The sequence below is a fragment of the Schistocerca nitens genome, chromosome 4 (genome assembly GCF_023898315.1).
Source record: "Schistocerca nitens isolate TAMUIC-IGC-003100 chromosome 4, iqSchNite1.1, whole genome shotgun sequence".
Classification (NCBI taxonomy): domain Eukaryota; kingdom Metazoa; phylum Arthropoda; class Insecta; order Orthoptera; family Acrididae; genus Schistocerca; species Schistocerca nitens.
This window is the reverse complement of record NC_064617.1, coordinates 599,906,225-600,150,342: the sequence shown is the minus strand read 5'-3', so window position 1 is coordinate 600,150,342 and position 244,118 is coordinate 599,906,225. Positions and strand designations below refer to the sequence as shown.

The 244,118-nt window shown below is 43.0% G+C and overlaps 1 protein-coding gene across 1 annotated transcript; it reads left to right on the top strand.

Moving 5' to 3' along the window:
• Positions 1-35,865: 35,865 nt before the first annotated feature.
• LOC126252459 (putative inorganic phosphate cotransporter) lies at positions 35,866-194,903 on the top strand. The gene is made up of 11 exons (XM_049953354.1): positions 35,866-36,082; positions 79,271-79,491; positions 99,695-99,928; positions 101,546-101,630; positions 114,943-115,166; positions 125,451-125,612; positions 128,795-128,927; positions 164,906-165,147; positions 185,406-185,529; positions 193,302-193,329; positions 194,751-194,903. The coding sequence occupies exons 1-11, from the start codon at positions 35,866-35,868 to the stop codon at positions 194,782-194,784; spliced, it is 1,704 nt and encodes a 567-aa protein (XP_049809311.1). The 3' UTR covers positions 194,785-194,903.
• Positions 194,904-244,118: the final 49,215 nt, after the last annotated feature.

Here is a 244,118-nt window from a genome sequence, read left to right as displayed (position 1 = left end):
AGTGTACCACCGTAAACGAACTGTATATTCACGAATCTATAATCTTTGATGTGGTTGGGTTGATTTATGACATTTCGAATGACATTAGAGGCCTAGGGACAGAAGTTATAGTAGGGGGGGTGTGACATCTGAAGAATAATCCTGAAATACTAAGAGCAGCTTCAACTAAACTTGAAAGACACCAATTGAGCTGGATATGCCTTCTGGCAGCCACAATGATCTGCATCGATTGGATCTCAGATGTGGTAAGCAAAACCGTCGCGCGGCAGAGTAAAGGGTTGACAAACGTGGCTCTGACAAATGAGTCCGAGATTTTGGTTCTTTCAGAAATCATTAATAATCTCAATAACAGTTGCATCATCTCTCTGATGAAGTAAAATATCAGTCCAGTACGACCGATTTATAAAAAAGTCTCTGTGACAAACACATAACGCGAATTTTCAGACAAAATAAAATCATGAGAAAATAATATACATACCAAAAACAATTAATCTTGATAGATAATGAACAATATAAACTAATAACTGATTCACTTGACAGTGGCTGCGGGAATAAGGAAGACAGTAATAATCATCATCTTACACATGACTGATTAGAAGTCTGCATGCAGACTGAAGCAATGAGTGAAACTTTGCACCAAGATCAGCATTCGAACATGAATCTCCCGCTCACTAGGCAAGAGAGCTAACCACTACGCCACCCTGGCACAGTGGCTTTGCACATCTCCGTTGACTATCCTACCACGTCTCCCTTCTCAGTCTCCATTCCAATTCATGCCTGAGCCCACTTGGCATTCCACCTAAACTCGAAGAGAATTGCAGACGCTCTCCAGCTTTATTGGAATAGCACCTCAGCATCGAAAGAAACGGGGAGTCATGCCTGAAACCCAGGTATATTCGGTTTAATTGAATGAAACTATGTGCTTCCAGAGACCTTTTCAGTTTTCAAACATCTATGAGGTATATATGCAGACTGAAGCGACGAATGAATGGGAGATGTCACTGTGCCAGAGTGGCTTGTTGATTAGCGCATCTGCCCGCCTTGGTACAAATTTTCATTCGTCCCTTCACTCTGGATATACACACCAAGGTACCTGACACTTGAGAGGGTCGCTGGAACCATATAGTTTCATTTGACAAAAAGAAACAATCGCGGTGTCCCCACAGTGATTGCTCCGACCTTGTCACAAGACATACGACGTCACTAGCACACAGACTGAGCCGTTACTGCACCCTGGAAGCCTAATCTAGAACAAAAAGATTCCGCAATCTAACTATTCAAAATTAGCACCTATCAAACAACTGATAACTCTTGTTCCCAATAGCCTGTGCTGCAGATTCTCAACGAGATTTGAGCTGCAGGATGGGGTAGCAAGAAGGGCTCCCGACAGATTGGTCACTGAATACTGCATGTCATGGTACAGCTGTCTAACCAAAGCCCCTCATTATTTGCGGAGCTGAATCTAAATCCCTATCCCAGAGCTGATTCCTCTCTGCTTTCCCTGAAGTTGACATAAAATTATGTTTCGCCAATGACCAGTTGCAATTAAATTCTGGCAAAGAAAATGTTCGTAACTAAACTACTAAACATTTCTTCTAGGAAAAAAAATTGTCAGCCAGCCAATGACTCGCGTTTTTACAAGCACAATTACATTCTGGCCAAAGAAAATGTTCGTAACTAAACTAATAAACATTCCTCCTATGAAAAAGTTTGTCAGACACCCACAGACTCGGGTTTTTTAAGCATTTTTCCTAAAACTTAAATTAAGAGTCCCACTGTCCGTAGATGTAGTAATTTCAGCTAATCCGCAGTTCTCCCTCGTCAGAAACTGGCTTCCTGTCTTCCACTCTCTGATAATTTTAGAGCAATCAATAGAGCTCCTTCCCGCGTTTTTTCCGTTACGAGAGGCCTTTCTATAGACCACAGATCAGAATAGCTTTGGCTTTGTAAAAAGGGTTTTTTTTATACAGTCCAGACTGACGCGTTTCATCATCTCCAAAACCAGTGAAAAAATTGTACAGAGCTGCACTAAGATAGACTAGTGTGACAACGATAACAATTTTTTTAATTAAAAATGTCTTTCAGACTACCATGGAGGAAAGATTAGGTAAGTTGCGAATCAGTTCTTTGCCGAAACAACATTTTGACTTGGACACTTCACTCACTGAACTAAGGATTAATCATACTAACTTGCGGAGCAAATTGCGCGTAAAACTGAAAATAAACGTATTGACCATGATTCATGCGCTCTAAAGAAGTAACTATGTATCAAGAAAATTAACAGAAAATTAACCTACTTCGAGTGAGACATGAGTTCTCACATGGACAAGTGATTTTTTCACCCGTTTGCAAACTCTAGGGACTGACCTATGAGAGGATACGGAACAAAAGAGATTTAGCGAACTTATTTCCGGAAAGGCAAGATTGCCATGTCAGGGACCATCTATACAATCATACTTTGTTACAGAGACTACACCATGCAGCCACAGTTACAGTATGCATGGTTTCCTCCTAGAGGGTGGTACTGTTGTTCATACGTCATGCCCTAGCGCCCTCTCCTGCCATAGCAATTGGTAATGTTGTGTCCGATTCACTTGTCGTGCTGACTCACTTCATAGTGGATGTGATACAGCGTTGTACGGAATGGTTCCGTAATCTAATCGAGAGCATGCCGACATGGTGCTTACTTACGGAAAGACAAATGGCAACGAGCGGCAGACAGCAAGGTTTTATCAGGAGACCTACAGCAACCACAGTATTCAATGTCTGCAACAGCGTTTCGCCGTTTGTCATAGACAGGGTCGTTTCAGGAAGCAGGAAATCATGAAGGACGTATCCAAAATGATCGGACACCAGGTCTGGAGGAAAGTGCGATTAACACTGTGGAAGGCGACCGCCGTGTCAGTACCAGGCAGCTGGCCGGGCAGTACAGAGTAAACCAGTGAAACATTCTCGACGACAATTATTACTACTCTTGTCACTTACAGCTGGTGCAGGGCTTCTAGCGACAAACTCTCCACATCGGGAGCAGTTGTCAGTGGTTTCTTCACCAGGCAATCACGATTCCGAGATTTGTGCAATTCATCCTATTCACAGAAGAGGCCACCTTTACGCGGATTACACTCACCTGTGGGATAGTACGCAGAACCCACATGTTACGGTGACAGCGAATCACCAGTACTGGTGCAGCCGGTACGTGAGGGCCGGGATAATTGGCGACCGTATTTGAGAACCAGTCTTCCTTCCACGTCGCCTAGCAGGAAGGAACTCTCGGTGTTTCTTGCAGATGACTTTGCTTCCCCTGCTGGAAGAAGTGCCATTGATGAATCGAGCGGCTATGTGGCTGCCACAAGATGGTGCTCCAGCCCACTTCGCCGTTAAAGTCCGGACGCATCTCAATCGTGTTTTCGCTGGTCTATGGGCTGCTTGTTCACTGTATCTCTAACCTTGCAATTTCTGGTTATGTATCTTACCTCTACAGTATCGTGTATTAAAAGCCCATTCTAGATTTGGAAACACTTGAGCAGCGTATTCATGCTGCCTTTGACACTGTTCGGATGCAGCCTGGCCGACGTGAACGTATGAGACAGAACACGCTACGGCGCGTACACGCATGTAATGAGGCACATACAAACCATATTCAACACGTACTGTAACTGTGGCTGCGTGGTACAGCAGGTATTAGACCACAGTCTCTGTAAGAATGTATGATTGAATGAAAGGGCTCCAGCATGGAAACCATCCATTTCCGTACATAAGATCCTTAGACCTCTTTTGTTCCCTATCACCGATCGATTGAATCTGGTGGAAAAATCACCATGTACACAAGATTTTTTACTAAGGTGTCAGACAATATGTCTCTCTTTCTTAAGCATTTAAAATCGTTTCTCGGTGTGCTTCATGGGTATGTAAAAAAATGTGTTGAAGTTAATTCTCCTATTATGACAATAAAGAAATGTGAAGTGTTAAACGACTGCACTTTAAACCTATGTAGATTACAACTTAATAGTAAAATAAACAGAAAATTTTTTAATAAAATGAACATATTCATATTGTCTTTCCTCTTGTCACTAGCTACACGTTTCCACAAGAGTCTTACTGATGCCGTCCATTGTGGCCAAGCGGTTCTAGGCGCTACAGTCTGGAACCGCGCGACCGCTACGGTCGCAGGTTCGAATCCTGCCTCGGGCATGGATGTGTGTGATGTCCTTAGGTTAGTTAGGTTTAAGTAGTTCTAAGTTCTAGGGGACTGATGACCTCAGAAGTCAAGTCCCATAGAGCTCAGAGCCATTTGAACCATTTCTTACTGAAAATAACAAATAAACAATACAAAAAGTGACTCGGACGTTAGTCCTAACTTTCCTCAAAACTCATTGTCACTCTGAATACATCACACTTTAATGTAAACAGACACTGGCAAAAGAAATAGGAGCGGATAATGCAGTTCACTTTGTCAAAAGGGCCGTTGTGTCGTTGTCCTTCGCTGTCGGCTGCTTGCGTCACGTGTGGAGATTGCTGAGTCAGGTTCATGCTTCGGAAAGGTCTTCTTCAGGGCGGCTCGTTACTGCATTTTCGTCATGTGATTGGGGTGGCTAGCACCATGGTTTAGGGAAATTAGTGGGCTACCACACTCAACTGCCTCCTTATAGTTAGTCAGGATCTCGTAGCTTCCCAAAAAAGAGAAAAAGGGCTGACGGTGAGGCACGGCTCCAGCAGATGCGGTAGACCATCCAAAATTTGTGCAACGGGTAAGGAGCTGCTTCTCCAACCGATCGGTCATCAGTGAGATGCAGGCGTGTCTCATTAAGAGAAAAGGGAGCTCATTCATTGTGCAGCAGTACCAGAGATAGTAGATCGTCCAACACTGTCATTTATTCCATTAGGTATATAATTGTAGTGGCTTTCTAGACTGTGTCTGTCCTCCATGCATAAGCTTGCATAAATGATTCTAATTGTGAATTGCCTGCAGCGGCACTGTGTCAAGACAAAGCGAAATTTGCTCTACTGTCACGTCCCATCAAAGTGTGTGGTTGTGTGAAGCCTACGAGGTGGGCTTGTCTCGACGGGTTAAAATACCGCTTGTCTCATTAGTGGATTTCCTCGTCCAACTCTGCTGACCTATCATTATGCGGCCTCGGCCCTCACTGTGGCTCTCGAGAGGGTTACCACGGAAAGGCTGCTCAGTCTCTAGGGCCATTCTCCTAGGCAGCGCGCCATCGCCTTGCTTTATCCTTCTCCCTGAAAGTGAAAGGCCGCTACACGCCGTCTTTATAACTTACAATATTGTTACAAGAGAAAAGAAAATGTATAGCCTACTCTGAATCATACCAATATTTGTACACTTTACTATTCCTAAAACATTCAAGAAACTGTTAAAAACCTCATTAGTTGTTAGATGAACTCTCTAATCGGATGACTATTCTGATGAGAGAGAAGCTATGCTCAAGAATATCCACAATTTTGCGTCTACAGTTACATACATATTCCACACACCGATAAATGGTGCATGGCGGAGAGCACCTAATATCACTACAGATCATTTCCTATCTTGTTCCAGTCGCAAACAGAGCTGGGGAAAACAGACAGCGTACATTCCACCATATGAGCGGTAATTTCTCTTATCTTCATGGTAATGACGCAACATCTTTGGTTTGTTCGTAATTTATTTACAGTATGATCCTATGCCTTCCCTCACCACATGCTATCTTATCATACTCCCTGCGTTAGTCTAAACAAGGGGCGGGCAAACGTTGCACGCGGCTCATGAGCGCACAGCGCTGCACGTGTGCTGCTCGCGTGCAGGCGTCGACCGGGGCTGTGGCGACAGCCGGCAGGTTGCGGCAGTGTAGTGCCAGGCTAAGCTGCGGACGTTGATGCGAAGCGAGCACTATGTAGTGAACGTTGTATTTCAAGAAACGGAGAAGTGGAGATTTGCTATCTTTTAAAAAGTAATGGGAGAATCGTTTTTTCTTTGTGCAAAAACGTGAAAATTCGAAATGTTTAATATGTGGCAGTATTCTCGCTGGTCAACGGAAGTTTAGTATTGAAGGCCATTATAATAAATTTCACAAGGACGAGTACAATTTATTGTCGGATTCTGAGCGGATGGGGAATTGACTGAGCTTAAGAAGACCGATCTGACGATACCAGATGAATCTGTCGTAGTTGGCCGGCCGAAGTGGCCGAGCGGTTCTAGGCACTACAGTCTGGAACTGCGCGACCGCTATGGTCGCAGGTTCGAATCCTGCCTCGGGCATGGATGTGTGTCATGTCCTTAGGTTAGTTAGATTTAAGTAGTTCTAAGTTCTAGGGGACTGATGACCACAGCAGTGAAGTCCCATAGTGCTCAGAGCCATTTGAATTTGTCGTAGTTGCTGTTGTCACGAGAGATCTGCGACTTTCTCTCGTCATGTCTCTCATCTAACTGATCTAACATTCTATGGAGCACTGTTTTCAAGTTTTCAGGACGACAACAATAATAGCCCAGCGGCATGTGCAAGTTAAAAGACTGCGCTTAATATAGCGAGAGCTGGAAAACCATTTGCTGAATTAATAAGTCTCGGTTAAGAGCAAACATCAGTGATGAAAATTTACGTAACTGTTTGTGTTTGTCTGTATGTAGAAATTTTGTTCCAGATATTAAACGTATTGCAAACTCCACCTGTGATAATTAAATAAAACGTATCGTAGGTAATAGGTACTCTTTCAAACCATGATTTATTTCAAGCACTCCTACTAACCTTATTGATTCACTCAATAAAGCAAGCTAGGAAACAAAACGCATTACAGAGGAAGGAGCGGACAGAAGGTATGGTGGGGATGGGAGATAAGCGGGTGGCCAGCTTGCCCCTGTGTGCACGCGGAACACCTGTTAACTGCACGCGTGCAAGTGCACCGCACATGTGCAGGATTCCTGCCCGCCCCTGTTCTAAACGGTACTGTAAAGCCAGTGTTAGAAAACATCTAAACATATTCCCTTTCTGACATTATGGCTCGTCCCTTGAGCATGCATTATTTCGTATTCAAACTTCCTGCGCTCCCCTTCCTTCTTCCAGATCATGGCTCATATTGTCAGCCTACTTCCCACTTTTAAAAAAAATTTTTAACTACAGGACTGAAAAACAGTCAATAAAAGACACCAAACTCAATCCCCTCCATCCAATATGCACAGTACAACAGACAAAGTAAAAAAAGAATTTCCATGCTTGATCGTTTATACATACCTTTGCGTCAATCCCTTACATTTATTTCCTGGTTCCCCCTTTTGATAATCTTCCATTTTGTACACCATCTTCCTCATCACTTCCTCCCCAGTATACCTTTGTGACCTCGTAATTTGTCCTCTGATGGCCGCACCCTCGTCGGCGTGGTGGCTCTGCCTGCCAAAAGGAAAAACAGAAAATACCATAATTCAGTTAGTTTGTATCACTGCCTCATTACATCTAAAGTTTCAACATAGATTACAACATGGACCATCAGTCGCCTTAATCTTAGGTTCGTCCCTACAGCTCATTATGGTTGCCCTTCTAATTCATAAGAGAACAAAAACTCCGTTATTTATGATAATTGATCCTGCTCATTCTAGGCTACAAAGTAAAAAAAAAAAAACAAAAAAAACTACCATCTGTCTTCAGTGTGGCCCAAAACTATATCTGACGTAGGACATTAATACACCAATAACGTCATACATTTCCCTTGACCATATGATCCACACGATCATCTGCATTAAAACCACAGCTTCTTTCGTGATACAAAAATGATGTTATTCAACTCTCTAACTGCCACAAACTAAATAATCTGGCCTAGTACTCTATTACAAGAAAGGAAACCTGTTCACAACCACAACTATCTGATTTAGAAAAATCTCTGTCTCTGTTAATACCCTGCACTCAAGTCAAAAAAGTACTTCCCTTGACCAAGAACAAGCAGATGCTAGTTGGCAACAAGGCTCCGCCTGACTGTTCCACGACTGCACGACCCCTGCTTCACTTACCATGAATCACGAATATCAAAGGAGAAAGTACTTCTTTCCACGGCATTATAAACATCCAAATTACTGGACACAGGATGCATAAAAAATTAACTAGGTAAACATTTCACAAAATTAATAGGACTAAATACAACTGAAACGATTGTCAATACAGTCATAGCTATGGTTGCCCTGCTTACAAGGTGCCTGCACTTCACAAAAGAATAGGACATAGAACAAGCCAAAAACAAAATCTAACTCACATCAGTTTGCACTAGAGAAGCGCAGAAGAAGTATTTACCATCTGAATACACCTAGTCATATAATATTTTTAACCTATCTGCACATAATTATTTTCTTAACTGTAGAACACAATTCTCAAAGCAATAAACTTTGGGTTATAATTGAATTGAAATGTTTGCTCTAGTTATCTTACGCTCTCAGAGCATTCTGCTCTATGGAAGTTTGGATATTGCATCCCAAGAAATACGTATCACAACTCTGCAGTCAACGCAACCTAGAACTCCCTTTATGCTCAACTTACTTCACTATACAGACGCAAACAGTGCGGCCCAGTTCGTTTAGGGCCGTGGCTATGAAAAATAAATCTGATGGATTAAGTTCACAAAATCACTGCATTTATTGAAAATAGTCTCCCCCTGATTCAGTGCACAGGTAAGGTCATTTTAAAAGTGTTTTAAAACAGATACTACAGTCCTTTTTGGGAATTGCATGTAGTATCACAGTATAATTTTCTTGAACGTCCTCAGTTGCATCGTAATTGTGTCCTTCGTTGGCAGTCACAGTTCGGGGAGCAAACAGAAATCAGCTGTGGCTAATACCGGCGGATAAGGCACAGAATTTTCTCTTTGTGGGCTGAGTCACTGACGTGGAGGAGTGACGAACATGTTTCTCGGTATTCTGGTCGAATTTGATGAATTCTAGTACACCAATGATGGAGGATTCAAAAAACTTAATGTTGCCTCACTGCTTCAACGCTAAGTGTTAGACGCGCACTGTTATATTCACGGCCAGGACGCTTGCTGCAGTGAAGTTAGCACTTTGACCTTCTACACAGCTTTTGTTGACACTTGACGGATTATAACGCCACGAGATGGCATTGCAGTCTGGAATTTCACACAAGCAGTCATAACGGAACTGGGACACAATATGTACACTAAAATTAAACAAAATAGCAGAAGAAATAGTTTCCAGAGAACAGAGAAGAAACAAGAAAAAATGTACAAAGTCATGACCATGGCAACATAAAAATCACACAACTTCCATGAGGAAACGCTTCACCTGTGGAAACGCAAAAGAAAATTTCACCCTCAAAAATTAATCAGTTGGGATTTACACAGATGGATTCATACACTGTATATACAGCTCATGTCATCAATTCTAACTTGGAGACAAAATCGTCACTTCAGTATATGAACAGACATTTTAACCACATGGACTGTTGTACTTGTCCATTAGCTCACAACCTCATTGAAACCTCCTTGCCGCGCGAGATTAGCCGAGCGGTCTAAGGCGCTGCAGACATGGACTATGCGGCTGGTCCCGGCGGAGGTTCGAGTCCTCCCTCGGGCATGGGTGTGTGTGTGTTTGTCCTTAGGATAATTTAGGTTACGTAGTGTGGAAGCTTAGGGACTTATGACCTTAGCAGTTAAGTCCCATAAGATTTCACACACATTTGAACAAAAACGTCCGTCGCGATACTGAGCAACAGAACATACATATTGATTAACACATTTTTCTTGAAAACATTGGAAAAACCTCAGTACACTCATTCCTTTCCCCCATAACTTTACCTCCATCATACAGTGGCGCTTCACAGTTCTATGTAAATAATTGCAGGCGACTAATCTGTTCTCCAAATAATAAAAGAGGTAAAACAGTCTGGTAGTCATTTACTGTCGAAGGCTGCAACTCCACGCTTTCATCTATATGTTTCAGGTGATACTGGGTTTCGTAAACGGTAAAGAAAACCTACAAATAATGTTTGTTCTTTGTTGTGCTGTACATTAACAATAACATGAGATCGTTGCGCTGGGGTTTCCTACTACACTACTGGCCATTAAAATTGCTACACCTCGAAGATGACGTGCCACAGACGCGAAATTTAACCGACAGGAAGAAGATGCTGTGATATGCAAATGGTTAGCTTCTCAGAACATTCACACAAGGATGGCGCCGGTGGAGACACCTACAACGTGCTGACATGAGGAAAGTTTCCAACCGATTTCTCATACACAAACAGCAGTTGACCGGCGTTGCCTGGTGAAACGTTGTTGTGATGCCTCGTGTAAGGAGGAGAAATGCGTACCATCACGTTTCCGACTTTGATAAAGGTCAGATTGTAGCCTATCGCGATTGCGGTTTATCGTATCGCGACATTGCTGCTCGCGTTGGTCGAGATCCAATGACTGCTAGCAGAATATGGAATCGGTGGCTTCAGGAGGGTAATACGGAACGCCGTGCTGGGTCCCAACGGCCTCGTATCACTAGCAGTCGAGGTGACAGGCATCTTATCCGCATGGCTGTAACGGATCGCGCAGCCACGTCTCGATCCCTGAGTCAACAGATGGAGACGTTTGCAAGACAACAACCATCTGCACGAACAGTTCGACGACGTTTGCAGCAGCATGGACTATCAGCTCGGAGACCATGGTTGCGGTTACCCTTGATGCTGCATCACAGGCAGGAGCACCTGCGATGGTGTACTCAACGACGAACCTGGGTGCACGAACGGCAAAACGTCATTTTCTCGGATGAATCCACGTTCTGTTTACAGCATCATGATGGTCACATCCGTGTTTGGCGACATCGCGGTGAACGCACATTGGAAGCGTGTATTCGTCATCGCCATACTGGCGTATCACCCGGCGTGATGGTATGGAGTGCCATTGGTTACACGTCTCGGTCACCTCTTGTTCGCATTGAAGGCACTTTGAACAGTGGACGTTACATTTCAGATGTGTTACGACCCGTGCCTCTACCCTTCATTCGATCTCTGCGAAACCCTGCATTTCAACAGGATAATGCACGACAGCATGTTGCTGGTCCTGTACGGGCCTTTCTGGATACAGAAAATGTTCGACTGCTGCCCTGGCCAGCACATTCTCCAGATCTCTCAGCAATTGAAAACGTCTGGTCAATGGTGGCCGAGCAACTGGCTCGTCACAATACGCCAGTCACTACTCTTGATGAACTGTGGTATCGTGTTGAAGCTTCATGGTCAGCTGTACTTGTACACGCCATCCAAGCTCTGTTTGACTCAATGGCCAGGCGTATCAAGGCCGTTATTACGGCCAGAGGTGGTTGTTCTGGGTACTGATTTCTCGGGATCTATGCACCCAAAATTGCGTGAAAATGTAATCACATATCAGTTGTAGTATAATATATTTGTCAAATGAATACCCGTTTATCATCTGCATTTCTTCTTGGTGTAGCAATTATAATGGCCAGTAGTGTATCTCAGTGAGTCAGTATTGACACATTCATCCTAAACAAAGTACAGTAGCATCTTGGAAACATAATCACATATTAACTGGATTGCATTGGATGCTTGTGTGCACAGCTACCAATGAATATTCAGATTCAAACAAGAACAACAATTGGTCGCAAAAATCTGGAATTTATTGCAAACAGTGGATATCTAGAACGGCAGTAAATTACGAATTTTTGCGACCGGCTACTGTCCTCCATTAAATCTGAATACGAACATATGACGCCTGCTATCTACATCTACATCCATACTCTGCAAGCCATCTGACGGTGTGTGGCGGAGGGTGCTTGAGTACCTCTATCGGTTCTCCCTTCTATTCCAGTCTCGTATTGTTCGTGGAAAGAAGGATTAGGATTGTCGACATGCCTCTGTGTTGGCTCTAATCTCTCTGATTTTATCCTCATTGTCTCTTCGCGAGATATACGTAGGAGGGAGCAATATACTGCTTGACTCCTCGGTGAAGGTATGCTTTCGAAACTTTTAACAAAAGCCCGTACCGAGCTACTGAGCGTCTCTCCCGCAGAGTCTTCCACTGAAGTTTATCTATCATCTCCGTAACGCTTTCGCGACTACCAAACGATCCCGTAACGAAGCGCGCAGCTCTCCGTTGGATCTTCTCTATCTCTTCTATCAACCCTATGTTGTACGGATCCCACACTGCTGAGCAGTATTAATGCAGTGGGCGAACAAACATACTGTAACCTACTTCCTTTGTTTTCGGATTGCATTTTCTTATGATTCTTCCAATGAATCTATGTATATTATTGCAGGCAGCTAATTCCGTCTCCAAATAATAAAAGAGTCATTTACTGTCGATGGCTGCTAGTCCACAGATTCATCTGTATGTTTGAGGTGATACTGGGTTTCATAAACGACAAAGAAAAACCTACAAATAATGTTTGTTCGTTGTTGTCCTCTCCATTAACAATAACATGAGATCGTTGCGCTGAGGTTTCCTGCTATCCCAGTGAGTCATCTGCGAAGACCCACCTGGCAAATATCCAAGTGCCACCGCCAAAAAGTGTCAAAGGGCCACCTTCAGGTGAGGCTGCTACTTTCTGTCGTCGGCAAACCTCAGAGAATTTACTTCTTCTCCATGGATTTTAATTCACACGTCAAATTTTTCTATAGTTCCCTTTATTGCTTGCTCAACATACAGGTTGAATTAATGCTTGATTGCTTGATCGATCATTCATTCTTTCATTAATTCACATGTGTACCATAAATTCTGTCGATAAGAAAAAGATTCGAAGATGTGGGATGAGTCAGGTAATACTTTAACAGCTAGAAGTAGATCTTATAAGCAACTGCTGCAAAAGACGAGCTTATAATTATCACCACGGACTGTTTCTGAAATCAGCTGCATACCTAATGCAGATCTCATCTCATGACCGGCCTTTACGAAGACACTGCTGGTAGCCTCTTGATTTCTCTGGACTTACGGTTGCTCAATAGTTGAACGTCTATTGCCAGTATACACTTCTGCAGCCCCTGTCGTCTATGACCCATGGTACACAACAGTTGCATCGGCACCGGTTTTGGATAGCATCATTTTGCCATGTATGGCATACATTAACCACGGCGGTATGCGAACAGTTTACAGACTTTTGTCATTTCGGAAATACTGTCCCGTTAGTCCTGAAGCCAAAGATCATGTCCCTTTGGTCATCACATAAATCGATCCGGCTCCGCATTATGACAATGACTGCATTGTTTCCCGTGTCCCCCTTGCCCCCCGCCCTCACCCAACACGCCGTATTCCCACCACTGCTATCGCTCCCACCTGCCAGCTGTGAGTGGTTATTGTACGATGATGTCTAAAACAGACATTGGTCACCTTAGCGTGACTGGACCATTGCCTACTTTGCTACTTTGTTCGGGCTCATACTGATACACCCATGAAAGAACAACTAAAGAAGACATTTGGATTTTCCTGTCAGAGAAGCAACATTTACATTGCAGCCACTTTTCATGGGGATTTTTAAAGGGCGTGAGCAGTCCATAACCGGTGGGCGGTGAGTTTTGCCACATTCAAGAAGTAGTGCAAGATGTTGGGAACTGATCTGTAGTAGTTTTTACTTTTTCTACCATTGTCGCGATTGTGATAGGTCTGTCTTCGAGTAGCAAGGCCTCCATTACTCCAGCGACTCCCAGTTCTTCAGGGAGAGATGGTCTGCTACCGCGCTGTTTGTCATTCAGAGTTGTTTGCTTCCACTCAACTCATCTGCTTCACCCAACCACTAGGCCATATGAGCGCTTGTTGAAAAGTTAATGAATCGGTATTTCTCGTAAAAATTCTTAAGACGTTTACGATATAATGAACATAATTAACATTCTACACCAAAGGCGTCTTCATTCTAAATATTTATTTCTCAAAACACTCACGTTGGCGTCAAAGACACACACTACTGGCCATTAAAATTGCTACACCAAAAAGAAATGCAGATGATAAACGGGTATTCATTGGACAAACATAATATACTAGAACCGACATGTGATTACATTTTCACGCAATTTGGGTGCATAGATCCTGAAAAATCAATACCCAGAACAACCACCTCTGGCCGTAATAACGGCCTTGATACGCCTGGCCATTGAGTCAGAGCTTGGATGGCGTGTACAGGTACAGCTGACCATGAAGCTTCAACACGATACCACAGTTCATCAAGAGTAGTGACTGGCGTATTGTGACGAGCCAATTGATCGGCCACCATTGACCAGACGTTTTCAATTGCTGAGAGATCTGGAGAATGTGCTGGCCAGGGCAGCAGTCGAACATTTTCTGTATCCAGAAATACCCGTACAGGACCTGCAACATGCTGTCGTGCATTATCCTGTTGAAATGAAGGGTTGCGCAGGGATCGAATGAAGGGTAGAGGCACGGGTCGTAACCCTCTTAAATGTAACGTCCACTGTTCAAAGTGCCTTCGATGCGAACAAGAGGTGAACGAGACGTGTAACCAATGGCACCCCATACCATCACGCCGGGTGATATGCCAGTATGGCGATGACGAATACACGCTTCCAATGTGCGTTCACCGCGATGTCGCCAAACACGGATGTGACCATCATGATGCTGTAAACAGAACCTGGATTCATCCGAGAAAATGACGTTTTGCCATTCGTGCACCCAGGTTCGTCGTTGAGTACACCATCGTAGGTGCTCCTGCCTGTGATGCAGCGTCAAGGGTAACCGCAACCATGGTCTCAGAGCTGATAGCCCAAGCTGCTGCAAACGTCGTAGAACTGTTCGCGCAGATGGTTGTTGTCTTGCAAACGTCCCCACCTGTTGACTCAGGACTCGAGACATGGCTGCACGATCCGTTACAGCCATGCGGATAAGATGTCTGTCATCTTGACTGCTAGTGATACGAGGCCGTTGGGACCCAGCACGGCGTTCCGTATTACCCTCCCGAACCCACCGATTACATATTCTGCTAACAGTCATTGGATCTCGATCAATGCGAGCAGTAATGTCGCGATACGATAAACCGCAATCAAGATAGGCTACAATCTGACCTTTATCAAAGTCGGAAATGTGATGGTACGCATTTCTCCTCCTTACACGAGGCATCACAACAACGTTTCACCAGGCAGCGCCGGTCAACTGCTGTTTGTGTATGAGAAATCGGTTGGAAACTTTCCTCATGTCAGCACGTTGTAGGTGTCGCCACCGGCGCCAACCTTGTGTGAATGTTCTGAGAAGCTAACCATTTGCATATCACAGCATCTTCTTCCTGTCGGTTAAATTTCGCGTCTGTAGCACGTCATCTTCGTGGTGTAGTAATTTTAATGGCCAGTAGTGTATCTCCCAGCGAGAGACCAGTTCGTTGATACAGTCACGACTGTTTGACTTTGCGACAGAGGCACATCATCTCTGCTTGCACCGCTTAATTAGTATCTAAGTGAAGTCCTCAAAGGTGTTCTTTAAGTTTCGACAACAGATGAAAATCGGATGGTGTCAAGTCAGGACCTCACGCAGGACGATCGATGACAATGAACCCAAGGAGTCCGTTTGTTGCAGATGTCGAGCGCTCGAGTGTGGCCTGGCTTTGTCATGCTGAAGGAGAGGGTGGTCCATGTGTGGAAGACCTCTTTGAGTTCGAAACTCGATTACACCCCACGGTTTTTCACGCACAGACACAGCTGAAAGAATGTTTGCAGCGCACGGGGCTGCCGAATGGAAGCACTAAGTACAATTTTAGGATACACAGAAGTAATATTAATAAATAGCAATTATTTATTAAAACAACACGAAAGTCCACCACTGGTAACAGCATAGACACACTCTGACTTCCAGCTTCAGCTTTACAATGGAATACCTTTAAAATGTTCCATCCTCACTAACATTAAAAATCTAAGTTAAGATACAGACAAAGAGTGGTAAACCAAATAACCTCACAACAAAATCAGCAAGTTTAATGTGAAATTGGTTACCAAAACCCGTTAGAAAAAAATGACAGGAATCAAACTTCAGTGGCATGAAAATTTAACTTCAAATATTTGGTTTTAATTTATTTAACAAGTTAGCTAAAAACAGTTAAACCTCCTTCAAATTTACTGCAGTCACCTAGACATACTAGGAACATCTTCGTTAAAGCATCCACAAACATCGTACTCCATTTACTTAAATCGGTTACAAGGCGAGATGAAACGCCGTAAGCAGTACAGTTAGACTAATCACAGCTTTTCAAAAACACAGTACAAGGCTCACTTTCAGATATTATCACGAAAGCCAAGCTTTACCGAATGAGACAAGTGACTGACGTCTGGACACAAGCTTTAAAAATTGTCATGAACTTAGTGTCTATAAACAAACTCCAATACTTAACTTATGCACATAAATGTAATTAGCACTGTACCTTTCAGACCCCCCTCCCCCCCCCCCCTTAAGTGAACAGAGAACCCCTAACCTTAGACATGATTGCAAAATTCTAATTACAAAACATACGCATAAAATTACTAAGAGTAACTCTCACGACAGTGCCTTTCACCTCACTTTAAACCACCACTAGTGATATTATTATTCAAAAACAACCCTGAACCTTGATTTAATATCAAAACCTATTTCCTTTAAAGTATTAAACTCAGATACTTATGTTATAAATGCTTGTAAGAAATCAACTTTATTAACTTCATGGAGACTTCACAACCAAAGAAATACGTGCCTTTAGCACATCTTTAAAAGTCCTTAACAAGACAGACAGATTTCTACCGACTCTTCGATCACGCCACCAGTCTTTTTTTAAATTCATCATTCTGACTGCTTTTTGGTGCGGCCCGCCACGAATTTCTGTACTGTGCCTGTATGCACTGTGTTCCTCTACAGTTTTTGCTCTGTACAGCTGCCTCTAGTACCATGGAAGTCGGCGTTTTAACAGACGCTCTATCATCCTGTCCCTTCTCATTGTCAGTGTTTCCATATATTCCTTACCTCTCCTCATTACTTAATTTATCAGACCACCTAATTTTCAACCTTTGTCTGTAGCACCATGTCTCAAATGCTTCGATTCCTTTCTGTTCCGATTTTTACACAGTGTATGTTTCACATCCATACAGTGCTATGCTCAAAAGTACATTCTCAGTAATTTCTTACTCAAATCAAGGCCTATGTTTGATACTAGTAAACTTTTCTTGGGCGGGAACGCTCTTCTTGCAGAGCTACGTTTTGATGTTCTGCTTGTTCCGTCCATCATTAGTTATTTTGCTGCCTGGGGTTTAGAATATCTTCACTTCATTTACCTTATGACCATCAACCCTGCTGTTAATTTTCTCGCTGTTGTCATGTCTGCTACTTCTCATTACTTTCATCTTTCCTCGATCTACTCACAGCCCATATTCTGTAGTCATTAGACTGTGCATTCCATTCAGCAGATCCTGTAATTCTTTCACGTAGGATAGCAATGTCATCAGCAAATCGTATCATTGACATCCCTTCACCTTGAACCTTTCTTTTATTTCCATCGTTGCTTCTAAGAAGTACTGACAAGAGACTACATCCCTGTCGTATACTCTTTTTAATGTGAGCACTTCGTTCTTGGTCATCCACTCTTATTATTCCCTCGTGGCTCTTGTACATACTGTATATTACACATTTCTGCCTATAGCTTACCCCCATTTTTCTCTGATTTTCGAACGTCTTGCACCAACGCTTTTTCCAAGTTGACAAATCCTATGAACGTGTCTTGATTTTCTTTAGTCTTGCTTCCATTATCAATCGCAATGTCAGAATTGCTTTAACTTTCCTAAAGCCAAACTGTTTATTATCTAACACCGTTTTCTTTTCCATTCTTCTGCATATTATTCATGTCAGCAACTTAGATGCATGAGCTATTAAGCTGGGTGTCAGCTCTTGCAGTCTTCGAAATTATATGGATAATATTTTTTGAAAATCAGATGGTACGAAGCCATACTCATATATTCTATGCACCAACGTGAACAGTCGTTTTGTTGCCACTTCCCCCAATGATTTTAGAAATTCTGATGGAATGTTATCTATTCCTTCTGATTTGTTCTTAAGTCCTCCAAAGCTCTCTTAAATTCTGATTCTAGTACTGGACCCCCTATCTCTTCTAAATCGACACCTGTTTCTGCTTCCAACCGATAGAGACCTTCAGTGAAATGTTTCCACCCGTCCGCTATTTCCTCTGCATTTAACAGTGGAATTACCTTTGTATTCTTAATGTTACAAGCCTTGCTTTTAATTTCATTGAGTGTCGTTTTCACTTTTTTATTTGATGAGTAAGTCATTCAGAAAATAATTTCTTTTTCGATTCTTTCGCATTTTTCATGCAGCCGTTCTATCTTAGCTTTCGTGCACTTCCTATTCCTGAGCGTCTTTTGTTTTTGTATTCTTGAATTTTCCTAAACATTTTTGTACCATCTTTCATCGATGAACTGAAGTATTTCTTCTATTACCATGGTTTCTTCGCAGTTACCTTCTTTGTACCCATGTTTTCCTTTCCAACTTCCATGTTTGCCATTTTTAGAGCTGTCCGTTCCCTTTCAACTGTACTGCCTAATGGGCTATTCCTCATTGCCGTGTCTATAGTCGTACAGAACTTCAAGCGTATCTACTCATTTCTTAGTACTTCCGTGTCCCACTTCTTTGCTCATTGAATCTTCCTGACTAATCTCTTAAACTTCAGCCTACTCTTTATCACTACTAAATTGTGATCAGAGTCTATATCTGCTCCTGTGTGCGCATTGCAATCCAGTATCTGATTTCGGAATCTCTGCCTGACCATGATGTGATCTAACTAAAATCTTACTGTATCAGCCGGCCTCTTCCAGGTAATACCTCCACCTCTTGTGATTCTTGAACAGAGTATTCGCTATTATTAGCTGAAATTTATTACTGAATACAATCAGTCTTTCTTCTCTCTCATTCCTTGTCCAAAGCCCATATTCTCCTCTAAACTTTTCTTCTGCTCTTTCCCCTACATCTCTATCCCAGTTGTCCATGGTTATTAGATTTTCCCCTCCCTTTATGTAGTGTATTATCTTTTCAATATCTTCACATACTTTCTTTCTCTCTTCATCTTCAGCTTGCGACGTCGGCATGTATACATGAACAATACTAATAAGAGCAACGTTACGACTGAACTGCTCACAGTAACATACTCTCTGCCCTACCTTCCTGTTCATAACGAATCACACTTCTGTTACACCATTTTCTGCTGTTGTTGATATTACCCTATACTCATCTGACCATAAATCCTTGTCTTCCTTCCTTTTCACTTCACTGACCCCTACTGTATCTACATTGGTTGCATCTCACTTTTCAGATTTTCTAACTTCCTGCTGACATTCCATGCCCCGACTCGTTGATTATTCAATCTCTTTCTCAAGGTTACCTCCCCATTGGCAGTCCTCTTCTGGAGATCTGAATGGGGGACTACTCCCGAATCTTTTACTAATGGAGATATCATCATGGCTTTTATTAATTTCAGGCCACATGTCTTGTGGATGCACATTATGTGTCTTTAATGTAGTGGTTTTCATTGCCTTTTGCATCCTCATGCCGCTGATCATTGCTGATTTTTTCGCAGAGGTGTGCGTGTCCGTAGTACCACTACTAATAAGCGGTTCTCAACATTTCGTGCTGATACGTCTGGGTTGACAAGCCCTCTTATCTGTGGAAAGGTAGGTGTAAGTTCCGCCATTGCCGCCAGCATAATATGACGATCCTGGCGGGTGTCTGTGCTGCGTAGACCTCCAGAACCTCTGGCTACTTATACCAGAATCGTTGCACAACTGACGCAGTCGTTCAACTAGTGCGGCAATTCTCCGAAAGGACTATCCCGCCACTTTGAAGCCCACAATCTGAGCCCTTTCCAAATTGCTTAGTTGGTTGTAAGAAGCACGAATGGTTCTCTTTGGCATTGTTGCCTCTTGCTTCGTACGTTGGCACCACAATGAGCCTTCTGGCTATGAGCATTCAGCATTAAAAGGTAGATACAGATGATGTTCTGGTAGGTATATCACTACGCTATCTGTTGGCGGAGGAAGTTGAAACATTTATCAGTATATCTACTGTCTCCAGGTGGCATATGGCGCCATCGGATCAAAATCGACGTCATCTCTTCAGGTATACTAATTTATTTTCGGCACTATATATGTTGGATATATACGGTGTTCGGTCCGCAGCTCGTGGTCTCGCGGTAGCGATCTCGCTCCCCGAGCACGGGGTCCCGGGTTCGATTCCCGACAGGGTCAAGGATATTCACCTGCTCCGAGATAACTGGGTGTTGTTGTGTTGTCTTCATCATCATCATTCATCCCCATTACGGTCGGAGGAAGGCAACGGAAAACCACCTTCATTAGGACCTTGCCTAGTACGGCGGTGTGGGTTTCCCGCATCGTTCCCCTACTCTCTGTCAAGACTTCATTTCCATTCCATAGGGTGTTCGGAAATTCCCTTTACAAACTCTTAGGACTTGCAGAGGGGAATAAGTACACAAGATATTATAATATTGTGAATAGGAACCCGTGTCCGGAATGGTACCCCTTCCGTTCTACGACAGTTTCAGTTCAGATATTTAAATCATCCGGTTCTGATTGAAGAATTCAATTAGACGTGACGTAGTACGATTATTAGGTAACAATTCGAACGGAAACGTAACGAAACAAGGTTGCTAAAACAGTCAAATCAGACCCTCTTCATCCGCCTAAATTTACAGTTGTTATTTTATTTGAGCAACCAGTTTCGGCGCTACATTACGCCATCCATCTTCAGGCCCTCTGACAGATGTGAAGGAAGAATCCCACCTCTGGTCCAATCAAATAGGGGCCAGCTTTCAGTGACTGGTATCCGTATATTTTTGACAGAGCGATTCCTTTGATCATCACTTGCCGACTCAATTGCTGATGATCGAAGGTACCTTCAGAATTGTGTAGACGCCATTCTTCTGAAAATAATAGATTCTACACGCGAGCTTGAATAGTCTTTTGGTCTCCACTTCTCCAATGACATTATAAATTCCGAAGGAATGTGATCCATTCATCCTGCCTTCTTTGATCGCAGTGCTTCCTAAGCTCTGTTAAACTCTGTTACATAATCCCCTAGGTCTTCTATATGTTCCTCTATCACGTCATCAAATATTTCCTCCCATCTCGTAGAAATCAGCAGTATACTTTCCATGTGTTCCGTCTCTCTTCTGCGTCTAACAGAGACACTTACAACCTCAATGTTGACACCTTTGCTTATAATTTCACCGAAGGCTATGTTCGCTTTTCTATATGCTAAACTAGTTATCACAAGTTACCTTTTACCCATGTAACCTTAGTTTATATGAACTTCGTATTAATAAGGATTTATATAGTGTGCAGAAAGTATAGTTTCATGTCTTCCATAATATTTCCTTTCGAAGTATCACATGACCAAACGTTTACAAAAAGCATAAATCTAATGCTATACGTATTTTAGGACCCATAATATTACTTAATGAGTGGAAAACCAATGAGGTAAATAATTTGAGGACCCAGTTGACTGAAGAGAAAGTGGATACTGACTCCCATGTGTCCCAGTGAAATTGAGTGACCGAACAAAGAGCTAGCATTGCTCAGATGAAATACAGCTGCAAAATGCCCTGTGTAATCACATTAATGTGAGCACCTGGTAAAAGCCTGGAAAACGCCTTTTGGAGCGCGGACCGCTCCGAGACATGCAGGCAGAGAGTAATTGCGGTTCTGGAAGGTACCGTGAGGAAGGTGGTATCATGCCGACTCGTTTTCCGTGGCCAGCTTTGCTAAGTCTCTCCGTTGTGGATCCACGTTGCGAGCAGCTCGTTCGAAGTGGTCCCACTGATTCTCGATTAGGTTTAAATCAGGGTAGTTTGGTGGTCCGGGGAGTATAACAAACTCTTACTGGTACTCTTAAAAAGGCGCACGCACACTGCGAGCTGTGTGACACGTTACACAGTACTGCTGAGAGACGCCAGCGTGCCGACGAAAAACAGAGTGCTCGTAGGGGTGGACGTGGTCCGCAAAGATAGATGCATACTTGCGTTGATCCATTGTGCCCAGTGGATGACACAAAAACATTCAACAGATATAACGCTCCTTCCTGTTTGGAGGGTGTTTGCTTTCAGACGTCTCACGCCGCACACACCAACGGCCAGCTGCCCGATAGAGAATAAAAAGCGATTCATCTGAAGAAGCCGCCCTGTCGTCACTCAGTGGAGGTCCAGTTGCGGTACTGGCGTGCAAATTCCGGCATTCGTCGCCGAAGAGTGTGTGTGTATGAACCGGGCGCCCGCTGCGGAAGCCAATACGCAGCAACGTTCGCCTAACAGTCGTTCAGGGGACACTGTTGGTAGCCCCTTGGTTGATCTGGACGTTCGGATGTCTACCAGTTGTACGTCTATCCACTCGTACACACCTCCATAGCCGTTGTCAGCGCCGTTATCCATGGCCCGTGGTACACCACGGTAGCCTAGATGCCAGTTGTGGACAGTACCGTTATGTCATGCGCTACATAACGTACTTTAACCATGGCGGCACGCGAGCATTTTACAAACATAGCCGTCTCGGAAACGCTTCTACACTTGGCCCGAAAGCCAACGATCATGCCATTTTGGACATCAGGTAAATTCGCTCCGTTTCCACATTACGACAACGACAGCACTGTTCCCTGCGACTTAGATACTGTCGACTGTCAGTGCTGCCACTTGCTGTCATTGTCTACATATTGACGTTGACGTCGAAAGTAAACGGCGTTCATACGCTACTGGCCATTAAAATTGCTACACCAAGAAGACATGCAGATGATAAACGGGTATTCATTTGACAAATATATTATACTGTAACTGACATGTGATTACATTTTCACGCAATTTTGGGTGCATAGATCCCGAGAAATCAGTACTCAGAACAACCACCTCTGGCCGTAATAAAGGCCTTGATACGCCTGGCCATTGAGTCAAACAGAGCTTGGATGGCGTGTACAGGTACAGCTGCCCATGCAACTTCAACACTATACCACAGTTCATCAAGAGTAGTGACTGGCGTATTGTGACGAGTCAGTTGCTCGGCCACCATTGACGAGACGTTTCCAATTCGTGAGAGATCTGGAGAATGTGCTGGCCAGAGCAGCAGTCGAACATTTTCTGTATCCAAAAATACCCGTACAGGACCTGCAACATGCGGACGTGCATTATCCCGCTGAAATGTAGGGTTGCGCAGGGATCGAATGAAGGGTAGAGGCACGGGTCGTAACCCATCTTAAATGTAACGTCCACTGTTCAAAGTGCCGTCAATGGGAACAAGAGGTGACCGAAACGTGTAACCAATGGCACCCCATACCATCACGTTGGGTGATACGCCAGTATGGCGATGACGAATACACGCTTCCAATGTGTGTTCACCGCGATGTCGCCAAACGCGATGCGACCATCATGATGCTGTAAAGAGAACCTGGATTCATCCGAAAAAATGACGTTTTGCCATTCGTACACCCAGGTCGTCGTTGAGAACACCATCGCAGGCGCTACTGTTTGTGATGCAGCGTCAAGGGTAACTGCAGCCATGGTCTCCGAGCTGGTACTCCACGCTGCTGCAAACGGCGTCGAACTGTTCGTGCAGATGGTTGTTGTCTTGCAAACGTCCCCATCTGTTGACTCAGGGATCGAGACGTGGCTGCACGATCCGTTATAGCCATGCGGATAAGATGCCTGTCATCTCGACTGCTAGTGATACTAGGCCGTTGGGATCCAGCACGGCGTTCCGTATTACCCTCCTGAACCCGCCGTTTCCATATTCTGCTAACCGTCATTGGATCTCGACCAACGCGAGCAGCAATGTCGCGATACGAAAAACGCAATGGCGATAGGCTACAATCTGACCTTTATCAAAGTCGGAAACTTGACGGTATGCATTTCTCCTCGTTACACCAAGCATCACAACAACGTTTCACCAGGCAACGCCGGTCAACTGCTGTTTGTGTAAGAGAAATCGGTTGGAAACTTACCTCATGTCAGCACGTTGTATGTGTCGCCACCGGAACCAACCTTGTGTGAATGCTGTGGAAATCTAATCATTTGCATATCATAGCATCTTCTTCCAGTCGGTTAAATTCGGTCTCTGTTGCACATCATCTTCGTGGTGTAGCAATTTTATTGGCCAGTAGTGTGTTAACGTGACTGGTCAGTGTATCTCCCGTGAATAAATCGAAGAACCACGTAACTTATAATCACAGAAAAATTATGCAGCCGATAATTATTTCACCACAATGTTAGACGATGTCACTTCTATGTGCCCATTTCAAATTACAAGACCAAATGTCTGTACTAAACCGTTCAGCACGTCCAAGCAATAGGAAGCTGGGAAGCAGCAAGCGGAAGCGCTGAGTGTCCACCAGTCACCTAGCCACGTTAGCATAGCTGATTCCACGCGCCAAGGAATACCGTTACCGGTTAGAGATCAAGCGATTTGCTCATGAAATGCTTCTACGGTTTCGAACCATAGATGAGGAAGGTGGAAGAGTGACTATAGGTTCTTTGAGACAAACCATAGGCAATTACTTGAAATCTCCAACAACCAATAAATCATGATTATTAAAATTATTTCCCGTACGCTTCCTATGTACGTGTTTGTGAAGTAAAGGAAAGAGAGGCCTATTGTCTCATTGTTCGTCACGAAAGGAATATGTATGTATACATGGTAGTAAATGAAATGAAAAGGTACCTGTTAATCAGAATGGTGAGACTTATCTCTTTAAATGTTCATAGACATATATCAATAGACCGCCACTGATTTCTCTCCTCTGCCAACCTTTTCATTTCAAAGTAGAAACTGCAACCTACGTCCTCAGTTATTTGCTTGATGTACGCCATCCTCTGTCTTTCTTTACAGTTTTTACCCTCTAGTACCACGGAACTTCTTCTTGTCAGTGTTTTCCATCTCCCTCGCCGATTCTGCGGAGAAGCAATTCATTCCTTACCTTATCAGTCCATCTAAATTTCAACATTCGTCTGTAGCACCACATCTCAAATACTTCGATTCTCTTCTGTTTTACCCAGAGTACCATACAATGCTGTACCCCAAAGGTATATTCTCAGATACTTTTTGCACAAATTAAAGCCTATGTTTGACCCTAGTAGACTTCTCTTACTCAGGGATGCCCTTTTTGCCAATGCTAGTCTGCTTTTGATATCCTTGCTCCGTCTGTCGTGGGTTATTTTGCTGCCTTTGTAGCAGAATTCCTTAACTTCATCTACTTCGTAATATCTAATTCTTTTATTAACACACTCTCAGTTCTAGTTTCTGTTACTTCTCTTTAATTTCATGTTTCTTCGATTTACTTTTAATCCTTATTCTGTACTAGTTACAACATTCTGTTCAACAGGCCCTGTACTTCTTCTTTACTTTCACAGTGGGTAGCAATGTGATCATCGTATCTTATCACTGACATTCTTTCAGCCCGAGTCTTAACCCCATCCTTGAACGTTTCTTTAATGTCCGTCTTTCCTTACTTCGATATATAGTTTGAACAGTATGGGCGAAAGACTTCATTCCTGCCTTATACCCGTTCTTGATAATCCACTCTTATTTTTCCCTCTTGACTCTTGTACACATTGTATATCACCCGCTTTCCGTTTATCTTCCCCTTATTTATCTCAGAATTTCGAATATGTTGGCCCGCTGTGCATTCTCAAACGCTTTCTCCAGGTCGACACATGAAAGTGCCTTGATTTTTCTTCAGCTTTGCTTCCCTTATCAACTGCAACGTCAGAAGTGCGTCTCTGGTGCCTGTACCTTCCGTGAAGCCAAACTGATCGTCATGTAACACACAGTTTCCTTCCCCATTCTTCTGTATATTATTATGTTCAGTAAGTCGAATGCATGAGATGTTCAGCTGACTGTGAGATAATTCTCGCACATGTCGGATCTTGCTCTCTTCGGACTTTTGTGGATGATGGTTTTCCTTCTCCGATTGACAGATGGTATCTCTCTAGAATAATTCATTCTACACGCTAATGTGAACATTCATTGTGTAGCACTCTCACCCATGATTTTATAATTTCCAAATGAGTGTTATCTATCCCTTCCCTTTATCTGATCTTAAGTTACCTAGAAGTTTCAAATTCCTTTTAGAGTAATGGATCCACTATTCTATTTCTTCCCTGTAGACTCTTATACTTCTTCTGTCACGTCATCAGACAATTCCTCCGTTCATAAAGGCCTTCAGCGTACTCTTCCCACCTATCCGCTCTCTCCTTTGCCTTTCACAGCATGCTTAATGTACCGCCCTTGTTTTTAAAATCAGTGAATGTTGTTTCGAGTTTTCTGCATGCTGGTCAGTCCTGCCAACAATCATTTATTTTTTAAATTTATGTAGTCTACAATTCGCTGAACTGGTAGCAGATGAAGCAATTGGAATGCGGAGAAAATCAGATACCAGTAGTCCTTCCTTTATTAAACCATTTTTTACGCCTTCCGGCGTTAGCCGTCATCATAATCCTGGTTAAGATACAAGCGAGACGATTACAAAGTTACGTGGTTGACTTGCAACGAACATAAGTAGTTGGGCCTGACCGACTCTGGCTGCGGTATGGAGGGGCATTTAGTCAGCATACCGCTTTCCCAGTCGTACCGGGGCTCTTGAACTTCGAATCACTACTAATCAGTTGAGCAGCTTCTCGATGGTCTCATAAGGTTGAGCGCACCCAATGTCAATCATCCCACCAAGGAAAAATCCCTCGCAACATCGAGAATCGAACTCGGGTCCCCCACATGACAGTCAGCCGCCCTAACCACATTTTTTCTTTTCTTTTTTTGTTTTTTTTTGGCTTTTTTTCTTTTTTAAGTTTATTTTTTTTTATTTTTCTATTGTAATTGTAAATTTTTCCCTACCAACGTTTTTTTATATGGAAAAAGGCGTCGTTCAGTTACGACAAACAAAAGTAGAATGTACATCCGTAGCAACAAAAGAACAAGAGTTCCTTCTAAACTATGAAATAGAATTCGAAACTAATAGTATGATGAGAGATAATAAAGAAAGAAAAATGTAACCAAATCCCGCACGCCAGTCCTTGTGCATGGCTCATCTGCGTACCGATTCCATGTTCCAAATTGATAAAACATTTCGCAGCGTGTGGAGTTTCATGACGGCGGTCATCCTCTGCCCGGTACTCCCCAACTGTGAGGGGGGTTATCGAAGACACTGCGCAAATAGTTCGCAAATAGTTGTCGGTATCGGGGTGTACACTCAAGTGTGCTATGACTGTCCTGGAGAAATTGCCAGTAATCAAGGACCATCTCCTCATCATCTCGAAAGAGGTAGTATATGGACATGCCTTTAAACCATGTGAGAGCGTGAGTCTTCGCAGGTGGGAACAAAGGAGGAGCCGTGGCTCAATTGTGCGAGTCGCGATACGTAGGTAGCAGGCGAGGATCTTCTGCACTAGCAGCCATACCTCTAACGCCGATCCACATGTTAAACGGTGTTCGTCAGTGTCCACGAGGTGGCAACGTGGGCAAAGGGGGGAATCCGTCATCCCAATAGCGTGCAGCCTTTGTCGTGTTACAACCTTCCCGTTCACCACCTGGTACCACGCGGCTCGTACCCGCGTGGGGAGGAACGGCTTCTGGACCGCTCTCCACACTGCAGGCCATAGGGTGGTCGGGCTTTTCCTCTCAATCACATTGCGAGGGATGGACCTTAGCAGCAGCCTGTAAACGTCTCTCGCCTTGGGAGTGCGAGTGTTGGGGAGGTCTGCGTGCACGTAGCTATACTCAAGAATAAATGCCGAGAGGTGCGAGAGTGAGGGTGTAATGTGCGCAATCGTGACAGGTGGCAGAAGAGACGCCGGCAGCAATTCCTCTAACAGACGTCCCGTAAGGGAAGCATCTTTGTGGGTCCACAATTTCATCATTGTGCACAAGTATAACGCTGTAGCTCTCGCTCGTACATTTGTCCCTGTCCGCCATCACGCGGGGGGAGGGTGAGTGTTTCGTAGCGGACTTTGAATAGGTGTCCGGCGGTAAGGTAATATCCAATTGCTGCTTGCAGTCTGTGTGCCATCGCTGTCGATATGGGTAGGACCTGAGCCATGTGGATCATCTTAGTCGCCACGTGAAGGTTGAGGTATTCCACACGCTGTAGGAAGTCCATCTGTCGAAGTAGGTTCCGGCGAACTTCTGTGCGTATTGCCTGTAGTAATCGTGCATAGTTCATGGCAGCCGTGCGGCGCACATCCTCTGTAAATGTTATGCCCAAGAGCCGGATCTTGTTGACTAGTGGGAGTTGGGCTAAAGCGTCCTCCTGTAGACCTCTCCCAATGGGCATCGCTGCCGACTTGGCCACATTCATGAGGCTGCCCGCTGCCAATCCATAGCGACTGATCCATTGTATCACCGAGCATACCTCGTCACCAGATCGGACAAGTAACAGAAGGTCATCAGTATATATCCTGCAGTGAAAATGTGTGATCCCTCAATGACATGCCCGAGAGCCTGTTTTTCAACCCTCCGACAAGTGGTTCCAGTGCGATCGCGTAAAGGATCATGGAGACTGGGCATCCTTGGCGAACTGACCGTCGGATCGGAAAGGGACCCGCAATCCGTCCATTCACCAGTACACGGGATGCAGCTCCACGGAAAAGGCGCTGAAAGATGTCGAGAAAGTCAGGCGGGAAGCCCATGCGGGCCATAACGGACAGAAGGAACTTGTGAACTCTGTCGAAGGCGTGGTCGAAATCAATGGAGATCAGAGCAGCTCGAAGGCGACAGGATGTGGCGATAGCTATTAAATCCCTGAATTCGCTGGTTGCCGTTTGCATGTTGGTCACTACGCCCTGTGTCGTTTGCTCCATGGAGAGGAGTAGGGGCAGAACCTTCCTTATGCGGCTGGCGAGTAGTCGGGCGAAGATTTTATAGTCCGCGTTGAGCATTGTAATTGGCCTGTAGTCCTCGACCGTCCGACCTCTGGAAGGCTTGTGTATCGGTATGAGGAGACCTTCCACGAATCCAGGTGGCACGTGGGAACCGGGGCTCATCAGTTCTTGGTACATGGTGATCCATCGGGGCATCATTAGATCGCGGAAAGTCCGATAAAACTCGAGCGGCAGTCCGTCTGGCCCGGGAGATTTGTTGAGTGCTCCCTTGTTAAGCGCGTCCTCGATGTCGTCCCGTGTAAGTCCAGCTAACAGCGTCGCCGCTGCTTCATTGTCGAGGGTGTGCGACACATGCTGCAGTATGTCGTGCCCATCCGCTTCCTCTGTATTCACCTCGTCGTAAAACCGGCGATAGTGATCTGCAAATGCTTCTGTAACCGCCGCCTGAGTCATTACGATCCTACCACCTGGCAATATGAGGTCCTTGATCAGCTGCTGTCGGCGTCGGCGGCTGTCGAGCACGATGTGATTCATAGACGGGTTTTCTCCTTCCGCTCGGTCTTGACGTCGCGATCGCACGACGACCCCCTCCAAACGTTTCCTCGTAAGCGACAATATTTCACCTTCAATTCGGCGGATTTTCAATTGTCGGTTAGGAGATGGTGGTTGGCTGGCGAGTTCGCGGAGCATCTTGTAATAAAAGTCCAACGTGTGACGATGCCACGCTGCGATATCTTTTCCGAACTGTGTTAGCACACGCCGAAACGCTGGTTTGGCACATTCCACCCACCATGCTAGAGTCGAAGGGTATCGGGGAAGACGACGTTCGCAATCCATCCATGTGTTGGAGATAATCTGACGGCATTCCAGGGCTTGAAGATGTGCCACATTCAGCTTCCAGGGTCCTCGGCTGCGCCATATCCGCTGCTGCTGTAGAGCGAGTGTGCATACGAAAGCGCTATGATCGGAGAAGGCAAGCGGCCAAAGTTCAGCGTCCAATACTCCCGGCGCTAGAGCTCGTGAGACATAAATGCGGTCTAGGCGACTGGCTGAGTGACTAGTAAGGTATGTCGGCCCGGGACGGTCACCGTGCACTGTCTCCCACGTGTCGGTGAGAAGCATATCACGAACCGGGAGCCGAAGTTCTTGACAAGTCGAGAAATGAGGGACTTGGTCTTCGGGGTGGAGCCCACAGTTAAAGTCGCCGCCGAAGATATATTGATCGAAGCGACTGATAAAGAGGGGGGTGATATCCTCCGAGTAGAACAGCGATCGTTCGCGGCGTTGGTCAGTTCCTGATGGAGCATAAATGTTAATGATGCGCGTGCCCAGTGCTGTGATCGCCAGCCCCTTCCTGACGGAAGGTAAGTCACTTCTTCGATGGCAATTCCGTCGCGCACTAGTATTGCCGTACCGCTGCCATTTCGGTCCGCCGGTGACATATATGTAACATAACCGTAGAAAACAGGGAGGGCCGCTATATGCACTTCTTGAAATAGGGCAATGTCAACATCCGAAGAACGAACTGGATCTTCATTGCCGTTCGTATCGTGTTGAGGATAATCGTGGCGATACGATAAGCTTGTTGCCGAACCGCAGGTGCTTAGTTATCCATTAAGACTGGAATTACCTACGACGCTTCTGACTGTATTGACACCTCCGCATCCCCCCCAAACCTCACCTGCAGTCCTTTCTAGAGGGCCGGCGCCAATAGCGTGGTGCCGTCGTCGTCGTGGTCATCCGCCCACGTCGGGGAACTCAAAGCCAGATCGGTTTCCCTAGCTTCCTCAGGACACGGCATGGGTGCTTGCACTCCAGAAGGTGGTGGGCAGCATCTGTCCTGCGTATCGGCATCCGATTTTGCCACTGTAGATACGTATGGTTTGTCCTCAGTTCCGTTCGGTGGTGCCACACTGCAGCAAATGGCGGCTGCCTCTGTGGTAGCGTCGTCATTGAAGGTGGAGTCGTCGTCCTCTGGAGGCTGTGCCGCATCCCGTTCGGAAGTTGCTCTACGCCTCCGCTTCCGTCGCTTCGGAGAGCGTTGCTTTCTCGTGTGTCCTTCTGTGTCAGACGATGGCAAAGATTCACGACGTTCCGGCTCAAAGGCAGCCGTAGGCACAATAAGCGAGTCTACGACCATGCTGTCGTCATGTATCTTGTTATCCGTCGACGGGGGCGGCTGCATCGGAGTTGAATCCGTAGTTTGTGGAGCGGGTGTGTCGTCATCGCCCTGTATAGTAGGATGGAGCCGCGACCCAACAGTGGATGTCGGCTGTCGTGGTGAAGTGGTAGCTGTCGTGAGGGCTGCTGCAGAAGTCACGCGAAGCAGCGTCGGCTGCGACGGCGGGTCCGCGGCAGCCGGCGGCAGTTGAGTGATTCGACGTTGGATATATTCGGATCTGAGGTGTTCCTCCTTCCCACAACCAGAGCAGGTCTTCGGCTGCCCGTCGTAGATGACGATGGCACGGCAGCCACTGATATTCAGATATGAAGGTACATGTCTTTTAAGTTCTGGCGGACTCCGTTCAGCACAGGATATGTCTGGAATTGCGTCCAATTTTCCGCAATATGATCATGGACCGTGCCGTAGGGGCGCAGCGCTGTCACGGCGTCCTCTGCCGGTAGTTCGAAGGGAAGTTCGAAAAGTCTGATCGTGCGAAGTCCCATGCCAGAATAATCGACGTGCACAGTCCCCACATTGCCATCAGCATGGCAGAAGCGGAGGCCCTGTTTCGTTTCCCGAAGGATCCGTTCACATTTTGCGTCTTTGATGATCTTGACATATACGATACTACTCACAATGGACAAGTGAATGCTGAGAATTTCGGTCGCCGGGATTTTAACTTCTTCTCGTAAAAGTCGTTCGACTTTAAGTGCTTTGGGCCGTGCAAATTCGTTGCGGAACGTAAATTTGAGCGTCGATTTTCTGTACTGGTGCGCCATAGTGATCTATATGCTGAGTACGGCACGCGCGAAACGGCCGAGTACGATGTAAACAACACGAGCGCTCGCTCCGCGGCAGGAACACAAACAGCGCGTCCTCACCGCAGCACAGCCAAAGGCCAACTAACCACTCAGCTGCTGAGGAGAACCATAAGGAACACTCAGCGACACGAAATGCAAAAGCACCTTCCGATCCAAGAAGAGAAGGTAAATAAAGGCATCCAGAGTAGGCTCCAGATATTTTGCAGTTCTAGGCGAAACTATCCAGTACAACTCATTCGAAAAGATGGCGTTAAGCAATTTTCATGAAAGGTACAGAGAATAATTAAATTCTGTTAACAGCTGTAACTGATTACAAAATCTATAGAGAATGTCTGAAACCAGGATAACTGAGTCATTCGGATTTTCCCGAAGAGGACGTATGGAAAACATTTGGCCGGGCTAGTAAGGAACTGTAATTTAATCGAAGCATGATGCTGCGGCCGCTACGGTCGCAGGTTCGAATCCTGCCTCGGGCATGGATGTGTGTGATGTCCTTAGGTTAGTTAGGTTTAATTAGTTCTAAGTTCTAGGCGACTCATGACCGCAGAAGTTAAGTCGCATAGTGCTCAGAGCCATTTGAACCATTTTTTGAACCATGATGCTGCTACAGATGACGAGCACTATTCTTAATGTATGGTATACATCATTGTATCAGAACTAAAATATTACAATTTCATTGTATTACAATCTCCCCTTAGAGACAGACACAGATTAAGGCTCCGGTCTTGCGGGCGGTAGGGGGGGGGGGTTGGAGGGAGAGGAAGCTATTGGGGGGTGGGGGGAACAATGGGGGGAAAGGGGAGTGTCACAGTTTGTTACAGTTTCCGTCCACTGCCCCTTTCCTCCTAAATCTAACTTGCTTTTAGACCTACTTTTAAAGTGCCAAATATTCTGTAGGGCTATATAAAATGGTTTAATACAATAATAATAATAATAATAAGCATCACTGCTTAGTACATCACTTTAGTACAAATTTCCAGAAATTCCAGTTCAGAGAAATGCATCGTTTGCGAACTGTCCGAAATAGATGTGTCATGCAATTGACTTAAGAGATATGTCAACAACAAACTGAGAACTTACAAAAAATGGTTGAAATGGCTCTGGGCACTATGGGACTTAACTTCTGAGGTTATCAGTCCCCTAGAACTTAGAACTACTTAAACGTAACTAACCTAAGGACATCACACACATCCATGCCCGAGGCAGGATTCGAGCCTGCGACCCTAGCGGCCGTGCGGCTCCAGACTGTAGCGCCTAGAACCGCTCGGCCACTCCGGCCGGCGAGAACTTTCAAAAAATGAAAATTTAACCATTATATATGACAAGCGTGGATTCATCATTGTCAGTATTTCGATTAGACATGTAAGGTACGCTTCTGTGTAAATGAAGGGAGTGATGTTTATTTGCATCATTTCGACCTACATTTTGGAAATCAGTGTTTTCTTGTATTTTCTTAGTGGAGGGTGTTTACTTCTATATCTTGACGTACCCAGTTTACTCCAATTTGTTGTTCGTACCTGTGGACTTAGAACCTTGGTTTCTGCAGTTACGGTAAGTCTGTGAACAGGAGCCGTTATCTGACTGGAATTTTCTCCATTGTGGGTTAGGACGCAGGCTCATCCGCAGGCTCAAGAAACGGAAAAGTGCCCTGTGTTAAACATACTTCATATATTTCTAGAATGCCGGGCGAGGTGGCCGAGCGGTTCTAGGCGCTACAGTCTGGAACCGCGCCACCGCTACGGTCGCAGGTTCTAATCTTGCCTCGGGCATGGGTGTGTGTGATGTCCTTAGGTTAGTTAGGTTTAAGTAGTTCTCTTTTTGAACCATTTTTCTAGAATCCGTTGCCAAGATCGAGACTCTTTCTCTTATGCTTCTGTATTCTCCGAAAGAAGTCTGCGAAACTGGGAAACTGATACGTGCAAAACTACAAACGCGATAACGAAGATTTTTGTTACAGAAGGTCATAACTGCTCCATCACTACCCCAACGGGTCCGTAGATGTCTGCAGTCCAAGTTTCACACCAGCAGAATGCAGGGAAATAGAAATATAGTTCGACTTCTTTGGTAAATGTAAGAATCTGACGCCAAATAGATAAGGTCTCCCATTCACCTACCCACCCCCACCTCCCCTCCCCTGCCAGGACAGCAGCAGTGTACCAAATCTGTCTACATGTAGAGGAAATTCTGTATGTCACTGTACGAATGTTTTCTCGGGAACCAGTGTGGTACACAACTAATTTAAAGTGGGAAACCGACTAAAAACCACATCCAGGCAGGCCAGCACTGCGACGCTTCGTCATTAATTCGATTCCCCTTCCCGGAAGCGATTGCATTAACACTGACTGCTACCCGGAAGGGGGTGTGTGTCAATGTAACATGTTTTGAATGTGTGTCGAGCGTACAATAACGTACAGTATTTTCCGTTTCTACAGCGTTATCTAAAAGTGACGACCTCTCGTAATTATCAAATGGCTCAAATGGCTCTGAGCACTATGGGACTTACCATCTGAGGTCATCAATCCCCTACATTTAGAACTACTTAAACCTAACTACCCTAAGGACATCAGACACATCCATGGCCGAGGCAGGATTCGAACCTGCGACCGTAGCAGCAGCGCTGTTCCCGATTGAAGCGCCTAGAACCGCTCGGCGACAGCGGCCTGCTACAAATGCTTTAAAGAAGATTTTTGTTACGGAAGGTTATAAACTGCTGCATCACTACCCCAACGGGTCCGCAGGTGTCTGCAGTCCAAGCTTCACACCAGCACAATGCAGGGAACTAGAAATACAGTACTTCTCTGATAAATGTAAGAATCTGACGCTGAGTAAGTGTTTAAGGGGACCAAATAGGTAAGTTGTCCCATTCAGCTACCCACCCCCACCTCCCCTCCCCTGCCAGGACAGCAGCAGTGTACCAAATCTGTGCACATGTAGAGTAAATTCTGTGTTCCACTGTGCGAACGTTTCCTAATTGCGTAGAACGTCTCTGAGGCGGAATTCGGGAACCAGTTGAAATGACTCTGAGCACTATGGGACTTAACTTCTGAGGTCATCAGGCCAATAGAACTACTTAAACCTAACTAACCTAAGGACATCAGACACATCCACGCCCGAGGCAGGATTCGAACCTGCGACCGTAGCGGTCCCGCGGTTCCAGACTGTAGCGCCTAGAACCGCTGGGCAACTCTGGCCGGCCTCGGGAACCAGTCGCCGCCGGCCTTGTGGCCGAGCGGTTCTAGGCGCTTCAGTCCGGAACCGCGCAGCTACTACGGTCGCAGGTTCGAGTCCTGCCTCCGGCATGGATGTGTGTGATGTCCTTAGGTTAGTTAGGTTTAAGTAGTTCTAAGTCTAGGGGACTGATGACCTCAGATGTTAACTCCCATAGTGCTTAGAACCATTTGAACCATTTTGAACCAATCACCAGTCTGGTACACACCTAGTGGAATGTGGGAAACCGCTTGAAAACCATGTCCAGGCAGGCCGGCACTGCGACCCTTCGTCATTAATTCGATTTCCCTTCCCTGAAGCGCTTGCCACCCCGGGTGGGGGTCAATGTAACATGTTTCGAATGTGTGTCAAGCGTATAGGGACGTACAGTATTCCCCCGTTTCTCCGGCCTGACCTAAAAAGTAAAGACCTCTCGTAATTATCGCGGACGCATTTAAATTTTGATTCTAAATGAAGGAACACTTTCTACTTCGGCGGAATCATCTCATCCGAAATTTGCAAGGTCCGCGAGATTACGTGGACGATTGCAGAGACGCACAGGAGCAAATGCGGTCCAATTGTCTCCGAAGCGGAACCGCAGTCGCCCAGGAGCGGGAGTGGGGCGGACACCCCCCTCTCGCGGCCGCGACCTGCGCCCATCTGACCATCGACCGGCGCGGGCCGCCTGCCGGGCCGGGGATCAACAATGCGCGGAGTGGCCAGGGTAGGGCGTGACGTCACCGCTCACGTGCCCGCGCCGAGCGCTCACTTCGCACGTGGGGGCTAACGATCGGCGCGGGGAGGGCCGGGCTCCGGGCGCGGAGGCTGTGGCAGCGGCAGTGCCGCCCGCCGCCGCCATGAGGACGCTGGTGTCGCTGGAGCCGCTGCCGCTGCCCGCCGCCGTGCAGCTGCGCGTCGGCGAGGCGCTCAAGGCCGCCTCCGCCAACGGGGGCTGCGCCGCCACCGCCGCCGCCGCCGCCGCCGCCGCCGGCACCGGGACCGCCACCGGGACCGGCTCCGCCGCCGACGCCGACGCCGACGACCAGCAGCCTCCGCTGCCCCCCGACACCAAGAGTAAGACTCTTCTGCCTGCTCGCAACACGCTCCGGGCGTTTTGCTCCTCAGGGTCATGTACTTGACCTTTCCTCAAGTGATACAAAATACCACTAAGAACTATTGGCGCGTGAGGCACTGCAATGAGAAAAATAGCAAATTAAATTTTTCATTCATTTCCTTTTAATGTTCTCCATTTTTTTTCATTCATTTCCTTTTAATGTTCCCCAAAAGTAAACCACTACCTAAATTACGCCCGTTTCACAAGCAAGGCTTTATTTTTAAAAAAATTGTACTATTCAGTAATCCATAACACTACCAGTAGTACTCGGTAAGTAGATTACAACGCGAAAAATCAGGAACTACATTGTTATTAAAATTTTTCATTTGGTTTTGATTACTGTTTGCCAAAAACTAGGTCGCTGTATAAATTATGTCATGTTCCAAGTGCACAACATTTCGTTCAGTGTCACGAATCACTATTACTTACACTCGACGTTAGACATTACGGCGCGAATAACCAGAAATTTTGATATACTGAAAATAATTCGCTAGTGTCCTTTTACTGTCATTGAAAAACTACAGCACTACATATATAGCCCTTAGGTTTCAGGTGCATGACATTTTTTTGCCGATAACCAAAACGCTACTACTTAGGATTGGCGCCGGACACTGCAACGAGAAAAATCACAAACTATAAATCTTTCGTTTATTTTATCTTACTGTTCCGCAAAGAGTAAACAATTACATAAATTGTGTCCAGGTTCCAGGTGTACGTTCTTTTTTTAATTTTTATTTATTTTCTTATGTCTTATAGTGATCCATAACGCTATCAAGTACGTGACATTATAACGTGATAAATCAGAAACTACATTGTTGCTAATATTTTTCATTGGTTTTGATTACTGTTTCCCAAAGAATAAATCGTAACATAAATTCTATCCCTGTATCTGGTGCTTAACATTTCATTCAGTGATCGACATCACTATTAATTATAGTCGGTATAAGAAATTACCGTGCAAATAATCAGAAAATTTATTATTTTGAAAATAGTTCAATCTTTTCCCCTTCAGTCACTGAAGGACTAGACAATTAAGTATAATGTGTTCAGTTTTCCGTTACATGAAATTTTCTACAGTTATTCAAAACACTGCTTATTATAGGCTGCGTGAGTCACTACAACGAGCAAAATCGAAAACTGTACTTTAAAAAAAAAAAAATTCTGAAACATTAAGTAAAATATATTCAGGTTTCAGATCCGTAGTATTTCTTGCATAGATCCAAAACACTACTTATTATAGTCAGTGCGAGCAATTACAATGAAAAAACAATCGGAAATTACACTTTTTTCGAAATTATTTAACTGGTTCATTCTTACTGTTATCGAAAAACTAAATTATTTGGCATTTACGCCTTAGTTCCAAGTACATGTCATTTTTTATAGTGATCCAAAATATTACAAATTGTAGTCGGTGTGTGACGTAATAATGTGATAACCAGAAACTACAATGGTATTAAAATTGTTCATTGACCTTTTTCCTCAGTGTTTCTCAAAGATTAAATCATTACGTGAATTATGCTCATCACATTTTATTCAGTGAACCGAATCACTACTAACTGTAGTCCACGTGAGACGTTACGTTGAGAAATATCAGAAATTATAGTATTTTAATACTTCCTCCCCAATTTAATTTACTGTTAATGAAACACTAAATCATAATGCAAATGTCCTGCACCGACTCTGCTTGTGAATGACTCAGCCTTTTCATCTGTAGCATTTAAAACAGTCATCAGGACCGGCTATAAACTAGAGACGCAGGAAGCAGCCGCCCCTGGCGGGACGCTATAATTTTGGCGGCAGTACATAAAAATTCCACTAACAGGATTTCTTAGTTTACTTTGCTAGCGGCTTAGCCTCCTTATCAGTATAATACGAAAGTAAAAAATCTACATTACATTTTATAATGTATGAATGTTTGTATCGACGTAGATGTCTTGGCTGCAATGCACAATTATTGCCCCTAATGGTCCTCTAAGTACGCTTAGCCCACTCCCGGTAAAATTCGACGCTCCGGTCCCACACTCAGTATGTTATTGGTGGCGCAGACCTAGAATGAAAATTTGACGGGAAGTGACATTTCCTTTCACGTAGTATTTGATACCCAATCAACTTTATTTTTAGTACTGTTTGTTGACTTACCATATTTCTGACACTTCTTCAGTTCGTTATGGTTCCGCTAACTGTTTATTTACGCATATTTATTATGAATTTCATGCAATATTACGAAGGAAACCTCTGATGACTGAGAGAATTGTTGTAGTGTTCTACTAATTTAAATTTTTTTATGGAATGAATGAAAGGAGAGGACGCTAAATCCCTACTTCACCTATGGCGCCAGAATAGAACACTATTCATTCACGTGCAACGCTTTACCAATTAAGTCATCTCGATATGGATTAATCCCCAAATGAAACTCGGTACTGCTTCCTCTCCAATTCGGTTGAAGTTGCACGGAGGGTCTTTTTCTATAATGTGGAAGAACTGACATGGTAGGCAGTTCTTCAGAACGCTCCCGTTGTTGAGAGAAGCTATTTTCTGATGTAAGTGAATGACACACTTTGTTGATTATATATACCAAATATAGCCCTGGCCACGCTTCCTGTTCCAATTATTACAAAGCAAGTGAGAGAGCCATGATGGAATTTCAAAGAAGAAGTGGAAAACAGTTTTGACTCGGTGGTGACGCGTGCTGCGATGGTTCCACTAGATGTATTCGTTCGTTATAGGCACGTGTCAGTCACACTGTAGTAAGTTACCAGATAGGGTGTCCTGTGCAAACGTTAAAATCTCAGCCGTAGCCGTTTCTGATGCAAAGTCGTAAAGTTGATTTGATTCCTCTACCAGTTCATGCATCCGGTTAGGGGGCTCTGCAGTTAAGTGGACAACCACAATGCGAATGAGGGCTACCAACGATTACAAGGCCTTGACAAAAGTTGTATCAAGCGCCAGGAAAATAGCGCTGCAATTAACTATGGGCTTCACCTTGCACCTTTCTATCTGTAGCTTACCGTATGACTAATGAATCAACAATAGACATCCATTATCCGCAACAAAAATGTGTCTTATCTGCCCTACACGACGGCATAAAATGTCGAAAATGATGTTTGAAGAAGTCAGACCAGATCAGATACTGGCCATATTCAGTTTGGTTCTTTACTGAGGAAAGCATTTTCATCCATTGCTCTGTAATAACGCAATGGGAAAAAATTAAAGAAAAAGAATAGAGTGGTAAAAATTTCGAAATATTTAAAATTATATCAATTTTTATACGAGAATATTCAAATACATATTTCATCTTAACAGGGATACCGTAATCTGTTTATCCATTAGAATATGGAACTGAGTTTGGTATGCATTCGATAAGCGGTAGAAAATTACAATAGCGGCTAGTTTCTGTTGATTTGCCGATGATGCTGTAGTCTACAGGAAAGTAATATCACACGAAAATTGTGAACAAATCAATGAGGATCTGCAGAAAATAAATGTGTGGTGTAATGACTGGCAGTTATCTCTCAATATTAGTAACTGTAACCTACTGCGTATGAAAAGGCGAAAATCCCCATTAATGTACGAGTACAAAATGAATGCCCACTCTTTGGAAGCGGCAACGTCCGTCAAGTACCTGGGTGTGACTATTCGAAATTATCTCAAATGGAATGATCAGATTACACAAGTAACGGGTAAGGCGAACTCTAGATTGCGGTTTATTGGTAGAAACCTGAAGCGATGCAGTCCTTCAACAAAGGAAATAGCTTACAATACGTTAGTTCGTCCAGTCTTGGAGTATTGTTCGTCTGTATGGGACTCTTACTGGTTGGGTCTAATTCGAGAGATTGAGAAGGTCCAAAGAAGAGCGGCAAGATTCGTGACTGGTACATTTAGCCATCGCGAGAGCGTCACAAATCTCATAGACAGTTTGAAGTGGGACACACTTGCAGATAGACGACGCACTAAACGGAAGGGCTGCTCACTAAATTCCGAAATCCGGTCTTCACCGAGGATGTAGAGCATATATTATTACCACCAACTTTCAAATCGCGCAATGATCACCATTCAAAGATAAGGGAAATAAGAGCTCGTACTGAGGCGTTCAGACAGTCGCTTTTCCCTCACACGATCCGCGAGCGGAACAAAAGGGGGGAATACGATTTTGGCGCGAATTGTGCCCTCCGCCACACACCGATTGGTGGCTAGCGGAGTATATATGTAGATGCAGATATCCTACGAAGAATTATTTATATATCGACTATCATTTTTAACACGTCGCGTATCAAAGTCTTTTTTTTTCCCCAGCATGACATCTGCAAATCCTATCAGTTTTACTTGGAATAACTGTTAATTTTTTCTCATTTTCTGCCTTTGCAAATGATCGTCAATGATGCAATTTCTTTAATATATGATGTTATATACCTACTTAGTTTCATAGTACATTTGCGCTGACCCTACATTTTGAACACCACACAACAGAGGATTTTAACAATTTACCTATGATAATAATTAAATATTTGATACTATTGGAGGCATGATTTGGTACCAATGAATGTTATACCCCTTTCAATAAGAGATGTGATACGAAACTTCCTGATAGAAAAGAAACTATTTGCTGGGCCGGGACTCGAATTTTTCTCCAGCAAGTGCTCACATGACTCAGAATCCAACCTCACAGATCCATTACCGCTAGTATTCTTTTATCTAACTTCTGTGAAGTTTGCGTGGTAGGAGGGGACACTGAAGAAGTAAAGCTGTGAGGGCGGCTCTCAATTGTTCTTGGGTAGCTCAGTCACTGTAACGTATGCGTACGAAAGACGAAGATCCCAGTTTCAAAGTCCAGTCTGGTACATAATTTTAGTCTGTCAGAAAGTTTCATATTAGCGCACTCTGTGCTACTCAATGAAAATTCACTCTGGGAACATGATACAATAAAACGAGTGTGTTTATTATAGATGTTATAGCTCTGCTTACAGAAATGTGTTACAGCTAAGAAAATTCATAGAAAGTAAGAAGAAGCACACAAACTCTTCATATGAAACAGTGGCTACAGTTTATCAAAATTAGCGACCCGCCCCAGTGACCCACGGGTGGCAATAAATATCTACAGCCGGACGACTGCTCTGTAATGTGTAGTGATATGCACAAACCTTTCATATGAATCAGTCTGTCTATTAGTGAAAACCGTATTAAATCCCTACAGTAGTTAAAAGGTAGCTTTCACACACTAAGAGAAAAACGCGGCTGGAGGACATAACTTTATAATACATTTTGGGCAAGGTTTGCTACTGCCTGGAGCTGCAGCGGCTGTTCACTGCTTTTCAGCTGGCCAGATGGTATCCCCCGCCACTGTCACGAGACGACACTCCAGACCCCAATTAAATATGAAACAGATAACAATTCACATATTACACACTCATTATATACACAAATCTTATCCATGAATCTCTCTATCTAATAATGAAAACAGTATCAAAATCACTAAAGTAGTTCTTGCAATTAGCCTAAACGTACAGGCATGAAAATGCGGCGGGGTTAAAACTCAAATTTGTATGACTGTTGTATCGATTGTTTCGTACTGGCCTGATTATCACCCGAAATAAATGCCGAAAAAAAGTGGCCCCAAAAGTTTGAGAATGTTTTAATCTTTTTCAATAATATCAGAAAACACTACAGGCTAAATTTATAGGAAAAGTCCTAAGGCCTACAAAATACAATCTAAGACAAAAAAAAGTCTCACCACAAAGAAATTAATCGGTTGGGACCGAAATCAGCAGATGTGATGTAGATATCCAGCCAAAAAAATGATTATATTTTCAGAAGAACTTGATGATTTGTTCAAGAGAAAGAGCTTCACAAATCACTCCTCTGGTTGTCATCCGTGGCGCCCTTACAGCACAGTGGCATGTCGAGGACATTCTACGACCTGCTTTCTTGTCCTTCGTGGCAAGCCTTCCTGGGCTTACATTTCAGCAAGGTAACGTCCGCCCGCATACGGCGAGAGTTTCTACTGCTTGTCCTCACTGTTGCCAAACCCTTATTTGGCCAGCGAGGTCTTCGGATCTCTCCCCAACTGAGCATTGTGAGCAGGACCTTCAACGAGGTCAGGATTTTTACTACCTAATGCGCCAGTTTGCACAGAATTTGGCCCGACATCCCTCAGAAGGAGATCCAAGAACTCCATTAATCAATGTCAAACCCAATAACTACTTGGTTAAGGGCCAAAGGTGGACCAATGCTTTACTGCCTCTTTCTCTTGAACAGCAATTAACCAGCTTTTTGACATTGTAAGCATTTGTTGATCGGAACATGAACATCACGTTTCTCGCTTAACGCGAGCTGTCGCCTTACCATTCGGCTATCAGTGCAGACCCAAACTTCCAAATTACGTCAACCAAGTGTGTACTTCCTGTACTCGTACATCCATTATGTATATTTACGTACAGGGGACACATTTTACTTGAAAGTCGCTTGGTCGATGTAGGCGGATAAATACGATATTGCGGTGCCTTTGTTATTCCGAATTAAGATGTAAAATTCCTTCGAACATGCATGCATGTAATTCGGAATAACACGCGTACTGCAGTATCGTATTTATCTGCCGACACCGGGCGAGAGACTTTCAAATAAAATGCCTCCCCCATACGAGAATATACATAACGGATGTACGAGTACAGTATGTGGACGCATGGTTGACGACGTATGAAAGTTTGGGTCCGACTGAGTCGTGCACGGATAGCCAAATGGTAAGGCGACCGCTCGCGACAAGCGGAGCATCCCGGTTCGAGTCCCAGTCTAGCACAGATTTTCACTGTCGTCATTCCTTTACACAGCTGATGGTAGTCTATATTCGCAACTGCAAATACATTTCATGTATTGCATGACGGCTGTAGTCGCCGCAGTGCGTGTTCCCTCGACATTGCAAACTTTGAAATGGTACGCCGATTTTCTTTTTCAGAAATCAGGCTAAGCCCTGAGAAACTACAGATCTCTCGTGGAGCGTCAATGGACTGCTATTGTTTTGTTATTTAAGTATAACAGCACCGATCATCCACATAGACAGAGCGAGATGGTGTAGTGGTTACCGCACTGGACTCGCAATCGGGAGGACGAAGGTTGAAACTTGCGTCCGGCCATCCTGATTTAGGTTTTCCATGATTTTCCTAAAAGGCTTCAGAAAAATAATGGGATGGTTCCTTTGAAAGGGCACAGCCGACTTCCTACCCCATCCTAACCTAACCCGATGAGACGACTGCCCTCGCTGTTTGGGCCCCTCCCCCACATCAACCAACCAAGCAACCTGCATTACACCTCTCTTCTCCTTCAACCACGGAAACAAGCATTAATATATCGAAGCTTACGAAGCGCAGACGGTTTTGCAGGAGGTACACGTTTGTTTGCATAGATTTGTTCGTTCCAGAGGACGCTACATTGTTGTTGTGAAATTTTTAATTTTTTTCTCTATCTTTTAAGGTTTTCCTGAGTTTCTTTTACCGTCGAAATTTACTTTTCAAATAAGGTTTTCGTTGCAATTTACATTTACCTTCCTCTTTCCAGGAGATAGGAGGATTCAAAAATGGGCGGTGCGAAATAAGTGAACTGCAGACAGTATATCCTCTAACTTCACTAACGTAACATATAGTAATGATGGACATTATATCTGTCCGGAAAGGTAGACAACAAGGAAAATTTCGGTGCGACAGTCTCAGCTTAGACGAAGGAAGTTACCATGAGCTGCTCTTGCACACTGCACGAAGGTGCCATGTGAAATGTCTGTGGTTAACCGCTGGGAGGATTTAGTACCCTAGAAAATGAGTGCTACACGGCCAGGTGTGCGTTTGCACAATGACAAGTAAGGGTAATACCAGGATCACGTATTTGTGTCATCCTTTCCATTACTTTAACGCAGCAGTTCAAAAACTCAGTCGAGGACATTTATTATACCATTAGATTACAAATTAAGACTTGTAAGGCTACAATTTCTCATGATCTTCAATGATACTTCCCAAGAACATGTACTTCGATGATGTAAGACGTTTTAAGTGTTGATGATTACCGGTTTGGTAGTCTATGAAGTTTTAAGTGGTGCAAAGACAGCCACTAGAGCCAATAGTGACATATGTGTATTTCAAGGTAAATATGAACAGCACATTTTATGGAGAGTGGTGGATAGTAAGACGATACCACACAATTCTACGCAGTTTCGCGTGCCTGCCCACGCTACAAATCAGTAAGTGATATTCAGAAACTTTCTCCACAAAGATACACAGGAACGTAGGAAATTGGAGAGATACTTCAGAATAAAGTAACTATGTCAGGGAAGGTGGTTACTGATAATTGGTTTAATTTATTGTGAAGTACTTATACACTGACGGAAGAAAATCACAGCATCAAGAAGGAGTTGTGCGACATAGACGAAAGTTGGTAGCCGTGTTTCTACATCTGAAAGATGATGTGTTTTAAAATTTCGTGCAAGTTACATAAGACTGGTGCTTATAGCGCCACTACGAGGATGCAAATCAGGTTTGCTTTAAATACACGTTGTAACGCTCGTGAGCGTTAGTTACGTTTGAAATTGCACTTGGTGAATTGATGTTAGTCAAGAATTCCTTTAAGGCGACAAAGAAGCCATTATCAACAACTCACTGAATCTGAACGAGGTCGTGCAATAGGATCCGAGAAGTTGGACGTTCCTTCTGCGATGCTGCAGAAAGACTGGGTAGAAATGTAGCCAGTGCACATGATCGTTGCCGGTGGTGGCCACGAAAATGTACGTCGCAAGAAGACCAGGCTACGGACGGCTACGTTGCGCTACCGAGTGGGACGACCATCAAGTTTGGCGTATGGCTCTGGCGCATCGTACTGCATCTGTAGCAGCAATGTGAGCAGCAGCTGGCACCACAGTGCCGCAACCAACTGTTACAAATCGGTTACTTAAGGACAGTACGGAGCCAGAAGCTCTCTAGGGTGCATTCCACTGACCCCGATCCACCGCCTGTTGCGACTTCAGTCGTGTCAAACGATACCTCATTGGAGGGCAGCGTGTAGGCCTGTTGCGTTTTCTGTTGAAAGCTGGTTCTTCCTCGGTGCCACTTACGGCGGTTTGTCGTTTAGAAGGACGCCAGTTAAGGTGTTGCAACCAGCCTGTCTGAGTGCTAGACGGATTGGACCTACTCCTGGAGTTATGGTCTGGTGTGAGATCTCGCATGGCAGCAGGAGGCCTCTCATGGTTACCCCACGCACCCTGATTAGGCCTGTAGTGCTGACACTCATGAACAGTTTTTCAGAGACTGCTCTCCAGTAGGATAAACATCGTCCATTTATCACTATTGTATCCCAAGGTGCCCTACAGAGTGTCCACATATTGCCTTGGCCTACACACTCACCGGATCTGTCTCCAATCGATAACATATGGGATATCATCGGATGGCAACTCCAATGCCGTCCACAAAAAGACATAAATCGTCCCTGTATAGTGCAATAGACATGGATCTCCATAGCACAAACTGACATTCGGCACCTGCAAAACACACTGCATGCACGTTTTCATGTTTGTGTTCAACATTCTGGCGGTTTGACGAGTTATTAATGTTCCAGCACTTCACATCTGTAATGATTTATCTCGCAAGGATTTATCTTGGAATGTTAATCACTTAGATGTGTCCCTAAACAAACGCATCCCAGAAATTTCATTACTCGATATTAATTATTTTTTGCTGTATCGATTTTTTTCCACGGAACTATCCTTGGGACATACTTCCCAAATCGATAAGGGTAGTGCAAGAATTGCAGACTGCCTCCAACCATGCGTAGCTAATGCTTAATTACTGCCATTATTACTTCTCCATGAATACCATTCTCTCCTGTATACAGTCTTCTAGTTTCTGACTATGACAATGTTTTAACGTTATGTTCGCTGTGGTCTTCAGTGAGAAGACTTTATGGATGCAGCCCTCAGGGACTGGCTACCACGAGCAGGCCTCATCATCTCTGTATAACTATTGAAACCTTCAGCCGTTTGCACTTGTTTAGTATACCCGTGTGGATTTAGGAAACGTAAAGGAACCAGAGATGCACTTCTAAAGTTGCGGTTCATAGGGAAGAAAAACTGAAGAAAAATCGGTACACGCACGTAGGATTTGTCGAACTGGGAAAAGCGTTCGACAATATCAAATGGTGCAAGATGTTCGAAATTCAGAGCAAAACATGGATAGATCCCACAGGGGAGGACGGGTAATATACAATATGTACAAGAACAAAGAGGGCATAATAAAAGTGGAAGATTAACAACGAAGTGCACGAAACAACCAAGTGCTCGAATTAAAATGGGTGTAAGACAGGAATTAAGTCTTTCACCCCTATTGTTTAATCCATACATCGAAGAAGCAATAACGAAAATAAAATAAAGGTTCAAGAATGAGATTAAAACTAAAAGTGAAATTATATCAATGATAAGATTTGCTGATGACATTGCTATCTTCAATGAAAGTAAAGAAGAATTACAGAACTGTTGAATGGAATGAAGTCTAATGAGTACAGTATATGGACTGTAAATCGAACAAAGACGAAAGTAATGGGATGTAGCATAAACGGGAACAGCAAGAAACTTAACACAATTTTGAAACACAAAGTAGATGAAGTTAAGGAATTCTGCTAAGTAGGCAATAAAATGACCCATGATGAACAGAGCAAGGAAGACATAAACAGCAGAATGTCGTACACAAAGAATGCATTCCTGACCAAAATCGGTCCATTAATATCAAACAAAGTCTTTAAGTGCAGGAAGAAATTTCTGAGAATGCACGTTTGCAGCACAATATTGTATGGTAGTGAAACATAGACTGTGGGAAAACCGGAAGAGAAGAGAATCGAAGTATTTAAGACGTGGTGCCACAGACTAAAGCTGAAAATTAGGTGGACTGATAAGGTAAAGAATGAGGAAGTTCTCCAGAGAATCGGCGAGGAAAGGTATATATGGGAAAGACTTACCAGAAGAAGGGACGGAATGATAGGATATGTGTTAAGACCTCAGGGAATAACTTCCATGGTGCTAGAGGAAGCTATAGAGGGTAAAAACTGAGATTAGGAAAGAAAGAAACTGTTCTCAAGTCTTACTCACCCTCTACTATTTTTCCACCCGCAATCACTCCAGTTCTATACTGCCATTTCTTTGATGCCTCGGAATGTGTCTGATCGACCAGTAAGTTCATTTAGTCAGGTGGTGCCCTAACGTTTTATTCTCCCCAATTTGGCTCAGTTTCTCCACGTATAATCAAAAAATGGTTCAAATGGCTCTGAGCACTATGGGACTCAACTGCTGTGGTCATTAGTCCCCTAGAACTTAGAACTACTTAAACCTAACTAACCTAAGGACATCACACACATCCATGCCCGAGGCAGGATTCGAACCTGCGACCGTAGCAGTCGCACGGTTCCAGACTGCGCGCCTAGAACCGCGAGACCACCGCGGCCGGCACACGTATAATCCTCAACATTCTTCTAGAGCACAATATTTCAAAAATTTCTGTTGGCTTCTTGTCTGAACTTTTCATCCCCATATTTCACTTCCGTACAAGGCTAAACTCCTGACAAATACCTCTACAAACAACTTCCTAAAATGTAAATTTAAATTTCCGTTTATCAGATAACTTTATCTTCGAAATGCTTTTCTGGTTATTGCCAATTTGCATTTGGTATCCTATCCATATCGACTGTTGTCGGCTATCTTCTGATCCAAACAGCAGAACTCATTTACTACTTGTAATGTCTCAACATTTCCTGATTTAATTCTTCTGCATTATATTAATCTTTCCGTTCAGTTTACCTTCGAAGTCATTTGCCGTCTCTAGCAGAATTACAGTGTCATCGGGAAGTTCAGTATTGTAATTCGCCTTTACTTGTTGTTGTAGTTTATCACATTCGTATGCAGGTTGACATTTCCTTAGGATCTGAAAAGCTGTAATTTACTTCGAAAAAGATCTGTGTTAAAGGAAAAATTCTGAAATGTTTCCCATAAAAATCGTAGAAGTGAATCTTTACGCTTTTTAAAATTTTTATCAAGAAGGATGTGACGTTATCGTAAAAAAAGGTAATGTCATTCAACCACTTGAGTTCCCACTTTACTGTTTGGCTTTATTTACACTGTATGTGTCTTCACTGAACAAGTAGTGACTGCAGATCATCTACGAAGGTACTCAACAAGTAGTGCGCAATTGTTGATTTAAGTGGTGCAGGATTTTTAAGTTATACTTAATGCTTGTGCAGTCTGATAACCGACCCCGGATGTTGACAGCTGTTTTTCTAGAATAGTGGTGAATGAGTGTCTCTAACTTTTAATCAGAACTTCCTGCATCCTTAACTCGATCCCAGCCACTGCTTAAGCTCCTAATAAAGCTTGTCAGCAATGTCCGCCGAACACTTACGGTATAGAGAATGAACGTCGTTCTTCCAACGTCATTGTTAAAGACGACGGAGGAACCGATACATGTACAGACTACACTCTGGCCCTTGAGATGTGGGACTGCCTCTAAAGGCGAAAGAATCGTCTACGATCAACAGCATGGGAATGCTAATGACCATGGAAACCACTGCATTTAAAACATGTAATGCGCACACTCAGCGAATAAGGTCTGTAGCTGAAAACATATCGTGATGATATATCCATTGGTATTAGATTTTGGGTTAGTCCGGCATTCGGATCAGCGGAATGGGACTATCAAGAGAGAGGTAACCATAAGAAAAAGATTGAATTACCAACTAAAACTTAACATTGTCTATGTCGGAGCGTGGCATATCAGCAGTTTAATAGTGGCAGGGAATTTAGAAAATCCAAATAAATAAATACAGGGTACAATGCTCGGCAATGCAATTAAATGTAACGTAGATAAGGCTATTTCGTCGGAGGGTTATATGAACATCAGCAGAAAATAGTAAACCGAAAGTAAGATTTGTTATGAATAAGACGGTAAGGCAGAGAATGAGTTACCGCGAACTTTGGAATCAACAACAAACCTTTCCAACAACTCTAATACAGGTGTGCCTGCTGACGACACAAAACATAGTCAAATACATAGAGAAAGTATATAATGCACTGAGAATGATAATCTAATAGTCTTTGGTGACTGGAAAACTGTTGGACTCGATACTAGTAATTGTAGTGGAGAAAGAATAATTGAGTTATCAAATAAATCCCAGCTGATAACAGCGAATACATTGTTAAAAAATCATAAGAGGGTGAAGTATACTCGGAAAAGGCCTGGAGGCACGGGGAGATTCCAAATGGATCACATCATACTCCGATTCTTAAATCAGATATTGGATTGCAAAGCGCACCCAGAAGCAGATTAAAATGTAGTAAAGATGAAATGTAGGTGGTCCGCCACGAGTTCCTCTCGTGTGTCAACCTCTTCACCTTAGAGTGGCATTTGCAACCTACGTCCTCAACTATTTGCTGGATGTATTCCCATCTCTGTCTTCTTCTACAGTTTTTGCCCTCTGCAGCTCCCTCTAGTACCATGCAAGCCATTCCCTGACATCTTAACAGATGTCCCATCATCCCGTCCCTTCACCTTGTCAGTGTTTTCCACATATTCCTTTCCTCTCCGATTAGGCGCAGAACCTCCTCATTCCTTACCTTATCACTTAACCTAATTTTAAACATTCGTCTGTAGTACCACATCTCAAATGCTTCGACTCTCTTCTGTTTCGGTTTTCCCGTAGTCCATGCTTCACTACCATACGATTCTGTGCTCCAAACGTACATTCTCAGAAATTTCTTCCTCAATTTAAGGCCTATATTTGATACTAGTAGAATTCCCTCGGCCAGAACTGTCATATTTGCCAATGCTAGTCTGTTTTAGATGTCCCTCTTGCTCCATCCGCTATTGGTTATTTTACTGCCTAGGCAGCAGAATTCCTTAACTTCCATCTTCCTCCTGACGATCACTCCTGATGTTAAATTTGTCGCTGTTCTCATTTCTGATACTTCTCATTACTTTCGGCTGACTATAACCAGAAAATAACTGGGGATGCTGGGTATAGCCGCAGTTCTTACGTGAAGAGCTTGGCACATGAGAGGAGGCCGTGGCGGGCCACATCAAACCAGTCAGACGTGTAATTGGAAAAATAGCAGCGAGAGAGAGAGAGAGAGACATGTATAAACTCAATACGTAAGCCACGTCATGATACGTAGTATTTCATTAACCAGTAGAGCCTTCATTTAGGTCATCTGGAAACTGACGTGTAACTCTGTGCGATTCATCCATCTTTCACAATAGTTTGTATGAAATGCTGGTTTACTGCTGCAACCGTCTTGTTGTGGCAAACTTCCGTCCTCTACATTTATATACTACTCGAGAATACGTGAAAATCATATTAGTGTTAGCCAAACACAGTATACATTTGTTGATGAGTTTCTAAATACTCATCAGTCTCGCCAATCAATCGCCACACTTAACCCCTGTATTCTTGGCACTCATTTCGATGAACAGAATATAAAGAGAAGAGGAAACTCTCTGAAAATAAACGTAATCATTGTTAGTCCATTAAATTTCGGGCATGCAGCCGCGCAAATAAAATTTCCTCCACTGATACTTCGGCCGCGTATCGTCCGGCCATCCTCAGAGTGAGTCACAAGACTGACAACAAGACGCCAAGCGCGGTCTTATATGCTCCACCGCGGCGGTACTGCGCATGCGGGTCACAGATGCTGGTCAGCGGCAAAGAAATACTCTTACACATGTGCCGCCTGTGGCGAAGGCGTGCAGACATTGGATTCGCTTATCGATGTATGATCGGCGGCGGTGACACCATAATGACTCCTCTGCAGTTTAATTACCACAAGAGCCGGATTCCATGCTTTGTCCAAATTAAAACCATTATCTATATTTATTAAGTTATTAGCTAATCTAATCTCTATAGCTTCCTTGAAGACACATTCCCAAAAGGAAGAGGTGGATGTTAAAATCTTCGCATCACTGTAATTCATGGAATGCCCTGTATCAATACAATGTTCGGCCACAGCTGACTTGTCTGGCTGTAATAAGCGTGTGAATCTTCGATGCTCCACACATCTCTCATGAATGATGTATGTTGTTTGACTTATGTACGGCTTCTCAGAATTTCCTCAAGGAATCTGATACACACCCGCTTTACGAAGCTGTAAATCGTCCTTCACAGAGCCGAGTAAAGCTGCAATCTTCATGGGGGGCCGGAAGATCACCTTCAAACAGTGTTTCTCAAGAACACGGCTATCTTCGAGGAAAGAGAACCCACATAGGGCAAAAACGCACTATATCTGAAGGAATTACTTCTTTCCCAACACGTACCTACATTCTAGGTTTTGCGTTGAATGCTCTACGAATTTGTTGCGGAGAAAATCCATTCGATTTAAAACTGCTCTTGAGGTGTGTGAGCTCTTCTTGCAAATTGTCTTTATCGGATGTACAGTGCGCCCTATGCACTAAGGTCTTAAGGACACCTATGGTCTGTGAAGCGTGATGGCAGCTACTGGCATGAAGATATATATTTGTGTATGTCGGTATTGTGAGAAGTCGTACATAGGTCAAACAACACGCACCGTTCATGAGAGATGTGTGTAGCATCGAAGATACACACACTTATTACAGCCAGACAAGTCAGCTGTGGCCGGTTACGAACGGACCGTTGCGTGGATTCGTATAAACAGCTAGGCTTGCTGAAATGTTTGAGACTCTAAACGCTTTCTGAACTATTAAAGACTTTCATAGTGTCTCTAGAACTATAGACGAAACGTTAATCATAGAAATATCCGTGGACCGTGGACTAATGCCCACGAAACAAATATCACCAATAAAAGAGATACTGCCGGCCGGGGTGTCTGAGCGGTTCTGGGCACTACAGTCTGGAACCGCTACGGTCGCAGGTTCGAATCCTGCCTCGGGCATGGATGTGTGTGATGTCCTTAGGTTAGTTAGGTTTAAGTAGTTCTAAGTTCTAGGGGACTGATGACCTCAGAAGTTAAGTCCCATAGTGCTCAGAGCCATATGAACCATTTTTTTTTTTAAAGAGATACAAATCAAACATTGCTTTCGAAAATTAGGTTCTACATTACTATGTTCCCAATCAAAATTAAGTTCATTTATAAGTCTTGAGCGGCCCTAAATTTCTGTTGACATTTCAGTTGTAAAAGGTTCGAATGAATTATTGTTGAAATTACTGCACGGCTTGCCTGGAGTAGTGTGTGCTTTCGTGCATGATTTATTGGCGGGGTGGCAGGCTTTGTTGCTCTGTACTAGCGATTAGATGGATTTCAAATCATGGGAGATGTGTCTCTAACTAGATATTAGACACTTACTTTGGAATGTAGTTCATATCTCCCACTGGACATGCTATCTTGCCTAAACTTCAGACTTCATCGTTATGTTTGTTAAAACAAGACCGGTATTGATGACACTAAAGGGGAGCATGTATCACAGAAGTCCACATGGGACCATAGCCAACAGTTCTAGGTGATCATCATCATAATCATAATCATCATCGTCATGATCATCGTTGTTACCATCACAACCATTTTACATCCATTGCTGGATAAAGGACTCTCTTAGACACTCTCATGTAGTACATGAAGCTATATGCTTTCATGTTGCTATCGTAATTTTTTCTATGTCAACTGGCCGTCTTCCATCACGTCGTTTTCTCGGTCTTCGGAATTATCTCGGAATTTAGAAAGGAATTCCTTAGGCCATTAGCGTGGCTATAGGTCTCGTCAATCTGCAATGCATTTTCATTACAATTACTATCACTTCTTCCAGACCAGTACGTTCTCTGGTGCGTTTGCTTATTTTCATTTCGATAACCATTCCATGCATCTCATCATTGTTCGTTGACTAGTTCTTAATTTTGAATAGTTCTTACAGATTTCATGGCGAAGTGTAAATATGAGATCCCTTAATACTGCAGGTAGATTAGGGAACTTGAAGAAATGGATGGATTGACGTTATATAGAGGGATTTAGTGATGTGGGGAGACAAGTTGAAAATTATTTCTGGGCTGGTGAGTACAGTGTTATCACCCGCCCGGCTAGCCGTGCGGTCTAAAGCGCTACTTCACAAGTGGGAAGGCTTTCCGGTCCCTGGCACGAATCCACCGGGCGGATTCGTATCGAGATCCGGTGTGCCGGCCAGCATGTGGATGCTTTTTAAGGCGGTCTCCCATCTACCTCGGCGAATGCGGGCTGGTTCCCCTCATTCCGCCTCAGTTACACTGTGTCGGCGATTGCTGCACAAACACCGTTTCCACGTACGCGTACACCATAATTATTCTACCACACAAACATTTGCGATTACATTCGTCTGGTATGAGACGTTCCCCGTGGGTCCATTGGGGGCCGAACCGCATAATAATCGTGGGTTCAGTGTGGGGCGGCGGTGGGGAGGGTAGACTGCTGTGGCCTGTTGTGGGGTTGTGTACCAGTGAGGGGAGCGGCGGGTCGAATCCTCTCCGTTGTTTTTAGGTCCCCGGTTCAACACATACATACATACATACATACATACATACATACATAGTGTTATCAAAACAAAGTAACTGGGTGCAATGCTGGAGAAGGATTAATAATCAAGACAAGAATGCCCGTAAATCATTATTAACAGCACAGTGAACTGATCATCATATTACAGACAGAAAGTCACAACGAATCACAATAGTACAAGTTTATATACCCATTTGTCCGCATATGATTCGGAGATTGAGAAACTGTGCGAAATAAACAACTCAGTATGGTACATTAAGGGAGACGAAAATTTGTGTTACGAGATGGGAGTTAGAGGGTAGGAAAACAAAGAGAGGGAAAGATAGTAAGAGAACAGGAAGTGGAATGAAATGAATAAAGGGAAAAGTTGTCTGGTAGTATTTGCATTACGTAATCTTAATCAACGCTAACACTTGATTTAAAAACGTTTAAATAAATTACCGGTATAGGTCGTTTGAAATGCACAGGGCGTTGTCTGAGTTTACGCTCCGTATCTAATAAGCTTGTCGTGGCAGGGACCTTAATCTGTAATGTTTTTCCTTTCCCCCCGTTCGTAAACAGGACCCATTTGAGAACAGGGTACGTTACAAGCAACCATAGACACAAAGAAATGAATTAAAAGTTTAGAGGAGTATTCTTCTCGTACTTTAATTTTAGTCAGTTTGCTTTGTAGTGAAAATAGAAACTTTTGCTGTTTAACATGATAGAATGTGCCGTTTTTAGCCGGACAGAGTGGCCGAGCGGTTCTGGGCGCTACAGTCTGGAACCGCGCGACCGCTACGGTCGCAGGTTCGAATCCTGCCTCGGGCATGGATGTGTGTGACGTCTTTAGGTTAGTTAGGTTTAAGTAGTTCTAAGTTCTAGGGGACTTATGACCACAGCAGTTGAGTCCCATAGTGCTCAGAGCCATTTGAACCATTTTTTGTGCCGTTTTTCATGGAATTAATGAAATTCTGAACGTTGTGTTTGGGGTTTTCTAGAACAGAGTGATATTTCGTGTGCGTTACTGTCGTAAATAGGCAACGACAAATAAAATATATACTCTCAACACTGTCTTATGCGTCGAATCAAATATGGAATTCGCATTACAACTACTGAAAAATGATAGTGAGTTCTCAGTAGACGGAGGATATGGGGCCGGCTCTAATGCCTGAGCGATGTCACTGCCTAGCGTTTAGCCGATTAAGGCTGTGTGAACAACTCCGCTTATGCGATGTTATGCAACAAAACCTGAGCATAAATTTACGATTGAAGAATGAAAAATTAAATGTAGTCTTAATAACTTCACAATGCAAACTGAAAAAGCTAAAATGTTGTCATACAACTAAGGAGAGTGCCATATTATACGGAAATCGTCTTCTTTCTGATGACATAAGGAGTAAGCTCGCCGGAGCACGAATATCGTCGACCGAAACTTGTGTTTTTGTTATTGTTTGGAAGAGGATTTGTGGCCTGTCGATAGCGATGTCATGATAGAGGGATTAGTCTATTATCTCCGGTGTTGCAGGTAACATACGGCCGCTGCTTTTAGGGAACATATGGCGTTTGTTGAAAAATAAATCACGTTGGTCACCGGTGCTGTGTAAATGCATTCGAACTCTATCTGGGGAGAGTGCGAAGCAGATGCAGCGACATCATTTCCTGTCTGGAATGTACTGTAAGTGGTATCACGCACAAGGGATGAAGGAAGGTTGAAAACGGCTCTCCACAGACACAGCGTTCGGTAGAGCCGCAACTGAAGGTCGGTCCATCAGAATAGTAGTCCAGTGTAGCAGAGGAGCAAGTGCAGGAGCAACGAGAGGCATTGAAAGTGGATAAGCAGGAGTGTTGACGAGTTACAGAAACATATTCCTACAGCAGTGACTGTAGAGCTGCGACAACAGTGTCACATCTGTACGCCCGGATTCGAGAAAATTAGTCCATTGTAGTTCTGGATCTGGCAGGATATTCATAAACCTAAAGCGAACACGAACACATTATATTCAGACTTCAGTTTTTCATCCGTTCAAGAGCATCATTTTGAATATCTTGTAACGTTCACCACTGTGCCCAATAAAAGTTGCTCCTTAAGGATAAGATTTTTTCATTCGAATATAAAACATTTCCATGTTTTAATACGTCCCTTACGTCTGACTAAACTGGACTGTTGCAATGCCTGCTCCATAAGTTTTAACATCGCTGCAGTTCGTACCACCCCCTGCATCATGCAATTTTGAACATGGCTGAAGGCAGCAGTAGTAAATAAACTTCCGATACATAATTTACGTAGCCAAAAGTTTTCATAAAGTAATAAACCTTGACCAGGTTTGAACACCATTAGGGGTATCTTCTTCAGAAGGAATAAAGTCACTTAGTTTTTAAAATATTACAAAATAAGCATATAAAACAACCAACAAATCACAACAGTGAATTGAAGCTCATGGAATAAAAGAGTACTTATATTTCGTCAGCCAACGGCCTTTCCGCAGTGGTAACATCGGCTCCCGTCAGATTAACGAAGTGCTGTCGGGCTTGGCTAGCACTTGGATGGGTCTGCTGCACCCCGCTGCGTGTTGTTGGCAAGCGGGGTGCATTCAGCCCTTGTGAGGCCAATTGAGGAGCTACTTGATTAAGAATTAGCGCCACTGGCCTGGAAAACTGACAACGGCCGGCAGAGGAGAATGATCACCAAATGCCCCTCCATATCCGCAGCCGGCGACGCCTTAGGCTGGCTGCCGGTCGGTACCGCTGGGCCTCCACGGCCTGTTCGGACGGTATTTGTGTTGTTATAATACGTTAAAATTATAACCGTACATTATGAGCTAAGAAGCTCAAGTGAAATAGCAGAAATCATAGATTAAGTTCTACATGAAAAACACTAAGAATTACTCCATGGGCGTAGCTTTTATAAGAACAAACATTTAAGTAAAAGTGTGGCAACTAGCTACTTTTACTTCGCTTCTTAACTAGTCGCCACCACACGTTTTGCTCAATGTCTGTTCTTTTAACAATCTGAACCTATGAAGTAATTGTTGTGGTTTTCCAAGGAGGATCTAATTCATGATCTTTGTTATTTGACTTGGGCGTTTTAGCTCATAATGTGTGTTTATAATTTTAACAGATTATAAGCATATTTTTATTCCATGTACTTCAATTCATTGTCATAATGTGTTGCATATTTTAGATGTTTATATTGTAATATGTTTGAAACATCGTAGGTGACTTTATACTGTCTGAAAAAGACAATCCCAGTGGTACTGAAACCTGGTCAAGGCAAATTATTACGCAACCGATTGTCTGCATACATCATTTATTGAAACTATGCATTAGAGTTTTTTCATTAAGACTTGATACCTTTAGTCGAAATAAACTCTTTCAGACCCGAATTTTTTCTGGAGCAAGGAAAATTTTTATTTATGTGGTAATACTCTTGCGTGATTTTTTAGTGATTTTAGACGCAAGATTTATTCAAATATATGGATTCTTTCAAAACATACTTTATACAGTTGCCTTTATTTTATGGACTAAAATAACTAATTACCAAATATTCACTATTGCAATAAATACTAGGCAAAATAACAATAGCAATATGCAATTATACAGTAGATTACAGTGAAGCAACCACATCCATGTGCAGTCACAAGCTGGTGTGCACTGCTACATTGAATTGCTGATATTTTCAAAGTGGTGCCCAACATTTGACAGCACTTGTGCATGATGAAAAGGTTGAACATTCACAATTGTGTACCTGAGGTTTCCACTGGTAAAAATACTTATGTTGCACCTAAGACACAGTAAAAGTTAATGTACACAACTGTAGCCAGAGGAGCTGAAAGGGTTAATCAGAGCTCCAGAAGTTCCACAAGCGCATTAATAGCCAATAAAATTCTATCGCCATGAAGACGAGATGTAACGAACATGAATTAGCACGAAGTGTGCTTGGATAGGCAAATGGTTAGCAGATCAGCGCAGGCGTACAAAGTAAGTAGAAATGACATCACATTCACGGAAAGATTCACAAATCGCATTTGAATGTTCTTTGCTTACATGAGGAACACGCGAAGAGCGACATCTGGTAGCAAGTGTCGGAATTCGGCAGCGCCAGCATAGGGGTCTGCAGAAACTGACCGTTTCGCGATATTGCTACTCGCGTTCGGGTACCACGATGCCATGTAAACATGGAATGGAAATGGTGAGCAGTGTCGTAGTCAACGCCATGCGGCATCTAAGGGCTGTACACTACTAGCGGACGAGGGACCACACATATTGCTTGCTCAGCCGTACAGGACCGCACGTCCACGTCCTGTATATTGATTCAGGAAATAGGCATGTTTGCAACAACAGAAATATCTGCAAGAACAGTACGGCGACCTTTGTAGGGGCTTCTCTTGAAAAAAAAAAAAAAAAAAAAAAAAAAAAAAAACCATCGTGCATTAACTGTGAATTCTCAGTGATGCACTATATGTGTTAATGAAGGCAAATACTTTTTTCGTACAATGCACCTTGATGCATCTTAGCAAAGTGTAAAAGTGGCATCTGATATGCTATTCGCAACATCGCCAAGCATACTTGTTAGTCGATGGTACTGAACTATTGGCAGTATAGATCATATTTTCTCGAAGGAAGGTTTAAGATCAAGATGTGATCATTTTAAGAGTTGACCTATCTATGTGTGATTTGCCTCAATATAGAATGTCGATCTATCTCTTTAACAGAAAAACAGTTACATTCTTTGCAGATATATATTTACACCTTTCCTGGTAAGTGTATCATAGTATCTGTGACTGGGTATATCTAACGCAGAGCACCAAAAACGTCTAGTTATATCCTATGACTGAAGTATAATGTGGACCAGTATACGTGTATTGCCATACATCACAGTAGTAGTGCCACTTTCTATTGCCATAGAAGAATGCTGAAAATTGGGTGGACTGATAATGTAAGGAATGGGGAGATTCTGCGCAGGATCGGAGAAGAAAGGAATAGATGGAAATCATTGACTAGAAGAAGGGACAGGGATCCGTTACGACATCAGGGAAAAACTTCCATCGTACAAGAGGTATCTGCAGAGGGTAAAAACTGATAGGAAGATAGAGATTGAAATACATCTACCAAATAACTGAGGACGTAGGTTGCAAGTGATACTACGTGACGAAGAGGTTGGCACACGAGAGGAATTCGTTACGGACTGTCTCAAACCAGTGAAAACGCTGATGAAAAAAAATAAAATAAATAAATAAATAAAAAAGCAGAATCGGTTGTCGCTTGTGTATTTGGATATAGCGTCAGATTCTTTTTTCTTTTTTGACAAAACGAATATGAGTACCTATCTAACATCGAACTGTGACTTATGTGTGTACCAGAAGGAGATTGCCATGGTATTGTAATCTTACCGTAAGTAACGATAAGGCAGTTAGCGTCGGAAACCTTCAATTGTGAAGATGAATAACAAATGATTTATATGTCAAAACACAGGCCTCTGTGTGAACGAAGTTACTAGCAGCCATTTTATAATGCACCATGAGACACGTCTACTAGAAGCGTTTACATCTTCCTTCGCCATAGAACATGGTTTTTTTAAGCTGATATTTATAACTATTCTGAGCATGATCCTGTGAAGGTCTGTCTAAATGTATTAAATGCAAGGGATACAGAAGTGTCATATTAAAGCAGGAGAAGTATGCTACTTTAAAAAATTCTCGTTTATTCTTCAGTCTCATTTGTACATTTTTAATTACATGACATGTTTCTATCACTCTGGGTCATCTTCAGATTTATGTAGTTACATCTGCAACCCGTCTTGTCTGTGTCAGAAACTCATATCAGCGGTTCAGGTTTGAGGTAATCCGTTGCACACTCGCTGTCATCAAGTAGATAGTGAAATCATACGACGTGCAGAGTAACTTGCCGAAGTATTCGTAACAAAGTTCTCGAATATACTGCCCTCCAGGAAACTGATCGCGCTAAAAATTGTTCTTGTGACCTAGAGCTGACTGAAACCTGAAGTGCAATAGAAAGCTCTGAGATATTTAGCGAGTTGTGAAACCTTTTTTGGAAAGACATAATAGAAGGGTAGTTGGAGGGAGAGTGTTTGTTGCAGTTGATGAAAACATTGACTCTATTGAGGTCGAATTTGAGCGTGATTGTGAAGTTATCTGATCTCGTATAACAGGTATAGGTGAAACTAAGTTAACTGTTAGATGTTTTTGCCGGCAACCCGTTTCCGCCGTTAGTTAGTTTCATGTTCCATGGATCATTTGCATAATGAATCTTAGTGATGTGGATGAGGTGTTTTACATTCACATTGCAAATTAATTGGTAAATATGGCTACACGCTGGACGATTATAAGCTTGTACTTAAAAAAATGTTCAAACGTGAGTTAGTAATTCTTACTCTCTATCTTTGACACATTACAATAACAAAAATTCGTCTACGGAATAGAAGGAGTGGTCGAGCAGAAACTTCTTGTTGTTGTCAAATTTTACTTTGCTGTTTGTCAGATATTTTATATCACTGGGTAGGATATCAAAAATTTTACTTACAGTGCCAGTAGTTATTGTGCTGAAGGCAGTCTTAATGTGGAGTAATGAATGTCATTTTACCTTTTTTTTGTAAATATGTACATCAGTGTTTCGCTTGAACTGTAGTGCATTATTTACAACAAACGTAATGCGAGACGTCTACAATGTCATCGTGGGTGAGCAGCACATTTTATACTACAGCACATTTTTGAGCTATGATTCTTTCTTAAATGTGAGTTATCCCAGAACATTATTCAACATGACATTATTGACTTAAAATAGGCAAAATATGCGAAATACTAATTTATCTCTCCGCAAGTCTTACAATGATTCTAAATACAAATGTGGCTGAACTAAGTTGTTTCAAAAGTTCAGTAACATCCTTTTTACAGTTTAAATTCTCATCAAATGGTCACCTAAGAATTTTGAGGTTTCCTCCCTACTTATTATTTCTACATTATGTGTTACACTTATCAATGGTGTAGTACCCCTAGAAGTGCAGAGCTGAATATGCACTGTCTTTATAACATTGAGTGTAAGACCATTTGCTGAAAACCAGTCAGTGATGGTCGATTATGTAGATAAGGAACATCAGTGGACCTAAAGTTGAGCCTTGGGCAACCCCATAAGTGATATCTCCCCGCTCAGAAGAATATCCCGGGATAGCTTGTTTGAATTACTACGAAAGTTTTCTGCATTCTTTTGGTTAGATACGACATTTTCCATTGGTTGTCTATTCTATCAATCCCATTAAACTTCAATTTATCTATGCCGATAGTGCAATAGCGTGATACACACAGTCGCCTTAGATAGGTCGCAGAAAATAGGAGCGGGAGCCATTTCTTTATTTAATGCTTGTAAGATTTGGTGAGGGAACATCTAAATGGCACTCTCAGCAGAGCAACTCTTTCGAAATGCAAACTGTGATTTGTTGAGGATATTATTGTACCTCTGGCGAGAAAATGTTTAGAATACATCGTCTTATCAAAAATTTTGGAAAAAGGTATCAGCAGTGATGTCTCTCCTATCACCTTTCTTGAAGAGTAATTTGACAGTCTTAGAGTCATTAAGCGAAGGTCTACGCTCAGTAGCGCGGAAATACTGAGTTCGTGTAGTATTACTTGGAGGTGACTTTAACCTACCGAGTGTATACTGGGACATCTATGGTTCATTGCAGATAGTATAGACAGGCAGTGTTAAGGAATTCCTTTGGACACCTGTTTCGAACACTTTCTTGAGCAGCTGCTTCGAGAATCCACACGCAGGGGAAAATATTTTAGACCTTGTGGCCTGATCTTGTCGACGGCGTTAGTACAGAGATATGATACCATCTTAGCGACGATGATTAGTAAAGTTAATAAATAAATCAGGAAGGCAAGGAGCGTATTTATGCTAGAAAGAGCAGATAAGCAGTTGTCAGCATCCCACTTAGACAATAAACGGACATTATTTAGTACCAGTATGATGGGCGTAGAGAAATTATGGATAAAGTTTAAACGAATTGTAAATAGCGCTCTGGGGGTGTAAGTGTCGTGTAAGTGAGTTAAGAATGGAAAAACACACCGTGGTTTAATAATAAAATTCGGAAAATGCTGAGGAAGCAAAGATCGTTGCAGTCTCGGTTGAAAAGAGAACGCGCGAATAACAGGCAGAAGTTAGCAGAATTCGTTCGTCTGTGAATTCGATGGTCGAAGCGTGCAACTACCACCGTTATTTCTTAGCAAAAGATCTTGTCTAAAACCCTAGAAAATTCTGGTCGTATGTAAAGTCGATAAGCGGGTCTAAGTATTCTATTCTCTCACTCATTGACCAGTATGGCGTGAAAGTAGAAGATAGTAACAGGAAAGCTGCAGTATTGAATCTCGCGTTTAAGGATTGTACAAACATATCATTGCTAGGCAACTGTACGGACTCACGTATGGAGGACATAGTACTAACCATCCCTGGCCTTCAGTTTCTTCCTCATGTCTTTTAGACAAGTCTTCTCCCTCACAGAGAACTTCAATATACTCTTCGCAGCTATCTGCCATCTCTTCTGCATTTAACAGTGGGATTCTCACTGCACTCATAAAGTTACCAACCTTGCTTTAAATTTCATCGAAGACTCTTTTGACTTTTCTATATGCTAAGTCAGTTCTTTTTCGATTTCTTCCTATCTTCTTTTCGGTCATTTCGCCTAGACTGCCGTGCACTTGTTATTTATTTCATTCCTAAGTGATTTATGTTGCTGTTTTCCTTTCTTTTCCTGAACATTTTTGTACTCTCTTCTTCCATAGATCAATTGAATTCTTCGCAGTTACTTTCCTTGTAACTATGTGTGCCTGTGTACCATCTGTGAGTGCCTTTATTAAAGATTCCTCTTCAACTGAACTGCCTGTTCTGGTGTTTCTTATCGCAGTATCCACACCCGTAGCGAACCCCACACTCGTCTTGTCATTCATCAGTAGTCCAGTAGCAGAGTTCCTTCCACACTGACTCTTTCGGATGATTCTCTTAAATATCAGTCTACTCTTCATCAGTACCAAATTGTCGACTACATATATATCTGCTCCTGGGTACGCCTTACAATCCAGTATCTTCCTTCGAAATCGCTGTCAGACCACGATGTAATCCAGGTGGAACCTTCTCGTGTCTCCGGGTCTTCCCCAAGTGTACCTTCTCCTTTTATGATTCTTGAACAGAGTATTTGCTTTTAAGCTGTATCTGCTACAAGAAGAGAGCTTAAGCAATCTGTATCTGTGCTGCATAACTAAGCTAATCCAACAAGTACCATCAAGCGAAGATCTAACTGAAGAATAAGCAAACATTAAAAATATCGTAAATCAGGTCACTAAATAAGTACTAGGCAAAAAACTTAAAATGAATCAAAAAGTGGACTTGAAGCAAAGGGATAGAAGAAACCATAGGACAGAAAAACAAAGCATGTAAGGAGGTCTTACAGAAACTGACTGAAGAATCTAAAGAAAAATATAATTGACTCAAAAAAAAAAAAAAAAAAAGGAAATTAGTAATACAGGCACATAGATTCTCATGCGATACATTTATAAGCAGACTGATCATGGCATACACGAAAATAGCATATAAATTGATCATGCTGCTAAGAAGAATGCAGAAAGTTATTGCAAATACAGTATAAATACTGTTTCTTTAGAAGACAGGATAAATCATGACACATAATTATGGTATAGTCCGGATGCAAAAGAGCTAACGGATGAGAAGGTACGGAAGAGAAAGGAGAGACAGGAACACAGCAAATAAGAGTCGACAGAATTAAAACAGACATTGAAGAAAACAAAAAATACAAAAAGCACCTGGATTAATCAGAATTAACTCAGAACTGATCATTTATGATCGAAAATTTCTAGAATTCGGAATGATCCATGTATCAAATGTTGGCATACAGGTGACGTACCATAACATGGAGGTGCGCCAAAGTTGTTTCACTGTTTAAAAAAGGAGACAGAAGTAACACTACTAATTACAGAGGAATCAGCCTTCTGAATGCTTCGTATAAAATCTACATCAAAATAATTAGTGAAAGGCTTCGAAACATCTCTGATTCAGATTTATTAGAACGGAAAGCAGGCTTTCGTAAAGGAGGATCTCGTGCTGACGATGTTTTCACTCTGAAACAAATTATTTAAGAAAGTCAAGAGTTCAGTTAGGAGACGCATCTTACATTTACCGACTTTGAGAATTTCTGGTCAGTAATGGAGTGAGAAGAATTCTTCAGACACCTGATAAAAGTATGCCACGGTTTACACAAAAACACCAACATAAGAACAGATATTAGCAAGGAGCTGACACCGGAAATAGAGTAAAACCATGGAGTAAGACAAGTCTGTGGTATGAAACCTACACTATTCAACATCTACTTTAACAACTTGGTCAGGGAATGAGTGATGGACGGAGTACCTCAAGGTATAATAAATGGTCCAGGGAAATTTCTGAATACAATTATTTCTGCCGACGAACAGACAAACATACGGACAATGTTATTGCTTCCACGAAATAATCATCAGTAACATAATAATAGGAAAGGTGTCATATTTTCAGTATCTAGGTTGTGACAACTTTTTAAGAGAAAGACATAAATAATAGAAGTAGCGCCTCCCAACACGTATTTGTCACGAAAAGAAGAGCATTCAAGGGTAAAACTAGAAGAGAAACACAAATGAAATTTTATAATGACACTACCAACAGTACTAAATGGACCATAAAGCTGGACATTAAGAGCAAAAGAAGTAAGACAACGTGAAACATCACAAATAAAGTTCCTCAGATCAATGAAAAGGTGCAAAAGGAATGAAGAAAGAAGGAAATAGCTGGGGTTTCAGCCATTAACTGAAAAAGTGGTCCAGCGAAAGCAAGACTGGAAAGAGCATGTATTGCGTATGTCACCTCAGAGAATCACTGGACAAGAGATGGAATACAGTCCTATTGGAAGAGGTAGTATGGAAAGGCCGAGGAAGAGATGGTGAGGACGGAAGCGGCCATAAGGCCTCATCCTTGACTGGTAGCAGAAGAAGAAGGGTATTTGCTATTACCATGTGAAATTTATTGTAGAACTCAGTCTTTATTCTCCCTCATTTCCACTCGCTAGCCCTTGTTTTCCGGTAGGTTTTTCATCTCCCTTTGCATTCTGAATTGCCCATCCAGTATCCTCATACTCTTTCTCTATCTCTTTATCTTCAGCTTGAGACGTTGGCATGTATACCTGAGCTGTCATGGTCGGCGGTGGTTTGCTGTCGAATGCGGTGAGAGCAACTCTGTCACTGAACTGTTCACTGTAGCTCACTCTAAGCCGTACTTCCCTACTCATAAACAATCCAGCTCCAGTTTTACCAGTTTCTACTGCCGCTGATATTACCCTATATTCGTCTGACCTGAAATCCTTATCTTCTATCCATTTCAATTCACTCGCCCCTACCACATCTGTTGTTGTTGTTGTGGTCTTCAGTCCTGAGACTGGTTTGATGCAGCTCTCCATGCTACTCTATCCTGTGCAAGCTTCTTCATCTCCCAGTACCTACTGCAACCTACATCCTTCTGAATCTGCTTAGTGTATTGATCTCTTGGTCTCCCTCTACGATTTTTACCCTCCACGCTGCCCTCCAATGCTAAATTTGTGATCCCTTGATGCCTCAAAACATGTCCTACCAACCGATCCCTTCTTCTAGTCAAGTTGTGCCACAAACTTCTCTTCTCTCCAATCCTATTCAATACCTCCTCATTAGTTACGTGATCTACCCACCTTATCTTCAGCATTCTTCTGTAGCACCACATTTCGAAAGCTTCTATTCTCTTCTTGTCCAAACCAGTTATCGTCCATGTCTCACTTCCATACATGGCTACACTCCATACAAATACTTTCAGAAACGACTTCCTGACACCTAAATCTATACTCGATGTTAACAAATTTCTCTTCTTGAGAAACGCTTTCCTTGCCATTGCCAGTCTACATTTTATATCCTCTCTACTTCGACCATCATCGGTTATTTTACTCCCTAAATAGCAAAACTCCTTTACTACTTTAAGTGTCTCATTTCCTAATCTAATTCCCTCAGCATCACCCGACTTAATTTGACTACATTCCATGATCCTCGTTTTGCTTTTGTTGATGTTCATCTTATATCCTCCTTTCAAGACACTGTCCATTCCGTTCAACTGCTCTTCCAAGTCCTTTGCTGTCTCTGACAGAATTACAATGTCATCGGCGAACCTCAAAGTTTTTACTTCTTCTCCACGAATTTTAATACCTACTCCGAATTTTTCTTTTGTTTCCTTTACTGCTTGCTCAATATACAGATTGAATAACATCGGGGAGAGGCTACAACCCTGTCTCACTCCTTTCCCAACCACTGCTTCCCTTTCATGCCCCTCGACTCTTATAACTGCCATCTGGTTTCTGTACAAATTGTAAATAGCCTTTCGCTCCCTGTATTTTACCCCTGCCACCTTCAGAATTTGAAAGAGAGTATTCCAGTCAACATTGTCAAAAGCTTTCTCTAAGTCTACAAATGCTAGAAACGTAGGTTTGCCTTTTCTTAATCTTTCTTCCAAGATAAGTCGTAAGGTCAGTATTGCCTCACGTGTTCCAACATTCCTACGGAATCCAAACTGATCTTCCCCGAGGTCAGCTTCTACCAGTTTTTCCATTCGTCTGTAAAGAATTCGCGTTAGTATTTTGCAGCTGTGACTTATTAAACTGATAGTTCGGTAATTTTCACATTTGTCAACACCTGCTTTCTTTGGGATTGGAATTATTATATTCTTCTTGAAGTCTGAGGGTATTTCGCCTGTCTCATACATCGTGCTCACCAGATGGTAGAGTTTTGTCATGACTGGCTCTCCCGAGGCCATCAGTAGTTCTAGTGGAATGTTGTCTACTCCCGGGGCCTTGTTTCGACTCAGGTCTTTCAGTGCTCTGTCAAACTCTTCACGCAGTATCTTATCTCCCATTTCGTCTTCATCTACATCCTCTTCCATTTCCATAATATTGTCCTCAAGTACATCTCCCTTGTATAAACCCTCTATATACTCCTTCCACCTTTCTACCTTCCCTTCTTTGCTTAGAACTGGGTTTCCATCTGAGCTCTTGATATTCATACAAGTGGTTCTCCTCTCTCCAAAGGTCTCTTTAATTTTCCTGTAGGCAATATCTATCTTACCCCTAGTGAGACAAGCCTCTACATCCTTACATTTGTCCTCTAGCCATCCCTGCTTAGCCATTTTGCACTTCCTGTCGATCTCATTTTTGAGACGTTTGTATTCCTTTTTGCCTGCTTCATTTACTGCATTTTTATATTTTCTCCTTTCATCAATTAAATTCAATATTTCTTCTGTTACCCACGGATTTCTATTAGCCCTCGTCTTTTTACCTACTTGATCGTCTGCTGCCTTCACCACTTCATCCCTCAGAGCTACCCATTCTTCTTCTACTGTATTTCTTTCCCCCATTCCTGTCAATTGTTCCCTTATGCTCTCCCTGAAACTCTGTACAACCTCTGGTTCTTTCAGTTTATCCAGGTCCCATCTCCTTAAATTCCCACCTTTTTGCAGTTTCTTCAGTTTCAATCTGCAGTTCATAACCAATAGATTGTGGTCAGAATCCACATCTGCCCCAGGAAATGTCTTACAATTTAAAACCTGGTTCCTAAATCTCTGTCTTACCATTATATAATCTATCTGAAACCTGTCAGTATCTCCTGGCTTCTTCCATGTATACAGCCTCCTTTCATGATTCTTGAACCAAGTGTTAGCTATGATTAAGTTATGCTCTGTGCAAAATTCTACAAGGCGGCTTCCTCTTTCATTCCTTCCCCCCAATCCATATTCACCTACTATGTTTCCTTCTCTCCCTTTTCCTACTGACGAATTCCAGTCACCCATGACTATTAAATTTTCGTCTCCCTTCACTACCTGAATAATTTCTTTTATCTCGTCATACATTTCATCTATTTCTTCATCATCTGCAGAGCTAGTTGGCATATAAACTTGTACTACTGTAGTAGGCATGGGCTTCGTGTCTATCTTGGCCACAATAATGCGTTCACTATGCTGTTTGTAGTAGCTAACCCGCACTCCTATTTTTTTATTCATTATTAAACCTACTCCTGCATTACCCCTATTTGATTTTGTATTTATAACCCTGTAATCACCTGACCAAAAGTCTTGTTCCTCCTGCCACCGAACTTCACTAATTCCCACTATATCTAACTTTAACCTATCCATTTCCCTTTTTAAATTTTCTAACCTACCTGCCCGATTAAGTGATCTGACATTCCACGCTCCGATCCGTAGAATGCCAGTTTTCTTTCTCCTGATAACGACGTCCTCTTGAGTAGTCCCCGCCCGGAGATCCGAATGGGGGACTATTTTACCTCCGGAATATTTTACCCAAGAGGACGCCATCATCATTTAATCATACAGTAGAGCTGCATGTCCTCGGGAAAAATTACGGCTGTAGTTTCCCCTTGCTTTCAGCCGTTCGCAGTAACAGCACAGCACGGCCGTTTTGGTTAATGTTACAAGGCCAGATCAGTCAATCATCCAGACTGTTGCCCCTGCAACTACTGAAAAGGCTGCTGCCCCTCTTCAGGAACCACATGTTTGTCTGGCCTCTCAACAGATACCCCTCCGTTGTGGTTGCACCTACGGTACGGCCATCTGTATCGCTGAGGCACGCAAGCCTCCCCACCAACGGCAAGGTCCATGGTTCATGGGGGGCTACCACATCTAAACTGAGCCTTTTCATTTTCCTTTTCAGATTTTGTAGTTTTCCTGCTACGTTCGAACTTCTAACATCCCAAACTCCTCCTTGTAGAATGTTATCCCACCGTTGGTCATTCCATCTATTTCTCATGGTCAACTTCCCCCTGGCAATCACCATCTGGACATCTAAATCCAGCATCTTTTGTTACTGGAGAGGTCATCATGACAAGTTACAAATTAGAGTATACATTTCCTATGGATACACAATATGTGCCTTTAACATAGCGGTTTCCCTTACCTTCTGCATCATCATAGCATTGATCGTTTCTGATTCTCCCTCCTCTTAAAAGCTGATTCCCACCACAAGAGCAAGAGAATACCATAAAAATCTGTCCGTCCCTCCATCCTCTTTGATAAGCATGTTGGCACAATGAGGATTACTTACTATTCTGGATGTCTTCAGCAGCCATAGCTATGATGTTTGTTCAGAATTTTTAGTAGTGAATGATTTCGAACCCTAGACCCAGTACGTTTCGATTGGTAGTCATAGACACTAACCCAAGACCACTGAAATACATATAAATAGGTACTGACTGATTTTCTGTGTGTGCAAGAAGAAGAAGACTACTTAAGTGTACTGCAAGGTTACTGTAAACAATCACTGGGGCGTTTGAGGTGGACGAGTTCCAATTATAATGATATGTTATAAATTTTATATGTCAAATCACGGGCTTAAGAGAGAAGGAAGTTATCCGGAACCGTCTCATAATGAGCGCTGATAGGCGTCCAGTAGAGGCGTTAACATCTTCCTCCGCCAAAGAACATAGGTTCAGGCTGTGATGACTAAAAGTATCAAATATTAGTGAAACTGAAGTGTTACATCACAGGGTCAAGAAAAATCCCTTTCCCACCACAATACCATGAAATATAGATACGACCGAATTACGATTGACTCCTACAAGGGATGTTATTCTGTAGGCGTTACGAAAATGAAAAAGTGTGTAGAACAGATTTAAACCGATCCCTGTTAAAGATTTTGAATATAAAAACTTGCATGTAGCAGTACAGGTGTGTCTTGATTATTTCATAGTAATAGAGAAATACCTGTGACACGACTGAGATTTAGAATGAGAGTATGCATCCAATGTCAAGCGTAGTATATGCGGACTCTCTTTCCCACGTTTTCTACGTAACGTGGTAATAAAACACGGCAGTACTACTACTGTAACATACGGCAATATACAGGCACTAGTCTACGTTATACGTCATACATGGGACATAAGTTGACGTTCTGGATATGCTGCATTAGATGTACACTGTCATAAATATTATGGCAGAGTTAGCAGGAAATACTGTATGACCATGTAACTCCACAGAATGTAACTGCTTTTCTGTTAAAGTGGTACATCATCGTTTTACAGGTCGAAGATTAATAAAACCGACAAACGGCAGGAACAGATTCCTGACTGGAGATATAGGAAGAAATGTCCTTTGAACATGCGTCCCGAAATGTACCGATGCCATGGTAGACAGTGCTGACGAATGAAAGATCCTCTGATCACGTCCGCCTGCTTAGCTGAGGTGTAACATGCTTGCCTCCTATGCAGCGAGTCCGGGTTCGATTCCCGGCTCGGTTGGGGATTTTCTCCGGTCGTGGACTGAGTATTGTGTTGTCTATCTCAGCATCACCGACGTGCAGGCTGCCAAATGTGGCATCACCTGAAATAAGACTTGCAACGCAGCGGCCGAACTTCCGGTCATCAACGCCACAAGATCATTTCAATTTCTCTGACCGCGCCGCGTGTGTTTCAGGCCGTGTGGTTGACGCAGCTCACTGTGAGCAATAGAATGATCCGGTATTCATGTCGGGAACAAACCGAGATGGTGCTTGTGTAAGACCAAGCATATATGTGATGTCCTTAGGTTAGTTAGGTTTAAGTAGTTCTAAGTTATAGGGGACTGATGACCATAGATGTTAAGTCCCATAGTGCTCCGAGCCATTTGAACCATTTTGAACCAAGCAAATGGAAACGGTCGAGAGGCAGCACGGCTATACCAAAACAAGTACTCTCACAGACACCAACACCATCACACATCATTTCAAGCCCATTTAGGGCGTTTGTGCGGTTATGGGTCCTTTCAGACGAGCGTGCAGGGACGTGGCGGACTGTCCGTACGTCGGATTCGGAGGACCGGGTTGCGAAGGATATTGAGGCGAACCCCAGTACAAGCTCCAGGCAAGTGGCATGGCAACGTAGTGTATGTACGATTATGTGTGCTGGATGACAACCGCTACTATCCCTATCACCTGCGACTTGTCCAAGGATTATCACAAGCGAATTACTCTATGGAAAGGATTTTGTCTATGGTTTTTGCACCAGATCATCAAAATTTTTGCATTCCTGCCATCAGTCCTCTTTACCGATGAACCCACTTTCGCCAGTACTAGCATCATCAATCTGAATATTGTCATTTGTGAACTACAGACAATCCTCGGGGAATGGTTAAGACATCTTATTAGGATCGGTTCAGTATCAATGTGTGTCAAGGAACTCTTCGCGACCACATAAAAGGACGGGTGTTTTTGCACAACACCTCGATGAAGGAACTTGCCTGGAATTCCTGCGAAAACTCTGCCTGGGATGATTGAGAATTTGACTTTGGAAATAAGTCAGGTTATGTGGTTTTTGCATGACGGAGCACCACTCCACTTCCGGATTACAGTTTGTTAAAATTCGCCGACCCCTCAACAACATCGTTTCCGGACACTGGATGGGACGCGGAGCCCTGTAGCATGGGCTGCTAGATCACCGGACGTAAAATGACTGAATTTTTATCTCTGTGGGCATCTGAAAAGTGTTTTGTATGCTGAACCAGTTCCTAATGTGCAGAATCTTCAACAGCGTGTTCACGACGCCTGTGGCGTCATTCGCAGAGAGGCCGGAAAGTGCGAAAGAGTGCGGCAGTCCATGATGCCGAGTGTGAATGCGTGCATTGCATCCCATGGAGGCCACTTTGAACATGTTTTGTGACGTGGACGCGATGCATCTCTGTACTGTGTTCTGGAACGATTTGTTGTCGTTGCACGCACACCGTCCATTCCTGGACACATGCTCATAGGACCTCTTTTTCTCCATTTTCGGTCACGAATCCGTCACTGCAGTTGGCCAGTTTTAATAATGTTCATCCTGCATATTGAGACAAATTATACCTAGATAGGTCGATTCTTACAATGATCGTATCATGATGTTAAACGACCATCCAAAAAACTGTCCCTTGCTACAGCTACGTTTGTATCTATACAAAACACTGTAAAGTACACTGCATATATATGTCCCATAGTAGGAATTATTAGGGCCTTTTTCCGTGCCATTCACATATGGAGCATGGGAGGAGTGATTGCTTAAATAATTGTGTGTACCATTACTGTAATTAGTCTGGTCTTGTCCACAAGATCCCTAAGGGAGGGATATGTGGGGTGTTGTAGTACATTCCGAGAGACATCATTCAAAGTCGTTTCCAGAAAACTTCTCTGGATACTTCATGCCTATCTTCAAGAGTCTACCAGTACAATGCTTTCAACATGTGTGTAACATTTTCCCACAGGTCAAACAAACCTGTAACGATTCTTGATGCTCTTCGCTGTATATGTTCAATACCACTCTTAGTACTATCTGGCTCAGATCCTACACACTTAAGCAGTATTCTAGGACAGGTCACAGGAGTAATTTGTAAGCGAACTCCTTTGCAGACTGACTGCATTTCCGTAGTATTCTATCAATTAACGGAAGTCTGCTACCTGCTGTACTCATGACTGAGACTATGTATCCATTCCATTTAATGTCCCTACTATGTGTTACACGAAGGTATTTGTATGAGTTTACTAATTGCATCTGTGACTGACATACTGTAGTCATAGAATACTAGGTTTAGCAGTATCAACCTATGTACCACTTCGAACTGTTATTAACAAGCAGCCTTCACAAACAAACAAAATTTCTTTGCATTTTGTGGAAAAGTGAAAGTATTCTGCTACAGTAGTCACATGAATGCTTCAGGTATTGCTCTCTTGATAGTTAAATGCGCTTCATTCAGTATCTCTGTATCTGTAGGCCTCTGCTTTATTCGACATATTTTATGCAAATGTCTCTTTGTCCTTACAAGTTTCTAAACCGTTACTCTAAACCATGCTGGGAACCTCCCATTACGAACTGTTCTACTCGGTAAATATATTCCACCTTATAGTCAGCCATTCCTTTAAATTTAAGCCATAGTTTCTCTACAAGCTTTTGTCCTGAGCTAAGAGTTTCAACGACCTTAATGAGGTACGACACTACCACCTCTTCGCCTAGTTTACTGAACATCTAGACACATCATAAGAAGTATTGCATCACCCGAGTTCCCCGAACTCCTGAAGATGGACGTTGACTGAGGATATTGTATCACAGACACAGTCCCTCTGACTGTTCAGAGATGTCACTAAACCCGCTCAAAGATCTAAACAACCATGCATGAGCAGCGCCTATTAGACGGAGGATGTCCGACAGCCGGTCAGTTACAGCCATTCCACCAGGAAGGAGGTACTTGGCTCGTGTTGTCTGTAGATTAACCACGCCTAGACGGTAAATACCGCGGTTCGATCGCGTCCGCATTGTTACTTTGTGCTAAGAAGGACTCCCAACAAGGGAAGTGTCCAGGCATCTCGGAGTGAACCACAGCGATGTTGTTCGGACGTGGAGGAGATACAGAGAGACAGGAACTGTCGATGACATGTCTCGCTCAGGCCGCCCAAGGGCTACTACTGCAGTTGATAACCACTACCTATGGATTATGACTCGGAGGAACCCTGACAGAAAGGACACCATGTTGAATAATGCTTTTCGTCCACCCACAGGACGTCGTGTTACGACTCAAACTGTGCGCAATAGGCTGCATGATGCGCAACTTCACTCCCGACATCCATGGCGAGGTCCCTCTTTGCAGCCACGACACCATGCCGCGCGGTACAGCTCGGCCCAATGGACCTCTCTGGATTGGTCTCACGTTCTCTTCAGCGATGAGTGTCGCATAGGCCTTCAACCAGACAATCGTCGGAGACGTGTTTGGGAGCAACCCGGTCAGGCGGAACGCCTTAGACACACTGTCCAGCGAGTGCAGCAAGGTGGAGGTTCCCTGCTATTGTGGAGTGTCATTATGTGGGGCCGACGTACGCCGCTGGTAGTCATGGAAGGCGCCGTAACGGCTATACGATACGCGAATGCCATCCTCCGACCGATAGCGCAACCATATCGGCAGCATATTGGCGAGGCATTCGTATTCACGGACGTCAATTCGGACCCCCATCGTGCACATGTGAATGACTTCCTTCAGGATAACGACATCGCTCGACTAGAGTGTCCAGAATGTTCTCCAGACATGAACCCTATCGAACATGCCTGAGATAGACTGAAAAGTGTTGTTTATGGACGACGTGACCCACCAACCACTCTGAGGGATCTACGCCGTATCGCTGCTGAGGAGTGGGACAATCTTGGCCCAACAGTAACTTGATGAACTTGAGGATAGTATTTCACGACGAATACAAGCATGCATCATTGCAAGATTATGTGCTGCTAGGCATTAGAGGTACCGGTGTGTACATCAATCTGGACTACCACATCTGAAGTTCTCGCTGTATGGTGGTACAACACGTAATATGTGGTTTTCATGAGCATTTAAAAGGGCGGAAATGATGTTTATGTTGATCTCTATTCCTGTTTTCTGAACAGGTACCGGAATGCTAGCAACAGAGGTGACACAAAACTTTTTAATATGTGTTTTCTGTTACTGTTCTTGACCATAATATGTTTGGTAGTAAATCGGCGTTAGTGGTTTACAGTTACCGTAAATAACAAACATATCTTGTCAGATTAGTTATCTCCATTAAGAGGAGTAAGTATGATCTGTATTTATCATAACTTAGCGCTATTATCAAATTTGCCACTGACCATAAGCAGAAAACTTTTCAGAGAAACAGTAAATTTTGCAGCTACCCCTTTGTGATAGATATCTCGTTTCCGCTTCCGTTTTAAATGGTTGCTGGTAATACTTGTAGCGTAATAAGCCTGTATACCAAATTAAAAGAGAATCAGCAAACTTCGTTTAAAGTTGATTATTGTTTCTATATGGTCCTGGAAAACATTGCACCAGGCATAAAGCAGCCCCACCGTGTATGCTGTGCTCGGGCACGAGATGAGGTAATTGCTCTTCGTAAGATATTAGAAATCACCCTAACTACTGTCAAGCTATTGGAAATTGTTTCGAATTTATGTCTTGGGAGAGTTTCCAAAAGTACCTTATGTACCATTCTCTTCTGTGGATATTGTCTGTTCTGTGAGAAATATAGTATCTGTCACTACCCGTCTACTTGACTGTGAGTGGCGTGGTAGTGACGGGGCTAGACGTCCTTTATGGGGCAAACAGCGACTAAGGAGAACTCAGGACGTTATACTTATCCCACTATCTTCCATTAAAATCGAAACTGAACCAGTAAGACCCACTTCACCTTTGGGAAACACGCTGTGTCCTGTGTCAAAGGGAGGAAGTCACAAATGGGTCGATTAATTGTCGGCAGTTCAAACATACGACGAATAAATGGAAATTGGTAGCAATTGATGATAAGGAACACCAGACGCACTCAATGCTTCTGACTGGCGTCCTCATTCAACATGCTGAAGAGGCAGTTATGGCAGCCATTTAAGGTGAGGGGTGCAACCAGTTGTAAAGAGAGGCACACGTTGGAACAAACGATGCCAGTAGTCTGGGCTCCAACGGAGTACTTGGATCATTCCATCACTAACAGATAAGGTTGATAATACCTGCCCTGCTCGTGGAATTTCAACGAACATCACAGTCTCCAGCATTGTTCCCAGAAAAGATCTTACCCCTGAGTTCTGAATCAAGTAGGAGGTCTTTTGACTCGCCTTTCTTCCACTTTATTTAGTCAAACTGATAATTACATGCTCTACGGTCAATGAGACTATTAGAGGAGGTTGACAATGGCTGTTCCACTGAATCCAATAGTGGCTAACGCATGAAACGCGCTTGTTTTGTTTAGATAGCAACCGGAAGTTGACAACAGCGAGGTTTTTCGGGAAAATATAAGCTGATACCGGAAGGATAACCTAACTGGAAATGAAGGTGTCATATTTGTCACAGTAGACAAGAAACTGAAATCCACGGATATAGAAATTGAAGCTGAGTGCTAGACTGATTGGGCAAGACTCAGGATCAAGGCTGGGCGTATAATTATGACCGAATCCTTCTATAGACCACCAGCCGTACCTTCTAATGTAATCGAATACTTTAGAGAAAACCTCATTTCGCTTTTACATAACTTTCCTAATGTACGATAATCAACGGAGGAAGCATCAACTGTCCAAAAATCAATTGCGACAATTACACTTTTGTTAGAGATGTGCGTGACAATACATCTCCTGAAACATGATGTAATATCTTCTCCGCAAACTGCTTACAGCAGGTAATTGAGAACTCCGCTCATGATGGAAATACTTTAGATCTAGCGACAACAAATCGACTAAACCTCTTTGAGAATGTTCACATCGATATTGGTATCCGTGTCTATGAGGTAGTTATAGCAACAATGAATACTAAAATACATAGGGCAACTAAAACAAGTAGAAAGATGTACACATATCAAAAAAAAATTTTTGCATCACCCCGGTTTCCAGAACTTCTGAAAATAGACATTGACTGTGGATATTGTATCACAGACATAGTTCCTTTGACTGTTCAGAGATGTCACTAAACCTGCCCAATAATGTAAGCAACCATGCATGAGCAGCGCCTATTAGACGGAAGGGGTCCGACAGCCGATCAGTTCCAGTCATTTCAACAGGAAGGAGGTAAACGGCTTGTGTTGTCCGTAGTTCGACCATGCCTCGACGGTCAATACCACGGTTCGATCGCATCCGTATTGCTACACTACAGATAATTACTGCAAACGCCCTAAAATTTCCGGTAATAGATATTCCAGCACGGACTCTTAAGTAATTCGTAGTTGGAAACAGTATTAAACTGATCAACGTTACATTGCCTACACAGGTTAGAGCCAGTGGGAGCATTATGCAAAGACTGACTAGAACAGGCAGTGTATAACAGAAGACGAATGGGTAGTTTTGAGAGATGAAATAAGGAAGGCAGCAGGGGATGAAAGAGGTAAAAAGACAAGGCGTAGTAGAAATTCTTGGGTAACACAGGAGATGTTGAATTCAGCGGATGAAAGAAGAAATGTGAGGAAGGTGGCAAATTTAGCAGGCGAAAGGGAATACAAACGTCTAAAATATGAGGTTGACAAAGCGCAAAATGGCTAAGCAGGAATGGCTAAGCAGGAATGGCTAGACTACAAATGTAAGAATGTAGAAGCATATGCCACTAAGGGAAAGACAGATACTGCCTACAGAAAAATGGAAAGAGCCTCTGGAGAAAGAAAAGCGCCTCTATGAATATGGAAGGAGTATATAGAGGGTCTATAAAAGACGAACTTGAAAGCAGTATTATAGAAATGTAAGAGAACGTAGATGAAGATGAGATGGGAGATATGGCACTGCGAGAAGAATCTGGCAGCTCACTGAGAGCCCTGAGTCGAAATGAGGACCCTGGGGTAAACGACATTCATTCTGAACTACTGATAACCTTTGGAGAGGAGCCACTAAAAAACTCTTAGATCTGGTGTGCAAGGAATGTGAGACGGGCGAAATACCCGCCGACTTCAAGAAGAATTCTAATAACAAAGAAATCAGGTGCTGACAAGTATGAAAATTAATGAAGTAGCAGATTAATGGTTGCAAAATACTAACACGAATTCTTTACAGAAGCTTGGAAAAACTGGTAAAAGCCGACCTTGGGGAATATTAGTTTGGATTCCGGAAAAATATAGGAATACGCGACGCAATACTGACCATACAATTTATCTTAGATGATATATTAAGAAAAGGAAAACATTCGTTTATAGTGTATCTAGACTTAGATATACGATGTTGACTGAAGCACTCTCTTTAAAATTCTGGAGACAGCAGGGCTAAAATACAGGGAGCGAGAAGCTATTTACAACTTGTACAGAAGCCAGACGGCTGTTATGGGAGACGAGGAGCATGAAAAGGAATCAGTGGTTGAGAAGGCAGTGAGCCAGGGTTGTAGCGTATCCCCGACTCAAGTCTGTACACTGAGCTAGCAGTAAAGGACGCCAAAAGAATATTTGGAGTAGGAATCAAAGTTTAGGGAGAAGAAATAAGAACTTTAAATTTTTCCCATGACACTGTAATTCTGTCAGAGACAATAAAGAACTTGGAAGTGCAGTTGAACAGCATGGACAATGTCTTGAAGGGAGGATATAGGATGAACAGCAACAAAAGTAAAACATGGATGTTGGAATGTAGTCAGACTAAATCCGGTGATCCTGAGGCAATAAGATTAGGAAACGAGGCACATGAAGTAGTAGTTGAGTTTTACTACTTGGACAGGAAAAAATTGATGACGTCCGAAAATGTATACTGCCAATGGCAAGAAATGCGTTTCTGAAGAAGAGAAATTTGTTTATATCGAGTACAGAGTTAAGTGGTAAGAAGTCTTTTGTAAAACTATCTGCATACAGTGTAGCCTATGGAAATATAACATGGACGATAAACAGTTTAGACAAGAAGAGGAGAGAAGCTTTTGAAATGTGGTGCTGCAGAAGATTGCTGAAGATTAGATTGGTGGATCACGTAACTGATTAGGAGGTGGCCTGACTAGATGAAGGTATCGGTTGATAGGACACTTTCTGATACATCAAGGAGTTTTCAGTTTAGTACTGGAGGGAAGTGGGGGGGGGGGGACGTAAAAATCGTAGGAGGAGACCAAGAGATGAATTGAGTAAGCAGATTCAGAAGGATGTAAGTTGCAGCAGTTATTCAGAAATGAAGGGGCTTGCTCAAGATAGGGTAACATGAGGAGCTTCAAACTAGTCTTCGGACTGAAGACTACAACAGGACAGACATATCAGTTAAATAACTGAGAAGCTGTTTACCGATTTCTTTGAGAAAACATGGACAGATGATCATCAGAAAACATTCTGCAGTCGTTCCTACAACCGCAAGGAGATGGCTATCTCCAACAGGGCAATGTCCCTATTCGTTCTTGTTCCTTACCCCAATATGATACGTATGATCTTTGTCATCTCCTGTGTTCATCATCAATAACACATCTATCCCCGCCGGCCGCTGTGGCAGAGCGGTTCTTGGCGCTTCAGTCCGGAACCGCGCTGCTGCTACGGTCCCAGGTTCGAATTCTGCCTCGGGCATGGATGTGTGTACTGTCCTTAGGTTAGTTAGGTTTAAGTGGTTCTACGTCTAGGGGACTGATGACCTCAGATGTTAAGTCCCATAGTGCTTAGAGCCATTTGAACATCTGATCCCATTAAGGAAATATTAAATCTTTGTTGTGTCGCACACTTCTTGAGGTGTGATTGAAGGTTCTCTCAGCCCCAGGTGTCAACATTGTTATTTCTTTTTTACTACTCCACCTGCAGGAAATAATGATTCATAGGAAATATTCATCCACATTCCGTATTGATGAAATCGAGATACGCCCTCTCTGACAGCAATTCCAAGAGCGCTGTCGAGTACTTTCTGATAGATTTCAATTTAATCCAAACTTTTGCAGCATTTTCTCATGATCATTCTACATTAACAGCTAGTATCTGACTGCTTGCCAAATATTGACTAAGAAAGCCTCTTCTAGCATACGGACAAGTTATCTCCTAGTCGAGCGCCATAACAGTAGCTAGTGGTAGTAACCTTAGCCATGTCCGAGTGTAGCTCTGCGCAGTGTTCATAATGACTTGTCGAGAGAGAGGGAAATGTAGTCTACTTGAGTCAAAGTGCCACCTGTGTGTGTGCAGGATGGTGGAAAGCACGCTACACCCTCCAGCTGATGGGCATGCTGGGCGTGGCAAACCTGTATGCGCTGCGTGTCAATCTCTCGGTGGCCATCGTGACAATGGTCAACTTGACGGCGCTGGAGATCCGAGAGGCCAGGGACGGTCATCACCTGAACGGCTACGCCAACACCAGCACTGAAGACGTCTGCCCTGGAGAAATCTACGAACCGAGCACTGCGGACGTGAGTAACTCTCATTGTTCCAGCAGTTGTTAGTCTTTTCAAGTCACATGTGGAGCGCTGGACTGAAGTAGTGTGTGTCTTAAAGTTACCACAACCATAGAATTCGCGATGTAATCACTGCGGTAACTATGATCTGAAGCAAGGCATTTCACTATATCGAATCAAAGTAGTCCTTCAAATACGGCATTTCCTTGCTCTTTTCAACCTGGAAGATTTAGTTCACGTCTATAGATCATTTCAAGAAAGTTTCAGGAAAATGACGAAACACCTATTTCATTTATATCCAATTGGTGAAATGTCTTTCCAGCAGGTGCTCAACCATTTTCAGCGGAAAATTTCGCTGTTCTGGGTATAAACGATGGTGTGGTTTGGCGATGGGTATGTCCGATATGCATTGCATTTGGGATAGTGGCTCTGAGCACTATGGGACTTAACATCTATGGTCATCAGTCCCCTAGAACTTAGAACTACTTAAACCTAACTAACCTAAGGACAGCACACAACACCCAGCCATCACGAGTCAGAGAAAATCCCTGACCCCGCCGGGAATCGAACCCGGGAACCCGGGCGTGGGAAGCGAGAACGCTACCGCACGACCACGAGATGCGGGCATTTGGGATAGTCAACACTTGCCCGCAATGGCGTCATACTCACCTCTCGCTCATTATAACGCTATGAAACGCGTGTTGAACGTAAATTTCCAAGCCTCAGTATACTGCTGATATATTACTAATAAAGGACCCAAATGCATCCAAATCACACACCGAAATGAGAAGAACTTTAGAAAGGATTAGTCGTGGTTCACAGCAAACAGCTTAATTCTTAATCCTACTGTATCTGATCCAGATAAAAATACAGTGCTTTCAGGTATTAGTATAGATGAATGAACATACAGTGAATCAAAGTTAGTGTTCGAAGTTCCTAGGAAACCACTTGGATAAAAAACTGAAGTGGCAAAATTACACGGATCCTTCAACAAAAAACATGAAGGTTCAACCCTCTTTTTGAGAAGCGAATGACTCATTGCTTTTCAGCGCAGCGCTCATCATGTGATAGTGTCGTAAGTTTTATGTTTTTTTGTAACGCCTGTACGTTGCTGCAGTTTTCATCCACTATATACGGAATGTCTCAAAACGGTTCATTCGATATCACCAGATCATATGTTCTACATGGGTAAAGATGACAGTCTGATGCGTAAGTTAAAATTTACCGCAAGTTACTGTTATTATTTTGAAAAGAACCAATCAATTTTATAAGGGTGTAACTTTCACATGATGCACATAGAATCTTCAACTGCTTTCTGCAATTACGTTCAGGATCTATGTTTTCATTACATTTCAAAAATGTTCAATGTATTCTTCACTTTTTTTTTGAGTCTGTTGACTTCTGACTGATTTGATGCGGCCCGCCACGAATTTATCTCCAGTAGCAATCTCCCATCTCAGAATATCTCTATGAGGATTATTGCCTGATGTCTTAACAAATGTCCTTTCATAATGTCCCTTCTTCTTGCCAGAGTTTTGCATATGTTACTTTCTTTGTATGTCCTGAGGAGAACCTACTCAATACTTAGCTTATCATTTCACCCGATTTTCAATATTCTTCTGTAAGATCACATCTAGAACGCTTCGATTGTTCTTTTTTCCCTACAGTCTATGGTTCACTCCCACACAATGTTGAGCTCTGCATCTACATTCTCAGAAATGTCTCCTAAAATTAAGGCCTATGTCTGACATCAGTAGATTTTTCTTGTCCAAGAATGCCCTCTTTGCCAGTAATAGTCCGCTTTTTCTATCCTGATTGCTTCATCTATCACGGATGTTTTTGCTTCCAAGGTAGCAGATTCCTTAGCTTTGTCTATTTTGTGATCATCAACCTTGATGTTAAGTTGCTTGCTGTTCCCTTTTCAGCTACTTGTCATTACTTTCGTTCTTCTTCGATTTACTGCCAGTCGCTAACCCAGACGCACAAGAAACATCTGGACCATAGTCGAACTCATCCGACACTTCTACAGACGCGTCCGGTGTTACCGTATTCTGTGATATTGCTGTACGACGTTGCAGTTCATGCAAAGCTGTTGGAAGGGAAGGTGCGGCCGCGCGCGCGCGCTCGCGCGCGCGCACACACACACACAGAGTCATTTATATACCCCCACAGGAAAGGTCACATATCGAGAGATCAGGCGACGTTTAAGGACAGTGGTTCTACGTGAGATGTGTATACACCTTATAGTCGACCCCTCGTTGAGGCAACACATTGTCAAGAAATGCTCTTATATGCCTGTGACAGTGTGGTGGTGCTCCGTCGAGCTGAAAAATTAAAAGGATCAATTCAGACCAGTCATTTAAAAATGCAGTAAATATAGCAAGTAGCATGCGATAACCCATGTGGGTGAGGCAGAAAAGGATTCTTTGTGTGAACCAGTACCACACAGAGAAACAGAGTCTAATCAAAGACACTAGGGATGAATCAACAAATAAATACTGCTTTCCAGGCTAATTTAACATACGAACCAAATGTGAATGGCCAGACATGAAATGTAAGCTTGAAAAAGTAAAACAAAGGCATAAATGCCAAAGAATGCCAATTTGTGAACTTCAAAACTAGGTTACAATATAAGTTCCAGACCGTGTTCTTCAGTGTTAGTTCTGGCAGCAGCCACCCTATGATGTACAACTGAGTGTTGGGGCAACAGGGGTATCAAGGCGTTTTGTTAGTGCTGAATGCATACATTCAGGGGCAAACTTGACTGAATTACAACTTCTAGCTCCGTTAATTGGCTTGATTTACGACCCCCTGGGGATAACCTGTTCTTCTAAGGAACCTCCCACCCCTTCCCCTCCTCCTCCTTCCCCCCCAACCCTCTGGAAACCTCCAACGCTTCCTGTTGAAAGATGCAATAGCCATCCCCGAATTGCTCTTCAACAGTGGGAAGCAAGAAGGTGCTTAAAACATCAATGTAGGCCTGTGCTGTGATAGTGCCGCGCAAAACAAGAAGACTTGCAAGCCCCCTCCATGAAAACCACGACCATGCCATAACACCACCGCCTCCCAATTTTATTGTTGGCATTACACACACTGGCAGATGACGTTCACCGGGCACTCACCATACCCACATCCTGCCAATCGGATCGCCACATTGTGTACCGTCATTCGTCACTCCACACAACGTTTTTTCCACTGTTCATTCGTCCAATGTTTACGCTCCTTTCACCAAGCGAGGCGTCGTTTGGCATTTACTGGCGTGATGTGAGGCGTACGAACAGCTGCTCGACCATGAAATCCAAGTTTTGTCACCTCCTGCCAAAGTGTCATAGTACTTGCAGTGGATCCTAATGCAGTTTGGAATTCCTGTGTGATGGTCTGGATAGATGTCTGCCTATTACTCATAACGACCCTCTTGAACTGTTGGCGGTCTCAGTCAGTCAACAGACGAGGTCAGTCTGTACGCTTTTCTGCTGTATGTGTCCCTTCAGGTTTCCACTTCACTATCACATCAGAAACAGTGGACCTAGGGATGTTTAGAAGTGTGGAAATCTCGCGCACAGACTTATGACACAAGTGACACCCAATCACTTGATCACGTTCGAAATCCGTGAGTTCCACAGAGCACCCCATTCTGCTCTCTCATGATGTCTAATGACTACTGAGGTCGCTGATATGGAGTGCCTGGCAGTAGGTGGCAGCACAATGCACCTAATATGAGAAAGGTATTTTTTTTTGGTGGCGTCCGGATACCTTTGATCACGTAGTGTACAAAACCAAATTGCGAAACAAGCAGCACGGAACTTCACAACAGAACATCAGGGTGATAACAGATGCAAACTCTGAGTTTATTGAATCAGTTGGTCTGAATCCCACATTGATTTTGGTCGATACAACTAATATTGTGGAATATGACAAGTGTATTATATGCCAGAAATACTTCTCCCATAAATCTAATGCATTAACCACATTTAACAGGAATGATGAAGTTTGTTGACATTGTCACCCAACACCAAGACACTTTATCCCTACCATGTAAGAGTTCCAAAAATCTTGATGGATCATTTACGAAGAGGGATGGTACTGCTACAGTGGCATCAAACCTTACAGTAATGCTTTAGTATCCCTGTTTAACGAGATACGATATGGACTTAATGGGACCGAGACGGACTACACATGCATTGTAGGTATAAAACCAACTCTTGAAACGTATGTCTCTGCTTCTCACTCTGATCTGAACAATTTAGAAAATGCTGGATGTTTCATTGACGAGCCAGTGGATAGAACGATGGAAGAGTACAAGACATTTACTGCATGTATACCTGTAAAATTGCTTATGGGATACTATGAGGACATGTGGCGAATTATTCAGAAAGCTAAACAGGTACTTATTCTGGTTCAGAGTGCAACGGATGACAATTTATACATTCAGGAAGTTTAGAGGAGAACGAAATCACCATCAATATACTAACATGAAAAATGCCACAAATCACAGAATCGGATGAGCAGTGTTTGAAGCTTATAAAGGTTCTGAATGCTGGTGTATTTCTACCGTTATCTTTCTGTTCAAAAAATGGCTCTGAGCACTATGGGACTTAACTTCTAAGGTCATCAGTCCCCTAGAACTTAGAACTACTTAAACCTAACTAACCTAAGGACAACACACACATCCATGCCCAAGGCAGGATTCGAACCTGCGACCGTAGCGGTCGCGCGGTTCCAGACTGTAGCGCCTAGAACCGCTCGGCCACATCGGCCGGCTATCTTTCTGTTCATGGGAGATTTTCGAGTACCCGGTGCTACCGACTGCCAGCAGACAGATGAAGTCTATTGAAACCCCGTTCAGCTGGAGATGCCCACGTTCATCATACTTATATTTCAGACCAATAGAAGAGGAAATATAGCAAATGATTCCACCAGATCCAGATGATACAGATGCTGAAAGGTTCAAAGAAAACTTGAGTCTGATTTCAAACACGTACCCGACTCATACGATTGTAGTAGGTGGTGACCTTAATTTCCCCTCGATATGTGGGTGAAAATATGTTTAATTCCGGAGGTACGCATAAAATATCATCCGAAATTGTGCTAAACGCATTCTCTGAAAATTATTTCGAGCGGTTAGTTCATGAGCCCACGCGAATAGTAAACGGTTGTGAAAACACGTTTGACCTCTTAGCAACAAATAATCCTGAGTTAATAACGAGCATCGAAACCGATACAAGGACTAGTGAACACAAGGTTGTCGTAGCGAGACTGAATATTGTAATCTCCAAATCCTCCAAAAATAAACGAAAAATATACCTACTCAAAAACTCAAATAAAATTCACTTGACGCCTTCCTGGGAGACAATCTCCACTCATTCCAAAGTAATAATATAAGTGTAAACCACATGTAGCTTGAATTCAAGGAAATAGTATCAACAGCATTTGAGAGATTTATACCAAATAAATAAACAAACGACGGAGCTAATCCTCCTTGGTACACAAAACGGGTTAGAACACTGTTACAGAAACAAGGAGACAAACATGCCACATTTAAACAGACGCAAAATCCCCAAAATTGGCCATCTTTTACAGAAGCTCGAAATTTAGCGCGGACTTCAATGCGAGATGCTTATAACAGTTTCCACAACGAAACTTTGTCTCGAAACCTGGCAGAAAATCCAAAGAGAATCTGGTCGTATGTGAAGTATGTTAGTGGCAAGAAACAATCAATGCCTTCTCTGCGTGATAGCAATGAAGATACTATCGAAGATAGTGCTGTCAAAGCAGAGTTACGAAACACAGCCTTTCAAAATGCCTTCAAAAAAGAAGACGAAGTAGATATTCCAGAATTCGAATCGAGAACAGCTGCCAATATGAGTAACGTAGAAGTAAATATCCTGGGAGTAGTGAAGCAACTTAAATCACTTAATAAAGCAGGTCTTCTGGTACAGACTGTATACCAATTAGGATCCTTTCTGACTATGCTGATGCATTAGCCCCATACTTAAAATCATATATAACCGTTCGCTCGACGTAAGATCCGTACCCAAGGACTGGGAAGATGCACAGGACACACGAATATTCAAGAAAGATAGTAAGAATAATCCACTTACTTACAGGCCCATATCGTTAACGTCTATATGCAGCAGTATTATGGAACATATATTGTGTTCGAACATTATGTATTACCTCGAAGAAAACTGTCCATATACACACAGTCAACATGGACCTAGAAAACATCGTTCTTGCGAAACACAACTAGCTCTTTATTCAAATTAAGTGTTGAGTGCTATTGACAAGGGATTTCAGATCGATTCCGTATTTCTGTATTTCCGGAAGGCTTTTGACATTGAACCACACAAGCAGCTTGTAGTGAAATTGCGTGCTTATAGAATATCGTCTCAGTTATGCGACTGGATTTGTGATTTCCTGTCAGAGAGGTCACAGTTCGTACTAACTGACGGGAAGTCATCGAGTAAAACAGAAATCATTTCTGGAGTTCCCCAAGGTAGTGTTATAGGCCCTTTGCTGTTCCTTAACTGTATAAACGATTTGGGAGACAATCTGAGCACCCATCTTAGGTTGTTTGCTGATAACGCTGTCGTTTATCGACTAATAAAGTCATCATAAGATGAAAACAAACTGCAAAACGATTTAGAAAAGGCATCTGAATGAGGTGAAAATTGGTAGTTGAACCTTAATAATGAAAAGTGTGAGGTCATCCATATGAGTGCTAAAAAGAATCTGTTGAACTTCAGCTACACGATAAATCAGCCTAATCTAAAGGCCATAAATTGAGTTAAATACCTAGCTACACTCCTGGAAATTGAAATAAGAACACCGTGAATTCATTGTCCCAGGAAGGGGAAACTTTATTGACACATTCCTGGGGTCGGATACATCACATGATCACACTGACAGAACCACAGGCACATAGACACAGGCAACAGAGCATGCACAATGTCGGCACTAGTACAGTGTATATCCACCTTTCGCAGCAATGCAGGCTGCTATTCTCCCATGGAGACGATCGTAGAGATGCTGGATGTAGACCTGTGGAACGGCTTGCCATGCTATTTCCACCTGGCGCCTCAGTTGGACCAGCGTTCGTGCTGGACGTGCAGACCGCGTGAGACGACGCTTCATCCAGTCCCAAACATGCTCAATGGGGGACAGATCCGGAGATCTTGCAGGCCAGGGTAGTTGACTTACACCTTCTAGAGCACGTTGGGTGGCACGGGATACATGCGGACGTGCATTGTCCTGTTGGAACAGCAAGTTCCCTTGCCGGTCTAGGAATGGTAGAACGATGGGTTCGATGACGGTTTGGATGTACCGTGCACTATTCAGTGTCCCCTCAACGATCACCAGTGGTGTACGGCCAGTGTAGGAGATCGCTCCCCACACCATGATGGCGGGTGTTGGCCCTGTGTGCCTCGGTCGTATGCAGTCCTGATTGTGGCGCTCACCTGCACGGCGCCAAACACGCATACGACCATCATTGGCACCAAGGCAGAAGCGACTCTCATCGCTGAAGACGACACGTCTCCATTCGTCCCTCCATTCACGCCTGTCGCGACACCACTGGAGGCGGGCTGCACGATGTTGGGGCGTGAGCGGAAGACGGCCTAACGGTGTGCGGGACCGTAGCCCAGCTTCATGGAGACGGTTGCGAATGGTCCTCGCCGATACCCCAGGAGCAACAGTGTCCCTAATTTGCTGGGAAGTGGCGGTGCGGTCCCCTACGGCACTGCGTAGGATCCTACGGTCTTGGCGTGCATCCGTGCGTCGCTGCGGTCCGGTCCCAGGTCGACGGGCACGTGCACCTTCCGCCGACCACTGGCGACAACATCGATGTACTGTGGAGACCTCACGCCCCACGTGTTGAGCAATTCGGCGGTACGTCCACCCGGCCTCCCGCATGCCCACTATACGCCCTCGCTCAAAGTCCGTCAACTGCACATACGGTTCACGTCCACGCTGTCGCGGCATGCTACCAGTGTTAAAGACTGCGATGGAGCTCCGTATGCCATGGCAAACTGGCTGACACTGACGGCGGCGGTGCACAAATGCCGCGCAGCTAGCGCCATTCGACGGCCAACACCGCGGTTCCTGGTGTGTCCGCTGTGCCGTGCGTGTGATCATTGCTTGTACAGCCCTCTCGCAGTGTCCGGAGCAAGTATGGTGGATCTGACACACCGGTTTCAATGTGTTCTTTTTTCCATTTCCAGGAGTGTATTACAGTTACGAACAACTTAAATTGGAAGGAACACATAGAAAGTGTTGTGGGGAATGCTAACCAAAGACTGCGTTTTATTGGCAGGACACTTATAAAATGTAACAGATATACTAAGGAGACTGCCTACATTACGCTTGTCCATCCTCTTTTACAATACTGCTGATGCCAGATAGGACTGACGGAGCACATCGAAAAAGTTCAAAGAAGGGCAGCACATCTTATATTATAGCGAAATATGGGAGAGTGTGTCACGGACATGATACAGGATTTGGTATGGACATGATTAAAAGAAAGGCGTTTTTCGTTGCGACGGAATCTTCTCACGAAATTCCAATCACCAACTTTCTCCTCCGAGTGCGAAAATATTTTCTAGACACCGACCTACATAGGGAGAAATGATCACCCCGATAAAATAAGGGAAATAAGAGGTCATACAGAAAGATATTGGTGTTCGTTCTTTCCACGCGCTATACGATATTGGAATAATAGAGAATTGTGAAGGTGGTCCGATGAACCCTCTGCCAGGCTCTTAAAGGTGATTTGCAAAGTATCCATGTAGATGCAGATGTATATGCAGTGGGATGAAAATGTATACAGTCTAGCATATGACATGTATGTGAGTTTCTGTGTATCATACTGTGAAGGAGAAGTTTGTCTACTCAGTCCAGGGAAATTCAAGGAGCTGACACCAATCGTTGTAGTAGTAGTGGAGCAATAGGGGTATCATGGCATTTTGTTAGTGTGGGGTCCATACATTTAGGGGCAAACTTGATTGATACATGACATCCTCCATCTCCCCTTATCCTTCCATTCTAATAATTGATTTATGACCTGCTGGGGTTAACCCATCCTTCTGAGGAAGCTCCACAATCCTCTGCCTCCAACTACCTCCTTCCTCTGACACCCTCCAAATCTACTCCCTCCCACTCGCTGATACAAGTACACTTTCATGCCTGATTTATTGGAATAGTCCCCTCCCACTCTATCAGTTTCATGATTAATTAATGAAACTGATCAATTAATCAACCCCTCCCCCTCTTTTAAATCCCAGCCTTCCTCTCTCCCACCTGGAAATCGGCGGGTCTGTGCTGGAGAGGCAGGATCTCATGATACAAAATTAAACTGCATAGCAGCAGGTACATTGTTTCTTTACAGAATTAAGTTTTCAGGGTTAGGATCTCCCTGTTTTGTCAGACGCAGGAACTTTACAATACATCACAAAAAAAGTAGTTAAATCGATGTCTTTTTTTTCGGATTTTGCAAGTCATACATCGACATAGCTCACGACATATAATTACACTTTTAAAAATCATTTGCACTGACCACAGGTCATTGCACGCCCACACCCTGACCGCTTCGCTGGGCTCCACCACACGCCAGCTGCCCCACATATTCCCTCACACGCAGGCCAGAAGATAGGACCCCACACAGCGCAGGCTCGAGCAGTGTGCAGACCAGGAGTCACACTAATCCCTGAACGAAACGTCAGCTAGCTGTAACCCTTTGATATCGATACCTGGAAAACCACCTCTGATTCCTTCTTGATCGAATTCTAATTTGCTGTAACACATATGGCGGTTATGATGCAGCACTGCGAATACCACTGTACACGACATGTAAATAGTCGCTGATAGAGAGGATATTGAGAGTGTAATACAGTACATAAAACGAGATGAGAATCTAATATTCATGAGGAACTGGAATGAGGTGTAGGGGAGGAGTAGAAGAAAAGGTTTCAAGAGAATATGAGCTTTGAATAAGGAATGGGAGAGGAGAAATACTAATTGAATTCTGTGATAAAATTGAGCTAGTAATGACAAATGTTCAAGAATCACAAGAGGAGGAGATATACTTTGAAAATCCTGGGTGACACGGGAAGATTTCAGTTAGATTACATCATGATCAGACAGAAACTACGAAATCAGATACTAGATGGTAAGGCAAACCCAGGATTAGGTATAGACTCAGATCACAGTGTAGTAGTGATGAAGAGTAGGCTGAAGTTTAGAGACTAGTCAGGAAAATTCAATACACAAAGAAGTGGGATATGGAAGTACTAAGGAATGATGGGATACAATACCTTGAAGTTCTCTAAGGCAATAGAAAAGGCAATGAGGAATAGCTCAGTAGGCATTGCAGTTGAGAAGGAATGGACATCTGTAAAAACCGCAGTCACAAAATTTGGAAAGAGAAACGTAGGTACAAATAAGGTAACTGTGAAGAAACCATCCGTAACAGAAGAAATACTTCAGCTGATAGATGAAAGAAGGAAGTACCAAAATGTTCAACGAAATTCAGGAATACAGAAATACAAGTCGCTGAGGAATGACATAAATAGGAAGCAGAGGGAAGCTAAGACGAAATGGCTGCATGAAAAATGTGGAGAAATCAAAAAAGAAATGATTGTTGGAAGGACTGAATCAGCATATAAGAAAGCCAAAATAACCTTCGATGAAAATCAAATCATGGGTGGTAACATTAAGAGTGCAACGGGAATTCCACTGTTAAATGAAGAAGAGAGAGCAGATAGGTGGAAAGAATACGTTAAAGGCCTCTATGAGGGCGAAGACTTCTCTTATGTGATAGAAGAAGAAACAGGAGCCTGTTTTGAAGAGATATGGGATCCAGTATTACAATGAGAGTTTAAGAGAGCTTTGGAGGAGATGGGTAACATTCCCTCAGAATTTCTGAATTCATTGGGGGAAGTGGCAACAAAACGACTATTTGTGTTGATGTGAAGAATGTATGAGTCTGGTGACACTCCATCTGACTTTCGGAAAAATATCATCCACACAATTTCGAAGACTGTAAGAGCTGACAAGTGCGAGAATTATCGCACAATCAGATTAACAGCTCATGCTGCCAAGTTGCTGACAACAGAAGAACGCAAAAGAAAATTGAGAATGTTTTAGATGACTGTCAGGTTGGCCTTATGGAAGGTTAAGGCACCAGAGGGACAATTCTGATGTTGCGGTTGATAACGGAAGCAAGACTAAATAACAATCAAGGCACATTCACAAGATTTGACGACGTGGAAAATGCGTTCGACGATGTAAAATGGTGCAAGATGTTCGAAAGTATGTGAAAAATAGGGTAAGCTATAGGCAGAGAGGGGGGACAGGTAATATAAAATATGTACAAGACACAAGAGAGAATAATAAGGTGGACGATCAAGAAAGCTGTGCTCGGTTAAAAAGGGGTGTAAGATATGAATGTAGACTTTCGCCACTACTGTTCAATCTATACATTGAAGAAGCAATGATGGAAATAAAAGAAAGGTTCAGGAATGGATTAAAATTCAAGGTGAAATAATGTCAATGATACGAAGCACTGATTACATTACAGAATAAGGATTGAGAGTAAATCAAAGAAAGACGAAAGTAATGAGGAATAATATAAATGAAAACAGCAAGAAACTTAACATCAGGATTTATTGTCAGGGGGTAGATGAATTTAACAATTCTAATACCAAGAAGGCAACAAAACCAATGACAGACGAAGCAATGAGGACATGATCAGGAATACAGAAATACAAGTCGCTGAGGAATTACATAAATAGGAAGTGCAGGTAAGCTAAGACGAAATGGCTGCATGAAAATTGTGAAGAAATCGAAAAAGAAATAATTGTTGGAACACTGAACAAAAGCTAAATCCTGGCCAAGAGAAATCTAATAGTATTAACCATAGGCCTTAATTTGGGGAAGATCTTTCTGAGAGTGTACATTTAGACCACAGCATTTTATGGTAGTGAAACATGGACTGCGGGAAAAGTGGAGCAGAAGAAACTCGAAGCATTTTAGATGTGGTGCTACAAACGAATGTTGAAAATTAGGTGGACTGATAAGGTAAGAAATGACCAGGCTCTGTGCAGAATCTGAGAGGAAAGGCAGAAGTGGAAAACACTGGCAAGGAGAAGGGACAGTATGCAAGGACATGTGTTATGACATGATGGAGTAATTTCCAAGGTGCTAGAAAGGAAAAACTGTAGAGGAGTACAGAGATTGGAATACAGCCAGTAAATAACTAAGGACGTAACAAGATCTACCCGGAGATGAAAAGGTTGGTACAGGAGAGGAATAGGAATTTGTAGCAGGCTGCAACAAACCAGCCGGAAGACAGACAACTCAAAAAAAAAAAAAAAAAAATACGGAGGCGGGGGGGGGGGGTTGGGGGGGGGGGGGGAGAGAGGGCTTCCGTGCCATTGTGATGCACACATGCACACCCTTAGCTAATAACCTCTTTGTTCTGTCGGACAATACCATAAGGATTATCGGCCATATATGAGGACATGTCGAATACACTACTGTGGTACTTCATTACCTCAGAAGGATCATAGATCTTCACCTAGTAGATGAAGCTATGTGTTTTCGGAAACTCATAGTGGAATCGATTTATGTGGAGTTTGGATAGGTCTTGTATGCACAGCCCCACACAGAATGGCTTCGTGAACTGTACTGCATTTTTCGCCATCACCACAGAAACATAGTTCTTATTGAATATGGTGATCCACTTACGTCATAACGTCCATCCCACTCGATTCTAATAAAAATTTCACGTTGCTCCCTCAAATTCACCATTGTTTTGCCGAAAATTTAATTATTAAATAATTTATAATTTTTTTTTCTCAAAGTCACTCACCTTGAAAGCTCTCTGTCTCCCATTCTAATCAATAGAGCCCTTCAACCAGGGGGACTGCTTGAAGGAGATAGACCAGGGATTCTAACCAGCTCCATCACTAAGCTGAGACACTGTTGGAGATTACGATAATGAGTAATGTGTCTCAGCGTATTGCCCAACATTGTCGTCAGTTTTGGGGTGGAACATCCTCATGGACATAATTAGTCTGGACACAGTGCCAGATTGGCATGTGCACCATGCAAACTAATGGTTTATGTGGGTTCTGCCTCCACTACATACCCTACATCAGAATCAGCCACCATACTCCCCTTGATATTTCCATCTAATCCCTCGCATTTGTCTTTGGGTTCCCATCGAAACTCACCAGTCGGCAGTGATTAATGCATGTAATGCCCACATAAGTTATTTTCATCCAGGTACATGATGTAACTCGAATCAAGGGATGTGTTGAACCTGTCACCCATTCGTGGGTTATTTGTCTTGACGTGTCTGTGGACACATTGGCGAAGTCCCATGGATCCCTCACTCAAAGAAAAGAGGTATGCCAGCATAAGTCGATGATGCTCGTCGTTTTCTTGAGCATTGCGTCCCAAGACAACATAGTTGCTGTGTAATAAAAGTAGGGATCCAGAGATTAGGTGATCATGCGTAGGCCGGCCGAAGTGGCCGTGCGGTTAAAGGCGCTGCAGTCTGGAACCGCAAGACCGCTACGGTCGCAGGTTCGAATCCTGCCTCGGGCATGGATGTTTGTGATGTCCTTAGGTTAGTTAGGTTTAACTAGTTCTAAGTTCTAGGGGACTAATGACCTCAGCAGTTGAGTCCCATAGTGCTCAGAGCCATTTGAACCATTTTTGATCATGCGTAGACTCCAGAATTTCTCGAAAACGTCCGCAAGCAAGTGCACGTCTGTGTCTTTGTAAAGCCATGCATACTTTCCTTATGTGGTGATGTTGGATTCTCGTCAGACATTCACAGTGTGCTCATACTCTGCATCTGTTGTCACCCCTGTAAGGTTGTTGGAGAATGCAGTTATGTCAGGTAGCCTGGTTTTGTGGAGTTTTGCCATACTATCCAGATACTCATGTGGGAAAATCACCTTCCTAGTCACAATTTGAAACTTTTGCTCGTTGGGAAATGCAACTCGAGTGACATGCATATCTCCCGAAGTAGTGAGTTTGTGGAGCGGTGCCTGCATTAATGTAGCATGTCAAGGAAGCGGAGCGTAATTCTCGGCTATTTTCGTTTGGAGAATGAAATATATTTCTCAACTCTCTCAGGTAGGACACGTACCTGATCTTCCTCCATGCCGAAATCAGCCATATGCTCAACAAGAAAGTGAGCGTCCTACAGCCTTAAATTATGGAAGAAAACGGTCACGTATCTTGGTAAAGGGTACTTGAAATTGCACGTATTGTGAGCTGCACCACGGAACTTTCCGTCAAAATGACAGTGGTCCCTACAGAGAGTTTCTGCTTTTCTGTATATGGCAGGCCGCAAATTATGACAGTCAGCCGAGTTATTGTACAACTCCTCTTTTTCACTCTATTTGGTCATGGGAACGTTGTCAGTGTAAGGCCTATCAACATCCAATGAAAGTTTTTCAAGCTCAGTGAGCAGCCAAACTGCAGGATTATCCCCGACATAAGATTTGTATCGGTTAAGACTTGAATAATAGAATGATACAATCCGGCAGCCCCCACATATGGTACGTGTTTTTCTGTGAAGGTAGTATTTGACGTTGTAGGGTCACCTTCACAGCAGGTCACAGGAGCGAGGAGGCAGTCAAAGTCAGCGTACACTACAAACGGTCATCAGTCCAGTTGCTGAGTATTTTTAAACTTTGTGAATTTGTCTTCCACAGCAGGCATAACAACACATACTGGGTGTTAGGAAGAACAATCTATTAGAAAGTTTGTTAATAACTTGCCTGAGGAAAATAATTCAGACACTTTAAGCAAATACACTTTTTTCACTCGTAGTTACTCATTTGAGAGAACAGAAGACGGGACATATCTTTGATCCAAAAATAATGATAATTACGTTTCTCCTTATTATTCTCGTCGGAGAATAGGAGCATGTTCATATGCATCTTACGGTCACTGGCAGATTTTGGGAAATGGAGGTGGCCGAAGACTATATGTTTGCTCTGCTCATCTGACTTGCTTTTCTTCTGCAGGCCATAAACATGTACTGATATTCCGGTATTACTGCGCCTCAAATTTAGGTATGTCCTGCTTCTTTGATGGGGAACTCGACATCGTTAAAGTTATAACACTTACGAATGTCAAAGTGTCTACCATGTCGACATATGCACTCTGGATCCCCTTTCTCTTTTCTTTCACAAGCCAATGTTAATCACATAAGGCGTCCGCAATCACCGAATATTGTAACTGCTGTATGGTGTCACTGTCCTGACGTCCTTCACTAAAAGGAACTGCCGCTAGGTACAGGATTACTACAACTAATACTACTATAACTGGATGACGAAGCTGCTTGTGGTGAGGTATTGAGGGGTATGTGCCGTAGCTTGCGAGGTCGGCGAGGATGAGAATGTGGAGGAGGAGAAGAAGATGCTGTGGTATCGGGCCAGTGCGAGCAGCCCGTCTGCTGCTGTGGCAGCAGCCGTGACCCCGCTTGCCTCGGGGAGGGTGCCCACCGCCGCCAGAGACCTGGCGTGGGGATAGCGACGGGGCAACAGCACCGGCGGTGGCAGGGGCTTCTCATGGGGCGAATAGTGGCGTCCTTGCCGGCGAGGCATGCCTCACCGAACCTCCTGTTGACAGTTGTTCCTTTGCCGCCGCTGCGCGACGGCGTACTGCACGGACGCTGCCGCTGCAGAGAAAGAATCATGAAGATAATTGAGTACAACGTTCCAGGTTTCACCAATTGCTGTTGCTACAAGGAAAGGAATAACACAGATTATTATGATTTGTAAGCAGAGTGAGTATGTATTACCTACTTCGCTCTGGCTCCTTGGAATCCCTCTCAGGTCATCCAGCATCTCCTCAGGCCAGTGGAGGTCTTCCTCCATCTGCACCACGCACTATGGCATTTCGTTCTCGCCTGTATTTGGGAAGATCCATCTGTCCATCTCACTGAATTAGCCTAAAACTACACACTATTTTTTAATACTAAAAACATATATACGCACGCGAAAACTATGAGAAAAAAATCTCTGCGATTGCTCCTGCTTATCCTCAGCACATATCCCTCCAGTTACATCTTATTCTACTGTGAAATAGTTTACAACAACAACAAAGAATGTCCTCCATCGTACATACGCGATTAAATTGTCATCAATCAGCAAAATACAGTACTGGCCATTAAAACTGCTACACCACGAAGATGACGTGCTACAGCCGCGAAATTTAAACGACAGGAAGAAGATGCTGTGATATGCAAATGAGTAGCTTTTCAAAGCATTCACACAAGCCTGGCGCCGGTGGTAACACCTACAACGTGTTGACGTTTCTCATACACAAACAGCAGTTGACCGACGTTGCCTGGTGAAACGTTGTTGTGATGCCTCGTGTAAGGAGGAGAAAAGCGTACCATCACGTTTCCGACTTTGATAAAGGTCAGATTGTAGCCTATCTCGATTGCGGTTTATCGTATCGCGACATTGCTGCTCGCATTGATCGAGATCCAATGACTGTTAGCAGAATATGTAATCGGTGGGTTCAGGAGGGTAATACGGAACGCCGTGCTGGATCCCAACGGCCTCGTATCACTAGCAGTCAAGATGACAGGCATCTTATCCGCATGGCTGTAACGGATCGTGCAGCCATGTCTCGAGCCCTGAGTCAACAGGTGGGGACGTTTGCAAGACAACAACCATCTGCACGAACAGTTCTACGACGTTTGCAGCAGCTTGGAATATCAGCTCGGAGACCATGGCTGCGGTTACCCTTGACGCTGCATCACAGACAGGAGCACCTGCGATGGTGTACTCAACGACGAACCTGGGTGCACGAATGGGAAAACTTCATTTTTTCGGATGAATCCAGGATCTGTTTACAGTATCATGATGGTCGCATCCGTGTTTGGCGATATCGAAAGTGAACGTATATTGGAAGGGTGTATTCGTCATCGCCATACTGGCATATCACCCGGCGTGATGGTATGGGGTGCCATTGGTTACACGTCTCGGTCACCTCTTGTTCCCATTGACGGCACTTTGAATAGTGGACGTTACATTTCAGATGTGTTACGACCCGTGGCTCTAGCCTTCATTCGATCCCTGCGAAACCCTGCATTTCAGCAGGATAATGCACGACCGCACGTTGCAGGTCCTGTACGGGCATTTCTGGATACAGAAAATGTTCGACTGCTACCCTAGCCAGCACATTCTCCAGATCTCTCACCAACTGAAAACCTCTGGTCAATGGTGGCCGAGCAACTGGCTCGTCACAATACGCCAATCACTACTCTTGATGAACTGTGGTATCGTGCTGAAGCTGCATGGGCAACTGTACCTGTACACGCCATCCAAGCTCTGTTTGACTCAATGCCCAGGCGAATCAAGGCCGTTATTACGGCCAGAGGTGGTTGTTCTGGGTACTGATTTCTCAGGATCTATGCACCCAAATTGCGTTAAAATATAATCACATGTCAGTTCTAGCATAATATATTTGTCAAATGAATACCCGTTTATCATCTGCATTTCTTCTTGGTGTAGCAATTTTAATGGACAGTAGTGTATTACGTACACACAGTACTACGAAGAACAAAAATATTTGTAGTACTTACAATGCCGATGCTGCTGCTATTGATGGCTTTCAGCAGCCAGCTCACCAATCATTTGCTGGCCATACACTGAAACAATAAGACAAGATATACTCATTGCTACGAAATTCTTAGCGAGAAAAGTTACATTTATCGATTTTGATTTTCGAAAACATGTCCAATAGTAAAGACTCAGTGACTGACCACTAAATACCATCCGCATATTATGTATGTATAGGAAAAGATATATACTACTTACAAAGCTGTTGTTGCTGCTGCTGCCACTGATGTATCGCACCATTCATTTAATCCACAATTTGGTGGATATATGCTGAAACAAGAAGGTGAAATGTATTTAATACCGCAACTACGAAATTATTATTCAAGGAAAGAGTTACATTTGCCTGTTTGAATGTTAACGTACCAGATATTTCCCACTGCTTCCGGCTTTTGCCACCACTGGCACTGCCACTGATAACTTCTTTTTTCCAAATAAAAAACTGGTAGCACACCTGAGCAAAAGGATGACCCGAGATACCGGCGAAGAGCAGCATACTGAGGCCAGAGGTGGAGAGGTAGACTCAAGATCTGCCCACTAATTTGGCGGGAACCAATGAGACTGCAGTATTCTGAGGGGGGATGAAAACCTACGTTTGCATATTTCGACCAGTTGGATCATGCATAAAAGGGAACTTGAAAGAGAGTGGAGGTGGTTTCCCAGGTGTCAAATACCAAAGGGTTGGCGCCACCTGAAGCTGTTATTCAGGGATTAGAGTGACTTCCAGTCTTCACACCACTTGAGCTGACGCAGTGTCGGCCTGTGTGTGCAGGAATATGTGAGGGGGCTGGCGTGTGGTGCAGCCCAGAGAAGTGGTTGGGGCATGGGTATGCAATACCCTGTGGTCGGAGCGAAAGATTTTTTAACAGTTTAATTGACTGCGATGAGTTAAGTTGAGAGTATTCCTCATGCGATTGAAAAGAAAGCAATCGATTTAATTATTTGATTTCGATGTATTTTACAAGACCTGCATCGGAGACCTGCAGCAGAGAAGATGAGAAAAAGAGATTCAAACCCTGCCAATTGAATTTTATAAATAAATAATATATCTGCTGCTATGTAATTGAATTTCGTATTGTGATAACCTTCTTCTCCAGCACAGACCTGCCAGTTTCCAGGCGATGGAGGGGAGTAGAGTGCTGGCCTATTTAAATGAGGGGGAGGGGTTAAGTAATTGATCAATTTAATTAATTAGTCATCATATTCATAGAGTTGGATGGGGCTATTCGAATAACCGAGGCCTGAAACTGTGCTTGTACCGGCGAGGGGGAGGGGGGAGGGTTTGAGGTTTACAGAGGGTGTGGGGGTGAAAGAGAGGCAGGGGGAGGGGTCGCGGGTTTCTCATAAGTACAGATTATTCTCATAGGCCCATAAATCAACCCCCAGGGAGTCATAAGCCACTTAACAGAATAAGGTAAGGGGAGCGGGTCATTGTCCTGATTGTGTGTAACCCACATTAACAAAGTTCCTTGATACTCCTGTTGCACTACAATGAGGTGTGTCACTGCGTTTCTCGCAGCAGGCTGTTGGCCGGTCTTATTGGGTGTCAATGATGTGCGGCGGGATGGGCGGTTACATGGCAAGTTGGCATTCTTCGGAATTTATGCCTTCGTTTTACTTTCTTTAGCCTATCCCACATGTATCAATGTCCACAGTTGGTTCATAGGCTATATTAGTCTAGCTATGAATGTTTATTTGTTGACTCATTCTTTTTTTTCGGTTAGAGCCCTTTTATCCAGTGGGGTGCTGGTTAATTCTAACAAAGTTATTGTGCCTCACCCGCACAGGATCACTCAAGCTGCTTGATAAAATTGGTTCACATATAAATAGACCTTATTAATACTAATTAATTTTACTTAGTGTCCCTCTTAGTTTCCCTTGTTTTTGAGTAGTGTCTGAAGATAGGATTCACGTCGTGAAACACGGCGTGTGTACGATTTTATGCAGCGGTTGTGAATGTCCCACAAAGAGTACACTTAAGAACTGTCTGAATCTCGTCCGCCATGACGAGTACATTTTTATGGACTACTCGCAAAACTGCATTGATGGCACACTACGCTTAAGAGCGAGCATACAGCGACAACCTGTAAATCTCGCGTCACACAAGAAAACAGTCTTGAGCTACAGGTGCCATCGTCGAAGGCTGTAGGAGCTATAGAGCTGTACTCTCGAGAAATAAAACGACTCACAGTTATTGAATTGTGCCTGAAGAAACGGAGAACGCAAAACGCTTTTTGTTACTGTTTTACCGTCAACTTGCGTCAACGCAGTTTCGGTAATGTCAGATAGCTGCATCTGGTGAACGACTATCGTCGACTACCTTAACTAGCAGCTTGTAACTGGTGGGTCTGAGTAAACTTTTACTTTCGATGCCTGTTTTAAATTTCACCCAAGTTTCTACCTTCATTCATGCAGAAGCTCCACTTTTGTGATATCTAATGAATCTTTTTGGAATACCATGTACATTCCATGTATCGTCATTGTAAGAAATTTTGCGTTTGTGTATAAAGTGATATGATTCACAGGAGTGTGATGTTAGGTAACACTGCACCGTGCTGCGCTGCTTGCAGTCTGGTGAATTCCTGTGGAACGAGGAGCGCCAGGGCTACATGCTGGCCGGCTTCTTCTACGGCTACGCCCTGGGCCAGCTGCCGGGCGGCATCCTGGCAGAGAGGTTCGGCGGCAAGCTGGTGTTCGGTCTGGGCACATTCCTCACTGGAGTCCTCACCATCGTCAGCCCGTTTGCCGTCTGGCTGCACGAGGACCTCTTCTTCGCTGTGCGCTTGCTCGAAGGCCTTGCCGAGGTAAGCCCTGCCGAATATGATGTATGTGCAGTCTTTCTACAATTTTGGAGGGATGTAGTTTGTACTTCTTTGCCGTCCAGATACATTACATTTAGAGTTGGGGCTATAGTATGAGCATCAGACTTTGACTGGAGTGTTACCTTTAAAATTTTTGCTATAAATTTCACGTCTAGACGAACGATAAGTGGGTCAGAAGTTCGAATTAAGAAGTAGATATAAACATGGGTAAAGAGATACGGTGTAACTTCTGTTTCTCTACATAAAGCTCTTGGGAATATTGACTGGAATACGGCTTTGAAAATTCCGATGATAGCAGGGATAAAGTATAGGAAGCCAAAAGTTATATACAACATGTACAGAAGCCTGGCTACAGTTCTAAGAATCAAAGAACTTGGAAGGAGAGCAGTAGCTGAGAAAGGAGTGAGACTGGGTTGTAGCCAATCAGTCTGCCCATTGAATAACGAGTAAAAGGAAATAAGGGGAAGTATGTGAATTAAGGTTCACGGAGAACAGATCAGAGCTTTAAGGTTAGCCAATGACGGTATAATTTTGTCAGAAATGGCTAAGGACTTAGTACAACACTCAACAGAACGGATGCCGTACTGACAACAGATGACAGGATGAATATCAGCAAGAGAGACCAATGGAATTTAGTAGCTTGCAATCAAGTACTGACAGAGTTAGATTAGAAAAAGGGATACTAAATGTGGAAGGTGTTTTGCTTTTAAGGTAGGAGAGTAAATGACAATGGAAGAAGTAAAGACGATATAAAGTGCATACTACAGCAAGGAAAATATTTGTGTAAGAAAAGAAATTTGTTAACATCGAATGTAAATAAAAGATAAATTTGTGCACATTGAATATAAATTTAAGCGCTAAGAAATCTTTTCTGAAGGTACTTTTCGGTAGCCTTGTACGGAAGCGAAAAGTGGACGATATACAGTTCAGACAACAAGAGAACAGAAGCTTTTGGAGTGTGGATGGCACAACCTGACGTAGGGGATGTTGAATAATCTTCGTTTTGACAGCTGTGCAAAGCATTACGGAGCGAGGAATGCGAAAAATTGTAGTCAATTGACTACATGTCAAATGTTTTAAAGCATGTACATCCTATTACTCTTTGCCTAGTAAGGTATTGAAGTGTTCAAACCAACCACCAACTTGAGAACAGCTTTAAGTTATTTTTATAAAAATTACACTCCTCCAGGTGCACTTAAGACTTCATATTTGTTTGGCTACTAGTTTTGACGTTGCGTCAACGCCATCTTCAGACCCGTACACTGTGATGATCAATTGCGTGTGGCAGAGTACTAGAAGTCCGCGGTGAGTAACTAATGGCACTAGTTACTGCCCGCCATCCATGTATAGCACGTATTGGTCTCACTGCGGACTTCTAGCACTCAGCCACACACAATTGATATCATCGAAGTGTACGGGTCTGAAGATGGCGTTGACTTAACGTCGAAATTAGTAGCCAAATAAATATGAAGTCGTAAGTACAGCTGGAGGAATTTCATTTTTAATAAAAATTATACCAGCTGATGTCCCACCATCATCCAATTTATATATGGATGTAGGAAGAGCTTGATGTTAGGTGACAACTGCTTTCTGTTTCAGGGTGTGACTTTCCCATCCATCCAGTATATGATCTCCAAGTGGTCGCCACCCGGGGAGAGGAGTCGCTTCTCCATAATATTTTCAGGTATACTTTCTTACACTGCTCTCAAGTTTTAGAAATAGAAGACCTCTTCGCCGTCTTCTGAGGCTGATTCTACTAGGACGTGTACCACTACAAGTTATTATTTATATTACTGAGCGGCTAAGATGGTCATCCGGTCACCCAGTCGCCGTTGTATATCTAATGGTTTCCACGAACAACAAAAATTTGATATTCAGTATTTCGTAAATGATCAGTTTCTGCGTATTTGCCCTATTGTCAGTCTGCTATCCAGTTAGTTCGAGAAGAGTCTATCAGGTAGAGGTGAGGTTAGTTTAGAAGTTCTCGCCATACATGGTAGAGAGAACTTGGCTTCGTGTGGTATCCGTGTTTAGGAAAGAGCCGTTATGAAGTTAATCTGAAACTTACTGCATTGTAGATTGTTGTATTTGTGTTGCTGAATAGAAATAAAGTTATTTCAAGTAGAGGAATATGTGCAAATTACTCTGAGGTTTTTTTCTACATATGCGGAAAATACACGTTTAACAAGTTCACGGCCGACTACCTGTAGCTCGGCTAGACCCTTCTATTGGGCGGCATGTACTAATGTGGTACATGCTAGACTACCAATTATGCTACCAGCAGTACGCTAATGTATGGCCTATCAGCTAAGTGCAACGAACAGCTGTGAATACAATTTTGTGTGATCATTTCACGAGAGAGCGTTCTGAGAGAATGAGATACCACATAATTTATGACTACTTTATGAACCGTGAATATACTTTCAAAATCTTTTCTTAAAGAATTTACTTTATTTACTAGCGATTCGTCAAATACATTAACATATTTAATCACACAACGTGAGCGTGGAAGTAGTTGCCAGGTAGTAACTGATGAAAATGAAATTACCTTTAACAAATGGGAATTTTATTCATAAAAGCCTTTCCAAAAACAGATTTAAAATTTATAAGCAGAAAGGCACCCTCGAAATATCAAGTTACAATTTTATTTAGAAGCAGAAAGAACAATATTGACAGTTGAGACTTCGGGCTGAGAAGCTTGCCGCTCCATTTCAAAACGGCCGTAGTCACGACTGCTCACAACAACCTCTGAAAGACTACACTGGTGCAAGCTGCAACACACCACATTACTTTAAACTAAAAATTTTAACAACTCACACAAACACATTAACTATGCACCCCGTAAGAGGGGTGGAAATGGTACAAACACTCACACTAGGAAATTATTTGCCATTGAAAGTGCAATTTGTTTTTAAAAGGACTCTTACGGTGGAAGGGTGGCAACTTTATAAAAATGACTATTTAAATAAAACCCATGAAATTCAGATTTACATAATATGTACAACATGTTCTACATTACACATATACCGTCTCGCAAGATGATAGGCAAGATAAAAACATATTTCACATATTTCAGGAATTCGGCCTTTACACCTTAATTCTATAAATTCGTTAACACCGAATCCGACAAATATGACAGAGGCAGCTATTAACGTACGGCAGACCGACAGACAGACAGACAGAGACAAGTAGAATTCAACAAGTAAATGGCACAACATATCTTCAGTCACTTAACTTCGAATAAACGGCGATTTCTGGCGGAGACCTGGCGCAGCACCCCCAAAACGCTCTCCGGAACCGTCCGCAGCCAGCCGCTTCAACGGACGCAGGAAGACGCGCCGATCTGCCGTCTCACAGCGTTGCAGCTCGCGCAGGCCAGACCGATGTCGTGGGTTGACTCCCGTTGCTCTCGTGTCGACCGCGAAGCCACTACACCTCGCTATACGGCGGGGCCCACTGGCTTGCACGTGGCGACCTCGCATGCGCCGACGCTCAAGACGGACAAGGCATCCTGTGTCTCAGCGCACGACCGACCAACCGATAGATTCAACCGGCCTTAAGGTCGATCCGAACGACAGACATCCTGGCACTCGAGACGGCGGACCGACATTGACGAAGCGATCACTCGGTCGGACTCACCCCTGGAGAGGAAACGTGCCCTCAGGCTACCCGACATCCCTGTCCCGGGAAGAGACCGACCTACCGATCAATCCAACCGTCAATGTCCATTGCCAGAACAAACTCGAGCAGACTGGTGGCCTAACACATACTAGCACTCCGGACGCCAGACAGACACTGACTGCCCCACACTGACCCGGCTGACCAATTGACCGACTCGCCGAGACTGACAGACTGCCCCCAGACTTTTCCCCTTTTCCACCAGAGGGAGACACTAAAGCTACGATTGCCACAGCGGCGCCACTGCCAGAAACGGAAGATGACTGCTTTACACTACGCGCTGCGGCGCGCTCCTCAAAACAGCAAATTTTACCACGGCTCACTTTAAAATAATTTTATGGGATCTGTTGTTGTTTTTAAAGAATGGCCTTACGGTATTTTAAAAACAAAAGTTCAATATACCTGTATTAAAATAGCAGCCTAGGGCGTTTGATTAAGACCGTCGTCCACAGCGAGGAATTAGAAAAGAAGCATTGGCAGATTAAGGAAAGCGTGATTACGTGGCCGTATGGCGAGCATCGAAATTATCAACGCCGGCGTGAACGTGTTAATGATCTATAGAGAGCTTATCGTGGATGCTTTGGTATTAGATTTGGTGATCAGGATAAAACCTGGGTACTGGATTAGTTCTGTAAAACTTGTACAATACGTACGACAGTCGATTACCATGAAAAGAAAAAGCCAAAATTCGGCATTCTGAGGATTTCGAAAGGATTCGAAAACCAATTCGATTACTGTGTATTCTTCCTAGTAAGTATTAATGGATTTGGTTTGGGGTATGAAGCGATCAAACTACAGGGTCATAAGTCCCTTTCTCCTTATGCAAACAGAGCTCAAGCTAAAAAAAATTCTCAAAAGGAGTGGGGGGAAGGAAATGGGCGGAAAACTAACGGGGAACCACACGGAAGGAAGAAACGAAAGAAGCTAATCAAAATGCGGAAAACGTACACCAAAGGGAAGAATAGTGGAAGGTATTAAAATAATAAAGCAGGTGGCCGAGGCTGACTGATCACAAGATTAAAAAAGGATGAGCCCGCCATTCTGCAACACACTAAAATCTCCAGCCTAAAAGAGAAGGCGATATGAACACACATAGGGACAAGAATAACACCAAGGCAAACAAACAGCAAAGTAAAAGTGAGGAAGAGTTGAAATGGAGGGAGGGTGGAGGCTTGCGAGAGAAAGCCAGACTCCCACCCTTATATTGTGTGGTAAAAAGCCCCCTTACGTATAAAACGTAAAACAACACCAGACATTGAGGCACTGTCGCCCAACACCGTAGGCAGGGGGCTGGGAACGTTAAAAGTCTGCAGCAGAGCGGCTAAAATAGGGCAGTCCAACAAGACATGTGGGAGTCACAGCGACACCGAGATGGGTCCTCGCGACGGAGAAGGTGACCATGTGTTAGGCAAGTATGGCCGATTCGGAGCCAGCGGAGGACAACGAAGTCCCTGCTAGTGGTTTGTATGAATGAAGGCCACACATTCGTTGTCTCCTTTATAGCACGAAGTTTATTTGGTGTACTGAAGGTGCGCCATTCAGTATCCCAGATTGCGAAATCGTGCTGCGGAAGATTACATGGCTACACACTCGCAAACAACCTCAGCGCAGCAAGGTAGGCATACTCGTCGTCAAGGTTCCAGACTACCACGTCTGACCATCGCAAGGGACGATCGCAGTATTATGCACCAGGTTCATCGTAGTCGCTTCACATCTGCGTCTGCCAACCGAGAACCAGTAAAGGACTCCCTGCAACATTCTGTCAACCTGTTTCATTTGTCGGAGACTAGCAGCAGCCCGACTAGGGAATTAGCGTCGTACGTGAAAGCTGCCTTTAACACCAGAACACAAACAGCTGCATATGGAAAGGAACCGTGACTCGGAAGTCAACAATCGTGCAAGTCCTTAGGAGGTTGCCGTGTACCTCGGGTGCCTAATATTCCGGCACACCGCCACACGGCAATGCTCTGCGGGTTGCCGCCGCGCTAGGTGTCTGCAGCTATCGTTATTCGTCTTCGCTGCGCCATCTGGTGCGACAGGGAGGGAGCGATGATTACTGGACAGCAGGTACTATTACCCGTCCGCGAAGCCACATGACGCCGGCTATTTCCCGGTATTCCTACGCCGGGTGGCATATATAGGACTGCCGCTCGCAGTTCTCCCGACCCCCCATCTGCCCAGGTCCCCCCCTCCCCCCCCTATTTGCCCTCGGCTATCGTGTGTTATATTTGTGCAGACATTTTAGTACAGTGCTTACAATGAGTGTTCAGTGTTGTGTGTCTTCTCCGAAGTGTTGCGAACGGACATCATACTGTCGCTGGGTGTGTTTTTTATATTTCTTGCGAACAGAAACCAGACTGTCGCCATGTTTTTTAATTGTCTGTCTACTATGTTCCCTGTCTGCTTCCTGTGTATTTTATTAGCTTTGCTACCCCTTTGCTTTATGTTTCAACTTTCCACAATTTTCCGCCGTTTTACAATTTCAGTCACCGTTTTATCGCCTGCTTTTATTGTTTCTTATCTTCTTTCTTACGTTTTAAAAAGTCTGTAGGCTGCAGAGCAGCGTAATAAGCTGCTGCCAGCCCACCCCCTTCGGGAGGAATTGAAATACAATAAAGGAGAAAAAAAAGCAGTTCTCCAGCAATGTGTGCAGACGTGTGTACTATAGAGTGTGCCACCAAGTCTACCGCCAAGTAAACATCGCGCCACCGTTATAGCCCTACCAGACAATGACAAAGCACGTATGCCACCGATCGGGACCACAACCGACTCTGACCTTGGAGAGTAATAGATGGTGACAGACTGTGCTTTCTCTTCAACCTTCATAAAATTGTTTTCAAAGAGTAACAGTTATTCCTATCATATCAGAACGATCTCTTTTGTTCTTTGTAGAGATTCAGTTTCTGTTGCTCATTTTTCTAGTTGCCTCCTTAGAGAAATAAATTCTGTAGGTCAAGGTTACCATCCCACGACGGGGCACATCAGAGATGATCAATTGCCTTATGACACCCTTCCCAGGGAGGCAAATCAGTGCACGCATCCGGACCAGAGGGCGGGGTGAGGGTGTAATGTCCGACTGATAAATGGCATCATAAAGTCGAATCCCTTGTAAACGTGGTACTGTAATCGCTGAAATAACATTATATATCTTCTGAACATATAAAGTTTCATTTTGTTTACTGCTATCCTTCAGCATAGTTTACTTCTTTTGTCAAGCTGTGCAATTTGGAACGGTGCTTTTGCAAACTTCAGCAGTAAGGTACCGTTATATGCATATTCCGCCTTCCTTGGTAGTGGTCCTTCTTAGTTTTATCATCCACATAAGAGAAATGAAACTGATAGGCACCTCGTTTACCAGTTCTACATAGTTTTCAGCTTTGCGATTTCCCAGAAAATTTTCGACAACTGCGTTGCACGGCAAATAAATTATTTGGCATGGCAGGGTACAATTAATAGATTTCCCTCGATTAATGCTAGAGAAGCAGATCAAGGCAGTTTGCTGAGAATATGACTGTTGAGGCGTCAGGGTGGTTACATCATGTCGTCGTCAAGTGGAAAGGCCAAGAGCGTAAGTAATACCGACACTGCAGGAAGTCAAAGATACTACAGCTTACCATCCCACCAAAGCCACGGACTTAAAGGGAAGCAGTAGCAAAATAAGTTTGCAGCAGGCCAGTATAAATAACCTTCATTTTTAATCAAAGGTATTGTGGCAGTCACCATCTATACAGCGAGGCCTACGAGCGTATACGAGTCGACATGATTCTACAAACAGCCACCAAGAGATTTAAACTCTACTAACTGCTGGCCTGCTGCTGACTCCCAGTTTTTGGGAGTGAAAGTAAAGGGTGACGAACAGAGCAGTGCAAAGGAGATAACCTAAAGTATATGGAGGCTGAAGCAACGTGAAGAAAGATGCGTTAAAAACTAGCGCAAATATATACCTTCCGCGTTTAGGAATATAGAGATTTTGAAGAAGTTGAAAGATGGAAAAGGGTGGTGCTTGCACGGATGCATATAGCAGTAATGTTGTAGAGGTTAAGGGGAGTAATGCAGAATTATTAGCTTCAATACCTTTTGAAAATGCGGAGTCTAACAAGGAATGCCTTCAACCCGAGCTCGCAAAAGGCCAATGATGTTTAAGGCATTCGACGCCCCACATATTGTCTGCTATGCAACCACAGTATTGGCTGGTAACGGCAGCATGGAGTCGGACTCGAGGTAGCCAGTGGTGCGCATAGCACGAGGCTACGGCGCGTAGCTGAACTGCTTAGTCCACGAGTAACTCATAGCTATGGTACAGTACTTACTAGTAGTATTGATACAAAGCATACCAATAGGAAACTATAAACAAAGCAAACGTTGCATTATATCCATAACATCAGTTGCCGAAGTTGACATTTCGTCAGAAAGGAACCCGAGAAATTTCACAGAGTGAGAAAGATGTGGCAAATGAGATATCAGCGTTTCTCCAAGATGAGTCAGTGGAATGGATGGTGTCGTATACGATCGACTGTGCCGACAATTTACATGAGGAGTATAATGATGACGGTACGTGCTTAACAAATGAAAGCGATATTGAAGCAGGTGTCGAGCCAATATAGTTCATCATCCTTTTCGGACGGGGAGCCACAAATCCCGTCTCCAGTGAAACGTAATGAATGGTAACCATTCTCCGAAGAGTGGGTGCTACGCACAATTACGTACATGGGAGATCATTCTTAGCATTGCAAAAAAACAATTACGAGAAGATTTCCGTTAAGACAGCATCAACATGCCAGTGTAGTGTATAAGAAAAACTACGGGTATTCAAGGGGGGAGAAGGTGCACATGTTACAAGAACTGACGTTTGCGCTTTTCACGGCTGCTCGATACAATTTACAGGATGTGCGTCATAGTGACCTATTACGTTATGGACATCAAATTGCACGCGATATAATTATAGTCATTTCAAGGGAAGCTGTAGATCACTGCATAATTTCAAACAGTGCTACGGAACTGGAAGACATAAGATAACGAAATTTCAAACAAGTCAAGAACTTGACACTGCGCAACAAACTGAAGAATTGGCTCGAAAATTTGTAAATGAGATAAACAAACTTATCCTATCGTTCAGTTAGGAAATTGTTTTCAGCTCCGCCCAATCAGGATTTCAAGTTGAAATGCATACAAAAGGAACCCTGGAAATTCGAGGTACCAAGAGAGTTGTATCAAGATCAAGTATACGAGTGCCTTAAAGCACTCGTTTACTATTATTCCGGCTGTTAATCTGGGTGTTAAATTGGCTGGAGAGTTATTTATTGTACTGCGAGAAGTTGGAGGTCCTCCACCCCCTACGATTCTTTCTCGTGTGCGTGATCTTGTAATCGAACTATGGAATATTTACGTCACGGCAAGCAAATGGGCTTAAAGAATACAGCTATGGTATGAGCACTGCTTTCGGCCAATAGCTGGTCAAAATAAGTTGCTTTTGCTTGATTCCTGATTCGCATTAAAAAATCATACTCGTTTAGAGAAAACAATCCCTTCTGAAAAGCGTGTAACATGGCAGTTCATACCACCTGGGACCATTGGACAAATCTGGTCTCTGAATGTTTGTTTTTTCCGTGCCTATAAAACAGATTATCGCACTATCTGCAGCTACGCCATAAAGGATAGCCAGTTTCACAATAAGTTCCACGATAGGATGTTTCACGTTCTTTTGCATGCCATCGCATTCCATCGGTTCTTATCAGCCCGTTACCCCCATATCTTTATATATGCCTTCTTTAAGAGTGGATACCTAGCTGAACATCCTGCACGGTTTCTAGCTCCCAAGGGGCGCGCCTTCGATCTTGATACTGCGAACGTTTGAGATCACGGAGGCGCGCCATTTTTCATTCTGTGTTCGTTGTGCAAGTTAATGGTTTGTTTAGAACAGTTCCTGAATATCGACGACGTTCATTTTGTGAAATGTAATTCATACGTCCTATAGAACTTTGGTCTCTGCACATATAGGACACTTATTCTCTGTCACTCTCCTGATGCTCTTGGTGAGTCGTTAGTAGCTAATATTTTTCCTGTCATAATTGCTAACTCAACACTTTCAAATGCAGGTTGTTACATATTGAGCTTTCAACGTCGCACTCTAGAGGATCCTTGTAAATGAATTATGCTGTTCTTAAGTAAATGTGTGGACAATAACATGACTAATTTAAGTGCAGTATTACCTATCACACTGGATGATAATGTGTGTTGTTCACAGGCCGTGGATCTTGAGTCAAATGGAACGGAATTGCATGGGTGTCGTGCAGAGTGGAATAACAGACAGTGACTTTCTTGTAAATACTGCGGAGGATGCACAAGAGTTAATCGACGAGGGTGCGTGTGTTGCAGGTGTGGGTAGTGGATTATTGCGGATGAACGCAGAAGTTTCGACATCTGTGGTGGCCTTACCTCCTCAGAAGAAGGGGTGGGGTTGGAGAAGAAAAACGATTGTTGGCTTACTGTTCGGGTCATCAAGGCTAAATTATTTCAGGAGAGTGTGCTTGAGGACCTGGAGGTCCCAGAAATGATGGTGGAAGTTTGGGGGGAAGGGGGGCAAAACGGTTAAACTGCAGGAAAGTTCCTGAGGTTCAATATGCCTGATGCAGCACCACAAGTCGCAAGGAAATGTAACCTTGCAAGAAGACTTCAATCCGCGTTTAGCGTTATAGTGAGGTGAATGAGCACTACCTAACAACGTATTGTGCCTGCTGGTAATGTACGTGGGTTTTGCGTGGGCATAGTTTTAGGGGTGCTTTTTCTAGGAAAATGGAAGGGGAACTGTTGTCGCAGGAACAAAGTTCCCGATGATGTTCCAAAACAGAGGGTTATGAAACCGCAGGGTAGAATAAAAGAAATGTCGAACGTAAGAGATCAATGGAATTCGACAATTTACTGTTAACAATGATTTGTTATGGATAATTTGGTTAAAAGAGGAAGAATTTTCCACTACTATTTTTAGATTTTCTACATTGTTTGGTAGTGGTATTAGAATTTCGTTATTTCAAGTGAACTTTTGTTGTGATTAATGGTAGGAATATGCGTTTCAATGATTAAGATGTTAAACAGATGATGCAGATTCTTTGGGTGTTCAGGATGATTTGAACTTGTACTATAATGTAGCGATAGGGACGTACGAGATTAACGACGAAGTGCCTTTAAGTGATTACTGTGTTTTGATTAGTAAGTGATCTAAACGATTTACTGCATGTTCAAGATTAACTAGTGGTTAGATGATGAGTGGGAATCAATGTTATCAGTTTTATTTTGTTTTCATTTTTTGTGTGTGTGTGGGGGGGGGGGGGCGGGGGGGATACTGTTTATTTTCTTTCAAAAATGGTTCAAATGGCTCTGAGCACTATGGGACTCAACTTCTGAAGTCATCAGTCCCCTAGAACTTAGAACTACTTAAACCTAACTAACCTAAGGACATCACACACATCCATGCCCGAGGCAGGATTCGAACCTGCGACCGTAGCGGTCACGCGGTTCCAAACTGAAGCGCTTAGAACCGCACGGCCACACCGGCCGGCTATTGTCTTTCGATAATGTACTTGCAGTGATGATTTTTTATATGTAATTGTCAGGAAGGGCATCTCGTGACATGGAAATAAGAGGTAACGAGTTATGGACTACAGGTCGAGCATAAAATACAACTAGATGGAACCATTTGTTGACAAGGAAGAGCTTTAATGATTTTATTTTCCTACTACTCGTACATTACATGACAATTCAATAGGGTGACGTCTGTTTCGGGTAATGAGTATATCTTGAGGCAGCGTAGCTCAAGTTATGCAAACTTCCCTGACTGACTGCTTAGGGACTTCCAACAAATGTTCAATAAAATTTAAAGCTGCTTTAAACAAGAGAGGTCGATTCTTTAAAAAAAATCAGTGGCGATGAGCTACTGATTATAGACTACTAGTCAAACCGCAATTCTTTAAGGAAATTCACTCCCATTTACAAATGATTGAAGCGATTTCATAAATTCACTGTAGCTCCATTCATTCACATATGGTCACGACACACTACAGATACGTAGAAAAACTCATAAAGTTTTGATCGGCTGAAGCCGCACTTGAGGTTTCTGCCGCCAGAGCGCTCGAGAGCGCAGTGAGGCAAAATGGCGACAGGAGCCGAGAAAGCGTATGTCGTGCTTGAAATGCACTCACATCAGTCAGTCATAACAGTACAACGACACTTCAGGACGAAGTTCAAGAAAGATCCACAAACTGCTAACTCCATTCGGCCATGGTATGCGCAGTTTAAAGCTTCTGGATGCCTCTGTAAGGGGAAATTAACGGGTCGGCCTGCAGTGAGCGAAGAAACGGTTGAACGCGTGCGGGCAAGTTTCACGCGTAGCCCGCGGAAGTCGACGAATAAAGCAAGCAGGGAGCTAAACGTACCACAGCCGACGGTTTGGAAAATCTTACGGAAAAGGCTAAAGCAGAAGCCTTACCGTTTACAATTGCTACAAGCCCTGACACCCGATGACAAAGTCAAACGCTTTGAATTTTCGGCGCGGTTGCAACAGCTCATGGAAGAGGATGCGTTCAGTGCGAAACTTATCACTGATGAAGCAACATTTTTTCTTAATGGTGAAGTGAACAGAAACAATGTGCGAATCTGGGCGGTAGATAATCCTTACGCATTCGTGCAGCAAATTCGCAATTCACCAAAAGTTAACCTGTTTTGTGCAATCTCACAGTTTAAAGTTTACGGCCCCTTTTTCTTCTGCGAAGAAAACGTTACAGGACACGTGTATCTGGACATGCTGGAAAATTGGCTCATGCTACAACTGGAGACCGACAGCGCCGACTTCATCTTTCAACAGGATGGTGCTCCACCGCACTTCCATCATGATGTTCGGTATTTCTTAAACAGGAGATTGGAAAACCGATGGATCGGTCGTGGTGGAGATCATGATCAGCAATTCATGTCATGGACTCCACGCTCTCCCGACTTAACCCCATGCGATTTCTTTCTGTGGGGTTATGTGAAAGATTCAGTGTTTAAACCTCCTCTACCAAGAAACGTGCCAGAACTGCGAGCTCGCATCAACGATGCTTTCGAACATGCTGCGCCGAGTGAGGGAGGAACTTGATTATCGGCTTGATGTCTGCCGAATCACTAAAGGGGCACATATCGAACATTTGTGAATGCCTAAAAAAACTTTTTGAGTTTTTGTATGTGTGTGCAAAGCATTGTCAAAATATCTCAAATAATAAAGTTATTGTAGAGCTGTGAAAGCGCTTCAATCATTTGTAATAACCCTGTATATATATACACGAAACACATTCAGATGTCTGATTTCTTGAAAAATGAGTTAATGTGTTAATTACATGAAGTTCAGAGTTTTAAAAGTGTTTGAAATTATGTTTGAAATTGGAAGTTGCTAAGTCCCCTGTCACTGAGCGAGTATAGTCTGGGTATCTTGCTATCCATTGTAAGGAAAAACTCGTTTCACACATTTCTAAATGTTTATGACGTCATATCTCATGAACTATTCGTCGTACAATCGTATACTTTTGTATGTACATTCAGTGCTATATGGGGAATCTTTCTGTAAGATGTGTCGTAAATGTAGTTAGTAGTAACGAAGTGATGAATTTGAAAGTCATGTCTGATGGCCGGCCGTTGTGGCCGAGCGGTTCTAGGCGCTTCAGTCTGGAACCGCGCGACCGCTATGGTCGCAGGTTCGAATCCTGCCTCGGGCATGAATGTGTGTGATGTCCGTAGGTTAGTTAGCTTTAAGCAGTTCTAAGTTCTAGGGGACTGATGACCTTAGATGTTAAGTCCCATAGTGCTCAGTGCCATTTGAACCATGCCTGATGCTGAAATTTTACAGCATGAATAATGAAAATGTAGTGCCTTCAGACATACACACTCTTTCTAACTATCGTACTTGATTTATTGTGTTAAGCCTTTAACATAAGATTACAGCTCTTAATGAGTCGATTATGAAGCATTTTAAATTTTCAAATTCCACCCTGGGTTATCCATTTAGCCAATGCTACACTTTCTGTGCTCCAGGGCACGTTGCCGCCGTTTGGCGTTGTGGTCGCTGCTACAACAGTCGTATTTTCCGATGAATAATGACCAATTTATCGCAAAAAGAACGATAGACTTTTAATATCCAATTCACAGTTTACACTATTATGATTAATACTTCTGTATAAATCGAAATAAGTCTTCATGATAGTTGTCACATGAATTAATTTAGTATGTGAACAATTTAGCACGTTACCTCTCATATTGGCTTATGAACGTAATGAATGCTGTGGTAATCTACTGATAATAAGAAGCAGAGACTTGTGAACCTGCAGACTTAGAATACACTCATGTTTACTTTAAATATCTTGGGCTCCATTATAGATATTGTTAACTACATTTCGCCTGTGTGAACAATGAGTGGTAACCTCCAAAATTACTATGCTTTTGATATATATTCTGTTCTTACGTATAACATCCGAAGACAAAAAAGTCAGTCAAGTACGTGTACAATATATCAACTGTCATTTAATCTAGAGTAGAAGTGAACCAAAGAATATGAAAAGTATTATGTACGACAGAATACTTGAGAGTATGAGCCGGAACTTGGGCGCTAAACGAAAGAAAACTTTCGAGATTACTCGCACTGGAAATGCACTTCGAGGGAAGGCGGTGGCATCTCTATGGTGGATCGTGTTTGGAACGACACCTTACGAGAATATGCGGGATAGGAAGATACAATATCAGGGAGAACTGACACAAAACCTCTTTGTTGCAGGCACCTGTAATGCACGAAATGAAAAGAGTATTTAAAACTGATCCAATGCAGAAATATCACGGGGGATAATTAAAAATATAGGATTTTGATTATGTCAGGACTTATTTGTGACCAGAAAGTTTAGCTTCTGAAGGTCTGATGAATTCCGTGAGCCAAGCACTGCGTATGGGGTACTTATCGTGGTTTTGGAGAGCCTTACTACTGATCGGATTTTGTAGTAATTTTGTTGATGCTAGAGTTGCGATCTACCAAAATTACGGTCGGGTAGTTGTGGTACAGTGCATAAATGACGCAGTAAATGGTACGATTATCGGTGGTATTGGTGAGATAACGCCTGACACTTATGCAACATACCTTACGTAGAGGTAATGTGTTTACGATCTTAACTGACCGAGGCTACTAGGAAAACTAGCAGAATCTATGTTTACTTATCTTAGTCCGCTGTAGCTTACGGTAGTTTTACAACTCTTGTCGTTGCTTGTGACTGGTGTATGAGCGGTAGTGTGTTTCTGTGTGTCTGCGGCAGGCAGCTACCTGGGCCTGAGCATTTGCCTGCCCGTGTCGGGCCTGCTGTGCGACTCTAACCTGGCCGGCGGCTGGCCGCTGGCCTTCTACGTGTTCGGCGCCATCGCCCTGCTGTGGTACGTGCCGTGGCTCGCGCTTGTCTACGACTCGCCCGCAGACCATCCATGGATTTCCGAAGAGGAGCGCCGCTACATCGAGGCCTCAGTCGGCACGGACAAGATGCAGGTCGGTGCTCCACTCCGCCCACATCTGCACTTTTTTCAGCCTTCTGCTGGTTTGATATGGCACGCCACGGACTCCGATGGCAAGCTTTTTATCTCATAGTAGCACTTGCAAACTACTTCCCTAGTTATTTTCTGGATGTATTCCAATCTCATTCCAATCTTCCATTTTCCTGTATTCCTGTACAGTTATTACACTTAACAGCTCCCTCTAGTACCACGGAAGTTATTCCCTGATGTCTTGACAGATGCCCTATGATCCTGTCCCTTCTTCTTGTCAGTGTTTTCCATATATTCCTTTATCTCGTCATTTCTTACTTATCAGTCAACCTAATTTTCACTACGTACACTGCAAGGTGCCTCTTTTGCGAAGGATTCTGGGAGAAAAATCTTGTGAGGGGCACATGGGCTGCTGGAATAAATCCTGCCACCTACTCCCAGAGCAGCCAGCTTGCTGTTCATAAAAAAGAAGGACGTATATTGAGTTAGTGCATTTGATGAATAATAATAATAATAACAATAATAATAATAAGAAGAAGAATAGGCCTCCGGTATGTTCTGCCAGTCGTAAAAGGCGACGAAAAGAACAAACCACTAATAGGGCTAACCCCCCTTTTAGTGTGATTACTTGGTTCAGGACAGAACTAAAGAAGCCTCGGACAAGCGCCGTCATGGTCGGGGACGACGCTTGAACCCTATGCCCGCCCACAATGGTAACGACACTGCTAGCCAACTGGAAAATGATTTAAATCCAAATAGAGGTGTTTTGCAGGATATGCTTCCTGCAACCACCCTAGAAGGAAAACAAAGACAGAGGATGAGATGGTCAGATGAAGTTAATCGACACCTCATGTTCTGTTATTACCAAGCAACAAACCTAGGAACCAACACAACTGGATACAGATCACAAGTACACAGAACATTTATTACCAGATACCCAGAATTAAAATTTTTAACAGAACAACGACTAGCTGATCAGATCCGTGTAATAATCAAAAATAACAGGATACCCCAGTCAGAATTAGAAAACATCAAACAACAAGTACAACAAATACTAGAACAAAATAATGTGCAATCAGAAGAAGAAGAAGAAAATACAGTAATGGACTCAAACATCCCAGAGCAAACACACAAAGAACAACACACATCAATTAAACAACCAGAGGAAAACGACATCTTAAGACAGCCACCAGAACAAGCACAAATAGAACACGAAGTGACACACATGTTAGATATAGAAGAGAAATTTCAGCTGACATATATAGAATACAAAGACACAAATACAGACATTAGACCATTCTTGCATAGACCACCAAATAACCCACAAGTCGAAACAACAATAACAACTATCAACACAATCATACACAACAAAATAAATGAAAATACAACAATGGAAGAGTTACAACTACTGGTTTATGTAGGAGCACTCACTACACTAAATATACACGCTAGGCAGAGATCAGAACCAACCAACACACAGAAGAAACCCACAAAACCAGCATGGCAACACAGGCTACAGATCAGAATAGAAAAACTGAGAAAAGACATCGGACAGCTAACACAATTTATAAGAAATGAAATATCAGACAAAAAACGAAAAAGGTTAGGTAAAATCTCACAACAAGAAGCAATGGAGCAATTAGATGAAAAGAAGCAGAAGTTACAAGCATTGGCCAAACGACTTAGAAGATACAAAAAAAGTGAAAATAGAAGGAAACAAAACCAAACATTCAACACAAACCAAAAGAAATTTTACCAGACAATAGATAACACACACATTAAAATAGACAATCCACCAAACATAACAGACATGGAACACTTCTGGAGCAACATATGGTCAAACCCGGTACAACATAACAGGCATGCACGGTGGATACAAGCAGAAACAGACTCATACAAGATGATACCACAAATGCCTGAAGTGATAATTTTGCAACATGAAGTCACCCGAGCAATTAATTCTACGCACAATTGGAAAGCCCCTGGAAATGATAAAATAGCAAATTTCTGGCTAAAAAAGTTCACCTCAACACATTCACATCTAACTAAATTATTTAACAGTTACATTGCAGACCCATACACATTCCCTGATACACTTACACATGGAATAACCTATCTGAAACCTAAAGATCAAGCAGACACAGCAAACCCAGCTAAATATCGCCCCATAACATGCCTACCAACAATCTACAAAATATTAACTTCAGTCATTACACAGAAATTAATGACACATACAACACAGAACAAAATTATAAATGAAGAACAAAAAGGCTGTTGCAAAGGAGCACGAGGATGTAAAGAGCAACTGATAATAGATGCAGAGGTGACATATCAAGCTAAAACTAAACAAAGGTCACTACACTACGCATACATTGATTACCAAAAAGCTTTTGATAGTGTACCCCACTCATGGTTACTACAGATATTGGAAATATACAAAGTAGATCCTAAATTGATGCAGTTCCTAAACATAGTTATGAAAAACTGGAAAACCACACTTAATATCCAAACAAACTCTAATAATATCACATCACAGCCAATACAGATTAAGCGTGGAATATACCAAGGAGACTCATTAAGTCCTTTCTGGTTCTGCCTTGCTCTGAACCCACTATCCAACATGCTAAACAATACAAATTATGGATACAATATTACTGGAACATACCCACACAAAATCACACATTTGCTATACATGGATGATCTAAAACTACTGGCAGCAACCAATCAACAACTCAACCAATTACTAAAGATAACAGAAGGATTCAGCAATGATATAAGTATGGCTTTTGGAACAGACAAATGTAAGAAAAATAGCATAGTCAAGGGAAAACACACTAAACAAGAAGATTACATATTGGATAACCACAGCGACTGCATAGAAGCGATGGAAGAAACGGATGCCTATAAATATCTAGGATACAGACAAAAAATAGGAATAGATAATACAAATATTAAAGAAGAACTAAAAGAAAAATATAGACAAAGACTAACAAAAATACTGAAAACAGAATTGACAGCAAGAAACAAGACAAAAGCTATATATACTTATGCCATACCAATATTGACCTACTCATTTGGAGTAGTGAAATGGAGTAACACAGACCTAGAAGCACTCAATACACTTACACGATCACAATGCCACAAATATAGAATACATCACATACATTCAGCAACAGAAAGATTCACATTAAGCAGAAAGGAAGGAGGAAGGGGATTTATCGACATAAAAAACCTACATTATGGACAGGTAGACAATTTAAGAAAATTATTTCTAGAACGAGCAGAAACTAGCAAAATACACAAGGCAATCGCTCTACACCACTGCAATTTCATAACCACTTCTACAACCCTTTAGATCACATAACATCAACAGATACGAAGAAAGTAAATTGGAAAAAGAAAACACTTCATGGCAAGCACCCGTATCATCTAACACAGCCACACATCGATCAAGACGCATCCAACACATGGCTAAGAAAAGGCAATATATACAGTGAGACAGAAGGATTCATGATTGCAATACAGGATCAAACAATAAACACCAGGTATTACAGCAAGCATATTATTAAAGATCCCAATACCACAACAGATAAATGCAGACTTTGTAAACAACAAATAGAAACAGTAGATCACATCACAAGCGGATGTACATTACTAGCAAATACAGAATACCCCAGAAGACATGACAATGTCGCAAAAATAATACATCAACAGCTTGCCTTACAACATAAACTTTTAAAACAACAAGTTCCTACATACAAGTATGCACCACAAAATGTACTGGAGAATGATGAATACAAATTATACTGGAACAGAACCATTATAACAGATAAAACAACGCCACATAACAAACCTGACATCTTACTCACCAATAAAAAGAAGAAATTAACACAACTAATCGAAATATCCATACCCAATACAACAAATATACAAAAGAAAACGGGAGAAAAAATTGAAAAATACATCCAACTGGCTGAGGAAGTCAAAGACATGTGGCATCAGGATAAAGTTGACATCATACCAATTATACTATCAACTACAGGAGTCATACCACACAATATCCACCAGTACATCAATGCAATACAGCTACATCCATATATATACAACTACAGAAATCCGTAATTATTGATACATGTTCAATTACCCGAAAGTTCCTAAATGCAATATAACACATTCCGTACAGTTAATAGGAAGTGACGCTTGATCAAGGTCCGCGTCACTTTCCATACTTAACCAGACTTAACGTCTGAGAAAGTAAAGAAATAATAATAATAATAATTAGTAAAATTGGCAAAGTAACACACACAACTGAACACTACTTTCATAATGGATACCTTACTGATACGATGCACAATATTGCTGCGCAACTAAGATCTGCAACGAGCGTAAACATTCCATAGTGCCCCGAAGTCAGCCAAATTTCACCAACCAGAAAAGGCCACATTAAAGTGTACGACACGTACTATTTCCTCTTACAATCTATATTGATGCATCGGTCACTATTAAATTCGATTAATAAACATCGTCGTCTCACACATTCCCGTTCCATTGACGTTACTTTCGCTTGGTCCTGGACTACTTAAACTCTTCGCTGGGGGCTGAAGAGGGCAACTGCTCCTCCCCTTCCTCCCTCTTGCTGCCAAGTGAAAAATTTGTCGCGCACCGAACTCGTATCTACATCCACATACATACTCGGAAAACAATTGCGAACTGCATGATAGAGAACGCATTGGACCAGATGTTAGGGTTTCTTCATTTACTATTCGCTTACTGAGTACAAGAAGAACTGGTGTGTTTGCGATAACATGCACTACTACATGGTGTGTTGCAAACCCCTGCACATAAAAGAGATCAAGAATGTTGGATAGCCCTTGGGCTAGGGGCCAGGTGTACACTCAACAGAAGGATCGTCTTACGGTAAATATCTTATAGTGCAGGATCGAAGTTTCATCCAGATTTCGCAAATGAAGTAAATCAGTTGGTTCACTTTGCATTAGACATGGTCTACGGTGCGCATTAAGGGGCTTATGGAGGCATCATTTAGTTCATTGGCGATTTCTTAGAAAACCCGAAAAATTTGGTTTTTGGGTACCAAAACTAAACACCGGATCCAAGACGGCTATGCACAGTATATGGCTGTAATTTTTACGATATAGTCCTAAGATCATGATCTCGAAAGAACTTGAAAATTTTCGTGATATCTTTATCCGTTTCCGTGATACAGAGAGATACAGAGAGGATCTAAATTATCGTACTTGCACAAGTAAAATATGCACGTAAAATCATGTGGAGATGCGAAAATGTTGTTCATAAAGTGACATAGCTTGGAGAAATAGCCTCTACCGTCATCAGAAGGGTTCCGAAGTACATGGAAAAAATCATATCTGAGACGTAAAATTAGTTTTGTGTTATTTCAATTTCACGTAAGTAAACAATCAAAGTTTTTCTGATCTATAAAATTCTTTTCATTTGAGTGACATGTTTTGCTGTAGCAAGGAAAAGAAGTCACCCAAAGAATAAATATTCTTATCAGAACACAAAAAGGCGAATATACTGCTGCTTTAAAGGCCTTGACGGTAAAGTGGGTACCAACTGCTCCATTTACCTTGATCAGTGCCTTCAAAAATTTTCACAAAAATTTTGGCATGCATACATATTCGCTTCTTTTTATGCTGAGAGAGGAGGAGACGTTGACAGTGGGTAAAAGACGTGAAAGTAGATAATACCGGAAGATAATAGACTGTGGTCGTGATATAGAAGAGCAGAAGACAGTGTTAATGTGAGAAAAAGAGAGTGACACAGTGGCAGTGAAACACAGCAATAGCGACAGAACAGTGGTAGCAAAAGAGTGAAGAAGCTAACGCCAGTGAGAGAGGAATAAAGAGAAGGAAAAAGTGGAAGTGCGTGAGAACCAGTGATTATGAGAGACAGAGTCTATGACAGTGACAACGTGGAAGAGAAAGTGACAGAAGAGACGGCAGCAGTGGGAAGCAATGAATGAGATAGTAGCTGTAAAAGAGAGAAGGAGGGAGACAGTGACAATGTTAGGAGACAGTAGTATTGGGACAGAACGAAGGGACTGTGACTGTGAGACAGGAGACAACGACGGTTAGAGAGAAACAGAGATAATGACAATAAGATGGGATGAATAAGAGAGTGACAATGGGCAAGTGGGAGTGGATGGACTTGTGGGCGTGAGCGAGTTAGAGTTTGAGGAGTTTGTGGGAGTGAAAGGTGGATTGCACGTTAAAAAGAGCATGAATACGTTGACATGCCATAATTTTTGGGCAAATTTTTAAAGAGGCTGAGGAAGGTGGAATGAGGTACCTGGTACCCCACTTACCAGTGAGAGTCTCTTAAACAGCGGTATATGTGCCTTTTTGGGGTCGGATAGGAGCATTTTTCCGATGGCTACAAAATGCCTGCGTCTGCGCTGCAGTTAGTTTAATCTTGTCTTGTAGGAGGCTCCGTTCTATTTGGGGATTCTTCTCCTAATATTGGGTCTCGAAACTTCTTAGGTAGTCTTTCGTGAGATAACTGGCGTTTATCGTCCAACCAGTGCCGACTTTCAGCATTTCGGCGACGCTTTTCCATAAGTCAATTAAATCTGTGAGTAAACATTTTCTGGAACAGAAAACAGCGATCTCAGGTATATCAATGAAATTTTACAAAAACAATCTTTATCGCATAAATATTTTACTTAAACTGGTGACCCGTTTCAATTTATTATACTTACATCATCTTCAGACCCTCTAGTCCGCGATGAAGATAGGTGCTGGGCTGATTGAGCAGGGTGTTCTAGAAAGAAGTAATTGACTACTCAGTCGATTAGATGTCTCTAGAGCAGTCTGCTCAGCCAGTCAAGATCGTTTTACCTCCTTTGTAGACTGCCTTCATTTCCCAGTATATTTTAACCAATCAAAGTGTACCACATGATTTACTTATGACTGAGCCAGTGTAATCATTCAATTTGTTATTCACTGAGTGTAACTGGGTCTAATTGCGACTCATTGTTGTTGTAAACGTAGGGAACTGACGTCCTCCTTTTTGCGAAGTTATAATTCTTGCACCTATGTACAAGTTTTCCAGCGGTATTTACAAGTAAGGTGTAAAGCACAAGTATATCTGTACAGAAAACGGCTCGCTGCAGAGGCAGTTAGCTAAGCCAAAGGCAAGCACCGTCATTCTCTGACTGGCAGCAATTTGTTTTGTTAGTCGGGAGTGAGAGTTCACTGACGAAGCTTCCTAAAATTCCACTGCTTTTCTTTCACCGCACGAGCTGTGCTGTCGTTGAGCTCCTTCTGGCGACACATTCGTATACTTTGAATCAAATAATAGGCATGAGATGTTTGGCTAGCAAATAAATACTAAACTCGTCCAGTATAAACAGACTGTGTTGTCGAGGCCCTGTGTTTTCGATCAAAACAAGTGTGCCTATTACCAGAATTCATGGAGTCTTCATACGATCCGCAAAAACAGAGCGGTCAGAAAATGTAGACACTCTTTGATAGTTAACATCTTCGGAACAACATGACACACCATCGCCGTTTTGCGCGTTGCGTTGTCCATTGTTCTCTCAACAGATCTTGCGGCTCGTTTTCCAGCAGACGACAGTGCAGCAATGAATAAAGTAAGATGTTGTTCGAGCAACGCAAGGACGTACTGATGTGGCATTGAAACTAAGAAAACACGATGGAGGTACAACGCCAAGCTATTGTATTCTTGATAAATTTGAAGCCAACGATATTGTTCAGGATGTGCATAAGGAAAGTTCTAGCCGACTAAAAACGTCAACAAGTCCTGCTTCCAGCGCTGCTCGGTTGCAACTAGCTAGAAGAAACAATCGAGGCGTCCCGTGCGGTTATCACACGGGCAACACTGGCAGCCGTAATTCTGTTACCAGTTCATCCGCAGCGACGTCGTTCGACTGATAATGGGGGTCACTTTTTTATCACATAAAATAACCTCACTCATAACCTCTGCTCCCCCCTCCCCTGCAAGAATTGTAGCGGTGTGTCATTTTGTTTAATTTTGTTCCACTAATATTGACTATCAAAAAGTGTCTACATTTTTCTGGAGACATCAGTACACAATAATTGTTTTCCCAAAATACTGTCTACGAAGTCGTGACACTCTGCTAGGCAGGGCAGGACTTAAAGCACTAAAAGTATATTGAAATTCTCAACTACGAACCGAAGTATAAACATAAGTTTGATTGCTATGCGGATTGCATCAACGAACAGAAAATATTGTAGGTGTATTTTTCACCCCTAATAAACAGTACATTACTTTTTACGTTAACTTACGTATGATGTAATACCACAGTCAATAATGAGCATGGACAGTGGAATGAAATATGACTGCCATGTCTCAAAGCGCACAATTTTACATTCATGTACATTTTAAGGGGGGAAACCAATTTAGGAGGCTGTTTGACATTGATTTTTTGGGATATTTTTTTGGTGGGTACAATTAATGAGAATTTAATAAAATTGTGACATCATTTTATTCATATTTCGAACAGTTTTTGTGAATTTTTTGAATAATTTCAGCCAAATATAACGAAGTTATGCTGTGATGTCCGCTGAAGGTTGTGAATATAGTTATCCAATTGCGTGCACTGTAGCCATTCCGAGTTCCATATGAAATCAAAAAGGTTTTGACTTTACATTAAAAACTTATTTTCTAAGAATGTGAACCTCAATGCAGGTGAAAATAATCAAAATTGAAAATTGTGCAGGCGTTGGAACAATTTACTTCGATTTTCATGAAATTTTTCTGTAATTATGCAATGAAAAAACCCTTAAAATTATGATATCATCTCACTGGTTGGTTCATATAATTTGTAATTTTATAAAGAGTCATACTATCAATTTTCATAAGGATCGATTATATACTTTTTATATTAGAGTGCATGCAAATGTGAAAAAAGTCATTTCGAGACAAACGCGTTTGAAAAACAAATTCTCGAAACCATAATTTAAAATGCTTACCGATTAATCTGCGATTCCATCACCATGTAGTAATCTTTCTTGTTCCTCACAGGCTTCGTTTCGTAAACAAAGTTTACAGTGGAGAGCACATACAACAAACAGGAGTATGCAGCCTTTCTTCAACTATACTTTCCCTATAAATACAAAAAATGGTTCAAATGGCTCTGAGCACTATGGGACCTAATTTCTGGGGTCATCAGTCCCCTAGAACTTAGAAGTACTTAAATCTAACTAATCTAAGGACATCACACACATCCATGTCGTCCGAAGCAGGATTCGATCCTGCGACCGTAGCGGTCGCGCGGTTCCTGACTGTAGCACCTAGAACCGCTCGGCCACTGTAAATACACTTTCCTCTCATAAATTCAAGATTTTTTTTAGTTTAACAGTGCCTTTTCTAAAAGCACAATTTTACCACCAGCAAAAGACGCTACGTAACCTGTGTTGAAATTGGTCTGGTGCTGTGGAAAGGCGTCAATGCTCTTCCCTAACACCAGCTACATAACTAAACAGTTCTCCACCCGAAGATGGTGGTGTGCGCCATCGAAACACTTGATGGCAAAATAAATATGTGGCTGGCTCAGAAAACTGTTTTATTCATATTTATCGACAGTCGCAGTCCTTATGACGCCGTCCTTTGTGGACGAAATATTGCTTTATCCCGTACTGCTCCAATTTAGGCAATATTACGGAGTTACCCACACAATCAAATGATCCTTATTGGTCTTCGATCGGTAGGAAGGCTTTGGATGACACATTTACTGGTCGCTGGATTGGCAGAGGAGGGTCAATTTCCTGGCCCCAAAGTGTCCAGCCATAATCCCATTAGAGCATTTTCTTTGAATTTTGTGAAGGATGGTGTTTACCTGCGGGACCTGTAGGATATGCGAGTTTGATTCGGGGTAGCAATACACACGTTAATAAGAATATTCTACGTCGGACATGCGGAGAAAGGAAATATTGCTTAGATATTCTGTATGCTACAGATAGCGGACACATTGAAATCTGTTAAACGGTTACTAAAATGTTATCTGTGTGTGTGTGTGTGTGCGTGTTACTAAAATCTTATCTGTGTGTGTGAACATTATGCCGCAAACTGCATCTTTCTACCTATTCTCATTTCTGAAATATACGAGATCAAAGTTGTAAAGATCACTTTGGAACTCCCTGTACAATAGTTGGTTCGGTCTTCTTGTTGCTCATCTCTTTCAGCCTGTGAGTCTTCGGATACGATTTCCGTCTGCTAGTCATCTGGATGCAAGTCCATCCGAGTGAGTCTATTTCCCGTGTTGCAGGGCCAGCGGAAGAGGCCGCCGGTGCCGTGGTGCTCCGTCATAAAGTGCCCTGGCGTGTGGGCGTGCGCCATGATGCACGTTGGCATCGGATGGAACTTCTTCGGCCAGATCACCTACCTACCCACCTACATGGCGACCATCCTCAGGTTTCCTATTCGCAAGGTAAGCATATCCACAAAACTCATCTCATGTTTTGTTATGTTATACGTGTGAAATCTTATGGGACTTAACTGCTAAGGTCATCGGTCCCTAAGCTTACACACTATTTAACCTAAATTATCCTAAGGACAAACACACACACCCAAGACCGAGGGAGGACTCGAACCTCCGCCGGGACGAGCCGCACTGTCCATGACTGCAGCGCCCTAGAACGCTCGGATAATCACGAGCATCATCTCATGTTTGCCCTAAGTTCATACCAACGACCTGTTACGTACGTCTGTTCCCTTTCTGTTATGTAACAGAGTGGTATCTCCTGCCTCGCTGAAGTATGATTTCGCCACACTTGGTTATGTACAACTCATTCAGGAAATCGGCCATTGAACTCAGACGATAACCTCACCGTATAATCAGGTGATAGCGCTAGCTCTGCTGCAGTCGGAAGTAATATATCAGCGAATGGACGCACGGCACGAGGCTAGAGGCAACAAAATAAGATAGGTATTTCACATCCTTCTTTTGGATCGATAACTGAACCGGTACTACTAAATTACAAATACATATTTCGGAAACCGTAATTTTTTAACTTTATAAATTTTTATCGCTTGTGTGGAGGTTTGAATGTCAGAAGTATGAACATGCTAGTTTGACGGAGAAACGGGTCCTAGGCCACAGGACACATACAACTGTGAGGAGGGCTACGCAATCGAGCTGCGACTCCCAGAGATGCACAGGGGTGCCTCACACAGAGAGCATCGCAGGATGCCCCTGAGAGCTGCGACACCAAGAATCGCTTCTCTGCTTTTGGCAAATCAGGAGTCTTCATTATGATAATATACAGTAAAATCGCCAACAAGTCGCACATTTTTACGTACAGCAGATTGTGTACACCACACATAAATACACTCCTGGAAATGGAAAAAAGAACACATTGACACCGGTGTGTCAGACCCACCATACTTGCTCCGGACACTGCGAGAGGGCTGTACAAGCAATGATCACACGCACGGCACAGCGGACACACCAGGAACCGCGGTGTTGGCCGTCGAATGGCGCTAGCTGCGCAGCATTTGTGCACCGCCGCCGTCAGTGTCAGCCAGTTTGCCGTGGCATACGGAGCTCCATCGCAGTCTTTAACACTGGTAGCATGCCGCGACAACGTGGACGTGAACCGTATGTGCAGTTGACGGACTTTGAGCGAGGGCGTATAGTGGGCATGCGGGAGGCCGGGTGGACGTACCGCCGAATTGCTCAACACGTGGGGCGTGAGGTCTCCACAGTACATCGATGTTGTCGCCAGTGGTCGGCGGAAGGTGCACGTGCCCGTCGACCTGGGACCGGACCGCAGCGACGCACGGATGCACGCCAAGATCGTAGGATCCTACGCAGTGCCGTAGGGGACCACACCGCCACTTCCCAGCAAATTAGGGACACTGTTGCTCCTGGGGTATCGGCGAGGACCATTCGCAACCGTCTCCATGAAGCTGGGCTACGGTCCCGCACACCGTTAGGCCGTCTTCCGCTCACACCCCAACATCGTGCAGCCCGCCTCCAGTGGTGTCGCGACAGGCGTGAATGGAGGGACGAATGGAGACGTGTCGTCTTCAGCGATGAGAGTCGCTTCTGCCTTGGTGCCAATGATGGTCGTATGCGTGTTTGGCGCCGTGCAGGTGAGCGCCACAATCAGGACTGCATACGACCGAGGCACACAGGGCCAACACCCGGCATCATGGTGTGGGGAGCGATCTCCTACACTGGCCGTACACCACTGGTGATCGTCGAGGGGACACTGAATAGTGCACGGTACATCCAAACCGTCATCGAACCCATCGTTCTACCATTCCTAGACCGGCAAGGGAACTTGCTGTTCCAACAGGACAATGCACGTCCGCATGTATCCCGTGCCACCCAACGTGCTCTAGAAGGTGTAAGTCAACTACCCTGTCCAGCAAGATCTCCGCATCTGTCCCCCATTGAGCATGTTTGGGACTGGATGAAGCGTCGTCTCACGCGGTCTGCACGTCCAGCACGAACGCTGGTCCAACTGAGGCGCCAGGTGGAAATGGCATGGCAAGCCGTTCCACAGGACTACATCCAGCATCTCTACGATCGTCTCCATCGGAGAATAGCAGCCTGCATTGCTGCGAAAGGTGGATATACACTGTACTAGTGCCGACATTGTGCATGCTCTGTTGCCTGTGTCTATGTGCCTGTGGTTCTGTCAGTGTGATCATGTGATGTATCTGACAGAAACAATAAAGTTTCCCCTTCCTGGGACAATGAATTCACGGTGTTCTTATTTCAATTTCCAGGAGTGTAGCTTCATCTTGAACCACCTTACGACGTCCATGGGTCCTCAATAAAAAGGCCTTGTTGAATAATAATAAGAAGAAGTACAGATGCCCTTACTGAATACTTCAACAGCACTAAAAGTACGGGAAGTAACGTCACGTTTATTAAAACTTTTAAGGCCACGTATACTATCAATACCTTCACACGTGTGACTCGAACCGGGGAATGCTAGTATGGCTAGGTATGCGGGAGAACTCTGAAGGTAGGAAAAGATGTGCTGGGGGAAGTGCAGCTGTGAGCGTAGGTCGCGAATCTCGCCGGGCTGGCTCAGTTGGCAGATCACTTGTCTACGAAAGGCAGAGATTCCAGTTTCAAGTCCCAGTCCGCCACACACCTTTCATTTCCAGGAAGTTTCAAAACAACGTACATTCCACTGCAGAGTGAAATATCACTCTTATAACCTCATATTTCTTAAATTAATACTAAATGTGTAATATAGGAATGTGGATGTAATCGCTCACTTTTTGCTATTACTGACAGGAAAGAGATCACTGTTTCCCTCCATGTGAACCTTCACGTCACCATTAATCTCCTGATCAACCGGCTTTGTCATTTTTGGAAGGGCACGAATAGAACAATAGTTGACAATCTTCTATAATTTTACTTCCATCGCAGGGAACCTAAACGAAGAAATGTACCATATGAATCCTACTTGTTTCCGAATTGTCATTCACATTAGGCAGTAGCAACATTTTTTAAAACACAAATCTAGATATGATTGTGAGATGGTGGACATGGGTTACGAATGCTTCCATTAAGATCAGGAGTTTTCTCCGATCCGGCTATAAATCGCAGACATACTGTGTAACTAATGTGCTGCACCACTGTTGCAGAACGCAGCACTGTCGGCACTGCCTTACGTGGTCGGCGGAACGGCGAGTGTGTTATCCAGCATCATCCTGGACGTGATCATCAAGAAAGGCCTGGTTACGCCTCTCTCCGGCTACAAAATCTTCAACGGCATTAGTGAGTACCAGCTGCTCACCACACGCAATTAATAGACACTACATGGATTTAAAAAATATGTAGATGAGGATTCCCCACAGTTCAAATGCTAAATGGTAGTTTCACGTTTCTTCAGCAGTAATACTATGCAACACATTGCTTCACAACTGCTTCGAAGCTTTTCCTATTTTTCAAAATCTTACTCCATTTCAGTAAGCAAAACTGCAGGGAGTCCCACAGTTTATTGAAGCATACAACTGCTTCTCTAGAAAGTAATGTTTAGTTTTAAATTAAACAGTAAAACATCTAATAAACTGTGTCGTCCTGCAAGCATGTTTTAAGCGTACTCAGTGGGGAAAAGAAGTTGAGCAAATGGGGAAAAGAAGTTGAGCAGATAGACAAACAAAACGGAATGAGACTGCACCCACTGACGAGTACTGTTAAAGCTCTCCAGTGATCTAAAAATACTGAATACTGGATAACAAACTGGTACAGTGTAGTTGGAGAAACAGGCACAATGGCACACGTCGACATTTTCTCATTGGATTTCCTACAAGCGGGCTAGAGCCTTGCCTAGATGCAGGGGCTATGATGTCATCAATATGGCGAGGAATTAAGAAAAGATTGCAGTATGGCACTGGTAGGAAATTCGAAAATGCAAAATTGTCGGAAATTTGAGGACTCGTACTGCGAAGTCCGAGTGCGCGAATATACACTCCTGGAAATTGAAATAAGAACACCGTGAATTCATTGTCCCAGGAAGGGGAAACTTTATTGTTTCTGTCAGATACATCACATGATCACACTGACAGAACCACAGGCACATAGACACAGGCAACAGAGCATGCACAATGTCGGCACTAGTACAGTGTATACCCACCTTTCGCAGCAATGCAGGCTGCTATTCTCCGATGGAGACGATCGTAGAGATGCTGGATGTAGTCCTGTGGAACGGCTTGCCATGCCATTTCCACCTGGCGCCTCAGTTGGACCAGCGTTCGTGCTGGACGTGCAGACCGCGTGAGACGACGCTTCATCCAGTCCCAAACATGCTCAATGGGGGACAGATGCGGAGATCTTGCTGGACAGGGTAGTTGACTTACACCTTCTAGAGCACGTTGGGTGGCACGGGATACATGCGGACGTGCATTGTCCTGTTGGAACAGCAAGTTCCCTTGCCGGTCTAGGAATGGTAGAACGATGGGTTCGATGACGGTTTGGATGTACCGTGCACTATTCAGTGTCCCCTCGACGATCACCAGTGGTGTACGGCCAGTGTAGGAGATCGCTCCCCACACCATGATGCCGGGTGTTGGCCCTGTGTGCCTCGGTCGTATGCAGTCCTGATTGTGGCGCTCACCTGCACGGCGCCAAACACGCATACGACCATCATTGGCACCAAGGCAGAAGCGACTCTCATCGCTGAAGACGACACGTCTCCATTCGTCCCTCCATTCACGCCTGTCGCGACACCACTGGAGGCGGGCTGCACGATGTTGGGGCGTGAGCGGAAGACGGCCTAACGGTGTGCGGGACCGTAGCCCAGCTTCATGGAGACGGTTGCGAATGGTCCTCGCCGATACCCCAGGAGCAACAGTGTCCCTAATTTGCTGGGAAGTGGCGGTGCGGTCCCCTACGGCACTGCGTAGGATCCTACAGTCTTGGCGTGCATCCGTGCGTCGCTGCGGTCCGGCCCCAGGTCGACGGGCACGTGCACCTTCCGCCGACCACTGGCGACAACATCGATGTACTGTGGAGACCTCACGCCCCACGTGTTGAGCAATTCGGCGGTACGTCCACCCGGCCTCCCGCATGCCCACTATACGTCCTCGCTCAAAGTCCGTCAGCTGTACATACGGTTCACGTCCACGCTGTCGCGGCATGCTACCAGTGTTAAAGACTGCGATGGAGCTCCGTATACCACGGCAAACTGGCTGACACTGACGGCGGCGGTGCACAAATGCTGCGCAGCTAGCGCCATTCGACGGCCAACACCGCGGTTCCTGGTGTGTCCGCTGTGCCGTGCGTGTGATCATTGCTTGTACAGCCCTCTCGCAGTGTCCGGAGCAAGTATGGTGGGTCTGACACACCGGTGTCAATGTGTTCTTTTTTCCATTTCCAGGAGTATATATATATATATATATATATATATATATATATATATATATATATATATATATATATATATATATATATATTCGCGCACTGTGAGAGAGAGACAGAGCGAGCATAAAAAGTGATTCCGTTTTATTACTACAAACTGGTTGTAAGGCTACTACAGAAAAAAAAAACACATTGAGTGTAATTAATATTGTAGAATTTAAACTCTAAACATTCCTTGTTGTTTGGAAATATGTAGAGTCATCCAAAATTCTTACAACTCTACATATTTACAAATAACAAGGAATATTTAGAGTTTAAATTCTACAATGTTTATTACGCTCAATGTTTTGTTTTCATTAGTATCCTTACAATCAGTTTGTTATAGTAAAACACAAACACTTCTTATGCTATCATGTACATACTAAATCATCTTCAATACTTCCTTCAACAAATCATTATAGTATGTCAGGTTAATGGTCAACTACCTACTAAACTGAAGAAATTTTGAGATGAAATAAATAAAAAGCCAAACACTTGACATTACTGCCTTTGGGGGGAATCCAGATTTGATTGTTGGTACCTTCCCAGATGAAATGAAATGATCGTATGGCATTGTTGGCCGGGAGGTCCCCAAGTGGGTTCGGCCGCCGTAGTGCAAGTCCTCTTTAGTTGACGCCATTTCGGCGACTTGCGAGTCAATGATGATGAAATGATGATGAAAGACACACAACACCCAGTCATCACGAGGCAGAGAAAATCCCTGACCCCGCCGGGAATCGAACCCGGGACCTCGTGGCGGGAAGCGAGAACGCTACCGCAAGACCACGAGCTGCGGACACCTTCCCAGATTAGTCTGAGCCAGGGAGATCAGCAACGGGCATTGGTCAACGGTGGTATCCAAAACTATCTGACGTTTGTCATTCTCTAGAAACAAAGAAAGTTTATTTACTGGACCCTCCATCACGCTCACATATTCGTGGTGCAGAAGTAGCTGCATGGCACACTAAGTGCACCTTTTATGTTTTTTTTTTTTTGGTCATCGGTATACTGACTGGTTTGATGCGGCCCGCCACGAATTCCTTTCCTGTGCTAACCTCTTCATCTCATAGTAGCACTTGCAACCTACGTCCTCAATTATTTGCTTGACGTATTCCAATCTCTGTCTTCCTCTACAGTTTTTGCCCTCTAAAGCTCCCTCTAGTACCATGGAAGACATTCCCTCATGTCTTAGCAGATGTCCTATCATCCTGTCCCTTCTCCTTATCAGTGTTTTCCACATATTCCTTTCATATCCGATTCTGCATAGAACCTCCTCATTCCTTACCTTATCAGTCCACCTAATTTTCAACATTCATCTATAGCAGCACATCTCAAATGTTTCGATTCTCTTCTGTTCCGGTTTTCCCACAGTCCATGTTTCACTACCATACAATGCTGTACTCCAGACGTACATCCTCAGAAATTTCTTCCTCAAATTAAGGCCGGTATTTGATATTAGTAGACTTCTCTTGGCCAGAAATGCCTTTTTTGCCATAGCGAGTCTGCTTTTGATGTCCTCCTTGCTCCGTCCGTCATTGGTTATTTTACTGCCTAGGTAGCAGAATTCCTTAACTTCATTGACTTCGTGACCATCAATCCTGATGTTAAGTTTCTCGCTGTTCTCATTTCTACTACTTCTCATTACCTTCGTCTTTCTCCGATTTACTCTCAAACCATACTGTGTACTCATTAGACTGTTCCTTCCGTTCAGCAGATCATTTAATTCTTCTTCACTTTCACTCAGGATAGCAATGTCATCAGCGAATCGTATCATTGATATCCTTTCACCTTGTATTTTAATTCCACTCCTGAACCTTTCTTTTATTTCCATCATTGCTTCCTCGATGTACAGATTGAAGAGTAGGGGCGAAAGGCTACACCCTTGTCTTACACCCTTCTTAATACGAGCACTTCGTTCTTGATCGTCCACTCTTATTATTCCCTCTTGATTGTTGTACATATTGTATATGACCCGTCTCTCCCTATAGCTTACCCCTACTTTTTTCAGAATCTCGAACAGCTTGCACCATTTTATATTGTCGAACGCTTTTCCAGGTCGACAAATCCTATGAAAGTGTCTTGATTTTTCTTTAGCCTTGCTTCCATTATTAGCCGTAACGTCAGAATTGCCTCTCTCGTCCCTTTACTTTTCCTAAAGCCAAACTGATCGTCACCTAGCGCATTCTCAATTTTCTTTTCCATTCTTCTGTATATTATTCTTGTAAGCAGCTTCGATGCATGAGCTGTTAAGCTGATTGTGCGATAATTCTCGCACTTGTCAGCTCTTGCCGTCTTCGGAATTGTGTGGATGATGCTTTTCCGAAAGTCAGATGGTATGTCGCCAGACTCATATATTCTACACACCAACGTGAATAGTCGTTTTGTTGCCACTTCCACCAATGATTTTAGAACTACTGATGGAATTTTATCTATCCCTTCTGCCATATTTGACCTTATGTCCTCCAAAGCTCTTTTAAATTCCGATTCTAATACTGGATCCCCTATTTCTTCTAAATCGACTCCTGTTTCTTCTTCTATCACATCAGACAAATCTTTACCCTCATAGAGGCTTTCAATGTATTCTTTCCACCTATCTTCTCTCTCCTCTGCATTTAACAGTGGAATTCCCGTTGCAGTCTTAATGTTACCACCGTTGCTTTTAATGTCACCAAAGGTTGTTTTGACTTTCCTGTATGCTGAGTCTGTCCTTCCGACAATCATATCTTTTTCGATGTCTTCACATTTTTCCTGCAGCCATTTCGTCTTAGCTTCCCTGCACTTCCTATTCATTTCATTCCTCAGCGACTTGTATTTCTGTATTCGTGATTTTCCCGGAACATGTTTGTACTTCCTCCTTTCATCAATCAACTGAAGTATTTCTTCTGTTACCCATGGTTTCTTCGCAGTTATCTTCTTTGTACCTATGTTTTCCTTCCCAACTTCTGTGATGGCCCTTTTTAGAGATGCGCATTCCTCTTCAACTGTACTGCCTACTGCGCTATTCCTTATTGCTGTATCTATAGCGTTAGAGAACTTCATAAGTATCTCGTCATTCCTTAGTACTTCCGTATCCCACTTCTTAGCGTATTGATTCTTCCTGACTAATGTCTTGAACTTCAGCCTACTCTTCATCACTACTATATTGTGATCTGAGTCTATATCTGCTCCTGGGTACGCCTTACAGTCCAGTGTCTGATTTCGGAATCTCTGTCTGACCATGATGTAATCTAATTGAAATCTTCCCGTATCTCCAGGCCTTTTCCAAGTATACCTCCTCCTCTTGTGATTCTTGAACAGGGTATTCGCTATTACTAGCTGAAACTTGTTACAGAACTCAATTAGTCTTTCTCCTCTTTCATTCCTTGTCCCAAGCCCATATTCTCCTGTAACCTTTTATTCTACTCCTTCCCCTACAACTGCATTCCAGTCGCCCATGACTATTAGATTTTCGTCCCCCTTTACATACTGCATTACCCTTTCAATATCCTCATACACTTTCTCTATCTGTTCATCTTCAGCTTGCGACGTCGGCATGTATACCTGAACTATCGTTGTCGGTGTTAGTCTGCTGTCGATTCTGATTAGAACAACCCGGTCACTGAACTGTTCACAGTAACACACCCTCTGCCCTACCTTCCTATTCATAACGAATCCTACACCTGCTGCTGTTGATATTACCCGATACTCATCTGACCAGAAATCCTTGTCTTCCTTCCACTTCACTTCACTGACCCCTACTATATCTAGATTGAGCCTTTGCAGTTCCATTTTCAGATTTTCTAGTTTCCCTACCACGTTCAAGCTTCTGACATTCCACGCCCTCACTCGTAGAACGTTATCCTTTCGTTGATTATTCAATCTTTTTCTCATGGTAACCTCCCCCTTGGCAGTCCCCTCCCGGAGATCCGACTGGGGGACTATTCCGGAATCTTTTGCCAATGGAGAGATCATCATGACACTTCTTCAATTACAGGCCACATGTCCTGTGGATACACATTACGTGTCTTTAATGCAGTGGTTTCCATTGCCTTCTGCATCCTCATGTCGTTGATCATTGTTGATTCTTCCGCCTTTAGGGGCAATTTCCCACCCCTAGGATAAGAGAGTGCCCTGAACCTCTATCCGCTCCTCCGCCCTCTTTGACAAGGCCGTTGGCAGAATGAGGCTGACTTCTTATGCCGGAAGTCTTCGGCCGCCAATGCTGATTATTTATCAAAATTTAGACAGTGTCGGGGATCGAACCCGGGACGGAAGACGTTTTGATTATGAATCAAAGACGCTACCCCTAGATCACGTGTCCGTTTTTCCTTTTATGTTACTTGGTTCTAAAATAATTTTCATGTGAACTCCTGTCAGTATTGATTTAACTAGTTTATTTTTTAAATGGGAGATATACAATCACTGAAGTTATTAATAATATCAAAATATTAATTTTTTGTCTAATTAATACAAAAAATACATTATCGCCTCAGTTCAAAGTACTATCTAATTGTATTAAATATCTGCTTAAGAAATATGAGGACATCGTGATCACTTTCAATGCAAAAAAATGTTTCATAAATCAATAAGCCTATTATTGAAACTTTTAATAATAAATTCAGGTAAAAACCAAGTGCGTAAATGATACTGTACAAAAAGGCAAAAAGAATTTGTTTCTAAATCAGGGTTGAAAAAAAAATACTCGCTTTGGATGCCTACGGAAACCATGTTCTAACAGCTTGCACAGTTGCTGTATTCACTACATTGTAGTAAAAAGAAGGATCTGTGAATTGATGCCCGCAATGTCCATTGGAGCGAAAAAGATTGCGAAAGGCCGTCTTCTTGTTATACGAGCCACAGAATATGTGCCGCACCTTTGGTCGACAGTATCAACGACCCCTTCATGGCACTGTAAGATAACACAATATCTAACTTCCGCGACTCTTCATCGGTGTTACCGGAATAATGATAGTTGGCAGCATCAGAATCGTCTTGTTCTTCTTCGGCACGTGGAAACCAATGTCAGATCCTTCTTATACCCAAAGAGCGTATAATTCCAAGGATATTTTACGTTTTTTCGTTCTGCGTGTCCCAATAAACACAAGACTTTTCTGTAACTGTAACAAAGTCAAGGGGCAACTTGTGCACCAGTTGTCCATTGTTATACTCCTATCGCGTTCTTTTATACGGCCCACTAGTCTATAAACTGTGATGCTGAATTTGAGACTGCACAAGGTCCATCTAGCTGCTTTCTACAATAGACTTGAAGGTTGAATATACAAAAATGTCTTCATATCAAAAAGTGGAAATATCCTAATGCCTTATTTAGCAGGTTTGTTGAATAGGAGAGGTTGAATGTAAAAAATATTTTCAGATCACAAAGTGGAAATATCCCAATACCATATTTGGCAGGTTTGTTGAATAGGAGTGGTTGAATGTAAAAAAAATATTTTCACATCACAAAGTGGAAATATCCTAATGACACATTTGGTAGGTTTGTGGGGAATGTAGAAATCCACGATCTAGAAGAGCTCGATGTTTCTCATCAGTGGTTTCCAACCCACTGATATTGTACGAAATTTTCCGATCGATCACAAATTCATCTAAAACTGAACGTACTGCAACCAACTTACCAGATATCTTTCTGTTATCTCCGAAACGAATACAATGTAATGGGAAAAGGAATCACTTGCAGCTCATCGTAGCTCTTGCAGTATCGATTTCTGATAAATCGGTATTCCACAGCTCCATTACATTCACGTGATTAGCATTCTTCATTCCGAAAAAATAAGCAAAGGAGTGCCAGGATCTCATTTCTCTTCACCTCTTTTTAATCTGTTTCTCTCTGATAATCAGCAAATTCGGGTTTGAGCTGAATGTACGAGGGGGTAAAGCCCAATTGGTCGCGAAACAGAAACCACAATGAAACACAAAAGTGATTCGTTTGCAACATCTTCCAGTTACTTCTCTACATAGTCGCTGTTCCAACTTAGACATTTGTCGTAGCGTTGTACCAACTTCCCAATACTTGCGTCATATAAGGCAGCCGCCTGTGATTTTGCCGTTTCCGTATGCTGGTCTGCAGTTTGATATCTGTGCCAAAATATTGTCTTCACAGTCAGTGGTTCATGTGAGCAGAGACGAGAATCATAGTGAGCCAAGTCCGGGCCTTATGATGGGTGATCAAACGCTTCCCATCGAAAACGGTTCAGGGGCTTCTTCTTTGCCCCTGCAGCGTGTGCCAGAGAATGTCATGAAGAATCAAATGCATGACGGGTGTGTTACGAGAGTTTGCATGAAATCAGGCGAAACATCACAGCAGTCACACGTACTTGTCAGGGTACAATACTGTTCCAGGCATCTTCACATGCTCACTTTGTGCTCAGAAATGAAAAGAGCGACGCGGCGCGACCGATAGGCATTCTAGAGGCACTTCTCAAAACACCTGTGCAAGGCATCGTCGGATTTTCACTAGAGTTTCCATTTCGCGACCAGTTGGGCATTATTTTCGAAATAGCCCTCGTATTTTTTTGTGTATTGTACAATGTTATCAATCTCTAACATTCTAATTGTCTTACTGAATCCAGAAATTTCAGTTGCTACATTCCTGTAGCCTTGGGTCCTGAAAACGTTTCTACAATAATTTTACTTCTCGCTTTGCTTGTGGCTGAGCTAATAGTTTTCCTCCTTTTTAGAATCTTTGTTACTTCTCACAAATCAATCACCAGAAGAGCCTAATTGACAATTGCTATCTTCATTTCCGTCTGACTCTCACTCTTTTTCACTTTCAGCGCCATGGTCACTACGAGTAATTACTTCCTCATCCTTATCAATATTGTCATCCGGTAAACTGCCTTCATCTTTCATAAAATCTGGATCTTCATTAGCGAGCCACTCGAGTCCTTCATTAGTTAAATACTTCTTCTAATGAACACGTGTTATAGGAATAATGTAACTAAAAGATAACGCTATGTACGTTCGAGTAAGTAATAAAGTACGTACGTAACTTTTCACCTTCACCTTCTGCACTGAGTGCACCGTTTGAGAATGTTACGCAAACTTTTCTGTTAAGCAAATTCTTTAACACCGAGAATTACTAGACTACAGAGAACAATAGTCAGAATACTAATTAAGAAAATGTTTATTTTAAGTTTGGCAAACACTGTCGCATCTGCTCTTGGATTTAGCCGAAACATGTTCCTTCGACGGAATGAAAAAGTGCTCAGCGGTTTTTACTTCTGAATTCAAGACGCACTGTTCATCTGTCAATAGTTAACGTATTTACAGAAGAGTGCTTTAGGCGTTTAGCTCTGCACATTATGTGGGCAGTATTTCTGCTTTCAGGGCCAACAAATTCTGCAAGAGGCTCACCATTCAGTACAGGGTTCATGGCGCCTTTCGCCATGCATCGTACGGTGGCTTGCGGTGTATGTACATATATGTAGATGTACATGTAGGTGTCTTTCACTAACCCAACCACTTTTTATTCACTACCAGCACCGTCAAGGGGGGTGGGAAGATTGCAGAAGCCAGTTGAGGGTTGGTCTGCTGGCATTGGCATGGATGGGGACTCATCCACTGACGAATGTGGAGATTGGGATGCCGAGTCACATTCGATGGGTTCCCCATCAGCAGCTGTCGGAAGAACCCAAAAATCATGCAGCGGGCGGCCATACAAACTCTCCACCGGACTGCACCCAGTAACCAGCGAGGCCCGGTACAGGTCAAGAAAAGTAGACAGTGCTTTGTCATGGAACAAAGCAATCAGTGTGTAAGCATTAGTCACCAACAAGCAAATGCTAGAAGGAAACTGATGCAGCGGCGCAGCGTGGTTGTGAGTACAGCCTGCACAAGAAGTTCATTACCGTGATCAATCGCAGGGCAGTAGACATGACGCCACACGAAAGCCTTGATGCAAGATATACCCCAGTGCGATGCATGCAGTAACTGGAGTAGGCACGGACACAACGCTGGAGGGACGAGCATTCGATCACTTTGCTCCTCTGTGGCAAGAACGAGGACCTGCTGAACAATGTTACCTGATTCCGCTTCATAAAAGACGTACGCCACTCCGAATCTGCTCCCAAAGGTGCACACACAGGCCAACCCATCAGGACAACTGAACCTTTTTTCCGAGACCGTGGTTCAGCGGCCATGGGAGCTACGACCTCCTATACCATCAAAGGAAAATCCAGCAATCTCTGCTGCAAAGCATCGTCCACAGCAAAAATCTAGAGACTTTTGTCAGTTGAACAGCGGATAGGGAAAATTCGACAACTGCGCTAGTTCATCTATATTGGAAAGCCATTCAGGAGACGGTTAATGAATATCATAACTGCTGAGAAAAAGGACGCATCTCTTGCAACCGACGGGCTGTCGCATCTGGTAGCTAAGAGTGAGGTCGGATAAAGAAGCGAAGGGCTTCTGATGAGTGATGAGTAGGAACTGCGTTCCGTACAAGAATACGTGGAACTTTTTATGCCGTAAATGATGGCCAGTGCCTCCTTTTTCACCTGCGAGTAATTACGTTGCGCTACATTAAACATCTTCGATGCATAATCGATGGCCTGGCCGGTGCCATTTGCATTCCAGTGGGGCAGAACTGCACTGAGAGGCATCAGTGACCAGGGTTAGCAGCTGAATTCGTGTAAAGGATGATAAAGAGGAGGCAGAGCATTGCTTCAGAGACTGATAAGCATTTGACAATCCGCAGAACACAGGAATCTGACGTCGTTTCAGCGAAGGGGATGGCAAATGCGTATGCCCCGTCGAATGAACTTAGCACAATAAAAGATCTTACCGAAAATGACTGGAACCCCTTCAGGCTCTTGTGTACTTTGACGTGCACATCCGTAGGAACGAGGCCATCATTGCTAATCAGGTGTCCCAGAAACTGCACGTCTGCGTTTTTCCAGAAGGCGTTGGAACAACGCCAGGAGATTTCGTAAATGCTCCTCTCACATAGAGCTCGTTACCAGATGTCATCGCAGTAGTTAATGCAACAGGGACTGTCCTGAATCAGCTGCTCCAAATACCGTCAAATTCCTGGTACAGACGAGATTCCTAAAGGCAAGAGGCTTAACTGGCGAAACACACACCACAAAATTCCGAGAAGCTGTGTCCACCGACGGCTGCAGGTAGCCATCATGCAAGTCGATACGTGATAGATGCCGGTTCCCTGACAACTTCACCAATAACAAATGAATCTAGAATACATTGCATGTTGCCTGTTTATTTAAAATGCACGGCGACCCCTAGTTTCTGAATCACTACCAAAGGGGTGGCCCATTGACTCGACGAAATAGGAGAAACGACGATGAGTTCCTGCCGACGACACTGCAGCCCGGCCCTAACGTTGCAGCGCATGGAGAAGGGAATGAGACAGGGTCGTCAAAATTCAGATACCGCTGACAGATTAAGGGAGACCTGTGCCTCAGAATTTCGTACCAAACTGAAGATATTCTCAAACAGGTAGTCTTATGATCGTAATAAGAAGTTCAAATCTTGATAGAGGACCACCTGAGACACTAAACATGCTTGGTTAACTATTAGGAAGCCAAACACAGCAAAGACGAACAGCCCAAAATATTTTATTGGTTCAAATGGCTCCGAGCACTATGGGACTTGACATCTGAGGTCATCAGTCCCCTAGAACTTAGAACTAATTAAACGTAACTAACCTAAGGACATCACACACAGCCATGCCCGAGGCAGGATTCGAACCTGCGACCGCAGCGGTCGCGCGGTTCCAGACTGAAGCACCTAGAACCGCTCGGCCACTCCGGCCGGCCTATTTTATGACAACGGTGAATTTACCACTAACAATGTAAGTTGCAGTTGCACACTCTTATGGCGTGCAGAGATGGAAAATTGGCTCCTCAAAGGAATACATTGTTTACTGTAAGACACATCCTGACATAGTGCTCATTTCAACGGAGGCCAGCGCAATAGCCTGTACTTATCTAAGTTAATTAGGCTAAACTATCGCTCCTGTACCTACCAGAAACCAAATAGTTCACTCATCCACCGCCAACTACGCAGAATACCGTAGGACGGTGCTTGCATGCCATCAGGAATTGCTGCCTCCGACGACCGTCCCAAGGCTCATGACTGTCACAAACCGTTGGTAGATAGTCTATTTCGTGTCACACGCTCGCATGGCTCTGCATATGAAACAAAAAACAACAGAGGTAGGACTGCGGCTTGATCATTGAGCGGAAATAATTGGCGAAGGAGAGTGACACAATGCAACAAAAGCTCGTCGCGAGCGGGGATTATGACATTTATATTAACGCGTAGCCTGGAAGCCTCACGAGGACGAATATGGTACTGCATTCGAACCACCAATACAGGGTGACTCAGTGGAAAACAAGGTTGCCTGACTCGCTCGACGGTGCACTGAGGGCTGTTTACCATGGATGGCTAAATTTTCCGTTTGCCAGTTGTCGCAAAGCACGCTCCTTGCCACAAAAACTCCATGTGATTCAATAATATTAGCAATTTTCGCTAAAAAGGGGTCAGACACGCCCAACACCCTCGTTTGGCCCACTGGGTCGAAAGGTAGTAGGACAATCAGTTCTCCGTGTGAGGTAGCACATTCTGACGCTCAAACGGACAATTACACGAGAGTCCCGGCTGGTCGAGGAAATGCCGCATACGACTGTTCAAGGCACTGTAAAGGTGCCATCACCACATGGGTTTGAGGACCACACTACACTATATCGAGAGCAACTGACAAAGCTTATCAAATTTAAGATTCTCAATGTCAGTATAGCTTTTAAAATTCTATATGATTATGTCTAATCCCGCGTTGCTGCCCAGTAACAAGTAAGCGTTATCACTGGACTGATGACACGCCTTACCTGGTAGTGCAGCAGGGATCAGCACATTTAGATGTCCCACTCCCCCCTAGACTTGTCAGAAACGACAAACAGCTTTAGGGGGGGAGGGGGGCGGGAGAGGGAAGCTTCCCTGCTCTGCTATCAGCGCGGTTTCAATATGGAGAAATTCCGCATTCTGTTCCAGCAGTTGCTGCACCTGCTCTTTCGGCAGGTGTTGTTTGCTGTCTTCGAGACACAAAAAAGAAAAAAAAAAGAATGCAAAGAAAATTGTTAAAATTCATGGTGACACCTTCAACTGCCATTTATTTTGCACAGTTCGCTACTAGTTTCGGTCAATGATCAATATCAAGCTCCGATTAGTAGCGAATTGTGAAAATAAGTGACAGTTGAAGATTTCACCACGAATTTTAACAATTATTTGGGGGTGTTGAGTGGTACTTAAGTAAATAAATTAGTGAAATGGTTCAAATGGCTCTGAGCACTATGGGACTCAACTGCTGAGGTCATAAGTCCCCTAGAACTTAGAACTACTTAAACCTAACTAACCTAAGGACAACACACACATCCATGCCCGAGGCAGGATTCGAACCTGCGACCGTAGCGGTCGCGCGGTTCCAGACTGTAGCGCCAGAACCGCTCGGCCACCAGCGGCCGGCCAAATTAGTGAAATCAAAGTGAACTAGAAATTAGAATGTAAATGAAAAACTTGGTTTAGTTTAGACTGTTACATACTGGCAAACAGCGGGCAAAACAGCAGAACAGAAGAGACAATGACCGTGAAGTCAGCAAGTTCCACATAAGCGGGCACTGTCGATTCAGCCGTCAGGGCATCGCCCGACCGGCTCACGTGTTTCTCAGTTGTCGCATGTGAACAAAGGCCCTCGCCTACATTCCAAGAGCCAATGACCGACGTTAAGAAGATTCTTCGAGAAGCTTTTCAACGTGACAGAAGAGGCAATGACCGGCTCAAGTGTTTCTCAGTCATCACGTGTGATCAAAGGCCCTCGCCTACATTCCAAGAGCCAATGACCGACGTTAAGAAGATTCTTCGAGGAGCTTAACGTGACAGAAGAGGCAATAACCGTGAAGTCTTTCACCTCCAGTAAACTGAAGTGAATAAATACGCGAGACGCAGTGGGCCAGACGGAGTCGAAGACGGAGACGGAGACGAGAGGAGAGACGAAGAAGACGAAGAAGTGAAGAAGCGTAGCAGTAGTTTTCAGTCAGTTTCGGTGCTGAAGACCGTCATGCAAGAAGAGACTGAATCATGCCCAGACGCACCAAGTCCGCCGCTGTAATGGAATAGCAAGCAGCAGCCGCGGCGCCAGAAGACAGAAGTTAAAAGGTATTTGAAGTCTGATTTTTACATACCCGGGTGACTCGTGAGGACGGGAAGGAGACGGCCTCACATCAGCAGTCACCTGTGAACTGGGATGAAGATCTGACAGCCGAAGACTGGCAAGCGGGAGTCCGTGGTTCGAGTCCAGGACACTGGCCTTCCCCCGCCGCGCCGCTCCGCTGGCCGACGCACAACGCACGCGGCCGCTTAGAGAAGAGAAACACTGGGACGCCACATCCAAGGTATCACCATCCGATGCACGACTTCGCTCGCAACAATTAAACGGGCCACCTCGCGCTGCGCGTCTCCAGTCAGCTGGGCGAGACGGCGACACGAAATACACACTGCCACGCGTAATCAGGCGCCGCCGCCGCCGCCGCCGCTGCCGCAGCAGAAGACTTGGGCAAACGACACAGCTGCCGCTCTCCGAGCCAGAACATCGAGTAAGAAACAGTTGTACAAATCTTCAATAAAAGTTATCTTACGTAAAAATGATGTTTCATTCGACCTCATACCCGAGCCAAGGAAGAACCCACCCTGCCCACAAGTTGTTAAGAGAGAAAAATTAATTCATTTAGTATTTTCACCCTGGCATAATGCTTTAGAATGCTCATCCTGACAATTGACTAGCATCAAAAGAGAAAACCCAGTTACATTTAGTATCAGAACTGTTACAGGGGCTAAATATCCCCACCTGCAAACATACATAAAAGAAATTGAAAGCGTGACACACGTAAGAACGTCCAACGTCGCCAGTTTGGTGTCCTTACAATACCCAACAAAGTCGCTGACTGTGACAATCTATAAAAATGTAAACTATACGAACCGACAGTGGCTCGACAAGTCAGGAGCGGAACCCTAGAACAGAGAATGATAATCGAGTTGCGAGTCAGTCTGCAGGAGAGGAGAGAGTCTGAATACCCTGTATGGATGAAGTACAAACACAAACACAAACTCGAGCGTCGCAATCGTCGAAACCACGTGGAAAACCGAGTATAGCGAAAGGAGAGGGGCTGGTTGTAGATAACTGAAATCAGCGTTACGTCCTCCGACAGTTATACACGAGCGACAGAGGCTCTGACAATGCCACACTTCTCCATGTGTACTGGCGGAGATACTAACCACATAATTCCTGAGATCCTCGTAGATATTCTAAGCTGTAATGTGATATCTACACTGACGAGCCAAAAGTTTGTGACCATCTGCTTAGTAATTTGTTGGTCCATCTTTGAAGCGCAGTGCGTTATTCATTGTGCTGTCGTGGATTCGCCAGTTTGTTGGTAGGTTTGTGGAGATACATCGCACGAGATGTCCAAGTACAAGTCATACAATTTCCTTAAACAGCACCGAGCGAGGTGGCGCAGTGGTTAGACACTGGACTCGCATTCGGGAGGACGACGGTTCAATCCCGCGTCCGGCTATCCTGATTTAGGTTTTCCGTGATTTCCCTAAATCACTCCAGGGAAATGCCGGGATGGTTCCTCTGAAAGGGCACGGCCGACTTCCTTCCCCATCCTTCCCTAATCCGATGAGACCGATAACCACGCTGTCTGGTCTCCTTCCCCAAAACAACCAACCAACCTTAAACAGCAGAACGCTGATTTGTGTACGCGGTGATGGCGCCTGACTAAGGGAATCAAGAAGGGTTCCATTGGATTCACACCAAGAGAATTTAGAGGCCAAGACATCAACTTCAGTACACTATAATTCTCCTAAAACACTGTACCACGGTTCTGGCTTTGAGACACGGACAATTATACTGCTGGAAGGCGATATCGCTGGAGGGGAAGGTATCAACATGAAGGGCTGTAGGTGGCCCACAGTTGTCAGCGTATCATCGATTACTACGTCAGGTCCCATGCGAGTTCGGCAGAATGTCTAAAGCATAATACTGCTCCCACCGGCCTGCGTCTTTGGCGCGGTACACATTTCGAACCGCGGTTCACTTGGATGACGAAATTTGTGAAGACGGCCGTTGACCTGATGTAGTGAAACCGTTATTCATTAGGCGAGGCGATACGTTTGCATTGGTCCATGGTCCAATCGCGATGACCCCGTGGCCATTGCAATCGTAATTGACGATGTCATAGGGCCAACATGTACACATGTAGGGATCGTCTGCTACGGAACCCCATTTTGAATAGTGTGCGGTGAATGGTTTTGGACGTCCAACCAATTATCGCCCAGAGGCAGTTTCACTGCCGTTCTACCACTTTCCTTAGGTGCTCACTACAGCAGTACGTGAACAATCGACCAGCTACGGTGTTTTTGAGATACTCGTTCGCAGGCTCTGGGTAATAATAATATCATTTTCGTCAAAGTCGCTTATATGTAAAGGTTATTTAAATTACCGCTACCAATCACAAACTTTGTTAACTATTGTATTATTTATTTATTTTGCTACATGTTTCGAGGGAGTACCTCATCTTCTGGCTAAATGGCATTACAAAAACTATTTCACGATAATATTATTCTGATTTTACATAGTCTTTTCATAAATGCTGTGGTTATCCTGTGGAAGAAGAGGAAACTTTGTAAGAGGTGATGTCATTTTGGAAGCTGGACTGATTTTGACCAACATCTTGTCCACTGCATTACAGATTTGTTCTTGTGATCGTGTTTCCAAGTTATTGTTACGTTAGTGAAAATTTGTGAACAGTGATCAAGAAAGCCACGAGAGCCACGGAAATGGCACCTCAGCTCATCACAACGAGACTGCCACGCTAGAAGAACCAGTTGAGTGTCTATTACAAAACATTTTCATGCAAACATCAATCTAGCTTCCAAAGTGACATGGCCTCTTACAAAGTTTCCTCTTCTTCCACAGGATAACTACAGCATTTATGAAAAGAATAAGTAACATCAGCATAATGTTATCGTGAAACAGTCAAAATGTCTTCAAAGTCGCTTATGTTAGTAGATTTCCCCATTTGCGGCCAGTGTCGTGGTTAGAATTATTCCCCGTCACCCTTTTATCCATTTATATATCGGGTGACCAAAGAGTCAGTATAAATTGGAAAACTGAATAAATCACGGAATAATGTAGATGGAGAGGTACTAATTGACACACATGCTTGGAATGACATGGGGTTTTATTAGAACCAAAAAAATACAAAAGTTCAAAAAATGTCCGACAGATGGCGCTTCATCTGATCAGAATAGCAATAATTAGCATAACAAAGTAAGACAAAGCTAAGATGATGTTCATTACAGGAAATGCTCAATATGTCCACCATCATTCCTCAACAATAGCTGCCCTAGTCGAGGAATAATGTTGTGAACATCACTGTAAAGCAGTCCGGAGGCATTGGCGTCGGATGTTGTCTTTCAGCATCCCTAGAGATGTCGGTCGATCACGATACACTTGCGACTTCAGGTAACCCCAAAGCCAATAATAGCACGGACTGAGGTCTGGGGACGTGGGAGGCCAAGCATGACGAAAGTGGCGGCTGAGCACACGATCATCACCAAACGACGCGCGCAAGAGATCTTTCACGCGTGTAGCAATATGGGGTGGAGCGCCATCCTGCATAAATATCGTACGTTCCAGGAGGTGTTTATCAGCCAGGCTGGGGATGATGCGATTCTGTAACATATCGGCGTACCTCTCACCCGTCACGGTAGCAATTACAAAACTAGAATCACGCATTTCCTCGAAGAAGAAAGACCCAATAACGGTAGATGTGGTAAATCCAATCCATACCGTGACTTTCTCGTCGTGCAATGGAGTTTCCACGACAGTTCTAGGATTTTCGGTAGCCCAAATTCTGCAGTTGTGGGCGTTGACAGACCCTCGCAGCGTGAAATGAGCTTCGTCGGTCCACAACACGTTACTCAACCAATCGACATCTTCCGCCATATTTTGAAACGCCCACACCGCAAATGCCCTCCGCTTCACTAAATCGCCAGGTAACAGTTCATGATGCCGATGGATTTTGTACGGATAGCATCGGAGGGTACGCCTAAGTGCCAACCAAACAGTAGTGTATGGAATGCCGGTGCGACGTGCGACTGCACGAGCGCTGACTTCCCCGTGCATAGACGAACCTGCTACAGTCTCCATTTCTTCCTGAACTGTGTCAGCAGCATTACGGTCGGCCACTACGGGGTCTATCGTCTAAACAACCCGTGGCTTCGAACTTGGAAATCATTCTCGCCACAGCTGCATTTGTCAACGGACCTTTGCCTGTTCGAATCCCCTTCCTATGGCAATAGGATCGTAACGCTGAACTAGCACATTCCCCATTCTGATAATACAGCTTCACTAAAAGCGCCGTTTCAGGTAACGTCAACATGCTGCGACTGCTGGCGCATCTGATTCTCTCTCTCATTACAGCTCCTTTTATACACGATTGTCATGCGCAATCACTGACGTTTTGCTGCCCAGCGCCATCTGTCGGACATTTTGTGAACTTTGTTTTATTTTTTGTTGTTCTAATAAAACCCCATGTCTTTCCAAGCATGTGTGTCAATTTTTACCTCTTTATCTACATTATTCCGTGGTTTATTAAGTTTTCAAATTTATACTGACTTTTTGATCACCCGGTACATTCCTTACCGTGTCACGTTTTCGCAAAGCCACCATGTGACATCCAACCTCACATAGGGCAGTGGCCATAACGTTTTGGTTTATCAGTGTGTGTCTGTCCGTATATGGTAGCACAATTCTATATAATTTGGCTGGAATTTTTGAAAGAAACTGTCCTGAAAATATAAAAAATGGCATTCCAGCTGCAATGGGTATATTATCCCTTCCTTTCTGTGGTTATTAATTATTATTATTATTATTATTATTATTATTATTATTATTATTATTATTAAGTGAAACACAAGAAAGTGTTAATATATACGTAGGTGGCCAAAGATAAATATTAAATTATGTTTCAAATGAACGCCAGGCTCCCTACAAATTATTTCAAATGCTTTCGGCGAAATGTAATGCAGGCTAAGTTCACTGACATAGAATAAATCGTATCTTTGAAATGCATTTTTTTGACGAAATAAAAGCTTTGCACTTTAGTTAATTGAATAACTTGAAATGATTCTTTCTGCTCCGGCTGTGCTGATATGTTACAAAAATAAATAAATAAATAAATAAATAAAATAAATACGCCGCGTAATGACGGCCAATTGTTGCCAGTCAAAGATCACCTCTGCTCGCTTCGCAGAGACTGAAAAAATGCTAAATAACTTCTTACAATTATTAATCCAGGAAGAATTGTTTGCATGGTTTCTTTAAGTAACACAATTCAAACACTTTTTGTAAATATATTTTCACTAAGCGCAGAATACACACTTGAGTTATTCGCTACGTACGAGAACAAATAGAACAAAAGCTACCGCTTTACAATAGCAAGCGTACCTTACATGCAGCAGAAGAAAAGATCCGACTCGAAGTAATTTTAAATATCTTTTTTCTCTTATATATAATGACAAAGAGAATAACGTTAGTTTCGAGAACGTTATGCACTACGATCTCATCTAACATAAATAATGTCTTTTTATTACACTCCAATCGATATAGTCTTTCTTTGAAGCTAATTTAATACATTTTCATAATTAATTTGTCGTTTATGTCCATATAATATTATTCAGAGTCCTTTTATTATTTACTTCAAATATATCGGCTTGAATATTTCAAAAGGGACACTATATGGGTTCATCGAAGACCACATTAAGCCTGCTCAATGACAACTAAATCATAGCTAAAAGTATCGCCCTTTGAAAATTTGGTTTGGCAGCTGTTTCAAATGTGACTTTGCAGGATGTTACTAGTCTTTATGACGCATCTGTGGCACATTTTACATAGTTTATCCAAGCATACTATCATTCATCAGTTTGAAAAAGTTCTTCTCAAACTTACTGGTTGAATTCATACAGTTTTGTGCGATAAACTTAATATACTGCTCCACCGAGGGAGATCCTCAAAAGAAAATATTCGGCGAATCTTTGTTTAAAACCAATTTATTTTGAAAATATTATTTCAGATTTATGTAATGAATGATGTAGTTTTACGAATCATGCAAGGTTGAGGGCAATTTCTTGGGTTTCTTAGTCCCTGATAGTGGTGAAATATCTTTGCGGCTACTGGGACAAATCCGAATGTAAATCGTCAATACCTTCATGGTATTCAGGTCTATTTCTAATATGTAACCTGTGTTCAGGTCATTTGGTACATATTGCGCGACAACATTTTCACAATCTCTGGAGGAAGTCAATGAAACTGGACAGTGAGAAAAATTGCATCATCACTCAGCTACAGGCTATTCACATCAAGATATATGATGTAAGAGCCTTCACTTTTGTCATCATAAACGACCGTGAATCCATTGTTAGCAACTGCATGACTGCAAGAACAATGGACAGTACCGTCTCCAACACCTCTTTCACCAAACTGGACTTGTTTAATATCTTCTCTCCAGTAATTTTTAGCAGAGGCAAGCCAGACGAGGTAATGCAATGGGCTGGATCCATTTCATATGATTTAAGACATAGACTATGAAAGTTTTTAAAAACGTTGGCAAACAGCAGAACGTCAGTTTCTACTCGAACAAATGTAAATCTGAATACTCTTCTCGTGTCTTATAGTTGAATGCTTATCACACACAGCAAGTTCTATGCTACTCAGTTTCGCTATTGTTGTGCCTGTTAACAAAATTTCAAAATTTTAATTTCGAGGTAAATGATCATGCAGTAGAAACGATTCATTGGTGACACATAGGTATTAAAATATCTGTTTGGTTAACTGAATTAAACTCATGTTCGTCAGGGCATATGACTTCAGTATCTTGAGTTCACTGGATTTCGGTTGAGACTCGCACTTTTCATGGGAACACATCAGAAAATTTAGTGAACCCATAAGTCTGAAATTTATACTACACCTCCTCTCTTGGTACATTACTGAAGTACTGTGTGTAAATGATTTATATTTTTCCATGCTATACGGAACCAGCGAAATACGACCATCGTTTTCCTGAACTTCTTCTTTACTCTCATGCACTGTCGTTTTGTTCACGTAGGTTCGTGATCAAGAAACGTCTGTCGTCATTGCGAAGACTGTAGAACACGACAGGGACTGTACGGAAGACATGTAGCTCGTATTGCAGACAATATGAGGAACACCCCTGTAAGTGCCAAGGATATGACAGTAATCTCTGGTTTTACGTCAGCTCCTATAAACGCTCCACCCCTCAGCCCAGCGAAACGCTAATTTTCCTTAGTGCACATTTCCAGTTTTGTAACAAAAACCTATTTACTGTCTCAGCGATCGCATACAGTAGTTCAACCATTTCCTGCAATCGCTGCATTGTATGTAGAAGGCAATGCTGAAAGGTGTATGCATACGTACCTGATCGAAAGCTAACCGGAGTCACTACAAAGACTGCAAGTAGCAGCTGGTTCTGGAACATAATCTGTATCACCGTGAATCACACAAGGTAGTGTCAGTCTGTTGTCGAACTTTGTAAATTTTTGGACGAGGAATTCCGCCTTATGCAAGACACTTTTCAGTTTCGTTTTTCCCAGACATGTTTCAGCACTTTTTGTGCTATCTTCAGTGGGTCATTTTATTTTTTTATTGTAAAATTGTTGTTACATATTAACATTTATCGAAACTTTTAGTACAAAATATTTATAACAGTGAATGAATTATTGCTGTAAAATATTAAACATCATTTGTTCACGTTCACAGCTGAGATATGTCTAAAGTTATAGTAGTGGCTTAATTGACAAGAGTGTGGATGTATGCATCAGTTTACATACTTTACTAGAAGCTATTGGGTATTTATGTTGGTAGCTGGTCTGCTACACAATGAACATGTCGTATGCAAACAGCGAAACGTAATTTTTATTTTTCTGTTTAGTATGCATTTACGAAGGGAAATGAGTCTACATCTCGTTTTTTGTGTGTGTAAATTGCGGCTTTTATATAGTATTTTCTTATAGTTGTTGTCGAGGTGAATACGCTGATCCTGTGACATATGGTCGTTTGACAACGCACTTTCTACGAATTTTCAAACATGGACACAGAGTTCGCCGCCATAACTTGGTGTAACTGTGTAGTATTCATTTGTTTCGCGGAGTGTAGATGAGTGTAACAGATGCTTTATAGTGTAATTTTAGGGCTGTATGATGATGATGATGATGATGATGATGATGGTGAGACATGGGATAGGGTGAAACTGGGTCATGGCAAATAGTCTATTTTTCTCAAATAACTCCGAGGGCGTCAAAAGAATTTAAAGTGCCCATCTGACAGATGGATCACCGTCAGCAGTGTCATATGTCCTGATTTCATGAGGTACTGCGGAGAGTTTTGTAATTTATTCCAGGGTCTTGGTACAGCGACTGTTGATCAGGAAAATTTACACCACCACCATTCCTCTTCCTGCCGATCGAACACTGGTAGTGAGAATTTCATCCAGCGCCAGGATTCTAACTGGCTTGCTTCCAAGTCGAGCGCCACCGCACAGGTGTGCGTTTGCGGCTCCGGCTACGGAGGCGGGTGGCTTATGTAAATGAAAGGGCGAGACAGCCACGTCGCGGAACAGACTCACGCAACTGTTTCATGAGGTCAACGTCGCGTAGTAAGACAGGGTTGTAGTAGGGCTACGTTCACTTGTGAGCAAATATAATCTTTAATATTTTATTCACAAACATGCATCAATTTTCATTTTACAATAAATTCAAAACTTTGATAAAAATGTTGAGTTACGAGAGCGGCAATAAAAAAAAAATTGTAACAGATCGAGGCTTGCTCAGTGAAGACAGAATGCAAAAATGGTTAACAGAATAATTAGTAAGGTGATGCAATAAGCCCCAGAAGTTAAAAGGGATATTAACTATAGTATTGAAAATGGGGCAATTAATTTGCATTGGACAAATCCATGGAACAAAAACAATCCAGAATGATTACACAAGATTCACAATAAGCTCAAGACAAAGGGAACCACAGGTCTACATAAAATTACACTGTACAAGAGACATAAAATACATATGAAAATTGTGAATCTTAAGGTTCTGGCGACGCAAAGACTGTTCCATTAAGTTTCGGGAGTGCAGCCGCAAGAATTCTCCTTCTTCTTCTAATATTTCGGCTGCATAACGTTCAGCCATCTTCAGAGTGAGCCACAAGATAACTTGCAAGACTTCTGAAGACATCTGAACTCCCTCCACGATCAAATAAAAGGAGGGATGCCTTCCATTCTTGGATGTTCTTGTTCGGCGCAGAGAGGATGGCACTTTGGGACATTGTAAGTGGCGTGAATACAGGGACGCTATGTGCAAGAAGCATGAAGCGCCCTTTGAATGTATCCTGATAGCTAAAAGAGCCACGCGCACTTTGAATAAGAAAATGCTACTTGACACTGAAATCAATATAAAAGATAGGGTCGCCACCAACTCTAGCCACACGACAAAAAGAGGTAGCACTGAGTCGGAAAATTACTTAATTTATTAATAATAAAAACTCACAAAAGAACATTCATTGTAAAGTCATTGATAAAGAATGGGATGAAGTTATTAATATGATCCAGGCATTCTTCCCGTGAATCAAATATTGAGTAAAGTAAATAGGACGTGAACACCATGCGTAAGTGCAGCCTGCAGCAAGATTCGTGAAAACACAATCTCTTCCAGAGCATTTGCTTCAGATAAAAAAAGGGACACTAATCACTACACCTGTGCACATGGAAACGCTATCGGTGGGCCAACAAGGCAAACTACAAGGGAAATGGCGAAGGTAACGGCGACGTAACATCGGTACACAAGATAAGATTGAAGGCAAAATTATTTATTCCTTAAAACATTGATGTAGTGCATCTATAGCCTGCTGTTGCATGCTAACTATGTACAATTGCTTGTGAAATACGACACGTTTCATAACAGACTCGCGGGCCCACTCGGTCCGCGGAGACAATTTCTATGGACTGTGGCCAAATTTTAATCACATGAGACAAAGAAAATTCACAAATACACAAAAATTACCAAGATCCGGAAAAGATTAGAAGCATACACACACAATTGTAGGCACATAAACATTCACACTGAACCGAGGGCAATTCAACATATGCAACTCCTTTGTGCTGCGTTCCTCTCACGGATCAAAGTCAAGACTGCATTGGAAATCAAACTGAAAGTTTACAAAAGCCTTGCATTCCCTGCTGCAACCCAGCAAATAAATCTTTATAAGACGAGATTCGAGACCAAAAGCTAAAAGCTCCCCTCTCTATGTGACAACGCGCCACGCGGTCAGTCCAACTCACCCTTCTTCTACTGGAGCACAGCTGTGTACGCTTCCCGTACCGGCGGCAGACTGACTCCCGCTTCTCCAGCCTCTTCCACGCTCCGCGTGGACCGGAAAAACCCAGGATGCCATTTCCGCCACCAACCTAACGCAGGTGGATTTCTTACAAGTAGCGGAAACCTCTTTGCCGACTTGACCACTACGAGAGTTGGCAATGAAAGGTGGCTACAGGACCCTTTCATCACCCCAAACGTCCCGGAGAAGACTGTGCCGCGAATTTTCTCGCCATGCTAGGAGATTCGCCAACAGTCTTCGAAACAAACATACCCTAACGAGTAACAATTGCAACAGTAAACAGCAGCACAAAAGAGTTGATTAATCTCTTATATCCAAGTGAGCTTTATCTGACCTTAGTCAATAATTGTGACCTCATGCGGTCCGCAAAGCAAACAGAACAAATTAAATTAAGCGTGATATCCTACGCTAACATCATGTCATCTGACCTACTACGACCACAACCATGAGATATTATTTTAAAATTGCCTTAACCAACTATCAAAAGTTAACATAGAGACATAGGTGAACAGGTACATAATATATATATAAATATATAAACAAATACAATGATGCAAAATCATTATCACGAACCAAAGCAGTATCATCTGGTGCTGACATATATAAAAACATGCAAGTGAAAGTGCAAAATACAATATTCACAACAAATACAGTGATACAAAATCATTAATGAACCCAATGGTATGACAGCTGGTAAATAATCACCTATGGAAAATAAGACATGAGTACAAAAACACATCCAGAAATCAACTCGTTGACACGCTGTCATTTTTCATTTTCGTCACATGGTTGTTTCACTGGGTATTCTCTTTAGGTGCTGGGGTGGGCGTCTCTTCTAAAGGCGACTTGGAGGATAAGCTACTAGGGGACCACAACACTGAACTGGGGAGTTCGCAGCGGCGTTGATTGTAACGTCCATTGTAACCCAGGTTGATCATCCTAGACAGCACCCCGCGACGTTGCCTCGTGCCCGTTTCCACCCTCTGCGTCCATACTGTGGGATGGTTCGGCGTTGCAGATTTGCAGGACATCGCCACTTGTGGGCCCTGCCTCATCATCGAGAAGGCGGCTTGGCGGTTGTCGTCCGTGTGTTGTGGAGGAATGTGTTTTACTGACACACGCCCCCGTCTATTGTCGTGTCAATGGGGAGACACGCGCTCTTCTGCGTCGCATCGAGGTCGACGTAAACTCGTGCGGGTGTCGAGCTTGAGACCCGCTTCTCACCTCTTTGCACCGTCTCAGCTGATGCGTCAGTGGTGGGACCCGTGTCCCTCCGGGCAGTGGGCGTTACCTCACCGCAGCAGCCGTCTGGACTAGCGGCGCTCAGGAATCGGCGGCCTCGCCTGGTGTGCGTCATACTTTCCCTTTCGCTTGTCAGATGACTAGCGCATGGGGTGGAACGCCGGCCATCAGCTGGCGCTGCCGTGTTGACACGCCTGCGGGCTCCGGTGTGAGCCTGCGCCTGGGGGAAGACCAGCATCCCCTCCCCTCTGACGGGGAAACTGCTGTGACCGCTCGCCGCATCACTGCTTCGCCGTTGATACCAGGGTTCGGCAACGCCTGCCGGTGGACCAAGCCCTGTGCTTTCTGAGGCGGAGGCTCCCTAGGCGGCCTTGCACCCACTTAAGAACTGCGCTCACAGGGATCGTTACAAAATATCATGTGTACAGATTACCACAAAATCTTCGGAGTTTCTCACTCCTGATCAATACATGGAATAGTGCCCAAAATTAACTTGACAAAAAGGGCCTTCTTAACATTACTAATAAGAAGAACAACGAAGAAAATTAAATAACCAATATTCAAACAAACAAAAAATCCTTTTTATAAAATATAGTTCCAGCATTACATCTGCTGTCAATCATTCAGGGTAGATCTTGTACAAGGTTTGGTCAGGATTTGGATAGGATTTGGCGCCGCTGCTAGCTACAGACACAAAACTCTACCTACTCCTAACTACGCTCTCACGCACAATCTACACAGCTCGTACTAGTCACCATCACCATACAGCCCGACTACAATTCCCACATACAAACAAAATATTCCTTTCAACACCAATACCCATATCGTTGTTCATTGACTGCTCCTCCAAGGTTTGCAGAACATGTTTGCTGATCTGTGAAAAATTTCCGAGACTTCTTTTCTATGGACATTGCATAATAAAAGTTATGATTAATGAGACACAGAAGGTTCATTCAAGTCACATCTGAAATGGTAAATGTTTCAACATCTATTCAACAGCCTAATGCAAAAGGTCAGTGGGCATAAAAATGGCAATAAAAATCATCCTATCCTATTAGCAAACACATAAACACTTCGTCCTATAAGTACATAAAAAAATACTGTCAAAAGAAATCCATTGTCCAGGGCCATGAGTACCCAACTTACTGCTATCATAAGATACTCATAATGATTACGCACTTACTCACCACATGTCCCCAGGGATCCTCACCTACCGTCATGTTATTTCAGCTTGGAGGTAGTCGCACTGATTCTCTATTAAATATCAAGTTGCTTGAGTTAATAAGCTGTTTCCATTTACGTCTTCTGGGGTTTCACATTCTGGTGTCCTCAACCGTACCTAGTAGTATGTGACGGCAAGTTACACTTTCCTAATATCTTATAAGATGGCAACTCTGAAAATCAAACACTATTAGTCTCCCTTCATACACAAGTCCTTCACCTACAAGTCACCAAGTTGCTTCATTAACATCGCAGTACATTTCAAAAATCTCACTGAATCATCCTCACCTAAGGGGAATAAGAACATTACAACTGTAATTTATCATCAAGAATTACCTTACGTCCAATTCCTCGCCACGTCAATACGTCCGATACCTTTTTAGTCATCAAAAAACAAAAGCCATCTTACTGTAATAGGAAACACTTGATCTGAGCCTCATAATCATTTACATTCAGATGTTTTGAAACTGCACAACATTACTCCTTTCTGCTGACAAGAAGAAATAACTACGCATATATTGGGGGACCCTTTACAATTCACAGAAAATATACACTTTAATTTTAAACACACCAGAGTGAATGAAAACATTGGAAAATATACACTGTAAATGTACTAAACAGACACGACTGGGTTTACCGCAGGCACAACAATACTGTGGCCCTCCCTCAACAAATCTTCCATAATAACGTCTTCCTTTATCAAATGCACATCAGTATCATCAACAGCACCGGTCCTCATTAAGTTGACGCCAACCGAGTCAGCCAATAGTCATTGATTCCTTTGATTAGAGGTATTTGGCTGATTGTGCAGCGGGTTTGCGGAACGAATTTCAACACCCACTGGCGGACCACCCGTACTGTTTAGAGCACCCCTGTTGTCGCTTGTTCGATAATTATTTTGTGGTCGGTTGCGACTACCGTTCCTAGGTCCGCTATAATTACTCCAATATCTCTGCTCATTACCATATCTTCTAAACTCCCGGGGGTGTCTTTGATTTACTCTCGGCGAATGATGACGATTGGCATCGTTCGTTCTGCCCGCGTTCCGTGAGGAATCGCGACGCTGCCAACGCTCGCGCGCCCTGTAACTCTGAGGCGACCCGTTACGTCTGGAGTGCCACCTGTCTCTACGGCTGCGGCTTCGCTCGCGCGGCCGCTGCTCGTAGGCGCTCTGACCGTAATTCTGCGTGGTGCCATTCGCATCACACTGAAGCTCTAAAAGAAGATTGCGAAAACTCTCTACGTCATCCTTACATCGTCCTGCAAGGATAACGTGCCGCAACTGCATTGGAAACTTTCCCAGGCAAATACGAATAATTTCCGCAGGTCCATAAGGATCGTCAAGATGTTCATTCGCCTGCAGCATGTGCTCGAACATCTGCACAGGGCTGGAGAATTTCGACCTGTTTAACTCTGGTAGCTTAATGAGTCCGTGTTTTACACGACTCTGCGCTGCCACTGACCAATAGATCGACAGGAAGTGTAGACGAAACTCCCCGACAGTGTAGCAATTGCGTGCAATTGACCTCATCCGCGCCGCTGGCTCACCTTCGAGGTAGCCGCACATATACTCTATCTTGTGCGCATTGGGCCACGTAGGAGGGAGGGAGAACTCGAACTGCTGTAACCAGGCCCGCGGGTGAATCCCCGTAGCCGAGTTACGGAAGACTTCAAACTTCCTCACGGTCAGAAAATGTTTAAAGTCAACTTCGTGAGTTTCCCTTGGCGAACGTTCCTGAGGGGATCCGCGCCCTTCCCACCTGGTACGAGATCCGTGATCATAACGATGATCAAATTCTCCATCGTTCCCGGAATCATCGTCGGAATAATGGCCCTTTCGTTCATTTCTTTCAACTTCATGGGCCTTTAACCCTTTTAGGTGAAGTTCTAAACGGGCCATGCGCTCACATATTCCCTCGGTAACCCCTCTTTGTTGTATTTTTATTTCACACTGTCCACGCGAACATTTCGTTATCGACCGTATTTCGTCTGCATCCGCTGATGACGAGGTAATCGTTTCCCTGTTATTGTCAGACTTACGCGCCACTGCGTCTGAGATCCTGGCTATTTCTTCTCGCATCTCTCGGTGGGCCGTGTCTTGTTGTGTTTGCTTAAGCCCTTGCTCTCGCTCGAGAGCTATTATCGCCTGGCTGAGGGTTTCTACCTGCGCGCTAATATGGACCGGGCACTTAGCCGCAGTGTCCTCTATTCGGCACACAAGAGCCGCGTGGTCACTCTGGCATTGTTCTGCTAACGCGCGGAGATCCCTGGCGGAATTTTGTCCTACTCGGGACTCAAGAGCCGCTCGTTCACTCTGGCATTGTTCTGCTAGTATACGTATATTCCCAGCGAACCTTTCTTCTTGCTCCATCACCTGCTTGCTAATGACTTGCTGCCCCTCTTCTAAGGCGGAGATGCGTTGGTCAATGATCGCCAGTTTCTCCCCAACACCCTGTACTATTTCACTAGTCAATCTTTTATTTGCTTCCTCGATATGCCTCCTATTTTCTTCTGCTTGTTTTTTATTCACTTCCTCGCTATATCTCCTATTTTCTTCTGCTTGTTTTTTATTCACTTCCTCGCTATATCTCCTATTTTCTTCTGCTTGTTTTTTATTCACTTCCTCGATATGTCTCCTATTTTCTTCTGCTTGTTTTTTATTCACTTCCTCGATATGTCTCCTATTACTGTCTAGTAATTGTCGTAGCATAGCCTGTAATGAATTTGCATCTATCGAATGATTCGAAATCACTACAGCGGGCTCAGGATGGACAACACTTGTACTTGCGTTTTCCGCGTTTCGTTCCTGGTCGGACTCGACGTTTTGACCTCGTCCTTGTTCAGGGTTATTTTCTGGCAGGTTTTTCCGATCGCGGCTCCCTGAACGGCTACGCGTCTCCATCATAAGGATAGTTACTCCGTGCTCCAAAATACAACAAGAATAATGCCAAAGTCTCCTAATGGACTCACAGTCCCCAAAAAGCACCCAAGATTTACTATATGACACCGGTACACGCCACAGGACAAGAATCAACCCAACCTTGTAACACAATTGAATACTAAATCACAATATTTATACAATAATACATATACAAGATAAAACATGTAAGAAAATGCACACCTATATCACAAATTCACGTAAATTCAGTATCACAGAAAGACAATATACCAATTAGCACTTCCAACCGAAAATAACTAATCCTCACTGCGCATCAGAAGATCTCTGGTTTACCGAAATCCGTGAGCAGGGTAAGCCATGTGTAAGTGGCGTGAATACAGGGACGCTATGTGCAAGAAGCATGAAGCGCCCTTTGAATGTATCCTGATAGCTAAAAGAGCCACGCGCACTTTGAATAAGAAAATGCTACTTGACACTGAAATCAATATAAAAGATAGGGTCGCCACCAACTCTAGCCACACGACAAAAAGAGGTAGCACTGAGTCGGAAAATTACTTAATTTATTAATAATAAAAACTCACAAAAGAACATTCATTGTAAAGTCATTGATAAAGAATGGGATGAAGTTATTAATATGATCCAGGCATTCTTCCCGTGAATCAAATATTGAGTAAAGTAAATAGGACGTGAACACCATGCGTAAGTGCAGCCTGCAGCAAGATTCGTGAAAACACAATCTCTTCCAGAGCATTTGCTTCAGATAAAAAAAGGGACACTAATCACTACACCTGTGCACATGGAAACGCTATCGGTGGGCCAACAAGGCAAACTACAAGGGAAATGGCGAAGGTAACGGCGACGTAACATCGGTACACAAGATAAGATTGAAGGCAAAATTATTTATTCCTTAAAACATTGATGTAGTGCATCTATAGCCTGCTGTTGCATGCTAACTATGTACAATTGCTTGTGAAATACGACACGTTTCATAACAGACTCGCGGGCCCACTCGGTCCGCGGAGACAATTTCTATGGACTGTGGCCAAATTTTAATCACATGAGACAAAGAAAATTCACAAATACACAAAAATTACCAAGATCCGGAAAAGATTAGAAGCATACACACACAATTGTAGGCACATAAACATTCACACTGAACCGAGGGCAATTCAACATATGCAACTCCTTTGTGCTGCGTTCCTCTCACGGATCAAAGTCAAGACTGCATTGGAAATCAAACTGAAAGTTTACAAAAGCCTTGCATTCCCTGCTGCAACCCAGCAAATAAATCTTTATAAGACGAGATTCGAGACCAAAAGCTAAAAGCTCCCCTCTCTATGTGACAACGCGCCACGCGGTCAGTCCAACTCACCCTTCTTCTACTGGAGCACAGCTCTGGACGCTTCCCGTACCGGCGGCAGACTGACTCCCGCTTCTCCAGCCTCTTCCACGCTCCGCGTGGACCGGAAAAACCCAGGATGCCATTTCCGCCACCAACCTAACGCAGGTGGATTTCTTACAAGTAGCGGAAACCTCTTTGCCGACTTGACCACTACGAGAGTTGGCAATGAAAGGTGGCTACAGGACCCTTTCAACATGAAGTGCATCGGAAGCCGATTTGTATTTACGTGCAAATAGCTACCACCATCCTACCCAGACGATGAGTGTTCTCCGAACTTTGACCCATAGAGCGCATATTATTTCTGAAAAAAGCAGTCTGCAAGATGAACTTTCCCACTTACAAAGAGTGTTTGAAGACAATGGGTACTCCCCACATAAAATACAGAAGGCACTGAAAATGAAACCGGAAGAGGCCACAAAGAAAGCAGAAGAAGACGAAGAAACCTTTAAATCGCCTTCCTGCCATATGTGGGTAGCCTCTCATCAAATATAGGACGGATTCTCAGCAGACGCAAAGTAAAAGTCATTTTTCGTCCTCCACCCAAGACAGCTGCACTCGTGGGCTCCGTCAAAGTTGATTTGCTGCTCCGAAAAACTGGAGTTTACAAAATTCCGTGTGAATGTGACCTTTCTTACATTGGACAAACAACTCATACTAACCTAGAAAGATGTACAGAACACCGGAGGACACATGACCTTTACAACATAGAAAGTCGGCAGTGGCAGAGCACTGTATTGACACTGGTCACAGTATGTTGTATGACAACGTCGAAATTTTGGCAACTACATCATCTTTTTGGGACTCGATAGTGAAGGAGGTAATTGAGATTCGCTTGACGACCTATTTAATTAATAGAGATAGTGGTTTCAACCTTGATAAACCATGGAATCCGGCACTTGCTGTAATAAACATAAAAAGACGTCGTCACAGTGCAGCTCACAGTGATATATCGACATGCCAGCACAGATCGACTGCGGAATCATAGATGTAACTCGCGCATTGTGCACGTCTCTGCCGCCGACCAACGTCTCTGGCGCATTTGCATCTGTGGCCGCATGAGCAGTTGCGCGGTACACGAGTATAAAGGGACGAAGTGAGCACTAGAGCTGCCTTCGTGTACCCGCTGACGCCCCTACTCTCTTCATCCCGCCGCTTCCCCTGCTGCCCCTTGCTCTCCCCTCCTTTTCCATCCTCTCTGACCTTTCCCTCGGCACGTCCCACCTGGCAGTTTTGTTCTTCGTCGTGTGTGCTATAAGTGGGTTTTAAGTGTGTTGTACTGGAGTGTTTTTAATGCTGTGGCCGACTTTTAACCTGTGCATGTCCATTCAGTGTCTTCTCTTTGATTTAAGAATCGCCAACTGTGTTTTTTAACTTTCTGGTGACTTTTTTAACTGTCCCCGATGAACGTCTCCATATCACTCTATTTTTACCTCAATTTTCTCCCTTTACTCCCCTTTTATATCGCCTTATGTATGTAACATTTTATTCTTCTTTTAATTGCCATGTCAATCGGCTGAAGAGCTGAAGCGCTGACAGCCCTCCCCTGCCCATATGGGGCAGGGGAATGATACCACAATAAAGAAAAGAAAAAAAAAAACTGGAGCTGCAGTCTTGCGGCTCACTCTGAAGATGGCTGAACGTTATACAGCCGAAATGTTAGAAGAAGAAGGAGAATTCTTGCAGCTGCACACCCGAAACTTAATGGAACATGTAAAAATTGACCACGTTAATAGTGCATACGCTTCCTACCTATTTACAGAATGACAAAACAGCCAGAGTTATGAATGAGAGTAATTTATCTACAAACAATTTTGTAACCCATATACACGATCATCATTTCTCAAACAATTCGGTCCCTGAATACTGCCTGTGTGAAGAGACTGAAATAAGCTTAGCTTGTTTACCCAGTGGCAGATATGATCTATCACTCACAAATCAGTTAACAGCAGTGCAATGATCATATAGTAGAACATCACACATTGTAATGGCCCATATGTGCCATACAGTACTAATGTCTGCCCTTTCCTATAAGTACAATATGGGTCATACAGCGGGGAGACTGAACAACAACTTACTCTTCACCACTGAAGCGCTACGTGTAAAACACACACATCCAACTGAAGAAGCAAGCCCAATTCATGCTCTCTTGGGACAGCAAGGAACAGATTGTTGGACGGCAAAGTAGTGCAGGTGACGGAGAGGGCACATCGGTCACCTTATGAGTTTTTTGCATGATATTTCGTGAGGACATGCTGAACCGTTTGGTAGTATACGCACAGGCGTCCTGAAAACATTCACAATCTAATGCGTTATCCTTAATCACCAGTGTGTTTGTGTACTGTAACATCATCGCATTGTAACTAACCTGTTACTACGGGTTATTACGTTAATAATGGGAATGGGAATGCTTATTCATTGTGAAATTAACGTGAGAAGATTAGGGTCGCCACCGACTCTAACCATACAACTAATCAACGGTTTGGTAGAGTCGGAAAATAAATTAATTTGATCACAGACAAGAAACTCATAAAAATGCATACATCGTGATATCGCTCATAGGGGATGCGATGTAATTAATAGTATTTCCCGTGCACTGTTCACGAGAATCAACCATTTAAAATAAAATAGCACATGCAAGAACACTGTGCAGCTCCCAGCAACACACCTGAAAATAAGACTTAATCTAAGACATTTGTTTTAAAATAAAAGGGAAACTAATCACTGGACCTGTTTGTAAGGAAACGCGTTGGATGTGCTAACGGGAAAGCTACGAGGTGAGTGGCTTAGGTGTAAAAACGTAACCTCGGAATGCAAGAGAAAATTGTAGATAAAATCATTTATTCCTAAGACATGAATAAGGAGGCATGTACACAATTTCTGATAACATTAATTCCTAAAACATTAACGAAAAGCATCGATACATTCACCGTTATAATCTACACCTAAAATCATTGGTGTGAATCATTCATACAACTGCTGATGCCTGATAACTGATCGCAATAACTCGTGAAACGGTACACGTTTTGCAGTACGCCCGCATGCCAACGTGGTTTGAGGAGACGCAGTTTCTAGGTATGGTGGCCAAGTTGCAACAATATCACATCACACAATCATGAACAGTTAACGTTCTTTAAAACAAACATGAGACCGGACAGTTAGTGATGACGGTAACCCAACAAACTCTAATGTTCAACCACGTGGTCGGCTCCCCACGGACGAAAGATACATAAAGCAAGGAAAATTTACGAGAAGGCAAAGCTCTTACTATGTAGAAAAATGAAAGCTTATACAGGCACAGCTGAAGGCAAACAGACATTCATACAGAAGCGAGTGCTCACTTCTTATCGACGCCTTTGTGTGGCGCTCTTCCGGTGGATCCAAGTCTGCTATAGAAATTTACCAAAAGAAAAATCTGCCAAAGTGTTGCATTCCTTGCTGCGACAAGGCAAAGCAATCTTTCAGAGCTAAAAAGCGAGGCCAAAAGCTAACAGCTCTCCTCTCGCCAAGAAACAACGCGCCACGCGGTCAGTGTAACTCACCCTTCTTCGACTGGAGCACAGCTCTGGACGCTTCCCGTACCGGCGGCACACTGCCTCCCGCTTCTTCTCCAGCCTCTTCCACGCCCCGCGTGGCCCGGAAAAACCAAAGATGCCATTTTCGCCACCAACCTAACGCAGGTGGATTTCTCACACGTAGCGGAAACCTCTTTGCCTACTTGACCACTACGAGAATTGGCTATTCTGTACAACTGCTGCTGAATGTGTACGACTATCGCAGACATTCTGCAGCAGACTACGCCACCGTCTAGCAACGTGACACACAACCACATTCATTCAATCACGCCACTATGATAATTATGAGAAAAGAGAAACACGGAAGGAAAGAGAAATACTAGTGAAAATGGGCTACCGGACTAATGAAAGGTGGTTACAGGACCCTTTAAGCATGTTTCCAATAACGGTCACGTGAGGCCAAGTACAATAATGTTATGGTAAGGTAGTACTTCCACACTTGGGGCTGTACACTCGCTTTTCCCGCCATCAACGTGCCACTGCGTCCTGTTGGGCTGCTGCACAATATTCTGTGTTGCATTCACAGGGGGCCTTCCTCGTTGCCACCTGGACGGTGCTGACACACAGGACGAGATAACTGCAGCGATCTTAGCGGTACTTACTATGATTCGTGACAGCATCTCCAACACACATCAATTGTTGTATTAGTCATTTAAGCACACAATATTACGGTGTAGAGCTGCTTTTAGGGTGAAGGGGTTAGACCGAAAGACAAAGCAGGCCGAACTATTTGGATTCGGTCTTTCACGTACGCCCGAAAATACTTGTTGAAGCCTGAGCGCCGGCCACTGTGGCCGAGCGGTTCTAGGCGCTTCAGTGTGGAACCGCGTGACCGTTACGGTCGCAGGTTCGAATCCTGCCTCGGACATGGCTGTGTGTAACGTCGTTAGGTTAGTTAGGTTTAAGTAGTTCTACGTTCTAGGGGACTGATGACGTAAGATGTTAAATCCCATAGTGCTCAGAGCCATTTGAACCACTTCTGAAGCCTCAGCCCTGGCCCTAGTGGCCGGCGCACCGCCTGACGCTTCCCACGTGTGTCCGCAGCGGGCGCCGGAGCGGCTTTGACGCTGCTGCTGCTGCCTCGCGCCGGCTGCGACCGCACGATGGCCGTGGCGCTGCTGTCGCTCAACGGACTGTGCCTGGGAGCTCAGTACGCCGGAAACGGCTCCAACCTGCTGGCGCTGGCACCCAGCTTCTCCGGTTCGCTGTACGGCTTCTCCAACACGTTCGCCAACATCGCTGGCATCCTCGCCCCGTACGCGGTCGGCTACCTCACCAATGGAAACGTAAGTAACCCACATGTCGCACAGAGTAGCTGTGCTGAAGAACTAAACGTGTATGGAATTAATGATTATTAATTCTTTATTACACTTAAAAAACGTAAAAAAGGGGGGCAAACAGAATGCAGTAATGGTAATTCAGGTACTGGTAATGGGAGAAACTTTATAACGGATACTGAACCATTAAGAGAATAGCGCGGAGTTTGCCCTTGGGTTCACAGCTACTTTATAAGATTTACTGCAGGAGTAACCAAGAATTCCACTCGTGAGTCATGCCCTGGCGCGAGTGCCATAGGGCTCGGCCTAGCTGCGCACTTCCCCCATCGGCACGGCACTTTGACCGTGGGAAGAGCGAAACTGTGAACGAGCTACATTTAAATGGAAGTGCAGTAGCACTGAGTACGGGCTGGTTTCATATTTCACATTTCACAACAATATAAATCACAAACAAAACAAATTTGCAGCATGATTAATAATTTTTTGCGCGCTGGAAACATAATATAATTTGAAACTTCCTGGCAGATTAAAACGTTTGCCAGACCGAGACTCTAACTCGGGACCTTTGCCTTTCGCGGGCAAGTGCTCTACCAACTGAGCTACCCAAGCACGACTCACGCTCCGTCCTCACAGCTTTTCTTCTGCCAGTACCTCGCCTCCTACCATCCAAACTTTACAGAAGCTCTCCTGTGAACCTTGCAAAACTAGCACTCCTGAAAGAAAGGATATTGCGGAGACATGGCTTAGCCACAGCCTGGGCGATGTTTCCGCTGCAGAGTGAAAATCTCATTCTGGAAACATCCGCCAGGCCGTGGCTAAGCCATGTCTCCCCAATATCCTTTCTTTCAGGAGTGCTAGTTCTGCAAGGTTCACAGGAGAGCTTCTGTAAAGTTTGCAAGGTAGGAGACGAGGTACTGGCAGAAGTAAAGCTGATAGGACGGGGCGTGAGTCGTGCTTGGGTGGCTCAGCTGGCGCCGGCACGGTAGCTCAGCGTGTTCGGTCAGGGGGTTAGCTACCCTCTGTAATAAAAAACTGAGTTAATGGCTCAACAACGAACTTAAAAGGATGTCTTACGACGTCAGCCCCGAGAAGATGCAACGACAAAATAAGATTCAGTCCGCTGTTAGCAGCGGTGGGGCAAGGTCGTCGTGCCTGTGTCCCCCTGTTAGCGTTCCCTGCGTGCTAGTGTTTACTGTTTACCTTCCGCTGCGGCGAGTGTCACACGTCCGTGTCTCGGTAGTGCCATGGCGCACTCGTGCCGCAAGTCCACAATTAAGATCACATTTCAAGCGGACTATGCAAGACCTCGAGTACTTGACACTGAACGTATCATCCGGGAAGAACTTCATATTGCACCTCAGGACATCATTGGGAGCCACTTTTCTATAACATAAAGTGTCGTCTACATAAAACTGATCATTGGAAAGGTGTGCACTGATGTTGTGTGCCGACACACTCATGAACTTAAATTTAAGCATCCAGATGGTCACATAGGAACTGTCACGACCGACCACGCTGGATTAGGCCTTCGCACTCTGTCTTCGAGCTGTCATTCGAAGTCCCGCCAGATGTTGTGATGACAGCTTTGAAACCGTACGGCAACGTGCTAAGCCACTTGGCTGAAAAATGGCACACGTTTGAGACGTACCCCATCTTAAACACGGATTGCGACAAATTAAGATTGAACTGACGAAGCATGTGCCATCCTATTTAGTAATTGGTGGCTGCAGAGCCATTGTCACGTACGACGGACAACCGCGTACTTGCGCCAGCCGTGGCCAGGAAGGACATGTCCGATCGGCCTGCATTCGACCCCGACTGACTCAGACACCGGTTGGTGAAGTTCCATCCCGGGCGACGCCTACTTCACTCCCCATCACGTATGCAGCGGCTGCAACCGCAGCAGCTGTTCCTGCCCAGGATCGTAACACCATATTGCTGTCAGTGGTCGATGACAGTGTGGCGGACAGCATATCACCCTCTACGACGTCATCGGCAGACTTGCCTCAAGACGGTGATCAATTGTGCCACCAAGACGAGCCTAAAGAGAAGATGGAAGTAGAAACGGAAATTGTCCCGACCTGTGCCTTCCAACCAATGGAGACCGCATCAGATGATTGCCGCCCGCACTCTGACACAGAACAACATGTCCGGAAACAACGGTCCCCTCGAAAACGCAAGAAACGGCGCCATACGCCATCCGGTGATTGCCTGCTTCGGATGTGTGACCCGGACGAACATCCGGCGTCGGACGACACTCAGGACTCTACCACCACAACTCACCCTTCCCATCACGATGCTACGGCGGAGACAATTTCTGAGCCTCAGTCTGACAACATCACTTCTGCTACTGAACATGCGCGCAAGCTCCCTACTGACAGCACTCATCAACAGTTACCAATCGCTGCATCTGATTCTTGGGCGGATGATGTCGAGGATGAGCCACAGCACCAGGAGGATGCCGAAGGCACAGATGCTCCCTCGGCTGTACCCAGCACCGACCAACTACAGTGACTACGGCTGTATCGTCAGCCTCTGTGGCGCCGCCCCTGCCGCCCACACCTGGCCTCCTACACAACCCAGTTGCCGACCTGGCTGACCAAACATACCGTCTAGCGACGATTAACATCAACAACATACGTTCCCGACATAAACTAGCGATGCTACAGGATCTACTCAACGCAGCAGACATCGACATTGCGCTCCTTCAAGAGGTGTATGTCGCAGACTTCAAGGAACCCTGTGGCTACAAGACTTGGGTCTCACATGCGTCTGCCAATGACACTGGTGTGGCGATCCTCCTCCGCGAAGGTATATCCGCGTCGAATATCTCCCTGACGCCAGAGGAATGGCCCTTACTATCCGAGGAGCCAAACTTATTAACATCTATGAACCGTCAGGATCTGGTCGGCGTCGCGAACGATCCACCTTTTTCGCTCATACAATCACGCCCCTCTTTATGGGCCGTCAGGATGCCTTGATAATCGGAGGGGACTTCAACTGTAGCCAAGCACCTAAGGATCAGTTACCACATCATTCTAGCTGCGCAGAACTTGCGACAATTATAAATAATCTTCAATTGGTGGACTCGTGGGAACATGTTTGTGGCGATCGGCCCGGATTTACTCACTACACCAGCCATTCCTCCAGCCGCATCGACCGGATTTACATCTCGCGCTCCGTAGCTGTGGGGACAAGAGCTGCCGAAGTTTGGCCCACAGCTTTTTCTGACCACGAGGCCTACATCTGCGATACTACCCTCGGCCGCCAGAAGGTATGGCACAGCCGTGGTCCTTGGAAGTTGAACGTCGCCCACCTAGCTTCTCAGGAATGCCACTGCCTTATAGAGAACACGTGGGACTCTTGTAGCCGCCGGCGTGGCACCTACCGGTCTACACTGTCGTGGTGGTTACTCTGCGCCAAACCAGCCCTCCGGAAGACCTTGATAGGCTACGGCCGAGATGTTGCAGCATGGAAGAGACATCTTAAGGGAATGTACCACACGGCAGGTGACGGTGAACCGTGCCGAGGTACAGATCATCAGGTTAACACGTTGCCACCTTGAGGGTGCGATCGTCAGAGCGCGCACTCAAGACAGAGTGACCCAGGAGGAACCGTCCATGTAGCATGTCATTGCAGAAATACGGCGCTGACGCAGGACACTGATCCAAGCTATCACGACGGAAGACGGACGACGCCTTGATACCCAGCGCGACATAGGAAACGCCCTTCATGCTCACTACACTAGGCTGTACTCGGAACATCGACATCCCCTAGAGGTTATCGCCGAAGTCTCTCAACTCACTTATGGCACGATGTCTCCGACAGCGGCAGCGGATTTGACTGCAGATGTAACGGAAGAGGAAATCATTGAAGCAATACAGGCTGGGGCTGCTCATAAGTCCCCGGGACCTGATGGCCCTCCTCTGGAATTTTACCGGACACATCAACAATTGCTGGCACCAGCATGGACTGATATTTGCCGCGATCTCATGTCTCCGACGACGCAGATCCCTGGGGCTTTCCTAGAAGGACTGATTGTGCCCATACACAAACCACCAGGCGGATCCAGGATCAGTGACTATCGGCCCCTGACCTTACTCAACAGTGACTTGAAGATTTTCACCCGGCTTCTGGCGGCACGCCTAAAGCGATCAGTACGATGTGTTGTGTCGCAGGACCAGGCATCGTTAGGTGGTGACCATAATATTCGCACTGCACTGTGCCGATATAGAGATATGATCGCGCTAGCCAAAACTCGCCAACTGTCAGGAGTTTTGGCCTCACTCGACTTTAGCCAGGCCTTTGACAGAGTCGACCACACATTTTTGATGGAGGTACTGCGACACATGGGGTATCCGGACGTCATAGTTAAGGTACTGATGCGTCTCCTACGCGGCGCGACGTCCTAGGTGTTATATAATGGCCGTCTCACGCCGCCGATACAGATCCAGCGATCGGTGCGACAAGGCTACCCTCTTTCGGCGATATTGTACGCCCTCGTCTTGGAACCACTCCTCTGCGGCCTCCGACAACGCCTGACTGGGATGTCCCTTGGTGTACACACCTTTTGCTGCACTGCCTATGTGGATGATCTGGTACTCCTTCTTCGCAGTAATGACGATGTTCGTGCAGCATTGGCGTGGGTGGCGACCTACGGCGCGGCATCGGAGAGCCATCTCAATCTCCACAAATCACACGCCCTGTCGATAGGCAGAGGTCTACCCGACGAGAGCGTCACACCGCTACGAATCAGTGACACAATCCGCTGTCTTGGCATTGAATTTACATCTGAATGGTTCAAATGGCTCTGAGCACTATGGGACTCAACTGCTGTGGTCATAAGTCCCCTAGAACTTAGAACTAGTTAAACCTAACTAACCTAAGGACATCACACACATCCATGCCCGAGGCAGGATTCGAACCTGCGACCGTAGTGGTCGTGCGGTTCCAGACTGTAGCGCCTTTAACGAATTTACATCTGACATTAAGCGTTCAACAGCCCTTAAGTAAGGCATTTATTGAATCAGATGAGAGCAGGAATAAGTGACCACCGTCTTAGATATCTAGACCTCCTGCAACGGACACGATATGCTAACGTCTATTTGGCGTCACGTATCCCCCGTTTTGCACAGATACTCCCGATACCACCTAACCTGGCTCACCGCACGTTGGCGGTTTTGGGATCCTTTGTTAATACGGGCATGTTATTTAAGATTCGTTACGGGTCCCTAACCCTCCCGAGGAGCAGAGGGGGTTTAGGCCTTTGTCATGTTCAGAACAGAGCAAAGGCCCTGTTCGTCAGCTGTCACCTCCCTGTTATGATATCGGACATTCCAGCACCTTTGTTCTACATTAGCCAATTCTTCCTTGAATTAAGCTACATCCGCACCGCACTACTACCCACACGCTTGATGATGACAAGGGCGATATATGCTGCCATGCAAATGAACAGGACGCCGAATGTGATTGAAAGCAAACACCCCACTATAAAGTTGCGCGCTGTGTGGCAGGCAGTGAATGCTACCACCCTTGATACTGACGTGCAATCTGTATGGTACGTAACTGTTAATGGGAAACAGTTGTGCCAGTCCCGCCTACATCACATCCACCTCGCTGATTCACCCTTGTGTGCCACATGCCAAGTGATTGACACGGATGAACATCGTTTCGAATGCGGGTCGGCAAAGGACGTTTGGTATTTGGTGCGTCAGATATTGGCTTTTGTCACACGCACGACTCCCGACAGGATAACTACCCGATCACTTCTTTTCCCCGATCAGATTTATTTCCCAAGAGCAAAAACGAACTCTGTGACGTGGATCAGCGGCCACGCTGTTCACTACCTATTCGGTAATTGCGAAAAGACAGTACCCGATTTTTGTTATTACCTCAACGAACGACATTGTGCGATCGTCAAGAACCCTAAATATAGGCAATATTTTACTAATTTTCTTTGAGCGCATTCCATAATCCGCCTCGCAGCTGGATTATCGATGACATGAGAAGATAACCATAGCACCTCTTCTCAGTTACTTTTTTTATGAGATTGAACAAACAACGGAAACAACACAGCAACGAGACGACAGTCATCGAAAAATTCGCAGCGGGCTATAGTATGGAGCATGCTTTGTCGTAACGGGACGACTTCCTATTATTCTGTTTATGTAGCCGAAGAGGAACGGCCTTCCTTTTATCCATTTGTATAAAAATAAAATTAAATAAAAATTAAAAAAACAGAAAAACAAACCTCCCAAAATCCTTTTTTCTTTTTTTTCATTTTTGTTAAAAAAGGGGCTAGGATAGCTGGCTATTAAAAAAATAATTTAAAAAAGTTGGTAGAGCACGTGCCCACGAAAGGCAAAGGTCCGGCACACAGTTTTAATCTGCCAGGAAGTTTCATATCAGGGCACACTCCGCTGCAGAGTGAAAATCTCATTCTGATAATATAATTTTTCTCTGGTGCAAACTGTCGGCATACAGACAGACGCTGACGTTTCACAGATTCTTGCAATCAGGTTGCTACTTAAATACGACATAATTAATTTCATAATCGAGAAAGCGTCTTTTACACATATGTTGATCGAAGTAGTGTAGCACTTCTGTAACTTCATTACAGAGAATTTGAAACTCTACCTGAGGAGAACAATGTATAGGTCCTGGACAACTCTGACGAAAGGATTCGTCTTTAAACAGAGAATTACATTGCAGATCCATCAGTTACAGCTGCACATGCACAGGGGTACTTTAAACTGAAATTGCGAACGATCGCGAAAACAGCTCGAAATCAGATGTAAGATAGGCACTGTCCTCAAAACGCTTAGAGAAATATCCTTGCAATTCTTTCGAACCAACAATGAATAATTTAAAACTCGCGTTTTCTTTAACGCCCGTGATCTTAGGGTAACCATCTATGCTGTTTGTTAGAATTTGCCTCTCCTACGATGTTATTTTCTTTTAAAATGATTCCCAACAAATCAGAAGTTAGTTGTTTCTCATTTTGCAGTGCTTTAGTGTCGGTAACGCGCAGACAAGTCCTCTTAAATTGCGAGGCCTACAATGCACGTTCTAATTTTCGTTTCTGCTTGCGTTTTCCGTTCATAATTCCAACAATAGTAGGTTATAAATCGAAAAATCTTTCCAGGCAAGGCCCTTGACTTAAACAGTGTATTTTACAATATTACATATTAAGAGTCTCCGTACCCTTTGTTCAGTCCCATCGTAAACTGTTCCAGCTGACAGTGGAATCATGTGTGCGACATCAGAAATTTTACTGTTCCTATCATCAATTTCCTCAATGCCTGAAAATTTAGCACAAAGGTTTTTTTTATATATATACTGAACAATTAACCTCATCTAACGATGATTGTAACTTTTTGCTCTTATATTACGATTCTATCGAACTGAAGAGAGTTGTGCCGACCTAAAAATGCCACACCGCAATACTAAATATGTAGCACTATAGCGAGTACCTCTGAGAAGGACCGGGCATTGCCGACACAGACCAAGCCTTGGCCTGCATACAGCCCGCACTCGGCGGCTGGGCAGTTTGGCGTGGCGTGGCCGGTACTGGTCCAATGAACAGTCGCTGTTCGTCCATAGTGGCAACTGAGATATTCAAAGGTTGCATTTGGTTGTGAAACAAAAATGTAATTGCAAGAAGTACGTTCAATAAAGAAAGATAGGGAAGAGGATTAATTTGAAATTTACAATATTATATTTTACTTTTGTTGCACATTACAACAGGTAATTAATACACCACTCTTCATAGTAAGAACTTCATCATTATGCATAAAATCATTACAGTAATTCACGATCCGTTACATTAATTGCGAAAACTGATAAGACTGAAAATGTACGGCAATACAAGGAAAAATGTTCCAGTAATCATGAATTCACAAATGAGTTGTTTGTGAGATAATTGTATGTGTGTATGAGCCGCCACAGATTTCACTGTGAAATATTGTCCTACGCACAACGATAGTACCTACGGTGTAAAGTTTTCGCATAAGTCCCTATCCAATTGGGTTGAAATTTCATCCATGGCTAGTGTTGGGGAACGTGATACATCACTGACAAGTTTTGCTGCTGATGTAAGATGATATACGTTGACATCCTATTTCAATTGACCTCAGTGGTCAGAATTTTTCTGCTGGCGTTCATCTCAAAAGTAAGGTGTACAACGCTCCCTTTGATAGAACTGAGGATCTGCAGCCGCAGTTGTGAAGTATTATCAAGATTTACGGGAAGTGAAGGCTATTTCAAAGATTTCATAGTTCGCTGCACGAAGGGCGCAGTATTGCATCCATGTCTAGGAATACACAAGGACCACCTCCTCTGAAATGTACTACTCTACACTTTGTCATGTAACATGTTGAAGTAATGTTTTATCTTTTGTTAAAGTAGATAAAATTTCAGCTTAATTAGATGGGGACTAAATCTAAAAGTAAATTTGTACTGCCTAGGACAATAGTTCACACAGAAGTCAACGTTGTACCGGAACCACATACAATTGAGGCACTTTCTGGAGAAGGGTCCATAGGTCTATGTGCCCTTTTTAGGGAAATTGTTAGCGGATCACGGAAAATATTCTACCAGAGTTTTGTTTCATTGTCTGAATGCTAGAGGACAAGGCAGCGTTTTCGTGAAGCGTGTGCACGCTGCATCTATCGTTAAGGGAACTGTGCTTAAAATTCAGAAGCATTTAGTTCTGAAATATAAAGCAGATGTTTCAGTACTAGTCTCATTGACATACAAAGGTCCATGTGCATTATTCAGGTTTTGGAAACAGAAATACAATAACGAAGCACTGAAAAACCTGAGACTACCTACTATGGCGTTTAATCCAGTGAAGCCAGAAAATAAAAAAGATGTCAATTTATATAAGTACACAGATGACAACAGTAGTTCATGGCTACAGAACGGCCGGCCTTTGTGGCCGAGCGGTTCTAGGCACTTCAGTCCGGAACCGCGCTGCTGCTACGGTCGCAGGTTCGAATCCTGCCTCGGGCATGGATGTGTGTGATCCTTCAAGATAGTTACTAGCAACCAGAAGTTATTTAGAAAATAGACATCCATGCAGGAGAGGACAAAGTAGGAGAAGAAGAAGAAGAAGAAGAAGAAGAAGAAGAAAGTAGAAGAAGAAGAGAAACGAAAACGTCCTACAGTAACTAGAAACTATTCCAGAAAAATTATCCATCATAATGTATGGATCACAGGACCAACACGGTGGCATTTCATTTGTGTAGTCGTACTTTGTTATCAATTTACTTCCCGTTATTTTATTTTCGTACCTTCCATAGGGTTCCCTGATCGTAGATATTATTAAGAATAGTAGTAATGTTATGTTTTAACGTGTTCTGAGGCTTATAATAACATGTAATGAAAGAAATGCTTCTTTATTATAACCTACTGATACAGTTTTATGGGAAAGGTCATATATATGTTTATCAGAAATATTATTTTCTACGTTAAAAGCATAGGTTAAAATATTTAATATTATGAAAATATTTACTTAATGGTAGTACACGTCCTACTGAAGTTTACTTGTGTATTGGAATCAGACTTTTATTAAAATTTATTGGAAATAAGCATTTAAACTGCCCTATGTCAAATAACCATTTTCTCCTAAGAGCCTTCCTTTCACAAAATGCCTCAATTATATCACAAACGAATCGTGTGCGGACACATGTTAAACGGAAGGTTTCTGGATCGATTACCGAAAGAAGCGCTGCGCACGGCTGTTCCTTAGATTGCGTCCGAGACTCCCAACGTGACTGTGTTCATGAAGTATCGCACGCTGCTGGTAAATCTCTCTCACAAGAACGTTGACTGTGGCGCACTAGCCCTGTAGAAGTTCTGTACACTCAAAGGTGTGAAACAAGGCATGTCTGTTAAATGTCTGGAGAAAATTATAACAAAATTCCAACAGGCCGAGGGAGGAGAGGCAATGTGGCAGACGGAGGAAAGCAGATGATCCGACGTCCGTTGAAGAAGTGGTCACAGCGTTAGAGGAGGGGTCGAGCGGCGGTGGGCTAACGTGCATTGTACGGCAAATTGCCGCACGTTGGACATGCCTGCGAGCACGGTGCATGAAATCCTACGAATCATCCTGCATTGCTGTCCAGACACAATCACTCATGTTCAGGAGTTTCTTAGAGTGGACCTTCCAGCAAGACAAGCGCTCGCTCTGGGTTTTCTTGGAAGTGGACAGTGAATGGCTATTGCACATTCTGTGGACGTACGAGTCCCATTTCAGTCTCCAAGGGACTGTCAATTGCAGAATATAGCCAACGCGAAATCCGCACGTACATCAACCGCTACCACTTCATTTCTCAGAGGTGACTGTGTGCTGCTGGTTGGCGGCATGATTTATTGGAGGGTCGTAGTATTTCGAAGAGATGAGTCTTGCGGTTCCTATTACCTGTACCGTCACTGGTGAACGCTAACAGAGTCTTCAGTGCACCAGTATTCCAACCCTTCAATAGCGTGGATGTATGGGTAGGATCATTTTTATGCAAGAAGGAGCTCCATTGCACATTGCACAGCCAGTGAAGCGGCTGCTGCAGAGGCATCTCGGAAATGCGAGAATTATCAGCTGCAATCTCCTTACTGCCTCGCCGTCCAGATCACCTGTGATTTGTGGCTGTAGGTTTATCTGAGAGATGTTACTTTCAGTGCTCCACTTGCGAACGTAGGCATCGAGCGAGGTGGCGCAGTGGTTAGCAAAAAATGGTTCAAATGGCTCTGAGCACTATGGGACTTAACATCTGAGGTCATCAGTCCCCTATAACTTAGAACTACTCAAACCTGACTAACCTAAGGACATCACACACATCCATGCCCGAAGCAGGATTCGAACCAGCGGCCGTAGCAGTCGCGCGGTTCCGGATTGGAGCGCCTAGAACCGCGTGGCCACCGCGGTCGGCTAGTGGTTAGCACACTGGACTGGCATTCGGGAGGACGAATGTTCAAACGCGCCTCCGGCCATCCTGATTTAGGTTTTCCGTGATTTCCCTAAATCGCTTAAGGGAAATGCCGAGATGGTTCCTGTGAAGGGGTACGGCAGACTTCCTTCCGTATCCTTCCTTATTCCAACTGATGAACTCGCTGTGTAGTCCCCTCCAGCGATCTGTTGTGGAACGTTCTATTTCTTTATTCCAACTTGAAGCAGAAAACGATACAGCGTGCTGTACATACCTTGAGCCAGTCTTACGACATTTAAAAACAGCTGTCATTTTCCTTTTTATGCTGTTTTGGCCCCAGGACAATTAAAAACTAGTGTTATTTTGCTTTTTATACGGTTTTTGGCCTCAGGACTATTAAAAACTGATTTTTCTCATCCAAAGTGATTCGATCTTGCTGTGGTGGATGCCTTTACGTAACTAGCGGTGAAACGACTGTTGACTGCCGAACTTGTACAGTGATGCACGTTGAACAGTACAGATGGTGTAATGTGCATCTCGAACCATAGCCGTCGTACTGCGATTCATCTGTCTTTCGTACGCGACCCAATTTACGTTAAGATGCTAACAGCACCACATATTGGTAAAAGTTTCATTTTTTTCCCTTTTTTGTTCCATGACATTTCTCCCTGTTTAAATAATGTTCTGTTCAAGTTTGACGACATTCTTAGCAGTGGTTCTCTTTCTACAGCGTTTTGAAACTTGAAGTTTAATTTTGGACGCCCTACATTCTCCTTAGAAACATCTAGGACTTATAGAGGGAAATGAGTAGATTATATTTTGAACTAGAACCCACGTCCAGAAACGTACAGTTTCCGTGCTACAACTATTCGAAAACACTTTTTTAACGTGACCCTTTTTACAAGTAATTTATTAGGCGCGCGTCAGTAAATCACTTGTTTACAATTCCACTGATTAATAGCCACAGAACGAAAAGGAGATTCAAGCAGTTTTCGCAAATACTGTTGTTTACAGTTAATCCATTATTGTCCTTTCCAAAGGAGAGTTAGCACTCTGATCCACTACCAGTAAGGTTCGATGTGGCATCCATTGCATACGCAGTTGCTCGTATATTCGTCGATGGGTCCCCTTCAGCGTGGTGCACTGCGGCCTCTTCCAATTAGGAAACGCCTGCTGACTGTGAAGGTATCCCTTCCTCGAAGCCGTTGCGTAATTGGGGCGTAAAGGACGTCCGATGGAGTCGGACATTGTGGATAACGATCTTGATAAAGATGACGAGCAGCTCTTCCATTACAGAGAGCTTTCCCTTACGGAAGGATCATGTCGGTGTATTATGCAAGCATGTTCTCAAGCACGTTACTCTAACAAGTACGTGAATGAGGCTCGAGCTACAGTATGTCAGAGAGGTAGGATGGACGTCAAATGACATCAGCCGATCCGACGTACGCATCCCGTACCATGACTACCATGTTGCATATCTACGTAGCAAACATTATTTCAAACGGCTGTAGCACGAAAACAGTGTGATTTGGGACGTGGGTTCGAATTCAGAATAGTGTCCGCTCTTTTTCCCAATACACTGAAGACTCATTGTTACAACAGTGCATATGGAGCACATGAAATGATTACATATACAGATCAATACCACAAGTGATTCTGAGACACCAGGTATCGACCCATGCTGAAACACTCTTCTTAGTACGTTGTGTAGCCTCCACGAGAGGTAATGATGGCGTAGAATCTGACATGCAGTCGACCGTACAGGTGGCGAATACCGTCCTTGCATACGTTATGCCTCGCCTTTTCGGCCTGCTCGCGTAGTTCTGTTAAAATTGTCGAGCCGTGCCCTTCGATGATGTGGCGTGAGTGGAAGACGGGCTAGAGGTGTGGGTGCTCTTAGTCCTACTGCTATTGACCGGTTAGCAACAGTTCGTCTTACACGTCTGGGCTCACAAGCCCTCTTACCTGTGCTGCGATGCTGTACGATTTGCCACTACTCCCCTTACAATACGACGATCTTGGCGGGCGTCTGTGCTGCGTGGACGTTCAGAACCTCGGCGAACGGGTATTAGAATGATCACGTGACCACTGACATCCCAGTCGTGGCACAACACAGCTGTCGCAGCGTATCTAACATGCGGCAATTCTCCGAAAGGACCGTCCCTCTACTCGGAACGTCACAATTTCACCTCTTTCAAACTCACTCAGTTAGTTGTAGGAAGCACGAGTGCGTCCACGTGGCAGGGTTTCCTGCTTGCTTAATACCTTTGCACCACACTAAGCCTTCTGGCTGTGAGAATGCATTGGTAGTCAGGCGCTCGTATTGTGAGCCAATAAATAGATTGTAACAATACTTGGAAAATTTATTTTTTGCGCTAACATACGATTTTTAAGGCGCCGGCCACGGTACATGTCCTCTGCACCCAATCCAAGGATTTACAAGAAATAATTTACAGGAAAATGAGGTAGGCATATATGAGACCCCAGCTCATTGCAATGCTTAGCACGTCATTTACGACTAAGCAAAAATGATACTGCAATTGAGATGAGGCTGCCCTCTTAAGACGTCTTCTATCATTCACCATGATATCATCAGGAAGCGCTTTAGTACTGGTATGAAAGCAAACATGTAAAAATTAATGACTAGCTGCTGTCTCTCAAAACAGCACCATTTATGCCGAGTGCTCTTCGTGGTGTGATGCGTTGTAGATTCACAACAGGCTTTCACAAACGGTACCTCTAACTTTTCTACATATCTGGTAAGTAAGGCTATAAAATCCATATTATATGACATAACCATGAGCAATGACACATTTGCACTGAAACTGTACTTCTACGGCAAATTTAACTGTGTATTTATGCCCTTCAGCATGAAATACATTAGATCGTGAAACTTATCTGTCTCTGAAATTTTGCTGACTACCTGCAGGGTGACTCTTACTAACGTTTAAAATCCCCAAAAGCGACGTAGATAACGCTGAGAGAAATAATTTATTATGACACGTGGGACCGCAAATGTCGGGAAATGCTCCAAAACTGGTTGAGAAATATTGCACATATGACGCCATCACATTACGTACCTCGCCACACTGGAAGCTGTTGGGCTAGGGTGTGAAGAGATGATTGGGCGATGCAATACATGTATTTTTATATTGTTTCCTTTCCTTTCGTCCCCTAGTTTTTTTTAATGCGGACATTATTGAGTAAAGGAAACGTAGGTTATTTACTGATAAGACGTAGGTTTTTGCTGTACTGTACTTTGCAATAAACCAGCAGAGACCGCGAGACCAATAAATATAATAACAAATCTTAGCTCAGTGTGAACACATAATTGTCTAAAGCAGTGAAGAAAATAGTTCGTCAGATTCAACACTCGAACCCTGAGCCCCATGCACTGAAGTCGCACTCGTGAGCCCGCAGCCACACCGAATAAAATACGTGACTATTGTTGTGATGATCAGGTTGACAGAGCGATACGCTCAAACCCTGCACGTGCGCCGAGGTACATCATCTGGCGACGTCTCATGTGCAATATCTCATCCACTTTTGGGGTATTTCCCGGTATCTCACGTTCCATGTATCTTACATTAAATTACTTGTCTGAGCGACATATACAACGTTTCGGAGGTTCCTAAAAGTTAATAAGAATCGCCCTGTGTCCTGCCTACTAAAGCACGTAATCTGGAGTGTAGTCTGAGCACCACAGTTCTCTACTACACATCGTTGTGGTAGAGGTGCTGCCTTTCTCGGACGTTAGCACTAACGTACCCTGCTGTTGAATGGGTACCTACAGTTCAAAGTGAACTCCAAAGCACGGTGCAACTAGTCAAAACACAAGGGTCTAGCAACAAGCATTCAACAGCTTATACTCCGATGAAGAATTTGAGAGTCGTTGTGTTGGCGTAGTTTTTGGTGTGTGACTGTCGTGTTTATTTTTCGTCCTTATAAAAAATTTTTCATTATTCGAAACTGTGAGATACAGACTTATAGAAGGCTGGCTGAGTACCCAGCACTGCCCGGGTGTGCATTTATTCCAATCTTCTATTAGTCCATCTCCTCCATTCCTCTCTGACTGCACATCCCCTCCTTCGCCGATTCTTTGTCCATATTCTCCATACACTGCCTCGGCCCACACCCTCCACCCTCCCACGCTCTGTCCATATCCTCTATCAGTCCACGTCCTCCTCCACCTCGCCCTTTCATTTCATCCTCTCTCCTTTATGTCCATCTGCTCCTCCCCACTCTCTCTATCAGTCTCTTCCTGCCCCGCGGGATAACCGCGTGGTTTTAGGTGCCTTGCCACGGTTCGTGCGGCTCCTCCCGTCGGAGGTTCGAGTCTTCTTTCACTGTGTTGTCTTTAGCGTGAATTAGTTTAAGTCAGATTAAGTCGAGTGTAAGCCTAGGTACCGATCGCCTCAGAAGTTTGTCCCATAGGAACTTACTACAAATTTCTTTTACCTTTTTCCGTACATTTCCTCGTCCACCCTCTTTCTACTATCTCCTCCTCACCCTCTCTCTGACCATCTTCTCCTTTTTTCTTAACACCACAAATCGTAGCTGATATTTGTACCAGCTTTTGGATTTAGGATGAGCTTTCTACCCGTGGCTATGCCTACATACACACATATAAAATATATTTCAAGTACGTTTAATATATTTTCACATATTTCACCAGTTTCTGTACAGTAATAAGATTCTGAAGATGGATCCAGAGGTTTATGTGGCTACTGTCAGCGAAATGTACTGTGAGTAGAGTCAACAGTAAGAAAGCAGAGTTTAAACGTGTTGCATGATGCGGCAGTTCGTACATCTCAATGTTTATGACTCCATATCATCTGTATTATGTGTCTTACAGTGGTATACTTTTTTAGTATATTCAGTGGCATATGTGGATACATCTCGGTATTCGACGTCATACCTCCTGAACTAAATGTCGTTTTTTTTAATCGACTATCTTCTGACTGGTTTGATGCCGCACGCCGTGAATTGTTCTCCTGTACCAACTTCCCAGAGTAGCACTCGTAACATACGTCCTGTCATTTGCAGCATGTATACCAGTCTCTGTCTTCCACTACAGTTTTTGTCCTCTACAGCTGCATCTAGAACCATGGAAGTCATTCCCTCATGTCTGAATAGATGTACTATCATCCTGTCCCTTCTCCTTGTCAACGTTTTCCACATATTCATTTCCTGTCCAATTCTGCGTAGAACCTCCCCAATCTTTACGTTATCAGTCCACAAAATTTTCGACATTCGTCTAAAGCACCACATCTCAAATGCTTCCATTCTCTTCTGCTTTGCTTTTCCTACAGTCCATGCTGTGCTCCAAACGTACATTCTCAGAAATTTCTTCCTCAGATTAAGACCTATGTTTAATACTACTGCACTTCTCTTAGCCAGGAATGCCCGTTTTGCCAGTGCTAGTACGCTTTTGATGTCCTCCTTGCTCCGTCCCTCATTGGTTATATTCTGTCTAGGTAGCAGAGTTCCTTAACTTCATCTACTTCGTGACCATGAATCCTGATCTTAAGTTTCTCGCTGTTCTCATTTCTGCTACTTGTCATTACCTTCGTCTTTCTTCGATTTACTCCCAATCCATATTCTACACTCATTAGACCACTACATTGGACAGATCATGTAATTCTTCTTCACTTCTACTCAGCTGTTAGTATCACTGATATCCTTTCACCTTGAATTTCAGTGCAACTCCTGAACCTTTCTTTTATTTCCATCATTATTTCTTCGATCTACAGATTGAACGGTATGGGCGAAAGACCACATCCCTGTCTCTAACTTTTCCTAATCTGAGCACTTCCTTCTTGGTCGTCCACTCTCATTATTGCTTCACGGCTCTTGTACATATTGTACATTACCCGTCTCTCCCTATAGGTTAACCATATTTTTCCCAGAATTTCGGACATCTTGCACCATTTTACATTGTCGAACGCTTTTTCCAGGTCGACAAATTCTATGAAAATGTCTTGATTTTCCTTTAGCCTTCTTTCCATTATAAACCCCAACGCCAGAACTGCCTCTCTAGTGCCTCTACCTTTCCTAAAGCGAAGCTGTCTTCATCTAACACATCCTCAATTTTCTTTTCCATTCATCTGTGTGTTATTCTTGTCAACACCTTGGGTGTAAGAGCTGATTGTGCAAAAATTCTTGGATTTGTCAGCTGCTTCAGTCTTCGGAATTACGTGGATAATATTTTTTCGAAAGTCATGTCGCCAGACTCATATATTCTGCACACCAACGTAAATAATCGTTTGGTTGCCACTTCCCTCAATGGGTTTAGAAATTCTGTTGGAATGTCATCTATCATCTCCATCTTATTTTATTTTAAGTCCTCCGAAGCTCTCTTAAATTCTAATTCTGGTACTAGATCCCCTGTCTCGTGTAAATCGACTCCTGTTTTTTCTTCTATCACATCACAGAGTTCTTCCCCCTCATAGAGGATTTCAGTGTATTCTTTCCAGCTATCTGCCCTCTCCTCTCCATTCAACAGTGAAATGCCCGTTGCGCTGCTAATGTTACCACCCTTGCTTTTAATTTAACCGAAGTTTTTTTGTCTTTCCTATAAGCTGTATCAGTCCTTCCGATAATCATTTATTTTTCGATTTCTTCACGTTGTTCATACAGCCATTTCGTCTTACTTTCCCTGCACTTACTACTTACTTCGTTCGTCAGTAACTTGTATTTCTGTATTCCTGAATTTCCTTGAACATTTTTATATTTCCTTCTTTCATCGATCAACTGAAGTAATTCTTGTATTACCATGGTTTGTTCGCAGTTACCTTCTTTGTAACTATGTTTTTCTATGATTGCACTTTTTAGAGAATGTCTGTTCCCCTACAATTATACTGCCAACTGAGCTATACCTTGTTACTGTATCTATAGCCTTAGAGAACTTCAAGCGGATCTTGTTATTCCTTAGTACTTCCGTATCCCTCTTCTTTGCGTACTGATTCTTCCTAATTAATCCCTTGAACTTCAAGCTACTCTTCATCACTACTACATTGTGATTTCAGTCTATATCTGATCCTGGGTGCATTTTACTATCCAGTATCCGATTTAGGAATCTCTGTTGACCATGATGTAATCTAACTGAAATCTTCCCGTACCACCCGGCCTTTTCCAAGTATACCTCCTCCTATTGTGATTCTTGAACAGAGTATTCGCTATTATGAAATTTGTTACAGAAATCAATCAGTCTTTCTCCTCTTTCATTCCTTGTCCCTTGCCCTAGAAGTGCGTTCGAGTCCGCCATAACTATGAGATTTTCATCTGCCTTTACGTACTATATCACCATTTCAGTATCCTCTTGTGCTTTATCTCTTCAACTACAGCTTGCGATGTAAGCGTGTTTACCACTACTATCGTTGTCGATGTAGGTTAGCCGTTGATTTTGATAATAATAACTCTATCACTAAACTGCTCACAGTAACAGTCTATGCCTAGCCTCCTATTCGTAACGAACCCTATTCCCCTTAGGCCATTTTCTGCTGCTGTTGATATTACCCTATACCCATCTGACCGGAAAGCCTTCTCTTCTTCCCATTTCACTCCACTGGCCTCTATTATATCTAGATTGAGTCTTTACATTCCCATTTTCAAATTTTCTACGTTCTCTACCACGTTCAGGCTTCTGACATTCCACGCTCCGACTGGAAGAATGTTATCCTTTCGTTGGTTATTCAGCCTTTTCCTCACGGTCACCTCCCACTTGGCAGTCCCATCCAGGAGATCCGAGGAAATGGGGCTCTATTACGGAATCTATTGCCAATGGACAGATCATCAAGACACTTTTTTCAATTACAGGTAACATGTCCTGTGGACACACTTTATGTGTCTTTATTGCAGTGGTTTCCATTGCCTTCCTCATGCCGTTGATCATTCTTCCGACTTTTTGGGCAGTTTCCTGTCCCATCGACTAGAAAGTGCCCCACCTCTGTTCGCTTCTCAGTTTTCTTTGACAAGGCCGTTGGTAGAATGAGGATGAGTTCTCTTACCGGAACTCTTCGGCCGTCAATGCTGGTTATTGCTCAAAATTTAATCAGCGGTAGGTTTCGAACCCGGAACAGAAAACGTTTTGAATACTGATATGAGACATTACCCCTACATTATGCTTGTCGTACAATGATATAATTTTGCTGGTACATTCAGTGGTGTACGTGAATTCTGTCTGCAAACTGTGTAGCGAATATGGTTAGTTGTAAAGAAATGATAAATTAAAAACAGTATTCTTCATGCGGAATTATTACTGCATGTACAGTGAAAATGTAGTAAGCGATAAACTTTTATTTCCAACAATTTGTGGGATTATCAGCGAGAAAAGTTTCGCAAGGGTTTGAATTTATCTGCAAAGTTCGTTGCACGTGAGCTACACTGATTTTCCACCCACACCCCTCTGATACATAGGTAGGTCTTACCCCACAGCAATTTTTTCCAGTCAGTAAGTGATATGTCTACCTAATTTGGTTGACATCAGGACAGTGGTGTAGGAGTGTAGGAAGTATGTAACATACATACATACATACATAAATATGTACACTGATTTTATAGTACGTATGGATACTGATTTACACAGTTTGACAGTCGAAATTTAACGCCGGCGCAACTGTTCTCGTGAATATTTCTGATATGGATTTATAAGACTGTGCCATCAGAAAGTACTTCTTGGTTTGAAGAGCCTTTTTGTGGGCAGTTTTACCGTTAGTGAAACATGAAAATCAATTATGCTTCAATGAAGAGTAACCCATTTCTTCCTATTGTCATTTTACAGCACCATATAGATGATCATTGGTCATAATAACTCAGTTAGCTCCCTGGTTCAAATGGCTCTGAGCACTATGGGACTTAACTTCTGAGGTCATCAGTCCCTTAGAACTTAGAACTACTTAAACCTAACTAACCTAAGGACACCACACACATCCATGCCCAAGGCAGGATTCGAATCTGCGGCCGTAGCGGTCGCGCGGTTCCAGACTGTAGCGCCTAGAACCGCTCGGCCACACCGGCCGGCCGTTAGCTCCCTATCGTGGGATGGAATCGTTTGCTAAAATTACTTTCGTCGGCAATATTCTCATTTAAACGAGGATGCGACGAGTGATAATTGACAGCCCAGTGTATGAATATTTGGTTTCAACAATAAAGTAAATATTGTCGTATTTGACATTGCAGTATAGGTGATATCTATAGAAAGTTTGAGGTAGAATGATAAACACAATGTAACGTGTACCAAAGGCCTACTGACTTTTCTTGGAAACGGTTACTAAGGGCTAATGCTTGTAAAGTAGTGAGGATAGCGAGTGCTTCATTCCTCGTCCGGCCTGACTGTTTCAGCAAACGAGGGGTCAGTGGGACATCATGTTCCTCATCTCTGCCGGCGTGGGCCTGGTCACGTTCCTGCTGTACTTGGTGCTGGCCACCGACAAGGAGCAGCCCTGGAACAGGCCTGAAGAACAAGGTCGGTACCGACGAGCACGGATTTGTACTTCTCATTTCCAAAAATACGCACCATTCTACTTGCTCTGCAGTACTCTTCCAAAGGTGGTGATAAAAACTTAAATCATCAGTGTCCACAAGAACTTTCAGAATCCAAACTGCAGCTGATCCAACGCAGAGAACGTAGTTTTTATGTCACTACCGACACCCCATAGAAAAGAAACTCCTCATGGCACAACTTACGCTAAGAATTTACTAGAAGGGCTCTCTTTTATATGTTGTAAGCACCAGTAGTATCTCCTACAGAATTATAGAGCTTTATCCTTTCGGGACCTGCGTTGTTAGAGACAATGTGGTTTGTTTTCGTTTTTTTTGTTAACGGTTTTAATTCGAGTCTGCGTTGTCTGGTTCACATCTTTTATTTGTATGGCTGTTGTCATCCACATGTATCTCTTCTTATTTATGCGCAGTTTGTCTAAGATATACGTTCCTCCTTCGGATACTATTGTTTTCACTAGTCTCTGGCCCTTACAAAATATTGCGCAGTAGCGAAACGTAGGTCAGGCGTTCAATACGAGCTGCGCTCAATAATGAATCAGCTTTGTCAGATTTAATTGCAGTGCAGCTACTTGTAATGGGATTTCCGCTCTGAAAACAAAAATAGTGGAAAAAATTCAGTTTCCTGGACTCGTAATTCTGTTGTCTCTTTTGATAAGCTTGTTTTCAAATGAGCTTCCTCCCGTCGCTTGTTCTATCTGCATGACCGTGTAGTTCGCTCTCTAATCTCTTTAGCATTAACTCCCCTCCATTAAGTCTGTATATCCCATTTTGATACCAGTGCTGCTGACATGTGTTTAATTCGTTGCTAGTGTATTAATTAGTGCTATTCTCCGTATCCATGCTCCTGTTTCACACAGAATACTGCTCATATAGCATTATTTCAAGAGTATGTTATTTAACGTATCTCGCGGAAGATGCCATTGCACTTGTTTTCTATTATTATACCACTGATTCAATAATAATTCAAGACACGACTTACCATAAGACAAGATTCTCTCGTAACTCACATCCAAACATCCAAACACTACACCTGCGGCTTACTCATCATCACATAAACTGTGAATTCTGTCTGATGAACAGCTTTCCCAATTATTATCTTAAAGTGATTTACTCTCATTTGACTCTAGGAGAACGAAGGCTATTCAAAACAATAAATTTTTACTTTCTCTTGCTTGTCTACTTCAGAATTCAGATGTTCTTAGGAAATATTTAATAATTTCTTGGATTACAATTAAGCAGTAAGGTCGTGCTGTCACAATAATGCTTAATTAAGTGCATGATTATGTTGATTCATTGTATATGGGCCTTATTGTGTACCATTCTTAAGTGTTCTGAAATATGTTTTAGCGTTTAGAAATCGAGGCACTTGTTCGCTGCAAATAAACAAAAACATTCGTGAAAGGAAAGACCGCCCTATATTTCGCCAAGGTGGAGTTAGTAAATAAATTTCTTCGGGTTTACGGACCAAATATGTTACGTAGCACAGATATTTATTATTTCCCCTCTTGCTCCTAATTTGAGCAATTTCGATGGTGACACATTTTCATCTCATCTATCAAACTTCTCTTTGGTCTTCATCTAAATTGTACATACGATCATTTATCAACAAGCTTCACCTCTAGCTAACTATCCCTGTGTTACATTTCCTTTCAGTTTGTGAGACTGTGTTGACACTGTTTTCAATTATGTGTAGTATTTCTAAGACAACAAAACATTCGAAGCACCAGAATGGAACGGAAATCAGTAGACGCGATATATATGTAAAGACAAACAAATAATTACAGTTTCAGAAAAATTGGATGATTTATTCAAGAGCAAGTCAATAACGCGGTGATCCACCTCTGCCCCTTATGCAAGCAGTTATTCAGCTTGACATTGATTGAGAGAGTAGCTGGGTGTCCACCTGAGGGATATCGTCCCAATTTCTGTCCAACTGGTGCATTGGACTGTCAAAATTTCGAGCTGGTTGGAGGGTCCTGCCCACAATTTTCTAATAGTTTTCAACTGGGGAGAGATCTGGCGACCTTACTGGAGAAGGTAGGGTTTTGCAACGACGAAGACAAGCTGTAGAAACTCTCGCCGTTTGTGGGCGGGCATTATCTTGCTTCGCTGGTTTTCGGAGTCAGTTCGAAGCGGGACTCATCTCTGAAGACAATTCTGCTCCAGTCAATGAGATTCCAGACCGACGACGCCCCGGCGGTGGGATATCAACCTGATTGTCGCCCGCCATAAGGCTCGACTATCAAGAGCGATGGTTTGCTGTACCGTTTCTTTTCATATTAGGACCCTTCTGGTTGTCATCCGCGGCACAGTGGTACGTGGACGATGTTCTGCGCCATCCTGAACTTACATTTCAGCAAGATAATGCTCGCGCGCACACCGCGAGTGTTTCTATTGCTCATCTTCGTGTTTGCCAAACGCTGCTACGACCAGAAAGGCCGCCGGATCTCTCCTCAGTTGTGAACGTTTGTAGCATTATGGACAAGTTCCAACGATGTAACGCACCAACTGGACAGAATTTGGCACGCTATCCCTCAGGAGCACATACAAAACTCTATCGATCAATGGAAAGCCGAATAACTGTTTGCATAAGGGCCAGAGGTAAAGCAATGAGTTATTTCCATTTCCTGTTTGTGAAGCTCGCTTATGTACATCATCTATTTCTTTCGAAATTTTAATAATTTGATTGTCTGTAGATGTATATCACATCTACCAATTTCGGTCCCATTAGGATAATTTCTTTGTAGTGCGTCGGTTTCCTTCTTAGAGCGTATTTTCATTTCTTCTTCAGTTTTTATGCTTTTTTCCCTTGATACTTTTTATTCCATCTGTAGCCATTTAGGATATCCTTTCTACATTACTACACTAGTGAAAACTGCAGCACTGTGACGTTAATTCCGCATATGACTTATAATGACACGTTCAGAGAAATAAAAAAAATACCGTACGTACTAAATCAGTATCGGTTGAAACACCGTATGCCCGAGTAACTGCAAGCCTTCGGATATGACTATAAAGTTTTCCCTGTAGGAAAGCCATGAACGTGTGACCGAAAGGCGAAATCGCAGGCATGTTAGTCAGCTAACGTGTCAAGAGATGGATGCATAAAGGGGGAGGTATATGCACTGCAGCGAAGTAGTCTTGCACGTTAATTGCAACATTTGGACGGGAATTCTCCTCATAGAACGCATATAGAATAATGTACTTGAAGAAAGGAACTATCTCGAGCACTAAAACTTTCAAATGCAGCAGTCTGTCCACATTTCAACGCTACAACACTACAACTCAGAACAGTTATGATCACTGTCACATTGTTATTATTATTGCCGTATGCATCAATTACAGAAATACACATTCAGCAAAACAAAGAAATATATATATATATATATATATATATATATATATATATATATATATATATATAAATGAACATGTGAAATTATATACAGTACACAAGTTTTAAAACGGCGCAGACTACACTCGAATGTTGATGGACTCGATCCAGCGGAGTGCCTCGTGGGATGCCAGATGGAGCTTCTCAATGCCACCAGGGAAGCGTCTGATTGGACATTCATTCACAATGTGGCCCATTGTTTGGGTGTCACCACAGTCATACACACTGTCACTTGAAAAGCCCCACTTGTGCATGTTGTATTTGCACCTACCCACTTCAGGCCGATATCTGTTTAACTGCACCCACACCTCCCTTGGTTGGTGGAAGCCTGGAACTGGAACTGTTGGATTGTCGGGTTCTTGTAGGTTGCCAGTCACGTTTCCACTCTGCGTCCTGGTCGAATCCTGTGGATAGCATTTGGACTCCCATTTCACATGATGGTCTTCTAGATTTGGGGCGTTTCCTGGGCAGTGATAGCAAGTCGTCATGAACAGGGATCGAGTTGTTTTCAGAAACTTACTGACAGAGGTTGTAAAGAGCAGCTTTTCATATATCACACTAACCGCAACGACACTATGCGTTTGTCCAGTACTAGCTGTAGTAGATGCACTATACTTCCACTGCATTTCACATCTCTTAACCGCTTCTGTAGCTCATCTCATCAGAAAAGAGGGTATGTTCCCAGTCAGTAGAGCACTAATTATCGTTTTAACTCAATGGTGTGTTTGCTTTGACATCATGTGTATCCTGTAGATGAGTCCAGAATGTGATGGAAGACATTTGTGGCAGTGCCCCATCACTGTACCTGCGATGAAAGTCTGCCACGCGCGGGTTTGTCATCCTGTGCTGTCATATTTGGTGCTGCAATGTCTGGTTATGATTATTCACCTGCTAGATTGCTTACAAAACACACAACTCAATCTAGAATACCGTTCGCATAGGACCCATTACAGATTGGAGAAATAGGGGATATTGGACGTAAACAAAGAAGAGCGACACGAATGCTCACAGGTTTGTTTGACATTCAGCATCAAGGAAAAGCTGAAAAGCCAAAACTGACAGATGCTTAAAGGTAGACGTCAACTGTACGGCAAGAGAGGCAAAGTTCCAAGAACTAGTATTAATCCTGTGGGGCAGTTGTCCACTGAAGTGAACAGCTGTTAATGTTGCTTCTTTGACGTTTTTAATCCTCCTGAGGCTGTAAATGCGCACAGTCCATTCCAGTGGATCTTTACTGTGCTGTGCCTTGCGTGCCTCAGGGCTGTTTAAGAACGCCAAAGAAGTGACATTAGCAGCCGTCCACTGCAGTGGACAGCTGCACCAGACGGTTCAGCGAGGAACCTAGGAATATACCACAGTCACATATCGGTGCTGTAAAGTGCACAGAAAGAAGATTACACCTATCACAGCACCCACAGAATCATTTTAGTGCCCATTCTTCTCCCGCTCCATTCATGAATGGAACGAAAAGAAACCCAAAATACGTTGTGCAGTCGGAAGTACCCTCAGCTATGTACTTCACACTGGTTTGAAGATTATAAATGTAGATGTAGATGTGACTGTAGATGTAAACGTAGAATTAGATGTAGGTGACCTCTTTAGTGCAACCACTCACGTTATCCAATTTGGCCCCGTAAGTGCTGCATTTACACGAAAGAATAAAAGAGATTCGGTCCCGTTCAAAATCTGAGACATGATCGTAGCTTGGTCTTCGCCAAAAAGACGCATAGTGATATTTATCCCTGCAGCTAAGAATAAGGAGCATACAGTTCTTACAGAACACTATATATGAGAAGGATATTTACAAAGAGCTCATGCATGTCATATTGTAGGATAGTTCTTGTCACTTGAATATCAGACACTGCTCCGACTTAATTTTCTTCTCCTTAAATTTCTTATCATCATGTGCCATTTATCACGAACTATAGCTTCGTTTTGAGGTTATATGAACTTCCTTTTACTCCGTATAAGATGTCTTCATACTGGATCTTGTACACTGAAGACACACATGGGTGATACTGCTAGGGAAGCTGCTCACATGTTACGGTTTGTGTACTGTCATATGACTCATTGGTATCCGACAAGCATGGCCACAGTTTTGTTAGAAGATTGTGAAACCAAGTCACAACTTTTCTACGTCTTTTAACGAATGTACGATCGTCATGAGACCATCATAACTGCAGGGCCTTTCCAGCGATCGTCATCGACTAATAAAGGTTGAAAGACTTAATTAACTTCATTAGAAAGAGACAACACGTACACAGAACAGGGCCTGCACCTTACACAAATCCAGCCACGGAGTCGAAAGCAAGGTCATCGAACCACATCGAACCGATCCATACGTTTCCAGTTTTAGTGGTCTGTTAAGCAACATCATGCCTTCAGCTGACGAATCGGCGCTACTGCTGCGGAAGTTACTGAATCTTACCGCTATTCAGCTCCGATACGCCACAAAGTTTACTGAACGTCTTCTCTATCGGTAAAGCTTCTCTTTTAACAACTTTCGGTAAATGAGTCCGAAGCAACACAAAATAATAAATGTAAGGAATTTAGCTACTTGTGTAATAACACCGGAAATCACGAAGGACTATCACCAGTACTACCAAGCAAACGATTTCTTTCGAGCAATCAAAAGATTCAAATAGTGAGTGTTAAATGAAAGGAACTATAATGGAAAGAAGGAGTAGCATATTGAGTAAAAAGACGAAATATTAGATACTAGAAAATTATTTTAGTATTCCCCTAAGTAATGAAGATCCAGTCGAATCATGAGAGATAGTGAAAGTGAGGAGATTAATGACCTACCACACTATGGAAGAACTGAAGAGTAATTACAATATGAAGATCAACGAGGGACCTACATATGGAGGAACACTGAAATGAAGGAAAATTGGCTGCACCTCGTGATACTGTGCCTAACGCAAAACATCATCAGTTGCACGAAGAAAATGACTAAATGAACTCGGATTTGGCCAGTTCACAAAAATGGCCAATCGAAAGACTGTAGAAACTCTCGAGCTATACTCCTAAAAATACAAAATGTTTTTTATTTGTTGTAAAGATTTGTAAAAGCTATGGAACACACCTTGCCTGATCACCAAAAGACTTCCGTCAAGAGCGCTGAACTGTGCATAACACATTTAATGTGGGTACTTTCGTAAAATTGTGAAACGGATCCTTTTATCTCTGTTTATTGACTTTAAAAAGGCGCAAGATCACAACCATCGCGACTGTCTATATAATATCATCGTTGTTAACTATAACTGGGCAGATGAACAACCTAACAAGAATAAGCACACAAGAATCGCTATCAGCATTACTTTGTGATGAAGAGGTGTCTATGGAGTTCTAAATGGAATGTTGGGTCACGTAGTATGATAAATTATTCTGACTTCTACTTGATCAACTTGTGGAATGCTATCTGAACTCAGTTATAGCAGATCAATGGCACAAAATAGAACGGACATCGTATGTGCCGTACGCAGATTTTCTGGTGATAAGCAAAGGGAAATAGAAAATTAGAAGCATGACAGAAGGTATTATGTAGCACGCTGACCTTCCAATAATCACCTGAAGTCTGATGGAAGTGTAACAGATGTGACTGTACTTCGTGGAGGCACATGCCTTCCATTTGTGACAAATACTGAATTGTGAGAAAAAACATTAGTGTGCTGCTACATTCGGAGTACCTCTGTGTAGCGCAAATGATCGATGACGATAGAAAATTGTAGATTACAAGAGGGCTCTGGAATACGTTGTTATGCATGGATAACAAAAACAAAATTTTGAAATAGTGAGATCCCAATGGTGCCGGATGCCTTGCCATAATAAAGTGTATTTAAATATGTACCATAGACCGAAGAGGACGTCTTTCAAAGTACGACGGGGTCGTATTTAACAGGAACAACTGAAGGACTAAATGAAACAATTCCAGATTTATAGGCCTTGTAGAAACAAAACTGGAGTTTTTCAATTGACTGCAATTCTCTTCATTTCCTTTTAAAAATTCAACCAGTTATGACAAAATTCAGCTTCATTGTATTTCGAATGAAACAAAAAGTTTACTGCTGATTGTCTTTCATTCACGCTCAATATTGGTGCTGCAACAGGTGCGTCTTTTTGGATGTTCTGTGATGCTGTAGATGTACGTCTAAATAGATACGCTAGCAAAGCTTTTCTAAGCTCTCACATTTGCAGTAGCCAGCGTAGCTGAAATAATCAGTGAGATATTTCTGGAATTTTTAGACAAACTAGGAATTAGGAGTGTAGTCTCTTTGATATTATGAATGAAATGTCTTAACTGTGCCATACTGTTCATTGTTTCTTTGCTTACAATCAAGATTGGTGCGGATCGATGGAGATGATCAGGTAATGAGCTTAGTTTTGACCCAGTTGACTTATAGATTCCGATTAGCACCTGTAGCAGATCACTTACCGCTTTGTGAAACTAGACCCTGGATACCTTTCACCGTTGTCTCCTATCTAAGAAAATATGGATGTAAGAAGTAATATACAACGTTTCCTACGACAGCAAATGTAGAACGCATCCTACCACATACATGCACAACCTATGTTCCTTATTTACTAGAAAATTCAATTCTCCATTATCATTTTATCCCACCAGTTAAATGTTGGGCTTATCACTCGTAGAGGAGGGAAATGTCGTTGGAACTGAGGAACTGCTGAAGTAATTTCAACCAAATTTTGTACATATATGATTCACTAAATGATAAAATAAATTTTGTGGGAGCACTGTACCCTAGCATCCTTATGACTGGATGCGGAGAGGGTGAAATTTGATGAACGTATTACTAAGTGGGAAAGCTTTCTATGGAAATATGACATCCAGGAGTCAAGAGGGGTGGAAGTGAGATGATACGTAAAACATAGATTAACTCTCAAACGCCGACAGCAATTAATATGACTTACTACTTGAAAAAGAAGAGACTGTATGAGTAAGACAATAGTAGATCACGTAAACGTTTCAAGGGGGTATACAGAAATAAAGCTAGGGTCGAATTCATGGGTTTCGGAGTCAAAAAGATGATTCCTCACAGTCCCAGTGAAGTTTGAGTGCAAGTTCAGTCGAACAGAATGAAAGGCTAGGGGTTGGTTCCAAATCGCCTTGCTTTTACTACAGACAAATTCATGTTGGGCATGAATTGATAATTCAGTCAAGATATTATACAATCTTCATTCTGGAAGGGAAAGAAAAACTGCTGTTTAAACCAAGTTTTTTCCTTGAATTAATATTTTTTTATACTGACCTTATTGTATTGTTACACATATAAATAAAGTTACTTTGATTTTTCTCTATAAATAGATTTAGTTCCTTTTGCTGTCTAAAAGCACTCAGAGACAAACAAATAATCATGTAATGTTATGTAATCAGCTAAAAAATTATAAAAAATTTGGAGAATGCATCATATAAATTTTTCAGTATAATTTCTATAATTGAAGCAGTCATTTATTCTAGTTATTAACATGTGTGCCCGACAATGTAAAAAATGATTTTGTTCATTCTTACTGCTTTCATGTATTATTTTCACTCATTAAGAATACGCTGTATTTTCTAATGTAGTATTGTAGAAAAAAATTGCCAAAAGTTGTTAAATTACTAATATACAATTTTCAGTCACAGCTTGAGAGGGAACTATAAAATTAAAATTTATAAATGTATAACATCATCCAATGTGTAATTTATATGGAGCTAATTTTTTTTGCTTTTATATATGAAGTACTCCATAGTATAGGACAAAATAATAATTTCGTATTTATTTCATTTGTAGTGTGTCAGATTCCAGAGACTCCGGAATCCTATAAGAAATTCGTCGAGGGTCATATCAACAATGCGTTTGAGAAGGAACAGTCAGTGCACATTTGAAATGCAGCTGTAAGCTGTGTTGGACGTTACGCTTAAATTAAGTCTCATATTTATTTAACTTTTGTAACGATTATTTGTTACCTGTTGTCTTGTAAATATTATGTAAATAGTTGTTGTGTAAAGATTGCAATGTTTTACAGATTAAATATATTGTGTTACATGAAAAAAATACGTTTCTGTGACATATACGATCGCAGTTTAGTTATGCAGGTGCCCCCAAAAACGAGAAACTCTTCAACTGAACGCACAGGAAGAAATACTAGCCCCACCTGCTGCTGTTCACGAGATGCAATTGGAATACGTGAGTGTCAAGCGCACTCTCCAGAACTTTTACACGGAGTCACCTGTAGCTTTATACCGGTTAGGCTCTAGCACAAGTGACAGTCTTTGCACAACTGTAGTGCCTGCGTGTGCAAGTCAGCCATAAACAATAAATCGAATGTTTCTACTTCCTAATAGACACACACACACACACACATCGAGAGTCTATTTAATCGAATCTGAGTTTCATCTGGGGGAACTTCAACCTAACTTTGTACACATGTGACTTGGTACAAACAGAGAGCTGTGTTCAGGGTAGGACACCTCTAGCTCCAGTACTTGTAGGGGATTGCATTTTGAACAAGATGACGTAAACGTGTAGCACTTGAACACCTGTACGAGATAAAGTGAATACATACTCGGCTCAATCAGCGAAAAAATATAGTTGGATAAGAGACGACTAGCACGTGTGTTAGTGGAAAATCTCTAATTTTCAGGGTTTGTGATCATAGGCTTTCCCAGTGAATCAGTTGTTTGTATCGTTGTCGGATGTCCAGCGGTCTGCAGTCGTTTTGGTATCAAAATATTTCGATAGCGTACCTTGCCATTATCTTGAGATGATTACCTGTAGAATGAGTGTCTTTGCTACCTACATCCAGCCTCCTTTACACTCTTTATCGTCCTCCATCCCTTCCTGCTCTGCCGCCCCCACGCCACGGATGGTGAAGTGATGGTGGGATGTCTATGGTAGTGGTGTTTGTGGGGGTGTGGTGGTTGTGGTGGGGGGAGAGCGGGAGGGGGGCGCCTCTGGAAGCTGGGCGCGACCTTTGGTCCCTCAATTCCCCTGCGGTCTGCGTTGGGCGTGAAAGTCGCTCTCGGTCGACGCTATGATTTTAGTTGGCTGAGTGCTGGGTCCCAAGCATTTCTGAGAATGAACCCAGTACCTGTTGATCAGCCGGTCCGCCTCGACACTTCCGTTTCTTCATACTTCATGGAGTCCTCTGTAGCCATGCTATGTTTTGCAACCGCAGATTTTTTGGTTGCTTAAATTCCAAGTCTCTTCTGTGTTTTTTGCGATTTTCTTCGACTGTCCGTCCAGTCTCCCCAAGTCACCTTTCACCGTGCTTGATAGGGCACGCGGTTTCGGAGTTGGACAGAAAACGCATTTAATGTTGCGTCGAGTCAGGATGCTGCCAGATTTGTTCGATAATTGGCCGGCGCACGGCAGATACCCATTGTCTTTTCCTCGTCGTCGTTTTCTGTCTGCTGGGGAAGTACTTTCTGTCTGGAAAGAAGTCGGGGCTGCCACTCGTCGAAACCGATCTCCTTGTAAACGTGCTTATTGTGGATTAGCTCTTTTGGTAAGCTTACTTCGTCCGATACTGCGAGCATGCTGTGTACCTGTGTACGCAGCACACACTCACATTGTGAAGGAGGATGGAAGCTTGCAGCATGGAGACACTAATCATCGTTGGTGGCTTTCCTATACACACTGAGTCGTATAGAGCGGTTCGTTCTGGACTTGACTAAGACGTCCGAGAAGGGCAGTTCGTCATGCTCTTTCATCTCCGTGGTGAATTATATAGTGAAGTGCAGAGGGTTCAGATGTTGGAGGAACTCCTAGTCTTTCACTCACACGTGTGCACACCAAAAACGAGACGTCAACATATCTGAAAAAGCTGTTTCCCGAGCTTTCTGTTTGAAATTATTCATAAACAAGTTTGCCACAACTAGTGACAGAGAGCACACTTGGCGACGCCATCCGTTTGTTCACACTGAAGAGAAAGAGTGTTAATACAAAGATCAGCTTGATGGTATCAGCAAGCGCACTCTGGTGAAAAGGCATACCACTTCAAAGCTTGTTGTAAGGTCCTGGTCACGGAGGCGTACATCTTGCAACTGTTGAATGAAATGTACAGAGCTCCTGATGTGCTGCTGACATTTACAACTTAGAGACTTAATGTTGCCGTAAGATGTTAAGTTTCGGGTGTGCAGCCGAAATAATTCTCCTCCTTCTTCTAATATTTCGGCCGTATAACGTTCAGCCATCTTCAGAGTGAGCCGCAAGACTGCCGCTGCAGTGCTCGCCTCGTCCATTTATACTCGTGTACCGCGCAACTGCGCATGCGGCCACAGATGCAAATGCGCCAAATGCGGCGGCAGAGACGTGCACAGTGCGCGAGTTACATCTGTGACTCCGCAGTCGATCTGTGTTGGCATGTCGATATATCATTGTGAGCTGCACTGTGACGGCGTCTTTGTGAGTTTATTACAACAAGTGCCGGATTCCACGGTTTATCAAGGTTGAAACCACTATCGCTATTAATTAAATTCGACGTCAAGCGAATTTCAATTGCCTCCTTGACTATTGAGTCCCAAAAAGATGATGTAGTTGCCAAAATTTCGACGTTGTCATACAACATACTGTGACCAGTGTCAATACAGTGCTCTGCCACTGCCGACGGGTTAGGTTTTACAAGCCCAGTGTACCTCCGGTGTTCTGTACATCTTTCTTGGACAGTACGAGTTGATTGTCCAATATAAGAAAGGCCACATTCACATGGAATTATGTAAACTCCAGATTTTAGGAGCAGAAAATCATCTTTGACGGAGTCCACGAGTGCAGCTGTCTTGGGTGGAGGACAAAAATTCACTTTCACTTTGTGTCTGCTGAGAATCCGTCCTATTTTTGATGAGAGGCCACCCACATATGGCAGGAAGGCGATTTAAAGGTTTCTTCGTCTTCTTCTGCTTTCTTTGTGGCCTCTTCCGGTTTCATTTTCAGTGCCTTCTGTGGGGAGTACCGATAGTCTTCAAATACTCTTTGTAAGAGGAAAAGTTCATCTTGCAGACTGATTTCGTCAGAAATAATATGCGCTCTATGGGTCAAAGTTCGGAGAACACTCATCGTCTGGGCAGGATGGTGGCAGCTATTTGCGCGTAAATACAAATCCGCGTCCGTCGGCTTCCGATACCCTTCATGTCCCAAAGTGCCATCCTCTCTGCGCCGAACCAGAACATCCAGGAATGGATGGCATCCCTCCTTTTCAATTTCCATTGTGAACTTTATTTGATCGTGGAGGGAGTTCAGATGTCTTAAGAAGTCTTGCAAGTTATCTTCACCATGGGGCGAAACTGCAAAGGTATCATCAACATACCTCCAGAATAACGTGGGTTTCAAGTCAGCCGATTCAAGTGCCTTCTCTGACACAATTGTATCTGTGGCCGCATGCGCAGTTGCGCGTTACACGAGTATAAAGGGACGAAGCGAGCACTGGAGCGGCAGTTTTGCGGCTCACTCTGAGGATGGCTGAACGTTATACGGCTGAAATATTACAAGAAGAAGGAGAATTCTAGCGGCTGCCCACCTCAAACTTAATGGAACAGTCTTTGCGCCGCCAAAACCTGAAGATTCACATTGCCGTTAGATGTTTAGCCAGCTGGTATGTTGGTTTGCCTACGTTTTTTACAATAAGACGTAGAGGAACATCCCGTTTATGATTCTGTGTAATGCTTCAGAGCCTAATGGTACAGCAGCTCGTCGTCGAAGCTTCTTGACGATTTCCTTCGGCAGAGACTGGCGCAGAAGCTCAACATTATTCTTCTTCAATCTGTTAATAGGGTCTCCCTTCTATTTCCTGTTCGCTGGATCCTCGAGTATGTCACACATGTTGCGATTGTGCTGTGACAGCGGTAGCTGTACAGCGGCATTTCCTTTATCCGCATGTAGAATGACTATTTCAGGACCGTTCCTTAGTTCTCGAGTGGCAAGTCTTTCCGCTTTCGTGATGTTCGTCCTCCACGGGTAGGCTCAACTGGGCCAGCGACCTCATCATCGTCAGAGAGGATGAAAATTACTTGTTCTATACGACTGATGAAATCTAAATCAGGTTTAGCAGTTGGCGTTGGTGTGAACTTCAGTCCCTTTTTCCAGAACTGATTTTGTCGCATTATCAGTCTCTTTCCCCTTGAGGGTGATTATGGTTCGTCGTTGTTGCTCTTCTTACGGCTGTAATCATTCTGCCGAACTTAAGCAACCAACAAATTCTGTGGTTGCAGAACACTGCATGGCTACAGGGGTCTCCATTAAGTATGAAGAAACGGAAGTGCCAAACAAAAATCGTCTTTTTGGGACTGTGTTCTGACGGTGGCTATTGAAATGCGAGTGGCTGATTGGCTACTCAACAGAGACACTGGGTTCACTCTCAGCAAGGTTTGGGATCCAGCACTCGCCAACTCCACTCCACCCGCCGTGGTGCGGCCGGCAGTGGAGGAAGGAAGGAAGGGGTAGAGGGGCGATGAGAGTATTCAGGAGGCTGGATGCAGCAAAGAAACTCATTCTACAGGTATCGCCTAAAAGACGGAAAGATACGCTGTCGAAATAGCATTTACGAAAACAACTGCACCCGTCTCGACATCAGGCAACAGTACAAACAATGTTGAGGTTATTGGACTGATTCATGACTTTTCCGACGACAACTCTGCCGATGACATTAATGACTTATGAGTGGGAGTGGCTCGCATAGAGCAACTTAAGGTTACCTTGGTACAAACGTGACTTGCTTTCTGGTAGAAAATACTATTGGATTTAGACACGCCTAGCACACGTAGCACTGCAGTGAAGCTCTGAAGGGGGACATGTTGAGATCTTAGTCTCAATTTAAATGTTATTCATTCGAGCCCCCACTTATAACACAGACTGCCACATCCGCAATATCTGTGGGAATACACATCTTGTAGTCGTTTGTTGTCCAGGAATGCAGATTACAGCTTCACATGTATTGTTGAGGCTAATTTTTGGCCTTATAAATCGCAACAATGAACAATAAGACGAGATCGATGCACTGAAGTAGCTTGTTGATCCAGTGGATCAGTGTTGTCAACTTCGCCCTAGGTAACACATCCGCATTTTGGAAATATCTGTCCTCTGCTAATCTGTCTGCCCAGAGCAAAGAGATAGAGCACCTTAGAGAGGCGGCACCATCATCAGAGTGAAGCAAATTGAACAAAGAAAGGGGTGTAACATAGGATAGAGACAGATAATGTGTCTGCTATGTCCGCGGACCTAACCGAACCACGCGCGCCCTGCCGTCGCTCAGCCCGGCCGCACATGCGCGGTAGTCGGCCTTAGCTTCACGTCGCGGCCGCCGGAGGTTCGTGGCGTTATCTCCGGCTGAAGATGTCGCGCCATTCAATAGTTCTTGCCTGCAGATCCCTCTATGGCCACAAGACATAACGGGAGCACAGACCTGACTCCACGGCCATTCGCCCTTGTTGCTAGCTGTGTTAATGTCGATGTGTTATTGTATAGATCTTATATGACAACCTTGGGCTTCGAACCTAGTTACGATTTGGATTTCACTGTGGATTTGTGAATTGTATTGTGAACTTAAGTACATAGCTACTTGCTATGGGAGCGATAGACGGTGCATGCTTCAGTGTGGAGAATAAAGATAAGTAATCTTCCTGATCGCTGCCGCCTTACTTTGAGACTAATCTTTTCTCGGTCATCATATCGTGCGTCACACCCCGGTCACGTCCTGCTACCAATTTCAACTTATGTTTTCCACTCCAGGCAGACATAAAAGTGTCAGGCCAATTAGGAAATAATGCCCAAAGGTTAATGTTTAGTAGTTAAAACGAGAAGCGAAATTACCGTTTATTCTGACGGACGTACACTTGATATACGTCTTCTTTCAGCAAGTACTGTAACATATACATACAAATACTTCAGTCCCAGACCATCTATTGCATGGCTTGCAGGAGAAGAAGACTTAGTCTGGAAAATTCAGTTTAGGATCAGTCTTCTTGCGGCTTAATACACACTTTACTATATGTATGACACATACAAATAAAAAAAATTAAAAAAATAATTGGAGATATGTGTAAGCCATAAATTCCAGAGAACAGCGTTGGGAGAAAAACGTTCTGGAAAAGGTTTATGAGGATTAAGTACATAAGCTCCGACTCACGGATTAGGTATGTTACGATCAGCCAGAACGAAGTTGTTGGGCAATTGTAAGTTTATGAAATCAAGTCTTAAGCCACTTTCTAACTAAACTTCGTAGTTACCTCCTGAACTGCTTTATCATCTGCTCCTTATATAGATCCAAACTTTGCAAAATGATTACCAATATGCAAACACATCCCAAGATTGTTTCATAGAGTAATTAGAACATTTTAACTTTGCATACAAATGGTTCCTACACAATTTTAAGTTATAATTTAACACAAGTAACTATCTGTTCACAGTTGATTACAGGACTTACTGTCTGTAATCTATATTTTCTAATTGAAAGCACACTTCATTGAAAATTTCCAGAAAACAGAAAAACAGTTATTGGAGAAATGCCTATAGTAAATGCAAAAACTGAATAGCTTGCTTTGTAAATGTCATACAAAAAAGTCGTAAATCACTATCTTCCACCCGGCAACTAAAATTAGAGACGCAACAAAAACTTACGATCGTATGCTAAAGACGTTTCGGAAATGTTACAAAGTATGTTGCAAGTCTTTGTCACTTTTCCATCATCACAATATTCTCACAATATTATATTGGTTAAGATATATGCCGTGGCTAATTTGGATGAAACAAGCTTTATTAAACATAGAAAAAAATACATCAATGTACACTAAACACAGCACAGTTCCAGAATATATTTAAAAATACGTACACCAATCTTCAATCGTTTTTAGACTACGTGCATGCATTTATACTCTGAGCACACGGCAGGGGTGATTCCGACAGGAAATTCAACAACTGTGTAACTTACAAAACCATACACGAAATCTCTCGGTTTCAAAACCAGCACGGAGTGACTTCCCGAAACGTGGCGGCTAATACGGCGTGGCATGACAGGGAGCGCTTGATAACGTGGTACAGCCTCACTATATATTCTCTACCTCTTTGGTCGAGGCTCTCACCATAACCTACCACACAGGTGCCGCTGCCACGGTGTTTCCCGCTTCAGCTGACGCCTTCGATTTTATTCTAGGGGCTAGTGGTGGGAAGATCATTCTATGACGTCACACAATCTCCACGTCAGAATTACGACGTGTTTATTGATTCAAATTAAGTTTAACATAATTTTTAAGCAATGACGGTTATTAATTATACAGACAGTTCAGTGCGTTCAAATGATGGAGGGTCTCTAAAAAATTGCGGGTTCTGATCACATGCAAATTGTTTTTATGGTATACTGACTCAACCCGGTTGAAAAGGAGTTGGAAGGTCTAACAATATATTCCACAAAAAAGTCACTAGAAAAATCCCAAAATAAAGGTCAAACAGAATTATTTGTGATTTTTACGAGGGTTGGAACTTAAATAGTGGCCACTATTTATTCACAATGGATACAGAAGAGTTACACGTTTGCACCTGTTACTGTCCTTCAAAGTAGTCAACAACGTTGTGTAGAACCCGTTGCCAGCCATGTGGAAGGCGTAGCATACTGTTAGCAGAACCTGTTCTGTTGATGCCTGTCGAAACGCTGGAAGAGTTCTGAAGCGAATGCCACGAGGTGGTTTCTTCATCTTCGGAATTAAATCAAAGTCACGAGGACTTAAGTCCGGGGAGTATGATGGATGGTACGGTACTCCCCAGTCCCATTGACCGAACAGAGCAGCCAAAGCTTGCGCCGTGTGCGCCCGCGCATTGTGCAAAATAATGGGTAGGTTGCGCAGTAAGTGTCGTCCCTTCTTTCGCGAAGCTGGTCGCAGGTGATGCTCCTCAAACGAACAGTAATATTGTGCATTGACGGTCTTCAGTGGAGGAACGTAATGCCTTAGGATAACACAATCACAGTCGTACACGAGAATCACCATAACTTTAGACTGATTCATTCGCACCATCAACAGAACAGGCTCTGCTAACGGTATACTACGCCTTCCTCATCGCTGGCAACGGGTTCTACACAACGCTGGTGACTACTTTGGACAGTAACAGATGCAAACATGTAACTCTTTTGTATCAGTTGTGAATAATTAGTTGCCACTATTTAAGTTCCAAACCTCGTATGAAACGATTCCGCTTGAACAGACGATTACGTAACTGTAATTCGGTTTGATCTAAGGGAAGTGTTTCAGAATTTATTAATATGTCTTTATAAATGTTTTAATTAATTAACAGTAAATAGTCGTCTTTTATGTGAAATTATGTGTTAGAATCGAAGTAGTATATCCTCATGCTTCGACTGAAGTACGTCAATTCCTTCAAATGGCTTTTCTAAATAAGTAAAAAATAAGATGAACAAGCTTTTCAGGATTAGTTGATAGAAACCGTCCACTAAAAAACATAGTATGTCACTGCACATTAGAGGTGGTACTGACAGCTAATGCATGTTAGTAAAGCTACTGATAATTTATAAATTGGAAACAAAATAATATGAAAAACTGAACCACACGGAGAAAATTTGTAAAGTAAACGTAAGTAAAAATATTGATATAGAAAGTGTTGGACAATTTCTAGAAATTTTCTGTAGTGGGCAAAAGCGTTCATTGTGTTATATTAGATCCAATTGCTATTGCGCAGAATTAAGGTTATGCCGAAAATGTTATTTACATCGAAGCAGTCGATTTGGAATTAACGAATGGTCACAATCGACCTCGAATTTGTTCAAAGCGCGGTGAGTTGAATTATATCACAATGTGAGATTACTGAAAACGGATTCACTGTTTTCGGGGTCGCTAGTTAGATTATTTATAATGATACGTGTGGTGTGTGGATAGGAAGGAGTGAGACGTGAAATATAACTTGGGAATGGTTAGAACAATTTAAATAGAACATCTTAAATAAAACACTTCTTACTTATTGGATAAAAATCCGTGGCAGTAAGATATCACTGTGGGTTGGGAATGGTATGGGTTTGAGATATAAAAATAATCGTAACTGGACAACGCTGAGTTATCAGCCAGCAAAGTAATGAATTGTGTTGATCGAAAGCTGCTACCAGTTGGATGAAATTAGGATGAATGGTGCATCTGGTAATCCTCGCAGACAGCTGAGTGCTTTTTACCGCCTCAAGAGCAGGAATCATGAAACAGACAAGCTCGCCAACAGCTGCTGTAGAATTTTCTATTTCACTAAATATTTCGCTGTAAAATATCGGATTGTTTAAAAATATTATCTTTTAACACGATGTTTATCAGAATGTGAAATATTAGATTGCACGTAACTAGAAACTGCTGTACAGCAGTCGACTAAGTTGATGTACAGTTTAACGCTATGTCCGCGTACTCTGGAGAGTGGCTCGAATCCCCTTATGGCCAACCTGCTTCAGAGACACAGGTTTCCCTAAATCGTTTTTGGTGGAAGTCGACATGGTACTTTCGACATGGAGACGACCAAGTTTCTCCTACAGCGATGTGTAACTCAGCAGATGTATCCACTCAGTGCTAGCGGATCTCCGTTGGTAAAAGTTTGTCTTCTTTCTGTCCTTGTCCTATGGTAAGCGATGTATAACTTTGCATCAAAAAACGTATTCGTTCATTCATTCCTTCATGCATTATATTCGTCATTTAAGCGTATTCCATAATTTCAAGGAACAGCAGAACAGTAACAGAATTTGGACAGCTTACAATACACAGAAATGGGTCGACAAATGATCCACAGAAACTAGAAAATAATGTGAATGACTATTTTTCAGGTATAGCAGAGAGAGATTAGAACAAAAATTCCGGAAATCAAACTGTGCTACAACAAAATATTACCGGCAAGTACTACGATGTTTACGAATATCTCAGAGTATGAATTCACGAAAACAGTACCAAAATTTAACAAAAAAAATAGTCTGAAAGCATAATTGAAGAGCCAAGCCGTATACTTCAGGGATGCAAATTAAATATACAAGCCGCATTAACTGACATAATAAAGGAGTCTTTCAGACTATTATCTTTGCAGAGTATCTGAAACAGGCAAGAAATGTGCCTTTACAAACGAAAGGTGATGCGGAACATGCAGAAAACTACAGGCCTGTTTATCTGTAACCATCCACGTCGAAAATGAAATACGGGCTACTTAATAATTCGAATAAATATAATTTCCTCAGTGAAGCGCAGTATGGTTTCCATGGCAGTAGAAGTACATAATCAGTCGTAGTAGAGTTTACAAAAGTGGTGTTTGATGCATTAGATAAGGTTGACTGTGTCACACGTGTATTTTTAGATCTAGCAAAAGCATTTGACACTGTTGAATCGTTAGAAATGGGAGGATTTGCCAATGACTGGTTTTGTCGTATGTGAAAAATAGGGTACAACAAGCAGAGGTAGTACAGACTTCAAGGAAAGCAACACTCGTAATGGAACATTTACCATATACCAAGCATATTAACATAGGAGACTCTCAGGGATACATCTTAAGACCTATATTGTTCTTGATATACATCAGTGACTTTCAAAACAATGTTAGATACAAGTAAAATATTCTGCTTCCTGCAAATGACAACAAGACTGCTATCAAAGATAAAACACGAAAACTCCTAGTAGAGAAACAATACACAATTCCGAAGTTGTCTACCACTGATCATCATACAATAAACCTACTTGAACATAAAGAAAAGAAACAGTATTAATTTCTGCTGAAAGAGGAAAATAATTCCGTAAAATTAATTGCGCTCGAAAATTTTTGGAGTAAATATTGACTGTCACGTGAAGTATACACATCAAAAAAGTTTTGCATCACCCCGGTTCCCAGACTCCTGAAGACAGACATTGACTGTAGACATTGTATCATAGACACAGTCCATTTGACTGTTCAGAGATGTCACTTCAGCCCACTCAGTGGTGTAACAACCATGCATGAGCAACGCCTATTAGACGGAGGGGGTCCGACAGCCGACCTGTTCCAGTCATTCCACCAGGAAGGTGGTACAGGGCTCGGCAGTTCAGCCATGCCTAGACGGTGAATACCGCGTTTCGATTGCCTCTGCATTGTTACTTTGTGCCAGGAAGGGTTTTTTTTTCAGTAAGGGAAGTGCCCAGACCTCTCGAAGTGAACCAAAGAGATGTTGTTCAGACATGGAGGAGATACAGAGAGACAGGATCAGTCGATGACATGCCTCGCTCAGGCCGCCCAAGGGCTACTGCTGCAGTGGATGACCGCTACCACCGGCCGGTGTGGCCGAGCGGTTCTAGGCGCTTCAGCCTGGAACCGCGCGACCGCTACGGTCGCAGGTTCGAATCCTGCCTCGGGCATGGATGTGTGTGATATCCTTAGGTTAGTTAGGTTTTATGTGTGTACTAGCAAAGAAAATGTCATTGGCACCATATGCCCATAGAGGCTTGTCATCAGTGCGTAAGAGACAATCCGTAGGTACCACTCCCATATGCACTCTAACTTACCGTATGGAATCATTTTTTGGGGTCCCATACACAAAACATGGAGACAGTCTTTAAGCTTCAGAAAAGAGCTGTTAGAATAATTACTAAAAATATTAACTGACACGCCTATCAATGTTTACGAAATTTGCTAAGCGAATCAAGAGGAACGTCATCAGTATTTTCCTGGAGTGTAGCCTTATACGGAACTGAAACGTGAAAAGTAAGCGATTCAGGCAAGAAGAGAGTATATGCTTTCGAAAAATGCTAACAATGTTGAAAATTATACGTGTAGGTCGAATAACTAATGAATAAGTACCTAGTCGATAGGGGTAAAAAGAAATTTGTGGCGCAACTTCACTAAAAGAAATGATCGTTGATATAACACACATTGAGGCATCAAGGAATTGTTAATTTGGTAACAAAAGATAGAAATTGTGGAAGGAGACGAAGATCTGACTACGGCAATCAGGCTCAAATGGACGTAGGTCGAAGTAGCTATGAAGGTTGAAGAAGATGAAGAGGCTTGTACGGCTAAACTTGCGTGAAGCGCTGCAGTCTTTGGACTGAAAACCACAACAACAGCCGAATTTTACGGTGTAGGCAGTTGAAGATCTAGGCTTCATCGCCAAAAACATTTTAGCAGGGTAATTTTTATTGTTATGTCTACCAAAGCTTTCTCTGTATATAAGCCTTAACGAAAATCGCGCTGAGTAAGAGTTAAATGTTACTATCGGAAAAGTGGTTCAATATGTTAATAACGAACTTTTTCATTTTTAAAATAAACAGAAGAAGAGAGATGGACATGTAATTAGAGGTCATTTGGCTACCTCCATCGTTTATAAATATCTGTTAGTACTGCTCTACTCATTGCCTCAGTAACTACAGCTTCCTTTAACGGCGAATTAGTAAGATAACTCACCACGGGCGGTAAAACGTCAACCCCAACATTTTAGTACTTTTGTTGAACAATCAACATCTGGCGGCAGAAAAAGCATCCGGCCACCTTCTATCATTATGAATTTCAAGTCGGAAACTTACTATGCTGACCCCATGTAGGCACGGAATAAAGGCAAAAGGAAAAGGAATTGAAATACTCAAGTAACCAGCAACATTGATGCTTTTCGTGTTTTGTCTTAATGTTTTTACTGAACTGGCAAAACTAGTGTTTGCTGGTGGATCAAGCAATTCTTTTCTATAAATCTACTGCATCTGCTTTCAGGGGTTGTGACTGCAACCTTCCCACGGTATTTTCACAATTCACATCGTAAAACTCACAGTCATGCATTAAGGGTACTTATTATTGGTAAAAGTATACACCTAAACGTTTTAAATGACTAGCGCTTACACGCTGGAGCCTTTGACGTGTTGAAATATGCAAACTGGACTGCTTTTTACAAGTTAATCGTGCATAACGTCTCTCGTTCATTACACGCATACTTATCGATGAATCATTCATATTATATCATTAGGAATCACTTTATCAATGGACACTTCGTTTGTTTTGATTGCATTAGCTGTTTTGAAGTCACTCACTATTAAAGATAAAGGGCGATCTACGAGAACTTGCTGAAAAGCAACGCCTCAGAATTTTTTATTCTGCTCTCAATATCGGTTCAGTTATTACATGACATGCATATTACTCCGTCGACTTTCCACTTCGCTGACACAAGTTACAACCCACTGCTGCTAGAGGGCTCCGAATAGTAAAGTGTAATATACTGGTGTCAAATTTAACTATGCTGGTACGTGAGAAACAGCGTTCTGTAATCGACTTTCAAGCCGAAGAGCTTTTTCGCGCTTGGAGCGGCCTCTCCTTCAGTATGACAATGCCAGACCACACACGAGCACTTCGACACCTGCGATAATCCGACGCTTTAGGTCCACTGTCATCGGTTATCCACCTTCCAAAACTTAAAGAATATCTGCGAGTACATCGCTTTGACTGTGATGAAGCGATACAAGCAGAGGTGAGGTTGTGGATCCGCCCACAAAGTCAAGCACTCTACTGTGACGGTATCATCCAACAGGTTTCTGGTTGGGAGAAATGTGTTCACCTACATCTACATCTACATGGATACTCTGCAAATCACAATTAAGTGCCTGGCAGAGGGTTCATCGAACCACATTCACAATGCTCTATTATTCCAATCTCGTGTAGCGTGCAGAATGAGCTGACATCTATCTTTCCGTACGAGCTCTGATTTCCCTTACTTTATCACGGTGATTATTTTTCCCTATGTAGGTCGGTGTCAACAAAATATTTTCGTGTTTGGAAGAGCAATTTGGTGATTGGAATTTTGTTAGAAGATCCCGTAGCAACGAAAAACGATTTTTTGAAGTTATGTCGATCCCAAACCCTGTAGTATTTCAGTGACACACTCTCCCCTACTTCGCGATAATACAAAACGTGTTGTCCTTCTTTGAACTTTTTCGATATATTCCGTCATTCCTATCTGGTAAGGATCCAAGGAGGACGGACAAGCGCAGTGTAGGCAGTCTCCTTACTAGGTCTGTTACATTTCCTAAGTGCCCTGCCTATAAAACTCAGTCTTTGGTTAGCCTCCCCGACAACAATTCTGTGTGTTCCTTCCAATTTAAGTTGTTCGTAATTGTAATTCCTAGCTATTTAGTTGAATTTACGGCATTTAGATTTGACTGATTCATCGTGTATCCGAAGTTTAACGAATTACTTTTAGCACTCATGTGGATAACCTCACACTTTTTGTTATTTATGGTCAACTGCCAATTTTCGCACTATACAGATATCTTTTCCAGATCGTTTTGCAATTTGTTTTGATCTTCTGATGATTTTATTAGTTGATAAACGACAGTGTCATCTGCAAACTTCCTAAGTCGGCTGCTCAGATTGTCTCCCAAGTAGTTTATATAGATAAGGAACAAATGGTTCAAATGGCTCAGAGCACTATAGGACTTAACATCTGAGGTCATCAGTCCCCTAGAACTTAGAACTACTTAAACCTAAATAACCTAAGGACATCACACACATCCATGCCCGAGGCAGGATTCGAACCTTCGACCGTAGCGGTCGCGCGGTTCCAGACTGAAGCGCCTCGAACCGCTCGGCCACCACGGTCGGCAGATAAGCAACAGCAAAGGGCCTATAACACTACCTTGGGGAACGCCAGAAATCACTTCTGGTTTATTCCATGACTTTCCGACACTTACTACGAACTGTGAACTCTCAGATAGGAAATCACGAATACAGTCAAACAACTGAGACGATATTCCATAAACATGCAATTTCACTAAAAGTCGTTTGTGTGGTACAGTGTCAAAAGCCTTCCGGAAATCCAGAAATATGGAACCAATCTGAAATCCCTTGTCAATGGCACTCAACACTTCACGCGAGTAAAGAATTAGTTGTGTTTCACAAGAACGATGTTTTCTAAATCTGTGTTGACTGTGTGTCAATAGACCGTTTTCCTCGAGGTAATTCGTAATGTTGGAACACAATATATGTTTCAAAAACCTGCTACATATCGACGTTAATGATATGGGCCTGTAATTTTGTGGATTACTCCTACTACCTCTCTTGTATGTTGGTGTGACCTGTGCAACTTTCCAGTCTTTGCGCACGGGTCTTTCGTCGAGGGAACGGTTTTATATGTTTTTTAAGTATGGAGCTATCGTATCATCATATTCTGAAAGGAACCTAATTTGTAAACAGTTTGGACCAGAATACTTGCTTTTATTAGGTGATTTAAGTTCGTGTTCGACGCCAAGGTGATTCCGTTGACAATTAAATACGTAAATATGAAGAGTAAAGGTACGGAATGTGTATAAAATTTATTTTATTTAAAAAGCTTTAAATGTTTTCACGTAAAAAATTCGGTAGCTTTACTTTTCAGCACGTCCTCCTAGAATTCTTTGTCTGCCCTAATCTTGGGCTCCCCAATAAGTGTATCTTGTACAGCCCCAGGGAGTCTTAACAATATAGCCAGTACCAGATATGATTTTTCTCCGCTTTTGTATAAGCTCTTTTCGAACGGTACTAGAAAAATGTCTAAAAATTCTGAGAATCACTATTTGTAAAATTTCTCCCAAAATTATACTGTTTAGTATCTTAAGTGATAATGGTGTTCAACCAGATCTTCTTTTTTCAAAAAAATGTTTATAAAATGTCTCCATAAAATTAATTTCGGTCCTAAACTGCATTCCATTGTATAACGAGAAACCAGTCTTTGATCCACTAGTTCAACTGTCCAAAACGTTTGTTCATTATTTTACAATATGACACGGTCTCCAATCTGGAAGAATTTTATAGGAACTGACTCCGCCAACGAAAACCTATGAAAACGCTTTTTGACTAATAAAGTTGCCATGCAATCGCAGCTTTTAACCCATACGGTTATGCATCAACGTTCAACCGCTCTTTTGCATGTGACTCACTTAGTCCATTATCTCAGTCACCAGTCAAAACTCTTTAAATTTTAGCAATACAGTTGAGTGCAACTTTCCGTTTGTGGTGAAACTGCAGGACTAAAGCTAAGCACCTCATCTGCTTTCTTGTTACGGTCTTGCTGGAAATTGTTAATTAAAAAAAATAAGTCTGATCAGACCGTATACAGGTTGTATTAGCTGTGTACTCTTCCTATTGTTCTCAATTCTGTTCATATGTTCAGACAGCTCTTCAATTTGATTTTTCCTCATTTGCTATTGTCGACAAAATGTTTTCAGCTTTAGTTTATTGTCTGTTCTAGCTCCTCAGATATATGAAAAGCAATCCCTTGACGTGTCAATTTTTGTTGAGATCCTTATGTAGGAGAAAAGTTCCAATTTTCTTACGAATTTAGATCATTCGACCTTCAACATGTAATTGGAACTCTAATTAAGGGAAAGTTCTCGAAGATTTTTGAAAATATGGATTCACACTGCTCAATTAAAAATAACTAACAAATTGAGCCTAGATAGATATTTAATCTTCATCCATTCAATAATCGGAAACTACCATGACTAAGGTGTGTTTGTATAGACCTTGTGGTGTCTTGTAGAAAACATAGCAGCTACTCACCTTTTCTAATATGCGATCGTTGAAAACAGCTTACTGTATACAATTGGTCAGGATCTTTCTCGTGTGTTGACATGAAGAATGCGTCTTTCAGTACACCCATTTGCTGTGTTTCAAAGTTCATGCTCTGTGAAGAGGTTCTTTAGCAGTATTTTAGTGACTGTGTTGTTTCACGACGACAACGATTCTCTTTCTAGAAATGAACGTGACTACATTATTCGATGCTGACACTCATGTACTCGTAGAGTCCGACGACTTGACAGAGAATTAAGTTGCCTACGACATCTATGTTCCCACATGCCCTCAACCGCATGCAAGTTCAGGAGCATAAATTCAAGTCTGCTCTGTGGTAGTATATTGCTTTCACCCGACACGCACAGAACTTGATAGTGAGCTACATGAGGGAAGGAAGGAAGGAGTGGTGCGTTTGACGTCCCCTTGACGACGAGGTTATTAGATGAGTTATGACTTGGAAAGAAATCTGTGAGTGTCCTTCGTCTACGACCAATCTCAGAATATGCGATAAGCAATGCAGGAAAATCAAGGGAATACCTACACTTTTAACATCATTCAGCGATTGGCACCGTGCTCCACCCGAATGCGAGGACAGTGTCTTAACCACTGCACTATTTCCCTCACTCATTCACACGAAAATCCTTAGATTAGCAAGCAGACTGTGAATATGATGCTTCCCTTCATGTGCACCACTTCACCCCGTGTACAACGACTGATCGTCCTGGAAACAAATTGTCTTCGAAGGCACTGTACAGATACAAAGTGGAAACTTCAAATCTTAATACAGAACTATGCAGTTACAGAATGAACTGATCACCTTAACTCATTGCGAAGAAAGATTATGAATTAAAATTGTTACATATATTTTTTACGTTTGCACAGCTCACATAAAAATGAGTGAAAAAATTTATTTGTAAGAGTCTTTTTCTCGACAGGAAGAACTTCCGTTGCGTTTTATGTAATGTCTGTTTTCAGTGACGTTCTCTAATTATACACTGACTCCACAGCGAAAATAACTGCGAAACAGAGATGAAACTACAGTGCTATGCACACTATGAATTACGATGCAGTGAACTTTTCTCATGTATTTTATTTCAAAAACTTGTAGTTTCAAAAGTAATAGTAAAATGAGAGCGTTACATAGAATACGCTGTGACAGGTTATCTACTGCATCACACTGTTAATAATCCGAAATCAAGTAAACGTAATCAACATAGGTTTTCTGATTCATTTATTTAACTGCACTGCATCTTGCAATCGTCGTCCCATCATCACGTGCTGTATTTGTCTCTGTTTTGGATCAAAGATTGCGCTTGTGATATGTGTATGTTACGTTACTGACAGCAAGCCACGACGAAAAGATTCGGTATTAAAAAGGCGTAATGGACTCCAACACAGAGCGGCTACAACAGAAAGTCTTCGTTATTAATGTGCAACCTCATCTGCAGCAGCTCTCGAAAATTAGAAATTTAAGAAATTCTTTCTACATTGGCATTTACATATATACTTCGCAAACCAACACATGATGAATGTCGGAGGGCACCTTGTACCACTTCTAATCATTTCCTTTCCTGTTCCATTCTCAAATGGAGCGAGGGAAAAACGACTGTCTAGATGCCTCCGTACAAGCGCTGATTTCTCTTTTCTAGAATTCCTAGTTCTTACTCGAAATGTAAATAGTTGGCAGTAGAATCGTTTTGCAGTGAGGCTCAAATGCTGTTTCTCTAAATGTTTTTAATAGTGTCCCGCAAAAACGAATTTCGTCATCCTTCCAGGTATTCCCATTTGAACTAACGAAGCAGCTCCGTAATACTTGCGTGATAATCAAACCTACCGCTATCATCTGTAACAGCACGTGTCTGAATTGCTTTGATATCTTTATTTAACCCGACCTGATCTGGGTGACATACACATGAGCATTACTCAGTGTAGTTGGACCGCACTAGTGTCCTATGTGCGGTTTCCTTTGTTAGATGAGTAACACTTCCATAAAACTCTCCCAATAAACTGAAGTCGATCATTTGCCTTCCCCACCAGCTTCCTTACGTGCTCATCCCATCTCATATCGCTTTGCAACATTACGCCTGCAAATTTAATCGACGTGACTACCAATACTGTATTCCAACGTTAGAGGATTGTTGTTTCCTATTCATCTGCGTTAACTCAAATTTTTGTACATTTAAAGCAAGCTGCCATTCATAACACCAACGAAAAGTTCGGTCCAAGTTATCTTGCATCCTGCTACAGTCACTCAACCACAACTCCCCGTACACCATAATGTCAGCAGCAAACAGCCAACAATTACTACTCACCCTAATCGTCAGATCATATATGTGTATAGAAAGTAAATTTGTGTTTTAGAGCATAAGAAACACTTATATTGGCGCTCATTACAACCTATCCAAACGAATAAATAAGAAATCACTGTACTATGAGAAATGAGAAAGTGCTGGAGATAATTCAGCAGACAGTAAGAATTATTTGGGTTTAACCTCCCTATCACACTAAGGTCATGAGCATCTCCGCAAGTGATACTGAAAGATACGACGATTACAACTGAAATGAATGCAATAATTGTAGTATGAACAGTGCCGAAACCGTAGAAGAATGACAAATGCAGTCGATCGTGTCATTGTTCTCGGAACTGTCCGAGTAAGCACCGCAAATTTCTCGAGAAACGAGTAACCTAAAATGAGATAACGAGATGCGAATTGTTACTCAGTCGAGAAGAAAATTAAAGAGATAAGGCTAAAGCTTCAGAAGTGATTGACAGTCTTGTCAGAGGAGTCAGGCAGTATATTGCTCCCTCCTACGTATATCTCGCGAAAAGACCGTGAGGATAAAATCAGAGAGATTAGAGCCCACACAGAGACATACCGACAATCTTTCTTTCCAAGAACAATACGAGACTGGAATAGAAGGGAGAACCGATAGAGGTACTCAAGGTACCCTCCGCCACACACCGTCAGTTGGCTTGCGGAGTATGGATGTAGATGTAAACGTAGATGTCTTGACCTGACGACTGGGTGACAGGTGCCACATTTATGGTGATAAGCTACAGAATATAGCAAACCCTATGAAAAAATCATTCATTGTCAGCAGATACCTGCTATGCTGTTTTTTAATAATGAAAGAGTCAAAACCGAAGAAATGGGCAGTACAAATAAAGGTTTGATTTAATACGTGTCCCTGCAGACAGATAACTGTAGCAAGTCTGAAAAAGATAACACCTCTGCATCAGATGTTCAAAGACCTGGAGCACCAGGTAGTGAACCCGGGCGACATCAAGGCAGTCCAAGTCTTTATAAAAGAAAATAGCCATGCATCTCGGCATCTGTGTCGACGTATTGCATCAAGTTGTTCTAGATAGCTGTAGTTCGGCAAAATGTGTGTACGAGAGTATCAGTATGAAACTTATGCGTAGATTTTACGACGACTAAAATGGATTCTTACAGGTAATTGTTACATGAGATGAACGCTGGGTGACTATAGAACGTTATTATACCTCATCAAGATAACCCGCAACTTACTGCATTCAACCATGTTTACTGTCTTTTGCAAAGGAAGTGAGTGATTAGGGAACACCATGGATATTTGACTGGTGTTTGGAAGTCAAAAGAAGCACAACCTTAGTCTTGCGGTGATGAGTAATCGTCGTGGAATTCAGAGGTTACGAGTTTGTTTGTATAAAATAGCCGATCCAGCAATCGCTGCCATTATAAATTTCAAATCGAAATGCCTTGGAGATCCAATTTATTGGCCAAGCCAAGCGCCCAAAAACTTTCCCTTGGAATTGATTTTGTTTAAGGTAAAGAGATGAAAACTCGATCTACAATTGGCTACGAAGAGTGGCAGTTGTTTGATGTGCGTTGCGAACACGTCACACTTGAGCAGGGTTGCGGGCGACGAGTTTGACTTGTAGTGGTAGTTTAGAAATGCGGTTATATTTCAAATTTTTGGCCAATAGAAGAATCTGATGACGGTACCGTGTGTCACCGAAAACGGTTGTATTAGATATCTAGACAAACGGGTGAAGGTGTTACTTTGAATTCTCTTGTACACAGCAGTCGTTGCCCCACTCTCCATCCAAAATAGAAAATGAATACAGGAAACGGCTGTCTATATTCACTAACCATCTTAAAGACGTATTCCGAAGACTTGAAACAGATCGTTACATTTTGTGTGTATTGAGAAATTACGTTATTACAACACTTCTGTGTGATGTAACACTCAAAAATAAATTTTGGTTTTCGTTATATAGGAAACTGATCACAGTCGGAAATATTATGACCTTTGTCTGAAATGCGAAATATACAGACTTAATGACGAGAATAACTTTTGAACATTTGTGAACCTTGAGGCAACAGTATAAATACAAAACGATAGTTTAAAATATGTAATAAATAACACAAAATTTTACAAACATGTCATTCAGTAATACAGGCAGTTATTAGAAAAAGTAAAAGAACCGTCAGTAAGGAACTATTAATTTAAGGTTGACTGGTAACGAAAATTAACGGAGTTACCCGAATGGTCCATGACGTGAACTTGGTAAGATCCAGATTTATTAACAGACTCAGTTAATGAACGTTTAAATGCTCCTGAAAGCACAAACAGAAAACAAGACCTCGCAAGATCATCGACGCCAGAAGGGAGAGTAATTCAGAGAAGGATTAATTATTTAGGCAGAAGAAAATTACGTGGGCATGTATCGACCACGAATTAGTGAAGGTTCTGAAATTTTACTGAATTAAAGAAATGTGAGACGGAAATGTTATTGTAAATGTATGACGCTGGCAAAAAATTTTTACCGTGAGATTAAAACGGTATCTCATCGGGTGAGAAAAAAACTTTAGAAAATCGGTAACATAAACAATGGTGTCTTGGTCGATCAGTGGAACGACTAGTAGTGGATAAAATACATAGAAAAAGTTAAATGTCAGAATATCCGGAAAAAAATTGTATCCGCATAGATTTATAATCGAATAAAACAGAGTAAAAAGTAATATGATCGTGTACTCTAATACTGAGAACATTATTAAGAAAAATAACCAGAAAAAAAGGGTAAAATTCGTATACATTTTCCCTGGTGCCACCATGAGAGTTGAAGGTACGAATGAGAGCTGTCGCCGGCCGGAGTGGCCAAGCGGTTCTAGGCGCTACAGTCTGGAACCGCGCGACCGCTACGGTCGCAGGTTCGAATCCTGCCTCGGGCATGGATGTGTGTGCTGTCCTTAGGTTAGTTAGGTGTAAGTAGTTCTAAGTTCTAGGGGACTGATGACCTCAGGAGTTAAGCCCATAGTGCTCAGAGCCATGAGAGCTGTCTGGCATACGCCCCAATTACATGCTGCCCAGTAAGCAGAGTTGCCGCTCTGGTAGTCTGCCTAAAGGCGTTAAGTTTAGCTTCTAAGAAGCGCGTCATCCGAAAGTACGTTCACATCTGGTTCTCCCGACAGATTGTGAGACGCTGAATACATGCCTAAGGAATTTTCAACTCAATAAAGAAAACGCAATAATTACCAATCCAACAGAAACTTTGGCTTGTAATTTCCAACTGATTTTATGTATCAATTGCATGACAACCGCAAACTGTTGTTACCTCAGAATAATGTACACAATTTCCTTTGAATTTGAAACATTAGGAAACAAACAAAATGTCTACGGGCGTCAAAACCCACGCCATACAATAAATAATTTTAAAACTCTCTTTACATAAATCTTAAGAATCATACGAACAATAAATGGTTTACTGAGCAAAAGTCCCACAGAAGCAGGACACCTTTTAAGACATAACAGCAGAAACAACTCACAGTTTCTCTTTCTGAAGGAGATATTAAAAACCCAGTACAATGAAAGGCATCTTTCAGGTATTACAAAATTTCAGAGACAAGTAATGGCACATCAGCGGTGCGCGGAAACTACAGCTCAGATCGAGCCTGAATGAAATCTGAAAGGAACGGTGAAGACGGAAAGATGGACGCCTCTTTGTCACCAGGGGCAAATAATAAAATATTCGAATTAAATTCGCAGAATAACTGGAGTCTATTGATAAACACAGCGACTGTGCTGTCGGTTGCAACCCAAACTGGCCGCCGCCAAGGCGTCGTCCCCCAGTTAAACGACCAGCTACAAAGACGACGCGCACCTCTGATTACACCACTGAAACAAGAACATGAAACCACACAGAAATTGGGCAGTATCCAGAGTAACACAGTCCTTAAAACATTGGAAAAATTTCAAAACAGGAATACGGCCACATGGGACCCACAAGCCAGTCACATTCAGCAGTTCCTACTAACATGAAGTAGTAATGTGTACAAATTACTTCCCCAAAAGTTTTCGATAACACGTCGCTATTTGCTTTTGTAAATTAATAATTAAAATGTTCAAAATATAATCCCGTTGCAAATAGTGAAGTTTTTAATTATGCTATTGGTTCTGTCCTTCCTCTATTTACTACTTCTTCACTAGAACTTAATCAGGAAAAAAGAGTCGCTAATTGAAACACAACACAAATCCACGATTATCTTCTGGTAACAGTAACACATCAATAATAAACTTCTCACATTCAGCACAGACGAGACCATCGCCCTCTCACTAGACACAGTACAGACTGGCCGACCGCACGCACGTCTCCGTCCGCAGCCCCACTGCCCACGTGACAGAAAGAGGCGGAGCTCAAACAGCGACCACTGACAACCAGACTGCACACCGGAGCGCCAACCAACCGACAAAACCAGCCCTCTCCCCACAGCATCGTGCGCTTGAATAGCCGAAAAGCGATCAAAGGGGAAATCCACGACCACGTGATACTGAGTCGATCGCAGAGATGTTAAATGAATACAGAGAAGCGAATGACGCCAACGGGCGACGTATCAAATTGTAGTATCAATTATCTCACTCAGAGGCGATCACAGCACATGGCAATTTGTTTGGGGTAGGAACCAATACAATCACATCCTCATCACGAGCTCAATATGACAGAATCAGGTTACGTTCGCGGTGTAGAACATGTAGTGTTCATCTAATCACTCTGACACAGTTTCAGGTTGAAGGTGTTGTGCAGTAACTTAGTGTAGATGTCTGCAACGGACTGACTGAGCCTCACCACTTAATTGTAAACGTGTGTGCTGTTTGTTAGTGAGAGATGACTGTATTTTATCGAAAGTCTCATATCGATTCTCGTAAACATTCCCATTAACACCAGTGTTTAGAATTGAACTTACTCTTTTACAGTAAACGATGATGAATTTCTTGTCTCTGTATTGTTTCGGAAGATCGGTGTAATAGTTTAGACTTATTCGTGGTGGGTTCGATTGCAATAAATGATCTGCTGGTGTGGCCACGAACAAATTGTACTGAAGAAAACACAACTATATAGCTGCGGAAAGAATAACCGTTTCCATGAAACAACTTATTCATTGTGTTATGTCGTATTAAGTCCCTTTTTAGAAAAAATGTATTAAATATAACTATTTTGTTCTACTGTGGAGTTTTATAACATTAATATATGAAAGTATTCGCAGCGAAGAGTTATATTACCTGTACCAGATATAAGACCAACACTCTCATATCCGCACTCCTAGCTTCTGTGCGATTCTTTTGAAGGTGCAGGATAAATCCAAACACGTCGTCTCTATAGGAATTTTCGAGTGTGTGTGCAAATGAAATATTCGTTTCTTTTTAGTAACTGTAGGAACCCCCTCTCTCCGCCCTTCTGCTGTTGGTTATACAGATGGCGCTTGCCTGGTATTTCCCAGCAAAGGGAGCCAGACTTCTGTGTCTCAAGCAAATCGTGTCTGAAAGCCAGTGGTGGTCTCTGTCAGAAACTCCCATAGTTCTCAAATTAAAGTTCTCTGCAAACGGAATAAGGTAAAAGTTTCGCCAAGCTATAAAGTTTTTCTACAGTTCACAAGTGTTTTATTACACAGCTTCCTAACGGAATCAGAGCCTGTAATGTATTTCAGTCAATCTCGTAAACGGCTGTTGTATTATACACACATCAAAGAAAGTTTTGCATTACCCCGCTTCCCATAACTTCTGACTATGGATATTGAATCACAGACACACTCCATTTGACTTTTCAGAGATATCACTAAACCCGCCCAAAGATGTAAACAACCATGCATGAGCAGCGCCTATTAGACGAGGGTCCGACAGCCGATCGGTTCGTCATTCCACCAGGAAGGAGGTACACGGCTCGTGTTGTCTGTTGTTCAACCATGCCTATACATTCAATACCGCGGTTCCATCGCGTCTGCATTGTAACTTTGCGCCAGGAATGGCTCTCAACAAGGGAAGTGTCCAGGCGTCTCGGAGTGAACCAAAGCGATGTTGTTCGGACATGGAGGAGATACAGAGAGACTGGAACAGTCGATGACATGTCTCGCTATTACTGCAGTGGATGACCGCTACGTACGGATTATGGCTCGGATGAAACCTGACAGCCGAGCGGTTCTAGGTGCTACAGTCTGGAACCACGAAACCGCTACGGTCGCAGGTTCGAATCCTGCCTCGGGCATGGATGTGTGTGATGTCCTTAGGTTTAACTAGTTCTAAGTTCTAGGGGACTGATGACCTCAGCAGTTAAGTCCCATAGTGCTCAGAGCCATGAAACCTGACAGCAACGCCAGCATCTTGAATAATGCTTTTCGTGCAGCCACAGGACGTCGTGTTATGGCTCAAACTGTGCGCAATAGGCTGCATGATGCGCAACTTCACTCCGATGTCCATAGCGAGTTTCATCTTTGCAACCACGACACGATGCAGCGCGGTACAGATGGGCCCAGCAACATTGCGAATGGACCGCTCAAGATTGGCATTGCGTTCCCTGCACCGATGAGTGTCACATATGCCTTCAACTAGACAATCGTCAGAGACGTGTTTGGAGGGAACCCCGTCAGGCTGAACGCCTCAGACACACTGTCCAGCGAGTGCAGCAACGTGGAGGGAGGTTCCCTGCTGTTTTGATGTGGTATTATGTGGGGCCGACGAACGCCGCTGGTGGTCGTGGAAGGCGCCGTAACGGCTGTAGAATACGTGAATGCCAACCTACGACCGATAGTGCAACCATGTCGTCAGCATATTCGCAAGGCATTCGTCTTCATGGACGACAATTCGCGCCCCCAATGTGCACATCTTGGGCATGACTTCCTTCAGGATAGCGACATCGCTTGACTAGAGTGGCCAGCATGTTCTCCAGACATGAACCCTTTCGAACATGGCTGGGATAGATTGAAAAGGACTGTTTATGGACGACGTGACCCACCAACCACTCTCAGGGATCGAAGCCGAATCGCCGTTGAGGAGAGGGACAATCAGGACGAACAGTGCCCTGGTGAACTTGTGGATTTTATGTCACGACGAATAAAGCCATGCATCAATGAGGAAGTGCTACTGGGTATTAGGGGTACCGATGTGAACAGCAATCTGAACCACCACCAATGAAGGTCTCGCTGTATGGTGGTACAACATGCAATGTGTGGTTTTGATGAGCAATAAAAAGGGCGGAAATGATGTTTACGTTGATCTCTATTTCAGTTTTCTGTACATCACCGAAGTGATGCAAAACTTTTTTTGATGTGTCTATTACTATCAAAACTGGTGGAGAAATATATTGTATTCCTTTCAGAGGCTACCGTCTTGGCTGTCTTCACTTCTCAGATGCCTTTGTTTGTAACATTTAATCAAAGGGGCAATTGTCTTTCATAACGTGCCCGGTCTTCTATTGAGTCTTTAATATTTTTTGTGGAATCTAAAATTTAAAAAACCTCTCTCACACCGGCCGTATTTAGCTTCACTGATCAGGATAGTAAAAACATGCGTATGTTAAGCGAATTTTCATTCACAAAGCAGGCTTATCACATTCACACAGTTCAATACTGTTCTATCCTGATTAAATTGAGCTTAACTTAAATTCCATAAGGCAGTGAAGCAATTTCGAAGTCTCGGTGCGACGAAAATTGTCAGTCGATCTCCTGGAAACATTTGTAACAATTATTAACTTTCGGTGATCACATGGGGAAGACCGGAGATCTGCTGGTAAGATCGTGTTAGCCTATTTATTTGAAGTAACTGGATATCTTGAGCATACAAAACGGCAGGTTCGTCCAGTGTAAATCAGATGTTCCCCACTGATCCCGTGCAACACAGCGTAGTAAGCAGACAATTTAGTTTAGTTCATGTATTAAATTCCTTCTCATACAGAATCTCATCAAGATGGCGGCTAGCTCAACAATACATACATATACATCCTCCTTCTTTCACGACTAATCGGCAACAATTCCTTCATTCTTTTCATAAGAGAAAACATAGATAGCAGAGAAGCTATTCCATGGAGTAAATGGACGCTCCAAGGAATAATTGGGCTTCAAATTACTTTGCATTGATAATCGGTAAGATAAGAAGGGATATTTCGAGATATGTACTGAGTTATATAATTTATAAAATTTCTGAAAATATCGCGGAGAGACCGCTGCTAGAGACATTACAAGTCCCTTTCTACATTTACAGTTACCGACGAGACAGAACATAATGACTACAGTCTCCCACAAAATAGAATGATGGCTATTGACGTTTCGTATAGCTGACGCAGTGAGGGAAGTATATAAGCGGAGCACATACGAATTCTTTCGAAGATACTACAAATGGGGAAATCCAGTAACATACACTGCTCTGCCAAAACATTATGGCCATTCTCCATAGCGACGTTGGATGCTGCTTGGTGGCGTTGCGTGCGGGCACGTGACGCTATGAGGAAAGTGTGCGAGCGGTGCAGAAACGGACGGAGGATTCACTAGAGAAGGTATGGGCTGCAAATGGCGAAATCCATTGGTATATGTTACAAAAGGCAGATTATTATTAGCCATAGCCTGTGAACGAGGATCTCGGAAACGGCGAAGCTGGTCTAATTTTCACGTGCTACTGTTATGAGCATCAACAAAAGGAGGTAGAAGGACAGTGAAACTACCGCTTGTGCGCATAAGTGTTTTGGACCACGCTGTTCATCGTACATTGTTGAGCATGAAGCTCCGCAGCGGACTATACCTACGTGTTCACATGTTGACTCAAAAATGGTTCAAATGGCTCCAAGCACTATGTGACTTAACATATGAGGTCATCAGTCCCCTAGACGTAGAACTACTTAAACCTAACTAACGTAAGGACATCACACTCAGCCATGCCCGAGGCAGGATTCGAACCTGCGATCGTAGCAGCAGCACAGTTCCGGACTGAAGGGCCTAGAACCGCCTTGCCATAGTGGCCGGCACACATTTTGACCCAACGACATCGTAATTACGATTGCAGTAGCCACGGGACCATCGGTATTCTACCGTCGATCAATGAAACGTGTCGACTCTTCGGATGAATTACGTTTTTGGTGCACTAAGTCGATGGTCGTCTTTACAAATGCCGGCACGAGGTGAAAGGCAGCTTGGAATATGCAGCATCCCACGGACGCAGGCTGGGTGGGAGCAGTATTACGCTATGGGAAACATTGCCTTGGCTTGCGTGAGACCTGTGGTGGTAATCGAAGACACGCTGACAGCTGCTAACCACCTCCATCCCTTCGTGCTTGACGTCTTCATCGACGGCAATGTCATCGTTCAGCAGTATAATTGTCCATGTCTCGGAGCCAGAGCCATGCTACATTAGTTTGAGGAGCAATTTAGTGAACTGACGTTGACGTCTCGGCGACCAAATGCGCCTGATGTAAATCCTATGGAACCCATTTGGGTCCCTGTCGGGCACCATCATCGTGTGCGCTAGTTAGCGGCCCATTATTTAAGTGAATTACATGACCTGTGCGGACCACCATCGTCCCATAAAGCATGGTGTCTTCCCCGACAACGATGGCATCTTGCAGCATGACAATAGTCCGTATAACAAGGCTAGAATGGTGCTACGGTAGTTTCACTATCATGATTGTGAATAAAGGCTGATTCTTCTGGGCACCAAATTCACTTGACCTGAAAGCGATCGAACGAATGTAGGATGCTACTTGGCGTCAGCTACACGACCACGATGTGGTGCTACATACCTCTTCTCAAATCTATGTCGAGTAATACTCTATTAAGCAAGGGGCCATAATTTTTTTTGTCAGTAGATGTTACAACTTTTGATAAAAGGCTTTCGGCACCGGCCATTCTCTTGGCAGTATTCATAAACTATGTAGTCTATAAACTAAAAGAAGTCAATAAAGTAACAAAAGTCCAATAAAGAATAACATAATTATGAAATTATTTTGCACCAACATGCTCGCGTTAAGAGTGAATGCTTGCTGTCAAACACATAAGAACTCAGAGAAAAACAAACAATTTTGCTGTCAGATAAATGTTAATACAATCCGATGTAGATAGCTTGAGGATAAAAGTATATATTAAGAACTACATATAAGACAACTTTATACTTTTTTTCAAAAAAGTATATTTGCACCATCAGCTGTACACTTTTATATTTCTTCTCTACCGATTTCAGTTATAATGACTATCTGCACAGGAGAAAAACAGTACACATCAGTGGATCAGACATTTTTTCGTCAATTACAACATAACCAAAAGTATAACATACATAACTGTAATGTGTCTGTCTGAAAACAATCCACGTAAAAATGCTGTGCGTTAGCACAATTACAGCAATGTACATCTGGGGAGAATTTCACAGTATATATTACTGTAATTGTGCTGATGCACAGCACATTTACGTGGATTGTGTTCAGACAGACTCTTATGACGGTTGTGTATGTCCTACTTTTGGTTGTGTTGTAATTGACGAAAATGAATTTTTATCCATTGCTGTATACTGTTTCTTTGTTGTGAAGATGGGTGTTATAATTTAAACCGGTAAAGAATAAATACACAAGTGTACAACTGATGGCTTAAAATACTTTCAAAATGCTTAACAGCCATAGATAGTCACCTAAAGAAGGTTTTATTAACTTTATACTTACTGTATTTTTACACATCCTCAAACAACAAAACATCAGTTCACTAAAAAGCTACGGTCAAACCTTGCCGTGAAAGCACGAAGCACGTCCTCTGGTCTTTTACCTCTATAGAGGCGATCCGAGGACGGACGGTCAATATTCAAGGATGTGACAGGAACCATCACTCGAAGAAAGATGTCTAGTAAACTTGGAGTCTAAAATGAATACTTAAAGAGCTATGAGCGCTTCTTCATCTGTAGTATTATGAAACAAATTTCTTCTACCGCACGCCCTTTGATTTCCGGATTTTGAGAGGATGTAGTACAGACCAAAATAAGAAAAAAACTGTCTAGCGCAAGTAGGCACTAAAATGCATACCTTAGTAGCTATGAGCACTTATTCAGTAGAATAGATATGTTTCACAGCAGCGAAAGTGAGCGACTGCTACTAACTCTTAAGCTATGCTCGTTTGGAGCCCATGTGTACTAGATACTATTATTTTGGTCCATACTAGCGCTTCCCAAAATATGGACAGGATAAAGCTTGCAGAAGATTTTTGTTTCACAGCAACGAAGATGAAGTCCTCATAGCTCTTAAACATGCATTTTAGATCACAAGTTTACTAGACTTTTTTGGTTCTAATGATCGTTCCTGTCAGGTCTCTGAAAATTGACCATTACTCCTGGGACATTTTATAGTGTCAATTGAAACGATAGTTATGAAGATGCCTTACGAAAAATCCACAATATCAAGTCTAACTGAAGCGCTAAGTAGTTTATTGTTAACACTGTAGTATGTTCATGTGCTTCTATTCAAAGTTGATTTCTTGAGACATATGTGTACCACTCTTTATCTGGGATTCATAGGTATTTGGCGTGGTGTTCTCCACACCGACGATCCAAAACATTATGACCATCTGTTTAATAGCATGTTGGTCCACTATGAAAACTCAATACATCAGCGATGCTGCTTGTTATGGATTCTACAATTCCTTGAAAGGATTCCAGGAGTATGTAGCACCAGATCTCTATCCACAGGTCAAGCAATACCCGCAAATTATGGAATGATGGTTTACGGGCACGCAGCTGGCGTGCGATATGTGTTCCACTGAGTAGAGATCATGCGCGTTTGTAGACCCTGACATCAATGTGAGTTCACCATAATGCCCCTCAAAACACCGCAACGCGATTCTGACCTTGCAACACGGACAGTTATCCTACTGGAAGATGTCAACGCCACAGTGGGTGACTTCAAACATGACATGATACGGCTGGTCCGCAATAAAGTTCACGTAGTTCTGTGCTGCCATGATGCCTTCGATTAACACCACAGAGCCCACGGAAGCCCAACTCAATGTACCCCATAGCATAACTCTACCCTCACTGGCCTGCATTCGGCACGGTGCATGTTTCGTGCAGCCAATCGCCTGGATGATGGCGTGTAAGGACTTAACCATCGACCTGGTGTAACAAGAAATGCGATTCATTCGACAAGCGACAAGTTTGTATTGATCCACGGTGAAAATTGAATGATGCTGTGCCTACTGCAGTCATAACTGACGATGTCGTTGAGTCAACACAGGAACAGGTAGCGGTCGCGTTATGTGGAGCTCCACGTTCAACAATGGCCTTTTGAACTGTGTACCCCGGAACACTTGTGCCTGCACCAGCAATGTACTCTGTCATCAGATCTGCCACAGATCGCTGTGTATCCAGTATTACACAGCGGGGGATCCTCCGACCTGTTGTTTTGTGATGATACGTGGTCGTCCAGTATTATAGGCCTACTCGTTATTTCAACCACTTTCCATAGGTGCTCACGACAGTAGAATGCCAACGGGTTACCAGCTTCACAGTTTTAGAGATTCTCGTTTCCAGCCGTAGCATCAGAACAATTTTCCATTTGTCAGAACCGCTTATACCAGTGGATTTCCGCATTTTGGGCCCGTATTTTCGCTATAGTGATTGCCCATTTGTCTCAGTTCCGTTTACTTCTTTCTTTATTGCGTCACGTGCCGGCAACACCACCAGGGGCGCTCAACTTCGCGCTGAGCAGTGGACATAATCTTCAGTTAAAACTTGCAGGCTGAGAGGCCGTGGTCGATGTATAAAATGTCCACCTGACGTTTCGTCTCCATCTGCGGGAGACATCTTCTGAGGTCGTCCGGCTACTGCCACTGAGGCTCCAGGTACTCTTGCATTTATAGAGCGCATAGAGGGCACCACCATTCGTCACGTGATGCCGACGGTATGCCTATCTTTGGAAGGCGTCATCATTCTCGATTAAGAGTAATCGATTGTCATTCTGCTGGCTTAACGTCGACATCCATATTTTGTCTAACTTTAAAACTTTCTCTGTTGTATTTAAAATTTTTATGGTGTTGTGAATATCTATTGCTTCTCGATACATGCGCGCATGATAATGGGATGTTCGTGCTAGAACGCTTGTCTCATTAAATTTAATTTCGTGGTTCCCATCTCGAAAAACATGCTCGGCTACGGCCGATTTTTCAATGTGTCCTAAGCGACAGTTTCTTTTATGTTCGGCTAAGCGGCTGTTTATACTTCTTTTCGTTGTTCCAATATATACTTGTCCACAACTGCATGGAATTCTGTATACCCCAGGTGTTGCTAGGGGCTGTCGGGCGTCTTTTGCAATTCCTAAATATTCCTTAATCTTCTCGGTGGGTCTGAAGATTGTTTCGATCCCATTCTTGTCCAGAACTTTCCCGATACGGTCCGTTGGCATCACGTGACGAATGGTGGTGCCCTCTATGCGCTCTATAAATGCAAGACTACCTGGAGCCTCAGTGGCAGTAACCGGACGAACTCAGAAGATGTCCCCCGCAGATGGAGACGAAACGTCAGGTGGAAATTTTATACATCGACCACGGCCGCTCAGCCCGCAAATTTTAACTGAAGACAACACCTGCCGGGAAAGCCTACATTGTATAGTAGTGGACATAATGTTTTGGCTTACCAGTGTGTATCACCTGTTCCATATTTCAGAATTTACTGCGAGTTTAAGAGTTCCGGCGTTTGTTCTTGAGTTCTAGTTTACATATCATAACTAAGTGATTTCAGAGTTAGTCGTCACATCAAAACTGACTTACATACGAAATAAGAGCAGGAGGTGACGAGGTTCTAAGTGCCAAACCTCAGGTTTGTCACGAGAATAAAAAAAGAATGTATCTCTTTGGTACCCAAAAAGTTGAGAAGGTATTTTGATACCGCAGAATTATGCCGCTGACCGCATCACAGGGAAAATATAATGAGATAATCCTAGAAGAAATATTTCGTATGAAAGTTCTAGTGCGATACCAGGAAACTGACTGGTTCTAGGTGCCAAACTTTTTACAAGTCGACTCTCGCAAAGAAGAAAGCAACTAGCCATTGTCAACCACGCTGTTTATGTATACAAATAGCGGTTTCGAAGTGACAGGTTCATTTTCAGATGGCTGTTCAATTTTATATTACAGTTGTTGGTTTTTACATTAGTTGTTGGCTGTTTTCTTTCCAACAGCTAATGTAAATAACAAAAAATTTAATATAAACGTGAACAGCCGTCTGAAGACGAACCTATAGACTCGAAACCGCTAATGGCACTATTCGTATATATACATAGCTTTATTACCAGTAGCTGGTTGCCGTTTTCTTCTTGGCCAGAATCAACTTTCTGTACACAGGTACTGCCTCGAAAACGTCAGTTAACAACAAAATAGCAAAAGAGAGTTTTTGTTTCAAGTGCGACTAGTACTGAGACACTACGTCTTGTGTTATTACAAATAGAGAAATATCGCAGGAGGTTTTTATCTACTAGAATCTGAGTAAAAAAGAAAAACTCTTTTCATATGTTGTACATTTTGGAACTCCCGAGCGAAGCACAGCTTGGCACAAAGACCGTCTGCTGACGCATGTTGCACTTTCTCTACGCCTTGGCATCTGAATTAAGTCTCCGGACATGCAACAGAGTACTGAGAAAAAAACAGCACTGAAAATGCGTCTCTTGGAAAACGGACTCTTAGAAAGTTTTCCATTGCCACGTTTCAAATGGCGTGCACTGCTTATATCTGCGGCATATATCACTCATTTGATGCTCTGTCTTAATGTAACTATCATCATTTGCTTAGAGTGACATTTTTTTTTTATTAAGGTTGTGAAAACATGAGTCAGAAAAGTACTCATAACTTTCAGAATTTTGTTGCAGGAATAGCTGATAGTGAATAACAATAACGACACTCAACACTCAGCAACCGTTCAAATTATAAAAATTATAACAATTAAAAATTGAAGATTGATGTGTTTCCAAAAGCTTCATACCTGTATGGCTCAAAATGGTTCAAATGGCTCTGAGCACTATGGGACTCAACATCTGAGGTCATAAGTCCCCTAGAACTTAGAACTACTTAAACCTAACTAACCTAAGGACATCACACACACCCATGCCCGAGGCAGGATTCGAACCTGCGACCGTAGCAGTCCCGCGGTTCCGGACTGCAGCGCCAGAACCGCTAGACCACCGCGGCCGGCTTCATACCTGTATGAAGGTGCTTTAGTCGCAGCTACCGGTTTCACGTCAGTACAGATGCATCTTCATGTCTATAGTGGTTGTATGTCCATAATAAAGATGGGCAATTACGGAGTCCCAAGCTTCGGGATTATTCCAAGTATCAAACCACACTGTGGGTTGTCATGATCAAACTGAGTACACACGAAAGATGTTTCTCAAAATCAATAAAGCATGGCTGCTGAATTAGCCAGGCCGGATAATACCCCGTAGGATATATTACAAGATCCAGTAGACTCCAGGTTATAAAACCAATGAACTAAAACTTAAAATCACGTGTAACTTGCGCATTTCTGCTAACAGGTCTATATGGGTGTAAGCAACCCGTGATTTTATGCAGCTGGTGTCTGCCGAATCTCATAATACATCCTACGAGGTGTTATCTGGTCTGGCTCATTCAGCAGTCATACTTTGTACATTTTAACAACAATCATGCTTTGTACATTTTGAGAAATATCTTCCTGGTTGTCCTCAATTTTATTATAACAACCCACCACTGTGGTTTCTTTCTTAACATGGATAACTTCCATAAGTTTGGGACTTCGCAAAAGGTTATTTTACTACGTTAAAAATATGCTTCGGATTGTTGTTATTCTGGTTGATTACAACATATAAATAGTATTTACAGTCAATATTCTCACAAAATATCTATTATTTTCATGCAAGTAAAACTTAAAAACCATTAAATATCATGATCTGGTCACGTGATCGAAGACGCTCTGTTCTTGGCTGACGCTCTGGTGACGCCACGGGCTAGGAGTAAGACGGTGCTATGTTAAGGAGCGTTATCCGGAGTTACGAGGTTATTAAGCACGTTTTCTGCAAACAGTTCAGATATTTAGTGATGGAAAACGTAATTACAACTTTTAAATGACAAGACAAAGTAATTTTGTGAACCCTTATACTGGAAGCCTTGTGAAAGTTGATGCTTTTATGTTCCACCCGTTTAGAGCGGCGATGTGTGTGACGACAGACATTCTTTTCCATCATTAAACTCGTTCAAAAGAAAGGAACTGTAAATTTCGCAAATGAGTCCGTATATTGTAACTAGATTGTCGACTATCACTCATGAGCTACGACCCAAAGCACAACAAAATTATTCTTGGCAAAACTTACTGCTGAGTTCCTCTCTAGAAGACACTCAGCAGGGGACTCTGGTAACAGGATTCGGGGGCACAACGAATAGCGCATCTGACTGCAGAAGTCACATGTTCGAATCATGGAAGGGTTATATATTTTTAAAAGTTTTACACGAAATAAGAAAACAGCGTTACAAGAACTGATGTAGCAGTTGTTTCGATTGTGGGATTTATTATAAACAGCTTCACATTAGTCTTAGTCTGAAAAATTGATAACAGAGCATAAATGCATTTACTTTGGGAACAATCAATTCACTTTTTTGGAAATCGTTGCTAGTAGTGAAGTTATCACCATACGCCCAGAGCACAACGAGATGTAGGACGATGAGATTATACGGAGGGATATAAAGTGCATACAAGATGAAGGCGACACAAAGGTAAGGGCTTTGATGTGAGTGTAAACTAACGTTAGCGTATGAAGCAGACTTACTTCATCCTTATGTAAGACGATTAAACAATAAGGATCATAGCTGGAGAGTATGAAGATAAAAACAGTGGTTCTAATAAAGTAAGAAGTGTGTGGTCAGATTAAGAAGAAAATATCTTTTTGAACGTGACGTGTGTGAACAGCGAATGCGAATGTAAGCGCATGTAAACAGCAAGGAAAACACAATAATACTCTGTTCCTGATCGGAGTGGTGAAGTTTTGTAATTGTGATTTGGTATTCATATGAGAGGACTGTCGAGTCGTTTTATAAAAGAAAAGTTAAAAATATTCTTTCGGTTAGATTCGAATCGTCGATCTATAAAAGTCGTCTGATAAAACTCGACGGTCTACCTCTCTAACAACTAAACTACCGAATAATTGATGCGTAGTTGAGTAAACCGACAATTTTCATTAGTTGTTTAATCTCGTTGAACGAAGCAATCCTTCGTTGTCATTGAGAGAGTATATCCTGGAGGGGAGTTAATGTTAACTCACAGTGCAACGCATTTTTAAAGTACAAAGAAGGGCGGCTCATTTTGTATTAAAGCCAAATAGGGGAGATAGTGCCATAGACACGATACGTGAATTGGAACGGCAGTCATTAAAACAAATGCGTTTTTCGTTGCGACGGGATCTTCTCATGAAATTTCAATCGCCAATTTTCTCCTCCGATTGCGGAAACATTCTGTTGGCACCCACCTACATCGGGAGAAATGATCATCACAATAAAATAAGAGAAATCATTGCTTGCACAGAAACATTTACTATACTATACTAGCACAACGTTCAAATAACAATCAGAGCAGCTCCAGAGCAGTTCAGTGAGCCCAGACGAGGCAATAAGCCGGCAACAAAATTAGTACGCGGCAAAATGATTTCAACGCCATGAACAGCACGTAGCACGAACCTAAACTTGCTCTGAGCACTATGGGACTTAAACGTCTTAGGTCATCAGTCCCCTAGAACTTAGAACTACTTAAACCTAAATAACTTAAGGACATCACACACATCCATGCCCGAGGCAGGATTCGAACCTGCGACCGTAGCGGTCACGCGGTTCCAGACTGAAGCGCCTAGAACCGCCTTGCTACACCGGCCGGCACTATTTTCACACTTATGGTCTTTCGCGAGTAGGAAGTTCTCTATTGATGAGTCAAATTTACCTAAAATGTAGACGATCCTGATCGTTAACGATTTTTACCTGCATGATTCGAAGTACAGTTCCTTGCTTTCTACTGACAATTGTGTTTCAGAGAAATAAATAACCTAGATCATCACAGTGTGAATAGTGTGACTACTCAGGAACAAGAGAACTGCCTACTGCATCTGCCCAGTAACAACTTAAATAAGCAAGTGATTGAAATATAGAAGTAAAAGCAACAGCCAAGGTAGCTAACTATAGTGTTATTTTTGACGACCGGTTTCGACAAACGCCCGCATCTCGTGGTCGTGCGGTAGCGTTCTCGCTTCCCACGCCCGGGTTCCCGGGTTCGATTCCCGGCGGGGTCAGGGATTTTCTCTGCCTCGTGATGGCTGGGTGTTGTGTGCTGTCCTTAGGTTAGTTAGGTTTAAGTAGTTCTAAGTTATAGGGGACTTATGACCACAGCAGTTGAGTCCCATAGTGCTCAGAGCCATTTGAACCATTTTTTTCGACAAATCTAAGCTGTTATCATTTGGTCTGTAAAGCATATAGATCGATATCTACAATTATAATCAGGTCATTTACAATAACGTGGGGCACATATTTTCTCGAAATTGATATATACAATATATCTTATGCAAATACATCTCAGTACATCTCCATCATATGTACAATATACCATGGGAAGTAGTGACACGTCATTCCAGGAACAGGCAGAAAGTGGTAAATCTGCCTCTCAATAGTAAAACAAGGTTTACATAAAACATCATGCATACTGCGCCGACTGCAAGAGCTCATGTTGATACAACAGATGAAAGGAGACTGAGGGTCACAATACAAAGCAAAGATGTTTCAACTACCTGCAGGTGGCGCTGCAGTAGTAAACATACAGAAATATGAAGTATAAGTAAGAGGTTACATCTGAGAAGTCGACAATGGAAAGCAATGTATACATTTCAGTATGCAATTACACAACGCAAGTAATGCAAACCAGAGTATATTGAAATTACAAAATCAATTAAAAGTTTTAAAAAATTTTCAAAAACTTTTTAAAATTACAATTCTTGTAAAATTGTAGAAGGACGTATTGTATTTAAATTTTATTACCTGCTGCTTATGTAGTAAAATAGTTGTAAGGTAAGGACAATGTGTAAAAATAGAGGGCAACTGAATAAGCTTATAGAAGAGCACTCTAGGTCTAGGTGATAAGAGTAGAGACACACTGTGCTTCGTCTCAAGTGTGATGGGAGGAATGCAGGAGGGGGGGGGGGGGGGGGGGGGAACGACCTTTTAGAACACCTCAAGCCTGAAGCGTTAAAACCACCATCTAAACTTTTTTACAATTAATCTAGTCTCGACACGTTGTGGACAAACGGGTATGTATGGGATTTGAGGATATGCAGGGTGAAAAATTTAGTACACAGAACTTTTTTCTACAATATGTTATTTATTTGTATACGCTCTCATAACTTCATTTCATCTTTAAATCATTCTTTAGCTTTTTTGCTTCTCACTTTTCTAATCAGTGTTATACACTGAAGCGTCAAAGAAACTGCTACAGGCATTCGTATTCAGATACAGAGATATGTAAACAGGCAGAATACAGTGAAGCGGTCGGAAACGCCTATATAAGACAATATGTGTCTCGCGTAGTTATTAGATCGGTTACTACTGCTACAATGGCAGGTTATCAAGATTTAAGTGAGTTTGAACTAGGTGTTATATTCGGCGCACGAGCAACGGTACACAGCGTCTCCAAAATAGCGATGAAGTGGGGATCTTCCCATACGGCTATTTCACGAGTGTATCGTGAATATCAGGAATCCAGTAAAGCATCAAATCTCTGACATCGCTGCGGTCGGAAGAAGATCCTGCAAGAATGGAACTAACGACGACTGAATTGATCAGTGTGACAGAAATGCAGCCCTTCCTCAAATTGCTGTAGATTTCAATGCTGGGCCATCAATAAGCGTCAGCGTACGAAGCATTCAACGAAACATCATCGATATAGGCTTTCGGAGCCGAAGCCCCACTCGTGTACCCTTGATGACCGGACTGTTGATGACTGGAAACATGTTGCGTGGTCGGAAGAGTCTCGTTTCAAACTGTATCGAGCGGATAGACCTGTACGGGTATCGGGTGTGGAGACAACCTCATGAATACCTCGACATTGCATGTTATCAGAGGACTGTTCAAGCTGATGGAGGTTCTATAATGGTGTGGGGCGTATGCAGTTGGATACGTCTAGATACGACTCTGATAGGTGACATGTACGTAAGCATCCTGCCTGATAACCTGCATCTACTCATGTCCATTGTAGATTCCGACGGACTTGGGCAATTCCACCAGGACAATGCGACACCCCACACGTCCAGAATTGCTACAGAATGGCTCCAGGAATACTCTTCTGAGTTTAAACACTTCCGCTGGCCACCAAATTCCCAGACATGAACACATTTGAGCATATCTGAAATGTCTTGCAACGTGCTGTTCTGAAGAGACCTCCACCCCTTGCACTCTTGCGGATTTATGGACAGTCTTGCAGGATTAATGGTGTCAATTCTCTCCAGCACTACTTCAGATATTAGTACAGTCCATGCCACTTCGTGTAGCAGCACTTCCGCGTGCTCGTAGGGGTCCTACCCGATATTCTAGCCAGGTTGAAAGGGTACTGTAGTCCCTTTTGAATATCATTTTATTTGCTTCCCAATGATACAGAACCCTCTGGCATGCGTGAGTGAATGAATGAATGTGGGTGTGTTTCATTTTGCTATACAGTGGTTCAGCCTATTGCAGAGAATCAACGGTAGTCGTACAGAATGGCCAACCCTTGTAGTTTTGAGGTAGGCAAAGAGGTTTTCTCCCGTTGTATAAAAGTTACCGGTGTTAGGTTGGTGGCGGAAGGATCATCTCTGGGTTTCGCTGGCCGCGGGGTCGCATGGGAGACGTTGGAGTGTGTGAGGGTCAGTCTGCTTCCAGTTCGACGAGGGTTGCAGCCGAAGCCTCGTCGAAGACGGTGAGTTGAATGAACCGCTTGATGCGTTGTCTCATTGCAAGGGGGGAGCTTTTAGCTTTTGTTCTCGCGTTTCATCTTATGAAGATTGATTTGCTGGGTCGCAGCAAGGAATGCAAGGCTTTTGAAGACTTTCAGTTTGATTCCTAATGCATACTTGACTTTGATCCGTAAGTGGAATGTAGCACAACGGTGCTGCATATGTTGAAGCGCCCTTGGTTCAGTGTTAATGTTTGTGTGTCTGCAACTGCATGTGTATGCATTCTAATCTTTTCCGAATCTTGGTAATTTTTGCTTCTTTTTTAGTCTTCTTTGTCTCATTACTTTGTGGAAACCATCCACATAGGTTAATTTTAGGAACTGTTGGCCCTCTGCCTTTATCCTTTGTCTATTCAAATGTGTCCCCTGTAAGATGTTAATTGTTCGCGATTGTGTGGTGTGATGTTACTAAATTTTGGCCATGGTACGTAGAAATTGTGTCTCCGCGAACCACGTGGGCACACGTGTCTATTGTGAGACGTATAGCATTTCATGAGCAATTTGACTTAGTTACCAGGCTACAGCAGTTTATAGAGGCATTACATCAATGTTTTATGGACTATATAATTTTGCCTCCAAACTTATCCAGTGTACTGATGTTACGTCTCCATTACGTACGCCATTTACCTTGTAGTTTTCCTTGTTAGCCCATCCATAGCATTTCCATGTGCAAAGGTACATAATTAGTGTCCTTGTTTATTTAAAACAAATGAACTGGAATAAATCTTGTTTTCAGGAATGTTGCTGCAAGCTGCACTTATCCACAGTTTTCGCACACTCTTTACTTTATTCAATATTTGATTCATGGGAACAATGCCCGGATCATTTTCATAACCACATCCCATTCCTTATCAGTGACCATACAATGAACATTCTTTTGTGAGTTTTTCTTGTTGTTGTTGTTGTTGTCTTCAGTCCTGAGACTGGTTTGATGCTGCTCTCCATGCTACTCTATCCTGTGCAAGATTCTTCATCTCCCCGTACTTACTGCAACCTACATCCTTCTGAAACTGCTTAGTGTATTCATCTCTTGGTCTCCCTCTACGATTTTTACCCTCCATGCTGCTCTCCAATGCTAAATTTGTGATCCCTTGATGCCTCAGAACATGTCCTACCAACCGGTCCCTTCTTCTTGTCAAGTTGTGCCACAAACTCCTCTTCTCCCCAATACTTTTCAATACCTCCTCATTAGTTATGTGATCTACCCATCTAATCTTCAGCATTCTTCTGTAGCACCACATTTCTAAAGCTTCTATTCTCTTCTTGTTCTTATCGTCCATGTTTCACTTCCATACATGGCTACACTCCATACAAATACTTTCAGAGACGACTTCCTGACACATAAATCTATACTCGATGTTAACAAATTTCTCTTCTTCAGAAACCCTTTCCTTGCCATTGCCAGTCTACATTTCATACCCTCTCTACTTCGACAATCGTCAGTTATTTTGCTCCCCAAATAGCAAAACTCATTTACTACTTTAAGTGTCTCATTTCCTAATCTAATTCCCTCAGCATTACCCGACTTAATTCGACTACATTCCATTATCCTCCTTTTGCTTTTGTTGATGTTCATCTTATATCCTCTTTTCAAGACACTGTCCATTCCGTTCAATAGCTCTTCCAAGTCCTTTGCTATCTCTGACAGAATTACAATGTCATCGGCGAACCTCAACGTTTTTATTTGTTCTCCATGGATTTTAATACCTACTCCGAATTTTTCTTTTGTTTCCTTTACTGCCTGCGCAATATACATATTGAATAACATCGGGGACAGGCTACAACACTGTCTCACTCCCTTCTCAACCGCTGCTTCCCTTTCATGCGCCTCGACCGTTATAATTGGCAACTGGTTTCTGTACAAATTGTAAATAGCCTTTCGCTCCCTGTATTTTACCCTGCCTCCTTCAGAATTTGAAAGAGAGTATTCCAGTCAACATTGTCAAAAGCTTTCTCTAAGTCTACAAATGCTAGAAACGTAGGTTTGCCTTTTCTTAATCTTTCTCCTAAGATAAGTCGTAAGGTTAGTATTGCCTCACTGTGTTCCAACATTTCTACGGAATCCAAACTGATCTTCCCCGAGGTCCGCTTCTACCAGTTTTTCCATTCGTCTGCAAAGAATTCGCGTTAGTATTTTGCAGCTGTGACTTATTAAACTGATAGTTCGGTAATTTTCACATCTGTCAACACCTGCTTTCTTTGGGATTGGAATTATTATATTCTTCTTGAAGTCTGAGGGTATTTCGCCTGTCTCATACATCTTGCTCGCCAGATGGTAGAGTTTTGTAATGGACTGGCTCTTCCAAGGCCGTCAGTAGTTCTAATGGAATGTTGTACTCCTGTAGCCTTGTTTCGACTCACGTCTTTCAGTGCTCTGTCAAACTCTTCACGCAGTATCGTGTCTCCCATTTCATCTTCATCTACATCCTTTTCCATTTCCATAATATTGTCCTCAAATACATTGCCCTTGTACAGACCCACTATATACTCCTTTCATGTTTCTGCTTTCCCTTCTGTGCTTAGAACTGGTTTTCCATCTGAGCTCTCGATATTCATACAAGTGGCTCTCTTTTCTCCAAAGGTCTTTATTTTTCCTGTAGGCAGTATCTATCTTACCCTTAGTGAGATAAGCACCTACATCCTTACATTTGTCCTCCAGCCGTCCCTGCTTAGCCATTTTGCACTTCCTGTCGATCTCATTTTTGAGACGTTTGTATTCCTTTTTGTCTGCTTCATTTACTGCGTTTTTATATTTTCTCCTTTCATCAATTAAATTCAATATTTCTTCTGTTATCCAAGGATTTCTACTAGCCCTCGTCTTTTTACCTACTTGATCCTCTGCTGGCTGTACTACTTCATCCCTCAGAGCTACCCATTCTTCTACTGTAGTTCTTTCCCCCATTCCTGTCAATTGTTCCCTTATGCTCTCCGTGAAACCCTCTAAACCTCTGGTTCTTTCAGTTTGTCCAGGTCCCATCTCCTTAAATTCCCACCTTTTTGCAGTTTCTTCAGTTTTAATCTACAGGTCATAACCAATAGATTGTGGTCAGAGTCTGCATCTGCCCGTGGTAATGCCTTTTCTTATGAATAAATTAAGTAATTTTCCTACTCAGTGCAACCCCTCTTATTTGTCGAGTGGCTTGAGTTGGTGGCTACCCAATCTTTTCTGTTGATTTCAATGTCAGATAGCATTTTCTTACTCAAAGTGTGCATGGCTCTTTTAGCCATCAGGATACATACAAACCGCACATCACACTATCTACACATGGCGACCCTTCCAGGATTTCAGTAAACCATAGAGCTTCTTATGCACAGTTAGGTTTAATTTAATTTCTTTTGGGTGTGCTAACTTGTATATTGCCCTTCTACAATGCAGAATAACTTTTACATTGATTTAAACTATAGGTGTAGATGACATTGTTTCTGTGTTTTATCTTTTTATGTATTGCTTTATGGACATGGTAATTTATTATTTAATTGCATTGCAAGTGTGGTAATTAGTGATTCTTGATCAGTGACGTGTGTCCGTATACTTAAGTAATTTTTTTGAGTGCTTTGTGGAGAATGTGAGTTGATTAGGAGCCTTTTGGTATTATTCTTTTTGTTTTGAGCATGGAGCAACTAACTATACAATGGAGATGCATAGCCCTTCGGGAAGCCACACTCGAGAGAACCGATCAGACAATAATGCTGAACAAGGACGATTTCAAAATGTACAGTCCGCCCAGGACGAAAACACTGAAAACGCCAAGTCCAAGCGTTGTCTGTCCTGAGCCCGTTGTAATAAATTGGAACAAGTCGATTAATGTAAATTCGTTACGGGCTATCCTACAACAGTTAGCTGAGGGTAATAAGCGGCAAGCAGAAGAGAATAAGAATCATCTCGAGGAAGTTATTAAGAGGCAAGCAGAAGAGAATAAGAGGTATCTCGAGGAAGCTGCTGCAAAATTAAGTAACGAAATAGTACAGGGTGTAGGAGATAAACTTGACGTCATCGACCAACTCATTTGCGCTTTAGAGGAGGGGTAGCTAGTCATTAGCAAGCGTATTGTGGAGCACGAAGAAAGGGTCGCTGGGAAACTCTGTGCGTTAGAGGAACAATACCTGAGTGACAACGGGGCTCTTGTGTCCAGAGTAGAAGACGTTGCTGCTAAATGCCCTGTCAACTTCAGAGCCCAGGTAGAAACACATGGCCAGGCGCTGATCGTCCTCGAGCGAGATCTAGAGCGAATGAAATTACACGACACGGCCCACCGAAAGGTGCGGGAAGAGGTAGCAAAAATCTCAGACACAATAGCAGGCAACTCAGACGGTAATAAGGAGACAAACACATCATCATTAGTAGCCACAGACGCAATACGGTCGCTAATGAAATTTCAGCACAGAGAGTGTGAGATAAATGGGCAACAAGAAGGGGCTACCAAGGGGTGAGTGTTCATCGGAAGTGAGGGTATCATCTGGAATGCCCCAGGGAAGTGTGGTAGGTGCGCTGTTGTTTTCTATCTACATAAATGATCTTTTGGATAGGGTGGATAGCAATGTGCGGTTGTTTGTTGATGATGCTGTGGTGTACGGGAAGGTGTCGTCGTTGAGTGACTGTAGGAGGATACAAGATGACTTGGACAGGATTTGTGATTGGTGTAAAGAATGGCAGCTAACTCTAAATATAGATAAATGTAAATTAATGCAGATGAATAAGAAAGAGAATCCTGTGATGTCTGAATACTCCATTAGTAGTGTAGCGCTTGATACAGTCACGTCGATTAAATATTTGGGCGTAACATTGCAGAGCGATATGAAGTGGGACAAGCATGTAATGGCAGTTGTGGGGAAGGCGGATAGTCGTCTTCGGTTCATTGGTAGAATTTTGGGAAGATGTGGTTCACCTGTAAAGGAGACCGCTTATAAAACACTAATACGACCTATTCTCGAGTACTGCTCGAGCGTTTGGGATCCCTATCAGGTCTGATTGAGGGAGGACACAGAAGCAATTCAGAGGCGGGCTGCTAGATTTGTTACTGGTAGGTTTGATCATCACGTGAGTGTTACGGAAATGTTTCAGGAACTCGGGTGGGAGTCTCTAGAGGAAAGGAGGCGTTCTTTTCGTGAATCGCTACTGAGGAAATTTAGAGAACCAGCATTTGAGGCTGACTGCAGTACAATTTTACTGCCGCGAACTTAACATTTCGCGGAAAGACCACAAAGATAAGATAAGAGAGATTAGGGCACGTATAGAGGCATATAGGCAGTCATATTTCCCTCGTTCTGTTTGCATGTGGTACAGGGAGAGAAGATGCTAATTGTGGTACAAGGCACCCTCCGCCACGCACCATATGGTGGATTGCGGAGTATGTATGTAGATGTGGATGCAGATGTAGATGTAGGGCTATGTGTATGCATGGCCCGTTTAGAATTACACGTGAAAAGTGTAACGGCCCATGGAGCTAAGGTAAATGAGCGCAAAGGCAATTACACCGACAGTGATTCCGGGAATGATGGCGAGTTTGATTATCGTTAGGGATAAGCTTCTCGTACCACGTGCGAACGGCGCGGATACCCTCAGGAACGTTCCCAAGGGAGTAGAAATCATGATTTCATTTCAGACATTTTCTGACGCTGAGGAAGTTTGAAGTTTTCCGTAATTCGGCCACGGGAATTGGGAATTCACCTGCACGCCTGGTTGCAACAATTCGAATTCTCCCTTCCTCCGACGTGGCTAAGTGCGCACAAAATTGAATACATGTGCGGTTACCTCGAAGGTGAGCCAGCGGTGCATACGAGGTCAGTTGCACGCAATTGCTACTCAGGGAATTTCGACAATATTTTCTTGCAATTTATTGGTCAGTAGCAGCCCAAAGTCGAGTAAAGCATGGACGTATCACGCTACCAGAACTCAACTGGTCTAAATTCTCCAGTCCTGTGCATAAGTTCGAACACATGCTGCAGGCGAATGAGTATTTAGACGATCACTATGGGCCTGCGGAAATTATTCGCATTTGTCTGGGAAAATTTCCCACGCAGCTGCGGCATATTATCCTTGCAGGACGGTGTAAGGATGACATTGAGGGCTTCCGTAATCTGCTCCTAGAACTTTGGTGCGATGCGAACGGCAGCGCCCATGATTACAGCCCGAGCGTCTACGAGCAGCGGCCGCGCGAGCGGGACAGCAACTCTCGGGGCAGATGGCACTCACGACGCAACGGGTCAGCCGGGCGTCACAGAGCGAGCGGTCGTTGGCAGGGTCGCGACTCTTCGCGGAACTCGGGTAGAGCGAATGAGGCCAATGGTCAACGATCGCCAAGAGGGAATCGGAGACACCCCGGAGAGGTAGAGAGATATGGAAATGAGCTGCGATTAGGCGTAACTGCGGCAGACTAGGGAACGGTATTCGTGACCGGCCGCGGAATGATTACCGACCAAGCAATGGCAGGGGTGCTATAAACAGTGCTTGTGATCCGCCAGCGGGTGTAGAAATTCGTCCGGCAAACCCCCCGAAACAAACCGCTAAATGTCCCTAATCAAATGGAACAATGACAGTTGACTGACGCAGAAGGCGTCAACTTACTGAGGACCAACGCTACTGTCGATATTGGAGTACATTTCATTGGGTAAGAAGCAGATGATCATGCACCTCTGAGATCGGAACGACGTGTTTCCCCTATGTTTTTGATTCGTTTCTTATGTGGGTAAAATTAAACTGTATTATCCCCTATGAATTGTGAAGTGTTTCTCAGTATGTTTAGTGTTGTATCTTCTTCTCAGCAGGAAAGGTTCGTGTTGCGTAATGTTATAATAACAGGGTATGAATGGTAATGTCCCTCGCCCGGGTTCCCGGGTTCGATTCCCGGCGGGGCCAGGGATTTTCTCTGCCTCGTGATGACTGGGTATTGTTTGATGTCTTTAGGTTAGTTAGGTTTAAGTAGTTCTAAGTTCTAGTGGACTGATGACCATAGATGTGAAGTCCCATAGTGCTCAGAGCCATTTTTATGAATGGTAATGAGGATCAGATGAGGCGCTTTCTCTCACAGCCAGATAATTTATTTTTCATGACTGAAAAGGTATAGTGTATGGTGGTGTGGCGAGTAAAAGATCGTAAAGTGTTTTTTTATGATTAATTGTAGTAGTAGCGTATTTATTCCCTCAAGGTGAGGATGATTTTGTGAGATTTGCAACTGTACTGCGATGTTTATGCGCCGATTTGACGCCTTGCAGGTTGATGGATAATTATGTAAAGTAAACTTCACTTGTGGTGTATTTATTCCCTCTAGGTGAGGATGATATTGTGAGACTTGCAAATATACTGCGATGTTTATGAAATGATTTGACGACTTGTAGGTTGATGGATTTGTGTATGAAGTGAGACTAATAGTGTTTGATTTTCAGTGATGCCACATTATAAGATGGTTAGAAGTGTAATTTGCCACCACCTACTGCTAGTTACGTCTAAGGATACCAGAATATGGAAGCCCTGGAAGATGAATATTGAAACACGTTTTAAAAGCATGCAATTTTATATTTGGTAAATAATCAAGGTAACAACCTATAAGTGTGAAACAACGTGAAGGTATGTGAGGATCCCTGGCGACACGTGGTGAGTAATGGTGCAATGGTTGTGGATATCTTATGACAATTAGTAAGATGAGAAATTATGGCCATGAGCAAATGATTTGATTTTTCTTTTGACAGTATTTTATGTGTTTAAGTACAGAATAGAGTGATTCTGACTTCTGTTTTATGCCCACTAATTCAGTTTAAATCAATTTGATGCCTAAATATTAACACGTTATAATTCCAGGTATAACTTGCATGAACCTTCTGTGTCTCATTAACCATGAAATGTTCATAGAAAAGATGTCACAGAAATTTTCCGCAGATCAGCAAACGTGTACTGCAAACCACAGAGAAGCAGTCAAAAAATGGCAATATGTGTATCGAAAAAATACATTTTTATGCATGGGAATCGTAGTCGTCCTTTATGTTTGTGGTGACTGGTACCAAATCTGTAGATTGTGTGTGGGAATGTAGTTAGTAGTATATAAAGCTTTGTGTTTGTAGTTAGTACCGCCCCACATGAACCATGGACTTTTCCGTTGATGGGGAGGCTTGCCTGCTTCAACGATACACATAGCCGTACCGTAGGTGCAACCACAACGGAGAGGTATCTGTTGAGAGGCCAGACAGACGTGTGGTTCCTGAAGAGGGGCAGCAGCCTTTTCAGTAATTGCAGGGGCAGCAGTCTGGATGATTGACTGATCTGGCCTTGTAACACTAACCAAAACGGCCTTGCTTGGCTGGTACTGCGAACGGCTGAGGCAAGGGGAAACTACAGCCGTACTTTTGCCCGAGGGCATGCAGCTTTACTGTATGGTTAAATGATGATGGCATTCTCTTGAGTAAAATATTCCGGAGGTAAAATAGTCCCCCATTCCGATTTCCGGGCGGGGTCTACTCAGGAGGATGTTGTTATCAGGAGAAAGACAACTGGCGTTCTACGGGTCGGAGCGTGGAATGCCAGATCCCTTAATCGGGCAGGTAGATTAGAAAATTTAAAAAGGAAATGGATAGGTTAAAGTTAGATATAGTGGGAATTAGTGAAGTTCGGTGGCAGGAGGAACAAGACTTCTGGTCAGGTGAATACAGGATTAAAAATACAAAATCAAATGGGTGTAATGCAGGAGTAGGTTTAATAATGAATAAAAAATACGAATGCGGGTAAGCTACTAGTAACAGAATAGTGAAAGCATTATTGTGGCCAAGATAGGTACGAAACCCACAGTAGTACAAGTTTATATGCCTACTAGCTCCGCAGATGATGAAGAGATTGATGAAATGTATGATGAGATAAAAGAATTTATTCAGATAGTGAAGGGAGACGAAAATTTAATAGTCATGGGTGACTGGAATTCGATAGTAGTAAAAGGAAGAGAAGGAAACGTAGTAGGTAAATATGGAATGGGGCTGAGGAATGAAACAGGAAGCCGCCTGGTAGAATTTTGCACAGAGTATAACTTAATCATAGCTAACACTTGGTTCAAGAATCATAAAAGAAGGTTGTATACTTGGAAGAAGCCTGGATATACTGACAGGTTTCATATAGATTATATAATGATCAGACATAGATTTAGGAACCAGGTTTTAAATTGTAAGATATTTACAGGGCAGATGTGTGAACAGAATTTATTTGTTATGAACTGTGGATTAAAACTAAAGAAACTGCAAAAAGGTGGGAATTTGAGAAGATGGGACCTGGATAAACTGACAGAAGCAGAGGTTGTAGAGAGTTTCAGGGAGAGCATTAGGGAACGATTGACAAGAATGGGGGAAAGAAATACAGTAGAAGAAGAATGGGTAGCTTTGAGAAATGAAATAGTAAAGGTAGCAGAGGATCAAGTAGGTAAAAAG

What these genes read in the sequence shown, in the direction of transcription:
- LOC126252459 (XM_049953354.1), top strand. Translation starts at nt 35,866, where the DNA reads ATGAGGACGCTGGTGTCGCTGGAGCCGCTGCCGCTGCCCGCCGCCGTG. An exon ending in TGCTCGAAGGCCTTGCCGAG is followed by an intron (nt 99,929 to 101,545) that starts GTAAGCCCTGCC and finishes TTTCTGTTTCAG; the next exon opens with GGTGTGACTTTCCCATCCAT. An exon ending in GCTACCTCACCAATGGAAAC is followed by an intron (nt 165,148 to 185,405) that starts GTAAGTAACCCA and finishes TGACTGTTTCAG; the next exon opens with CAAACGAGGGGTCAGTGGGA.